General features: G+C 44.3%; 3 protein-coding genes, 1 long non-coding RNA gene and 2 other non-coding genes across 10 annotated transcripts; 2 read left to right on the top strand and 4 right to left on the bottom strand.

The window, feature by feature from the left end:
• Positions 1-36,462: 36,462 nt before the first annotated feature.
• TRNAW-CCA lies at positions 36,463-36,535 on the top strand. Its single transcript has one exon. It is a non-coding gene; the product is annotated as a tRNA-Trp (tRNA).
• Positions 36,536-38,523: 1,988 nt separating this feature from the next.
• LYN (LYN proto-oncogene, Src family tyrosine kinase) lies at positions 38,524-149,174 on the top strand. Of its 5 annotated transcripts, none has more exons than XM_036829999.1 (13): positions 38,524-38,581; positions 92,458-92,594; positions 95,639-95,684; positions 96,514-96,619; positions 98,728-98,826; positions 98,946-99,049; positions 100,361-100,510; positions 101,809-101,961; positions 114,043-114,225; positions 116,297-116,373; positions 136,869-137,022; positions 139,456-139,587; positions 147,866-149,174. In XM_036829999.1, the coding sequence occupies exons 2-13, from the start codon at positions 92,463-92,465 to the stop codon at positions 148,066-148,068; spliced, it is 1,539 nt and encodes a 512-aa protein (XP_036685894.1). In that variant the 5' UTR covers positions 38,524-38,581; positions 92,458-92,462; the 3' UTR covers positions 148,069-149,174. The 5 variants fall into 5 exon arrangements, with proteins under 5 accessions (XP_036685894.1, XP_036685897.1, XP_036685895.1 ...); XM_036830002.1 differs by having other exon boundaries at positions 38,550-38,581; positions 92,458-92,531; positions 147,866-149,172; XM_036830000.1 differs by lacking the exon at positions 38,524-38,581 and adding an exon at positions 71,947-72,356.
• LOC118883305 lies at positions 148,498-156,051 on the bottom strand. Its single transcript, XR_005016992.1, has 4 exons — positions 155,982-156,051; positions 154,467-154,740; positions 150,095-153,071; positions 148,498-149,880 (listed from the first exon to the last, which is right to left on the bottom strand). It is a non-coding gene; the product is annotated as an uncharacterized LOC118883305 (long non-coding RNA).
• Positions 156,052-184,301: 28,250 nt separating this feature from the next.
• Positions 184,302-185,484, bottom strand: RPS20 (ribosomal protein S20). The gene is made up of 4 exons (XM_036830004.1): positions 185,324-185,484; positions 185,028-185,127; positions 184,672-184,745; positions 184,302-184,520 (listed from the first exon to the last, which is right to left on the bottom strand). Exons 1-4 carry the CDS (start codon positions 185,324-185,326, stop codon positions 184,338-184,340), a joined length of 360 nt encoding a protein of 119 aa, XP_036685899.1. The 5' UTR covers positions 185,327-185,484; the 3' UTR covers positions 184,302-184,337.
• On the bottom strand, positions 184,812-184,878 carry LOC118883912. Its single transcript, XR_005017140.1, has one exon. It is a non-coding gene; the product is annotated as a small nucleolar RNA U54 (small nucleolar RNA).
• Positions 185,485-208,315: 22,831 nt separating the features above from the next.
• Positions 208,316-209,356, bottom strand: MOS (MOS proto-oncogene, serine/threonine kinase). Its single transcript, XM_036830088.1, has one exon. The coding sequence runs from the start codon at positions 209,354-209,356 to the stop codon at positions 208,316-208,318; it is 1,041 nt and encodes a 346-aa protein (XP_036685983.1).
• Between the last annotated feature and the right edge of the window lie 21,293 nt (positions 209,357-230,649).

Below are 230,649 nucleotides of genomic sequence, written 5' to 3'. Positions count from 1 at the left end.
CAAAATTTATTTGAAAAAGAATTTCAAATACTGCCATAAAGGAAAGATCACTATGCCTTTATGTATTAATATTTTCACAGTTCATCCATTTGCTTTCTAAACGCTGCGCACCTGAGGAACAGTGGCGTGGATCGCGAGCGTAAAGACGATGAAGGGCCATGGTGTCCCTCAGGGAGCTGGCAAGTGTGCCTGGCCTGATTGCTGCGCCATGAAGGCCGCCCCTGAACAGCCGGGGGACACACAGGAGCTTTCCAGGTTAACCAGTTGGGCCAAGACATTCCAAGAAAGGAAACAGCATCTAGAAGGCACGAAGGCCAAAGAATGACGAGTGTGTTTAGGCTTCGGCGAACGTCAGGGCCCTGGAGAAGCTGCTGGAGAGTGAGCCCGCGTCCCGTGCCAGCGAGGGCGCGCCGCTGCTCCCCGAAAGCAGTGCGGGCCTCGCTTCTTAGCACGCTGGGTACCAGCGACCGCAGCTTCCGAGCAGCGACACGTGTAAACGGCCTCTCCAGAAGCTGCAGCAACTGGAATGGGGCATGAAAACAACTAAATTTCTACTGGCGGCAGAGCACAGGCACTGCCAGACGCGTGCCCTCGGGCGGTGTTTGCCGGGCGCGTCCGCAGCCGCCTGAATGCGCTCCGCGGTCCCGGGGAGGAGGCTTCTCCCCCGGCCAGCGCTGTGCCCCGGGGCGTGAGTGCGGCCGCGGGGAGAGGCGGACCTGAGACGGGGAGGAGGCAGAGCCCGCAGGGCGTCCCCGCTCGCTCGCTCCTCCCGATGGGCGCTCAGCTCCTGGAGTCCCTGTAAGACACCACCGTCTTTTCTGCGCCAGAGAAGTGGGTTAATTCCCCAGCTGTGAATGGGGAAGGCGTTCTGTGACCAAGCCAGGTGCCTAGTGGAAATGCAGGAGAATATCGGTGGGAATCATCTAGAGCCACACTGTGGATAGATACATGCTCAGTAGAAATATATGAGCCGCAAGTGTAAATGTACACTGTCTAGCAGCCACGTTTAGAAGAAGAAACAAAAGGGGGGTGGGATGGATTGGGAGATTGGGGTTGACATACATGCACTGCTGTGTGTAAAATAGATAACTAATGAGAACCTGCTGTAGAGCACGGGGAGCTTTACTCAGTGTCTGTGGTGACTTCAATGGGAAGGAAATCCAGGGAAGAGGGGATATATGTATACGTATAGCTGATTCACTTTGCTGCACAGTAGGAACTAACACAACATTGTAAAGCAATTATACTCCAGGGCTTTCCTGGTGGTGCAGTGGTTGAGAATCCGCCTACCAGTGCAGGGGACACAGGTTCGAGCCCTGGTCTGGGAAGATCCCACATGCCGCGGAGCAACTAAGCCCGTGCACCACAACTACTGAGCCTGCGCTCTAGGGCCCGCGAGCCACAACTACTGAGCCCGCGTGCTACAACTACTGAAGCCCACGCACCTAGAGCCCGTGCTCCGCAACAAGAGAAGCCACTGCAATGAGAAGCCCGCGCACCACAACAAAGAGTAGCCCCTGCTCACCGCAACTAGAGAAAGCCCGCGCGCAGCAACGAAGACCCAACACAGCCAAAAATAAATTAATTTTTTTTAAAAGCAATTATACTCCAAAAAAAACCAGATTACAAATTCCTCAAAAAACAAAAATAAATAAATAAATAAAAGGTAGAAACAAACAGGTAAAGTTAACTTTAATAGTATGTTTAACTATATGGAAAATATTATTTGAACTTGTAAATGATATAAAAAATTAATGAGACAGTTTACCTTTTCTCTTACTAAGCTTTCAACATCCAGTGTGTAATTTAAACTTACAGTACATCTCAGTCTGTACCAGCTACACTTCAAGCGTTCAGTAGCCACATGCGGCTGGTTGCTAGGGGCTCCTGTCTAAACAGTGCAGACAGATCTAGATCTCTGGAGAACAAAAAGAACACTTTTTCTCATTGTGAGGCTTCTGGCCCCTTATAATTAATTCTAAAATGCTTAGGAATTTATAGATTTCATCCTTAGGTGACAGGGAGCCATAGGACTTTAAGCTGGAAAGTGAAATGACTAGATTTGCATTTGTCAGCACAGGACACGACACTGTAAAAGTCTTCCTCCTTCCCACTAGAAACACGGAGATCAGTCTTTTACAGTATCTCAGGTAAGCAAGTCCTCAGCAAGTCCTAAATTAACGTTGTTCTAGTTTGATTGGCCCAACTGAAGTATATTCAAGGTTTTTTTTAATCCTTTAAATAATTAAGAATTATATAACTGAGATTAAAAATAGTAAATGTATGCGCTGAAGGTTTTTGTCGTAACTGTTTGAGCCACTTGTTCCTGAGCCTAGACTGCCTGTGGATCTTGGATGAATTTGAATTCTTTCAGGCCTGATAGCCTCTCCCTGGGAGGTAATGATCCAAGAGACATGGACCTGCATTCTGGGAAACCCCTTCTAAGGGACAGGAGAACCATTAACTCTGTTTTAAGACATATGCTTTCTTCATTCAAATTCATTTCTTTAAATGATTTTTCTAATAAATAAATAGAAAAAAAAGCATCTGCACCTTAATTTACATGAGGAAATGCAAATAGTATGCAAACACAAAGAACAGATTTATTCCTTAATTATCATTTATTAAACAAATAAAGAGTGCCAGGTACTGCTAGACTTTGGGGCTTCATCGCACCAGTTAGTGCAGGCTTAAGATGACAGTTTACAGCTCATCAGTTAGCAGTTTAAAAATAGTAATATCCAACGCTAGGCTGTTAGGATAAAATAGTTCACTCCTTCACTGGCTGTTCACCATTAGAGCCTTCTGCAGAAGCAGTGGAATGGAATCTGAGGAACTCCAATCTGGGTCTTTTAAACCCAGAACCAACACTCAGTTCCTGAAGTGGAGTCAAGGGTCTCAAGTCAGCACTTGAATTAGGAATCCCTACACAAGTCAATCCATGATAAGGGCAAGGTGGACTTGGAGTGTTTTAATTTAAGCTCTGCCTTGATATTCCCTAAATTGCCCTGTGAAGTACAGTATCCGTGGCTTTGTGTCAATAACCCATGCGCTATCACAGAGGATATCATTAGTGGCTACCAACCTACCGGTCATTCCTAAAGGATCCTGAATTTCCCTGCCATGGTTTGTGTTGATGGCCCCTCGGCCCTGTTCTCAGGGTGGGCCCTGCGTAGCCAGAGCTAATCAGTATAGTCCCATCGCGCCCCGTCACAGCAACCGGATCAGAAGTGTACACACAATCTAGGTCACTTCAATCAGCAGGAACGTAGGGCTTGCTGCATATCAGTGAGAAGATGTCAATAAATAAGAAGCTATAGCCCTCGGGGTAGAGCAACCATCTCACTGCCAAGGCTAAACCACGGCCAAGCATCTCTGGGCCCAGTGGCACCTGAAACCACGTGGCTGATGAGCTCTACATTAGTACTGAATTCACCTGCATCAGCTTGGTTTTCTCGCAACTGAAAGCATCCTAACACAGAGTGGCCATTGAGACTTGATCCATAAGACTGTGCCTGTCGGCAGTGAAGACCAAAACACAACTAGCTGGGGCGACTTTAACTGCTTCTGCCGTCAGATGGAAAGAGTCCAGAAAAACATGATTAAAAAAATTAATGAGAAAATGGAGGGGCCCACCCAAGGGGCAGGGACTTCTGCCTTCTGCCTTCTTGGCCTGACTACTCTTTCTTTAGAGGGATGACCTCTAAAGATGACCTCCCATTCTTCCTCTCTTAGGACGCTCATCCGTCTCTTTGCCACTGTTTCCCTGTCCCAGAGTACCCTACCCTACTCCCCAGGTGAAAAAACAAAGAAAGATGGTGTATTTTTAAAATAAAAAAGAAAGGAAGAACGGAAGAAGAGGTAGTGGAGCGTATGGGTAACTTCTCACTCACGTAGAGTTCTTGGTGCTCCAGCTGTACTTCTAAATGTAAAATTTTGTATGATTTCACCTATGAGAGGTCCCTACAGTAATCAGATTCATAGAGACAAAGTAGAAGGGTGGGTGCCAGGGGCTGGGAGGGGGCAGGAATGGAGAGTTACTTTTCAATGGGAATGGAGTTTATGTTGGGGATAATGAGAAAGTTCTAGAGAAGGAGAGTGGCATTGATTGCACAGCATGTGAATGCACTTAATACCACTGAACTATACATTTTTTAAAACGGTAAACTGTATGTATCTTTTAGCACAATACAAAATGCAAAAGTATATATTATATATATATATATATATATATACTTTGTCACAGGTATGTAGTATTTATTACATAATTATATAGCTATAATTTTTAATGTGGCCTTACCTGCGTCACTTCCTCATCAAGCCATTTGCCAGCCCAGCCCTGGATCCTCACGGGGAACCGCCTAGAGAAAGTGCCTGCCATCAGCACGAGGCATCCTCGGGGCGGGGACACAGCCCCACGGGGCTCACTCCAACTGTGGTAAAACAGAGTAACGCAGGGCTCACAGTGGGCGGAAACGGCTCCAAATGCTCTGTGTGGATGAACTCATCTAACACAACAGCTCTGTGATTTTTGCAAAGCAAGAGAGTGAATTACTGGAAGACTGCAATTCACCAGTTTGAATCAGGTCAGAGGGCTTGGGGCCAGGGCCAGCCCTGGCTGTCTGGTACTTGGCCCTGGTGATTAGGGCAGGTGGCAAGGGGCCCTGACTGTGAGAGGTGGGGTGTAGACTCTGGGTTGGTTGGTCTGCATTGAAAAGCCCCTCCTTGCAAGGTGTTATCTCTAGGAACTGGCTATCTGGGTGGGGCAGACGCTCCAGGGTCAGCAAGGCCCCAGATGTCCAAGCATCCGAATACAGAAATAAATAAAAGATAGGGTTATTACAGAGGGGACAACAGATCAGCAACTTGGCTTAAACTGATTGAAGGAAAAAAGTCTTTGTATAGTACCTGCAACTCTTCTGTAACTTTATTCTGAAATTTAAAAAAAACAAGAGAGAATGATTTACAGGTGTGCCCACTTTCATTGCACTGGACTTCTGGGGGGCCAGGGGTGTCTTACGTTGCATCCCCCAAGGTGTCCAGAACATTCTAGCCTCTGGCATGTGTTGAACAGAAGAGTGTATGTAGTAATGAGCACACAGAAAGGTCTTGCTGTTTCCCTTTGGGAGGTGACCTCGTCTGATGCTTCTGGTGAGAGTTTCAGCAGGGGGTGCTGGGTGACCTCTGGCACGTTCCACGGCCGGGCTCGAGTTCCACCTAATTTGATGTGTTCTCCACGTGTGACCGACTGAAGCCCCTCCCAGACCCTTAGCAGATGGTTTGCTCTGTGCTGTGTTCCGGAAATGACACTTTTGACCACTTGGAAAGGAGATCGTCAATTATCAGGAGCCATCTGTATTAGGGTGTTGCTGCCTATTTCCTTGTGCCTCTAGAATCAGGAACTGCCCCCAGACTGTGCTACACCATCCGTAGCTGGTGTAAATCTAGTAACCCACAGCCTTTCCCGATAACTACACCACTTGCATAAATCTAGAGCTGTCTTTATGCCAGACCCAAACATTTGAATGAAGAGTTAAAACATTTCATCTGCTCTTCAGAATTTTTTTTTTGGTGTAAATGAAATTGACCATTTGGACGTCCCCAGGATCCAGCTGTTGAGCATATCATGCAGGCAGATCTTATGATCTTGTTATTTCTCTCTCTCTCTCATCACTTACCAGGATTCTAACCTCTAAAAGGAGGGAAAATCTTATCCCTCGGGCAAGTCATAGCACAAGGATTATCTTTATAGGCACTGTAAGAATGTGAAGTTAATTTTCCTCCTTTATAGGCACCAAAAGAATGTGAATCCGATAGAAATCTAGACGAGATTAGGCCCAGATGCCTGGCTCTTGGGGTCAGCGTTGCTTTCTCTGAGCTCTGCGGCAATGGGGAAGCCACAGCCTCCATCTGTTAGTGAGACGGCTGTCCCACGTGACCTGCGATGCTGTCATGTAGACATGGCCAAATGCTTAGCCTGTCTCGGTAGGATGGGGCTCGTAACTGCTCAGCCCTGTATGCCACATTTTCCTTGGGGAAGACCTGCGACGGATGTGTGGTTATGGTGGGGCAGATCTTAGAATTCTCGTAATAGGGCCTGCGGATGCTGAATGGTCGAGTCGGCCTGGAAGGGACAAAGCCATTCCTCCCGTGTGTCAAGATGGTCTCCTGTCTGAAGGGTCCCATCATGATGGTCCGTTTGGTTACCTGTGCATGAGGTGACTGTCTCCGACTGAAGATGAGAATTGAGCAGGAAGGCAGTGGGAGGCAGGGGACACAGTTAGAGAACTTTTGTCCCTGATGGTTGCAGAGGAGTAGGCCAGTCCCCTGGAGAGGCTCCTGGCGGGCTGGAGATAAGGCCATTGTTCGGCCGTGGTACTGAATGGAAATATAATGCCAGCCGCATATATCACAACGTTCTAACGTTAAATTAGGTGAAAAGAAGGTGAAATTCAGCCTAACCGTATATTTATTTACCCCCCAGTATCCAAAATATTATCATTAAACACGTAATTGATACAAAAATTATTAAATATATTTTGTACCTCTTTTTTGGTACTGAGGCTTTGAAACCACGTGTGTGCGTTGCACAGAGAGCACATCTCAATTCGGACCTGCCCGCGCTTCTAGTTCTCTGTAGCCACGCCGCCAGGCTGCCCACTGGACAGCGACACCCTGCAGACGCGCAGGGAGCTGAGTGGGTGGTCCCGGACCCCAGCTCGTCCTCTGCAAGCCGACGTCCCTCGGCAATACTGTCAGAAGCCTGTTTCTTTCGGACCCTGACTGCAGATACTAAGTAGTTCCTTCTTTGGTCGTTCATTCCCTTGATTTATAAACGCCAGGCTGCTGTGTCACGTAGGCTAAGTAAATCCTGGGGGTTCACTTGTTTGAACCCTCATCCATCGGTATACTTAGAATAATGTAAAGAGAAGGGGCCTCGGGCTGGGGACAGAACGGTGGGTGACAGGCAATCGCAGAGAGATGCTGGAGGAGAAGGCTGGCCGGAGGGTCCCGGCTGCCCGGGCCACTCCACGCCCTGCCTTCCAGCACTTTCTGTGCTGTGGCCAGGAGAGCAGCAGAGTCAGGGCCCTAACAGGGGCTTGTATATGTGCGGCCTGAAGCTCGATGGGGATGGAGGGAAGAGGGAATGAAATAAAAGGTGATAGACGGAAGGTATAGATTAGAAACGTCAAGCTGCTGTTTGTAACTCAGAGCCTACGGAAGCCACTTGCCGAGATTGCCCTCCACGTGATCCAAACGATAGAGTGTGTTGCAAACGTTTGGAAAGGAAAGAGACGAGCAGATCAATAATTGCTATAGAAGACACACACACCCCCGGCCGTGCAGGCCCGCGCGGTGGGTGGCGGGATCCGGTAGCCTCTCAGTGGAAACACCCAGGATTATTATCATCGCCAGCAATAAAGGAAATAATTACACCCCTCCGTTGGTTTGGGCAAAACTTTTGACACCCCTCTGGGAATCAAAAATAGTGTCATAGGTAACTGCGCGTGTAAAAACAGAACATTGACAAAATGTAATCCTGTTGAAAAAGAAAAGCCTTTAGTCCACCCTTGGTTGCAGACCGGGCACTTGCCAAGGCGTCTTACTGCCTAAACGGTATTTAAAGGGCCCCGGGGAGCAGGCGTTGGGACTAGAGCGTTTCCCAGACCACCTGCCGTCCAGAACCAGCTCCTGCGGCGGCCCGCCTGCGCCCCGCCGCCGGGGGCTCCCCGGGGAGGAGGTTTCTCCAGCCTTGGGTTCCGCGGAACCCTCCGCCGTTTCCCTTCCGCCAGGAGCAGCAGGGCCTTCGTCCAGCGGGTCACAATGGGGAGCTGGTAGGGGTGACCCGGAGACCCTGGTGGGGATGCCCTTGGAAGTCGTCCTGGGGCCTGAGGCTGATGGCTGGGAGCAGGGGCTGCGGCGCAAAGGCAGCCGGAGCCCGGCCTGTCCGGCTGCACTCGGGCCCTGGAGCCGCCGAGGCTCGGGGAAGGGAGCCCGTGAGGGGCGGCTGGAGCCGCTACCTCGCCCTCTCTCCCCCTCCAGCCCTGCCCTGATTCCTCCCCACTCAGCCCGAGGCCGCGCCGCGAGGGGCCCTTCCTGAAGGTGCGTTTCTGCCCGGTCCACATGGGCGTGCCCCACCAGATTCACGGCTAGCTGCCACCTCTCCCCGTGTAGCGCAGTCGGCACCTGGCGGGCCCCCGCCCTCCCAGCCCCGCGGCCACCCCTCCCGCGGGCCACCTGCTCCGAGGGCCCCGTTCACCCCGCAGCCCTTCGGGAGACCGGCTTCGGGGCCCGGGCCGGGCGTTGGGGACCCAAAGACCACCCACCCTTCCTCACCCTTCCCCACCCGCTCGGCCTTGAAGGAACCAGCTCTTCATCAAAATAAGGTCTCCACGAGTTATAGGGTTCAACGTGCCCAGAAAGTAAAAAATCGGGTTGGAGAGCCAGCCGCGTGGCACACTCACGTGTGCAGCGTAGTTTTGGTGAGTGACGCCTTAGGACAATCAGGTTCGAACTCTGATTAGGGAACATGGTGGAAGCTTTCAGTTAGACGTTGGAGAGCAGTTGGGGAGTTTTGTTTTTAAGAAACTTGCAAGGTCCTTCATATCGGGTCCTGGAGGTTGAAGCGTGGAATCTAGAAGGTAATTGAATGATAACCTAAATGGCTTCCTTCGGATTAGGAAGCAAACCCAGCCGTACTGGGGGAGGGGCAAGCACCTTGCTGTTCTCTGCACGCAGGGAAGCGAGGGCAGCCCTGTGCTGGCTCGTCCAGCGCTGCTTTTACTTTGCATCACCCGCGACCCGACCCCAGCAGGGAGGCGGCGTGAGGCTAGGTCGTCCCTGTGCCCCGGGGGGTCCCTTGCTCTCATTCCAGGACCTGCCCCAAGGATGTCATTTTCTTTCATTTTCCCAGACAGTTAACTAATTTTTTGGAGAGTAGAAAAATCCCTTCCTTTAGCATATAAATCCTTCCTTGCTCTAGGTGTTTAGCAGCTCACGTGTTTAGCAGCTATTACAGCTATTACTGTATTTACTGAGTTTTTGAGGAGGGGGAAGAGGGCTTTGCAGCCTCAAATAAAGACTGGCCGGACCCGGGAGAGGCGGCCTGGGCGCCCTCCGGCCTCCCCATAGACGGAGCAGAGTTAAATCAGGAAACAGCCCTCCTCGCCGGGGTGCCTTATCAGGTCTACAAAGAAGGGCCAGCTGCTAGCCAGCTGGTCAGCCAGGAGGAAGACCAGGGAACGGAGAAGTGAGACCGTTTCAGCATCGTAGCAAAGCGCACAGCCTCCCTGACCCTGGCCGGAAAACCGCAAATGGAAAAAAAAAAAAAAAAAAACTGCTCAGAGAAGCCTTTGAGAACTTGCAGTAAGTGCATTGTATCAGCACCACGGCTGGGTTCCCTCGCCCGAATTCAAACAAACAAACAACAAACAAAAACACTTTTCTTTTTCATTGCACAGCCCCTCTCCCGGGCTGGTCCAAGGTTCTGTATCTCGCAAAGGGCTGAGCTGGAAAAGGCAAGACTTGCAGATCCTCTTGGTTTCCAAAGGGGGTGAGTTTGGTGAATGCAGTCTAGCCCAGCAGGGGACTGGGACCCCTCAGTCCATCAGCCTGGTCCCTGGAGCCGGACTGCTGCTCTGGTTCTGTGTGACCCAAGTTGCGTGCTGGCTCTGAGCTCCATGTCCTCATCTGCACGAGCAGCCAATGGTGGCATTTCTCTCCCAGACGTTGTGAGGAGCAAATGAGATTAGGTCCAAGAAAATCACTTGGTAAAGCCTTCAAGCACTAGTTCAATCTTTGCTTAATTATTAACTAAAAGAATCACTCACATAGAAATGTCTTATCTCCCCTGTACTAACTTTCCCCCTCTCTTTTCTCACTTCTTCTTTTTTCATAGACTCATCAAGTTACACATTTTGTTATTAGGTTAAGTCAATAAACATCTGGTGAGTTCTACAAGGACACTGAGCTAAATAGGTTTGGGCTGAAGTGCCCTCAACAACCATCTAGATGGGGGAAAAAAAACAAAAAACATTAACACAAGCTTTTCAATGGTACTCATGTCAAATTACAGAAGAACTTGGAAGAGATCTCTCTCCCTAGTGCATGAGTAATTACTGTGTTAGTTTGCTAAGGCTGTCATAAAGTACCACAGACTAGGGGGCTTAAACAGCCAAAATTCATTTTCTCACCGTTCTGGAGGCTGAAGGTCCAAGATCAAGGTGCTGGCCGTTTCTCCTGAGACCTCTCTCCTTGGCGAGTAGGTGGCTGTCTTCTCCCTGTGTCCTCACATGGTCTTTCCTCCGTGTGTGTCTGTGTCCTAATCTCTTCTCATAAGGACACTAGTCCCTTTGGATTCAGACCCACTCTCATAATCTCATTTTACCGTAATCACCCCTTTAAGGACCCTGTCTCCAAATACCGTCATATTCTGAGGTTCTGAGGACTAGGGCTTCAACATATGAATTTTGGGGAACACAATTCAGCCCATAACGATTACCAAATAAAGAGCATACAACTACTAAATAAACAGCAAAGACTAGGGGTTCAAACGCTGCAGGGGATGAGCCACAAAGGGACTTCTTACAAAATCTCAGACTGATCCCAACATGCAGATCTTTCTTTGGTTCTTTTGATGATGAGCTGCCTGAAAATGTGTGCTATTTAAATCATTTATTATCTTCCAGTTAAATAAGTTCAGTAATTCCTCGTTGATTTTTCTGTCTACAGGATATTGTATCAAACATTCAAATCAAATTTAAAAGTTCAAGTAATCATTTGAATAAATGACTACTTGTGAAAAACAGTAAATAAGTTTATTGCAATTTAATTATTTTTCTCTCTCCCCTCTCTCCCTTCCTTATTCCTTTGGAATGGGGAGGGTCCAGGCTGTGGAGACTTTTGAAAGTCAGGGGGCCATGGTAACACGGAGGTGGATGGTCAATGCTGAGCCCAGGGGCAGGAGACGAGGACAGAGACTTGGGGACATGCAGCCTCTTTATAGAGGGGATGGCCCTTAAACGGGGACCCTGAGTGGATCAATAGACCAATAGCTCCAGGTCTACCTGGCTGCTGTAATGGCCCTTCTCCACTGAGCCTCACATAGTGTGTCTACACTACTTCTACAGAGTTTTTTGTAGTATTTCTCTAAGTGTATGTACCATAGTTGGTTTAACAATTCACTGTTTTTGGATATCCAGGCCATTTTCAGTCATTACGCAAAAGAGCACTGCAGTGAATGTTTACATTATGAGTTGTATTTTGCCTTTAAATTCTTTCTCTCCTGAAGCCTGACTTTTTTTAGTGTTACACGATCTGGACCTGAGATGGCATTCCTGACTTGCTTCTGGTGCTTAGTCTTCAGAGCTGGGTGGTTCTTAACACTCTCTCTTTCTCTCCCAAGTCACACACACACACACACACACACACACACCAATGACTCGTTTCCTCCTAGGGGGACACGAGGCAGAAGGAAGGAGCAATAAAATTAAAGGCTAATGCATCGCTGGAACCTGGAGCAGTTCAGGAAGCATCCAGAGTCTTGTGAAGAAAAGCCTTTGAGAGTCCAGGCAGGGTTTAACCTTGTCACCATGATCTCACCTGCTTTGCCACCAAAGTAAAATAGAGAATTGTGGGGAATTATTTCAACAACTCCTGCTACAGTCTTGAATAATTTAGCTGGAGGCTTTAATTCCATTTTTCTAGTATCAATTTCAGCTTAAGGCTTATTCTAGAACAATTGTTTCTTCCCTTTTTGAATAAATATTTCAGAGACAGTTACGGGTTAGGGAGTGCCCATTAGGCACTTGGTTTACAGAAGAAAGATTATTTTTGTCATGGTTTTCCCCTTTGTTTGGATCAGTTCCTAAATATTTACAGATTAAATTCTGACTTATGGCGCTGCTGGAAGATCAGAATTTGTCATATCAAAACGAAAGGATCGGGCTTCCCTGGTGGCGCAGTGGTTAAGAATCCGCCTGCCAATGCAAGGGACATGGGTTCGAGCCCTGGTCTGGGAGGATCCCACATGCCGCAGAGCAACTGGGCCCGTGAGCCACAACTACTGAGCCTGCGCGTCTGTAGCCTGTGCTCCGCAACGGGAGAGGCCGCAACAGTGAGAGGCCCGCGCACCGCGATGAAGAGTGGCCCCCGCTCGCCGCAACTGGAGAAAGCCCTCGCACAGAAACGAAGACCCAACACAGCCAAAAATAAATAAATAAATAAATTTTTTAAAAAAACAAAAAAAAAACAAAACAAAACGAAAGGATCTCTTGTTTTGTTTATTCATTTATGTTTGCTAAACTGAATGGAAGGGGAACCTCCCCACTAATAGTGAAGCTCTGCCTTCCAGCCCCAAAGCAGCCAGAGGCAGTGTGTCAATGCACTGTGTTCCAATAGAACTTAATTTATAGACACGAGAACTTGAATTTCATTTTCACGTGCTTTCAAATAAAATGCTTTTCTTCTTTTTAAAAACTATTTTAAAATGTAATTTATAAATGTAAAAACGATTCTTATCTGACAGGCCTTCCAAAAAAGATCTTGAGCCCTATTTGCCCTTGTGGGCCATAGTTTGCTGGCCTCCAACCCAGAATAACTGAGAAATTTCCAACAGTCACCACGCCCTTTGGTTAGTTATGGGAAATTGAAGGCCAGTTGGTGCCAGGTAAGTAAGATAAGGTATACGGCCAGGAAGTGGAGCTTTCTCACTTTAAATATTTCTCGAGACTGGTTCTGGCCCTCTGGAGATTTTCTGGATCATCCACTCCCCAGCCCCACACCGAGTCCCTCCCACCCGCCTCCCTGACCCCGACCCCCGCTGCACTGGCTGCTTGCAGCAGGATGGCTTTCACCAAGGGCCACAACATGTTTTGAATGAAAAAACACCTGCTTAAAAAAAAAAAAAAAAACACCTGCTTACGATGCGAACCAGACTCAAAGGCAGAAAGCATAGCAAATGAAATCTTTCCATCCAAGCAGGCTTTTCCGGTAGTGAAACTAAAAAAGCAGCAGCAGCACGTACTGAAGAATCTGTTTTCACCCTTGCACTTGAGGGCACGACGCGGCGAATACACCTGGGAAGCCCTCCACTGCGAGATGCTTGCTGCTCAGGAGAAACCGGCAGACAGGGAGCTGTCCCGCGGCTGTCTCACCAGTGCCCCCAGAACTACCTTTAATGTCGAAGCTTAGGATTGTGAATCCTTTTCTAAAGAGTTGTTTAGGAAGGAGCAGCGACCGTGGGCTGAATTTTCTTAGCACTTTCATAGCACTACGGCACCCTCAGCGACATCCTCATACTAGTTCCCATGTGCTGAGGCGATGCAGTGTCTGGAACAGTGCCGGGTGCTCTCAGCCCGAAAACACCCCTCAGATGTGCTCACATCCATTTTACAGTCAAAGCAAAGGAAGGTTCAGCAAGACACTGGGCTATAAACACATGTGTGAGTGACCTTATCTGAGACCTTATATGTTAACCACTATACTCCACTGTCTCTTAATGTATCCTCCCGATTATTTTGTGAAGCCAGAATTGGTATTTCTATTTTAATGAGCACAGAGTCAGAGACACTGAATGATTTGCCCAAACCTCATTAAGTTACCGTCTTATGACCTCAAGCCCAATATCAACACTTCTATGTGGTTAAACAAAGTGATCAGGAAGGTGAGGATTTTAGGTTTAAAAACGAGAAGACAAAAACTCTAATACTCATGCCTCTAACTTTACTCATTTGCAAAAAGAAAAAAAACCCACAAAATTCTTAAGAAGGCAGTTTTTTTTTAAAATTCTTAATTTAGAAGTTTTTTTGTTTTTTTGTTTTTTTAAATTATTTATTTATTTATTTATGGCTGTGTTGGGTCTTCATTTCTGTGCGAGGGCTTTCTCTAGTTGCGGCAAGTGGGGGCCACTCTTCATCACACTATCGCGGCCTCTCTTGTTGCAGAGAACAGGCTCCAGACGCGCAGGCTCAGCAATTGTGGCTCACGGGCCTAGTTGCTCTGCGGCATGTGGGATCTTCCCAGACCAGGGCTCGAACCCGTGTCCCCTGCATTGGCAGGCAGATTCTCAACCACTGTGCCACCACGGAAGCCCAAGAAGGCAGTTTTAAAGCCTAAAATAAAAGGCTTCTCATTAACACCCTGACAACCACCTTTTTTTAAAAAGTTGAGGGCTTCCCTGGTGGCTCAGTGGTTGAGAGTCTGCCTGCCAATGCAGGGGACATGGGTTCGAGCCCTGGTCTGGGAGGATCCCACATGCCACGGAGCAACTGGGCCCGTGAGCCACAATTACTGAGCCTGCGCGTCTGGAGCCTGTGCTCCGCAACAGGAGAGGCCGCGATGGTGAGAGGCCCGCGCACCGCGATGAAGAGTGGTCCCCACTTGCCGCAACTAGAGAAAGCCCTCGCACAGAAACGAAGACTCAACACAGTCATAAATAAATAAATAAAAGAACGTGAATTTCTTTAAAAAAAAAAAAAAAGTTGATTAACTGAAATCTAACATTGTATTAGTTTTACGTGTACAACGTGATGGTCTGCTACATGTATATATTGTGAAATGATTACTGCACTAAGTTCCATCACCTCACAGAGATACAAACTTTTTTTCCTTGTGATGAGAACTTTTAAGATCTTCTCTCTTAGCAACTTTCAAATATGCAATACAGGATTATTACTGTAGTCACCATGCTGTACATTATATCCCCAGGACTTATTTATCTCATAATTGGCAGTTTGTACCTTTTCAACACCTTCACCCATTTCACCTACCTTCACTTATTTTTTTAATTGGATTGTTTTTGTTTTCTATTGAGTTGTATGCATTCTTTATATATATGGATATTAACCCCTTATCAGATATGTTATTTGCAAATATTTTCTCCCATTCTATAGGTTGCCTTTTCGTTTTGTTGGTGATTTCCTTTGCTGTACAGAAGCTTATTAGTTTGATACAGTCCCACTTGTTTATTTTTGCTTTTGGTGTCAAATCCAAAGAAATCATTGCTAAGATCAATATAAAGGAGCTTACCCTGTGTTTTCTCCTAAGAGTTTTATGGTTTCAGGTCTTATGTTTACGTCTTTAATCCACTTTAGGTAACTTTTGTGTATGGTGTAAGATAGCGGTCCAGTTTTATTCAATGCACATGTGCAAAAATGTGGTTGCCCAGTTTTCCCAACACCATTTATTGAAGAGACTGTCCTTTTCACACTGTATATTCTTGACTCCTTTGTCATAAATTAGTTGACCATATATGTGTGGTTTTATTCCTGGGCTCTTATTCTGTTCCATTGATCTGTGTGTGTTTATGCCAGTACCATACTGTTTTAATTACTGTAGCTTTGTAAGCTGTTTGAAATCAGGAAGTGTGATACCTCCAGCTTTGTTTTTCCTTCTCAAGAAAGAAATCCCTTTGGTTACTTGGGGTCTTTTGTGGTTCCATACAAATTTTAGGATTGTTTGTTCTATTTCTGTGAAAAATGGCACTGGAATTTTGTTAGGGACTGCACTGAATCTTCAGATTGCTTTGGGTAGTATGGACATTTTAACAATGTCATTTCTTCCAATCCATTAGCACAGAATATCTTTCCATTTATTTGTTTCTTCTTCAATTTCTTTCATCCATGTCTTATAGTTTTCAGTATATAGGTTTTTCACCTCCTTGGTTAAAGTTATTTCTAGGCATTTCATTCTTTTTGATGCAATTGTGAATGGGATTGTTTCCTTGATTTCTCTTTCCGACAGTTGTTATTCATGTATAGAGATGCAACAGATTTTTGCGTATTGATTTTGTATCCTGTAACTTTAATGAATTCATTTATTAGTTCTAACACTTTTCTTGGTGGAGTCTTCAGGGTTTTCTATATATAATACCATGACATCTGCAAATAGAGTCAGTTTCACTTCTTCCTTCCTGATTTGGATGTATTTTATTTCTTCTTCTTGCCTAGTTTCTCTGGCTAGTACTTCCAGTACTATGTTGAATAAAAGTGGGGAGAGCGGGCATCCTTGTCTTGTGCTTGATCTTAGAGGAAAGGCTTTCAGCTTTTCATTGTTGAGTACTATATAAGCTGTGGGCTTGTCATTTGTGGACTTCATTATGTTGAGGTACATTTCTTCTATGTCCAGTTTGTTGACAGTTTTTATCATGACAACCATCTTTGATTCCTCATTTTTCCTTAAGAAAAATGATGACTAATACTAGCTAGTCCTTGCCACATACCAGATGGAGTACCTTACAAACATTAACTCATGTCACCCTGGCGACCACCCTATAAGATAGGTGTCACTATTATCTCTGTTTTTCAGGTGGAGAAACCAAGGCATAGAGAGGGAGGCTCCATTTCTAGACCCATCTGTATCCTCATAGGTCTAGGGCATAGGGGGTCCCCAGTTTGTTAAGTCTTATTTGGGCAGAAGAGTACAGTAGTTCCTGAGCCAGATTACCCGGGTTAATCCTGGCTACCTCACTTAGTAGCTCTTTGAACTTGGATAAATTCCTTAGTCTTCCAGTACCTCAGTTTCAGCAAGACATGCTCTACCTCACAGAGTTGTTATGTGTGTTGAATGAGTTCATACACACAGAGCATTGAGAGCTGTCTCCTGAGCCTGATAACCCTGCCTTGCCTGTTCCTCAAATGGAAACCACAGGGAAGGCTCTTGCCCAATTTTCCCTCTCCCTCCCTCTACCCCCCTCATTGACCCTGGTGTTTCCCATGTGGACCTGCATGCTGTGCCCCCTCCTCTTGGGAACTGTGAGTAACAAACTATGTTGTTGTTTTTTTGTTTTTGTTTTTTTAATTTATTTATTTTTGGCTGCATTGGGTCTTCATTGCTGTGCACAGGCTTTCTCTAGTTGCAGAGAGGGGGGTCTACTGTTCATTGTGGTGCGTGGGCTTCTCATTGCAGTGGCTTCTCTTGTTGCGGAGCACGGGCTCTAGAGCGCAGGCTCAGGAGTTGTGGCGCACGGGCTTAGTTGCTCCACGGCATGTGGGATCTTCCTGGACCAGGGCTCGAACCCATGTCCCTTGCATTGGCAGGTGGATTCTTAACCACTGCACCACCAGGGAAGCCCACAAACTATGTTTTCAATGGCATGGTTTTTCATCTCCTGATCTGTTAGTCTTTCCATACCTAAATAAGAATAAAACCGCTATTAAACCACAATCACCCCCCAATACTTCATGTATAATTCCTATAGAACCACAAACCACTGTTAAAATTTGGAAATTAACATTAATGCATTACTACCACCTAATCTTCAGGCCCTGTTTGAGTTTTGCCACTTGTCCCAATAATGTCCTTTAGAGCAAAAGGATCCAGACCAGAATCACATGTCGCGTGTAGTTATCAGGTCTCTTAAGTATCATTTAGACCAGAGCAGTTCCTTGGTCTTTCTTTAACTTTCATGACCTTGACCCTTCTGTAGATTACAGGCCAGTTATTTGTAGAAAGTCCCCCAGTTTGGGCCTTTCTGCTCTTTCATCTCATGATTATGCTCAGGTTCTGCGTTTTGGTGGAATGTCACAGAAGCAATGCTGTGTCTTTCTCAGTGTATTCTAGCAGGTCATGATGACGTCAATTCACCTCGTTACTCTGGTCATTTGATGAAATTGGTGTCTGCCAGGCTTTCCTACCGAACAGTTACTCTGTATCCCTTTATAATTAATAAGTATTTTGTGGGGAGAAACTTTGAAACTATGTAAGTATCCTGTTCCTCATCAAAATTCAATTTACACGCCAGCATAAACTCATCCTTTCTATTTTATTCAATAGGTTATAATCTGTTACCTAAAATTCATTGTAATTTGTTACACTCACTATTTATTTTACACTCAAATTGATCCAGATTTGCAAGTGGCTGCGGTGTCATTTTGACGTTTCCACCATTTTTTGAGTACTTGCCTGCTTTCTGTCTCAACAAGATGTTCCACCCTCATCTTGTACTTTCCTTGCCCCAGCCTGAAACTGGCCATTTCTCCAAGGAGTCCTGTATCTTCTTAGAGGAGAATGGTATTTAGAAGTCAAGATCTAGGCACTGGGTGTGTTCATTTTTATGGGGATGTTGCTGCCCCCAGGTCCCCTTGGTGAGCAGAACAAGAGAATATTAGCATGTACTCCCACACATGCATGTGCATGCATGCGCGCACACACACACACACACACTACAGACACACATGCACACCCATTACGTTTATATTTATTTCCCTGTCCATATCTCCCTAACATGTGATTCTATCTTTGGAGCAGGAAGCAACGGGGGGATGCTGACACTAGGTTTGGTATCCTGAGGATTTGGTTCTTTCCTGGCTTTTGCTTGCTTATTGGTTGGTTGGTGTATGAGTCTGCCGGGGCTACCATAACAAAATACTCCAGAGTGGGTGGCTTAAACAACAAAATTTATTTTCTCACAATTGTGGAGGCCAGAAGTCAGAGAGCAAGGTGTCCAATGGGTTGGTTTCTCCTAAGCCCTCTTTCCTTTGCCTGTGTCCTCACATGGCCTTCCCTTGGTCTGTGTGTTATGTTCTAGACTCCTCTTCTTATAAGGACACCAGTCATATCCGATTGGGCCCACCTGTATAAGCTCATTTTAATTTAAATATCTCTTGAAAGGCCCTGTCTTCAAATACAGTCACATTCTGAGGTACTAAGGGTTAGGGCTTCAATATATGATTGCAGGAAGGGGGGCAGAATACAATTTAGCCCATAACAATTAATTTATCAGAAAAATCAGTATGCAGTTTGGCAGAGGTCTATATGTTCTAAATCAAGAGAAGTCAAGCTTTAACAAGACAAACAGTAATAAAAATTTTAAGAAACAAACAAGATCCTAATTCCCCCTCTTTGGTGGGGAAGCCATTCCCAGGCTTCGGGGGCTCTTTTCTCCATATTGTTTGTAATGTAGTTATATTCAACTTATAATTTTAATTTTACTTTTAATGTCCTGAAAAATGCCCTTTTAGAATTTGTTCATTATTTAAAATTCATTATTTAAAACTGACCCTCAAGGTAAGCAAAAACAATGTAAGAAACTTCTGTTTTTCAAATATTTCATTCTTTGTTTCACAATATTATCAGTTCTATGTTTAAGCAGAAGTTTCACTGTTTTTCTTAACAACTAAATTGGATCAAAACAGAAACAAATTTCTCCTTCATTTATTTCCACCTCACTGTTTTACAAATTCAGCATTCATTGGACCAAAACTTGCCACCAACCTCAAAATCAACCAGAAAGTTATTTTTAGGGGAAAAAAAAGTGATTTCATCTTATGAAGAATTGAAAACTTAGCCTTATGGTTAACCAAAGATTGTGTTCCTTTTCTTCTTAGTCTCTCTTTTCTCCTTCATGTGGTACAATCTTTGAAAAAGACCAGAGAATATTCCCTCGCACTTTGGTTTCAGTGTTCTAACAAGGCAGCTTTTGGGTAGAGAATGTTCTCCAAGGTAGCTGAGCAGGCATTTTACACTGGAAAACAGCTGTGTGTTATTTGGTCTTCTGTGGCCAAGGGTAATTTACCTTTGTCGTGAGGGCTTTTCACAACGCTTCTCCCCTTGGGCTCCACTGAACAAGCCGGGGGAGGGTGGCCCCGTCTGCTGAGCTGGGCTCCGTCACCTTCCAGCGGGGCTGTTTGGGGCAAGACGCCTCATCCAGCTGAGATTCTGTTTCCTCTGCTGTAAAATGGGGACCGTTGCCAGTATCGGGGCTCCCAACACATGGTAAGTGTTCAATAGTAACTTAGTGTTGAATAAATGTGCAGTTAAAAGGAGATAATTGTGCAAATACTTTAGCACACTGCCGGAAGGATACAAAAACTTCTGCAAAAGTATTTAGTGGCTCAGGAGAAGAGTCAAGAAAGGGGCAGTAGGAAAAGAGAAATCAGTGGCAAGTCTTCTCCTTCCTATTTATAGAAGGATAGGGAGAAGTTTCGACTGATTAGTGTAAGAGCCTGAGTTAAAAATGAGAGGAACTTTCATGCAGCCCATCTCCTGTGGACGGACCAGCCCACATCTTTATATCGATAGATCGATGTAGCAGATTACACAAACCATTGTCCTTTCCTTGCACTGCATCTTGCGCTCTGGACTGGCAGGCAGTCTTCAAACCCAGCTCTTCCCCCCGGGAGACGCATTTGCAAGTCCCCCTAAATGTCGCGGGAGTCACCCCTCCCCTGCCTTGGCAGTAAGAAGCAGTCTGAGGGGTGGGGACGCCGTCCCGCGTGGACAGAAGTGCCCTGTGCCCCCCTCCCAGGGCGGCTCCCGGTCCCTCCGCTGTCGGAGCTGCGCTGCAAGGTCCACGGCACGCAGCCTGGAGATGCTCAGACTTCCACGCTGCATTAGACGCCGTGCAAAGAGTTTGAAATATTGCAAACACAATAGTTGCTCTTTCTCTACCAAATCCAAGCGTTCCTTGCATTTCCCGGGGTTCCCTCGTTTCTCTTCTTCTCCTTCTCCTTTAATGACATCTGCTGAGAATTTCCCAGGAGCCACGCCATGCCGAGTCCTTTACGAGCTGTGTCTCCTTTAATCCAAGTCCTATGAAGTCTTGTTCTTTCCGTTTGAAAACTCAGCGCCCGAGGTGCAGTGAGTTCAGGAACGTTCCCAAGCTTGGGTTCTGGCTGAGGGATAGCCCAGCCCCCGGTCCCCAAGATGTGACCCCTCAGATGCTGAGGATGTGTCACCCTTCCTTCACCCCGCACGACCCGCCCCTCACCCTCCGATGCCAGCCCCTCAGTCGCAAGAAGCAGCAATTCCCTGGAGCAGCTCCACTGTGTCACCGCCGCACCCCTGCTAACAGTGGACGGCGACTCCCCCGATGCAACTCCCGGCGTTGGAGCTGCACCCTCTGGCCTCAGCCCACCTGTCCCTTATTTTCTAGACTTGCAGCAACCCCTCCCCGTGGCTGACCCATTTTTCAAAACTTCTTCCCCAGACATCACACTCCCTACACACACACACATCCCTGCACTTACAGACATGTGTCTGCAGGTACACAAATCTATACACATGCATATAATACACCACACGCATCCCTGCATACCCACACTCCTGCATAAATGCACACAGATGTGCTTACACACAACACACTCCTGCACACACATCCTTACTCACAAACACCCCTGAGCACACACACACATACCCCCATAAATGTCTTTACATATGCCCCCACCTTGCACACACACACACATCTGTGTACATACACACCCCTATGCACACACACACACCCCTGCACATGTACCATCTACACGTGGCCTTAAATACATCCCCTACACGCACACACACACACCTGCATTCGCATACACAGCCTACACACACGTGCACAACCAGCCCAGTATCTGAACATGGATGAAAAGTGGACAAAACGAGGGGCATTTTATCATTTACAATTCCAAAGAGGGGACTGAGGGAAGTTTTCTTTCTTTGTTAATTTTTAAAATTTATTTTATTGACGTATAGTTGACTTACAAAGTTGTGTTAATTTCTGCTGTACAGCAAAGTGACTCAATTACACACACATATACATTCTTTTTTGTATTCTTTTCCATTATGGTTTATCCCAGGATATTGAATATATATTGAATATAGTTCCCTGTAGGACCTGGTTAGCTTTTTTAAAGAATATGATTTGGCAATAAATGTATACCAAGGAGAAAATTCCGTTGAGGTAACATAATCAAGAAGTCTTTGGGAGATGCTGCTTTGGGAAAGATCCCCATCTTCTCCTTAGTTGCTGAAGGTAATAATAATCCTTCCTTCTGCTGAGTTTTGGCTTGGTTGTGTCTTTTGGCTCGACACCCACCAAGAAGCGAGCGCAGTTTTTCGAGTAACACTTTTCATAGTATTTCTCCTTCTAACATTCTCTATAATTGATTTAGTTTTTTTACTGCTCATCTTCCCCCCCCGCCCCGCATTGCAATACCAGTCCCAGAATGCAAAGCTTTTTATTGATCTTGTTCACCACTGTATTCCCAGTGCCTAATACAATGCCTAGCCCATAGCTGCCACTTGATAAATCCTGGATGAATACATGAATAAAAGCTTTTCTTCCTGGAAAGAAAGAATTCCAAAACATTTCTTACGAAGAAGTTTTTGTGCAGAGGAGACATTTTAGGTAACTTACATACGATGGTGTAAATAACTGCAAATAAAAAAAGAGGAGGAAAAAGACACCTTTATGTGTCCTCGTTTTGTTTTTCTTTTTAAAGATTATGGAATTAAAAGCATGTAATTTGTTTTGCTTCATCACAATGAGTGTTGCCATCTCTTTTTATGTGAAGCTGCTATTATTATTATTATTATTACTATTACTATTAGATTACTGGTGAGTTTTTGCAATACATCACTTTTTGTTGTTAATTTTTTTTCATTTTTCTTTTTGCAATACATCACTTTTGTATGGTTCAAGGGCTAATGAAGTTTTTTCAGTTGAGCAAGTGCTATCCTAGCTTTGCAGAACGGTGGTAAAACACAGAGATTCAATCAACAGATATCTTCCTCATGGCATTTATTATCAAGAACTTGAGAAGAGGGAAGTACCAAAGCTTTCAAGAATTCAGAGAGAAGACCGGCCTTGATGCTGCCTGCCCATTCTGGGTCATCATCATCTCTGTGTCTAAAGTTCTTTCAATTCAAAAAGAATTATAGCAGATAACTTTACATGAGGACACCCATCGCTTGTTATCCTCGAATCTATGCGCTTCACTTTTATGAGGAGTGAAGTACCACACACAGTAAAAACATTTCCGATGTGTCAAGTTTTATAGTGACTCATGCGTCTGTCTAACAAGATAAATGTAACAGGACATCCTGCAGTCGCTGTGCAGTTTTTCCAATGCTTCTAATTTTTTCTTGTCTCCCTCTCTCTCCCTCTCTCTCTCTTTCTCTCCTCTCTCCGCTCTGCATGACATGTAAAAGCAACCATATATATTTTTTAAACCTCTTTATTGGAGGATAACTGCTTTACAATGGTGTGTTAGTTTCTGCTGTATCACAAAGTGAATCAGCTATATGTATACGTATATCCCCATATCCCCTCCCTCTTGCATCTCCCTCCCACCCTCCCTATCCCACCCCTCTAGGTGGTCACAAAGCACCGAGCTGATCTCCCCGTGCGATGCAGCTGCTTCCCACTAGCTATCTATTTGACATTTGGTAGTGTATATATGTCAAAGCAACCACATTTTAATCCAATACCAAAACATCTTATAATTGTAGTTGCAATTGCATGCAAAAAGACAGAAAATGTTACTGATACTATTGGATGAGTACTGTACCTGATAGCATCCCTGCAAAATGCATTTTCATTTGAAAGCACAAATCTCCTTTCTATTGCTTTTTATTCCATCATGCTCTCCTCTCCCATCACTCCCACTCTTGTCATGTGCTTGGTTTTGGCCGTTGTTGTTTGCTTTTACTGGGAATTAAGGAATGTCTCTGAAAGACCACAGGATGTATAATTTTGTTTCGGTAACATACTACTTTATACAGAGTTCCCATACCTACTTTGAAATGATTTTGTATTTCTTCCAGTGGAATGGCGAGACAATCACCAGATGACGTAGACAGCAGCAGAGCAGGCCACCAGTTAAAATGGTTGAGGATTCATAAGAATAGAACAAAAGTCAGCTCATATGTATAAAAAGGTTGAACAGTTAAGAAATTAGTCAATTATTATTTAGGTTTTACTTAAAGAATAAAATTTTTTCTTTCTTCAGCTAATAATGATAACAATGACCCTTAGTAAACATTAACAAATTAAGTTGTGTTTGGTTTTTACAAATGTCCTTAAATTTCTTAAGCATTGTGTTTCACCAAGAAATTATAGTCCAACTCAAGTTATAATAGAACACAAGTTACAACCCAAAGGGTAAACATGTAATAAGCTAAACTTGATCAAACGTTTAATTCTAGGTATTAATATATTTACACAAAGGTAATGTATGGCTTGGATAATTATTCTTTCCTGCCATTTACTGGCTGTGTGATATTGGACAAGTTACTTAGCCTCTCTGAGCCTTGCTTTCCTCATCTGCAACCTAGGGATTAACAATACCAACAACAAATCACTGTTATGAGAAGTAAATAAAACAACTTAACAGCACTTGTTCTGCTTAGCATGGAAGGTAAATTAAGCAAATGTGAGGTGTTAGAAGGACCACAAGCACAGAAGTTGAAAAGCATGGGTTCCATCCTGGAAACATCGATTTACTAGTCTAGTATCAAACAAGGATTTTCTCTTTTCTTCTCCTCCATTTCCTTGCGGTGAAATGGAACAAAAACCAGCCTGTGAAGCCCCTTGGACCCTCCGGGTCATTGGTAGCAGCTACTAGATTCCCTTTCCTGATCTTTCCTGGCTCTCTGATCCTGTACTACGACATTAAAGTGAAAAATAGCAGCAAAATGACTGATTTTTATTGGGAAGAGAAAATAAGTAGAGTTATTAGCATATATAGATCAGCAGTCTCCAACCTTTTTGGCACTAGGGACCGGTTTCATGGAAGACAATTTTTCCCCGGACCGGGGTTGGGGGGGAATGACTCAGGTGGTAATGCGAGTGATGGGGAGCGATGGGGAGAAGCAGATGAAGCTTCACTCACTCGCCCGCCGCTCACATCCTGCCCTGCGGCCCGGTTCCTAACAGGCCATGGAAGGGTACTGGTCTGCAGCCCAGGGGTTGTGGACCCCTGTAATAGATGATTTCAACCTATAAGAATGACAGTGTTCCACAAGATAGATCATAGTTTTATACATATGAAGCCTATATTAAAAATAGGTGACGTCTAAGAGGTTTTGTGAGGACGGTCACATATAGAAAGGGGTCGACAGCACTATAGCTGTCATTTCCATTTTATCATTAACCCTACAGCCAGTTTATTAAGCAACTCAACATCATGTATGTTGGCTGGGCCACTGTTTCTTTTCTTTTTTTTTTTTTTTTTTGATTTGAATTTTATTTTGTTATTTTATCTTTTTTTTATACAGCAGGTTCTTATTAGTTATCTATTTTATATGTATTAGTGTATACATGTCAGTCCCAATCTCCCAGTTCATCACACCACCACCACCACCACTTTCCCCTCTTGGTGTCCATACGTTTGTTCTCTACATCTGTGTCTCTATTTCTGTCTTTGGGCCACTGTTTCTTTCTTTCTTTTTTTTTTTTTTTTGTAAATAGAATATGGGGCTGCTTTTTTTTTAAATTAATTAATTAATTAATTAATTTATTTTTGGCTGTGTTGGGTCTTCGTTTCTGTGCGAGGGCTTTCTCTAGTTGCAGCGAGCAGGGGCCACTCTTCATCGCGGTGCTCAGGCTCATGCGCAGGCTCAGTAGTTGTGGCTCACGGGCCTAGCTGCTCTGCGGCATGTGGGATCCTCCCAGACCAGGGCTCGAACCCATGTCCCCTGCATTGGCAGGCAGATTCTCAACCACTGCGCTACCAGGGAAGCCCGGCCACTGTTTCTTGATCAGAGCAATGCAAGGCTTGCAAGATGGATAAATTGATGGAAAAGCGGGAAACAATCCAGTTTCAGAAAGCTCATCGCATCTTTGAATTCCCTTACTTCACGACAGAGGGGCTCTGTCTGTCACGACCATCTTGGACTTAAAAACCTGCTGTTTGTCAGATCCAGCTGCTCCCCATGGAGCCTTCTGGGGGCGGGGGTGGCATTTCTTATTCCTGTTTCCAGGCTTATGTCACATGTATGGCATAATACGGCCGTACATACACGTATACATATATATGTACAATTATGGCCTCTTTAACTTCATTTCATGATTTGTCCTAAAATTGGAATTTTTTTCTCGATCTGTCTGTAGCCTAATGTGTTTGATTAATATAGCTTAATTAGTTCTCAATCATTTCCTGAGCCTTTTTTTTGTTTTTTTTTTGAGCACTTTTCTCTTAGGGTTGAAACCCAGATGCTGCCAAATAAGTGAAAATGGACGATGACCTCTCGCGACCATTGTCACTCTTCCAGAATCTGCCTTATCCGGCCGTGTACATCAGCCGTGTGCATCAGCCATGTACATCAGCCGTGTACATCAGCCTTGTGCATCAGCCGTGTGCATCAGCCATGTGCATCAGCCGTGTGCATCAGCCGTGTACATCAGCCGTGTACATCAGCCTTGTGCATCAGCCGTGTGCATCAGCCGTGTACATCAGCCGTGTACATCAGCCTTGTGCATCAGCCGTGTGCATCAGCCGTGTACATCAGCCGTGTACATCAGCCGTGTGCATCAGCCGTGTGCATCAGCCATGTACATCAGCCGTGTGCATCAGCCGTGTACATCAGCCGTGTGCATCAGCCGTGTGCATCAGCCGTGTACATCAGCCTTGTGCATCAGCCGTGTACATCAGCTGTGTGCATCAGCCGTGTGCATCAGCCGTGTGCATCCACCATGTACATCAGCCGTGTACATCAGCCGTGTGCATCAGCCGTGTACATCAGCCGTGTGCATCAGCCGTGTGCATCAGCCGTGTACATCAGCCGTGTGCATCAGCCGTGTGCATCAGCCGTGTGCATCCACCATGTACATCAGCCGTGTGCATCAGCCGTGTACATCAGCCGTGTACATCAGCCGTGTGCATCAGCCGTGTGCATCAGCCGTGTGCATCAGCCGTGTACATCAGCCGTGTACATCAGCCTTGTGCATCAGCCGTGTACATCAGCCGTGTGCATCAGCCATGTGCATCCGCCGTGTACATCAGCCGTGTACATCAGCCGTGTACATCAGCCGTGTGCATCCACCGTGTACATCAGCCGTGTGCATCAGCCGTGTGCATCAGCCGTGTACATCAGCCGTGTACATCAGCCGTGTGCATCAGCCGTGTGCATCCACCGTGTACATCAGCCGTGTGCATCAGCCGTGTACATCAGCCGTGTGCATCAGCCGTGTGCATCAGCCGTGTGCATCCACCATGTACATCAGCCGTGTGCATCAGCCGTGTACATCAGCCGTGTACATCAGCCGTGTGCATCAGCCGTGTGCATCAGCCGTGTGCATCAGCCGTGTACATCAGCCGTGTGCATCAGCCGTGTGCATCAGCCGTGTGCATCCACCATGTACATCAGCCGTGTGCATCAGCCGTGTACATCAGCCGTGTACATCAGCCGTGTGCATCAGCCGTGTGCATCAGCCGTGTGCATCAGCCGTGTACATCAGCCGTGTACATCAGCCTTGTGCATCAGCCGTGTACATCAGCCGTGTGCATCAGCCGTGTGCATCAGCCGTGTGCATCCACCATGTACATCAGCCGTGTACATCAGCCGTGTACATCAGCCGTGTGCATCCACCGTGTACATCAGCCGTGTGCATCAGCCGTGTGCATCAGCCGTGTACATCAGCCGTGTACATCAGCCGTGTGCATCAGCCGTGTGCATCCACCGTGTGCATCAGCCGTGTGCATCAGCCGTGTACATCAGCCGTGTGCATCAGCCGTGTGCATCAGCCGTGTGCATCAGCCGTGTGCATCAGCCGTGTACATCATCCGTGCGCATCAGCCGTGTGCATCAGCCGTGTACATCAGCTGTAGTCTAGACCTTCAGGTTCAGATCACAGAAGGTCCGTAGCAAAGGGACTTCAGAAGATTTAGTGTTGGTTTTCTAGTCATTGTAAAGTTTTCTTTCTTCCTGTTTAACAGAAGCATCTAGTTGGACTGGTTTATAAACGTTCATGATAGTTGGTGAGGTTTAAGCTTTTTAATACTAATGATCTTCTTACCACTTCTTTTCTATATAGATGCCCCTCAAATGATCTTCCTTATTGAAACAAAAAGCTGCTTCTGATTGGCCTAAACAAAAAATACTGCTTTATATTGCTCAATTAATTGCTCCAGGTCACAATGAATTCTTTTCTTGGGTAAAATGCCCTGAACTGGCAATGAAAGTCCTCACAGGAAGTCACTGCCAGAAGCATAGACTCTGAAACCTGGAAGTTACTATAGATGCCACGCAGACCAACACCTAAGTTTAAAAATGAGGAAACCCAGGTTTCATAGCTCCTAAATGGTGGAGCTGGGGCCAAAACTGAGATCTTATCATTTCTAGATAACATTCTTTCTATCAAAGAAAGGTTATTTTTTATTGCCAGCTGACAACGTAGGCTTTTTTGATGCATAAAGGCATAACATTCTTTTGTCTATAAAATCGATTATTTAAAATTGATACAGCCACTATGGAGAACAGTATGGAGGTTCCTTAAAAAACTAAAAATAAAACTACCATATGACCCAGAAATCTCACTACTGAGCATATACCCAGAGAAAACCATAATTCAAAAGACACATGCACCCCAATGTTCATTGCAGCACTATTTACAATAGCCAGGTCATGGAAGCAGCCTAAATGCCCATCGACAGATGAACGGATAAAGAAGATGCGGTACATATACACGATGGAATATCACTCAGCCATAAAAAGGAACGAAATTGGATCATTTGTAGAGATGTGGATGGATCTAGAGACTGTCATACAGAGTGAAGTAAGTCAGAAAGAGAAAAACAAATATCGTATATTAACATATATATGTGGAACCTAGAAAAAGGGTACAGATGAACTGGTTTGCAAGGCAGAAATAGAGACACAGATGCAGAGAACAAACGTATGGACACCAAGGGGGGAAAGTGGTTGTGGGGGGTGATGAATTGGGAGATTGGGACTGATGTGTATACACTGATGTGTATAAAGTAGATGACTAATAAGAACCTGCTGTCTAAAACAATAAATAAAATAAAATTCAAAAAAAATGTAATCAGGTTGGAAAAATTTTTTAAATATTTTATTGAAGTATAGTTGATTTATAATGTGTGAATTTCTGCTGTACAGCAAAGTGATTCATACACACACACACACACACACATATATATATTCTTTTTCACAGTCTTTTCCATTATGGTTTATCACGGGATATAGAATATAGTTCCCTGTGATATAAAATTAATTTTTAATCCACTGAGAAATCCGTTCATCCAACAAACATTCACTGAGCGTCTTCACATACCTGATGCTGTGCTAGTAAAGGTGAGTAGGACACCGTCCTCAACTTAAAGCAGCTCAGGACCCTCCTGGCCCTGCCTGGGGATGTGGCCACATGTCATCTGCATTCGAGGATGAGGTGGGTCTTCATTGAAGGATGGCAGGAGACCGGTAGGATGCAGCCTGGTTCTGGTTCAGAAGTCCTGAGTGGACCCCAGCTCCCCTCTCACCACTCATGGGACCATGAGCAAGTCTCTTCATTTCTCTCTGTCACACTTCCTCATTTGTAGAGTGAGGGTCTCATCGACTGTAGGACACACTAAGCAGCATGTGTGGTAGACATAACTGTGAGAATTATTACATACATGGTGTATATAAGTGAGTTCCCAGCTCCTGAAACAGACTGGGGACTCAAGAACTATACTAGTTTACTAGGGCTGCAGTAACAGACGACCACAAACTGGTGGCTTAAACAACAGAACTTTATTGAATCGTAGTTGTGGAGGCCAGACGTCCAAGATCAGGGTCTGGTTGACAGGGCTGGTTCCTTCCAAGGCCATGAGGAAGAACCTGCTGCCTGCCTCTCTCCTAGCTTCTGGGGGTTTCCTAGCAACATGTGGTGTTCCTTGGCTGGTAGATGCATCTCTCCAGCCTCTGCCTTCATCTTTACATGCCTTCTCCCTGAGTGCAGGCATGTCTACCTGTGTCCAGATTTTCCTCTTTTGCAGACAGTCATATGCATTTGGGGTCCACCCTAATGCCCTCTCTTGACTTGATAACCTGCAAAGACCCTGTTTCCATATAGGTCGCATTCACAGCCCTGGAGATCAGGATTTCAGCATCTTTGGGTGGAGAGAATCCAACCCATAATGACTGATGCCGGGTCTTCCCCACAAACCAAGGCTGGACATCGCCTCCCTGGGCTCCCACATTGTGGTGGCAGCCTCGCACTTTATTCGGCAAACTCACTGCAGCTCCTGTGCACTGTGCTGGGAGCTGAGAGTAACAACAACCAACAAACACAGACCAAGAGACATAGCCCGGATCCTCCTTCATTCCACCGTCTGGTGCAGGAGCGCCATGTATCAATAGATAAATAACAGCATTAGAAAGGGTGGAAAGTGACAAGTGTCAACAAGAGGTAGGGGTCACTTTCTGTAGGATGTCAAGGGAGGAAGAGAGGTGATGAATCTAATGAAGGCTTCCTGGAGGAGGTGGCACTTGAACTGGTCCTTGAAGGATGGGTAAGAGTTTACCATGGGAAGGTGGAGCGAAAGGGGATGTGTGAACACAAAGACATAAAGGTACCTGTCAGTGCGGCCTAAGCCACATAGAAATACCTCCATCCCACATCCTCAAAGCATTCGTTGGGTTTCTGTTCCTCCTCCCACCTCTTCCCCTCCCCCACCCCCAGCACCCCAGGCCATCACTACTTTATGCAGAGATTAGGAAAACCGGTCACTTCTCTGCCTTCACAGTACTTGTGTGAGGCGCATGCGACTTGCTTTATAGACAAGCAAAGAGTCAAATTAAGTACAGTTTACCCAGTAATCACAGAAGAACCTCTTCAGACCCTGGGGTCATGTACATGAGCAATTCAGGCTCCAAATCATACTCATTCCGTCAAAACTCTCCCACTGGGTGGTGAGGTAAATATCACCTTAAATTCTAACTTTCCTAATGCGACATTTTTCCTTTTGTAACTTTGAATCCTACCGACAATGAGACCGGAAGAATCCCTGAGTAAGAACCAGAGAGCTCATGGGACAGTTGTTATTTAGGATAGCAGGAGCTTAACAATAACTAATCAATGTAAACAGGACTTCCAAGGGACAGACACACATAAACTATTTAGATCGACAAAAAGACACACCCATAAACCCACCCTGGAACGAACCCACCCTTTAGAGGGTGGTTGAGATTTTACTGAGTGACCTGCAGGAATACTCTGCATTTCCTGGACTTTTCTGGAAGTGGGGTTAAGGAAAGGAAGATGATTTCCATGGAGGCGCAGAGCTCTCCCCTCACACCTGAGCTGAGTACAAGAGGCCCCTGGCTCGTCGGTCAGACCTGCTCCGCGGAGACAGGACGGTGGGGCTCATATTAACACACACCAACCTCTCTTCACACAGAGTTAGAATCCAGAAAGTCCAATGAAACACTTCTCGCCTAACAGCAAAGGTGGCCATGTGTGTACAAGAAGCGGTAATAACCAAACCGTGTTATCAGGCTGACTCTGCAGAGACCAGCGGGGGATTCAGGTGATGCATCCTACCAGGGCAAACAACAGAAGCCGAATTCATTTGAGGCTGAGATCATTCAAAGGCAGCGTAGACAGAAACAACATCCAAGACGGTCGTCAAACTGAATACACACCTCTGTGCGTAAAAATGATACAACACTAAGAATGTACTGTATAGCACAGGGAACTCTACTCAATACTCTGTAATACCTATATGGGAATAGAATCTAAAAAAGAGTGGATGTATGTATATGTATAACTGACTCACTTTGCTGTACAGCAGAAACTAACACAACATTGTAAAATCAACTATACTCCAATAAAAAGTAATTAAAAAAAGAAAAAAAGGGGCTTCCCTGGTGGCACAGTGGTTGAGAATCTGCCTGCCAATGCAGGGGACACGGGTTCGAACCCAGGTCTGGGAGGATCCCACATGCCACGGAGCAACTGGGCCCATGAGCCACAACTACTGAGCCTGTGCGACTGGAGCCTGTGCTCCGCAACAAGAGAGGCCACGATAGTGAGAGGCCCGCGCACCGCGATGAAGAGTGGCCCCCGCTCGCCGCAACTAGAGAAAGCCCTCGCACAGAAACGAAGACCCAAAACACAGCGAAAAATAAATAAATAAATAAATACATACATACATACATAAATAAAAGGAAATGTGAAGTTCTTTTAAAAAAAAAAGAAAAAAGAAAAAAATGATACAGCACTGGCCAATGCAGATAAAAAATATCAGAATATAAAAGTCATTAACTTTACACAACCATCCTCATCTGGCGCGTCTTCACCAGATGCTGTGTTTCTGGAATCGAGTTCAGAGAGCCACGCCGCTTCTGGTCCCCAGGAGGATGTGCAGGCTGACTGAAGGGGTCGGTGGGTGAAAGAGGGGTGATGGCCTGAGCCAGACCCTGAAGGACCCCTGACAGGTCATCGTGAAAGGTCACGTGGACGATTCTGTCAGCACAGAGTGATGTAAAACTCTGGGGAGGAGGCCGGGTTTGTTTCATGCCGGGAAAGCAGCGCAGACACCCACGGGCAGCCCTTTCACGCTCACGATTTTAACTACTTTGTGGTCACGTCTATGACAGAGGCCAGGGCGGCAGCCCCATGGCAAGGCCTTAGACGTGACCCCTGCCAGCTGTGAGTGGCGGGAAGGGTCTCCACCGACAGGAGCGTCTCTCCACACACTTATCACCTGGTCCACGGGGTGGGACACACACTGGAGCCCCTTCCTGGAGCCCCCACGTGGAGCCTCTGAGACTGGGTACAACTCAAGGTCTCCAGATCAACGTAACCAGGAATACTTTCCCACGGAATAGCTACTTACAGGAGAGCTTAAAAGAAGGTGGGGCAGAGAATGTAACAGGAGAGCCTAGCAGCGCTGCAGCTGAGCTCTGACTGGTCCACGCCTGGGCCTCGGCCCCAGCCCAGGCAGCCGCAGCGGGACTCCTGCTCAGTTCTGACAGTGGAGTTGATAGCCTCTGCTCATCCCTGGAGATGGGCACCCCATCCATGCCTCCCTCTGTTAATCGACTTGTTTGTTGCTGTGACCATTACAGGTGATCACTGGAGCTGCATCTTCCAGAAGGTGTTAAGTTGCGCAGGCAGCTCTCAAGATCAAGGTCTGCGCGATGCACCCCTGGACTCCCGGAGCAGGGCAGGTGTCTTTCTGCAGCCCTTTCCCACCCAGCATCTGCCTCAGGCCCCAGCCTTGCTTCCTGGACTGCACTGGCTTACTTCCCCTGAAGCCCAACTTCCTTCATGATGTCCTGGGCACCACGTGACCCCTTGCCCCTTCATCTCCATGCAAACTGCCAGAGTCTTAATGCCGATTGACCTTAAGAAAGGTCTCTGATTAGACTACATCATGAAGCTGCTCTGAGAATCAAGTGGTTTTATGCTATTCTGTTTGATCCTTGCCACCTGTTTTTCCAAATTCTTCCTACCTCCTTTGACTGACACATCCAGTTCCAGAAAGTTCATTTTGTTCAAAAGTCATAGGATACAGCATTTGGCAACCATCACAGTGACCATCGACTCAGGCAAGAACTGTCAATGGATGTTTAATGGGGAAAAGTCTGATGAAGACTAGGAACATTACAGTAGACACAGAGCGCAAATATGGTTAAACACGGACAGTCAGAGAATCTGGCTGAAGGATATCTGCTGATTCTTTGTGTTATGTTTGGAATTTTCCCTAAGTCTGAAATTGTGAAAAGCTAAATACATGAGTTCCTAGAAACCAGAGGGACACCCAGAAAACAGGTTTGGCACCTCTAGACATGAGACCAGGGGACAGGGCAGACCCTAGGGTCCTGCGACCAGCTCGATTGGAGGGGCTGGGCATCCTCACTGAGGATCAGAAGGTAGGAAAGAGTGGGAGGTGGCCCTGGGGACTCCTCCTCAGAGAGAAAACAAATGAAGTCAGAAGCAATTCTCCCTCTTACCTTTTGGGTGTTCCCTGCTAGACCCTAGGAACCCCCAATCTGACTATAGGAGACAATTTCTTTTTTAAAAAAATTTATTTTATTGACGCATGGTTGATTTACAATGTTGTGTTAGTTTCTGGCATACAGCAAAGGGATTCAGTTGTACATACATATACTAGTTTGCATTTGCCAATCCTAAACTCCCACTCCATCCCTCCCCCCTCCCCTTGGCAACCACAAGTCTGTTCTCTGTGTCTGTGAGGCTGTTTCTGTTTGTAGATAAGTTCATTTGTGTCATATTTTAGATTCCACATATAAGTGATATCATATGATATTTGTCTTTCTCTGTCTGGTTTACTTCACTTAGTATGGTCATCTCTAGGTCCATCCGTGTTGCTGCAAATGGCAGTATTTCATTCTTTCTTATGGCCGAGTAGTATTCCAAGGAGAGAGTTTCTTATGCATAGCTGACGATTTTGGTCTCATTACCATGTAGAACAATGTTGTGTATCACTGAGTAACAAATTAACTTTGTTGTGAATTTGATAAGATTCCGATCCCAGTTATTGGTGATACTATGTTTACTGTTTGTCTCAGTTTTAATAATTTCTTGTTCAGGTAGCTTGGGTCTTCCTTCATAAATGTAAAGGAATGGAGAAGACTCGGCCTCAATTTCTCCGTTTGCTTCCAGGCTCACGGTGCTGTGTCTCGGGTGTTTCAGGCTGAGAAGCCTGAACTTTGTAGGCAGCCTTGACATCTAAGGGTCCGAGCTGGGCTTTGATGTCAGTCAGACGGAATGGGGTTCAATTCCAGCTCCCGCCACCTCAGCAAGGTGAATTTGGAAATGCCCTGCTGTGAGATGAGAAATTGGGGGTGAATGATGTACTTTATTTAATTAATTAATTAATTAATTAATTTTTTGGCCGCACGGCTTGCAGGATCTTAGTTCCCCGACCAGGGATCGAACCCATGCCCCCTGAAGTGGAAGCGCGGAGTCCTAACCACTGGACCGTAAGGGAATTCCCTGAATGAATGTACTTTAGGTTGAAGTTCAAGTAAAATGTTTAAGGGACATTTACATCATTTTTATGATGTCCCCACTTCAAACAACTTGCTTGATTCATCAGTGCCAAATGCGTCAGATGAAAGGCTCTCCAGCGTGTTTTACTAGGAACACTGGTGAGAAGCAGAAATCCATCTGTCTGGCAGATTTGTCCCATATTCTCCCAGGATGTCTGGCCGGGGGTCTTTCCCAGTAGCTCCCCATCTTGGCTGCTCACTGGTACAATCTGGGGAGATTTGAAGTCTCTGAAAGTCTCTGATGATTGGGACCCCGAATCCCACCCCCAAGACTTTAGTTTAAAGACCTGGGAAGGGAATTCCCTGGCGGTCCAGTGGTTAGGGCTCCGAGCTTCCGCTGCAGGGGGCACAGGTTCAATCCCTGGTTGGGGAACTAAGATCCCACATGCGGGGCACGGCAGCCAAAAATCAATCAATCAATCAATCAATTTTAAAAAATAAATAAAGACCTGGGAAGGGCCTGGGCTGGTGATTCTCAGGTGCCGCCGGCTTGTGCACCACTGTTCTGCACCATACGCTCAGGTCTGTGTCCACGTTTGCAAGGGTCAGATGGAGAGTCTTAGCCTCCGCTCTGCCCCTCCCCGCAAAACCAACCTGGGGGCTTCCGCAGATGAGCCGTCAGAGTCCCTGAGTCGTGCTGAGGAGCCTGAACCCCTGGAGGGCAGCTCCAGAGGGGCACTGGGGACAGTCCACAACATGGCAGCGGGTGGGCTGCAGGTCAGATGGCGAGGTGGGTGGGCTGACCTGAAAGTGTGTGCAGAGATGACCAGTCCCAGCTGTAAGTGCCGTGATCGGGAGTGGGAAGTTGAAGGTCGTGATGGAGGAGAATCTCCTTGAGGTCAGGCCTTTCTTTTCCTCCCACGGAACGATGGGCTATTCCTACACACAGTAAGTTCTCATTATTCGCGGGAGTCTTGGTCTAGACAGTCGCCACAAATAATGAGTTAGCGAATACTGAGCCACTGTTCCTAGGAGGAATACAGGGTTAGGTGGCTGGGAGCCTCTGGCTGCCACATTTTCATCAGTTGATTGATGGATAACCTTGTTTTATGCGTGTCTGTTTAAAGACACCTTATGTAACGTATATCGTTGACTCAGTGACACTGAACTCATAGCCAACAGCACAAGTCACGTCTGAAGGCAGCTCATCTGCTACCTTGTTTCCTCCATGAAAGCACATTACAGCCTTCTTGTGCTCTGGGCACCAGACAGCACTTTAGCACTATGCTCAGGGTTATTTTAAATAGTGAACTCACCAACAAAAGGCACAAAAATGCAAAGAAGTTGCTCTAAGCAGATCACATAAGGACTCATGTTTGTATAACAAGAGCTAAAAGGAGAGGGCAGAGAAACACCTTGCTGACCTCAGCTGGGAATAGGTGAGTCGGGCGACTCAAAACGCTCACCGCTGTGCTCATGTCCACCAACGATTGTGAAAGCGCTGCCTGTATACTGACTTTGGGGTTACAAGTAAATGTTAATGAGTAGGTGAGTTTGCAAACATGGGATCTGAAAAAAATGAGGATCGACTATACCTAGCTGACGCCATTTCCACTACTTCTCCTGTGTCTCCCCCCCGCCCCAGTCACAGCCCTCGTCTCCTTCAGAAGCCCACTTGCCCGTTAAGGGGTCTCTGCTGATTTGCAGCTGCCTCTGATCACTCCATTCTGTGCTCACTTCTCAACAGAGAATCTGTCTGACAGCAGGAGAGAGAGAAGTACAAAAAGCAATGCTGGGACTTCCCTGGTGGTCCAGTGGTTAAGACTCCATGCTCCCAATGCAGGGGGCCCAGGTTCGATTCCTGGTCAGGGAACTAGATCCCGAGTGCCTCAACTAAGATCCTGCATGCTGCAACTAAAAGATCCTGCGTGCCACAACTAAGACCTGGTGCAGCCAAATGAATGAATGAATGGATAAATAAATAGAAGGGGTGGAGCTTGGGGAGGGCTACTTTAGGGGTAAGGGATTTAAAAAGCAAAAGGGATTATTAAGGGATTAGAAAAAATCACGTGTGTGAAACTTTTGAAAATTGTAAAGCACTGCAGAATTTAAAGGAAATTTCATTCAATAAAAAATAAAATTAAAAGTACATATATAAATAATACTTCTGGGGACCTCTTTTGGAGATCCTTACTTTTATCACACAAAAAAAGAAGTGGTGGAGCTTGGTGCAAGCCCAGCTCTGCCTGCTGCTGTTCTGTTTATTGCTCCAAGAGCCCTTTCACCATAAACACTAGCAGGACCTTCCAGAAGGATTAGCCAACACCAAACATTCTGTGTCCCATGCCTACTTGCCAGTGCCTTTAGCCAGGACCTCAAGGACTCACTGGTAATAGTAGATATTTTAAATTAAGGCCAAGATATTTAAGAGGTCATTCTGAAGAAAAGTCCAGGAAACGGGCCCTCAGGTAGTGAATTATTCCATAGGATTCATGACATGATCAACACTTTGCAACAGGTAACCCAATCCCTCGTCTTCAACAGGAAACTAACCAACTACATACCAGGGATCATCACAGGTAGAAACCATCCTACTTTGTTGTTGTTGGTTAAGGCAGTAGGCTGCAGACCTTTTCCTCTGTTACCAGTAATAAATGACTGCTCCCTGGGTCATGTTATAAGACGGCAGACTGGACCGCTGGACTATGGCTGTAGCCTCAGGTGGGTCGGCCTCTCAAGAACATTGTTAATAAAAGGTCATCGGTCTCACGAGCTTGGGGCTGTGGCTGGCACCCAATAGGCCCTATGTAGGTGTCTGCTATTGTTAACACAAAGTCCAATCTCCTACAGGGAGCTGTTTATTTCCTCGTAAATGCTACACTGCAGTGCAATGCTGAGATCCCAGCGAGCGGAATCTTGCTTAGAACAAGACTGATAATCTACCTTGGGTTTGTACGTGGCATTTACTGAGTTGGACCGTGAGCTTGAAGATGCAGTCATTCTTTCAACAAACGACGGTCAGGCACCTGCTGTGCGCCAAGCACCGCGCTACACGCGGGGGTGAAGGTGTGCCAGGCACAGGGCGAGCCCTTTACATGCTCCCAGTACCCTGTCTCCATTTTTCCCGGAGGAGATTGAAGTTTTGAGGAACTGAGGAACCCCCAGGCCATTTAAGTCCACGACCACGCCCCACCCCTACCAACGCCCTGAATACCCCCGTGACACCCTCAAGGAGCGACTCTGCTGGTTAAGAACTCAAGGAGACCCTGAGCATCCTCTCTCTAGAGAACTCCAAACGTTGGGGGAGCAGAGCGCGCCCCTCTGCTGCCAGGGGCACCCCGCTTCCTAACACTCGAGCGAGTAGGTTGGAAGGGAAGGAAAGGAGACGCGAGGGGTTCCGTCGCTGTGCCAGGACGCCAGGCGCCAGAGGGTCTCCTGGAAGATCCTTCTGTCCGCCTCCGCCGGAGGAGGTCGGGCCCGGGGCGGCTCCACGCTCCGGAGCTGCGGGCTGGGACGCAGGTTTCTCTGCCTTCAAAGCTCGGCGCGACGGCCACGCCAAAGCCCCAAACCTTGGGCAGGGGCCAAACGGTCACTTCCCCGCCCTCCAGGCGCGGTATGCAAATCCGAGCACCAGGAAGTAGCTGGGACCTCCCGGCCGAGCTCGGCGACGGCCAGTTCCTCCGCCGCTCGCTCCGGGCCGCCGCCGCTCGCTCCCGGCCGTGGCGCCTCGGGGCCGGACGCGCCGCAGCCTCCAGCCCGCGGCAGGCGGGGCGGCCGCGCCACCCCGGGCCTCAGCCCGCACCCCGAGCCGCGCGCCCCCCGCCCCGCCCCGCCGGACCGCCCCGTCGCGGCCCCCGCTCGGACCCCCGGCCACCGTGGAGCGCCGCCGCCGCCGCCCCGCGACTCGCACCCGGAGCTGGTGAGCCGCGGACGGGAGCCGGGGGGCGGGGGGCCGGGGCGGGCGTCTCCGCAGGTGTCTCTCGGCCCGGGGCGCAGGGGCGGGGCGGGGCGCGGGCTGCGGGCGGGGGCGGGCGCACGGCGGGGCCCTCCGGCGCCGCCCCGAGGGCCGGATGCTGTCCCCGCGCGGGCCGCTCCCTGCGCGGCGGGGAAGCCCCTGTCCACGCGGCGCGCGCGCGCGGCGGAGGTCCCGCGGGGAGTCCTCGCTGGCACGGTCCGCCGTCCCCTCCGGGCCCCGGGTCCCCGAGGTGAGCGATGCGGCCCGGCCCGGGCGCCCTCCGAGGCCGGCGGGCGGCCGCCCTCCCCGGTGGCCCGGCGGGAGCGTGACGTCCGGGCGCGGCGGCGGCGGCGGGGGCGGTGCGCACCCTCCCGCGGAGCCCGGCGCCTCCCGGCCTGCGGGGCGGCGGTCCCGAGCCCCCGGCGGCCGAGAGGAAGCGAGAGTTATTTTAAGAATTCAGGGGTTGCCTTTCCTTCGCCTTGGGGGAAGGGTGTGAACGTCAGTTCTCACTTTCCTGCGTTATCTCCGGCGTGGTTTTGTGTGTGTGTGTGTGTGTGTGTGTCTGAGTGTCTGAATTACCCCAACTTCTTTGCCATCTCAGAAACTCGAGTTCAACCCGGGTTTCGCAGTTTCCTAGCTGAGTGTGAACTTGGGCCTATTATTGAAATTCTCGGTTTGGGTTTCCTTATCTTTAGGAGAACATACCTACCTTCTGAACTATTTATTGCACGTAAAGCCCCAAGCACATACTAGGGATTCCATACACGGTGCTGTTATTATTGCGAATAATTTTGTCCATAACAACGAGGCTCCCTGGTTCTTTGCAATTTGATGGGTTTTACACCTAAACCTGCTTGTCAGATTTAGCCACCTGACCTTACTAATAAATCTGCAGAATAAATACACCTGAGACGTGCTGTCCCAAAGCAGCGCCCCGGAGTCTGACTCACCCTAAGAACTAGCCAATGAGGAGGTTTGACTTGCTTTTGATTTCTTGGCTACCCCCAGCGGCTGTAGGGTTCAGGAGGGCAGGGGCGTTCTCTCTGGGCAGCACCATCTAAAGCTGTGCGGAGGGGAATATGCGCTGAGAGAACACGGGAGCTTACTGAGTACTCATAAGTACGTCCTGATAAGGTAAGCTCTGCTGGAAAATGGTAGGATTCAGGTAGCTCTTGGTTCTCATTTGGAAGTAAGGAAGTCAAGCCGTTTTGAGGCTTGAAGAAATTTAATTTGATCACAAGGGGCTTTTGGTGACTAGGCCTCTTTGTTTTTTGTTTTGTTTTTTTACATCTTTATTGGAGTATAATCGCTTTACAATGGTGTGTTAGTTTCTGCTGTACAGCAAAGTGAATCAGCTCTATGTATACATATATCGGCTGGGCCTCTTTGGATGCAGAATGGGAAAACCCTCTTCCTGAGTGAAGGACAGAGGGCAGCTGATGTAAAGAAGCCAGGAAACCTGAGTTTGGGTCTCTTCCACCATTTATCACAGCTGTGATTTGGGCTCCATTACTTGGGCCATTTATTCCGCCAGTATTTCCTTCCCAGCAGTAACTGGAGTTATATTATGATTTGCCCATATGTGTATAGTCTGCATTCACCACTACGGTGAAATCCCTGTGAAAACAGCTTTGTCAGTCTTGTCCAAAATGCTAGCCCTGGTGCCTGTCACATGGTCGAGATTGCTTGGAAGAAGGAAGGAAAGTCTGCTCCGAGCCTGGCCCTCTGCAAGGCCGAAGAACAGGCTGGCCCCGAAGGCATCTGTAGCTCACTGGTCCTCTCTGTCCTGGATTCTAAAATGGGGATTTGAGGAACTTTTTTGACTGTCAAGTTATCCCAGCATTAGTGTTCTAAGTGGGCATTTCCACTCAGGACTGGTTTCTGTGGTGTATCACTGGGAGAGAAGTCTTGATTTGGAGTGGTAAGAGGCAGCCTGCAAAGACTACATCTGGGTAAGATGTTGCCCAAAAAGATGCACTTTATCTTACAATCATCGGTATTGGACCCTTTTGTAGAGAACTTGTGACATCTGTGTCCCATCCCCACCCATGGCATTCTCTTAGCAGAAAAGTGATCCGGTGGGGTTGTGATTCAATGACTTCCAAAGCCTTTTAGTTCCGTTATATTTGTATTCAAAAATAAACCACTGAAACATTTGAGATGCCAGCTGGTTCAAATGAATATATGGACTTGTAACTTACAAAATTAAACCACATCATCAGGCTTCCCTGGTGGCGCAGTGGTTAAGAATCCGCCTGCCAATGCAGGGGACACGGGTTCGAGCCCTGGCCCGGGAAGATCCCACATGCCGCGGAGCAACTAAGCCCGCGCGCCACAACTACTGAGCCCGCGCGCCACAACTACTGAGCCCACGCGCCTAGAGCCCGTGAGCTACAACTACTGAGCCCACGTGCCACAACTACTGAGCCCGCGCGCCGCAACAAAGAGTAGCCCCCGCTCGCAGCAACCAGAGAAAGCCTGCGCACAGCAACAAAGACCCAACACAGCCAAAAATAAATAAATAAATAAATATTTATTTATTAAAAAAAACACAAAAATGTGGGACCATATTATCCATAAACAAACCCATATTAATTTAAAATGTGTATAAATAGGAATATATGTCCCCATCATGGAACACCGTTCCAGCGCCCTCACACTGCGGATCTCAGTGACCTCTGTGTCCTCGGGCATGGACAGTGTTGACACGGAGGGGTCATCACAGTCATTAGCTGGGGCGCTGATCAATGACACACTGATGGTAGAGACAGCCTCCCACCTTTCCTGGGCTCTTCCTGGCAATGATGGTGCTGATGCCTTTTGCTTATCCAGGGCTCTGAAGCCTTCTGAACTGTGATTTCATTTGAACCTCTCATGACCCCCGAGGGCAGGCAGGGACAGATACCAAAAAAAAAAAAGTTTAGGCATATCCAAGGTCACAAGCCTGGTTAAGTGGCATCGCTGGGCATAGTAGGTATGTTTTCTGGCTCCAACTCTATGGAGTTTTCCCCACTTTTCTGCCTTTGGACCTGTAGTAGGTACTCAACTACTTAGAAGTAAATAAATTAACTTATCATTTAATAAACATGTTTAAGACAGAATCACAAGGTAATTTTCTTCTATCACTTGGAAACTGTCTGAACTAAGGGGCTGTCAGAGCAGATGTACTTAGGCTCTACTGAGTTCCTGTGCCTTTCAGCTCGGCTTCCTGCTTGGGGCTGGGGGAGCTCTGATAGCTGCCTAGGTGACACCTATCCTGGCTGCTGTCAGAGCAGCTCTAGTGACTGCCCTGGGGGCTCACCAGTGCTTACTGGTTACTATAGAAGTACCCAAGTAATACTTTGCAAAGGGATTCCCTTCAGCCTCTTTAGAAACCCTACGAGCCTCCTTGTGTGGTTGTTATAATAGGGAGAGTTGTCACTCGAGGGCAAAATATAAAGTAAGGAGAGAGGGCCCACAGGATGGACATGGAGACACACTGCCCGTTTCCTGGGTACCTGCTATAAACAAGGCTCGTCCTACGCCCACACTCCTACACTAGATAGACATTCCCTCCCGTCTTTTAAGATTGACGAAGAGCAGGACAGGGAAGAGGAAGTTGGTCAGAAGTACTGAAAGATTTCTTACAGCTGTCTGGTTTCCTGATACTTAAGTTGTGAAACTTTGAGTTCACTCTCTCATCATTTCTGACATTTATTTTGAGTAAGTTCCCATTTGGGGGAGAAGCCCAAGTGTAGAAAATAGTAGGGAAATCTGCCCATTGAGGGATTCAAATATTTGGAACAGGCCAGTTTAAGGACTTGAACCTTATTTTAGATATCCTTGGCTTCCGTTAGCTGGAAGGGCTCCCTTGTAATTTAGAACAGCAAGTTTCAGGAATTACTTGGGACGATGTGTTTAAAAGGCTTATCCATGCTGACAGGTTGCAGGGGCCTGTTATAGCCTTGGTTCTTAATTCCTGGGCTGCTTCTTCAATCTTGTCCTGAACTTTACTTTCCCTTAGTACTGAGTAAGCATCAACATTTCTTATTTGCTGCCAAGCTAGTTCGGGAAAGTTGGATTTATGATCAAGGTATAGTTTCCATTTGTAAAGAACTCTTCCAAAGTGTTGGTTCTTTAACTGTGCTTTATTTGCATTTTATTAACCTCAGTGTATTTCCAGTGTCTCTTCTCTAACTCCCCTCTTCAACTCTTTCCCCACTGTTCTACAGAGCTTTCAAGTCATGAGTTGATAGGAGGTGACCGTTATTGGTTGATCTCGGGGTAACTGTGTTCCTTCTTCATCACGCTAAGATGTATAAGGGATGTTCTATACAATAACTACGGACGGGGATACATTAATAGAGTCCATCGGAGTGGGCGTTTCTCAAGGCTGGGAGCTCTGCCTGCCCTTGGTGAGGTGTAGGACACAGGGAAGAAGTCTTCATCCCGAGGCTCAGGGGGTCTTTACGTGTGTCTCATTTCCGTTTCACAGTCCACACTTGAGACAAAGTCAGGTATTGCTGGGCCTGCGCACACGGCCCCGCTTCTGTGAGCCCCGAAGGGCGCTCTCTTTACTGACCCCGAGTCATGCTGGTTGGAAGCTCTTTGTCGCCTCTCCCTCGGGTCAGGGGCGCCCCCCCCCGGGGTTCGGGCCCTCGGGGTGGCTCCAGTCTCGGTGAATGTTAACCCCCGGGGGCGGGGAGGCGCGGGGGCGAAGCTGGCCTCAGAGAGGCCGTCTGGAGAGGGCGGCCCACTTCTGCTTTCCACGGGGAAGCTGCGGCCCGGAGAGCAGAAGTGCCGCGGGAGGCCCGCGACAGGAGGAGGCCGGCCCGGAAGCGACGCCCGCCCTGGCCTTCGGCACCAGCCCGCACTGCTTTTTCTTGCGGGTTCGGGCTCTTTCTAGCACCTTCTGCTCTGTTCCTTTTCAGTTTGTCCTTGGGGGGGGGAGGGGAAAGGGGGGATGGGGGAGGGGAAAGGGGGGATGGGGGAGGGGAAAGGGGGGATGGGGAAAGGGGGGATGGGGGAAAGGGGGAGGGGGGAAGGGGGGGAGAAGGGAAGGGGAGGGAGAAAAAGAATGAGCCTCGCCCTCAGGGTGGAGCCTCTTCGGGCAGAGCCCCGCGGCGGCCATGCTGGAGTTTTTCAGCCACAGAAAGATGGACGTTTTGAAATTCTGCATCATGGAAACTGTTACAAAAGTCTGAGTGGACGTTTTGAAATCTTTTAATGTTCAGGTATTATAATAATTCCTTAATCCTAACTACAGTGTTGAGTGCTATTTTAAAAATTACTCAAGCTATAGCCTCTTGTTAAACATTTGGGATAGATCAGTGACTTTCAAACTTCTTAACCTTGATCCGTAGCAAGAACCATCATATTTTACCTTGGGCCCAAATGTGCATCCATCTGTATGCCAAAAAAAAGAGAAAAGAAAGAAAGAACATTTGGTGAAAAGCCCCTCCTCCCAGCTTGTTGGGGGAGTCTGACCCCGGGGAGTCTGACCCCAGGCAGTCCTCTGAGGCCAGCTTGGTGAGATGGGGCAGAGTTTTAAATGTGGACTTCCCTGGCAGTCCAGTGGTTAGGGCTTGGCTTTCACTGCTGTGGCCTGGGTTCACTCCCTGGTTGGGGAACTAGGATCCCACAAGTGGGGTGGCCAAAAATAAATAAATAAGTAAATAAAATAAAATGCACAGAGGTGGTCCCAGCAATTCCACAAGCTGCAGTCCAGTAAGGGGGTTTATTACACAAACATAAATTAAGATACATCCATACGATGAATGGTACACCTTGCAAATGTCTTTAAAAATAGAATTAAATTACATTTCCCGATATGAAAGATGCTTTTAAAAAGCTGAACACAAACTGAGACGTAATATATATGACCATTTCTGAACTAAAATATTTCTGTGTGACGCATAATTATAAGCTATGCACGTCAGTAATTGTTTTGTACTAAAGTTTTCAGCACTGATTATTTCTGGGTCATGGGAGAACGCTGATTTTTCTTTTTTGTAGATCTCTATTTTCTTACAAAGAGCATGACTTATATGGTTTTAGGACAGCGGTGTAAGGGGCGATGACGTGTAATAAGCCAGCGTGGCGGCAGAGGGGAGTTGGAGCGATCAGGAAACTTTGGGGCAAAAGTAGCCCTTATGATGGCTATGTGGATATCATTGCAGGCAGACCCGACCCTGGAGGAGCTCATGCGTTGCAAACGTTGTAAGCAGACAGGATATTTTTCTAAAGAAGCGTCCACTTATATTTACTTATATTTAGGGCTGAGTTTCTTGAGAACCCACCATGAGTCAGGCCCAGCATCGGGAGGAAACCCCGCAGGGGAGAAGGAGCCGCGGGGGGCGGGGGGAGAAGAGACTGGTTCGTACAGCATCACTGGGCGGCCAGGCAGGGGTGGGGCTGTTCACGCAGGCGCCGGGGACCCTTGTCCCCAGGACTCAGTGTTGCATTGCACTGTGTAGACGGAGGTGAATGGTGGAGCCTTTTTATGGGCAGCCGTTTTTTTTTCCCATCACAATCAACTTCTTGCCTTGATTCTTCCATAATAAAGTATTGGTGATGTCGCCAAAAAATGAAGCGACACTGAGACACTCATTGTCTGCTCTGAATAGGAGGATGATTAACCCGGGGGAGGAACGGGGACTTCCACAGAGGTTAATCTGGGGCCAGAAAGTAACATTTATTGCTACTTGACGTGACATCAGACTACATCATTTGTAGTCAGTAGCGAGTAGGAACTTGATGACTGCCCCGGATGGTGAGGCGCTTGCTCAGACATTTATCTGAATCTTCCTGATGAGGCAACACTGCTGAAGAAATAAGTTTGGAGTTGAGGTCTGAGTTTCTGTGGGGTTATCGGTATTTTCCATTTGATTTAAATGGAGACTATTTATTGTACGGCGGCAGCTCGGTGTTGGCAGTGTTCTTGCCACGTACAAATTAGTGTATTAAAAGCATCACCATAGTTAAGAATGGCGACGGTTGGACAAAATGGCATAATTTGGCAGTTATGCGAGGAACGCCCTTGCATAATCAGACATGGCATGTTGAATAGCTGATGTATTCAGTGCCTACGAGGGATTATTCATTTTAACCTTGAGAAAAGATGGTATATCATACGGTGGAAAGAAGATGGACTTCCAAGTTAGACAAACCTGAGCCCAATCTGCGCTCCAACACTTGTGACTTATTCTCACCATTTCTTCATTTATAAGATGACGATAACGGTACCACACCTGCTTCTCAGGTGTGTGGTGGGGATTAGCAGAGTGGATCCGTAACCTCTGACGCTGTTTCTGGTACACAGCCGGCACATAATAGTACAAGGCTTAGACGCTGTCTCAGCGTCGGTAAAGTTCAGAGTCTAGCGGGGGATTCTGCCCTAGGCCATCCTTCCCAGCACGGTGTTCGCCCTGGGCTGGAGCCTCCGCTGTCGTGGGTCAGCTGAACTTGTGATCTTCCTGAGGTACCAGGAATTGCCGGAGGCTACAGGCGTGAGCAGGATGGCCTCTGCATTCAAAGATGCCCTCAGGAGTGGGACATGGGGGCGTAAATGTGGTTTTCAGAGTCTGCTCAGTGCTGCCCTAGACGTGTACGTACAGAGTGCCCTGCACACAGGAGGACAGGACTCTTGGTGGCAGCGAGGGGACGATGCTTGAGCTGTGTAGGATGGGGGAGAAGGAACTCACCGGTCGGAGGCTTTGAAGGGAGACATCCTTAAAGAACGAGAGACTTCATAATCTGAGGAGTGACATGGGGGTAGTGGATGCAGTCCCTGCTTCAAAGAAATCTCTAACATACAGTTTATGGTCATCAGCATAATCCAACATGCACCGAAAGAGTTAGTTTTTGTCTCTCTGGACCACATTGACTTTTCCAGTTGTTTCTAATTTAACGATGCCAAATCTATTTAAAAAAGAAAATTCAACAATTTCATAACTGCCTGCGTATATTTTACTTTATGGTTTTCAGTTATTTTAAAAACTTTAAATAAATGAAGATAACCACTAAATGAGGATTTAATTGTCATTTGCCATAAATTCCTTTACCAGTGGATAACCTTTCAAGAGTCTAGTAGGAAAAAACTTTCTGGACGTTTTGGTAAATGACTCAAATGTTACCTTACTGCTGTAGTTAATGTCTTCAACTAAGGCAGCCCAGTACAGCCCAATTTAACAAATGACGTGTTCCCCCTGGCGTCAAGTGTCAACCACCGGGCTCTTGACATCACCCATCTGCCTTAGTATCAAGCATGAGAAGCACAGACTCTGAGAGAAGGAAGAGATTTTGTCAGTGTGTCTCACACATAGGCACTTTCCCTTGAACATTGGGTCTCAAAAGTTAGGGTCTGTCCCAGGTGATTCTAACGCAGGTAAGGAGGTCACATTGTGAAAAGCACCGTGATAGGGATATTCCTGTTGCCCAAAGCAGCCCGTTTCATTTTTGTCCAGCTGTGGATATTAGAAAGCTTTTCTCTCATGCTGCAATGTTTTATTTCCATAGTTTCTGCTTGTCAGTTCTAGTTCTGCACTGTTTTTGCTCAGTTGAAGCCAGCCGCTGTCGGATTGACTGAATATCCATCCACTGTGGCTGTAAGTACAGGATGTGTAGGGACACGACTGTTGGCCTGTCCACCCAGCACTATTACTCTGCCTGTCTTCCCTACAGAACCCAAATCACATCAGGATCCATCTTCTCCACTGAAGTTTCTGCAGACGTTTTCTGCGTCCCCATCTACAGGGTGGCCCTGATTGGTCAAAGGCTCTTATTCTTGCAAGTGATTGGTTCATGAATGGTGTACTTTGGGTTGGACGGTAATCATTAAAAAAAATAATGCTCCATAGATGGTCCTAAGATACAAACAGAAAAGGAGTGGGGGAGGGAGGAGAGTAGGGAAGTGAGACATGGATAAAGGATAAAGAAAAAAAAGCCTTATGTGAAAGTCAGGAAATTGGAAGGAAGATAGTATAGGTTATCCTGATTACTAATTTGTGATGTACACAGTAGGTGGTTGTCTGCTCTTTGTTTCTCCTAGTCACACAGACCAGTGTGGCATTAATACTGATTACTGGGCTTTTGTAATCACAATGGATTTTTGAAATGTATATTTATTGAGTGCTGTGTGTTAGGCATTGTGGTGGGTATAAACCTTAATAAGTGTGAACTTCCTGTCCTAAAGAGTTGATCATACTCTGTTCTCTCTGGGCTGTTCACACACCAGAGGCTGACAAACTAACTTGCTGTGGTCGTGGGTGTGACCATCACCTTGCTCGGGAAATCCCAGGGCATCTGAATCAGTGCACAGAAAATAAGTAGTTCTGGTAAGAAGGAAGGCAGTGTGTAAGTGCTTAGAGCACAGGATAGGGAGGATATGGAATTAACCAGAAAACCAAACACAGAAACAAAACCCAGAAAATAACAAATGCTGGTGAAGCTGCAGAGAAATTGGAGCCCTTCTGCACTGCTGTTGGGATTAATAAAAAGGTGCAGATGCTGGGGAAAACAGTCTGGCAGTTCCTCCCAAAATTAAACACAGAATTTCCTTTTGATTCAGCAATTCCACTTCTGCGTGTAGACCCCCCCAAAATTGAAAGTGGGGTCCTGAAGAGATATTTGTACACCCATGTTCATAGCAGCATTATTCACAATAGCTAACTCAAGTATCCATCAACAGATGAACAGATAAACAAAATGTGGTCTATAGATGCAAGAGAATATCATTCAGCCTTGAAAAGGAAGGAGACTCTGACACAAGCTACAATACGGATGAACCTTGAGAACAGTATGTTAAGAGAAATAAAAGGACAAATATTGTATGGTTCCATCCATATGAGGTACTTAGGGAAATCAAATTCATAGAGACAGGAAGTAGAATGGTGGTTGCCAGGGGCTGGGGGAGGGGAATGGTAGCTGTTGTTCGATGGATCTGGAATTTCAGTGCTGCAAGATGAAAAGAGTTCTGGAGATGGATGGTGATGGTTGCGTGAGGTTATGAATGTACTTAATTGTACACTTAAAGATGGTTAAGATATAAATTTCGTTATGTGTATTTTATTACAATTAAAAAAATGAGTTTTAAGAAGTTGCTCCATAAGCAGAAATGTGTACAAATAGATGAGGGTGGTCTGGAGGACATTTCATTGAGTTTGCTGAGTTGCCCTTGTTCTGACTGGGGATTTGCCCACCTAGCTGACTGGTGCTCAGTTGTTTGCGGGGAAGGGGACGGGGTCTCTAACTCTGCGTTAATCCAGGGCCATGTGGATTGATGGCTGACAAGATTTTGTAATGGCTGTGGTGTGAGTTTATAATGGAGAATTTTACCAAGGCAGGGTTCGGGATTGGAGAGTAAGGAGGAGCTTTCTAACAATCAGAGCTGCCTGCAGGGGACCCGGCTGGGGTGTGAAGTGGTCCTTCTCCATTACAGGTCAGAAGTTTGTAAGCACAGGCTAAGCGACTCTCTTGCAGGACCTTTCAGAAAAGGTGAACTAGATGCCTCTGAAAGGTGCTTTCTGATTTGCTAATTCTGTCATTTCTAGCCACGGACCCCCAATTCCAAATCACATAATAGGAAAGAATATTCCTAATGGAGTTCTTCTTCATAGATGTGAAGAGGAGGATTTTTTTTACGCTTTCCCAGTGTGGAGGTGGTTTTTTTCTTTTAAGTGTAATGTACATGTAGCAAAATGCAAACACATAGGTAAGCCTAGCTCCAAGCAAACCCTCATGCAACTTCCCCCAGATGGGGAAGCAGAACGATGCTCACCCACAGTATCTCCAGTTGCACCTCCCCACGCTCTCTCTCCTCAAAGGCATCTACATTCCTGCGGCAAGTTTTAGTTGAGTTTCCCGTGTTGGTTTTTTCACAATAAAGTGTTAGAAATTGAAAAGCAGTACAAAGCCATTTGGTTTGGCAGATGAACAGCTTTTCAAGCTGTGGGTTTGGCTGGCATCGGCATCTCTGTGTTGAATGACTGCAGTTCAGTGGGAGGAGGACAAATCCTGGTCTGGTTTTATACCCTGGCTATTCAGTTGCTAAAATTCTCACACTGGGTTTGATCGGAGCCTTATTTACATACCTGTTTATTCAACCATTAGTTAGTAAAATTAGAGGGCGCTCGCCATACATAGCTTGTTTTTCTACCCATCTCTGCATAGCTCAGTAAATGTATAAATGCAAATTTAGAAACGTGGGTGTGATAAGGGTGGTTTCCAGTGACCCACAAGTAATCAAACATCCTGCTGTGTGACACAGAGCCAGTGTGCACACAGACATTTAAAAGTACCAACTGGCTTTGTGAATTCAGTTATGACGGTCTTCATAAAATGGGACTCTCTTTTTTGATGTGAAGAAACACAGTACCCTTATGACTGACTGTTTGTTCTGCTTCTCGTAGTTTTGACATTTATTTTTGTTGGGGGTGAGAGAGCGCTGTCGTTTGACCTGCGGAATGCATTAGCCCATGAAGTAATGCTTCATCTATTCATGATTCAGAAAACATTTCTTGGATACTCGCCGGTCATGAATATGCATGCATTTGACTTGCCCCCCCATCCATTAGTTCTGAATGGTAGAATTGTTCCAATATGCTCAGGAAGTTAAAATATTTTTTAAAGTAGGACGAGGAGTATAACTTTCTATTTCATATGAAATATGAAGAACGCACACAGGCAGCAGAGTACAGAGGTGCCCACCTTCCTGCGAAGAAGTCACAGTTGTGGTCCCGAGGTCAAGGCTGGGAATGACCCCACCCCAGGGGGGGTCACTGAGCCCATGGTTTGACTGCCTGCAGTTCCAGCCCCAGGTTCATGTTCCTCTGGCCACAGCTGCTGATGCTTGCTCTCTGCGTTTTCACCGTTGGATGATCCAGAAGATTGGAACCGGGAGGGAAGCTGGGGACGGAGGGAGGGGCGGATTAGCAAGGGGACCGGCCAGAGCAGGGCAGGTTTCCCGTGAAGAAGTGCATTCCTCAGCTGAGACTAGAAAGAGAAAAGATGGGGAAACAGTTTAGCCGGCTTCCTTACCCATCTGCTGGAGGTGGTGGGCTATGCGTTGGTAGCAGTCTAGGAGCTTGCGTGGCTGTGTCGCGCCACGGCTGCCTTGAGATGCCTGAGGAGCAGGTACGCGTAGTAGTTACTCTCTTTTAGCTCTTCTACTTAAAAAAATAAATAAAGGTCCTCTCCAGCAGAATCTTCCAGATGGTAGTAAAGGGCAGTGCTATTAAGCCTGGATGGAAGTTCCTAGGGAGGGAATGCTGGGAAGCGGAGTTTTAAGTTCTGGGGGTGAAGTGTGGGCATTTGCCCTGCTGCATTCTGCTGCCTCCCCACCTGCCCCCCCCACCCCTGCTGCCCAGGGGTGATGGCACTGCTCTCAACCCCCAGGTTTACTTGGCGGGAGCAGCGTCTGTGAGCCCCAGCTCCCCGCCTGGAGAATGGGCATGACCATAGCCTCTCGTGGGCTCTCACAGGCCTCAGGTGAAATGGGATCATTTGAGCCAATTCTTCCTCTTCTTTGTGAGAGGAGCGTCCTCCGGGGATGACAGACAGCGGACCCGGTCACATGACCTGGCTCCACCTTCGCAGGTATGAATTCTCACAGTTGGAGGTATAATCTTGGGCAAGTCACCTGACTTCTCGACATCTCCCTGTGGCCATGGGTCATGTGAAGATTCATAACAGAAGGTCTTTTGAAGTTCATCTGTGATTATTTATGTGGATGTACTTGAAACATAATAGAGGCCTCACAAACATTTCCTATTTGCTTTTCTTTTTGCCCAAGTAATCAGTTTTTGGCCATCATAGTCTTTAGGGAGCTTATTCTGTGCAACGATATGGAAATGATTGAAAAGATTTTGCAAAGGCTGTGGTCTTCTGAACCTAGATGCGCGCTTGGACTTGAGCCCGAAGTGCATTTTGAAATGTTTGTCCAAGCTCAGAAGCACCGTGTGTTGCTAAGGGAAAGAATGTTTGGATGAACGATGGACAAAGGAGGGACCACACCAGGATGACTTAACTTTTCCATGCTGCCTGGGCTCTGCAGGGAGCTAAAGGACCTTTCTGGCTCATAGGCCCCCAAATCTAGACTGTCTTACTTACTGAAGACTAGATAATGATAAGCCTCAGGATCCAGACTGAACTCACTTTGTTCAGACCAAAGACTGATGTCTGAGGCTCAAGGAGAAAAGGAGCTAGGAGTGGTTAGTTTGGCACAGAAGGGAAAGCCAATGTCTTTCTTTTTTTTTTTTTTTAATTTTATTTATTTATTTGTTTGTTTATTTATTTATATCTGCATTGGGTCTTCGTTGCTGCACGCGGGCTTTCTCTAGTTGTGGCGAGCGGGGGCTACTCTTCGTTGCGGTGCGCGGGCTTCTCATTGCAGTGGCTTCTCTTGTTGCAGAGCACGGGTTCTAGGCGCTTGGGCTTCAGTAGTTGTGGCACACGGGCTCAGTAGTTTTAGCTCGTGCGAGCTCTAGAGCGCAGGCTCAGTAGTTGTGGCACACGGGCTTAGTTGCTCCGCGGCATGTGGGATCTTCCCGGACCAGGGCTCGAACCCATGTCCCTTGAATTGGCAGGCGGATTCTTAATGACTGCGCCACCAGGGAAGTCCCCAATTTCTTTCTTAATTGGAAGAATCTTACTGGGTTGGCGAAAAAGTTCATTTGGGTTTTTCCATAACGTCTTCCTTCCTCCCTTCCTCCCTTCCTTCCTTTCTTTCCTTTTTTTTTGGCTGCGTGGCTTGTAGGATCTTAGTTCCCCAACCAGGGATTGAACCTGGGCCATGGCAGTGAAAACGCCGAATCCTAACCACTGGACCACCAGGGAATTCCTGGAAGAATCTTGTAATGACGCCAGCACAGTTATTACTTGCTTGACCTTCATACCAGGCAATGATTACCTTTTACAGAAAACATAATAAAAATAGCATTCATTTATTGAGTGTGTGTCCTCTGTTAGGTGACCAATTCCTTAGAAGGTGTGTTATTGATATTCTTGGTATTGATAAGGAAACCAAGGCTTAGAGATAATACTTTGCTCTTTTAGCTGCTAAGTAAATGGGATGCAAGCCAGCTTGACTCCCAGGTTGATGTGTTTTATTTAACCTTAAAAGGTTATTTTTTAAAGTTCGTGATTATAGCATGTGGAAGATAATATCCTTTTTTTTTGTTTTGAATTTTATTTATTTTTTTATACAGCAGGTTCTTATTAGTCATCCATTTTATACACATCAGTGTATACATGTCAAGCCCAATCTCCCAATTCGTCACACCACCACCCCCCACCGGCCGCTTTCCCCCCTTGGTGTCCATACGTTTGTTGTCTACATCTGTGTCTCTATTTCTGCCCTGCAAAGCAGTTCATCTGTACCATTTTTCTAGGTTCCACATATATGCGTTAATATACAATATTTGTTTTTCTCTTTCTGACTTACTTCACCCTGTATGACAGTCTCTAGATCCATCTACGTCTCTACAAATGACCCAATTTCGTTCCTTTTTATGGCTGAGTAATATTCCATTGTATATATGTGCCACATCTTCTTTATCCATTCATCCGTTGATGGACATTTAGGTTGCTTCCATGACCTGGCTATTGTAAATAGAGCTGCAATGAACATTGTGGTACATGACTCTTTTTGAATTATGGTTTTCTCAGGGTATATGCCCAGTAGTGGCATTGCTGGCTTGTATGGTAGTTCTATTTTTAGTTTTTTAAGGAACCTCCATACTGTTCTCCATAGTGACTGTATCAATTTACATTCCCACCAGCAGTGCAACAGGGTTCCCTTTTCTCCACACCCTCTCCAGCATTTGTTGTTTGTAGATTTTCTGATGAAGCCCATTCTAACTGGTGTGAGGTGATACCTCATTGTAGTTTTGATTTGCGTTTCTCTAATAATTAGTGATGTTGAGCAGCTTTTCATGTGCTTCTTGGCCATCTGTATGTCTTCTTTGGAGAAATGTCTATTTAGGTCTTCCGCCCATTTTTTTTTTTTTTTAAATTAGAGTCTTTGTTTTTTTTGTTTGTTTGTTTATTTGTTTTTATAAATTTATTTGTTTTATTTTTGGCTGCGTTGGGTCTTCGTTGCTGCGCGCGGGCTTTCTCTAGTTGTGGCAAGCGGGGGCTACTCTTCGTTGCAGTGCGCAGGCTTCTCATTGCAGTGGCTTCTCTTCTTGCAGAGCACAGGCTCTAGGCGCGTGGGCTTCAGTAGTTGTGGCACGTGGGCTCAGTAGTTGTGGCTCGTGGGCTCTAGAGCGCAGGCTCAGTAGTTGTGGCGTACGGGCTTAGTTGCTCCGCGGCATGTGGGATCTTCCCTGACCAGGGCTTGAACCCATGTCCCCTGCACTGGCAAGCAGATTCTTAACCACTGCGCCACCAGGGAAGCCCTTCTGCCCATTTTTTGATTGGGTTGTTTGTTTTTCTAATATTGAGCTGCATGAGCTGTTTATATATTTTGGAGATTAATCCTTTGTCCGTTGATTCGTTTGCAAATGTTTTCTCCCATTCTGAGGGTTGTCTTTTCGTCTTGTTTGTAGTTTCCTTTGCTTTGCAAAAGCTTTTAAGTTTCATTAGGTCCCATTTGTTTATTTTTGTTTTTATTTCCATTACTCTAGGAGGTGGATCAAAAAAGATCTTGCTGTGATTTATGTCAAAGTGTGTTCTTCCGATGTTTTCCTCTAAGAGTTTTATAGTGTCCAGTCTTACATTTAGGTCTCTAATCCATTTTGAGTTTATTTTTGTGTATAGTGTTAGGGAGTGTTCTAATTTCATTCTTTTACATGTAGCTGTCCAGTTTTCCCAGCACCACTTATTGAAGAGACTGTCTTTTCTCCATTGTATATCCTTGCCTCCTTTGTCATAGATTAGTTGACCATAGGTGTGTGGGTTTATCTCTGGGCTTTCTATCCTGTTCCATTGATCTATATTTCTGTTTTTGTGCCAGTACCATATTGTCTTGATTACTGTAGCTTTGTAGTATAGTCTGAAGTCAGGGAGTCTGATTCCTCCAGCTCCGTTTTTTTCCCTCAAGACTGCTTTGGCTTTTCGGAGTCTTTTGTGTCTCCATACAAATTTTAAGATTTTTTTGTTCTAGTTCTGTAAAAAATGCCAGTGGTAGTTTGATAGGGATTGCATTGAATCTGTAGATTGCTTTGGGTAGTATAGTCATTTTCACAATATTGATTCTTCCAATCCAAGAACATGGTATATCTCTCCATCTGTTTATATCATCTTTAATTTCTTTCATCAGTATCTTACAGTTTTCTGCATACAGGTCTTTTGTCTCCCTAGGTAGGTTTATTCCTAGGTATTTTATTCTTTTTGTTGCAGTGGTAAATGGGAGTGTTTCCTTAATTTCTCTTTCAGATTTTTCATCAGAATGCAAGAGATTTCTGAGCATTAATTTTGTATCCTGCAACTTTACCAAATTCATTGATTAGCTCTAGTAATTTTCTGGTGGCATCTTTAGGATTCTCTATGTATAGTATCATGTCATCTGCAAACAGTGACAGTTTTACTTCTTCTTTTCCAATTTGTATTCCTTTTATTTCTTTTTCTTCTCTGATTGCCATGGCTAGGACTTCCAAAACTATGTTGAATAATAGTGGCGAGAGTGGACATCCTTGTCTTGTTCCTGATCTTAGAGGAAATGCTTTCAGTTTTTCACCATTGAGAATGATGTTTGCTGTGGGTTTGTCACACCCTAATCACAATTTCATTACTTGTGATTAGTCTGTTCATATTTTCTGTTTCTTCCTGGTTCAGTCTTGGAAGGTTATACCTTTCTAAGAATTTGTCCATTTCTTCCAGGTGGTCCATTTTATTGGCATAGAGTTGCTTGTAGTAGTCTCTTAGGATGCTTTGTATTTCTGCGGTGTCTGTTGTAACTTCTCCTTTTTCATTTCTAATTTTATTGATTTGAGTCCTCTCCCTCTTTTTCTTGATGAGTCTGGCTAATGGTTTATCAATTTTGTTTATCTTCTCAAAGAACCAGCTTTTAGTTTTATTGATCTTTGCTATTGTTTTCTTTGTTTCTATTTCATTTATTTCTGCTCTGATCTTTATGATTTCTTTCCTTCTACTACCTTTGTGTTTTGTTTGTTCTTCTTTCTCTAGTTCCTTTAGGTGTAAGATTAGATTGTGTATTTGGGATTTTTCTTGTTTCTTGAGGTAGGCTTGTATTGCTGTAAACTTCCCTCTTAGAACTGCTTTTGCTGCATCCCATAGGTTTTTGATCACCGTGTTTTCGTTGTAATTTGTCTCTTGTCTCTAGGTATTTTTTGATTTCCTCTTTGATTTCCTCAGTGATCTCTTGGTTATTTAGTAACGTATTGTTTAGCCTCCATGTGTTTGTGTTTTTTACGTTTTTGTCCATATAATTGATTTCTAATCTCATAGCGTTGTGGTCAGAAAAGATGCTTGATATGATTTCAATTTTCTTAAATTTACTGAGGCTTGATTTGTGACCCAAGATGTGATCTATCCTGGAGAATGTTCCATGTGCACTTGAGAAGGAAGTGTACTCTGCTGTTTTTGGATGGAATATCCTATAAATATCAAATCTATCTGGTCTATTGTGTCATTTAAAGCTTGTGTTTCCTTATTAATTTTCTGTTTGGCTGATCTGTCCATTGGTGTAAGTGAGGTGTTAAAGTCCCCCACTATTATTGTGTTACTGTCGATTTCCTCTTTTATAGCTGTTAGCAGTTGCCTTATGTATTGAGGTGCTCCTATGTTGGGTGCATATATATATATAATTGTTATATCTTCTTCTTGGATTGATCCCTTGATCATTATGTAGTGTCCTTCCTTGTCTCTTGTAACATTCTTTATTTTAAAGTCTATTTTATCTGATATGAGTATTTCTACTCCAGCTTTCTTTTGATTTCCATTTGCATGGAATATCTTTTTCCTTCCCCTCATTTTCAGTCTGTATGTGTCCCTAGGTCTGAAGTGGGTCTCTTGTAGACAGCATATATATGGGTCTTGTTTTTGTATCCACTCAGCGAGCCTGTGTCTTTTGGTTGGAGCATTTAATCCATTCACGTTTAAGGTAATTATTGATATGTATGTTCCTATGACCATTTTCTTAATTGTTATGGGTTTGTTTTTGTAGGTCCTTTTCTTCTCTTGTGTTTCCCACTTAGAGAAGTTCCTTTAGCATTTGTTGTAGAGCTGGTTTTGTGGTGCTGAATTCTCTTAGCTTTTGCTTGTCTGTAGAGCTTTTGATTTCTCCATCGAATCTGAATGAGATCCTTGCCGGGTAGAGTAATCTTGGTTCTAGGTTATTCCCTTTCATCACTTTGAATATATCATGCCACTCCCTTCTGTCTTGTAGAGTTTCTGCTGTGAAATCAGCTGTTAACCTTATGGGAGTTCCCTTGTATGTTGTCATTTTTTCCTTGTTGCTTTCAATAATTTTTCTTTGTTTTTAATTTTTGTCCATTTGATTACTATGTGTCTCGGCGTGTTTGTCCTTGGGTTTATCCTGATTGGGACTCTCTGTGCTTCCTGGACTTGGGTGGCTATTTCCTTTCCCATGTTAGGGAAGTTTTCGACTATAATCTCTTTAAATATTTTCTCGGGTCCTTTCTCTCTCTTCTCCTTCTGGGACCCCTATAAGCGAATGTTGTTGTGTTTAATGTTGTCCCAGAGGTCTCTTAGGCTGTCTTCATTTCTTTTCATTCTTTTTTCTTTATTCTGTTCCACAGCAGTGAATTCCACCATTCTGTCTTCCAGATCACTTATCCATTCTTCTGCCTCAGTTATTCTGCTATTGATTCCTTCTAGTGTATTTTTCATTTCAGTTACTATGTTGTTCATCTCTGTTTGTTTGTTCTTTAATTCTTCTAGGTCTTTGTTAAATATTTCTTGCACCTTCTCGATCTTTGCCTCCATTCATTTTCCGAGGTCCTGGATCATCTTCACTATCATTAATCTGAATTCTTTTTCTGGAAGGTTTCCTATGTCCACTTCATTTAGTTGTTTTTCTGGGGTTTTATCTTGTTTCTTCATCTGGTACATAGCCCTCTGCCTTTTCTTCTTGTCTATCTTTCTGTGAATGTGGTTTTTGTTCAACAGGCTGCAGGATTGTAGTTTTTCTTGCTTCTGCCGTCTGCCTTCTGATGGATGAGGCTATCTAAGAGCGGTAATATCCTTGATAGTTTATCATGTTGACTTTATACATTAACTTAAATGTAAACACAGGAATGCGATTTCTCCTGGGAGACTAATAATAAATATGGGGCAGAGACTTTTACTGGGCACAGGCTGTGCGTCATTCATTATTCTAAACGCTTGCTAAGTTTTTATTCACTTAATCCTCCCAACAACCTTATGAAATCGATACAGTTACTATCCCCTTTTTTTCAGATAAATAAAGGTTAATTAACTTGCCCAATATCATGTCTCTATGGGGTGGAGCTCAAACTTGAACCCAGGAAGTCTGGCTCTCAAGCCCCACTCTACTACTACATGAATCCAAGGTGCAACCTCTCTGACTTGGCGGGAGAAAAAAGCCCAGACACTCAAAACCAGTAGTAGAGCCAAAGCTAGAAAGACCCCCCCAGTTCTGACAACTTGGTGTCATTCTTACTATCATCACTGCTTGCAAAGACCAAGAAAAAAATTCATTGAAATCGCACCAAAAATCTAAACATTAAGAGTTTAAAGCATGATCAGGATTAAGCCAGTTGAATTTATGTGCATTAACTTCAGCTGGCGACTTAATTTCTCTCTATTATCCTGGTCACCATTTGTTGGGAGAGAATGATTTTCCTCTGCTGGCAAAGCAAAGCAAATCATTTGTTTTATAGCTAAGTTTGAATCATGATTGGATTAGCCTTTCCTTCAGCAGTTACTCCACAATTTTCTTTTGCTCAATACTTATCCAGCTTGTGTTTTTCTTCCTATTAAGCATTATCTTACATTCTCATAACTCTCTAAAAAACAGCTTCAAAGCTGTATTTGAAAGGTTATTAAGACTGTAGTTAATAGATGACTAATGGCAAAGGTTTGGATAATAGGCAAAGAATATACGGATCTGGTGAGTCATACAGCTGTCCTCGGCCCATTCCCTTCCTCTGTTCTTTGTGGCATTTGCAGCAATGAGTTTAAGATCATTGATGGTTAAGCCAGGGCTAAACCAGTTTATTCCCTGGGAAGCATGTCAACTATCCAGCCAGTGTTTTCACTCAGCACTTGGGTACCCCTTGCCCCATGTCTCCTGTATGGCTCCTGAATGGCTATTTCCATTTCTGAATGATAGCTCTCCGAAAAGAAGTTAAAAGTGGATAAGACTTTAACTTTTTCTTTAGAAGGGAAAATGTATTAGGATCCCTCTATTTCCTTTCATTCCTGGGGTGTCAGGTGACTCTTTAAGTAAAACCCCAGTTTTCGCTGGTCTTGATGAAGTTGGTATAAGCAGAAGTGTTCTGACATTGACTTTAGCATAAACGTTGCCGTTTAATCTCTCCGTCAGTCCTGTGCTCATTCTTGGGACCCCACAGGATCCTCTTTTGGTCCATCTTGTGGCCTGGCTGGAAACACTTCTGGGGATTTCCCTGGACCAAAAGCCCCCAAATATGGTACCCGAAGCCTGGGCGTTTGCAGAGGTGGTGTGTCATTCTTGCTTTCTGTGGGGGTGAGGGTGGAGCCGGCAGAGTCTTGTATCCATATTTTCCATGCCGATCCAGAAGGAACATGGGTCATACACTGAAATACACCCCGTTGACTGACAGTTTGGACCCGTTGCTAGTCTTGTAAGAATCTTCAGGCCGTAGAACCACAGCTGTATCCAGGACCAGCCACGAACTTGAGATCTTTCAGAGGCTGGGCTGGATGCAGCAGGAGAGGACTCCTAGCTGAGTAGCTCGTGCTAAGTCTTTGTCTAATTGCACTTCCTGGCTCAACCAAAGATAAACAGATGAGAAGAACCTAAGCCAAAAAGGGCATTAGGACCATGATTTGGGTAATAAACTACCCCAGGCTCGTAATGGACTCATTCCTAGACAGACACAGGAATCTGGGGTGAGAAAAGCCAAATGAGTGAGTGATGATGTGTCATCATTTTAAAAAATGTCTCATCGCGTTTATACAAACGGTAGAGCAGATGTTAGATGGAGCCCCTCTTTGACTGTTTCTTTAATATCTTCAAGAGAACAACGTGAGCTCGTGGGGAACAGGCAAAATTACTAAGGCTCCTGTGTGCCAGACTTGTGGGGTAAAGTTGAACAAGATGTACTAAACCTCAACAAGAGAAGAATAATGAATTGAATTACAGTTGAGCCTTGAACAACATGGGTTTGAACTGCATGGCCCCACTTATACCTGGACGACCTTCAGCAGTAAATACTACAGTACTATGCCATCTGCCTTGGTTGAATCCGAGGACGTAGAAACACGGATATGGGGTCTGACTGTAAAGTTACCGTGGATTTTCCACTGCGAGGGAGTCAACAGCCCTAACTCCACATTGTTCAAGGGTCAACTGTACATATGTTTTTGATCGCCAGTGTTTCATGAAATAAACAGGTTAAAATTTTTCTGCTGTTCTAAGTTTTACCTTTAAGATCAGGGGATAAATTATTTCCTAGGAAGCTGTTCTTTACTGTATGTTCTTTCTATTTCTGTGTTGATAGTCTAATCTGAATTCATTGGGTTTATTGAGACTTTCACATTTGTAGGTGATGATTAGACTGACTATTGTTTATTTATGTAGAATTTATAGTGTTTTATCCTTTATGTAGATCTTGGGGTTTGAAACTTGAAGTAGCATTGCTTTATCAATCATAAACATTTGTTCTCTGAGTGCTGATTATAAACAATAAGGTAGAATGACTCTTGAAATAAAGGAATAAATAGTGATGGTATTGTAATAGATAAATCTGAGATAAGTATAAGTGAATTATATTTTTCATAAAATGTACCCCAAAGCTAATACTTTGTAAATACTACCATTTCCTTTACGGCTAGAGTGTAACCAAATCCAGGACTAAATAACTCTCCATTTGGGGCCATCAGGTTTATAGAACAAAACTAATGTTCACAGAAGCCTAGTTATGATAGGAAGGTCAACTTTACTGCACCAGCAAATTTTCAATAGTGGGTTCCACTCATCAGTCAGAGCCTTTTTTTTCCCCTCCGGAACATTTTTTTCTGGTTTGAGTTGGGTATGGGGTTAGGTTGGCAGTGGATAAATTCCAACGCCACTCTGGCATAAGGGCATGGAATTGTAATGCCATACGGGATAGTTTGTGTCACAGCTAGCCGACAGGGCATCTGAAGTTAAACCATCTATGGCACATCCATTGCTATGATTTCAGTTCTGGCGAGGAGTTCAGTATTTGATAAAAGGATCCCAACACTATTGGATTGTGAATTCTTTTTCGGAGCAGGGCTTTTCTAGTGGTTCTCAGCCCTGGCTGCTCACCAGAGTCAATGGGGGAGCATTTAATCCTCCCCAGGCCCAAGCTGCACCCCAACCAATGAAATGGGGACAGTGGGGGACCCAGGCATCAGTGCTTTTTAGAGCTGTCCTCGAGACCCCGCTTGTGTACCAAGGTTGAACCGTTTGACCAGATCCAGCCGTTGTGGAATCTGTGGGCTGTTAGGGGATAATGTTCAGATCAGTGAATTCGGATGGTCCATCTCAGAACGTCAGATGTCCCGAGAGCCGATACGTGCCCAGAATAGCTCCCCGTCCCTTGAGGAGAGGCGACCACACTGGGCACCAGTTAGGAGGGTGGCGAGTCTCCTGGGGTTAGAGGGCCTGCTATCCCCAGTCTCCTCCCACACTTGAGAAGCATCTGGGCGGGACACCCTACCTGTTGGGAGAGCCTCACCCTCCAAAACAGCATGTCTTGGCTGTGTTGTGAGCTGTGTCGGTACACAGAGCCCCTCCTGCTCCGGTGGGGGACCTCACACTCAGGCCCGGAGCATCTCCCTTGTGCTGGGGGCCCACTTACCTCTCCCCGGGACACAGAGGAGGTTTCAGGGGTCGCTCGTGACCTCTGCAGACTGAGGCTCCATCAAAGCCACCCACGAGCGAGAAGGTAGTACGTGGTAGGAACCGGGAAGTAGCGTCGTGCCGTCATAACTCGTTCAGTTGTTATTGTCCTTTTACTTTTTACATCCAGATCGACCAAAGTCTCAGAGATGGGGCACCTGTTCAGGCAGAGGGCTGGGATGGCGAGGTCTTCCCTGTGAGCCCTGGGCCAATTACCCCCGTCTCCGAGCTGCTCTTTCACCATCTGTTAGAATTCTTATCAGGATTGGTTGTGAAAGAGTATGCGAAAGTGGTTTGTTAGAAAAAGAAAAGGAAAGAAAATAAATGAGCCCCATTTAAACTCCAGCTGAGCCAGGGGTGGTAGCCCTCCGGCCTGGATGGAAGCAGTAGCCCTCCGGGAAACCAGTAGCCCTGTCCGAGGGCCGTTACCCTTTTCTCGGCATCATTCATGCTGGTTCAGTGAGCCATCACGGTCCGTTAAAAAAAAATACTGACAATCCCAGCGTGCTGGCGAGATTGTGGGGAGACTGGAGTGGAAATGGTCCAGCCACTGCAGGAAGCCCTTCGGCGATTTCTTATAAAATTCAACATACAGATGCCTCACAGCCAAGCCTTTCCACTTCTAGGTATTTATGCAAGAGAAATGAAAGCAGATGTCCACAAAAAGATGTGTACAGTGACGTATATAACAGCTCTTTTCATAATATATATATAAAAAACAAAACCCCTAGAAATTCTCAAATATTCATTATCAGAAGAGTGGTTCAATAAATCTGGATGATATATTCATAAAATGGGACTACTTGAACCAGAAAAAGATATTTCTCCATACAACAACTGGTTGAATCTCCAAAACACTATATTAAGTGAAATAAGTCAGACAGAAAGAAATATGTACTGTCTGACTTCCTTTCTATGAAGGTCAAAAACAGTGATCATGGGGAATGGGTGACTTAGAAAGGGACACAAGGGGACTGAGGTGATAGGGCCGTTTTGTGTCTTGTTTTTGGAAGGTGGGAATGTGGGTGGAGACATCTACCAAAACCCATCTCATACAGTACTTAAGATCTGTGCATTTCACTGTGTACACATTTTGGGGGGGTAATAATTAAAATTTATTTTTCTTGTTTGTTTTTATTGTGGCGAAATAGACCTAACACAGCATTTACCATCTTAACCATATTTATTTTTTTAATTTTTAAAAATGTTTTAATTTTTCTTTTTTTGGCCGCTCCGCGCAGCGTGTAAGATCTCAGTTCCCTGACCAGGGATCGAACCCGAGCCCTCGGCAGTGAAAGTGCAGAGTCCTAACCACTGGACCGCCAGGGAATTCCCTCTTAGCCATTGTTAAGTGTTCTGTGGCATTAAGAACATTCACACTGTTCTGCAACCATCATCACCATTCATCTCCAGAACATTCTGTATGCATTTTGCCTCAATAAGAAAAGCAAAGTAAAAACACTGTCATATGGTGAGGTCACTTCAGCTGGAACTGAGGCATTGGCCTCATGCATACGGGAAGCCAGCCTGGGCACGCAGGACCGTCTGCTTCCCTCTGCGGCCCCGAAGCGCACGGCACACACCTCGGCTGGGCACCTGTCCCATCAGTGTCAGTGTCAGTATCGATTTGCCTGCTTCTCCCACTGGCCCCGAGCTCCCAAGGATGGAGACGGTCCTGCTCATCGCCCTCCCCTGGCATCCATGTGAGGAAGGTTTTCGTGCACGTGTGCTGAACGCCAAGTGGTCCCCATGTCAGGACTCGGCCTGGTCCATTTCCAAGCTTTTCTCAAAGAAAATAGGTGCCTGTATCTTTCACAGCTCTATCTGTTAGATGGTTAAAGAAACCATGTGAGCATTTAGAATCTTGAAATGGGGAGCATTTTGCACGACTTCCTGGAACGATTGCTTCTAGTTAGCGTGTGTGTTTGTGTGTCTTCTTTCTTCTTGCTGGAGTCAGCTCACGGGTTCTCCCACCCAACACGGGGCCTTAGGCACTTCCCTACCTCCTGTGACCTGTGGTTTCCTGGCCCGCCTTCAAATTGCTGATCTAAACAACCCAAAGGGCCTGGATGACCACTGCCAATATTCTACTCCTCTAGCAGCCCAGAAGAGTCCAAACGAAAACTTCAGGTTTTTCTTCTTCAGAAACTCCAACAATTGCCAGGAATCAAGAGGATTACAAAATAACAGGAGGGGTCGTCGTACGCCACAGCGTGAGGACCCACTGCCTCGCTTTTCAGCTGTGCCGCAGACGGTCCGCAGCAGCTCCTTCTCCCTCTCCTAAGCCCGAAAGCCAGAAATAGAGTCGTATGTGATAAGGGCTTCCATTCCCGGACAGCTGAACAATTTGTACCATTTCGAAATTCCATATTCCTGTTTAGACTCAGTTATCAATATATGTTCAGCATTTCACCCATGGTCTCAAGTTGCGTGCATTTTCTTCACAATAAGGCGACGAGCTTACACCAAAAAGAGGGTTTTGCTTAAGGCTGAAGAGTCCCTGCTTTCAACCTACCTTGTAATTTTCATCTTGTTGCTTTTTATAGCATTCATATCAACACCTTGGTCTTTTGGCTTTCCACTAAATTTTTTTTTTAATTACCAGTTTAAAATACAATGAAACACTCAAGTAACGCACTGCACCGGGTACTGACTGAGACAGGGGTCCTGGTGACTGAACTTGGAGGGGCAAGCTGCAACACCGTGCAACTGTGCATTCGCTGTTTGATGGGGAAAAGTCTGAGTCTGGGGCAGGAAAGGCTGTTTAGGGATGTCAACATATTATTATGAAAGTTGAACATGCCAAAGTGAAGGCTGCTTAGAATGTAAGGAAATCTCATTTCACAGGCGGGAAACTCATTCATTCGTTCATCAGCAATAGGTCTTAGAGGGACGGTTCAATGCCAGGTTCAGGTCTAGGTGCCCTGGAGACAGTGAACAAGAGGCAGGCTCTGCTCTGAGGTGCGGGTGTTGCCAGTCAGGGCAAAGAGACCATACACCAGTAACCGCTTCCAGGTTGGATGAAGGGCTTTGCGGAAAGTTTAAGTACTGCGATGGAGGGCGCACGGGGGTCGGGGGTGATGCTTTGGCTAGGTTGCCAGGGGAGCTTGGGGTTTCCGGGCTGTGATGAGGAGAGTGGGAGACACCCAGCGGGGGAGGGCTCGAGGCTGAGGAGACAGCAAGTGCAAAGGACCTGAGGTGGGGATGAGCTTGGGTGTCTGCAGAGAAGAAGGAGGTTTCTGATGGCCAAAGCATGAGGGTGAGAGAGGGTAAACAGGTAGGCAGAGGGCCTCTCCAACTTCTCCTGCCTTCTCCAGCCAAGCGCCCTGAAGCCCTCGGTAAAGAACTTAAATCTTATTTCCGAACAAAGCTGTGGAAGGGCTTTAATCAACAGATAAAGATTTGGCCCTGTAGGGAATGCGGGGGCAGATAGGGTCACCAGATTTAGCAAATAAGAATACAGAATGCCAGATTAAACTTAAATTTCAGGTACGTAATGAATGAATTTTTAGTATATCTCATGTAATATTGGGGACATACTTATATTAAAAAATGATTTGCCATTTCCGTGAAATGCCAGTGTAACTGGGTGTCCTGCATTTTCTCTGGCAGTGAGAGGCCACGGTGGCGGAGCTGAGGGGGTGAGACTGGGGACGGGCGGTGGATGTCCACGGGGAGACTTTGCTGATGAGCTGGATCTGGGGAGTGAGCCAAAGAGGAACCTAGGGTGACTTCTGGGTTTCCAACCTCAGCACCTGGGGGGCCCTTTACTGGGCTGGAGAAGATGAGGGAGGGGAGCATGTGCGTTGTGAGGCTGACAAGCCTTATTTAAGGGCACGTAAACAGGAAGACGTGGACGTTTCTTGGATTGTCCCCCGTCCAGGCCCACCCCTCCAGCCGTCTCCCCTCCCCCTCCCCTGTTCTCTGCTCCAATGGAAGAGAGAGAAGCAATTCAGGACACAGTGTGACTGGGACAAGCTATTTTCTAGATGAATATTTAGACCCCAGCTAAGCTGCTGCTAAGAGAAACAGTGGAAGAAAGAAATGTACTTCCTAGGAATTGGACTAAAGAATATTTCTATTTCATTATGTAACAGATTTCTGTGTGCCTCTTTTTTTTTTTTTAATTTATTTATTTAGGCTGCATTGGGTCTTCGTTGCTGCGTGCGGGCTTTCTCTAGTTGTGGTGAGCAGGGTCTATTCTTTGTTGTAGGTTGCAGAGCATGGGCTCTAGGCGCGCGGGCTTCAGTAGTTGTGATGTGTGTCTCTTTTGTAATGTGTCTTTAAGGATCCATCGATAGGCATAATGAAACAAGACAATTTTTGCAATGAAGTGGTTATGTGGGCGACCAAGGACAGCCGAGATAAACCGGACACAAAAGTGTCTTTGTCACAACTTTTATAAAACCCAACATTACAATTAGACCCAACATTACAATGATAAGATCCAACATTACAATTAAGTGCATGGCTGCACTTAAGTATTTTCTGACATTTTAGCCTAAATAAGAAATTCTATCATTATGAGGGAAAAACAAGAGTACGCGAGCTGTGATATTTCATTTCCTGATTAAAAAGATACATCTTTAAAAAAATGGACAACAAGTATTATAATTTCTTTTAAAGCAGCCCTTGTAAAAAGTTCATTCACCTTGACTTTATTCTTATACAGGAAGAAGCCACTTGACTAGATAAGTATTTTGATTACAGAGGGTTTGGCTGTAAAGTGGCCTCATATCCAGAGAATGTTTTGCAAAAATCAAAACTGGACCCATCCCATGACTTTTTCTTTTTCTCCATCCCTTGTATTTAAATCTTTTAATAAAGCATTTTACCAAAAATTCACATTAAGGTACGAATAGTCAATAGAGTTTACTATGTTGCTCTCTTTCCAAAACGGCTCACATTTTAGTGGGGGGCAAAATGTGCCCGTAGTCAAAATCAGTAAAAGAATTACCTGTACTGTTTGCTACAAACGCCCACACTCTCCATGTGGATTCGGATTCAGGGGTCTGCCTAGAGCAGGGCCCAAGAATCTGTATTTTTAACAAATATCTCATTCTTGTGAACTAGCAAATCTGGAAAACACTGGCTTGAGTGAAAGAATTAAAACATAATCGTTGGGGCTTCCCTGGTGGCGCAGTGGTTAAGAATCCGCCTGCCAGTGCAGGGGACATGGGTTCGAGACCTGGGCCGGGAAGATCCCACATGCCGCGGAGCAACTAAGCCCGTGCGCCGCAACTACTGAGCCTGCGCTCTAGAGCCCACGAGCCACAACTACTGAGCCCACGTGCCACAACTACTGAAGCCCGCACGCCTAGAGCCCGTGCTCCGCAATGAAGAGCAGCCCCCGCTCGCTGCAACTGGAGAAAGCCTGCGTGCAGCAACGAAGACCCAACACAGCCAAAAATTAATTAATTAATTATAAAAAAAATAATTGTTGAATTGCAACTGTCTTGAAGGTGTGAGTGAAAGAGCCTTTTGAGAGGCTGAAGGGGAAATAATTGGACATAAATGATTGTATTAGTTAAATCGTTCATCAAAGTTTGTTGAGTGTTTGCTGATGGGCTTGGCGGCGTCCTGGGCACTGAGGGTGCTACGTGGATGAGATGTGAGGCTGGAGGGATGGGCAGTTCTGCCTGGCAGCTCAGGACAGCTTTCCACACAGGACGCGGGATTTGAAATGGTTCACTTGAAACAAGAAGGAGAAGGAGGCTGCTATGGGGCGGGCGGAGGGGGGAGGGCGGGGGTTATTCCAGGAAGAAGCAGGTGCGATAGTTCGGAGGAGGATGGAGGCCTCAGCGTTGGGTTTCCGTGGGGCTGGTCCACAGGGTGTGTCGGGGTGATGCAGACGGCTTATGAAGCCCGGGACGTAGGTTGTCGTGAAGGGCGATTGTTGCCCAGCCCTGTCCTGTGAGGAACAAGGAAACGGGGGAGACAGCTGTCGTTGTTTTTGGAAAGGTAACTGGAAATAGCAGCGTGCAGCGTGGCGGATGGTGTGTGTGTGAGTGCGACTGTGTGTGTACTTGAGCGTGAGTCTGCGTGAGCATGTGTGTGTGTGTGTGTGTGTGTGAGGGGGTGGCGGGAGAATGGTAAAGGGAAAGCAAGAGGAAGGAAAGCCAGGTTGGAGAGGTTTTTTATTTTAATTTTTTTCTTTATTTTTGGCCGTACCACACAGCATGCGGGAGCTTAGTTCCCCGACCGGGGATCGAACCCGTGTTCCCTGCAGCGGAAGCGCGGAGTCCTAACCACTGGACCGCCAGGGAAGCCCCTGGAGAGTTTTAAATTCAGCTCTGTTGGTAGTGTAGGGTTCTGAGGTAAGGCGGGGGGTCCAGGCCCTAATGCTGAGGGGCTCGGGGACACTGAGTGTCCTCAGGAGGCCAGCCTCTGCTCCCTAGAAGCATCTTATGTGTTAACGTGAAACCTGCTGGGATGACCCCACACCTTAGGGGGCAGATGTTCCCTTCAAGTGACAGTGGAGAAGAAAAAGCAAGAATGCTCCTGTTTCCACGTGTGAGAGTGTCAGGCCCCTTTGGGGCTCAGAGAGGGACGGACCATGTGCGTGGGTCAGGCCGACCAGCAGCCTTGACTGGGCCCTGCTGAGACCGTCTGCAGGCGTCCAGCTACCAGCCCAAGCCCTGGGGCCCTGGGGCCTCCTTTCCAGAATTTTACTGGGAATCCAGACAGCAATCTCCGTGGAGGCTGTGCTCCTTGGACCTCTTTCCCGCCAGCCCCCCTCTCCCCTCCCAGACATGAGAAAACACCATCTCAGAACAAAATCCAGAAGGCTTACCTACTTGGTAAAGGAAGAAAGATCAAGGCAGTTGCTGTTTTGTCTTTTTCACCCCCTGACCTTGTTCCTTTTGTTTGTAACAAAGGAGCTGTTTCAAACAGACGCAGAGAAGGTGAACAGTGGCAGTGGATTCGTGTCGGGGGGTCCAGGGCCGCTGGACTTGGAGGGGTCTCAGCCCTCTGTGTGCCTGAGATTTCTCCTGCTTTGAATTGGGATAATTGAATGACGTCCAAATAGACAGAGAGTAGAGATGGGTTTGTTAATTAGATGAAAAGATCCATTTTATAATTCGTATATTAAACATGGGTTGACTGAGGCTGTACCTTGTCTTAAAGCCTAATCTGTTATCTGTTCTTCCTTTTGAAAATGTGTCTTCTCATTTCAATTTCCATCACAGTGCATTGCGGCTGTCCAAGCTCTCTGAATTCTAGAATTGGATGCTGCTTGCTTTCCACTGCAACTCTTACCATTCTTTGCCTGATCTTTTACGATTTTGTTCCGCCGTTCCAGACATCCTCAAGCCTCTGGTTAGATATGCCAATCCCCCCCCACTGCCCAGATCTGCAGAATCAGACCCTCTGTGGGTGGAACCAGCGACCTGAGGTTGAGCAAACCCTCCAGCAATTCTTACACCTGCTGAAGTTCCGGAACCACTGATTCACTAGTCCAACCTCCTTGTTTTATAGACGAGACAGTGATGCCCGAGGTCCAGCTGGGAGCTGGCCTTTCTAAGCCGTTGCCAGGAGATGCTGAGCTTGCTGGCCTAGATGACTTCTTCAGCCTTCTCCAGCTCAGAAATGTTGACTCTGTCTTCTTCTGTAAAGCATCAGGAGGGCACTTGTAACATTTCTTGAGTAGATGTTTGTATCCGCCCATTTCTGCCCTGAACAGGTGTATTCTGTAATCGCTCTTTCCTGCCCCTGCCCTCTGCCAGCCTCACCCCACCCACTAAGGATCCCTCTACCTGCCAGTATCCGACAGCCGGTCTCACCCGCTCCCAGAGGCAGCCATTCTGGGTGGGCAGTGGGGCACGGCGGTCCTCGCTTTCACCGTGTGCGCTCAGATGTGGACTCTTAGGATTTTTTGGGCAAATGGTGCTTACCCGAAAGTGAGCAGGTCAACTCTGGCTCCATTGTTTACTGCCTCTGTCACCTTGGAAAAGTTACTTTACCTGCCTAAGCCTCAACGTTCTCATCTGTTAAATGGAGATGATAGTAGTATATGCAGGATTGTCCTAAGTACTGAATGAAAGAGTCCACGTAAAGTGCTTGACACAGTACCAGGTACACAGTAAGAGTTAAATAGACGTTAGCTATTTAAAACCAGTAGATTAGAACTGATGAGGCTGTGTTTCCCATCATATGCTCTTTTCTCATTTAAACATCGTGCTTCTCAGGAGAAACTTTCTGCTGCTTCTGGACATTATCAGATTACTTTGGGTGACTTTGAAAGATTTATGCCTGATTTCCAAACATGACACCACTCAGGAAGGCGTGGGCAGAGTGTAGATCATAGAGCAATGGAGCCGTGCATTTACATCAGAGGGCAGCGGTGTAGACACTTACGCTGGAACAATGGTTCCAAATGGGTGTCCTGCCTTTGATGTGATTCCTGAGCACCAGATGTGAAGGAAGACATAAATCCCTCATTGTGTGCTGAATGTCACGATGCCCCACCCCTGAGAGACGAGCACACACTGACCTCTATCTGGCTCTAAACTAGAGATGTGGGGATGGTAACACTGTGCGTGTGTGTGTGTGTGTGTGTGTGTGTGTGTACAGACAGAAAAATAAAAGACCAGGTTTTGGTAATTTGGGGTGATGACTGAGGTCAGGGAGAGTCATGCTTTGAAAATGCTCTTTAAATGTTTCTACACAGTGCAGACACTAATAATATTTTATCAGACTTGTGAAGTTGAGGGAGTGTGGGAGGGGGAGATGGTGCTAATGAGCTGGTGACATGAACTGAAGAAAGAAGGGAAGAAAAGAGTTCCCCGAGTATGTGCACCCTGGGGAATTAGCCTACACGTACCCCAGGACTAATCCCCTCGGCTCCTTGGGGAGAGGCCCATGTCTGGCAGGTATTTGTGCCTCCAATGTCTCTCCCACATTAGATTCAACAAGTGACAATGACCCCAGATGCATAGATGCACAGAATTTGAGCTGGAAGAGGTGGGTGTTTAGTTTGACCCCCGTGATATACAAGTGAGGAGATGGAGGTCCAGGCAAGGTAAAGGAACACTTTTGGGATACTCAGTGGTCTAGGCTGTAATAAATTCCCCCAGATTTCCTGATGTGAAGTTCCATGTTTGTCAACTATGACTCCATGCATAAGATGAATTTAAACTAAATAACCTGCGGCATTAGTAGAAATTCTTTGGGTTTCCATGGAAACCTCCTCTGGCTGTAGTAAGCAGAAAGGGGGAAGTATTGGAAGGAAGCTGAGGTATTGCACAAAAGTGCCCCAAGGTGAAGGAAGGGCTGAGTAAGCAAGTCTGCAGTGGGAAGCAGCCAGGGTGCTTGGGGGACGTGGCACCTCGCCGACCTCCTGCCTCTGATGCTGGGTCAGCCCAGCCCACCGCCCACGCTGTCTCTGATCCGCATGTGGGACTCCGCGGGGCCGTTCCCTTCCACGGGGTCCTCAGCTTAAGCACGTTCTCACAAAGACCTGCTCACCCACCATCCCGTTGCTCCCTCTTCTGCTACCCTGCTTTTTCTGCATCGCACTCACCACCACCTAAAAGTCTTAGCATTACTTGTTCGCCTGTGGAGACTTTAAAATACTGTCGCCCAGACCTGACCCCCAGAGATCCTGATTTAAATGGTCTGGGGTAGAGCCGGGGCATTTCCCCTAAAAGCCCCCATGGTGTTCTAATGCGCAGCTCAGGTTAGGAATCGTGGCCTAATAAATACATTGATGGACCAAACACAGGACATACTGCATTCGCCAGCGCAACTGAAAATACGTTTAAAAGAATTAAGAGCGACAAATGCAGAAAGGATTCTTTGGGAAGAATCAGGCAGTTGTGGGTAACCGCGCATAAGTGCTGCTGACAAGAGCCCTCCCAGAGTGGGTGCCCTGGGGACCAGCTCAGCTCCCCCTACACTGGCCCTGGGGGTAGGGGGCAGTGGCCTCAGTTTGCAAGTGAGTGCACTGAGAGGCAGAGGGAAAAGAAAGTGTGATTTCTGTCTCTTTAGGGAATTGAGATATAATTTAGTGTTTGCACTTTTAGCGTTTTGGTGAGAGGGGGCAAACAGAAATATGAGTGATCTGTTAATATAGTATTTTTCATCACAATAATGGCGTAGAACAGGCTTCACTGGGGAGAACAGAAAGCCCCCCTTGTGTCAGGGTGGTTTCGAAACAGACTGCTTTTAACAGGGGGGGATGGACCACGGGACTGTGGGTTCTTGCAGAAAGAATCTGTAATCCTTTTGGGTTTGACCATTAGGCAAATCGAGCTTCCTGGTTTCAGAAAGAGAAAACACACCCAAAAGAGAAAAACCCAGGCCCGTGGGAACAAGAAACTTCCTCCTCCTGGGGCTGCTTGAAAGGCCTAATGTGCCCGTCCTGACCCTCCTGCTCAGCGTGAGGCTGGTTGGAGGGCATCCCGGAGGTGGAGGGGTGATGGGCAGAGAACGGCCACCTTGCAGGAGGAACTCGGGACGCAGTGGCTGCCGTGACGGGCTTGGGCCTCAGCTCTGAAGGCACCGAAGCTGGAGAGAGGCGGCTTTATCCTTTGGTGTAAACCTGGGGAGTGGAGAACCCAGGACTGAGTTGGGTTCCAGCTCTTTGCTCCTTTGTTCCCTTGGTCCTTCAGCCTAACACGCCTTGAGGCCCAAAATAGAATTCTTCGGGTTTTTACTCTCTCGGTGACAAAATCAGAGAAAAGACTCAAAGCCAACTGAAAAAGAAAGAGCTGCAGATACGGAACTCGTTTGCCTGCCAAGTAGGTGAGTGAGGCTGTAAAGACAGTCAAAGAACTGAGCGGACTCATTGAGGGGAGCCCAGTGTGAGATGGGGAGAGGTCTGAAATCTGGACCACTTCCATTTCAGTAACGGGAACAGAGGGCTGGGATGGAGGTGGAGGTGGGGTTCCTTAGAGGTCGGCTGCAGTGCTGTGGAAACTGCAGTGCTTTAGTTGCAGTGGAATCCACACTCCTCAGCTACATGTATAGAGCTAAAGCCTCCTTAGCAATTTTTATTTAGCAATTTTTTTTTGTGCCAAAAGTCACATGAGCCTTTTCTTCACTTACATGCGATAGTGTCACTATAATCTGGCTCTCCCTGTTTTGGGGGACAGGGAGGGAAAACGGGAAGTAACCGATTGTTCACTTTTTTGAGGCGGGGCATTTAACTTAGGCTCTTGCGTTTAATCCTCACAATAACCCTTGAAGGAGGAGCGTTATCTACATTGTACAGATGAGTAGAATGAAGGTTTTTTTTTTTAAACAGATTGTCCCATTGGTGCTAGATTTCTTTTTTATTTATTTATTTATTTTTGGCTGCATTGGGTCTTCGTTGTGGTGCGTGGGCTTCTCATTGCGGTGGCTTCTCTTGTTGCGGAGCACGGGTTCTAGGCACGTGGGCTTCAGTAGTTGTGGCGCACGGGCTTAGCTGCTCCGTGGCATGTGGGATCTTCCCAGACTAGGGCTCGAACCCGTGACCATGTGTTGGCAGGCGGATTCTTAACCACTGCACCACCAAGGAAGTCCCAAGTAGAATGACGTTTAACTAAGTAACTTGCTGATGTTTATATGGCTCTTAATAAATGCAGGAACCAGATTGGACCCACATTTCCTCATCCTAAAGCGCTGGGCTCCTTCATTTTGGGCAAAATTATAAAGTAGAGATTTCAGCCCAAATTCTTTAAGTGGTCGCAGACTCTCAGTGAATGGGGGCATCTTGGCGGCTGTCATGGTCTAGATATGTCTGAAACTAAAGCAGTTTGGGGAACTAACATTTTCTGATCATCTGTTATAAACCAGAGAGGTTGTGGCTAGTAAAAAGAATGGGATCTGCGTACAGAGCTGCTTCTGACCGCAAACTGTAGTCCATGGGGTTTCCAAGTTCAACTTTAATTCAACGAAGGTGTTTTGCTGCATCATGGTGACCAGGTAGGGGGACTGTGTGTGTCTCGGCGGTGGAAGCAGGGTGAGAGGCAGAGCGGATATAGTGTCTCAAGGAGTTTACCGTCTCCATGGAGGAGAGAGTTACCTACACATTAACAAGAGCCAACGCAAGAGTTACAGAACCACGTGAAACAGCACCGTCAGAGGCGTCCCGGGGCTTGTGGCGACGTTGCAAATCGATTATGGAGAGAAGTAGTCTGGGAGAGAAGGATGTAGACCAGACTCGGTTTGAATACGGCTTTGGAGGATCAGTGGGATTTGCCTAAACGCGGAAGGCATGATGGTGCCACCATGTCAATAAATACACGTTTCTGTCCTGGACACGGTCAGTGTCGAGGCGGAGTGGGGCTGGGCTGTGAGGGGCAAGTTGAGTATTTGAGATCTTATCCTGTTGGCAATAGGAGAGGTGTTGGTAGCAGAATTCGAGATGGTGGTATAGTAGTGATAATAATGTCTAACACTTCTTGAGCATTTATTCTACTGGGCATTCCATGCGATGATGAACACGTATAGCGCATTTCCAAGCACCAAGCACCGTTCTCTGGACTGGCAATACCACAGGGCACAGACCTGTCAAAAATCTCTACTTTCACGGGGCTTGCAGTCCTGCAAGGAGAGACAGACAGATGATAAAATAGGTCTTGTAATCTACATTCATGTCGTGTAAATATGGAGAGGTGGGCAGGGAGGCGGTGAGTGAGAGGACATCTCAATTTTGAAGCTTGGCTCTGAGTACACGTATGTATTCATTCATTTAATCAGGTAAATAGTAGAAGGCAGTCTGAAGGATTTTGAATATCAATGATATGATGAAATGATAATTCACAAACTTGAGCAAAGAGTAGGGAAAAGACCGATGCCACAGAGACCGGCTAGGAGGTGACCACACCACCCAGAACAGTTGTACTTAAAGCGGACCTTTGAGTCATTAATATCATTCATATCATAAAGTAGAGAAAGAAGACCAATGTAGGGGAAAACTGTCAGAATGACACTGTTTGTCTGGTCCGTGCATTTCCCTAAGTCTAGAAACCCAGCATGGTTACATTGTGAAGACGACAGGACTTCATGGAGACCTGACTCCAGAGGATAACATGGGACCTGGATGTCACAGAGATGACAGAGCTTTTGAGCCTGGGTGATGAGGGTGGTGAGAAAAATGAGAAATCTGCACTAAGAATAATGGAAATTCAACAGAAGAGCCATCATGCTGTCCAGGTGGTGTAAAAATTTCCGAAAGTGACCAGGGGCATCCTCTCGTGTCAGCACTTCCTGGGAATCGGTGGTTTCTCCTCAGAGCAGGGCAGGCGACGTGAAGGGCAGCCCGCCCCGCCCCCCTTCCCCCCAGGTGCACCCGCAGGGGCTGCACCCTGTGCTCTTGCAGCCTGGCAGCTCCAGCTGACAGCACCCACCTACCCTGTGCTCTCCTGGTGCTCGTCCCTTTTTAAAGGTACAGACTCATAGGTTCCCAAAGCCCCTTGGTTCACAGCCAGTGAAAATTACATTCACAGTAACTTTCTCACAGCAATCCTAGAGCACAAGAGGCACCACAGGGTTCCAGTGACTAGGGAGGTGGGTCCAAACCGCTTCATCTGCATTTGTTGTAACAACGTAGTACCCTTTGAAAAAATGATACACACCCACCGAAAGCAAAAACAGAACAGTTGTCTGTTCTCCCACATGGACATGACTGAGGGGGTGTGTGTACCTGTGCCACACGCCCTCTCAACTCTTGGGATCTTAGTTGGATCCCACCATCCTCACTTCCTAACCCAGTTTTATCTTCATGGGATAGCTGCTTTTTATCACAGCAACCACAGAGAATCCGCTTTCAGGCAGATGTGAGCGGGTGAAAGGGGCGCAGCACAATCTAAGGTAGAGCTAGTAGTTCTCACAGTGTCCAGCAGAGGCCCTTGTGTTTCCCTTGAAAATGTGAAATATCCCCAGGAACGCCGGGAGTTCGCCGCGGCGCCCTGGGGTGCCTCGGCACACCGTTTGGGAACCACGGTGTAAGCCTGTTCTCTGCCTTCTCTTTCTTCTCCTCCAGCTTATGATACTTCTGGGCCACACCTATTTTAAGAAAGTAACTGTGGACCCAGCCCTGGCCTCAGTTTCCTCTTTTGCACTTTTAAACTCCTAGAGTGAGTGTACAGTGATCCTCTCTGCCGGCATCTGGGATCTTACACTACTCTTGGTAAGTCAGGGCTTTGTCCTCAAGCTTATTAGTCCAGGGAATGGTTTCCAATCCTCTCTCTTCCTTACTTCTTTTGTTTAAAGAAGTCTTGGCCCCCGTGACCTCTGGGCTCCCGGGTTAGAGTCGTTGCCTGGCTTTTAGCCATCACACTTTACCACAAGCTCGGGGGGTGAGAGTGGGAGCTAGGCCACGGGAAGGAAGGGCCTTCTGTGCCTTTGTCTCCCTGGACGCCCCTGAACTCCAGCCCAGCCCCGTGGGGATGAGGCGATGCCTCCCCCACTGCATCGGAGGGAAGAGAGGCGGCCCTGCCATCCAGGCAGCAGGACAGAAACTGCACCTTCGGGGCCGCTGGCCTCCCAGTTCGTGCAGAGTCTACGAGGCCACGCTGCATTGAGATGGCTGGCGTAAGTCACTGGCTCCCTGTGTTTCACGTTTAATTCAACCGCTGTATTTTTCATTCATTAATTAGTTAATTAATGTATAGCCACACCATGCGGCATGTGGGATCTTAGTTCCCTCACCAGGGACCGAACCCGTGCCCCCCGCAGTGGAAGCACGGAGTCCTAACCACTGGACCCCCAGGGAAGTCCCCTTTTTTTTTTTTTTTCTTTTCAACCACTATATTTTTATGAAAGTAAAACAGTGTAGCTTGTCATAGACGTGTTGGCAATGGAGAAGGAGAAAAATAAAAACGGACCATAGAAGTGTGAAAGTGTTTTTATTTTACCTTTGATTTAATTTTTTAAAACATTTCTAAAAATTAGTTTCTTTTATTGTAATAAGCAAGTGTTTTTAATTTGTAATTTAAAAACCCATCACATATCATAACACTGTACTGATTCTCCCCCCATTTTGATTTAATTTGATTTCCATGTTCCTTTCTGAACTCTTTTCTACATATGTGATCACAATGTAGGTTAAATTTTAACCTCGCTTTGTGAAAAAATTACATTATAAACATTTTTTTAAAATTTAGTCACAGAATTCTTTTAGCCATCCTTAAAAATGAGTGCGTATCACTTTCAAGGTGATACTTGCACATAATTTAAAAAGCAAAACAACTAAAAAGCTTTAACACGAAACCTCAGACACCTACCCCTCCTTCCTAGCGTCCCTGATCCAGGTTTACTCGCCAGATCCAACCACTTTCTTATCCTCAATTTCAGTGGCTCTACAATAGTCCCTTGAATGGTACCATGTAGTTTACGCATCTGCCACCCGTCCTATTTTTACTTAATCGACTTACTGAACTACTGGTTGACAGCGGTGCTTCTGCAGGGTTACGAATTTCTGATAAAATCGTGTTCACTATGCAAATACGTGTGCGTACTCAGGGCTGCATTATCAGATGTTCTCTACCTGCCGTTCTTTATGTCTAAATCAGTCGTATCTTGCATTTATCGTAAATGGCTACAGGCATATTGTTAGGAATACCACTTTATTATTAAACATTAATAGAACTTCTACCTCTTGCCAGTTATTTTTCCAAGCTAAAATTGTAGACGTTTGGGAATTCAGTCAAGAAGACTGAATGAAATTCGATTGTGTTTTACATCACGATGATTAAGGCAGAGCAGGTAACAGCCTGCCCTTGATCATTGTAAAGAATATTGGGTGCCTGGAAGGGGCACATTAGAAGCTGTGTACAACTTTTCTCAGCAGAAATATTTTAAGACAATAGTCTTTTCAAAACTGGGGATACGTTTTTCTGAAATACTCACTCAGAAGTATGTGGCTTGATGCCTATTCTATCACAATATACTTTAAAAAAATTAATAGACTTTATTTTTCAGGGCAGCTTTAGGTTTCCAGAAACACTGAGTGGAAAGTACAGAGGGTTTTCCATGTAGTACTCACCACCCCCTCGGTTTCCCTTAATTATTAACATCTTGCATAGTGTGATACATTTGTTACAATTGATGAGCCAGTATTAATACATTACGCTGAACGAAAGTCCACTGTTTTCATTGGGTTCACTCTTGGGGCTGTACATTCTGTGGGTTTTGGCAAAGGTATGATGACATGTGTCCACTATTACGGTGTCATATAGTTTAGTACCCTCAAAATCCCCTGTGCTGCACCCATTCAGCCCTCCCTGTCCCTCAACTGCTGGCAACCGCTGAACTTTTAACTGTTTCCATAGTGTTGCCTTTTCCAGAATGTCATAGAGTTGGAATCATACAGTATGTAGCTTTTTCATATTGGCTTCTTTCATTTAGCAATATGCATTTAAGTTTTCTCCATGTCTTTTTATGGCTTGATAGCTCACTTCTTTTTATTGATAAATAATATTCTATTGTCTGGATGGACCACAGTTTGTTTCTCCATTCACCCACCGAAGGATGTTTTGGTAGCTTCCAAGTTTTGGCAATTGTGAATAAAGCTGCTATAAGCACCCGTGGGCAGGTTTTGGTGCGAACCGAAGTTTTCAGTTCATTTGGGTAAATACCAAGTAGTAGAATTACTGAGTCATATGTTAAGAGTATATTTAGTTTTGTAAGAAACTGCCAAGCTGTTTTCTGAAGTGACTGCACCATTTTTTGTTCCTTTTGTTCTACCTCTACCGCAGCCTTGGGTGGTGTCAGTGTTTGGGATTTTTGTCACTCTCATAGGTGCGTGGTGGTATCTCATTGTTTTAATCTGCATCCCCCTCGTGACATATGATGTGGAGCACCTCTCATAGGCTTATTTGCCATTTCTCTGTCTTTGGCGAGGTGTCTTTTCAGATCTCATGCTCATTTTTTGATTGGGTTGTTTGTTTTTGTATTATTGAGTTTTAAGAATTATTTGTGTATTTTTGGACACTAGTCCTTTGTGTTTTGAAAAGATCTTCTCCCAGTCTGTGGCTTGTCTTTTAATTTTCTTAACAGTGTCTTTTGCAGAGCAGAAGTTTTTAATTTTAATGAAGTCCAATTTATCAATTTTTTTATTCTATGGCTCATGCTTTTGGTTTTGTATCTAAAAAGTCATCACCAAACCCAAGGTCATCTAGATTTTCTCCTATGTTATCTTCTAGGAGTTTTATAGTTTTGCATTTGTACATTTAGTTCTGTTACGCATTTTGAGTTAATTTTTATAAAAGATGTAAGATCTGGGTCTAGATTAATTTTTCTTTTTGCATGTGGATGTCCAGTTTTTCCAGCCAGTACTTGTTGAAAAGGCTGTCATTTCTCCGTTGAATTGCCTTTCTCCTTTGTGAAAGATCAATTGACTATATTTCTGGACTCTTTATTCTGTTTACTGTACTTTTAAATGAGGGTTTATTTTTGTTACCTTCAGTGAAAATAAAATCTATTAGTAACTAATCTTGGTTTGACTTCCTTGAGTCTTAGTTTCTTCATAAGAGGGGGTGGGTAGAATAGATCATTCTTACTGTTTCTTCTAGCTTTATCTCATGAGACTAGTTTGTCTGTATTTTAGTATAGCGTCAGGGTGATGATTTTCTCATAGAAAGTTTCTGGGTCTAGTCCAACAAACACGAGGTCTGTGTGCGTGTGTCTTTGTGAGTCTGTATCTTTCTGTGTGTATAAGCAGAGTGGCAGACTTCTATTGAACAAGATTTCTGGCTATGCCCTTTACATTTTATAATGGAATAGTAAACCTATCTTTCACTGATGAGTGACAAAGCATATTGTTCTGCCCCACTCTGTAACAGAAAATATCTATACTTAGGATCATTACCAGTAATTGAAACATCAGATTTCCTGCCATGCAGCTTTCATCGGGGACATTTGGCAATGTCTGGAGACATTTCTGTTGTCATACCTGGTATCTTGTGGGTAGAAGCCAAGGATACTGCTAACTACCCCACAGTGCACTGGACAAACCTCACAACAAATAATTTTTTGGCTCAAAATGTCAATAGTACTGAGGCTGAGAAAGCCTGTTGCAGAGAAGCAGATTTATCCGTGGCATGTTTTCATCTTTGGTTTAGCTTCTAGAAAACCTAAACTTTTGGAGATTTGTGGTCTGTATCTAACAATTGTGCAGAAACTTCTGGTAAGCTATAACCTTCAGCTTCTTTTCGCTGTCTTGGGCTTGGTTTCACTTTTTCTCAATTTCATAATAATTTCTATTTTTTGTTAAATCTATTTATGTAAACCTGACTGACCTCTTAAAGTAAAATTTAAATATATCATTTTATATATTTCTAAAGATAGGTGGCTGGATCATTGATCATAAAAATCTGAGGCTAGAAACAGGGTTGATGCTTCTTCCACTTCTTGGGTTGTAGTACATAATTCAGACTCTGCTTTGAATTTCCTCTTCTGGTCCTTTAAATGATACATTTCCCTGTGATACCTAAGTTTCCATGAGCTCATCTTGTTTTCGTAGTGTTCCCTTTTATTTTTAAGAGAAACAAAACCAAAAAACCCCCGCTCGTTTCAGCAATCCCCCGTGTCTTCCTCTGTGTGAAGTTGCTCAACTAAGAGTTATGCAAATGGGGATCGGCTTTGTGCACATTGATTCCGGGGGCGTCACTGCATCTTCGGTGTATTTGTTGTCATGAGAGCGTCAGGACCCTGGCCTCCTCTCTTACAGCTCAGCCCCTAGCCTTCCCCCAGCCTCACCAGCTCCCTCCCTGCCCCTCACCTCATTCCCATCATGGATCTGGGCACGACCTTCCAACTTTCTTGGAGTCAAAGAGAAGGGGGCTTGTAGGTATCAGCTGAACCTGCCTCTTGTGTACACCTGGGGACCTGAGTGCTTGTTATCTCCTGAGACAGCCAGCAGGCCCTCGCTGTCCATCCAGAGTGCACTGGGCTGCATCTCCTGGACGCTGAGCCGTTTTCCTGAGGTCTGTGACAGTCCTCATGATTGACATTTCCTTTCCTAGCAATCTTAGCAAAGACGACGGCTCCAGCTACATCCTCCCCAGATCCTTTACTCTCACGGATTAACAGGGCTTGAAGGACCTTAGGCCATGGGTTCAGATTCTCTTGTCTTAAAATTTTTATCCATTTTTGTACAAGTTTATGTATGTGTGTGTATATTACATGTTTTATATATATACATATATATAATAAAGACATATATGTGTGTAATATATATACATACATATAATTTACACAAAATGAAAAAATCTTTTAAAATTTTAGAATAAGGGTAATTAATTGCCCTTATATAATAATGTGACCTAAGGTCCTTCAGACTCTGATATGTGTGTGATACATATATATATATCCGTGAATAGGAAATTATATATATATATGTATATAAAATGTGTATATATAGAATTGTATATATCTAAATATATATAATGTATATATATAATTTCCTATTCACAGATATATATATGATAGGAAGATGAAAAAAGGCAAACCCAAAAATACCTGCAGCCCCATCACCTGTAGATGAACATTGTGATATTTTAGGATTTTTCTTCCTAGACTCTTTTCCTACCTATTTATATCTTTTCCCCTCACAAAAATGGTATTATGCTAAATGTATTGTTTTTTAGCTTAAATATATTGTGAATATCTTTTTATGTCAACAAATATAATGTACAATATTTTAGTGACCACTAGTATTCTTTCGTGTTGAGGTATCATCTTCTAGATCAGTTTTACAAAAACCAATTGCCTAAAGGCCAATTTGATGAACTTATCAAATGTTTCAATTTACCAGAAGATGTGTTTCTTTTAACTATTTGAATATTATTTCTATTTTTTAAAGAAACTTTATACATTTTTAATGTTCTCCTGCTGGTTCTTCAAATGGCATATCAAGTCTGAGGGCTGTGCAATTAAAAAACTAAAATTTTAATTTAAGTTTAGATTTAAATTTAGAAGCATCAGAAAGAAATTGGAAGTGATCAAACATTCCCAACACATACAGCATGCTAAAACTCTGGATTCTAAGGAGGAATGAAGCTGTGTTGATCTGTCAGCTGTTTGTAAAATCACTTGATATGAAAGGATGGAACAGCTTTGAGATGTGGAAAGGAAGTGAAGGCGTGTAGAGGAATTTCTAGAAAGAAGCAGAAGACTTGAGCCTCAAACATAACCAAAAACATGTTACTAGGGTCAAAGAATTTTTAGAAATTAGCTTAAAATCCTAAAAATGTAAAGATAAAGTTAAGAAATGAACTAGGAAACTACAGAAACAAACATATCTCATATTACATTTAAGCTACTAGTTACTATTTCTAAAATTACATCCATAAATATTTTAATTTTATTTCTAAAAGATAAAGAATCATTTTTCAACATAAATTTAATACCATTATTAAACATAACAATAATTCCTACTGTCATCAAATATTCAGTAAATGATCAAATTTCTCCAGTTATCTCATAATTATTCTTAATAATTAGGCTACTAATTACTAGTAACTAAGGCTAATATAGTTCTAAGAAGACTCAACTATCCTTAGTTTCTAAAAATAGAGCATTCCTTAAAAAAGCATCATAGATGGACCTAGAGTCTGTCATACAGAGTGAAGTAAGTCAGAAAGAAAAACAAATACCATATGCTAACACATATATATGGAATCTAAAAAAAAAAAAAATGGTTCTGAAGAACCTAGGGGCAGGACAGGGATAAAGACGCAGAAAAGAGAATAGACTTGAGGACACAGGGAGGGGGAAAGGTAAGCTGGGCCGAAGTGAGAGAGTGGCATGGACATATATACACTACCAAATGTAAAATAGATAGCTAGTAGGAAGCAACTGCATAGCACAGGGAGATCAGCTCAGTGCTTTGTGACCACCTAAAAGGGTGGGATAGGGAGGGTGGGAGGGAGGGAGATGCAAGAGGGAAGGAGATATGGGGATGTATGTATATGTATAGCTGATTCACTTTGTTATACAGCAGAAACTAACACACCCTTGTAAAGCAATTATACTCCAATAAAGATGTTAAAAAAAAAGCATCATAGAAATCTTCAAAAGCTTTTAAAACAATTACATTTGATAAGAATTGTTATACCCTTAAGCTGTTGAAAACTACTCTAACACAAACCGTCAGTAAACTAAGCTGTTAAAACATCCCATCAAATATGAAATTATATACACCTCACAAATAGTTAAAAGATACAAATTTTGATAAACTGATCATCTTGTAAAATGAAAATCCTCAGAAAACTGGCTTTGGGTGAAATGAATTTCGAGAACTGTTCTACATTTATTTAACCAATGACCTATTATTTGGCAAACAAGTCTATTTCTTTTTTCTTTTTTTAATTTATTTTTTAAAATTGAAGTACAGTTGATTTACAATGTGTTAGTTTCAGGTGTACAGCAAAGCGATTCAGTTGTATACTATATATATATACATATATTCTTTTCTTTTACATTCTCTTCCATTATAGCTTATTACAAAATACTGAGTATAGTTCCCTGTGCTATACAGTAGGTCCTTGTTGGTTATCTATTTTATAAACAGTAGTGTGTATATGTTACTTCCAAACTCCTAATTTATCTTCCCCCAACCTTCCCCCTTTGGTGACCATAAGTTTGTTTTCTAAGTCTGTGAGTCTGCTTCTGTTTTGTAACTAAGTTCATTTGTATCATTTTTTTTAGATTCCACATATAAGTGACATCATATGCTATTTGTCTTTCTCTGTCTGACTTACTCCACTTAGTATGATAATCTCTCCATGTTGCTGCAAGTGACAGTATTTCATTCTTTTTTAAGGCTGAGTAATATCCCATTGTATACACATACCACATCTTCTTTATCCATTTGTCTGTCGATGGACATTTAGGTTGCTTCCATGTCAAACAAGTCTATTAATAATTGGATGGTATTACCAACAGTCTCACAATAAAAATCCTTTTCTACAGCGCTTTGTGTAACTGCCCAGTTATTTTCTTAAAAATCACTTAATTATGGAGGTGAGGATGTGTTGGGAAGTGGATACATTTTAAAGACCTTGATAAGTGTTGTCAAGGTGAAGACTATCACTTACTCTCTCCTGCCAAGCCCAGCAATTTCATTTCATGGTGAGGAGATTAGAGGCCACAGACGGGAGTGGTTTTGTCCATCATTATAGGACAGTCCAGGCTGGACCCAGCAGTCAGGCGTCCCGACTCCTAACTTCCCTGCACCTCTCGTGACCTCTCCGCTCTCTCTTCCAGGCAAGAGCCGAGTTACTCCTCCACCTTCTCTGTCCTGGACGCCAAACCTCCAGGTGTTTGAACCTCGTCTATCTCTGGAGTTGTCTTGCACTTCTTTTCTGGACTTATTCTAATACCTGGAGTGATTAAAACTGTACTGGTTTATTAAAGTTCTAATAAACGCAGTCAAGTTGCTGCATTTACACATCATTATTTCAAAATATCTTCATGTCAGGGTAGCTTTACATTTTTATGCTACACATTCATGTTATAGTTGACTCCTAACCCCTGGGTCTTCCTGCAGCCGTGCCTGTGTCTTAAAGCACATAATAAAGAAACGGTTTCAAACCAGATAAAGACATCAGCAAACACGAGATAAATTAAAATGTATCAGATTTTGATGACAAAGGCATAAAGAAACGTTAATGAAGAAGATATCAGCCATACTGCAGTGGATCTCTCATTTCCGGGGGGAACTTTTTTAAATTAATTTTTTATTGATACACTTCAGATACCATCAATTTACCCTTTTAAGGTGTACAATTGAGTGGTCTTCAGTGTATTCACGAGTTGTAAAACCATCACCACTACCTAATTCCAGAACCTACTGCATCTTGTGTGTAGCAGGCTTGCAGACTTTACAATTGCAATTCAGCTGTGCAAAGAAAGCAAGAAAGCAAGCTTCACATTGTCTAACTCTTCTCTCTCCAGCGCTCTGAGTAGCAGCAGGTGGGAAAATGGCCTTCAGTTTGCCAAGTGGGTCCAGATCTTTTCCATTTTAAATAGTCTCTTTTCCATCACGAGTCTATTCCCTTAAGAGAAGAGCTTGGTCCTTCACATTTCTTCTGCTCCTTTCCAAGATGTAGGTAGATGCAGGTCTCTCTTGTGTTACTTGGGGAGAAAGAAGCCGTAGATTCTTTCCATGTTCTTGGTGTGCCAGCTGATAGGACCGGCACTGCTGACTGGGGGGAACGTTACACTGACACCCGCCCCCCCCAAGCAAATGGATCAAATTAGGACAGTCGGAAACACCTGGACCCCCTTCAAACCTTCAACAGGCTGGGTGAGGGGAGGCTTGTCTTGACACCTCCTTTCCTTCGTGCTCCACCGTGTGGGAGACACAAAGCAGGGAGGGGACCTGGAACCATCCAGATAGTCTTGAAGCCACTTCCCACCCCACCCCCTTCCCCAGCTGCTTCTTAATAGGAAAAGTGGATGTTTCCTACATAGAAAACAAACTTAACAGTTACCAGGGGGTAAGGGGGAAGGGATCAACTGGGAGATTGGGATTGACGTATACACACTACTATATATAAAACAGACAACTAATAAGGACCTACTGTAGAGCACAGGGAACTCTACTCAATACTCTGTAACGACCCATATGGGAAAAGAATCTAAAAAAGAGTGGATATATGTATGTGAATAACTGATTCACTCTGCTGTACCCCTGAAACTAACACAACATTGTAAACCAACTATACTCCAATAAAAATTAATTTAATAATAATAATAATAAAAAAGAAATTACATAGAAGCAAGAAAGCGAGAGATGCTCAGTTAAAAAAAAAAGTGGATGGGGATGGCTGACCCCTTGGACACTGGTTCTCTCCCAGTCTTTCCCAGTCTTTCCAATGCTCTCCTCTTCAGGCTCCTCTTTCTCATTCTTGTAAATCAGAAAGTACTTCTTTTAAATCCCATCGCCCTTCCTTCAAGGGGGAGCCCGATGGCTCAGCCTTAGTCACAGACTGGAGGTGACATTCATACCACAGGAGCAGCTCTGTGGGCCAAGTCGTCAAAGCCTTGCTCTTGACCTGGAACCTAGAGAAGAACTGGGAGCTGGGGATTGCCAAGTACCAAAATGACATCGACTTAGTTGCCCCAAGACAGTGTTCTTGTTTCATAAGGTATTTAGACCTTAGGGAGGGCTTTATAGGAGAGGCTGGTCAAGTAAGAAAGCCAGGCTCTGGAGCCAGGTGGACCTGGGTTACCAGCTTTCCAACTGTGTTGACAGTGGCTTTCTGGGTGATTTTATTGAGGAAAAATATCAAGAATGTATGAAAATGATTACCATGGTGTATAAGAAACAAAAACCTTAGTTGCCTAAGTAAAGAGAGTCTGGCTATACCCTTTTCACTTCTATCTCTTGCAAAAGGAATTTAGGAAAATTGACAAAAGAAAAGACAACTACTTAGGTTGGAAGTGATGGCACTGGTCGCGGAGTTAGTTCTGGCACTCTCCTTTTCTGCCCTCCCGAGGACACCTGTGAGGCTTGCCTGACCCCCTTTCTTTCTGATAAGTAGTTTGGAGAAAGCATCGCAACTCCTCCGTGGACTTTGCTTCTCTAAAAAAGCCTCTGATGTCTCATCCTTGAAAGTAAAGTAAGAAGGAAAACAATCAAAGGGTGCCTAAAAGGTTTCTGTTTGGGTGGGCAAAGTACATCTCTTGAGTTATGCAACTGGTCGCAGACTGCATGGATAAGAATTGTTTTAGGACGAGTCCCTGTGAATGACCCTTGAACCAAACTCAACCTACTTTCGAAGCTCAAGGCCACTTTTGTCTGGGGGATCGTTACCACCCATCTCCATGTCCTTGGGGCTTCCTTTCTCGTTCTAGGCTCCCTAACTCAGAAACCTCTTTAGGAGATGAGCTCCCTCCACAGTCACGCAGGAGGCTTGGGTGGATAGAAGTGCAGCTTCAAGGCCGATGGGCCAAGGTCCACTTTAACGGGGACCTTTGATCGCCAGGCACAGGTCCATCTGTCAGGGTGTCATCCTGGTATGCGCTGCGCCAGACACAGAGCAAGCAATTCCACGTCCTCCTCTTTTTGCCCACGCGCCGTCTGTCTCCTACCCTAGAGATGTTTCTGGTTACTCCAGAACACGACCACTTGATGTTGCAAGGTCAGGCGAGAGAAGGGCAGCGACAGCAGGGAGACTTCAGAGCTTGTGGATGAGTCATTCACTTGCTGCTGGGAAAACGCAATGCAAATTTACGAACTCAGCTTGGGAAGTTGCAGCGAAGTGGGAAAAAAATGTTTCTAATTTCTTTTTGGCTGCTAGGATAAAGGCAGAAAATGCATCAGTCGTCAAAAAACAAAATGCGTACGTCGTAATAAAAATAAAAACAAAAATAGTTTCTTTTGTAGCAGTTTGTAGAGGCAAGAAATTTAGGTTCTCAGGGGTTAAATTCTAGTACCTTTGTTTTTAAATTTTAAGATCTAGGATTGTGTGAAATCGCTGTTAAAACGTGGATTCAGATTTTATAGGGGAAGTGGCATCCAATTTCCTGTTTTTGATTTCTTTAAGCTCTCAGAATATGAGAAATTGGTGATTTAAAAATCTTTGTATAGCCGAGAGGGAGGTGAATTTGTATGGACTTCAGGTTGAAATAGACATGATGGAATATCTTTTAAACTTGTGAAACTTATGATGAATAACAAAATGTTACCCGAAATGTATATTATACAAATCCAAACTCAGGAACCTCCTTCACTACACAATTCCTTCGCTTCTCCCTTAATGACAGAGTAATGCACACATTTACATTCAGGTCATCATGTTATAAAAGTGGACAGCAGAGTAACATGGCATATAGGGTACCTTGCCCAAAAGAGGGGAGGGGCAGAGAGGGAGAAAATGCAAGTGGCCCACGTGTCAGCCTGAGGCTGAGATGGGAGATGCGCTTCCACCGGTCCCTCTTTGGGGTGAGGTGGGGTTTCCTTGTGCTTCTCATCATAGGCTTGTTTCTCTTCCAATGTTGGAGGGAAAACTGGCATTTGGACCACATTTATTTATGTATTTAACAAAGATGTATCTAGCTCTTACTGTGTGCTGCTTTAAGTATACTTCTAAGCACTTTACAAACAGTAACTGATTTAACTCATCTAATCCTCGTAACAACCTAATGAGCTCGATGAAGTTATCTCCATTTTTTCAGAAGGAAACTGAAGCACAGAGGTTAGGCCACTTGCCCAGGTTCACACAGTTAATAATTGAGGGACCCAGGATCTGAGTTTAGCAATCCAACTTCACAGTCCTTTACTCCAAAATATTTTGCAAATTGTGGTGTCTTCCTTAGGAATTTTTAAGAGAAAATTTCTGTATACGATTGTGCACCTTACAAGTGGACTTCAGAACCCAACCAACACGGTAGTGGGTATCCTTTCAGACTTTTTTCTGTGGACATTAAATATATATGGGTATGTGTGTGTGCGTATATATATGTATATACTGATTGGTTATATAAATTGGTTGATATATATGATTTTTTTTGAGTCAATAATGATTGGTGGTCAAGAACATCCAAATTATACAAATCTCTCTCTTTAACCCACTTCAGTCTCATAATATGTCAGTTTGGTCTCATTTAATGGACTCTCCCCTATTGATGGACACCTTGTCTCTGTCTGTAGTATAAATAAGACTGATATGAACATTCATTCATATTCCCTTTGTGACAGAGGGTTGCCCACTGTCTCTGTCTCATTAGATCACCTACTCGAGCTTATGTGTGAACATCCCAGGGCTGTATTTGCATGTCAGACACTCAGGTATTATTATGAGTAACTCAAAGTCTCCACATGTAAAATGTGCCTTCATTTACTGTTAAACAAACAAACAAAAAAATTGAAGACGTTGTCATCTACATCATCCACAGCACTTTATGTAAAGCCCATCATACAAAACTTTAGAATTCTCATGCCGGGGCCTCCCTGCCTGGTGAGGACCAGGTCAGCTTCCTCTTTCCCTGGTGAAAGCGTGATGATGCGAGCTTTCCTCTGGCTCCTCCTGCCAGGAAGCCTGCTACTGCAAATCTGGTGCCCACCGGGTACTGCAATCTGCAGTACCAGATTGCATCCTCCTCTTCTCCTTGCCTCGAGTTTTCTGTTTCCAGTTTATTAAACTCACTTTTTGTAAAAGCATTTCAGATCCTTTTGAGAAAGAAGAGGCTATAAAAACAATCTCTTTAGTATTATTAATAAGGAGATAAAATGCATGTTTCAAAATAGCCATTGTTGGGCAACATGGTAATTTAAAAAAAAAAAGGAAAAGCACAGACTTTAGGCTAAAGCTTTGTGAGTCCACCATTCACTTGTGCAATGGCTTTAGGCCAGCCATTTAATCTCTCCAAGCCTCAGTTTACTTCTCTGTAAAGTGGGGTTAATAATACCTGGGTCATGGGGTTTCTTCGAGGATTAAATGAGATGCTCAGAAAATTACAAATGTTTAATTGAAAAATACTAAGGTGTAAATCATTGTAAAGCGTAGCTCCTGTCACTTGCAAACACGTAACTGTGCTCTCAGTTGTTGTTGGGGGTGCGTGTGTTTTGTGCTTTTCTGGTACCTTCGTACAGTGAAAAGAATTGAGGACCTGATGTGAGCAGGTGGTGTTTATCCCCTGACGCAACAAGATGCTCTCTGAGCTTTCTTGCTGGAGTGTTTGAATTGCAGGGACCCAAACTCAAAGCTCAGTGCTCGTGGGTTGGGGTCTTCCTCTACCGTACGTCCTTTTGGTTCTCAATTATCCATGTGATGGGGGAGGGGAAATCATGACATAAGCGTAAATAAACGATCATCTGCGGATTATATCACCTCCTCACACATCCACCTGCTTTTTATTTTCATTCTCCGTCCTCCTTCCCACGGAGCGGGCCCTCGGACCATCGCCGTCACCCCTTCAGAGGTCTGGGTCAGCGATTCCTCGCTCTGCGCCCTGTAACTAAGACCCACAAAGCGCTTTTCTAATCTCATCTCCTGCCTTCACACACAAACGCGCGCGCGCACACATACGCACTACAGGGGTTCCTAATATTTTGGAACAAAACTTTTTTTCATCAAGTTGTTCGTACCATCCTCCTACTTTCTCCCTTATCCGACTTTTTATTTTGAAAATTTCGAATCTACAGAAAAAAAGAATACCCTCACCTCGATTCAGTAATTTTGTTTGTTTGTTTGTTTACTATTTTGCCACATTTGTCCCCTCCTCTTGTTCCCCCGGCCCCCTTTCTCTTTTTCATTTTGGCGGAAGTGTTGAAAGTTGCAGATACCCTGAGCTTGCATCCCTGCTCGCCTTGCGTGCATCTCCTCGGATGTGGACCTTCTCCTGCGTGACCGCAGTACCGTCATCACGCCTTTAAAGCGCACAGTTGCCCACGATCACGTTTCACACGTATTCAGATTCCCCCAAGGATCCAGCCATGTGTCCTCCCCCCTCCCCCCCCATTCATTCAAAGCTCATTCAAGATAGAGCTCCGCCCCTTCCCCTCCCCTGTCCTTTCTGAGGGGCCCAGCTTTTGGCACATCGTGGATTTGTCTGATCATTTGTGCTTCCTATAAACTAGAAGTTAGAGCTAGAGGTCTCTGTCCCTCTGTCTCTAATAAAAACGACAACGGCTGGGGCGGGGGCGTCTCCTTTCCTTGCCCACCTTGAGCAGGAGGGGTTGGGATGAGCACACAGGAAGCCCCCCGTGCAGCAGCCAGAGCGCTTGGTCCCTCCCTTCTTTCCGTGAACCCTCTCGGAGCACCTGCTTTGACAGGCACATTGCAGGGAAGGGGCAGGTTGGGAGCCCGGCCCGTCTGCTTCGGTTCCGTCTGGGGAGCTGACCTTAAAGATACCCATGTGTAACGGAATGGCCGTCTTAATAAGAAAAATGAGAGTGTAAAGCGTGACGAGTGGGCAGAGGGGTGACCTTTTCAGTAGGGTGGTTGGGAAGACCTGTTGGGGAGGTAACCTTTGGGTCCAGATCTGGAAAAAGAAGAGTGACCCAGCCGGCTAGGGCCTGGGGAGAAAAGCGGGCGCGGGGAGAGCCAGGGCTGCCCGGGACCGGGCCCGCGTGCGTCCTGGGGACCCTCCGCGCTCCTCCCCTCGCAGCTCGGGGCGCAATCGGGGGTCCGCGCGGGGTGACCTTTTCCGCTACCGAGTTCCCTCCTTCAGGCATCACCGTTTTAATGCGGATGATTTAAACACAGCTTCTTTGGAGGATGAGGGTGGGCCTGGTCCGAAAAGAACTCCCCTGTTTATTTACAGATCAACTAGAAAACCCATCTCCATTTCAGAAACTTCAGCAGATGAAAAAAAAAAAAAAAACTGTCCTATTTTGAGTCAAAGGAGTACTTGCTTCCCCTTTATTTTGGGAACCACAGCTCGCTAGTTTCAGAAAGGGGTGTGACTGTCCTTAGAGGCCTCCTACGTCAACCAATGAAATGATGAACAAGGTGAAGGTCGCAGACCTCCTGGAAGCCTGCAGGAGCAAACGCAGGATGAGCTGGGGCGACAATGCAGAGAGGATGACAGTTCAGAGGAGAGCCCCTGAGGCTTCTCTGTACACCAGGAGGTGTTCCGAGCTCCCACCGCCCGCCTTCCCCACGCGGAACCATCCGTCTATCGTCCTCTGAAGTTCTAGGCAGGGGTCCCCCTTGGCAGTGTTTCAGAATGACACAGATCACTGGGGAGCACCCGCCCCCCGCCCCCCTCCCCGGGCCCAGGTGAGCCTAGACGATTCTGGTGTGCCTTCAGGTTTGGGAACTCTGCCCTCTAAGACCTTCTCATGGAGCTCATAACAGATTTTGTTTTGTTTTCAGTGTATAACTTTGACCATGAGGCTGTACTGTATGGCAATATTCATATCTGATTTCAGTTTTAAAATCATCTTTGGAGTCCCCAGAGTGCTTTGGGTGGCGCTCTACACATCCTAGTGTTAACTGAATAGACGAATAAGAGTCTAGCATTCAGAGGGGTGGTTCCTCCTGTCTGGTTGCCCGCACAAGCCCCCCCTCTGTCGGCGGTTCTTCCCTGAAGCCTTAGGCTTGCTGACGGCACCCTTCTGTGCCTCTGGCTCGGCCGTCTCTCCTGGTCTCCAGGCTCACTAGTCTCACCGGGAAGCATACAGGATGCGATTGTTTGGGTGTGCCTGCAAGCATCTTTTCTCCATGCCTGTGCCTCCTCTTTTATTTCCAGTCTTGGTGAAGGCCACCACCATTGCCCCAGGCCCCAAGCCACTTTTGGTTAGAGGCAGATTCTATGCCTTTGAAGCCCCAGGTCCCCTCACTTCACCTTGCACAGTGACATTTGTCTTCAGCTGTACCTCCCTCTCCAGCCCAACTCCTGGACTTCCCTCCTTGTTCCCTGAGGGGGTCAGCTTGAACTAGTTCCCTGAAGGGGCCTTGTTATCTCAGGGCCAATACTTTGCATGTGAAGTTCCTTCTTCCTGGAATCCCTTTACTGACTTTGCCACCTGGCTGACATCACTCCCATTTTGACTCACAGAGCATTTCCTTCAGGACACTTCCCTGCCCACATCCTTTTCCTCTTGCCTGAGTGCGATGTCTTTTCCTATGTCCTGTGCAGCCTGTGTCATTGACTTGCCACATTGTATTGTAATTTTAATTCACCCATCTTCGCCACAAGAATATGAGTGTCTTTAGGGCAAGAATTATATCTTGCTGACATAAAACTGATGCTCAATAAATGGTTTTTGAATGAATGAATGAACAAATGTATGAACAAGCAGCTAGTTTGTCAACAGTATCCACCTTTGAGTTTGTTAAACCATCTGCAATGAAGAATAAAAGCGTACTTTTTAACTCTTCGTTAATGGAGAGATTTTGGTGGCTTGAAGCCAGTTCTGGAATGGTAAAACAATGCCATGGCTTTTGTATTCCAACAGGAACTATGGGATGTATAAAATCAAAAAGGAAAGACAATCTGAAAGACGATGGAATAGATTTGAAGACTCAACCAGTACGTAATACTGACCGAACTATTTATGTGAGAGATCCAACGTCCAATAAACAGCAAAGGCCAGTAAGTAGATAGTCTCAGGGGAGCATTCCCACAGCAGGATCAAAGCATGGCTGCATAATTTAAACACCAAATCTGTACCATGTGCATGCAAAAAAAAAAAAAAAATCATGCCAATTACTTGGGCCTCCAATAATTTTTGATATGCTTTGTAACTTAATCCTTTAAAGAGCTTATAAATATTTTCAGGATAACCAGGCCACTTAATGTACAATAAAGGGGACTTTGGTCACCTTCTTATGTGTGGAGATAATCACCTTCCCTATCCCTGGTGTGAAGACCCACTCTTTATATATAAAGATATGCATCTGAGCTGGTGTGACTTAGGATAGATAGTGAGATTAGAAGGAAATGCTGGATTCAAGTCAGAAGCCAAAATAGGTCCTTTGGTGTATCATACTTTATCCCATCTTGTTGTTCTTTAATTAATTCAAAATAGTACAAACACTGAAGTTGCCATGAGTTATTACAGAGAATTGAAAGATTTTTTTTTAAAAGCATAACTAATTCTGCCTTCTAACCTTACACAGATATCTGTACCAACATTTTTATATGAGTGATGTGTTGTTTGATGCATCCGAGAAATGCTTGGCAGATGAAGGACTAATGCCGCATTTCATGGGAGAGAGGAATAATTAGTTGGATAATTATTAATTGGATAATAATAATAATTTGGATAATTACAACCTTAAATGCACTTTATTTCAGATTTTATATCCTCTCCATCTATTCACTCATTATATGTATGTATGTATATCTCCCATTGCCTGGTTTTTATGGAATTCTTCAGCATTTAAGCTAGAAGTAGCTTATTCCACGTTAGCCCAAATGCCTTCATTAAGAGTTTTCATAGTTTCTCTAATCTGACATGTTTTTGAATGCCTTGGCATTCCAGAAGTATGTTATCGTTGTCACACCCTCTGCCAGCCCTCTCCCCCTCATTCCCCATTATGCTGCAGGTTGACGTGTGCCAAAGTCACATGTCACTATTGAAATTGGTAAGTCACTGTTGGCCTTCTTAAAAAGAAGTGGAGATGAAGAGTGAATACATTATGCTGTTAATTACCATACTTGATATTTCTAGACAGATACATTAACATTGTAATTTTATATATAGAAACTTAAAATGTATAAGATTATTGATAACTTTAATAATTTGGTGATCATAAATATATAAATGTAATATTTAAAAACATCACAGAAATAGGTATAGATGTAGAACTAGTCTATGGAAATATGACTTATAGAAAGTGAAATGATAGAGGAATTGGACTCACAAATAGTTTTCTTATTATAGACTTCAAAGTTCTCATAAAAAGGATCTGGCTCTTTCTGGTATCATGTGCTATAGATTTTACATGCTTTAAAACCCCCATTTTTCTTACGTGATGAAAGAAGATGTCCTTTATTCAGAAAAGCAAAGGAAAACAGTACAAACTTATGCACCGTTTTCCCTCTCCTTAAGAGTAAAGGAGGTTCAAAAGTTAAGTTAGAAAGCAGAAGTAGTAAACATGTTGGAAGCCTCTCAGCTCCGTCCCACACACCGGGAACGCTTCCTTGTGCCTTCTGTGGTCACAGATGCCCTTGTTTACGAACCAGACAGTTGGCCTTATTCCATAGATAACACCCAGCTCCGGCCAGACGTGCCCAAAATCCACCCCTGGATTGATTACAGGCGGTGTGATGTGACATCAAGGCTGAACTGAGGCAAATTCAACAACACTCTAAGGAAAAGACATTTTAAAGAAAAAGAGTGATGATCGATGAGTTCCATACACGTGTTTTGGTCTTATAAAAAGTGTGTTAAAACATTTGTCAACTAAGGACTCTTGGATATTTGAAAATCAGCTTGCTGCTTTCAAAATGATTTAATCAGTTTCTCATCTTGTTTCCTCTAACTCATTTAAAGTTGATCATGCATCCTAATTATGCACATCTAAATGAGTTTAAAAATCAGTGTAAAGCTTCTTGAAATCAGCATTGAAGGATAATATGGACCCAAGATTTTCTGATACTAGAAAAACGTAATACCCCCCACCCCCGGAGATTTTATGGGCTGACTTTCATCAGAAATTTAAGTTTCAGTACAAACTGTTTTGGTCCCCATTCCACTAAGTCGCTTTAATCAAGGAGAAACATGATTTGTGGGTGTAAGCCTCTGACAGTACCTTCTCTAAAAGAAGCTCAAGAGGTCTTACACATCCTCCCCACGGTCACTGAGGGAAAAAGGGATTTGATTTAAAAGGTGACTGAGGTGGCCTTTGTGCCACCAGACCCTTCCTGATAATTCACCTCTCAACTAAAATAACAGAGATGCCATCTGTCCCCATAACAGAATCAGGGTCAGCCACAGGAAGCCTGGATCTGTTAGCACTTGTTCTCAGCTGCTAGAGACCGAGCCCTGACTGAAGTTTTTAAGACAAGTTTGGGAGTTGTGAAGATCAGCAGTCCTGGGCCGGGTGACACTTCCACAAGGTCACCAGGGCCCCAGGTGACCCCCAGGGCCCCTCTCTATCTTTTTCTCTGCTGTCTCTGGTGACTGGTTTCCATATTGCTGAGACCCCAGTTCGTTACCTTCTTCTAGGCAGAAAGAAGAGGGCCAGGGAATACGAGAGTCAGGCCCAAAGCCCCACACGACCTGCTTGCAGATAAACTCCTTCCGCATCTGCACAGAATGCCGGAGAATCGGAAAGCATCACCGTTTAGCTGGGCACGTTGCCTCCCCCAATGATATTAGGGGTCTGGTACCAAATCAGAGGGAGGGTGCTGATTGGGTCAGCAGCTCGCAGCCACTCTCCAGAGCCCTGGTCATTTCCTGCCACCAGGCCCATGGCCGCTGGAGAAGGAGAAGCCGTTCCCTGGGCTGTGGAGGTCAGGACGCAGCTCCACAGGACTGCTCCTCGGTACTCCTCTTCTTTCTGGCTTAATGAATTAACAAATCTAAACCCCATTCGCTTCTGCTAGAAAATGATGCAACATTCAACACGAATGTAAGTGTAAATAGCTAAACATAAAAACGTATTTTTCTAACAAATATTCTCTCGTAGGTTGCAGACTCTCAGCTTTTACCGGGACAGAGGTTTCAAAATAAAGGTATGTTTTCATGGCAGCATGGAAGTTTCTTTACTGTTAGAGCCTCTGTAAAGTAGTTGTCCTGGGTGTTTTTGTTGATTTTTTTTTTTATTGTGAAAAAATACACATAGAATAGAATTTATCATCTTAACCATTGAAGTGTTCAGCTCAGTAGCATTAAGTACCTTCACACTGTTGTGCAACCAGCACCTCCATCCATTTCCAGAACTTTCCCTCATCCCAAACTGAAACTCTGTGCCCATCAAACATGGAACTCCCATCCCTCCTCCTCCCAGCTTCTGGTACTCGCCATTCTACATTCTGTCTCTATGAGTTTGACGACTCCAGGAATCTCGCCTAAGTGGAATCAAGCAGTATTTGTCCTTTTGTGGCTGGCTTTTGTCACTTAGCGTAATGTCTTCAAGGTTCATCCATGTTGTGGCATCCGTCAGAATTTTCCTCCTTTTTAAGGCTGAATAATATTCTGTTGTATGTATAGACCACATTTTGTTTATCCATTCGTCACAGTGTGTTTGGATTGTTTCCTCCTTTTAGATTTTGTAAATAACTCTGCTATGAGCATGGGTGTATCATTTCTTAAACCTAGAGTTGGAAGTTATTGTGGTCGTAGGTCTATGTGATTTGAGATAACAAACACTGTACCGGTGTGCACAGTATGTGACCGACCATGGACCACGTGGGCCCTGAGCCCCACTAGGAAGGAAGCAGGTCTTTATTCCAGCTGCCCATCTCTCAGCGCCTCTCTGCGTCCTTTGTGCCCCATGACAATTTGTTACAACATTTCTGCTGTGGATTCTCAAAGGTCTTCACTTGCGTTCTTCATTTTCAGATCCAGAGGAGCAAGGAGACATCGTGGTGGCATTGTACCCCTATGATGGCATCCACCCAGACGACTTGTCCTTCAAGAAAGGAGAGAAGATGAAAGTCCTGGAGGAGTAAGTGCGCCCGGGCATCCCCCCGGGCCTGCCGCCCTGGCTTGGCCGCCAGCAGCACAGTGAAGCAGACACCCCTCTGGGGTGGGCATGGGGCCCCCAGCCTCCTTGCTGCCCGAGGGAGCAGGGCTAGAGAGATTTTCCTGTTAGGCTTTGCTGTGAGCACTTCCCAAGGGTTTTCCCTTTCTTTCCTTATCCATCAGTGCTGCCTTAAGAGGTTTGGGTCTATGTGGCGTTTGCATGTTATTTAAATTCCATTTTTTAAAAAAATTGATTTATTTATTTACTTATTTGGCTGTGTTGGGTCTTCATTGCTGCACGTGGGCTTTCTCTAGTTGCAGCGAGCAGGGGCTACTCTTTGCTGCAGTGCGCGGGCTTCTCATTGCGGTGCCTTCTCTTGCTGCAGAGCACGGGCTCTAGGTGCGCAGGCTTCAGTAGTTGTGGCTCGTGGGCTCAGTAGTTGTGGCTCGCGGGCTCTAGAGCACAGGCTCAGTAGTTGTGGCGCACGGGCTTAGTTGCTCCGCGGCATGTGGGATCTTCCCAGACCAGGGCTCGAACCCGTGTCCCCTGCATTGGGAGGCGGATTCTTAACCACTGTGCCACCAGGGAAGCCCCTTACCATTTTTATTTCGTTATTTTACTCAAGTTAAGCCTGGGTGTGTGGGTCCAACTGGGTGTGACTCCTCAGGGCGTGGTGCTGAAGCAGTGGCCGTCTCGGGGGAGTCCCCACTCAGCGTTCAGCGTTTCTGTGAAGTTGCTTGGACATCATTTCCGTGACCCCTCCAGGCTGACTCGCACACCTGTGGCCCTGCTCAGACCACAGGGCTCAGCAATGTGCTGAGGATAATGAACTCCAAGAATTCCAGTAATCTTTCATATGGCGTCACCTTGGCCTGCCAACCGCGACACCCTTGGTTGGTTGGAGGAGGGAGACCCTGATTAAGTTTATGGTGTTGAGTGGCTGAGAGCAGTTGTCAGTTCCTGGCTGAGTGTGAACTTGAGCCAAATCCTGGCCCTGCCACCTGATAGCTGTGTGACCTTGACGAGTCACTTCCACTCCACACCTTAGTGTCTTCACTTATCAACCGGGAACGGCAATACCTCTGTCATGGGGTTGATGTGAAGGTTATGTGTGTACATATATATAAACGTGGCACAGGCATGTAGTGGACCACGGCCTGGTGGCAGCTGTAATTGTCCTTCACGTCTTGCAGACGAGGGTCCCGTCTGGGTGTGGGAATCTGGTGGGGAACATTGTTGCGGCTCACAGGGACCCGTCCATTCCTCCCTCCCCAGCCCCTTCCCCGGCTCCACGCCTCTCACAGAAGGTGAGAGTGTGGTGATGAGGCCTAGCTGCTTGGGGTTATTTTATGGTTTTCTATTTCTTTTTTTTTTTTTTTTAATTTTATTTATTTATTTATTTATGGCTGTGTTGGGTCTTCGTTTCTGTGCGAGGGCTTTCTCTAGTTGCGGCAAGCGGGGGCCACTCTTCATCGCGGTGCGCGGGCCTCTCACTATCGCGGCCTCTCTTGTTGCAGAGCACAGGCTCCAGACACGCAGGCTCAGTAGTTGTGGCTCACGGGCCTAGTTGCTCCGCGGCATGTGGGATCCTCCCAGACCAGGGCTCGAACCCGTGTCCCCTGCATTGACAGGCAGACTCTCAACCACTGCGCCACCAGGGAAGCCCTGGTTTTCTATTTCTTTTTCCCATGGCTTGTGTCTATGGAAATGAGATGTTTTAACAAAGGAGTTTATAACATAGGAACTATGGCCCTTTATTCCCTTGACTCCCGTTTCTGTAAGGACCCCTAAAGCATTTCTTAGATGTGAACTTTTTGTTTCTGCAAGATGGGAACCATTTTCACCGACTCCCGTTGGGCAGCTCTGAGCACAGCGACCCACACTTCAGTCGTGAGACTGTTTTCTTTTGCTTCCATCACTGAACGTATTTATGTTTTAGCAAGAAGCATGAACTTTCTCCCTGGATTCTGGGTTTCCAGGGGTCTTCCCCGCCCTCCCTCACCCTGCAAGACAGACACATTAAGACAATTGCTCTTGTAGTTCTTGAGTCATTGAATACAAACCCTTTTGGATGCGTGTTTCTATTCCAGGCATGGAGAATGGTGGAAAGCTAAATCCCTTTCGACAAAGAGAGAAGGCTTCATCCCCAGCAACTACGTAGCCAAAGTCAACACCTTGGAAACGGAAGAGTGAGTCCTTTCCCGTGTCGTCCGGGACGGTTCTGTTTGTCGCTCTGGGTTTCTTGTTTATTCTTCGTCTTTTTCCTTCCCAGGACTAAAACACCCATGAAATGTTAATGTCTTCTCAGGTGGTTTTTCAAGGATATAACCAGGAAAGATGCAGAAAGGCAGCTTCTGGCACCAGGGAACAGCGCTGGAGCTTTTCTTATCAGAGAAAGTGAAACATTAAAAGGTAGGAAGTGACATAAGGCCTCTTATAAAACACTGTTTAGGAAATCATTCTTAGAAACGATTCTAGAATTCTGAAAAAAAAAAGAATTTTTTTTGGAAAAAAAGTCAATTACTGGCAGACCTCGTTTTATTGGCTTCACTGTATTGCGCTTTGCAAATACTGCAGTTTTTTACAAACTGAAGGTTTGTGGTAACCCTGCATCGAGCAAGTCTATTGGTGCCAGTTTTCCAAGAACATTTGCTCACTTCATGAGCAAATGTGTCTCTGTGTCACATTTTGGCAATTCTTGCAGTATTTCACACTTTTTCTTTATTATTATATTTGTGATGGTGATCTGTGATCAGTGATCTTTGATGTTACTATTATGACTCACTGAAGGATCAGATGATGGTTAGCAATTTTTAGCAGTAAAGTGTTTTTTTTAATTAAAGTATATATGTTGTTTTTTAAACTTATGCTATTGAACACTTAATAGGCTACAGTACAGTGTAAACATAACTTCTTTAATGCACTGGGAAACCAAAAAGTTTGTGTGATTTACTTTATTAGGGTATTTGCTTTCTTGAGGTGGTCTGGAACTGAACCCACAATATCTCTGAGATATGCCTGTACTATGTTCTGGTAGTGAAAGTTTTATAGTTTGATAACAAATAACAAGCTCAAATTATTAGTTTTGCTACTAAAAGTAACATAAAAGCAGACATAATTATGGCTATTTTTTTACCATGCTTTATGTTTACTGAGCCTCTTAAATTATTATTTAGTATAAAACTTGAAATTTTAAGAGAAAGAAAATCAAAGTAACTTTTCAATTCAGCAAAATAATTTTTAAAAAACCCATCACAAAGAAGAAAAAGTGTGTTGGTAAGCTTCACAGCAAACAAAACACTAGCTTTGTTTGTCAAGTAGACTTTTTATAAGACTTTAAAATTATGCACTATATACATGCTCAATTTATATTTTGCATATTTTTATGGCAAAATGTGTCCACGGTGTGTATAATACCAACCTTTTAAAAAATATTTTATTGAAGTATAGTTGATTTACAATGTTATGTTAATTTCTGCTGTACAGCAAAGTGATTCCGTTATACATATATATATTCTTTTTCATATTCTTTTCCATTATGGTTTATCACAGGATATGGAATATAGTTCCCTGTGCTATGCAGTAGGACCTTGTTGTTTATCCATCCTGTACATACTAGTTTGCATCTTCTAATCCCAAACTCCCAATCCTCCCCTCCCCCATAATGCCAATCTTACTTACAAAATGTAAGTGTAATCTTTGCTTGTACTTCTTCCCCCACAGGAAGTTACTCTCTGTCTGTCAGAGATTATGACCCCGTGCATGGTGACGTTATTAAGCACTACAAAATCAGAAGTCTGGACAATGGGGGTTATTACATCTCCCCACGAATCACTTTTCCTTGTATCAGTGACATGATTAAGCATTACCAAAGTAAGTGAAAATGCAAGGTCAGACAAGAAAAGATACATCTATTATGATAAATATATGGTGTCAAACATTTATATTAAATTTTTTTGTATCCTGAAACTTTATTGAATTCATTGATGAACTCTAGTAGTTTTCTAGTCGCATCTTTAGGATTTTCTATGTATACTATCATGTCATCTGCAAACAGTGACAGTTTTACTTCTTCGTTTTCAATTTGGATTCATTTTATTTCTTTTTCTTGTCTGATTGCTGTAGCTAGGACTTCCAATACTATGTTGAATAAAATGTTTTATGTATCATATTTCTTTTGGATAAAGTTGGAGGATGATATTCTATAGTTGGTTCTAAATTAATCTATAAGTATACATTCAAAGTCAGATTTGATCTTTGTGAATAATTATCCTAGTCCTTCCCACCTAGTTTGTGCTGTTTAAGAGTTAATGTTCCAGAATTGCAAAGAGAAAAATGGATACTGTTTTCGCATAGTACGTATTTTTACAACGCATCTTTAAATATCTGGAATAGGAATGCAAATTTGTAGAACTGTGTCCTAGTGTATACATGTCTATGTGTGTGTAAAGTACATACCACGAGTACGTATTACTCTTGGTAAAAGAAAACAGAAATAACAATAACACCAAAATATTTAGAAGTGGCCATTCAGTGGTCCTCTGTCGCCAATCTGCTCTATAGCCTGGCTAAGCTGAACCCATGACTGTGTGTTTGAGGCCAGTTGTAGTGGGCAACTCTTGTTACTGCTTATCTCTTCAACCTGCTCCAAGGGATTACACATAAAATTTGCTTAGGTCCCAAAATATGGAGAGAGCAAGTACCCCAGATTTTGTGGAGTCCTCCTTCCCTCTCTGTTACCCCCATCCATTTATCCATCTGGCACGTGTGTTGAGGGCTTGTGGAGCCCTGGCCCTGTTCTGGCACTGGGGCCCCTTGGTGACGTGACCAAGTTCCCACCAATGTGCCCTGGAGAGCTTACATGGGCTCTGTAATTAAAATTATATTCTATTAAGTGTGACAACGTGTCAGCCTTTGTTTATCTGTTCATTTTGTTGTTTTTATATTTATAGGTTAGCATTACTAATGAATAAAATCAAGTCTGTCTTAAATTGTCTTTCATTTAAGAATTTCAAAAGTCATGATTACGCAGAAGATAACCCTATAAGCATCTTAGGTTCGTAGACCTTGGCAAGTTGAAAATGATAAGACTCATAGTCCGGACTTCCCTATAGATACTGGTAAAATACAAGGGACAACTTTTTCCACGTTTATTTTCTCTTTCAAATTAGAGCAGTCAGATGGCTTGTGCAGAAGATTGGAGAAGGCATGCATTAGTCCCAAACCACAGAAGCCGTGGGACAAAGATGCCTGGGAGATCCCCCGGGAATCCATTAAGCTGGTGAAGAAGCTCGGCGCCGGGCAGTTCGGGGAAGTCTGGATGGGTGAGTGTGTGGCTCTGGAGCCAGAGTCCCTCCTGGGGGCGACGGCAGGAGAAATAAGGGCTCCGGCCGATTTCTATCAGTTTTCTCAGAAGTATCACTGCTTTTGTTTTCCTCTGTCCACCTGTGCCAAGAACCAGGCTACACAACCTACGTGATTAGACTCTTCCTCTTCCTCGTGACTTAGTAGTTCTCTTTCAGGATGAATTTTTTTTTCCATAAATTTATCTATTTATCTATTTTTGGCTGCGTTGGGTCTTCGTTGCTGGACACATGGGCTTTCTCTAGTTGTGGCGGGCGGGTCTCCTCTTCGTTGCAGTGCAGGGGCTTCTCATTGTGATGGCTTCTCTTGTTGTGGAACACGGGCTTTAGGCACGCAGGCTTCAGTAGTTGTGGTGCACGGACTCAGTAGTTGTGGCGCACGGGCTTAGTTGCTCCGCGGCATGTGGGATCTTCCCGGACCAGGGCTCGAACCCGTGTCCCCTGCATTGGCAGGCAGATTCTTAACCACTGCACCACCAGGGAAGTCCCAAGGATGAATGTTTACAAGGAAGGGGGCAGTGGGCATTTATCCTGGTGGTTCTATCTACTCTTCCGTGATTCTCTCATCACCAGATTCTCTGGACACACAGGTTAAGTGCAGGAATGTGCTTGCATCTCAGGGAAGGGTACAGTTGGGTTAGGACCAACCTTACTAGTGGGCTTAATAGGAAGCCTCACAGGTATTGCAGTTTCTCACCAAGAAACTTTGTAAAGATACTCAAAATTCCACCATCAGAGAATCGTTCCTTACTGTTAAGTACTGCCTTCTCAGGCTGGCAAGAAAAGCACCAAAATGATAACAGTGGCTTTCTCCAGTAGGTACTTTTTGCCCACCTGTCTTTTCTAAAGCTTTTATAATGACTGTGAATTCCTTTTTCTTTTGTAAAAAGAATTTTTTAAAACTATTTTTTACTGGATCATGGTTTCCACGCCAGCTTTGTGTGAGTGAGAGCCAACATGATTTCTAAAGAGAAGGGGCAGACAGCTTTTAAAACCCATCCAGCCCCAGCCCAGCCAGTCTGCGAGGGAGAGGTTTCCCTCTAAAATCTCGGCCCCTGGGATCACAGCTTTGCCCATTTTCTCCTGTTGTCACTGCTTTAGCCAAAGTATCGTTTAAATATGCCTCTGCATATAATTAATTCTTACTGCGCTGTAAGTCTGTGGGAACATGATAACGGAATTCAAGTAAATCACGATTACACAACCTCACCTTGCTCATTGGGGTCTGCGTGCGTACCTGGCACTCTGTTTCCGGTTGGGCCCGCAGATCTGGGGGTGTGATCTTGCTCTAGGTGTGTCTTTGCCACCACTCTGCGGCCCAGATCATCACCTCCTCCCCCTCCTTGCTCTATCCGCCTTTTTTTTTAAATTGAAGTAAAATTCATGTAACGTAAGATCAGTCATCTTCAAGTGGACAATTCAGTGACGTTCACTGCATTCACGTGGCTGTGCAGTCACCACCTCTATCTAGTACCAAATACTTCCGTCACTGCAGAAGGAAACGCTAGACACTCCCCTTCCCCCCCGACCCCGGCCCCTGGACACCCACCCTTCTGCTTCCTTTCTCTATGGCTGTGATACCCTAGGGACCTCGTGTAAGTGGAATCATACAGATGTTTGACTTTTTTTTTTTTTTAATTTATTTATTTATTTATTTTTGGCTGTGTTGGGTCTTCGTTTCTGTGCGAGGGCTTTCTCTAGTTGCGGCAAGCGGGGACCACTCTTCATCGTGGTGCATGGGCCTCCCACCATCGCAGCCTCTCTTGTTGCGGAGCACAGGCTACAGATGCGCAGGCTCAGCAGTTGTGGCTCACGGGCCCAGCCGCTCCGCGGCACGTGGGATCCTCCCAGACCAGGGCTCGAACCCGTGTCCCCTGCATTGGCAGGCAGACTCTCAACCACTGCGCCACCAGGGAAGCCCCAAATGTTTGACTTTTTGTGTCTGGCTTATCTCACTCAGCATGATGTCCTCAAGGTTCTCTCACGCTGTAGCCTGTGTCAGAATTTCTTTCGTCTTTTATGGTTGAACAATATTCCATTGTATGGCTATACCACAGCTTATCTATTTATCCACTGATGAACATTTGGGTTGTTTCCACCTTTGGGCTATTATGCATAATGCTTCTTTGAACATTCGTGTGCAGGTTATTGTGTGGACAAATGTTTTCATTTCTCTTGGGTATAGACATCCTTCTAGGAGTGGAATTGCTGGGTCACATGGTAATTCTATGTTTAACTTTTGAAGGAACTGTCAAACTGGTATCTGCTCTTTTTTTTTTTTTTTTAAATTGCCACTTTTCCCCCGAGGTATTTGCAGTTACTTCTTAACATATTTTTTCCAAATCCACAGAATAGGGGCAGGTATAATAAACACTGTATATTCTTCACCTAGATGCACCACTTAATATTTTGCTGTATTCTCTACACACACACACGTACATATTTTATTGTTACTGTGGAGCCACTTGAGGGTAAGTTGCAGAGGTGATGACTTTCACCCCTAAGTACTTACACAGGTGTCTCCTAAGAGCAAGGCCATCAACTCACACTGCATATTGATCACGTTCGGGAAGCTCCACATGGGTCCACACTGTCTAGTGTAGAGTCTACATTCCAAATTCCCCCCATTGTCCCAGTGGTGTCCTCATGGCTGTCGGGATTGTGTGTTTGCATTTAGTTGACCTGTCTGTAGTCTCCTTGAATCTGGAATGGTCCCCCAGCCCATCTCCATCATTCATGACAGGTCAGTCATTTTGAAGAATGCCCCTCATTTGGATTGTCTGATTTTTCCCGTGACTTGGTCCAGGTTACGCCCTTGGGCACGAATAGTATCTAAGTATTAAGCGATGCCGTGTCTTCCTGCGTACACTGGGACACAGAATGAGGGTTGGTCCCATTATTGCCAATGTTCTGTTTGATTTTAAGGAGGTCCACCATATTTCTCCATTATGAATGTTACTTTTTAATTCCGTGTTGTAACTAATGAATAATCTGTAGGGAGATTCTTTAAAATTGTGTAAATATCCAAAAGAACTTTCCCCAGATGGTTTCAGCATTACTTGCTCATTTGGATTCTCATCCCTCTTAGAGGCCATAACTTCTCTGAAAGCTGCAGTCGTCTGTCCTCTGACCACCCTCCCCTAAACACGGCGACTCCAACCTCCCGCTCAGGCCGGGAACCAGGACTCTGCCTTCCGTCCCTCGCCTCCCCTTTCCAGACTTGTGTCTTTAGTGAGCTTATTGGCAGGAAAATACACATTCATGATTACACTTCACTGCCCTCTAGGTCTCCAAGTCCATCCTGCCTCTCTGCATGTGAGTGGGGAGGAGATGAGTGTCCAGGGGGAGGGGGGGAGAAAAGAATGTCCCAGCTACACATTCCAAGTGCATTTTCATCCGCTGTCTCACATACTCGCAGCAGTAGGGCTGGAAGAGAGGAGTCACCGTCACCATCGATGAATGAGGGAGGGCCCTGAGAAGCAAGGAAGCAACTCACCCAGAGTCACTCAAGGCGGGGAAGAAACCAGCTGCCCCGGCCTCCCAGAGACTCGGACTCGCTTGCTTGCTAAGCTACCTACAAGTTAGTTGGATCTCCCTGGCCTCAGTTTCCTCATCAGGAAAATGAGCAAACAACTATCTCATCAGTTGCTGCAAGGAAGAATGAGATTATGTACCTGAAGTGTTTCCTGTAGAGTCTGGCTCTGTGTGTGCTCTATTTTTCTTATTATTTTCATCTTACTACGTTTGACTATAGTCACTAGAAGCTATATTTCAGTGGATTTTCCCCCAATTTTAATTGTGAGTTCAAACTATAAATAATCCAGTTAGACCTTCCTATGGATATTTGGTGACGAAGGAATTGCGTATCTGTCTTGAGGATAAAAAAGTAGAGGGTGCTTGCTGGGGTGTCCTCGTCTGCTCTGAAACAGTAACCCTGCATACGGAGTGGTCGTGTGGAGGTCTGTTCCACCCTCCTTGCATTCAGCTGTGAAGTGGGATAAAGGCATTGAACTGCATGCTGTTTGCACCCAAGAGATCAGATCGGCTGGTCTGAGAAGTTACCAGTTTCAGGAGGAAGAGATTGTGATAGCCCTCTTGTGTTTTCTTAAAATTTCCCCAAGGGCTACTAGCAAGTGGAATGGTAAGCCCTTTACCAGCTCCACCATGGGGGTGCCCACCGGTGCCATCTGCCAGCCCAGCTCGTACAGGCCAAACACGCTGAGGGTGTGAGCTCACAGGCCCTCAGAGCAAGGCAGCAGGGGAGGGCCCACGCCTGAGAAGACCTGCTCTCAGCCCGGTTCTGAGCCTCTGAGCCAATTTTTGTTCAGCGGCTCGAGGCTGTGCTGAAATTGTCACCTGGAGCTCAAGCCACTGGGCCTTTCTGGGATGGAGAAAACCTCTTTGCTTCCAATTCCAGATGTGCTAAATCCCCCCGCCCCTCCACCCTCTCCCATTCATGGGCTTCCACATGCTCAATGTCGATGCTGATTTTAGAGGAGTTTTATTTAACGTGTACCCAGGTGGTGCCTGGGAGAAACTGAGGTGTAGAGGAGAGGAGAATGGGACCATGGAAAAGATGGAATTGGTCTCTCCAGAGTGCTACTTTTTATTTAGACTGTTTGAAAGAGGCTAAAAATCTTGGGAAAATTCAGCATTTGGATAGGTTTGTTGATCATGTTTGTGTGTGTTTGTGTTAAAATTTACCACCGTAGCCATTTTTAAGTGTATAGTTCAGGACTGGTATGGACATTCACACTGTAAAACCAATTTTCAGAACTTTCATCTTGCAGAACTGGGGCTCTAACCTCGTTAAGCACAGCTCTCCTTGCTCCCCCCCCCAGCCCCAGTTAACCACCGCTCTCCTTTCTAACAGTGTGACTGCTCTAGGGACCCCGAGTAAGTGAAATCATGCAGTTATTTGTCTGTGTGTGTGTGTGTGTGTGTGTGACCAGCTTATTTCATTCAGCATGATGTCCTCCTGGTTCACCCATACTGTAGGTGTATGTAAGAATTTCCTTCCATTTTTAAGGCCAAACAATATTCCATTGAATATTAATTATACAGGAATATAGATTACCATATAGAAATCCATAAACAATGGATTTCGGTTATCCGTTCATCCACTGATGGACACTGCTTCCACCTTTTGGCTGTTGTGAATAATGCCTCCATGAACATGAGTGCAAAAATATCTCTTTGAGACCTTGCTGCCATTTTTGGCGGGGTACACACCCAGGAGTGGAATTGCCGCATAACATGGTAGTTCTATGTTTATTTTTTGAGAGACCTCCATACTGTTTTCCATGGTGACTGCATCAATTTACACTCCCACCAACGTTCCTCCACATCTTCCCCAGCACTTCTCATTTTCTGGTGGAGTTTTTGTTTGTTTGTTTGTTCGTTTGTTAGTAGCCATCCTAGTGGATGTGAGGTGGTGTCTCATTGTGGTTTTGATTTGCATTTCCCTAATGATTGGTAATGTTGAATATCTTTTCATGTGTTTATTGGCGATGTGTATATATATCTTCTTTGCAAAAATGTCTGTTCAAGTTCTTTGCCCATTTTTAAAATTAGGTTGTTTGTTTGATTTGCTAATAATGTTTGAAAAGGGAGACATAGCAGAGGCTCACTTGAAATGGGGGTTATAATAGAACCTAGCCTGTAGGGATGGTGTAAAAATTGAATGAGATGATGCAGGTAAGCATTTAATACAGTTGACAGCATTTAAGAACTGTTGTTATTATTAAATACTTAATTTTATTATGAAGATAGTATGATAAATTAGAGCAAAGGCTATGAAATAGAGACGAGAAATTACCCAGGATTCCCCCCTCAACATAAGCTGTTTCTTGCTGTTTTTTTTTTTAATTAAACTTTTTATTTTGAGATAACTATAGAGTCACATGCAGGTGTCAGAAATAATACAGAAATGAAAACATCTGTTCACACAAACACTTTTACACAGATGTTCATAAATAAGAGCATTATTCATAATAGCCAAAGAGTGTAAACAACCCAAATGTCTGTCAGCTGACGAATGGATAAACAAAATGTGGTGTATCCATGCAATGGAATATTATTTAGCAATAAAAAGAAATAAAGTCCTGATACATGTTACAACATGGACGACCCTTGAAAACATGATGATAAAGGAAAGAAGCCAGATACAAAGGACCATGTATCATGTGATTCTATTTCTGTGACATGTCTGGAATAGGCAGATCTGTAGAGACAAAGTAGATGAGTGGTTGCCTCAGGCGGGGGGATGGGAGGATGGAGACGTGATTGTTAATGGGTACGGGGTTTCCTTTGGGGCCAGGAAAATGTCCTAATAACTGATTGTGGTGATGATACCACAAATCTGAATATACAAAAGCCAGTGAGTTGTGTATTTTATTTTTAAGTCATTATTTAAATTTATTTAAATTTTATTTATTTAAAATAAATTATTTAAATTATTTAAATTTATTTTATTATTATTAATATTATTTTTGGCCATGCCATGCGGTATGTGGGATTCTAGTTCCCCAACCAGAGACTGAACCCATGCCCCCTGCAGTGGAAGTGCAGAGTCTTAACCACTGGGCCACCAGGGAAGTGCTGAATTGTATATTTTAAATTTATTTATTTTTTTATTTTTGGCTGCGTTGGGTCTTTGTTGCTGCATAAGGGCTTTCTCTAGTTGCGGTGAGTGGGAGCTACTCTTCGTTGCAGTGTGCGGGCTTCTCACTGCGGTAGCTTCTCTTGCTGTGGAGCACGGGCTCTAGGTTCACGGGCTTCAGTAGTTGTGGCACGTGGGCTCAGTAGTTGTGGCTCACGGGCTCTAGAGCACAGGTTCCATAGTTGTGGTGCACGGGCTTAGTTGCTCCGTGGCATGTGGGATCTTCCCGGACCAGGGCTCGAACCCGTGTCCCCTGCATTGGCAGGCAGATTCTCAAACCCTGCGCCACCAGGGAAACCCCAAATTGTATATTTTAAATGGGAAAATGATATGGTATATGAGCTATATTTCAATAAAGCTATCGTATATATAAAAGAAATAATACAGAGAGGTCCCATGTAGCCTTTACTCAGTTTCCACCAATAGTAACATCTTGCAAAACTATGGCATAATATCACTGCCAGGATATTGCTATCGAAAGTTGTTTGTTTTTTAATTGTACCTTTCTCCTTCTAGTTTTGTATTAAAGAAAGAAAAGAAGAAAGGGAGGGAAGGAAGGAAAAGGAAGAAGAGAAAGGGAAAACAATAGAAAATTTTGATCTGGGATCTCGTGCAAGCATGGTTCTGTGATTCTGGCTGCCAGCCAGGGAGCTCTTCCTTAGCCACTGAAATTACGTCAATTTGTTGAATGCATTTAGCAGAGGAATGCTGGGGAATAAGACCAAAAGAATATTGGTGGGTGCTGTGCTGAGAATCAGGTCACAGGGTGCCTCTCTCCCGTGTGTGTCTGCACGTCTCATTCTGACCGAGGGACCCATTAAGAGCCAGGTCTGTGCAATTTAGAGCTGCCAGAATTTAGTTTTTACTTCTCAAGGAATAAGCTGGCTAGCTTTGCTCATTGATATAAAAAGGACAACAAATTAAAAATTGTAACCCTGTTAACTAAGTAAGTGAATATTTTCGTCAAGCGTGAGAAGTGGCTCATAGACTCCCAGGCACGCTTTATTGTCTGGGTTTTTTGGTCTGAAGCACCGTAGACAAATACGAGGATGTGGTCTGTTCTGGGGAGTGGGGGGAGCAAGGGGTGGGGAATAAAAGAAAGGAGTTTCTCCCTCAAGCTGTTTCCTCTTGTCCCGGTAATCCTCTGACATCTGGCTTGGAGACACGTTTTCCTCAGTGGGCTGTTGGATTCCCAGGGAACTGACCCATCAGTGACACAAAGGGTGATGTTTCCTGTTGCCACTCGGTCTCTGAAGAGACTTTGGGAAAGAAAGGAAGCTGATTTTGCGTTGAATTTTGCTGGATCAGTTTTCATAGGAGCCACAGCTGCATTGACATGAATCACCAGCCGCCTTCTAAAATCAACTACGTGCATCTTTTGTAAAACCACCCTCTATTATGTGGTAGTCAGCCTCTTTTTGACAAGTTAGTCACACCTGGAGTTGGAGCTTTCTTGGCTTTCTTTACCTGTGGCAAAGAACAGCACCCACACGAAATTATTTACTACCTTCAAAAGATTTTTAAAAATCGCTTTGCAACTCCCTTTTTATTTATTTATTTAAAAATTTATTTATTTTTTATTGAAGTATAGTTGATTTACAATGTTGTGTTAGTTTCCGGTATACAGCAAAGTGATTCAGTTACATATAAGAATCTTTTTCAGATTCTTTTCTCTTCTAGGTTATTACAAACTATTGAGCAGAGGTCCGTGTGCTATACAGTAGGTCCTTGTTGTCTATCTATTTTATACATAGTGGTGTGTATGTTTCCATCTGTAATGACAATCCAAATCTCTGTGACTGGTGTGAACCTGCCACTACCAGGGGATATCTTGGTACAGTACAATTTGATCCTTAGCGCTGAATAAAAATCATGCCTTTAGTGCAAGTGGAAACCTGCCCTATCGTGCAAATGTCACAGCCCTAAGAGGCCACTGGGCGGAGGCTGTGGCCATCCTGGAGCTGTGTTTGACACAGCTGTTTTATTCACTGTTCGTCTCAAACTCTTTATCAGCATTTTTAATATCTTTAGCAGCTGCAGTATTTCCTGCTAACTTTTCCCCCTACGCTTGGAAAGCGTTTTTCTCTTCATCCTTTACCCATAATTTTATTTTATGTGGAAGTCTGAATGAGTCCCATGGCTTTTATGACGACAAAGGGAGAGTAGTTCTGCTCTTTTCTCTTTGGTTGCTACGTGATGTAACAAGCAGACAGAAAAGCGCATAGCACACAAATGCTGGATTTCGTAGCTAATGACAACATGAAAACCTGCGTGGTGACCACTGAGGTCGCAGCCCGAAGCGCCCACTCACCCCCTGCCGGTCACAACCCCGCCTGTCCCCCGAAGGCAGCTGCTGTTCTGACTTTGCCATAATTTCCTGACTTTTCTTTGTAGTTCTGCTATTTTTGAATATGGAGGTGTGTGTGCACACTATAGTTTAGTTTTGCCGGGTTTTGAACTTTATGTAAAGGAATCCTACCTATTTCTCACTATTTATTGATGGCATTGGAGGCGCTCCCACGTTTTGGCTACTGTGAACAAGGCTACTGGGAACATCTTTGTGCTGGTTGGTGCGAGGGTACATGAGTTTCTCTAGATGACCAGGAGTGGATTTGCTGGATCTTCAACCGTGAAGATCTTCAACTCCACGAAATGCTGCCGACTTAACTTCCAAAGCTCTCGTCCGGGTTAGACCCTCACCAGCAACGTACAAGGGTCGGCAGTGTTCCATTTCCTGACAGCACAGTGGCACTGGGTAGATGTGGGCCCCAGGTCGGCACAGCCCGGGTGGGTGGTCACTCGACACAACTGCACTAGAAAGGAGTCTGCTGTGTCTACATCCTTCGAGGGACCTTGAGGATATTGTTGGAGACAGAAGCTTTACGACTGAATTTCAGTGATGCTCAGAAAAGAGCCCAGGAAAGGACCTGCAGGAACTGCCCCAGCTCCCCTGCCAAGGGGCCGGCACTTACCAACACTCAAGATTGTCAGACTTTGTCATTTTTGTCTTACTGGGTGGTTGTTTCTCCCTGTGGCTTTATTTGCATTTCGCTGATTACTGATTAGATTGAGTTTCTTTCACAAGTTTGTTAGTCATTAGAATTTCTTCTTTTTAAAATGCCCATCCAAGCTTTTGCCTATTTTTCTATTTTTCTTATTGATTTATAGGAATTCTTTATATATTCTGGACACTAGTCCTTTGTCAGTTTTATATATCAAAGAGGGTATCTTTTCTTGTTACGCCTTGCTGTACTTTGCCACGGATATATCGATGTAAATGAAGACCTATTTATGAACTCTTAAACAAATTATAATGGAACCTTTTTGATGCAAATGTAATATCAAAAGGACTTTTGTTGGTGGGATTTACTTTCAATTTACTCTTTACAGCCATGAAAGGTCGTACTGTTTGTAATTATGCATGGAGATGGAAATCAATTTAATATATTCATAATACCATTATTTTGTGTAGGTTGTGGCTTTTGATAATGACCTAGGACAATATTTTGTCAGCTTTATATTACTGTCTTATCATGTGTTCCCACGCTTACTTTATTTTATATACTGCATTATTCATTTTTCTGTAAGGCATGGAAAGCTACTACTAAGTACAAATCAAAGGAGAATATAAAAGGAAAAGTTTTAGCAGAAAAAGCAGTATTAATGATAAGAAGAAAAATCACTAACTAGAGTTGACTGTTAGCTGTAAACTAATACTTTTTTTTACCCATTGGAAGGTGTGGAAGTAGAAACATACTTCCTTTACTTTTTAAAAATAATTCCTTTGGCAAAAAAAAAAAAAAAAAAGATATATACGCATTCACAAATTTAATCAAAATAAAAAAGAACAAAAGAAAGTCAAAGCTGCCCCAAATTCTGCCACCCAAAGACCAACCACCATTGTTGATTTTCACTGAGCATAAGCTGTGTATATGCTAATAATCGTGTGACCTGAAAAGGGACTGGACATTTTCACATCACCGTTCCTTAGACTTGTGTCTTTCTTGGGGCAGGTGCTATCAGGCTGTAACCCACCAAGTAGAGGTGACCTGCAGGATGACTCGTCGTAGTGACCATCTGCCACTCCCTCCCTCCTCACCCTTTTTTTACTTCTTTTTTTTTTTTTTAACATCTTTATTGGAGTATAATTGCTTTACAATGGTGTGTTAGTTTCTGCTTTATAACAAAGTGAATCAGTTATACATATACATATGTCCCCATATCTCTTCCCTCTTGCATCTCCCTCCCTCCCGCCCTCCCTATCCCACCCCTCTAGGTGGTCACAAAGCACAGAGCTGATCTCCCTGTGCTATGCGGTTGCTTCCCACTAGCTATCTATTTTACGTTTGGTAGTGTATCTATGTCCATGCCACTCTCTCTCTTTGTCACATCTTACCCTTCGAGAACTATGGAAACAGAAAGGAAAGGAAAGGGGCATGTGATTATCTCTACTTCTGCTTTACAAACTGAGAAAAAGCCTTCCCAGGAGAAAAATCAAGCTTGAAAGTAAGCACATCATTGAGGCAGGTCCCAGAAAAGCGGTGCCCTGGGGGAACTAGATTAAGTAGGCAGTATTTCCCAAAGTACGTTCTGTGGGGTGTGAAAAGGTACATGAAGAAGTGTTCCGGGGTCAAGCAAGTGTGGGTAATGCTGCAGTTAATCGACTCAGACAGGCATCTTCCCTGATGGACTGTCCGCACTCCCGCTGCATCTCCTGGCACAGCGGGTGGGGCGGGCCACGGTCCCCGGACAGTTCAGCCCAGAGCCCTTCATTCACGCAGAATCCAGTTCTCTTTGAAAACTTTGGGAAACGTTTATTTGACTCTAGTGTATTGTTTGTACTTTAAAGTTAGTAAATTTTTTTCAAGTGCAAAGCTTTTTCTTTTCTGATTATAAAAATAATACATATTCATTGCAGGAAATTTGGTAAAGAGTTAAAGGTATGGTGAACAAAATTTAAATCACCCATAATTAAGCCAGTCCTCGGTGTATTTTGGTGTATTTTCTTCCATACCATTGTCAGGATTTGTGTGTACGTAGGAGTATATAGAGCTTTGGTGTGTGTGGTTTTTTGGTCTTGGATAAAGAACATTTTATTAATTAGAGAAAATGGTGCAGTGCATATATGGAGCTTTATTTTACCATTGTTTTATAAAAAAACCTTTTGATTTCAGAATAATTCTAGGGGTTTTTTGGTAAAGATAGTACAGAGAATTCCCATTTACCCTTTACTCAGCTGCCCCTAATGTTACATAAACAGGTTTTAGATAATGTTAACACTGTAGAGTTCATAGAAGTTTTTTCTGTCTATAACTAAATATTCTTCTAAGTCTGCATGAAGTTTTTGATAAATCACGGCCTCCCTTCTTTTCTCTCCCTAGGTTACTATAACAACAGTACCAAAGTGGCTGTAAAAACCCTGAAGCCAGGCACAATGTCTGTGCAAGCATTCCTGGAAGAGGCCAACCTCATGAAGACCCTGCAGCATGACAAGCTGGTGCGGCTGTACGCCGTGGTCACCAAGGAGGAGCCCATCTACATCATCACCGAGTACATGGCCAAGGGTGAGCGCCACCCACCGGCACCCGTGCTTGCGGAGCCCGGACCCTCAAAAAGGAAAACACCTAAACGTTCCGAGAAGATGCAGATACTTCAAATTGTAAAACAGCAGGCTCCCTACCAAAGCATCAGCACATATAGGAGACTGAAGCCTTTTCATAAACCACATCAGTGGAAGTCACCTGTTATAAAATGAATCTGTCGTCTTCCTAGTTTCTCTGCACTTGTCTCCATGTATACATTAGCTCCAAGAGTCGCACCCCATACCTAGTCAGCCCCCAGGAAGTATCTGTCAAATAAGTAAATATGGATATCAAGTAAGAGTATTATTGTTATGGGTTCAAAATGTGAGTTCTCAAAATTTCAAAACCAGTTCCATTTCCTCTTTAGCGTCACCTAAATGTTCAGGGTGTCACTTCAAAATGTAAATATTTTTAAAGCCTGTCAAGGTCAAATTCCTGTGTCATCACAGAATCCCTGAGGAAGAGGTTTCGAGCCACCAGCTTTTCTCCCATTGTTGTCACCTTCAGATGAAGGATCTGGAACCACCACCCTTCTGCCTCCAGTTCAGTAGAAATACTAATAAACTGCTAAGTGATTTCTAAAGAATCTTTGGAAGGAATGAAGGAAGAAAAGACACATAAGCCATAATCCAGAATTAACAGTGGTCTCCTGCAGAATGGAGATTATAGTGTATGTCATAGCTGAATAGGTTAGATAGATGATTATTACATTTTCTTATTTAATATATGTTAATATTTCAGAATATTAGTCCCCCAGAGTCCTTCCAATAAAGAACATTGTTTTTTAAAAAGCCCTATTGCCTGTGGCTTAGGTTGCTACAACCCAGAAACCAGGCTCAGGGTCAGACATTTAAGCAGCAGTTCAGTAGATACTTGTTGGGTTAATTAACTAATAATATTTCTTAATCATAAATGTAAACATGAGTTTCTCCGGATAACAGTGCCTACCTTGTATTGAGCAATTACTATATGTCAGACTGCTCTTGACGTCTTCCCTGGGGGATCTCACTCAATCTTCCCAGCAGTCTGAGGGCTAAGTACCACTGTTCTGAGTTGTGGATTTTTTAAAAATTTTTTATTTTTTTTAACTTTTAATTTTATATTGGAGGATAGTTGATTAATAATGTTGTGTTAGTTTCAGGTATACAGCCAAGTGATTCAGTTATATTGTACATATACACGTATCTATTCTTTTTCCAATTCTTTTCCCATTTAGGTGGTTACGTAATATGGAGCAAAGTTCCCTGTGCTATACAGTAGGTCCTTGTATCCATTGTAACCTTGTACAGTAGGTTATCCATTTTAAATATAGCAGTGTTTGTTGTGGATTAATTGAGCACTTACTACCTGCCAGCTCCCTGGCACGTGCTTTAAACATGTCCTCCCGCGGACTCTGATAGATCTCCTGGGACCTGCCCTCTCTTGACAGGGACTCGGACGAGGTACAGAACTTGCCCAAGCCTACCCTCAGGTTGGCACCATAAGTTCTAGAAGAAGAAGCAGGTCGTGTTTTAGAGATGAAGCCCCAGGAAGCAGGAGACTTTGCCTGTGGGCACGCGCCCCTTTAAGTAAGGTCTCACTTTCCTCCAGAGCGCAGTTGGTTCATCAAATACTCATTGGGCGCCTGGGGCATGGCTGAGATCCGTGCTGGACACGGAGGGCAGTAGCCCAGCTGAGCGGCTGCTGTGGACACAGGCAGGCCGACTGGCTCGTTTCTGTGCCAGAGAAGCTCTGGAGATCAGGTGCTGCAGGACGTGTACCGTGGTGGCAGGTACGAAGTGCTCCGTAGCGAGAAAGCAGCATCCACCGTCACCTTTTCTTACCTGGAGCTCATGTACATTTCACATCAGGTCAAAGGAGACAGGTTAAAGGGGACTGGGTTTGACCCACGTCAGGAAAAGGCGCTGTGACCACACAGATTTACAAAGCAGTCATTTTGCGTGGTCCCCCTCGCCCCGCCCTGCCCTGCCAGTAGGAATGATCTTTTGAATTCTGTTTGGATTTTTTTCTTGTGTGTTTGAACTACACTAACGATCCCTTCCTCTGTCAACAGGCAGTTTGCTGGATTTCCTGAAGAGTGACGAAGGGGGCAAAGTGCTGCTTCCAAAGCTGATTGACTTCTCTGCTCAGGTGAAGTATGAAAAAACCGGCACGCTGTAAATTGCAAAACCTCCCTGCTTCAGACTCGGGATGGAATTGTACTTCCAGGGAGAAGGCCTTTGCGTTGTGTTTCCCGGTAGCGGTGATAACAAAAAGATCTCCCAAAGGACGTGTCTTTGGAGGCGGCGATGGGTGTTTCCCTTGGAATGTGTGTGTGCATGTATCTAGTGTTGACTTGGACGCCCTTGTCTCTGACCCAGGTCCACCTCTTTATACTTGTATTCATTTCTGCGTGAGACATAGAAACAGCACGACTGAGCTGATCACTTTGTGTGCATTTTGGAGAAGAACTCCACGGGGTGTAAGCACAGCACCTTCTAAGTGATGCATCTGTGGTGTTTAAGTTACTGATCTAAAGTACTGATGCTTTTAAGTCCTCAGTGTTCCCGAAAACAGAGGAACTGTCTTCCTTCCCTCTCTACCCCCTTTCACTCCTTCTTGTTGGGTGTGTCTTTAGGATTCTGAAAAATACTCATTTATAGCATTTCTAGTACTAGCCTAAAAGTTACAAATTTGTTTAGTTTGGAACCACATGATGTTTTCTGAAGTGTATTTAAGAGAAGAGGGAAGTTACCCAGAAACCCAGCCCTGTGCCTGGCATCGCAAGGAAATGCACATTTGCATGTTGCCAGCTACTGACTTTTCAGGGTTTCGTTGTGTCCGTCAGTCATGTTCAGCGATTTGCTTGTCTCTTGATACTGGTCATGGGTGGTTCATGCTGGGAAGACTACATACCATAAAGCCCAAAGGAGCATGAGAGGTTTCTAGAAGTTCTGGGAAAGGGGGGTCGTTATGGTCTTCATTTCTTATGCCCATTTCTTCCTTAGACCCTCTTTTAAAACTTGGGAAATTGATAAGGCCTTCTTGGGAAGATGAGGCTGAAGGAATGACTTAGTCCACAGGTAAAGCGCTTTGAGGAAGACTCAGAACACATACTGTGCAGCAGAGTGTCGGGGGCAGAGCCGGAGCCCAGTGTCCTCGACTGGAGCTGGTGCCGAGGCTCGGCCACTCGGTAGCCACTGTCAGGAGGGCCTTTGCCTCCTTGGGTCAGTGTATTCGCTTGTCCGAGGCGCGTGGTCATTGCTGCTTCAAGGAGATGTGTCGAGGGTTAAAGTCAAAGCTTGGGTCCCTCTTGGCACCGATGAACGAGGCCCTCCGCTCGCCCTGTTGGATGAGGGCATTGAGAGGGGGTTGTAAAGGCTCCTGAAAGGGAAAGGGGCTGACAGGGGTGTGGAGGAGCGGGGCACGTGGCCTGGAGGCCTGAGTGGTCACCCCCGCCCCAGCCTTAAGGGTCTGATCTGTGCCTACCGTTCTGTAGGGTGGAAATGAGCATGTCGGGGCGTGTACTACACCTGAGTAGGACTTCATCCTGTCATGTGGGCATTTTGTATTTGATTTTTTATAGCTTATCTCATAATACCTTGACATCTTCGGAGGTTTTAAGGTCCAAGTCAAGGCCTCCGTCTCTAGTCTTTAACTTTTAAATTACTCCTATTACTGCAAAGGTTAACTTTTTCTAACAGAAATGAGGTGGGGGGAAAGGTTGCTTTCTAAACCTGTGTAACTCGCCAAGTCAGTTATCACAGAGCCTGGCACTGACCATGACTTTCAGGTTGTAGGTTCCAGGAGGGGCCGGGTGCAATCAAGGCCACTGCCACTGGTCACCATCCAAGCCAGAGTACCAAAGCCAGCTCACGGGCTGGTGCTCTTGCTTACCTGTCTCAGGCTGGCTTTCCCAGCAGTGACCGCCGGGTACAACATCTAGTTCTAAGTGCAGGAGTGTTGAGTGTCCGTGGAGAGGCAGCTGCACTGAGAAAGGCCCTAGGAGGTGGGGTCAGCACGAAACTCATGGTCTTTACAACGGGATCCGTGTCCTTTCGAGTCCGTCTTTGTTCACGGTGCAAACCTTGCCCAGACTCTTCCCCAGCCCTTCCCTCAAGGGGGAGCACATGAGACCTGCTACCCCTTACTTATCATCTGTTTCATATGCTTGTGGCTTTTCTTATTATAATATTGGAGGGGCCTGCACCTCGGCAACGAGGGTGGGACCTGTGCGCCCCGGTCTCAGTCTGTGACCATATACCACACACACCTGCTCCCGTTAACCGTGCCCGCTGCCCCATCCCACTGGGATACCGCCTGTTCCCTTTATGACTGGCAGTAACCAACACCCCTCCATCTTCATGTGCCTTTCTGAAATGATCTCTATACAAAGAAAGTCATCTCTGAATTTTTTCTCCTTTTCCTCTCCATCATGTGCCAGTAATTAACATTGTAGCTTTCCCATAGTGAATAACTCAAGAATAGTAAATATGAATAAAGCTGGCCCAAGGTGATACAGGACAGGGACTTCCCTGGCGGTCCAGTGGTTAAGTCTCCGTGTTTCCAATGCAGGGGGCGTGGGTTCCATCCCTGGTGGGGGAACTAAGATTCCACATGCGTGGTGCGGCAAAAAGAAAAAAAAAAAAAAAAGAAGGGGATACAGGACACCCGGATACCTAATAATCCAGCCTTTCCTACCCCTTTTCTCCACTTGACTATTTAGAGTGGAAATAGGGTAAAGCAGAAGAATTGGTGAGTCCATGTGGTGTTTGAACGCTAACAATTAGTAGCCTGTAAAATACGTTTACACTTTCCTTTTTCCATTTGCATTGTCAATAGCATCAGAGATTTGGGAAACTGAGTGTGCACAAGAAACTGTCGTTAAATACAGCAGGTTTTCACAATGGGAGACTGAGAGTAGAAATAAACCAGTTGACTGACTCCCAGCTCCAGAAGAATAAGGAACCGGGGGAGATGGGGGGGGGAGGGGTATGTGAGGGGCAGCGCTGGGACTTTTCCCAGACTCCCCTCTGGCCTCTTCTTCCCTCTCCCCACCACCTACTTCCCCATGCTCCTTTCCCCTCCCTATTCTCCCTGAGGGCCCATCGAGACAGGAAGGAGGTGAGGGCACGTGATCGTTCATGTGAGAGCTGATTTCATCACTTCCTGTCTCAGGATGAGTTCTGAAAGGCTCTTCGGAGCCCCAGTATAATCCACACCCCCCAAGCCATGTCTCAGGCCACACCCGCCTTCCTCTCCACTTAATGGAGATTAAGAAATCCCAACTAAATCAGCTCTATCCAGTGCTTTCCTTCTTGTATTAAATGAAGCCATCTTGGCCTTTTTGCGCTGAAGTAGGAAAATGACCCCTTGGCAAAGAAAGTTTGATAACTTCAGAGCAGAGAGACTTTGCCTAATTCCCTTCCAGCCCTTGCCTCATGTGAGGGAAGAAAAATGAACTTGGAAAGAGGAAGGGGTGAAATCTGTGGGAATTCCCTTCAGCAGAGGCAGAAATGGAATCGTAGCCTTGTCAAACGGAGAGGAAAAAGAAGTGGGAAATTCACAGTTGCAATATGGAAGTCAGATAAATCATGCTGTAATTCAGGCCAGGGAATCAAAGCATTTCTTGGTCTCTGGAGGCAACATCCCTGACGTATAAAAAGTACCAAAAACGAAATGGACAGTTAGGTGTGAGTAAAACTGTAATAAAAACGGGAGAATCAAAGTTGTTGTTATAATCATGGCAGCAAGTAACATTTCTTTAACTCTTTCTAGATAATAAAACACTTCTGCTTCCATCATTAAATTTGAGCCCAACAAGCTTGAAAGCATTTATGTTGTTATTTAATACATTTTACAGATGAGGATACATTTTAATACATTTTACCTTGGACTTGCCCAAGGTTACAGACAAGTGGGTAGAATTGCTGGGCTCCATCCTGGTTCCTCTGACTGTAAATAACTGCTCTTTCCTCTGCACCCCACTGTCATTCCGTGAGCCGAGTTGCCCCTGTGATGATTTTGCACCTGACACTATGCTGATATGCATTTTCCCCTTTTAAGGATTTTGATGATCAGAATTAATAATATATTTAGCATTTTTTTCCCCCCAAAATCTCTATTACCAAGATGTAGATTTTTCTATCACAAAGTGATCATGCTCAAGATACAGTTTGCCCCCTAGTGTTAAAGTTTAAGCCACATTTAAGTTGGAAATTGGGAAAGCAAGGCAGGTAGGATACCTCAGTCTACCATCATGTGATTCTCAGCCAGTTTAGTACAAAGGCCTTTGACATCAGAGCTTCTGGGTCCGCCCTCATTACGGTATCTATTGACCAAGAAAACAGCATATAGACTGGGGATCCCTTGTCATAACTCTAAGTTGGAACCCACCAGTCTGTTGGTGGTAAATGGGGTCTGAAGTGTCCGGAGGGGGCTGTTGTGGGGAAGTTTCTGGAGTACTTGCCCATGAGTGGGTCTCCTCATTCTGTCTCTTTGTAAAGAATCTAAAAGATAAGTTAGGATCTCATTGTCCAGCTCAAGGCTCCCCTCCATACCTCCCCCACCCACAAATAATATCATAATGAAGCAACTACGTTATTTTCAAAACCTTTATTGGTATTAACCCCTAATTAACAGTGTCATCACATTTAATCTAGCTAAGCTGGAGGGAGAATCACATCGAAACGCCAGATCGGGTTCAGTGGCACGTGGAACCTCAGGTGACAGACTTGGTTTGCGTTTCATCCGGGAGGCTGGGTCTCCTCTCCACCTCACATTTGATCTCCCCTCTTTACACGGGAATTCTCATACGTGACTCTAGGGAGGCCCCACGTGCTCGGCCCTTCTTTCAACCACAAGACCCTCCTCCAGGGGAAGCGGCCAGCACTGCAGAGACAGTTAATTCCACAAAATCGTCTGAGCCGGGTCCGCCCTGCTGAGGGGTCACACGGCCATCAGGACACGGTGGTCCCTCGCTGTGTGTCATTGAGGAACCACTGCTTGGAAGCCATTCCCAATGTAAACTGTCTTACAGACACGGTGGTTCTCTCTTTCTACACAGTATGAGAAATATCAGTGTCATTTTGTGAATGGAGCTATTGATGATGTTAATGGTGGAGAAAGCATTGAGCTGAGAGTTGGAAAACCTGCTCCAGCCTGGGTAGAATCATCCCTTTGGCCCCGGGGTCCTCCTCTGTGAGAAGGGGTCACCAGTCAGCTTTCCTGTTGCCTCGGCTCTGATGTTCTACGACTAAGAAAATCTCCTCCTACTTAGAATGTCTGTGTCAATTATCACCCCAAAGTTAAAATGAATGCTTCTGAGTATATTCAGAGGATGCTGATATAAGATTTTGACATTGCTCTAAACAAAGGAATATGAATGCATCATACAAATGTAGTACCCAGGTGACAGGCACGTAAATCCTCTATTATCTTTTCTGAATAATGAATTTTATGTCTGAGACTTAAACTTCAGCCATGAAAACTTACAAGATGGACAAATGAAAGTAGAGTTACTGTCAGCATTGAAAAACTGATCATACGCAGCTTCCTTCTGAAAAAGTTGGAAGAATAGGAAGCTGTCATTTTAAAATAGCGTAAAGGGCTTCCCTGGTGGCGCAGTGGTTAAGAATCTGCCTGCCAGTGCAGGGGACACGGGTTCGAGACCTGGTCCTGGAAGATCCCACATGCCGTGGAGCAGCTAAGCCCGTGTGCCACAACTACTGAACCTGTGCTCTAGAGCCCACGAGCCACAACTACTGAGCCTGCACGCCACAACTACTGAGGCTGTGCTCTAGAGTTCTTGAGCCACAACTACTGAGCCAGCATGCCACAACTACTGAGCCTGCAAGCCACAACTACTGAAGCCCGCACACCTAGAGCCTGTGCCCCACAACAAGAGAAGCCACCACAATGAGAAGCCTGCGCACCGCAAGGAAGAGAAGCCCCAGCTCGCTGCAACTAGAGAAAGCCCGCGCGCAGCAACGAAGACACAATGCAGCCAAAAATTAATTAATTAATTAAAAAATAAAATAAAATAGCGTAAAACAGGAACACTTTTTTTTTTCTGTTAGGTGGTTGGGGTGTCTGGCATATTTAAGCAGAAGAACCACGACTGGTTGTTTAACATAGCAGAAAAGGCAGAAGAAGTTATTCTTGCTTTAATTTTGACTGGAAACCTTTCTAGCACCAATAGGAAGCTTTCAGCTCATGTCCAGGGGGAGGTGGTGGGACTTCTGGTCTACGTGCCAGCTCTGCCTCTTATCTGGGAATGATTTTATCCAGGCGCGGCAATTTCTGGTCAGCGTGCCTATAAGTCACAAAATAATTTCCTCTTCAGATACTCATCTTGGAAGCCTGCAAGGCTAGAATCAAATCAAAGTAGTTTAGGAGCGGGCAGGGCTCATTACCAGCTGCTTATTTTTAAACGCGGACGTGAACGCACTGGAGGGGGGGGCTGCAGAGTCAGTTCAGTTGCTCTTTGTCTTAAGCACGTCGCTCGCCCTCCCCGTGCGCCCCTCACCCTCTCGGTACCCCCCCCCCCCTTTTCACCACAGCGTGTGCTGCGCACAGCCGCGCGTGCGCCAGGGCTGGGATGAGCAAGGCGCATCCCTGTGTCGGGGAGCGGATGGCTTGCTGCCGGAGGAGGGGGAGTAGCGGGCCGCGCTGCGGGCTGCCTTCAGGGCCCGAGGAGCAGCGTGGAACCCAAGCGGGGCGGGAGCGGCAGGAGGGGAGGCCTCCTGGGCGGTGAGCCTGGCAGACAGCGTTAGGCCTGCGAGGCTGGGCAGGGACGGATGTGGGGAGGCGGCTCTGGCTGGGGGAACGTGGTGCGTAAGGGCACAGGAGAGGGGTAACGGGGTGGGAGCAGGGACCCTGAGAGCTAGACACGGACGTTAAGGAAAGCCGGAAGCATTGCCAGCCCCTGGGTTCCGCGGGAGGAGCAGTTAAGTGATTTGTAGGTAACCGAAGAGATGTACGTATTGGAGAAAAGGGGAAAATGATTATGCTCAGCAGATGGTCTCTCGGGAGTTATACTTTTACTTTACCTTCGAGGAATCCGTGGGTGCTGTTTGCATTTACTGTCACGTGCCCTTGGGCCTCCCCAGTGGCCTCTGATCGACCCCCCCCCCCCCGCCGGCCCCCCGACCCCGTGCTCGCTGTAGAAACCACAGGTGCTCTGCTCCGAAGGTACTCTGCTGCTGCTGACTTTGGTTTGGTCTGCTGTGTTCTGTAAACCTGAGACCCCGAAAGGGGGAAGGAGGGGGCAGGGGCGTGTCTGCGCTCCATCCAAGCTCGTCTTTAAAGGGAACACCCTGACGTGGGCAGGAACCGTCCCGGAGCTTTTCCATCAGAGTTAGATTTCTCAGCACCCCGGCCTCCTCCCCACCCCCGTGCCCCCAAACCAAAGAGCACTTTGGCCCGGGAGCCCGAAACCTGAAGAGGCTGAGTCCGGGGAGGACCGAACCTCCCACCCGGAGGCTGCCCCGCGTTGCCCAGGAGGCGGGTGTGGGAGCCCAGCCGCGAACGCGGGCGGCTTGCTCCTCGTCCTGGGCGTGACGGGGGCCCGTGAACGTCTAAGCGGGAAGGCGATGCGCCGAGCTCCGCACGCCCTGCGTTGCCCCGGGCACAGCCGTGCCGCGGAGGGAGCGGGGCTGGAGCCCGGGGTCCCGGGAGGCGGGTGGGCCGAACGGAGCCCCGCCCATCCCAGGTGTGCAGAAGGGAAAGCGAGGGCGACGCCCGGTGTCTGGATGGGCGTGGACGCCGGGATTGGGGGGCGCGGGGGTCGGTTTTGCTGTGGGGATTGAAGTGTGGGACACCCAGCTGGACATGTTCCGGGGGGCCAGGGACTTCACTGTGGGGCCTGGGCTTGGAATCGGGGCGCGAGCTGAGAGGCCCCAACTCCTTCCCCGCTGTCACTGACCCAAGTCGAACACTCACAGGATGAATGACCTTGTAGCTGCCTAACTAGCCTTGGGCTTCAGCTCTGCTTCTTCCAGAGCCCGTCTGTCACACAGCAGCCAGAGTGCTGCTCTAAAACCTCTTTTTTTTTTTTTTTTAATTTTATTTACTTAGTTTTGGCTGTGTTGGGTCTTCATTGCTGCGTGCAGGCTTTCTCTAGTTGCGGCGAGCGGGGGCTACTCTTCATTGCGGTGCACAGGCTTCTCACTGCGGTGGCTTCTCTTGTTGTGGAGCACGGGCTCTAGGCACGCGGCTTCAGTAGTTGTGGTTCGTGGGCTCTAGAGCACAGGCTCAGTAGTTGTGGCACGCGGGCTTCAGTGGTTGTGGCTCGTGGGCTTCAGTAGTTGTGGCTCACGGGCTCTAGAGCACAGTCTCAGGAGTTGTGGCATGCGGGCTTCAGGAGTAGTGGCGCGCGGGCTCTAGAGCTCAGACTCAGTAGTTGTGGCGCACAGGCTTCAGTAGTTGTGGCTCACAGGCTTCAGTAGTTGTAGCTCGTGGGCTCTAGAGCGCAGGCTCAGTAGTTGTGGTGCGTGGGCTCAGTAGTTGTGGTGCACGGGCTTAGTTGTTCCACGGCATGTGGGATCTTCCCAGACCAGGGCTCGAACCCGTGTCCCCTGCATTGGCAGGCGGATTCTTAACCACTGTGTCACCAGGGAAGCCCCTAAGACATAAGTCTTAACTCTCTCTAATCCAGTCTGATATGTCAAACTTCCGTATTTCCTTGCTGTAATTTGTGTTTATTTAATATAGATGAGGTCATGCATCTTTTCCTATATTCCTTCTTTGTTTGCAGTTTATTTTTCTGGGAACTGTTTCTTTAAGCTTTTTACCCATTTTTTGTTATTAGTTCATCATTATCCATCCTTTCTAATTATTCTTTTCATCACACGTTAGGTTTGTACTGTATGTGCTGTTTTGTACATATTGAACTGAATGTTACAGCTTTTCATTTTATTGAAAACTCTCCATAAACATGTATGTACCTATTACAATATAATATTCTATTCCTGTGACTGTATCGTGATTTCCTTACCATTCCCTGGTAGATGAACATTTGGAGAATCTCTACTTTTTCACTAATGTAAGTAACAATACAAAACATTACTGTGGACAAAACTTTACTTTCTGCATGTATGTCCTTAGGCCCCAGTAGCCAGATAAGAGATCAGAGTAGGAGTGTTTCTGAGTCACTTGACAGTCACAGCTTGTTTTCAGCGAGCAGAATTGCATGTTTGTGCCCAGTGACTTGTTCCTCAGCTGCAGGTGTGTGGGGCGCACCCAGTCAGGCCACATTCCTCCTCAGAGGCAGCTCTGATCTGGCCATCACACATCCTCTCTCCTGCAGAAGACTGGACAGAAGTGCCAATGGCTTTTCTCTTGTTTCTCCATCCCTGGCATAAGTTGAGAACGTTCTGCTTCCTTCTTCTCCTTCCAGGGTGATAAGCATGGTTCGTTAGCTGCAGATCAGGGGTGGGTCATCTAAATATTTATTTATTTATTTATTTGGCTGCACCGGGTCTTTGTTGTGGCACGCGGATCTTTAGTTGCAGCATGCGAACTCTTAGTTGCAGCATGCATGCGGGGTCTAGTTCCCTGACCAGGGATCATACCCAGGACCCCCTTCATTGGGAGCACTTAGTTTTAGCCACTGGACCACCAGGGATATCCAGGGGTAGGTCATCTAGATGACAGTAGTAGCAGTGAAATTGATGCAGAAGAGGGGAGAGTAAGCAAAGGAGATTTCTAATCTTAGTGTAGGTTCTTGACTGCCCTGTCCTGGGGGTACAGAGTACGGAGTCCCTTCCCTGACTGGCGGTGGGTGATCCCCGACAGGGCATCCCTTTACAACCTCAGGCAGCCGGTATCAGGGAGCCCCGTCAGCGGATGCAGAGTCTGGGTCCAGCTTCTCCTAAGGGTGGTGGCAGCCACTCAGCAGCGGGGAAGCAGTGTGCCTGAGGCTGCGTTCGGGCGCCTCTGGGCAGCCTCCCACCTCCAGCCCCTCGGCTCTAAGAGAGCAGCCCTTCTGTCAGTTCACCATGATGAACCAGGTCTGGATGTGGGTCTTCTCGCTATGAATAGTAGTGGTATTAATATTAGTCATAGTGATCATTCATCTCCATCATGCACTGAGCAGCCTTGCATTCTCCTTTTCAGTCTCATCTGGACTCTACCAGGTTGATGCTATTCTTATCGCCACTTTGCAGAGTGGAAAACTTGAGATTTTGAGAAGAAACTTGCCCCCGTTTTGTATATAAAATCCAAGATGACCCATTGTAAGTCTCTGATCCACAGTCACAACTGTCCAACTGTCTTCTGAGGCATCATTGGTCTACTTCCTTCTAATCCCTAATTGTGTGTTCACATCAAGACCGGGTTTATTTGAGGGTAGACTGAGGAGCGGCCCGGGGCGGAAGTGATGCGGGAGGAGCCTTGACCGCTGCCTAGTGTGGTTTGGTCCCCCAGGTGTGCATGGGCGTCCCCATCCAGGGTGCCACCACAAGCTGTCGAAGCGTTTCCTTGGTCGTCAGCACACTGCGCAGGGGTGGGTGATGGGCATTGCCCGCTCTCCCTGTGGCCAACAGCCTTTACCACCTCTGCTCCTGCTTCCCTACAGCTGGAAGCTCCCAGTTTTATTTTTCAATTGTGATAGAATACACATAACATACATTTCATCCATTTTTAAGTGCCCAGTTCGGTGGCATGAAGTACATTCATGTTGTTGTGCGGTCATCACCACCAGCATCTCCAGAACCCTTTTCATCTTGCAGAACTGACACTGTGTACCCATTAACTCCCCATCCTCCCTCCCACCAGCCCTTGGCAACCACCATTCTACTGTCTGTCTCTGTGAATCTGATACTCTAAGTACCTCGTATGAGTGGAATCATACAGTATTTGCCCTTTTGCGACTGGCTTATTTCTCTTAGCATATTGTCCTTAAAGTTCATCGATGTTGTAGCCTGTGTTAGAATTCCATTCCTTTTTATGGCTGAATAATGTGCCATTGCTCACATAGACCAAACATTTTGGTTTTTTTATTCATCCATTGATGGACACTTGAGTTGTTTCCACTTTCTGCTTTTGTGAATAATGCTCCTATGAACAGGGGTGTACAAATATCAGTTAGATATTGTACAAGTGTCTGCTTTCAGTTGTTTGGGGTATATACCCAGTGGTGGAATTGATAGGTCACATGGTAATCCGATGTTGAATTTTTTGAGGAACACTCATTCTGGTTTCCACAGTGGCTGCACCGTTTTACATTCCCACCAGCAGTGCACAAGGGTGCTAATTTCTCCACTTCCTCAACAACACTGTTTATTTTCTGGTTTTTTCTTTTTTGTTTTGTTTGTTTGTTTGTTTCTATAATAGCCATCCTAATGGATGTGAACTGGTCCAATAAGTTTTTGCAAGAGAAAGTCTATGAGAATTAGTTGACAAATGGTTCTTCCTTTGCTGCTAATGAAGGTAAATCTCTTTCATGGAAACTTGCTGGTTTAAATATGGTTATTCAGTGCAGTTTTCTATGTGGAACTCATGCCTCCCTGAGGCTCTATGGGGCCTTGCATGCTTTTGGATTGATTGAATTTTGATCCGTCACAAAAACTTCACCAGCCCTAAGTTTGTACGTGTCAAGCTCTGCCCTCATCTTTCAGCTATGAAGGTATTACAGACTGCAGACTTTAACATGGCCACTTTTTAAATGATCTAGTTATTATTTCTCCTTTCTCTCCTTTTTCCTGATGTCAGCTTGCACATTCTACTGTTTGTAGCTCTTTTTAAAGGAAGAAGCTAGTATAGATAAATAGTTAAGAGCCCAGGAGGTGGGACCAGCCAGACTTGGATTCAAATCCAAGTCTATCTAGGAAAAATGTTTACTTCTCCGCGACTCAGCTTTCTCATCTTTACTATGAATACTGGCTACTTTCATAGGCTTGTTTGAGGGATTATAAATGCCTGGCAAGATGCCTGGGCAGGGTAAGCAGCCAGTATATGGCAGCTGTCACCATCCTCATCATCATCATTACCATCACCCTTATCATCACCACCATCACCACCATCATCAGTACCATCATCATCATCATCAGTACCACCATCATCACCACCATCATCAGTAGCACCACAATCATCACCACCATCACCACCATCATCAGTATCACCCACAATCATCACCACCATCACCACCATCATCAGTATCACCATCATCACCACCATCATCATCATCAAAGCAATAAACTCCACTATTTCTTAGAAGTTTTGCTTGGAAAAGAGGAATGAAGAAGAATATTTTAATAACCCAGTAAAGCTAAAACATACGAGGAAATTTGACCTCCAAACATAGCAAGGAATGAGCTCTATGCCATCCCTTCCTCTATCCAAATTATGGATTAAAGAGTGTAGGTATCCAGTATGGAGGATCAATGAATATTAATAGATAGAAAAGTACATCTATAGAAACTACCACGTACTACAAAACAAATGCTATCATATTTGGAGTACCGAGGAGGTGTGTTCTCACTTTAAACTCCCTGGTTTTTTTTACATTTTATTTTTGTGTTGTAATTAAATGGTCTTTTTAGGTCAGTTTGGGATTGACCCCAGGGGTGATAGAGAGGACCCTTCAGAGAGGCTTGAGACCCCATCAGAGAGACTGTAGGTTTAACCCATTTGTTTGGTTCGAACTTATTAATATTAGCATTATTATTATTTTGTAAGCTTCCCAAGGCTTTTGAAAGTAATTAATTATTTGAATTCTACTTTCCCCAAGTGTAGGAAGGAAATACGTATCTAAAGAGTGAGGCAAGCAATGCCTAATGGAACAGGTATAGCCACAGGAAACCCAAAATTTAGTCTTTCCTGCTTTCTGGCAGGTTTCTTGTTCAATCTCTCTCACTGCTTGTCTAAGTGACAAATGTTTTCCAGCCGGCCAATTCTAAGACAGATTGGGTTTTCGGTTCCAGTTTCTCATTCAGGCTGGAATTTCCTGGGGCAGATTTTAGCTTTGCTTGAGAGATCACATCGAGTCCCTCAATTAGGTTCCTTTATTCCTTTATTTCCTCCCTCGTCTGACTCACATGTGGGTTCTTCTCATTAAAATTTTAAAAATCACTCACTAAGCAAGATAGCCTGTTACTTGCCCGTTTCTCAGAACAGCGGTAGGAATTCGGGTGAACACAGAACCCTAAAGCAAGACTCACACGGCGAGGTCATCCGTGCAAACACTCCATTGTGTGTCCAGAGCTTCCTTCGTGGTCCTTGGTGACACCTGCGCGGTCCGTGCACTGATCGCATGCATGGGAACAGGCTTGTGGCTCAGAGCCTCAGCCCCGGACGGAGGGAGCCTGCTGGAGGCTGGGGCAGGCTGGGTGGGATGCCGGGGTCACAGCATTGATTGGGTTTCTGGGAAAAACAGAAAAAGATGCGTGACCTCTGTGGCCATTGCTAGCAGGGAAGGTCACTTGCAAGGAGGGTTATTTGAGTCTGCCTTGGTCTGTAAAACTTGATTGAGATTTCTTCTCCAGCATTGTATTCCACATAAAGTAAGTCTGTCTTGTATATACCCAACGGGTATTTCCTGCCCCAAGCATCGCCATCCTGCGAGCCCCAGATGGTCCCTGGCAACTCCCTTCTCAGTAAATGTATTTGAGGACCAGAGAGGAGGGTCCTGGGTTGCCTTCCTCAGGGCAGTGCGGGCAGGGGTGCGTGTAGATGTCTGCGGAGGCCGCTCCCAGGGTCTCCTCCTCATCTGGGGAACGGGGACACAGACTTTCTACTTAAACGTGGATATTGGAGAGGGAATATAAAGGAGTATGCTCACCTCAGGTGCTTCTGGAAACTTTGTTCTGATCTAACGTTTCTGACCTCATACCCCAGGAAACATTCATCTGCAAAGCATTTTGCGTTCTGTCGCCACCCTGCCCATCATAAGTGTGTGCATATGTCAGTGTGCGTGTCGGGGGGTTGGGTAGAAGATGATAGGCAGAGGAAGCAGAAGGATAATGCTTTATGAAATGTTGGGTTCTGAAAACGTCCCAGAAGTTTGTATGTATCTGCGTGGTGTGTATGCATGTGGGTGGGTGTAAAATCACGTGTGTGGATACTGACGTACTGAAAAATAGACACACACTGGCAACACTGCCATAGAGAGGGAGTGTCCGTGGTGGTCCTCCGAGATGCCCCACCACCTGGGGGTCTCAGATGCCGGGGATCTCAGATGCCGGGGACGGATGCCGTGCACCCACCAACCGGTGAGGCTGGGTCTCTTCCCCTTGGAGGAGGCAGTGCCTGTGGGCCCCTGAGGGTGCGTCTGTGGGGGGGTTGGCGCGTCGCCTTCACACCAGCAGTGGGAGAGGCAGGATCCCCGGTATTTGGGGTCAGAGTGTCCTCTGTGGTCACACGTGTGTTTCCAGCCCTTCAGGTCCCTGGCTGGGAAGCTGATTGGCGGGCGCCCGCTGGTCACGCCTTTCCTTCTCACAGCACAGTTGAAAGGCCTCCCTGGAGGATGGCCATGGGGCTGGGGGGCGGCTTATTTCGCACCTGACAAGATGAGGTTGGCCTCTCACTCAGAAAGCATCATTTTTTTTTAAAAAAATTATTTATTTATTTTTGGCTGTGTTGGGTCTTCGTTGCTGCGTGTGGGCTTTCTCTAGTTGCCGTGAGCGGGGGCTGCTCTTCATTGCGGTGTGCGGGCTTCTCATTGCAGTGGCTTCTCTTGTTGTGGAGCATGGGCTCTAGGCACGCGGGCTTCAGTAGTTGTGGCACGTGGGATCAGTAGTTGTGGCTCGGGGGCTCTAGAGCGCAGGCTCAGTAGTTGCGGCACACGGGTTTAGTTGCTCCGCAGCATGTGGGATCTTCCCGGACCAGGGCTCGAACCCGTGTCCCCTGCCTTGGCAGGCGGATTCTCAACCACTGCGCCACCAGGGAAGCCCAGGAAGCATCATTTTTAATATCTCCTCTGTGCCTAGAACTTTCACTGGGTACTAGATGCCTGGGATTTCACCAGAAGCCGCTGTGTTACTGGCTCAGGTTGGGATCCCAGTGGGGCACTCGCTTGCCTAGTAGTTCCTCTCTGTTCTCCCAGGGCAGCAGTGCATGCGTGTACACGCACACATGCACACACACACACACACACATAGAAACATCAAACAGAGAACATGTCACTGTATGTTTCCACTGAAGGTACAAAAAGAGGAACTAGGAAATGTACGCCCGCCACGCTACTTGGGCTGAAGAGCTCAAGAAATGACAAGCACATGTAACCCTGAATCAGGTAGCTTTAAACCAGGAGTACAGACACATTACTAAAGTTATCTCCTTGTATGATTATTCTCGTTTTAGGTAATAGGGGTGCTTTTTTACTTCAAATGCCCAGTAGCTTCACACACAGACTCTCTAATACAGAGTTGGAAATTAGCACATGGAGACGAGACATTTTTAGTTCTTCTTTAGTGCTGGCAGGTGGTTTAGAAAGTCAAGGTTTTCTCATGTTTGTGCATCACTGAGCCTGATGCTGGCGTGATGCTGGCATGGCCCAAGAGGTAGAGAATCCCCTCAGGTGATTTAAAGCTGAAAGATTAAATCAGTTTCCTAAGCCCTCTAAGTAATGGCCCGGCCCCAGAACCATGATGTGGAGGAAGAGGTTCTGGATTCCCTGCCTCTGAGCTGTAAGGCTGGAGTCCTTCTCCCTTAGTTACAAGAAAAACAGAGGCTCAGGACGCACATTCTGAGCTGCTGATGTACTAGGACTAGCCCGCACCCCCGTTATCTGGCCCACCACCACCCCAGCTTCAGCATGACACCCCCATCTCCCCGCCTGGGCTTTTCCCTTCTGGCTCTGCCCATCTTGCTCCTTCTTTTTCTTCAGCTGAGTTGTTGGGGAATTCCTTTCCCCAGCATTAGGAGGACAACAGTCCATCTACTCGTGATGTTGAGACCAAGATTTCATTCCAATCCGTCTAGAACTTTAAATCCTAAAATAGCTGAAGCTGAAAAGCATTGGATCTAACGCAGTTCTTCTCCAAGTTCGGTGTGCATACAGGTCACCCAGAGAGCTTGTTAGAATCCGGGTTCTGATTGAATAAATCAGGGTCAGAATCAAGCTCCCAGAAGGTGGTAAGGGACAAGGGCCATTCTCCACCCAGACTGCAGGTCACAACCACCTAGGGAGGCCTCACTCCTAGAGATGCAGGTTTAGGTGATTTAGGATGAGCTGGGTTAAGATAAGATGCCCAGTACACAGCCAGAGTTAAGAAATACTGGTGTAAGGGTTTAAACTTCATTTAACGGCTAAATGCACAGAAGGGAAATTGAAGTCACTTCCAAACCATTGTCCTAACCTGTGGTGTGACCCTAGGAAAGTAATTTCCTTTCAGCCCCATCAAATTTCCAAAGGGAAAGACATTTATTGCTTTTTTTGCAATATACAGGGCTATTTGAATGAAAGAATATTTTCCTGCTTAATTTTAGCCTGGTTATTTTCATTCTGACAGAGCCTTAACCTCATTCAAGCCAAGAATAGATCATCATCCATCTTATTTCTCTCTTTTGAGTCATAGGGCAAAATGGGCTTTATACCTTCTTTGCTCAGTTTAGCTTCTTCTAGACCAAGAATTCAAAATGGGGCAAGTTGCCCCCAAGGGAGTGAAAACTGGTTCTTGGCAGATGGGAAAATCTTAGGTGTTACGATAGTTTGTGGCCCTCCAGAGCTCAGACCTACCTGACAAAATCTTAACTTCTTTGTATTTAATTTTAAATTTTTAATTTAATTAAAAATTTCTCCTTAGGAGATGATAATGGAAAAAGGTTGAGAAACCCTGTTCTAGACAAAGACAACCCAAACCAAGCTTGTATGTCCTTCCTGAGATGGGTATCCTGAGCTCTGCCTGGGGAAGGTTTGTGGTAGCTTTTCTGAGAGGTGAAATTTGGGCTTAACAACAATGAATTCCAGGAGGAAACTTCAAAAGCATTTTTCTCTCTTCTCAGTTAAATAGTATTCTCTTGATGAAAAATTTGAGTTCCAGAAGCATCTAGTTATGAGCTCTCTTGCTGATGGAACATTCTGGAATGTGATCTGGTGGTCAGACACTCCTGGGTGTCAATCCTGGCTCTCTCCTTCCCTCCTGGCTTTCAGCAGGTTCTTGTACCTCTTTAAGCTTCATTTGCATGTGTACAATGGAAATAAAACTTACCGGGTAGATTTGTTATTCAGATGAAACGTGAATTGGGTGTAATGGATGTAAAATAGTATCTGGTACATAAAAAGTGCTCCATTAGTGGTGGGAGAAGTAGTGGTTATTAATGTCTAACTATCCATCTATATATCTACCTACCTACCTATCAATCAGCCACCTACCTACCTATCAATCACCCACCTACCTATTACCATCATCATCTAACTAAAATATCTGTGGGCACAAAGCAATCTCCTGAATCAGACTGTGTCCTCACCAAACCTGAGCGACTCCACATAACTCCTTCACAGATCAGCCTTTCTGAGCTAATGGGATTAACGGATATACACTACTATATATAAAGTAGATAAACAACAAGGACCGACTGTAGAGCACAGGGAGCTATACTCAGTACCTTGTAATAACCTGTGATGGAAAAGAACCTGAAAAAGAATACATATATACCTATGTATAACTGAATCACTTTGCTCTACACCTGAAACATTGTAAGTCAACTATAATTTAGTTAAAAAGAAAGTAGGAGGCGAGCGCCCGCCTCTCCCCGGGTCCCCGAGGATGGCTGAGCCTGGGTGGGGGCTGCATTTATGCAACAGCTCTTTCTGCAGTGCTGACAATGGTTAGACTAAGTGGCCTGGAGGAGCAAGGACATATTCGTGCAAGCAAAGCTGATCCTAGATTCCATTAGCCAAAGTGGTCTCCGATTTCTTCCTGCTGTTGCGAAATAGAGAAATAGAGTTGGATTTACTTTAGCCAAAGTAAATACAACAACCAAAAAAAAAAAGATTAAGGTTTTAAAAAGAAAGAAAGAAACCAAGAAAGAAAAATACATATAGACCAGGAAATAATACTGTTTATATAAGAAGAGAATTGTAGTCTTTTTTGACCTCAAAACCAGCCCTATCTGAAAGCTTTTATTTTGCTCTCATATCTATTGTTTATTCCACTTGGCAAGCGCTGTTGTTTCGAAACTTGGTCTTGGTGAACGCTATTATTATTGTTTGGAATATGAGCCCCTTAAAGCACTCTGACGTGGAAAAAGAAAGCCAAACTAAGCTGGGCTTGCTGCAAGTCTGTTATTATTTCAGAGACTCATGTTAAAAAATGCATTCGGGTTTGTGTAAATGCAGAACTCGGGTGAGTGTGATAAAAGCCTTACCCACAAGTTCCCAGGATTGATTGATTGATTGATTGATTCTTCGTTGCTGCGCCCAGGCTTTCTCTGGTTGTGACGAGCGGGGGCTACTCTTCGTTGCGGTGCGCGGGCTTCTCACTGCGGCGGCTTCTCTTGCTGCGGAGCACGGGCTCTAGGCACGCGGGCTTCAGTAGTTGCGGCATGTGGACATGTTGGGATCGCGGCCAGCTTCGGCTCTTCCCGGTTCCTGGCCCAGTTTGTCTAGAATCATTGGAATGTTACATACGGGCTCAAGAACAGGAGTGGGCCCTAAGGGGTTTACATTCCTGCGATGCCCAGGTAAACAGGTGAGGAGCAGGGGGCCCTGGGACACACACACTGGAGGAGAAGGAGGGTCAGGGAAGGCCTCTCAGCGGGAGGGCCGTCTCCCCTGAGACCTGCGGGATGAACTGCCCCGCGACAGGGGCTGCAGGAGCCAGGATCCTGGAGGGAGGCAGTGGTGGGAGGTGGAGTATGATGGACCAGTCACCCAGGGCCTTGGAAGCAGCGCTAAGGGGTTCAGACGTGGTCTGGAGGCTAGTTTTATGCAGGGAGTGACCTGGGTGGACTTGCCCAAAGGATTAAAGTATTCCTGTCGAGGGATGCTGTGTGAGGCTGGCCCAGCCGTCCAGGCAGGGGCTGGACCCCGAGTCCACTCAGCAGGTGTCGCGTGGCCTGGGTCTTCTCCACTCTACCGGCCCAGCCTGCGCGCCACACACGTTATTCTTGGTCATAGTCAAGGTGTACGTTATCAAACTGTCGTTTCTACTAAAGAAGATGCTCAGACCTCTTCTATTCTTTCGGATTTATGATTTTATCTGCTCAAGACTCTTTGGGGGCGAGTCACAGGCGAGCCCCTGGTCTGCCAGGACTTCGGGACTGAGCTGGTGTATTCTCATTATTATATGGCAGATTTTCTGGCTACAGAAATAGCATCTGGCAAATTCCTGCAGCAGAGAGCAAACAACATAGCATCCTGGTAATATTAAAAGCCCAGCACATTTACCAAAGAACTTTCTTCGGCTCTGAGAAGAGGGGAGTGACATGGCTGAAGCTTCCAGTAGATACAAGTGAGAACAGAAAAGATGTAAGGTGGCTTCTCCCTGGTGGTGTTTGCTGTCTGGATGGCAGGACAGCAGTAAGCACCTTAAACAGCATCAAAATAATGGCAAAGCCATGGTCAGGAGGTGCAAATGGTTTTTGTACAAATTGACCATTGATGGTGGGTGTGGAGTGAAATTATCAAGAGGAGTTCAGGGAAGGCCCTCTGGCCAGAAGGAAGCCTAGTGATTGGCCGAGAGGGGAAGCAAGGCGTTCCAGGCGGAGGTCAGGAGAAGCATCCCCCGTAGAAAGGAGCTAAAAAGCTTTTGCTAAGCCACAAGGCCTGGCTGAAACGGCGGCGTTTGCCTGAGCCAGGAGGTTGCTGTTGAGGATGGGGTGTGGGAGTACTCAGGTCCCCCACGCTGAGCCGCCTGGAATTCAAGGTAGAATCCGCAGAATACATTCATTCCTGTGTGACACAATCCTAATTAGTTTTCCCTGTAACTGCTCACCAGACACAGCTACTTGGTTCCTCCCTCCTTCCCTTCCTTCCTTCCTTCCTTCCTTCCTTCCTTCCTACCTTTCTTCCTTCCTTCCTACCTTTCTTCCTTCCTTCTTGATTCTTATCTTTATAATTTGGTAATGTTTTCCTTAATAATCCTATTTTGATTCCTTAAAAACCCGATTTCCTAGTAAGCGATGAGTAGCAGTTTCACCTCCCCTGTTTTATCATTTTGTCCTTGCTTCTCTCCTGCTGTCAGCTTTCTGTCTGGGTGACTCTTTCTCTCATCCTGGAGGGACTGTGCAGAGAGAGCTTAGAGCCCGGGTCCTGTGGGCAGTCGACTGACCCGACAGCAAGGATGCCGCTGACCAGGGACAGCCCGTTCTTGACACCCCAATAATGTATTTGTGTTAGCGCGGCACTTCCCTGGCTCTCTTTCCTCGTTTGAAAAACTGGGATACAAACATCTGTGTATCTACATGCAGGAATTTAGTAGGATCTGAAAAAAACTCTCCACGCATTTAAAAAAAGGCTGAGACATATAGCTATTTAAATAACCATGTTGAGAGTGATTACCATCATTGGAGGTTTGGGGGCAGCTATTTTAGAAAGGACTCAAAATGGCGATTGTAATTTACCCACTGTTTTAAAAATGTGAACGATCAGAGTATCGTACATGAAAGGATTCCAGGAGCTCAGAAGTTTTCTGGTGTTCCTCCATACGTCCCTATAGGGGCCTAAATGGCACATCTAAAGGAGAGCCTTTTTCTGTTTGCAGATCGCGGAGGGAATGGCGTACATTGAGAGGAAGAACTACATCCACAGGGACCTACGAGCCGCTAACGTCCTGGTCTCCGAGTCCCTCATGTGCAAAATCGCAGATTTTGGCCTTGCTCGAGTGATTGAGGATAACGAGTACACAGCCAGGGAAGGTACGTTCCCGGAACCATCTTGAGGTGTTTGGTTGTTGTTTAGTTTTATTCTGTTTTTGCCTGTTTTTAACAAGGCAGTTACAATAGGCATCATTAGAAAAAGAATTCATTTGGTACAATATTCAAAATGTACCATAGTTGCTGTTTGCGGTTTATTCTAATAATTGTTTTGAAAAATTACTCTCTTGATTAGCTCTGCAAGATACTTTTATAAAATTTACAAATGCTGTCATTTGTATTTTGATTAAGCAAGGCAAAACAAAATGAGATTTGACAGGATCATGATTCTTTGTTCATATTACTTGTTAGAGCTTTTCACCAGAACAGTGAAGTATACTTTCCTTAACTATCGAGAAAATATGTGTAACAATAAGTCTATACTCTATATTCCGGCCTTTTAACTACAAATTAAAACATGGAAGTTATCACACACACAGAAGTAAATATAACACTACAAAAATACACTCCTTTATTTTCCCACCTTCCATATTATATATGTAAACCAAAGAACGCACAGAGTAAATCTCCGAGTCCCTGGCCTGTCATTCTGGGGCCAGCCCTGTCTGGGGCTGCACTGACCTTTCCTGTTGGAGATTCTTCTGTGTTGCTTATGATCTGAAGATTCTGATGGTCTCACTCGTGAAAGTTGAGTGAGTTTTTTTGCAGTGCTTTCTCTCTTCTTGAAAGAGCCAAGCACTTTCTTGACATTCCTAAGAATTATTAAACAAGGATTATTTTAACTACATGTGTGTTATTTCTGGAAGGTACCCACAGAATTTATAGAGGTGACAAACAGATTGAAAACATCGTTTTGATTTGTCTAGCATCTCCTGCATTCGTCATACTTACGGTAGTTCTCCTGCCTCAAGTTTGCATTCTTTTAGGTGGATTATAATTTATCCTTGGCCTTAATTATCTTCAGCAAAATGGCAGGTCAAGGAAAATAGTCCGAGGAAAAGTAGCTAAAAGGTAGCGAGCATTTGCAGTGTGGCAGCGGCTATTCTAAGTGCTTTCCATACATCATCTCATTTATCTTTACAATAACCCTATGTGATAAGTAGTATTATTGTTTCCACCTTATAGATGAGAAAAAAGGAGAGGTTCAGAAGCTTCTGAGGCCCCATAGTAAGTGCTAGAGCCAGAACTCAAACCCAGGAGATGTGGCCTCAAAGTGCATGAGTCAGAATTTATTACATCGGTTTTGTAGAATTTGACAAGCCCAGCGTCTCACAGAAATAACTGTTCTCACGTGAAACAGGTGGCCTAATGCAGAGAGCTCGGGTTCTAGAAGGAAACAGTAGGTCAGGTCACCTCAGGGCAAAAGTAATGATATTTACCCTCACTGGTATTTCCTCCGTGCCAAGCATGCAGACCCACCCACTTAACCCTGAGGGCAGCCGGGGAGGTTCTGCTGTTTACTCATCTCATGGATGGAAGTGCCAAGAAGGCACAAAAACAGTAAGTGTCTTGCCGGGGTCATACCTGGCTGGAAACAGCAGTCAAACCCCCCCAAGGCCATGCTGGACCCCAGCCTCCACCCAGCCACGCCCACCCATAGGCCCCGCCCCTGGCTCCGCCCCAACCACAGCCCCGCCCTTCCTGGCCCCGCCCTTCCTGGCCCCGCCCTGTGCGCTAGGTCTGGACTCCACAGAAAAGTCTAAAGCAAAGACCTCGTGAAGGCAAATGTATTTTAAAAATTCTATAGTAGTTGGTGGAAAGCCCTTGCCTTTCCAGGGTGTAGAAGTGCCCGAGTCCCTGCTTCTCTCGAGGTGACCCTGTGACTTCCCCGGGGCCAGGCTTGCCTCCCAATGTGACCCGGCGGCTAAGTCGACCTGAGCCTCACCAGCTTCTCGTGAGAAACCTAGTTTCATCGTCATCTCACTCTGAGCAGATCATCATCCTATGCAGTTCCTAGAAGAGTAGTAATGTTTGGTCCTATCAAATGAAAGCTTGGAGCAGCATCTAATATCCCCGTTGGCACAGGCTTCAAGAGATTTATCCACAAGAATATACACATCGAGATACTTACATTCCATATAAACATGCTCTGGGTCGTTAGAGAAAATTTGAACATGAAGGATACGCGCTCTAGAAGGCTGATGTCGAGGGCCAGGTGTACAGGCTAAGAATAGATGCCTTTCCATTTGGTGTCATGTTCTCATGTTTCAAGTGTGCTAGTTGTGATTTCGCTAAGAGAATACACAAGAAACTTTGCTTCTTAAGAGGGGAATGCCGCGAGGGAAACAGAGGGAGGCAAACGTTCTTAGTATGACATTTTGTACCATCTCTATTTTCTACTGTGTGTATGTGTTAACCTGTTCAAAGTAATTCATTAAAATTTTCCCCCCAAAGGAAAGTGTGAGGGTCACACACCCATGACTCTTTTGTTTCAGCTCAGAGACCCAAGTAAAACACCTGCGTCTTCTGCCCTAGGTGCTAAGTTCCCCATTAAGTGGACAGCTCCAGAAGCAATCAACTTTGGATGTTTCACTATTAAGTCTGACGTGTGGTCCTTTGGAATTCTCCTGTACGAAATCGTCACCTATGGGAAAATTCCCTACCCAGGTATCAGTTACTTACCTATTTCCATTCACTTGGTATATATGAGAAAAAAGCCAAGTGGCACGAGTCATAAAAAGATAAACTTATATCCAAAAGTAAAGTAAGCTTATGGTGCTAGAACTTTATTTTGACTGTCATTACTGGAAGGTGTCCTAAAATACGCTTAGAAACTTCTCTGCCTTCTTGCCTGATTGAGTGCATATTCTTTTGCTTCGCTAATTAATTCCACCACTTGCTGCCTAGAATGTGCCTGGCACCATCACAGGTGTTGCTGATAAGGATGGATTAGAGGATTAGACACAGGTGCCCCTCCCAAGCAGTCCACCTGATGGAGGAGGTTACCGACATGGGGATGAGGGTTTTACAATTCTTTCTCGGTCAGTTTTGAAACAGAAGTTCATACAAGGTACTTTGGAGTCTCTGCCTCTTCAGGAAATAAGCACCTCTGTGTGCGAGTGAAAGATTCTTCAGATCTTTGACTTATTGGACGTGGGGACATCGTTCAGTATTTCCACATTCCTAACCTCCTCGGAGCCAGGTTCTTCCGGCTCTCCCTTTTTCCAGGATCCATGCTGGAATGTGCAAGAAGAGGGATTTTTTCCTCAAGCTGTCACATTCTTGTTAATGTTTGGCTTTTAACAAAATTAATGGATACGGCCAATTTAAAATTAAATCTTTAATGTTTAAGTCATTCCCTCATTCAAAAACTATCTGAGGGTGCCAGGCACTCACGAGGTGCCCGGATGGAGCAGTCCCAGCTTGTGCCCTTGAGAGCTAATACTTGAGTGGGGAGAGACTGATAACAATCACTAATAATAATCACTGGTAATAGGGCCGGTGCGTAGGATGGGAGGGGCGCCATGGAGGGGGCACGGTGGTGTAGGGATTGGGGGTGGGGTAGGGTTGCAGGTGATCCCGGCAGCAGCAGGGACTTGGTGACTTGACAGGAGGGCCTGGGTGGCCCACGGGGTCCCGAGCCGGGGCAGGAGGCGCGAGCTGGGCTGGAGCGGATGCGAGCCTCAGGGGCCACGCAGGGGCTTCGGCTCTGACTCTAGGAGACCGGAAGCTTTGGGGCAGAGCAGTCGCGTGGTCTTCGCGCTCCCGATCACCCTCACTGCTCTCTGGGGTTGAGCCGTGGAGAAGCCGGGGCCTGGGGGCCCCGCCGGAGGGGACGGCCTTCAGCGGTGCCTGCACAGTGGGCTGACCGTACCGCGAAACCCCTCTGGTGCCCACATTTCATATTCTGACGGCTGCTCTGTTCTAGACACTGAAGTTCATGAATAACACCACTCCAAAAATATGGGGACAGTAGTTCTTGATCAGCCCGGATATCTGACATTATATATCTATAACCTATAACCTATAGAGAAAGATTATACACTCAGACTATATATATATATATATGACATCTGATCAGATAAACATGCAGCCTCACACATGTTGTGTGGTATGTACCGCATACTCCACAGTGATGTGCACACGAGGCCCTGAGGCTCTGAGAAGGGGACTCGTGCCCAGAACTGCATCACGAGCTCCTGGCGGAGCTTCTGCGGAATCCCGGCCTCCTCACTCTGACCTGCTGTGCTCAATGCCCACGATTAGAAAATACTTGGGGTGAAAAACCATAAAAACTATAAAATAACCAGTAGAAAAGCAGTGAGAATCACACACACACACACACACACACACCTGATAGGACCAACCAGAGAGCATCAGTTGGTCTATTCTGCAGTCTCTAGTCCTCTGATAGGACCAGGGATATGTCATCCTTTCGGGAGTTCTGGGTTGATAAGGTTTCCCAGTCACAAGCATTGTATGTTATGAGAGCCTCTAGCATTAGGACATGTGAACAGAGCGGACAGTCCTACTTACTTAACTATCAGAGGACTCGATTCACAGAGAGCATGGAAACTGGTGAACATAGACAATACATGCCAGTTCCATCACTGTTGTAAAACTGCTTACGACAGGCCCACTGACAATTAAGTTATCGGAGAATATTTTCTTTACCCGGAAAAGTGCTGGATATGTCTCTTTTTTGTGTGGTTTAGAAGCTATACGCCTAGCTTTGCAAAATAAAAAGGCACTAAGAGAAAGAAAAGGGGAATAAAAACATAAAAGAAATAAGAAAGTCTCCTATAAAATGAACAGAGGGGGAAAAAAAAAAGACTAAAAGGTGTAATGTATCAAAATGTTACTATCCTTGAGCAATGAAATAACAGGTTACATTATTTTTTTCTTAATAAATTCCTGAAGTGGCTAACTTTTTACAAGTACGTCTTTATTAAATATTTTACTTCTTGTCTAAAAACTATATTTAAAACATCAGGTAGTGCAAAAGGCTTCTGCTGAAAACTTGCCTCCGGGGTCTCACTCTTGCTGGTTCCTCAGAGGCATTGGCTTTCAGGAATCCTGGTTATTTATCCTAATATTTGCTGTTCATAGCTCTAAATATTATACTCAGACTGTTATTTCCTAAGTAAAGATTTTCCTCCATTTTAGTTATTATCAAATAAGAATATGGTCACGTTGTTCTAAGTCCAAGAGGTACAAAGAGGTGTAAGGTGACAGGTGCGTCTGTCTGCAGCCACACAACCCCTGCCCCCAAGGCGGCCACTGTTCTCAATTTCTGGTGCATCTGTCAGAGACATCCCAGGAATATCAAGGCATATACAACTAGGGCTGTACCAAATACACAGAGTGACGGGATGCCAAAACGGATAGCACCCACATAAAACAAACTCTGGGAATAGGAGAGTAAAATGTACAATGTTGTTAATAAACTTATCAAAATTCTAGTCGTCAAATACTAGCAAGTGCTAGTGGAGCATGAGAGTGTCATTTCCCATTTGCAGTCCTACTCGTTGAATAGACGCCTTGAGCTGCCACAGCTGACACCACGAACTTCTGTGCACATAGGATGTGATGCAGAAAAGGGCTCTTCCGCAACCTGCTTTTTAGGAAAGGGCTTTGCACCTATTCGTTGTATTTGGGGCAAATCTCAAAACTCCTTTGTCTTCGTTTACTGTTAGTCCATTTCAGCCATATTTTATTGTTATGTTTTTAAATGTGTAGCCCCTAGTTATGAATTTAAATGTGTAGCCCCTAGATTGTCTCGTGAAAATTGGAGGCATCAAAGTTAATATTCTTCTAGTTCATACCTAGAAGATAGACTCCACTCCAAATAGGGCTTCTTCTTGACAGACTCGTGTCCTAAATATACTTAAATAGCTAAATAAGTACAATTACCAAATTCGTTTACGTTATGAACGGTAGTCCACCAAACGTCCTCGCCTAGGATTTTAAGCAACTTCTTCCACTGACTTCAGCTTCTCGAGTGGCTGGCCTGAAGGCTGATGGCTTCTGTACCTGTCTTCTCCCTAGGATCCCGCTTCCTCTATGGAAGAATTCAAGATCCTTCTTTGTCCCTGAGATTTATGGCCCTGTACCTTGGTGTGACACTTCTGTCATTTTCATGTTACGCTGGGTACCTGTTTTGTTCTTTTGATTTGGAAACTTGTAGCCATAGATTTGGGGAAGTTTTCCTATATTGCTTCTTTGAAAATTCGCTCCTCGCCTCTTTCCAAATCCCTTGCTGGTAGGACAGTAGACCTCCTGGGGTGACCCTCAGAGCCCCCTGTCTGCGCTTCTGTCCCTGTTGTCCTGTCCTCTGAGGCTCACCTGCTCCCCTTGCTTCGGTGAGACGTCGTGTGGGAACCAGGGCCTCTGGACCACCGGGCTCACTGTCAGCATCTTCCCCCGGCAGTATCTTCAGGTCTGTCCTCTGGGACTATTTAGTTCCTTCTGAAGAGGATCTTCCAGGCCCTGCCGGTGGGAGTACCGCCTGGCCATCAGCATTCCGGAGGTGCCCTGGGGAGCGGACATCAGTGTCTTTCTTCGCTGTTGTTGTGGGTTTTCTTATTGTGGTAAAAGAAACATAGAATAACATTCACCATCGTAACCATTGTTAAGTGTACGGTTTAGTGGCATTAAGTACATTCACAGTGCTGTGCAACCATCACCACTATTCATTTCCAGAACTTTTTCATCTTCCCAAACTGATACTGTGATCATTAGGGTCATCAGACACTAAGTCCCCATCCCGCCTGCCCCCGCCAGCCCCTGGTCACCTCTGTTCTACTTTCCGTCTCCAGGCATTTCCCTGCTCTGGGCACTCCTGTAAGTGGAATCGTACAGTACGTGTCCTTTTGTGCCGGGCTTATTTCACTCAGCGTGGGGTCCGCAGGTTCAGCTAGGCTGTGGCCCGGGTCACATGTGCCTCACTCTCCTTGCTCCGAGTTCTCTGCCCCCCCTGCACCCCCTCCACTGGGCCTGGATCTTCTCTCCTTCCGTTTCTCCAGCGTTAACCTGGGCACCTGCCAGGCGGGTTCCAGGTCCAGTCCTGCCTGCAGCACCGACCTCAGCCCGGGAGTGCCCCGTCCCAAGACATGGTGACCAGACATGCACTGTTGACTCCTCTCTGGTGGGCGCCAGGGACACGTTCCTCCTCTGGGCTCAGAGCACTTCTGCCTCTGGCTGACAGGTGTCTCCTGATTACATCAGAGATGCCGTTTTTCTCTTTCTTGTTCTCTTTTTGTTTGGGGATGAATTAAAGGGAAAAAGGGAGGTGGGGCAAAAAGATCCTTACTTCACTATCTTTTTTTTTTTGATTGGAGTTTACTTATTCATTTATTTATTTATGGCTGTGTTGGGTCTTCGTTTCTGTGCGAGGGCTTTCTCTAGTTGCAGCAAGTGGGGGCCACTCTTCATCGCGGTGCGCGGGCCTGTCACTGTCGCGGCCTCTCCCGTTGCGGAGCACAGGCTCCAGACGCGCAGGCTCAGTAGTTGTGGCTCACGGGCCCAGTTGCTCCGCGGCATGTGGGATCTTCCCAGACCAGGGCTCGAACCCGTGTCCCCTGCATTGGCAGGCAGATTCTCAACCACTGCGCCACCAGGGAAGCCCTTACTTCACTATCTTAAAAGCAAAACTGTAGTCATATTTGTATAGGAATTTTCTAAAGAAACCAGAGGGGACCTTTGTGGTTGGGGGTTTGTTTTGCTTTGCTCTTATAAAGAGAAAGGAGGTTTGAAAAAGACGAAGCTTTCGGAAGCATCATGTCTTCTGTAGCTACTTCTTGCCAGGTATATCTAGCATCTTAAGCTGTATGTGAACCAGAATCAGGAAACTCATCCTGCTGCAAATGCTCCATCACAACCAGTGCTCAGAAAAAAATAATCTGCCCTTTTGGAAGTCCCACTGGGCGGGAGACTGCGGTCCCGGGCTGGCTGTACTTCCTCTGCTCGCACATACAGGCCTGCTCTGTCGTTAAAGATTGTCCTGGTTCCTGGAGCGCCTGGGCTTCTGCCTCCTGTCGCTAACCCCCGTCCCTTTTCTCATCTCTGCTGTACTGCGTTCTTCTCCCTCCCTTGCTCCTTCACCAACTTTTAGTCTCTGCCAATTCCTACCGACTCCAGATGTCACCTCCTGCCCATCCCCCAGCTCCGTCTCCTGAGCTGGCTTCCCCACTGGGCTGTGTGCCATTTGAGGACAGGACTCTGTCTTAGTCATCTTTGTATCTCTCAGAGCTTAGTGCCAGCTCATGACCCGCAGGAAGTACTCACTACACGCTTGTCGAAAGGAGGGAGGATGGAATATGAAGTTGCTTGTCTTTAAAGATCACCAGCCAATGGGTGTTTGCTTTCTTCAACCTAGCAACAGACCAGCACCGGGTTTAATCTTAGGGTTTGGTCAAGGTCTCTCTCCTCTCTTTCTTTCTTCCATCAGACTTGTCAGTTGATAGCCGTATTTTGTTGGTAGATTTACTTGTACATAAAAAGACAGACTTCAGATTTCCTTCTTTTTATTCCTCTTATCAAGTCAAATTCCCCAGGCAGGCTGGAGCGTGCCTGGCCTTTGTCTGCATCATTGAGAGAGTTCTTCGGGGTTAGGAGAACATATAAGAACAAGGAAGAAAAAAATCTACAGTGCAGCAGTGTGGGCCCTAGAAAGGTTTATTTATCTTCTGTGGGCGCGTTCTGACCTTTTGTTGCAACTGGGGCTTCTCCAGGAAGGAGGTGAAAGAGATATTCCTACCCAGCCTTGCAGGTCCAGCTGCTATTTCCTTTATCCTGGATATTAATCCTCCTGCCAGGACCCCAGAACTTTCCCCAACGCCCATGTAGAAGTAAACACGGATATTTCTTCAGAAATTTATCCAAGTGAGCTTGGCTAGTTACAGAAGCCAGAGCACTGCTGAAGCCACCTAATTTATGGAGACCAGAACCCCAATTAAAGAAAGCGATGCAAATCAGCCCCTTGGCTTCAAGCAATGAGAAGCAAGTGAAGTGTTCCAGTTAGAACTTTCCCGTTACACAGATATTTGAAGATGATGTTTCAGAAGTAGACTTGAGCAAAATTAATTCACCATGCAAACAACTTTCAAGAGATCTTAACAGTTATAAGGTTGGCTTGGATCTTTCCATTTCAAAAACAAGGGCTCTTCCAAGACAGAAATAATCGTGTCTTTTTTCAGGGGTTTAAATCCAGGCAGGGCCCTTCAGTCACTGTGTCCTTAGAAGAAGAAAGGTTAGTTAAGGGCAAAGGAGTGCAGAGGTCACTGATTATGACCCACGGTAAGAAATAGACAGAAACCCGCTCCATATATAAAACGAAAGTTTCACAAAACCACACTAACTTTTGCCATGTACAGCGCACTCTGATCTTTTCTATTTTACTCTGTTATATTGGTAATTTATATTTTAAAATACTGGTAGCTCCCCAAAAATCAACTTATTGATCCCAAATGGGTGGTGACCCACAATTTGAAAAACACGGATTTGAGAATAAATTCAAAAGAAGGTTCTGTTTCCAATCAAGTCAAAGACGTTTCCCCTAAAGTGTCTAGTTATCTTTTAGGATCGTTCCCGTGGCCACTAGTGGTAAAACCTCTGGCTATGGAAAGGAGATAACTATGGAAAGGAAATGCTTGGGATGAATGGAGTTCCCCGTGTGCCAGATATTATATGTCTTCTACGCATGAAAACATTCCACATGAGATGCAGCCCCTCACTAGAGGAGCTCATGTCCCTACAGAATAAGGCAGCCACAAAAATAGGCAAAACACCCAGACGTGGGTAAGTCCTGCTAAAACTGCTAGGTGGGCGTGGGTCGATACCCCATTTTAGCACTGGAGGAAAATGTTAGTAAAATGACCTTTTTTTCCTTAAAGCTATTCTCAGTATCAAAGATGGACAGTTCGGCATCTGAACTACCCTGAGACATGTGACCATAGTAAAAGCCGTCCTCCACGGTCAGCTCTCTTGCAGAGCCCCGTAGGAATAGCGGGCGGCCTAGTTCCCTCGCCGGCTGTTGAGATGTGCTCTTTCCCGCAGCCTGGTGGACTCTGCGTCTTCCTGTACTGAAGGCCGGGACCATCTGAGGAGTGGGAATTAAGCAATTGGTCCGGCTGACTTAAGGATCCTGACTTCTTTAAGTACACTTACGATGAAAAGCTAATTTTGAAAAAGTATTGGTATGAGATACTATACGGGAAAATGATTTTTTTGGTATTACAGGTAGAAGCTGGAAAAAAAATACTACAAAAGAAAGTGAGATTAAGTGTTAGGATTGGGCTTGTTCATTCACAAGGTCTGTCAAGTCCAGTGTCCTTTTGTCATTAGAACTCACTTTGTCTTCCATTTACCACGTTTGCCTGTTTTCACTTTGGCAACTGAATGCTGCCTTGATCTCCTTCGTACTAACATTTATTTCATCGCTTACAGAAATTTCCTTAGCCTCTGTACCAGTTTTCAGAGCTGCCAGCACAAAATACCACAAACTGAGTGGCTCAAACAACAGAAACTTATTTTCTCCTGGTTCTGGAGGCCGCAAGTCCAAGATCAAGGTGTCGGCAGGCTTGCTTTCTCTCGAGGCTTGTCCTTGGCTTGAGACAGCTGTCTTCTCCATGTGTCTCCCCGGGCCTTTCCTAATCTCCTCTTCTTATAAGGACACCAGTCAGAGGCAGTTAGGGACCACCCTAAAGGGTTCATTTTGACTTGGTCACCCCTTTAAAGGCCTTGTCTCTAAATGGTCACATTCTAAGGTCCTGGGGGCTAGGAGTGCAGCATAGGAGTTTGCAGGGGAGGGCACGGCGGGAACACAGTTCAGCCCATGGCAGCCTCCGAAGCTTTGCTTCAACCGCTGATGCAGGAGGTGGGCACCCCTGCAGTGTGTGAGCCTGGGTCAGGCTTCTAAATGGTACCTGTGGTTTCTCGGCCTCAGGGAGAACTAACGCCGACGTGATGACCGCCCTGTCGCAGGGCTACAGGATGCCCCGCATGGAGAACTGCCCGGACGAGCTCTACGACATCATGAAAATGTGCTGGAAAGAAAAGGCCGAGGAGAGGCCCACGTTCGACTACCTGCAGAGCGTCCTGGACGACTTCTACACGGCCACGGAGGGCCAGTACCAGCAGCAGCCTTAAGGCGCAGGGGACTCAGGCCACTCACGGGACGGCTGCCTTCCTAAAAGGAAAACGTAACAATCCCTGCTCACTAGTTATTTCCTGGGCTGGGGTCACCGGCCACCCCTGCTTCCCACACACGAGGCTAACACTCAGGAAGAACACCCCCCCATGGGAAAGGATTCTGCTCTCAAGGGCCACTGCCCACCAGCGCGTGGCCTGGCCTGCTCCCCGTGGGCAGTCCGGCCTCGCTAGACCAACATCTGGACACGGGCTTCTGAGAAGAAAACACCTGTCCCACCAAAAGTGCACCCATATCGGCCTCGTGTTTACAAGGGGATGTGTGACTCAGAGGTTCAGAGGCCATTTCAGTAAATCCCAGACAGGAGCACAGCTAAACTCACTTATAAAAGTAAAATAACCTTATGCCTTTCGTGACGCTTCTTTGTATTTTCTCTATGCTTTAGCTTCTTTGTTTAAAAAAAAAAAAATTTACTAATCCAACCTGTTAGATTTTGCAGGTGAAGTCAGAAGCTTCAGTGTCGTTCCCAGATTTCAGTGATCTCCCACCCCCTGAAATCTGAGACTGTTCAATGTTTCCTTTGGTGGAGACCGCTCAGAAACCCAGCTGGGAAGAAGGGGTCTCTTTTCTTGAAAGTGTCACCTGCAAGCAGACAGGGCAGCCCTGTTAAGCGACATGGACCTCCCCCCAGCGGCCGGGGTTTGCCCAGACCACCCTGGAAAGGAGCTTTAGAAACTGCTCTGCCATAAGAAGGAATACTTTTTAATGGTTCAGCTTTTCAATTCCACAATTTCCTGTATCCAGACTTTTTTGGACAATGTAGTTTGGAAGAACAATAAGATTCTGATCTCTGCAGAAACTTCTAGGGCCTTACAAAACATCAGAATTTTCTTTATTGCTTCAAATGATTTTGAATATTGTTTTAGTGATCAAGTATTCATTTTAGTCATACTCTAGGAAGTAAAAGTGCCATATTTGGGGGCTATTTTTGTGATTCAGCAATCTTTTCTAAATTGTGTAAGGTCTGTGTGAGACTATTTATATGAAGATGTGATGGAAAATAAATGAGTCAGGAGGCTCAACTGAGCCACTGGAGCAAGAGAGACACGAGGTTTTGTTTATTAAATTTTTCTACTGTAAGCTTTGAATGGAAAATGCTCTATCACATCACATTTCACTTATGCTGTTGTGTATATACCTAATATTTCAATTTTTGATTTTATTTTAATACACCCGGCCCAGTAACATGAAGCTTTTCACTGGTGTTTAACATTTCCTACTGTCATCAATATAAAAATGAGTACCAGTTGGTGGGGGTGGGATGAGAGGTGATTCCATTAGATACATCCTTTAAAAAATTGTGTACAAGTTCTACCTCCATCCTTTGAGTGTTTTCAGATTGGAGAACTGAGGAGTTGCTGGGCTGGACACCTGATTATCCCTTTATGGGGGCCCAACAGGATTTGTTTTCAAACAGGCTCAGCAAGCACCATTACAATTTCACTTTGTTTGTGTTGCCTAGATGTTGGGTGCCTGGGGAAAGGGGTGGAATATTTTGCTTTCCCTAAATTTTAACTTCTTTTCCTGTGTGATCTTTTTTTTTTTTTTTTTAAAAAAAGGTCCTTTCTAAAACAGTCTAAAATTCTCAATTCACAAGAGCTGTCTTCGCAAAGGTGAACTATTATCATCTAATGCCTGCACAGCTGGTCACCTGATTCGCCACGGTGCATCTTCTACAAACACCCACCTGTTCACGCTTTATTTCACAATCACACACGTGACCCAACGTGGAGAGAAAGTGTAAGGAATCCCTAAAGCAAAAAGAAGTCTCTAAGAAATTACTAAATTCATCTTCACCGTGTTTTTCTCCTCTCAATTCTGCTTCCTTTGGCCATTTTACTTTCCACTGTCCCCCTCGGTCAAGTCTGTGCTCCTTTGCTCCCAGCATCTCCTCCGCCACCTCGGGCCTCCTGGCTTACTCTCAGCCTGTGCCCATACACAGGGCGCTCGGGGGACAGCACGCACCGTGAGGGTTCCTGGCAGGCAGAATCAGGGGCTGGGTAGGTGTTTGTTTAATCTCGGTGTACAGAGGCGTGCAGGCTGGCTTACATCTTCACGTCCCAGGTCACTGAGAACTTGAAAAACGGAATCCTCACCCCCACCCCAAGACCCTGACTCTGTTGTTTTGCCCTGGGGGAGCGGGGAGGGGATGTGTCAGTGTACTTGAAAAGCTTCCCAGTGAATTTAAGGTGAGTATAATGCATGACCAGGCTTGAGAGCCGCCCCCCCGCTTTGACCCATATTGCGAAGTGATCTGCTCAAAAGAAGACCTTCTCTTTCCCCAGGTAGTTCAGTTTCCCTGAGGAGGATGTAGTCAAAAAGGAGGAATAAGGAGGAGGAAATGTGCCTTTTTCCTTCCTTAGGTACGGGACGCTCACAGAACCTAAAGTAAAGCTTGTAGGCCTGACATGTGTCCCGAGGAGGAGGGGACACTTGGTACTTTTGTAGCCCCTCCAAGAAGGCCTCCCGAGGTGCTGTCAGAATCCCACTGGGAAAGCATGTTCAGGCCTTCTTTTAGGGGACACACTATGTACACCACAGATGCCTTGACTCCTGTCCCAAGAGTGTAGAAGGGGGTCAATTAAAGGAGGGGCCATATTTACTTGCTTACACAGTGGGAAAGATCAAGGGCACTGAAACATAAGTATAAGCTCATTTCTCATTTTGCCTGTGGTGAAGGCTTTCCCTTTGCTCAAACAAACTACATCCTGGGCAGTAGCTGCTGAAAGGTACTCAGTAGCAAAACACCAGCATCTGACAAGCTTCACTGAATTAAAACAATTGCTCAGCCCCCCACCCTTATGATTTTAACTGTCACGTTCCACACCCAAGCTTCCTGTGTTCTCTGCCCAGAGCATCTCTCAGATGAGCTCACACCACCCACCTTTCCTCTTCTGCTGGTTGAATGAGACTTTAGTTCTCTATCTCTACACTTTGACTACCTGATGAACTGAGGACACCTTGCCATTCTTCCTGATGGGAATGACGACTATAAATACACAAAGATACCCATACACCCACCATTCTCTCCTTGTTCTCTTCTGTGCTTTGGCACTTAAAAAAATTACCTTGAACTCACACAATCACTCCTGAAGTTCTGGATGGTACTATCACTATTGCATGGCTGAGAAATCAGTGGCATTCAGGGCCACAAAAGGAATAGATTGGCTTCTCTTCATGTTTTCTTGCAAAATAAAACAAGTGAAATACCCTTACAGTGGAATATTCCTGACTCAGTTGGATATTCTAAGTGGGCAAAGGAATTACTTTAAAAATGCCCCACTGGAGTCCACACAGATGTGAGAGGAAATTTCTTCTAAAAATTTTAATTTGGGGAGAAAAGTCATGCAATAATTTAACTCACCATTCACACTTTTTAAAAAGACAACTTACAGAGACTATGCTTTTGAATAAAATGCTTTGATAACATTTGTGCTCCATTTCGTATCATGAAGCTGTATTAAACTGATAAAATTTTATCCCAGAAGGTTCTAATATGATAACTGTGTAGGAGGAAAGCCTTCCAATTTAATTTCCTGTGTTCTTAAGAATCTAAATACTTTGAGTAGGAGCAAGTGCCAAAAATGTCCCAAGGCTCCCAAGATGGCCACCGAGTGATAGTGAATATTTCCCTTAAATCTGGAAATGATGGGGGCAGTCTTGGTGGCCTCCATCTCTAGGCCGTTGGAGAGATTTGTCAGATATAATCTGGATTGGCCAATGTGCAATGTTAATACAGAACTTCTAGAACCAAAGGTGGCTTTATTTACAGCACCAAAAGTCAATACCGTGTCACAAAGCAAGAAAACAATCTGTGAATTTTTTAAAATTACACTTATGCTGGGGCTCAGACAAGTCCTTAAGCCCTCATCTGCTACCCTCAGGGTCAGATGTGTTTTTGATTTAAGGTTTGTTTTTTGTTTTTGTTTTTATTTAAAAGGTTAATACAATGAATATGCTGAATATTTGGTGGCAAACCCTCAGTGAACACTAGAGAAGAAACCATTAATCAAATAAAACATTTCTGCAGAGAAAAATGCCTGAATTCATAGGAAGTGGGATGAATATAGCCTATAAATAGCTCTGGATCAGGTTTTACCACCAAATGAATTCTTGAAAAACTTGGGTTGGAGTATTTTGGGCTTTTGCGGCGAAGGGGACGGGCCAGAGGGCTAGAAGGGCAGGCAGGACCTTTCAGTGTCAGTGGTGAGTCCAGTTCAAACAGACGACACGGGGGCTGTGGTTACTCAAAACTCATCTGACGCAGCCATGTTCCAGGATGCAAAGTATTTATGCATCTCTTTGAAACAACATAGTCATTAAAATACTCTCTGATCAAATGCACTTCAGGGAGGTCTGAGACTTTGCAGTTCAAGTGAGGAGAGAGGTCTAGTGGTTTTAGTTGCCCACAGAGCTGCCAGTGAGCTGTGGTTGCTGAAATAAAGAGTGCAGTAGCTGGCAAAGGACCACGAACAAAAAGAGATGCTCTTTCACGAAAGTCAGACCACGCGGGAGCGTTCCATTCAACTCTGAGCTCTAGATGGCGGACTCCCAAATCTAAGTGCCCTGAGAGAGTCTCTCTGATGTGGGCAAGCGGGGACATGTGACAGAACTGGGAGCACATCAGACACGGAAGCCTTCAGACTGTCGGTGGGAGCCAGAGCCCAGGTGTTTTGATGGGAGAGATAAATCACTTTAAAACAATTGCCCTGTCAAAGGATTATCTTTTGAATCCTTCTTTGTAAGACAGTTTTTCCCCAAAGGGGATCATCACTCCTAGTCTCTTTTTTGCCCATGTACTTAGTTTTGAAGCAGGTTCTCCATGGGTTAATAGTGGTCATTCAATACGTGCTTTGCTGAACACGGTCCTGAGCACAGTCTCAGACGGCCGGCTTTAAGGGGGCAGGTGCAGAGATGACAGCGCAAGTGCAAGAAGACTATTCTAAGGGAAAAAATAGGTACAGAAGGTGAACAAGGTCATTCTGAGGAGAGACCGCAGGGCTGGTTACAAGAACAGGCACGGAGGTAAAGCAAAAAGGCTTCATAAAGAAGTGACATTCAGGATTGGCTCTGAAGAGGGACCGAGCGCCGGCAGCAGCAGCAGAGGCTGCAGGGAGTTTCAGAGAAAGGCTGCGGGGGGGAGGTGGGGCAGGGACGCCGGGGGGCTTCAAGGACAGAGCCCCCCAGACGGGTGGAGCTTGGCGTGATTCTCAAACTTGAGAGTGTCTCAGAATCACCTCCTTATCACAAATCCCTGCCTCCTCATCCCCCGCTGAGATTCTGGTTCTGGGCTGGAGGTCTGGGGAGGGGCCCGAGAACGGCAGCTGATACGCCTGGTCCTGGGCCACCTTCGCTCTGCAGGGGGGCAGCGCAGTCAGTGGGGACGAGGCCCCATGAGGAGAGAAGGTGGAGGCCCAGGTAAGCCATGCTGGCAGCACTATGCACTTGAGAGCCTGGGGGCGGGGGGCTGGCCTAGCTCAGAGCTGATGCCCGTGGCCGGTGCCCGTGGACGGCGGGGCCACACCACCTGCCTCCTGGCCCAGCTCTGCTCACTGAGCTCAGCTCCCAAATAGGCGTAAGATTAGAACTCACTTCATGTGGTTGCTACAAGGAATGAACGCAGTAACATCTCGTTATGGGTCAGGCACACAATTAAGTCAACGTGTTCGGGAAATAAAGACGTGATGAAGTCCAGTCGGCCAGCAGTGTGAGGGATGGATGGGCAGGAAAGCCCCCGAGCAGGCAGCTACAGCAGGAAAGTGGGGAAAGGCTAAGCTCCCAGACCCCCCAGGGCTGCTCTGGGGGACCCTGTGGACGCAGACCACCGCCCTGACCCTCGCCCGGCGCCCAGAGATCGGGTTTCTCTAGATTGGGTGGGTTTTTTTTAATTTTTAGCAACCTCCCCCATCTGTGATATTGATTTAAATATTCAAATTATAACCCTGAGAAACTCAGCTAGGGAATTAGATTTGGGGGTTGGCAACAGTTATGGGTTGACTTGTGTCATCCCAGAATGGTATGTTGAAGTCGCAACCTCCAGGACCTCAGAATGGGACCTTGTTTGGAAACAGCGTCAGTACAGATGTAATCAGTTAAGCTTAGATGGTGTCCCAGGTAGGCCCCTAATACCAGACCATCGTGGGAGGAAACAGAGCACACGCAGAGGGAGGGCCGTGTGAAGACACCCGGGAACATGGCATCTGCAAGCCAAGGAGAGGCTGCGCAGAGCTTTCCTCATGGCCTCAGAAGGTCCTCCTGGTGCCCTGGGAGGAGACAGCATCGCCCAGAGCTGCCTGCCCTGGTCACCTGCTGACACCGGAAGCTGTGCCCTGCTCACCTCTGGGGACGCTCCTGCCCCGGCCTGGAATCTTCTGGGACCTCTATCAAAGCCAGTGGGTAGTTTGCCAGGGCTGCTGTAACAAGCACCACACACAGGCAGCTTAAACAACAGTCATTCACTTCTCAGAGTTCCGGAGGCTGGGAGTCCAAGATCAAGGTGTCGGCAGGGTGGGCTCCTCCTGAGGCCTCTCTCCTGGGCTGGCAGACGGCCGCCTTCTCCCTGTGTCCTCACTTCGTCTTCCCTCCGTGCACATGTGTCCTAATCACCTCTCCTTATAAGGACAACAGTCACATCAGATGAGGACCCACCCTCACAGACTCATTTTAACTTCGTTACCTCTGTAAAGACCCCATCTCCAAACACACTCTGAGTTACTGAGGGTTAGGTCTTCACCGTATGAAATTTCGGGGGACACAAATCAGCCATAACACTCAGTCTTGGGAACTAGAGAGCATGAGCTAGAAAGGTGAACAGATGACATCCAGCTGCACCCAGCGCGGGGCCGGTTATGAACCCAGGCTTACCTGGGACATGTCAAAGCCGGCTCACCACTCGAGTCCTTCCTGCAGCTGCCAAGGGGCCGAGAACCCCACACAGCCTGGCCTGGCGGCTGGCACCGCCCATCCAACCTAACCCAGGACGCCCAAACCTCTCAGAGCCTTGGCTCTCCCCAGTCCTACCCTGCCGTGAGCACGGGGCCATGGAGGCGAGTGCATCCGGTCCCCAGTGGGCTGTGTGCTGGGGTCAGCGGGAAGGGCTGTCACCAGAATCACTGCACAGACAGACCACGCTGTGAGGCCAAGTTTACCAAGACGCGGGGTGTGGGGCTTGCAGGAGAGGGCAGGAGAGGGCAGGAGAGGGCAGGAGAGGGCGGGAGAGGAACGGCCCAGGAGAGGGCGTGCCCGCTGAGCCCACCCAGGGCCCAACAGCCCCAGAGGGAGGAGGAAACGGGACAGAGTGGGCCCTGCAGCCAAGGTGATAACCTCGGGGCATCTTTGCTTCTCGTGATGGGAAAACGCAAGGAGCACGTGGGTGTCTGTCCACGGTCACGTGCACACGCACACACACAGGTAGCGGTTATCGTGGGAAGCCGTCATCTTCCACTGCACCTTTACTCCAAGGGACATGTAAGTATGCCAAGCTTTTTTTTCTTTTTCGAAACATAGCTATTTTGGGAGACAGAACACTTTCCTATTATTTTTTGCCACAGTCCTCAGAAACTGTAGTATTTTGTTGTTAATGCCATTTAAAATGAGTTCCATTTCCTAAAGAAGCCAGAACTCGTGGACGGGAAATAGGATGAATTAATCTCCACTATGGGAAACGTATACCAACAAAATACCAGCTATTCATTCATGTATTCAATCAACGGCTAGCTATCGATTACCTGCCCTGTGCCAGGCACCATGCTGGGTGCTGGACTCGTTGGAATGTACTTCATTTTGAGGACACCCGGACCAGAACATCCCCCCACCCCGCTCACATCCCGCAGTCATTTACGCTGTCACTTACCTCTCTGAAGAGCAGCTCCCCATCGGTCAACAGCTTTAAAAATGTCCCAGCCGTACTCCAAAGAGCTGCTCGGGCCTGTAGTAGGAAAGAAAGAAAAAGAGAGTGTGAAAAACTTAAAAATCAGAAGAAAACTCTCAACTCCAAAGAATCAAATCAGGGACTTCCCTGGTGGCGCAGTGGTTAAGAATCCGCCTGCCCATGCAGGGGACACGGGTTTGAGCCCTGATCCGGGAAGATCCCACATGCCGCGGAACAACTAAGCCCGTGCGCCATGACTACTGAGCCTGAGCTCTAGAGCCCATGAGCCACAACTACTGAGCCCACGAGCCACAACTACTGAAGCCCACGCGCCTAGAGCCCGTGCTCCACAACAAGAGAAGCCACCGCAATGAGAAGCCCGCACACAGCAACGAAGACCCAACGCAGCCAAAAATAAATAAATAAATTTATATATAAAAAAAAGAATCAAATCAGAATAAATATTTTTCTCCTTGTTAGTCAGTAGTGTGACAAAGAAGCCCTTTGAGGAGTGAATTCACACATATACAAATTTCTGGGACAAGAGCTGTGGATGAGAAAAGAGGGTCCCCTCTCCAGGAGGACAAAACTGAAGTAGGAAGAAGTGAAAACCCCTCAGGCTTCTCACAGGAGAATCAGGGGTGAGGATTCCCCGCCAGACACACAGCCCCAAACCAACATCGACAATGTGCATGAGGTTTAACATCTGAATGTGAATCCCCACAATGAAACTCCCATGTTTATTACACCACGTAATGCAAAACAACGGCTGGATGCTCTCCTTTGAGAGAAAAATAATTTTAAAACAAAAAAGGACAGAAAGAAATTTCTTTTTATTCTTTTAATGTACAGCCTCCTTTCAAATGTAGGAGTCTAGCTTCTGGTGTTTTCAGGTACCTGTGTTAACTTTTTAATGAACATTTTGGACAGCACAGTAGTGTAGTTAAGCAGAGATCTTAGGGAAATATATGAATTCTCACTGTTCTGCCCACTTATGAGAGCTCTTGAGGGTTTAGGTGACTAGTACCACTCAGGATGTGGAGTCCCCTCCTCCCGTCCTTTCTTGAATTAACTTGAATTAAGTCGGTTGCATAATTTCTCAGTAGAGCAGTGAGAATTCATGCTGAGAAGGGTGACACCCAGGCTCTGAATCAGATGTCATTTCTATGAAAAGCTTTATTTCTTAATAATCAGCTCATTTTGTTTAGCTTTTCAACCAATGACCCCTGCCTTATTTGCATAGTCTGGACAATATCTTCCCCTTTCTTTCCCTGGGTTAGCGTCATACAATTTGCCCAATTTTGTAAAATCTAATTATGAATCAAGGGCTTCAAAAATATTGCTGCTCTTATTGGACCTAGCTCAACTTCTAGAATTCTTAAATATGTGAAATAATGTAAAAGTGCTTAAAGACCTTATAGGCTCAAGTGTACTCATTTCATCGCTATATATAATTCCAAAATATTGAAACAGATAATTTCAATAGATAACTTATTCAGTCCCTATGTGTTAAAGGCCTGCTCTGCATCCAGAATTATGCACTAAAGATACTTATGAGCCAATTCAACTCTAAAGGCAAGGTTAATCGAACGATGGAGGACTTTTTAAGTGATATGTACATAATAAAATAGAAAAATATCCATGATGTATTGTTAAATAGAAATAATCAGAATACGAAATTATTTACAAAGAACGAGTAGAGCTGTTTTTTAAGGAGGAAATGTCAAAAAGTATGCAAAATAGTAAAAATGAGAGAAGAAAAGAAACACTTTAAGGGAACACACGAATAACAAAGATTGAATTGGGCTTTTTCCCTTCTACTTTCATGTATCTTTCAATTTTCATTATTAACATATTACTCCAATAATGGAAAAGAGACATGCTCACAGAATAACGGAGCTAAATCCTATTTGTAGACTGAACAGAATCTATTTAAAAGTTTAAAAGTTGCTTAAAAGAAAGAAACCACACTGATGGGGGCATATGGGGGTATGTCAAAGGGACACAGAAGCCAGCTGAAAGATCTCCCAAGGGCCAAAGCTGGAACAATTTGAGTAACAAAATAAAGTAGTACTGGGTTATAAACCAGAGGGTAAAATAAATAGTCATGAGTTTACACTGGTATAAATAAATAATTCCGTAAATAAATGGAGGAGAATCTTCTTCCCATGCAGAAGATTTCCAGACAATTAATGTAGATACTCTGCCTTCAAAGAGGTAAAACATCACGTCCCCTCCTTAAGTGTGCACTGTGCAAAGTGACTTGCTTCCGAGGAAAAAGTACGGAAAGGGAGGGAAAAGGTACCTTGATGGTGGGGAAACCCGACAAGCACCCCTTCAGCCGGGCGACCAAGGTCAACATGCACAGTGACTGATCATATCAACGGCGTGACACCAGGTGATGAAACAGCCCGGCACCTCTGTGGTCCTCCCCCACCAAATCCATAACCCGGCTCGATCACCAGAAAAGCATCGGACACATGCAAACTGAGGGGCATCTTACAATATTCCCAACCAGTAGCCTCAGGACCGTCAAGGTCATCAAGAGGAGCTTGAGGAGACAGGACGGCTACATGTACTGTGGTCATCTGGATGGGATCTTGGTACAGAAAAAGGATATTAGGTAAAAACTAAGGAAATCGGGATAAAATCTGGACTTCAGTTAATAGTAAGTTATCAACATCAGTCCGTCAGCTGTGACAAGTGTTACAGGATGTTAATACTGAGGAACTGGATGCAAGGTGTACTAGTTTTGACATGTTTCTGTAAATCTAAAACTGTTCTAAAGTTTATTAGCAACAACAACTGAAAGGTAAACAAGTTCCTTGTGTCTTGGTACCCGGAAGCCATAGTTACCAACCTGTCATTTACTCAGAGTTGCGTTATTCAAGAAGTCCAGTTTGTTACAAGTGTAGGTGCTTATTCATAAAGTTAACACTTCATTAAGAACAGAAAGTGAAGGGAGTATTTTTATCTGACTTCTGGAAAACACAAAATAACACACATATCCCTGACAAATGGGTTTAAAGAGACGCTAGGTCAATTCTAGCCAATTCCTGCGGAAGACAGCGCCACCTAGTGTTCCGTCACGTAAATGAACCAGTGGTAGTTCTGGTTACTTCTCTTTCGTCGGCTATACATTACCTTAAATCCGAATTCAAAACTGAAAAGAAAAATGAAATGGAAGCACATTTCCCCCATCCCTCCCAGAAGTCCTTTTAATACCAAATGACTTGAGTAATCAAATTGCAATAACGTGGTTTCATTTATAGCCTCAGCCTAGAATCTTTCTGTTTATAAGATAAAGGCCTGATTTTCAAAACTTCAGTCCACTAATAATGTGCATGAAAGATATCATATCAGAAATACAAACTGATGAAAAAGTGTAATAATATAGCTGCTTTTAACAGTTACAAAATAACTTAAGCCTTATGAGATAGCAGCTCTTAATTCCAAGTGTCAGTTCTAAAAACCATAAAGCTATATATTAATATTGTGTTATTTAACCCAACACTTACATAAAGTTTCCTTGTTTAAAAAGTCCATGCTTATATTAATATCAGATTGTTATTCATAAAGTTATACCTTTATTAAGAATAAATATTAAAAGAGGAAAAATGGGGTCAATTATGGTCTAAAACGTCTCAAGGGAAAAACCTCAAATGATTAATTAACATATATTGGTTTTAAACCTGAATGTTTTTTCAAAATGTGTCATAGCAAACACAGCTGAAATAACTGGCACCTTTCAATTGCAAATAACCAAAGTAGCAGTTTGCCTAGAATATAAATGGCAAAAATTTATTCCCCCCACTAATTTCCTATGTACTTCGCATATAGAATAGATGGAAAAAACTCCACTTCACTTATTAATTTGATTGACACTCCTTGCCCTCTTCTGACCACAAAGGCATGTTAAGTTAGGCCCCCGAAGTGATTATTTCTGTCTGTCATACCTTGGATTAAGAGATATGTCCTTGGATAAAGAAGTCATCTTCCATAATGGAAAAGAATGTGAAAAAGAATATGTATATATAACTGAATCACTTTGTTGTACACCTTGGAACATTGTAAATCAGCTGTACTTCAGTTTAAAAAATAAAAAAGAAGTCATCTTCCAGTTAAGATTATTTTTGCTTTTGTTTTTCAGATTTCACTAAGATTTAGTTAAGAGGGAACTTAAAGGCCCTGTTAACAATTTATCCAGGTTATAATTTATTCTAGCTTTTTTCGTTTGTTTTTTCACACAGAAATTTCCCTTAGCTTTGGGGCTTAATCATTTTCCTGACACCATGCCACTGACTGTCCAACTTAAATGATGGTACCTGAGGCGTGATGTGACAGCTGGCAATTTACCCCATCATAATAGCTGATGTCTTTCCCCTGGGAATATTATAACTAACCAGCTACCAAACAAACAAACAAAACCCAATAGTGAAATGCAAAACGCAGAGCAGAGAGGCGTGGGTTATTTTCTCCTGAGGAGAGATTTCAGCCTGCATGGTCATACAGCACAGCACAAGGATTTGGGCAAAACCCTGAGGCTCCGTCGGCCTTGTGATCGCTGGGAACTGCCCCCCTCTTCCTGGGAAGCGTGTGTGCCCCGCCGGACACCGTGGCTCTTGTGCGGGGCCCTCACCTGGGATCCGGCTGCAGAGGCCCAGCCGGAGCCTCCCCCTGCCCTGAGCCCACGCCAGGTTCTCTGGGCTGCATCTAAACAGGTGACACTCAGGAGATGAAACAGGGGTGGTCTCCCCCTGGTCCAGAAGGCAAAAGCCGAACGCTTTTCCTGGCGAGAGAAATGAACAGAACGCGAAGCTGCCTCACCCAGGGGTGAGTCTGGAGCAGAAACCAGGACTTAGAAACGGAGTCAGCGGCCTGATCCCGCAGCGGCTCTGGCCTGGGCTGGGCACCTGCCCGCCGGGCTCTAAACAAACAGCGGGGATTTGGCTAAAGAGGAGACCCAGGACCAACAGGTGAGCCGCGACAGGGCGGCGGGCAGAAGGCCCCAGAGGTCCTGGCCCAAGGGGCTGGGTGCTTGCTCCTGCCAGCACGCTCTGGGCAGTTACCTGAAGTCCTTCGGACACGCTTTCCTTTCACGACAGGAACGGATCAGAACAACCATCACATTGGGTCCATGGCTGAAGCGGACCAAGGTCAGCCAGGAGACAAGACCGGCCCCTGTTACACGAAGGAAAACACCTTCGACACCCAGGCCCTAGAGGAAGAATAGAGCCTGGGTCTTACGATGATCAAACACGGACAGACGTTTATTTTATGGCAACACAGGTTTTATGATTCTGAAGATTTTGCTGTTTTCTCCTCCAATTCTAGGACGTTACAAAGACAGCACTGGAGCTGCTGTTACCTGTCTAATAAAAGCTGGGAATCTGTGCATTCCTTTCAGAGTCTGTACCGTGAATGCTCTGTACTGTGTTGCTTTTCACAGATTTAAGGGTCTCCTAGCATCAGAGTCTCAGGACTTTGAGAGGGTGGGAAACAGGCCCCAGACAGGCCAAGGAGAGGCGGCTTTTCCTGGGACTAAGCACCAGGAGAAGGAGCTGCCTCCAAGATCACCTCCAGCAAAAACAGACACAGAATGACCCTGGCCGGGGCTTTAACAGGAGCGGGCTGGAATCTTCGTGGTGCTGGGAAGGAACAGCCTTTCGCTGCGCTAAGATGTTCTCTCGCAGGATAGTGGGTCCTCGGTTAGGAAGACAGAATGCATCCCTCTGTGCTCTCCTGAGAGAGTGAGGTTTCAACAGATACACCCCTCCCTGCAACTCCCAACAGCAAAAGGGATGGTGAGTTTAGTTGCATTTTCTCTGAGAAACGTCCATTCACAATGATTATAAGTTGATTTTAAAATAAATGAAAATTAGAGACAATAAAAATATTTCCCTGTTGATTGAATGAAGTAGGATTTCGGTTTTCATGCAGCTCCTCGCCATTTTGCTGTATGGCAACTTCAGCAATTGTTCATTGATTTTGCAGAATTGTATACGTCACTGTAATTAGAGTAGATTTGAACCATTTTCATGCCTTTCAGTGCCATCTGTAGGTGAGTTGAGGTCACAGAGATTTATAATTGAATCGAGTCTGGAGTACACGTCACCGCAGGTGTGAACTCAATTCCCCATCAACTTCCCCAGGGAAAGATTCATGACCAAGGGGTTATTTATTAAATTTTCAAGTAAAAAAAAAAAAAAATCCCTCAGGAATCTCTTCAAAGTTGCAGTAAAATTGTGCAATGCTTTAAATTCGCTCTAATAAGTTTCATGCCAATCCTGAGTCCCTGGGATTCATAAAAACACATATAGTGTGCTGTGAGTTCTGGAACCTTCTGGAGAACGGAAGGGACGTTCTCCAGGAAGCAGGCTGGGGAGAGAGGGCAGAGAGGGTCCTGAGGGCTGGTTTAAATATTCCCGCCAGCTTGGCATCCCGTAGCTTCTGCTTCAAGGATCTTTCTGGTTGTGACCAACTCTCCAGATTTGGGGCGGGCGGTTCGCCCTGTGGCTGCAGTTCTCAGATGGGTACAAGGAAATTCTTCGATTTTCCATTTGTCCAGATTTTTCTTGTCGTAGGAGGGGAATAACGACTTCTGAACTCTTTACCTGTCAGGGCAGAAACCACATCAGCATTCTGGATCACCTTGGCAAACACGGCTCTTAAACAATGCCGCAGCTAGGAAATTAAAAATAGAGAAAGAGGAAAATCTACTCTTCTGGTTGCAATTGATTTTCATAAGGCCCATCTGAAGAAACATTTGAGAACCAGATGAAGAATATCTTTGAAGTGGATTTGGAATTAAGCAAAGCAGAAAGGAATCTCCTAACAGTAGGGTGACCTTATAACTTAGCATCCAAACTAGGACATTTTTGAGAGTAAAAGGGAGAGGTTTCATTAATTACATGGGGAAAATTCGTGCATCTCCTTGGATTTTAAGTACTGTCTACATTTATTTAAAGATGAAAAATAAGTTAGCATCTGTTATTTACTAGAGCTGCTTTCTAACAAAAAAAACTTGTTTTATTGAGTGTTACTAGATTCTTTACTGTAGTCACTTTCAAATAAAAATCCTGGCACTTCTCCAAGGTTGTCAATGCCAGTATTCTCAGATCTTTAGTCAGAATTAAAACAATAGAGAGTCCTCTTACGATTACGGAGTATAACACCATTCCTACTAATGGTGCTCTATAGTCACGGGAGGAAGTTCGCATCACATCCATTTAGGATTAGGGAAAAACTATTTCTCTTTAATATAATCATAGAATTCTAGAATTCAAAGCTGAGATCTCACTTAGTCTCAACCTTGACATACCAGGCATCTAAGTCCCAGAGAGGTCAAATCACTTGCTCAAGGACAAACAAGAAGGAAGAACAGAAGTGGAACCCACGTCTCCCGATACAAAGTCCTGTGCACTTTTCAGCTCCACGTTGTGTGCATGTTTGCATATATGTAGTCACGACGTGCCCACTGCTGTGAGATTCTCATCACAGACTCTGGCTTTCTTTCATGCTGCCTGGGATGTAATGATCAGAATCTTCCTTTTTTGGACATCTTCCATTTCATTTGTGGATTTCTTGGTCTATCACTTGGTGATATTAATTATAGTAAAAAGACTCTGTATAAGATCTACCCTCGTAACTGATTTTAAAGTGTCCGATGCAGTATTATTATCTATCGGCACAATGTTGATCTCTAGAGGGCGTTCATCTTGCATAACTGACATTTTATACGTTTCACTAGCAACTTCCATTTCCCCCTCCCCACATCCACAAATAGCCACAATTCTATTCTTTGCTCCCCTGTGTTTGACTGTTTTGTTTTTATTTTTATTCTCTGATTTTATTTCATGCCAATACTGTGGAATTTAAATATTTTTTGTCCTGTCTCTGATGTGATTATCTAGTTTTGTTCCTTGTTTCCTGTGTTTTATTTTTTGCATCTTGTTCCTGTTTCGAAGGCCTTGAAGGCATTGGGGCTCGGGGAAAATCGTTTCTAGTTTAGAGTCTGATATTGTGAGGGAAGTTTTTCACATCCAGACAGGGATGTAGCTGTGGTTGAGGCTATCCAGCACCCCTATAAATGGTCAAGCTCTACCGTTTCTACTGCTTGGAGAACGAGGTGAACGTGGGTCTCCTAGGCCACTGGGGATGCTAGCGGGACGTGCACTGGAGATGAACAGGACTTTCTGTCCCTTCTATTCCAACTGGAACTCATTTGAATGAAAAAAATGTCTGTGTGCCAGGCACTGTGTGAATTGCTGCCATGGTTCCAGATGGAGTAAAACACATCCCCGGAGAAAGCACAATCAGCTGCAGTCCACTGGTGGTAGGAGGTGTGGGAGATACACAAGTTAACTCAGGACCAGACTGAATTTGCCATTTACCTAAGAGTGCTATCAGGGGTTCAGTGAGAGAGCGTTTCAGTTCTGACGCATCAGTTATCAGGTTGTCATACAATTCACCTGTCGAAGTGTCTCTCTCCCTTCCACACACAAGCTCCTCAAGGCCGTGTCTGTGCATCCTTGCCTGGCACAGAGAAGATGCTTCATAAGTGCTTGTGGCTGGAGGGGAGAGGTGCAAGCAGTGCTATGGGGATTCAGAGGTGGGTGAGAGCAGGGCGATGTTGGGCAATCAGGGAGGGCTCCACAGAGAAGGTGTTCTTTGAGACAAACCTCGAAGAAGTGATAGGATCATAACAGACTCAGATGGGAAAGAGGCAGAGACGTAAGTATAGGATACAGGAGCAGGGAAGGAGGTCACTTGACCAGAGCTGATGGCTGGAGAGGAGGGCCGGAACCAGATTACTAGGGAGATGGTGAGTGGTTTGTACTTAATTCGATCCCGATGATTCATCAGGAAGGCAATCTGATGAAGGTGTGTTGGATGGATTAGAAATAGGAGGGGCTGGAGGCAATCAAACCAGTTGGGGTGCTACTGCAGTAGTCCAGCTGAGAGCTGAAGAAGGCTTCAGGAGTGATACAGAGAAGGCAGTAGAAGGGATGGAGGGCGAAGATGTTTTAAAGTTGGGGTCTGAAGTTCTTGTAATCCATAGTACCCTAGAATATACCAGCCCAGGAAAAAAAATAGGATGAAAATAACAATAACAAAGGAATACTTTTCTCACCCTGCTCTCCAAATGTTTTACAACCTGGGGTCTGAAGTTCTTGTAATCCATAGTACCCTAGAATATACCAGCCCAGGAAAAAAAATAGGATGAAAATAACAATAACAAAGGAATACTTTTCTCACCCTGCTCTCCAACTGTTTTACAACCTGCAGTTCTTCCAGATTCTTCCTTCGTGTGGCACGTGAATAAGCAGATGCTGCCGAACCTGCCCTAGGTGCTGAGTGTCACCGCGGGGCCCACCAATGCTGCTGCCACTCAGAGGCGCCAGCACGGGCAGGACCCACCTGCCACCAAGGCGGGTGTGTCCTCGAGGGATACACCCCTCACTCCTAATTGTTACCTGGCTTAGGGACCAAGGCTCCCCTTTGTTCTCAGACTCACAGGGACTTTTCTTCTGTCTGTTACAGCAACCTCTTTCACGACAATCTGGTGTTCGTGTAGGCTGGGCAGGAGATGAACAGATTCTGAGCTGTATTTAAAAATTGTTTTTGTCTGGCACTGGCTCCTTGGCCTCGGATGCAATCTGCAGCGTCTCTTTCCCCCCTCCAAGTGTATCTTAATAGTTGATGAAAATAAACTACTGGAAGGGCCCCCTTCTCTGAATCCTGGTCGAGACCTTGCTTCCCGAGAGGAGAGTGCGTGTGCCTGTGGATCTGGGAGTGCTGGGTAGGGAGATGGTTAGGATCAGTGTTTGGGGAGAAATGGGGGGCAGAGTCTCGGGGAGTAAGAAGAGTCAGGGGGCTGTTTTCTTTGCTCAGCAGAATGGAGAGCCTTCCATATTATTTTTTGGTTTAATTTGATTTTTTAAAAATTGAAGTAAAGTTGACTTACAATGTTGTGTTAGTTTCAGGTTTACAGCAAAGTGATTCAGTTATACATATATAGCTGTTCTTTTTCAGATTCTTTTCTCTTATAAGTTATTACAAAATATTGACTATAGTCCCCTGTGCTATACAGTAGGACCTTGTTGTTTATCTATTTTATATATAGTGGTGTGTATCTGTTAATCCCAATCTCCTAATTTATCTCTCCCCTACTCCCTCTCCCCTTTGGTGACCATACATTTGTTTTCTATGTCTGTGAGTCTATTTCTGTTTTGTAAGTAAGTTCATCTGTATCACTTTTATAGATTCCACAAATTAGCTTTCCATTTTAAACCATTTTATCCTTCAGGTGTTATTTCCTTTGTCACCTCTTTAAATATAAAACCCCACTTACTCTTCTAACAGAATTTGTCAATAACTGTCTCCTCACATGGGATGTTTGTGGCTTGATATATGTCTTTTTCTATATAAAGAAGAGACGTGATTTATGCAGGCAGACTTTTAAAGTCTTTCTATCGATGAAGTGTAAGGTTTAATTGAATTTGTCGATCTTATTCCAAAAGTATTTTTTATTGAGATATGATTAACACAGAAATTTATATTAGTTTCAGATGTAAAACATCATGATTTGGTGTTTGCATATATTGTGAAATGGTCGCCACAGTAAGTCTAGTTAACACCCACGACCTCACATGGTTACCAATATTTTTTCTTGTGATGAGAACTTTTAAGATCTTCTCTCTTTGCAACTTCTAAATATAAAATATAGTACTATGAACTATAGTCGCCATGCTGTCCGTTACATCTCCCTGACTTATTTATGACTGCAAGTTTGTACCTTTTGTTTCCCTTCATCTATTTTGCCCACACCAATCCCACCCCCCAACTTCTGGCAGCCACCAATCTGTTCTCTGTATCTATGAATTCAGTTTTTGTTTTTGTTTTTAGATTCTACATACAAGTGAGATCATACAGTGTTTTTGTTTCTCTGTCTGACTTACTTCACTTAGTGTAATGCCCTCAAGGTCCATCCATGTTGTTGCAAATGGCAGGATTTCCTTCTTTTTTATGACTGAATAATATTCCATTGTGCCTGTGTGTGTGTGTGTATGGATAAAGAAGATGTGATTGATGGTATGTATATATATACATACTATCAATATACTGTGTGTGTGTATATATATAATGTATAATATATATAATATCTTCTTTATCCACACGTCCATTGATAGACACTTAGGTTGCTTCTATATCTTGGCTAGTGTAAACAATGCTGCAATGAACATAGGGGTGCAGATATTTTTTCAAGTTAGTGTTTTTTTTTTTCCTTTGGATAAACACCCAGAAGTGAAATTGCTGGATCTATAGTAGTTCCATTTTTAATTTTTTGAGGAATCTCCATACTGTTTTCCGTAGCGGCTGCACCAATTTACATTCCCACCAACAGTGCACAAGGGTTGCCTTTTCTCCACATCCTCACCCACACTTGCTGTCTTTTGATTTTTTGATAATAGCCATCCTAACATTGTGAGGTGATATCTTACTGTGGTTTTGAATCACATTTCCCAGATGATTAGTGATATTGAGCATCTTTTCATATACCTGTTAACCATTTATATGTTTTCATTGGGAAAAAAATGCCTACTCAAGTTCTTTGCTTATTTTCAAATTGGGTTATCAGGTTTTTTTTCTATTGGTGATATTCTTGATATTATTCTCCACTCCCTTGTCAGGTCTTCCACCATTGTCATGACCTGACAAACCCCAATCCTGAATCAACATAACCATTTGCTTTCCCCATTTTAAAATCTTGATCACCAAGGGCAACTAGAGAAAAAGTAATAAAATGACTCAGATTGGTGCCATTATAAAATCAAGGTCCTACTACCCCAGTAATCCTTTGTTTTCTGGTCAGCTCTCTCTCTCTCCTAGTCTCCCTCAAGCTTTTTCACCTTCTCTTTCTTTCCAATCTTGGATCCCACCAGTTCCCTCCTTACTCACGTGTTCATGATTCTTTCTCCAAGTCACAGAGACACTGGGAGTTAACGTTTGAGAAATTACTGAACTTCAGGAGTAAACAAGTGAACTTACCTGCCAATAGACCATGTCCTTACCTCTTTCCTTCTACTTACAATAGAAGAGGGGTAAGGTGTCCCCCCTCTTCTTCAAAGCCCTCTACCTGTCTCTGAATTCCCTCCCACCCACCTTCTCAGGACCATCATTCCATTATCTCCTCCTCCCATGATGATGTCACCCATCATCTCCTCCCCCACGATGATGTCACCCATCGTCTCCTCCTCCCACGATGTCACCCATCATCTCCTCCCCCCACGATGTCATCTATCATCTCCTCCCTCCATGGTGTCATCCATCATCTCCTCCTCCCATGATGATGTCATTCATCATCTCCTCCTCCCATGATGTCATCCATTGTCTCCTCCTCCCATGTCATCCATCACCTGCTCCTCCCATGATGATGTCATCCAGCAGCTCCTCCTCCCATGATGTCATCCAGCATCTCTCATCCCATGTGTTCAGGTCTTGCCTCTCTACTGCCTCCTTCCAGCAGCCTTTAAACATACCTTAAGTTCTTCTGAAAAAACACAAAAGTCCACTCTCAACCACACACTGTTGCCCTCTTGCTCTTTCTCTATTTTATCTCCTTTAGAGCCAAACTTTCCAGATCTGTCTGTGCTCACTGTCTCCATTCTCTCAGACTCCTCTCACTCTTCAACCTTCTATAATCTACCTCACATCCCCATACATCTGTGAAGCTATCGTTTATATATTTTTGCTAAATCTAATGGACTCATCTTATTTGACTTGTGTCTTATTTGGTCCAGTTGACACCTCCCTCATTCTTGAAATAATTTTTTTTGGCTTCCCTCATATGGTCCTTTAGTTTTCCTGACCATGCTTATGGGTTCCCCTTCTCTCAGAATTTGTCTTCTCCAGGGCTCCCTCCAGCCCATCTTGTCTCACTTGATTTGTGCTCCCTGGGCCATCTCACCTATCTCTATAGTTGCAATTACCGGCTTCGTGCTGTAGTTCCCACGTCTGCCTCTCCATCTCAGATCCCTCTCCTAATCTTTAGATCCCAGCTATCTACCAAGTATCTGCACATGGATGTCACATGGCCACTTCAGCATGTCAGATCCAGCCCTACAAACCTTCTTCAGTGTTCTCTGTAAGCACTCTGTTGGCTATTCACCGCTCAAGACACTGCCTCCCTCTTGATTCACCCTTCCTCCTAGTCAACCTACTCACAGCCACGGTAGAGTCTTCCTTCTGAGAATTCTCATAGTAATAGAAACTTCTCCAGCCCCAGTTCCTCTGTTTTAGTTCAAGCTGCATTCAGGCCTTGGCCGGACACCTGAAATGGTCTGCCAGCCTTCAGGCTTCTCTCTCCCTCTCATTTAACATTGTATTTCATCGCCTTATGCCTCTGACCAAACCCTCCAACGTTCTACCCTTTGCTGGAAAATAAAGTCTACATCCCTCAGCATAGAGTAAAGCCCTTGCAGGACCTGACTTTTCTTACCTCGCCAGCCTTCTCTCTCTCCTCACATGAACCCCAGACTAGATGTTTCATCCACACCTAACTTCTCTCAGTCCCTTCACCATGCCATGCTCTTTCTCAGCTGTGAGCGGGTCCTTCTGTCTGGAACACTCCTTCCCCTATTTTCCTCCTCCTCCTCGGCACTTCCCCTACTCCCCCTACCTGCTGCCCCTATCTACAATCTAATTTATTCTGACATCTATTTCACATGCTAACAGGCTCCTGGCAAACTCTAAAATCTGAATTAGGTGAAACATCTAGCTTTGAGCCGTGCAGACAATAAAACAAACACTTACTGAATTGAAACCATGATTTTATCATAGCCACACTGAAATTTACAGAAAAGCAGATGATTTACCAAGCACTGCCTTCAACACAGAGCTCAGCTCTCTTCCTCATGTGGAGCCAAATTCTTAATATACTCTTAAAGAATCAAGTATGTATTAAAAGAAACAGAGCAACTTCCAAAAACCTGCAGGGAGATTACTCAAGGAATAAAACTTCAAAGTTTGCATTGAAAAATCACAACCGTGGGGCTTCCCTGATGGCGCAGTGGTTGAGAATCTGCCTGCCAATGCAGGGGACATGGGTTCAAGCCCCGGTCTGGGAAGATCCCACATGCCGCGGAGCAACTGGGCCCGTGAGCCACAACTACTGAGCCTGCGCGTCTGGAGCCTGTGCTCCGCAACAAGAGAGGCCGCGATAGTGAGAGGCCCGCGCACCGCGATGAAGAGTGGCCCCCGCTTGCCGCAACTAGAGAAAGCCCTCGCACAGAAATGAAGACCCAACACAGCCATAAATAAATAAATAAATAAATAAATAAGTGAAGTTCTTTAAAAAAAAAAAAAAAAGCACAACCCTTTTGAAGTTTTATCAGTTTTCATTATAGGACATAAAATTATTTTTCTATAGATACTAATGAGATCTATGGTTACAACAAGGCATTCTTTACCTTTAAAAAACCAGAAATATGGTGATTGCTATGAGCATTTCCTTAAGAAGGTTCATAGTCAGCTCCAGTTGGGGTCATGTTATGGAATTGTTCGCCTCCTAATCTGCTCCGTTCCTATTATATCCTGTAATATCACTTTGGATATTAATAAATCTTTACTTAGTGCATCAGTGCATTGTTACTCTTTTGGCAGTTAACTTTTCTATCAGATTTCCAGCTGTCCTTAACAGATCCTGCAAAAAATAATCGAAAAGAGAAAGCAGAGACATGGATAATTTGTTCTAGAGCAGGATCAAATCACACATCCATTGGTGAATGGGAGCCATTCCCCTCACACTCTGGGCTTTGCACTTGTAACACTTAACACTCTAGAGAGACCGCATTTATTGCGGCAAATGTTAACATACATTTCATGGAGAAACAAGTACAGATAATCCATAAATATATGAAAATCTTTAAGAGAATAAATAAATAGCAAAAGTAAAAGACACAGCCTTCACCTATCATTCAGGAAAATGTTCAAAAGATAATCATAATATCCTGCACTGGAAGGGAATGAGCAAAAAGTCGCAGCTCTATGTTGTGCAAAATTATATGTACAAAGACATGCAGGGCAGCATTGTTTATGACCCAAAATAACTAGAATAAAAAATCTAAATATCTATCAGTGGGGTGCCAGATAAATAAATTGTGGTATAGCCATACAATGGAATCTTATGTGATTATTTTTTAAATATTAGAATAGTTCTATAAGCAAAAATAAAACAATGTCTATAAGTGAAGGAAAGCCAGGTGCAGGACCTGGTATAGAGCGCACTGTAACTTGAGTGTGATGTACATACTCGGGTGCCTCAGGGGCTCATTCTATAGAGGTAACCCTAGCAATTTATTCTATTGCTTTGTTTATACCAGATGCTCATCTCAGACTGAACCTGTCCAGAAAACTAATTACCTCACTTCGTCACTTCTTTTTCTTAGGAGTAAGAGGGGTAACATCTCAGCCCATCTCATTCCTTCTGAGAATCTGATGAAACTGTTGGCTCTTCTTTCCAGAAAGGTCAGGCATAAGCACATGCAAAATTTTGTCTATAATTTCAAAGTGAGTTCACTGGAGTCCATCCACAGATGTCTAGAGAGCCAAAGCTCCTAAGCAAAGAGCTCTCTGTCAAATAAGAGCTCATGGTACAATATCACGCAGAACTCTAGGAAAGCCTTATAACCAGACCTGGATGGGCGGGCACGCTCTCTGGGGGTTAGTGGGTGTGCAGCACCTCATGCACGCTCTCCAAGCCTTGGAAGGGCAGGTGATACAATCATACAGGTACAAGGCAGACCAGAGACCTAGATGGGTTCCAGTTCATTCCTACTCAGCCTACTGGTACCTTCCATCTGAGAGCTAGGGTGGTTAAACTCTGGCTTTATTCTTTCCGAAGAGTAGCTTTTCCGGTAAGCACTGTGCCACTGGAAAGAGAGCCTTGAGGAGCTTTCCTGAAAGAAGAGAAGAACAGCTACAGCAGCATCTCTTTAAGTGACTTCAAGAGCCCCTCGTGGTGCCACGGCCCTTGAGGACAGATGGTCTCCTAGCACCTGAGGTACAGAGTGGTCCTCTAGCCTATAAAGCCTAAATAATTGGTATATTCTATTTAATAAAGCAGGGGAAAGTATAGCACATTTTAGAAGAGTTCCACCAAGAATGAATAAAAGAAAAGCTCTGGAAATTAAAGGATTAAACTTTATCAGTAAAATTATTTTTCTGAATGCAACATTCTCTAATTGAGGTATTTCTGAAACAGAAATTATAAAGGATGAAAGGGGACTTCCCTGGTGGTCCAGTGGGTAAGACTCCGTGCTCCCACTGCAGGGGTCCTGGGTTCGATCCCTGGTCGGGGAACTAGATGCTGCATGCATGCCGCAACTAAATGATCCCACATGCTGCAGCGAAGATCCTGTGTGCCGCAACTAAGACCCGGCGCAGTCAAATAAATAAGTAAGTAAATAAGAAATTATAAAAGATGAAATATGTGTGATTCTTCGTGGCAGCTGTATCTGCCCCAGGTAAGCAAGTGCTTGCATCTTGTTTCTGCCAGAAGACACCCGTCTCTCCTCAGATTTGGTTAGTTGGTTGCCTTAAGACTTCAGCTCCCTGATGAATTTGAGAAAAGTCATGGACTTGAGGTTTGTTTAGCTTTTCTTACTGCTCTAGGGTGGGAGTGACTCTCTTTCTAGTTCTGTACCTCCCAAGCAGAAACTGGAAGTCTCTATTAGAAAAGTTGAAACAGAAAAATGACATGATCTGTTTTAAATATTTAAAAAATAATTTTGACACTCATGAAAAAAACAATGAACCTGGGGGTGGGGACGAGAGTGAAAGCAGGGAGACAGAGCAGCGAGGCGGCCACTGCAATAGCCCGCGTAAAAAAGTGACGTCAGACCACGTGGTGCAGCAACACCACCTCTGGATATTTATCCCAAAGAACTGAAAGTAGGGTCTTGAAGAGATATTTGCACACCCATGTTCATAGCAGCATATTCACAATAGCTAAGAGGTGGAAACAACCTAAATGCTCATTAATCGATGAACAGATAAAGATGTGGTATAGGTGCAATGGAATATTATTCAACCTTAAATAGGAAGAACATCCTGTCACATGCTACAACAGGGATGAGCCTGGAGGGTGCTAAATGAAATAATCCAGTCACAAAAGGACAAACACTGTTTGATTTCCCTTACGTGAGGCAACTAACATAGTCAGGCCCTGAGAAACAGAGTGGTGGCCTCGGGATGGAGGGAGGGTGGGGAAAGGAAGCTGTTGTCTAATGGGCATCGTGTTTCAGTTCTGCGGGATGAAGTTCTGGAGATCTCCCTCATTGCAATGTGAATATATTTAACGCCCTGAACCATACACTTAAAAAACAGTTAAGATGCTGAATTTTATGTTACAGGTGTAAAAAACAACAAAAAAGAAGTGATGGTGACATGGGCTAGTAGTTACAGGGGTCCCAGGAGGACTTCCCGTGGGAACACGGTTTGCCACCTGTGATGGCTAATTTTATGTCAACTTGACTAGGCCATGAGGTGCCCAGGTACTTGGCCAAACATTATTCCGGGGGTTCTGTGAAGCTGTGTTTGGATGAGATTAACAGTTAAATCTGTAGACAGTGAAGCAGAGTGCACTCCCTAACGCGAGTGGGCTTCATCCAGTCAACTGAAGGCCTGCCTAGAACAGTCTGACCCTCCTGGGAGCAGGAGGGGACTCTTCCTGCCTGACCGCCTTCGAGCTGGGACATGGATTCTTCCTGCCTTCAGACGTGAACACAAACATTGGCTCTTCCTGGGTCTCCAGCCTGTTGGTCTTCAGACTACAACTTCACCATTGATTTCCCCTGGCTCTCAGGCCTTTGGGCTCAGACTGCAACTACACCACCAGCCCTCCCGGTCTCCTGCTCCCTGACTCACCCTGCAGATCTTGGGACTTGAGACAACTTATAATACATTTCATACATTTCAATAAATTTAATATATTTCAATAAATTTCATTATGTGTGTGTATATATATATATATATATATATATATATATATATATATATATATATATATATATAATTGGTTCTATTTCTCTGGAGAACCCTGACCACATCACTATAGAATATAAACCCAAATTTCATAATAACTTGTAACTACTTTAAATGTTTTATACAATAATTTACCGATTTCATTTTTCAGTTTGGGCAAAAGATTGAGTATCATTTTGGGGTACACACATAAAATGCTTAAGACCAAGTGAATAATCATAGTCAAATATGACCACTTTTTAACCCTTCAAAATACTCCCCTGAGATTCATGACATAAACGGAAAGGTATTTGTTTAAAATTTGTGATTCTGCTTGGAATGACTTCATCAACCGGGTTCGAAGTTTTGTCTGCTACAATTCACGTTTAGACAAATACTGAAACCTGTTTCTCTAGACTGTCGAAGGCTCTTCTTTCTCTTTTCGTTCCCCTTTGTCCCTCCGTCCCCGGGCAGCTCAGCCATGGGTGACCCTCCACCCAGGGAGCGGGTGAGGTGGCGGGGGCAGCAGCGCAGCCGAGCCCAGGGCATCGCGGCCGAGCCCAGGGCATCGCGGCCGAGCGGGACGGTCTCCGTGGGGGAGGGGGGCAGACTTGCAGGAGCCAGTCCCGAGTGGTGCTGCAGCCTGCGCAGGGTCAGGAAGGCATCCGAACTACAACGCCTGTAGCCTTCAGGAGTGCCAAGGTCATGAAGGTCCAAGGGAGACGGAGGAACAGGTCTGGCCTAAATGATACTGAAGAGGCCTTTAACTCAGTGTGATGCCCGATTCTGGTCTGGGTACTGTGCTCTAAAGAGCAAAATTAGGCCAACTGGCACAACCTGAACGAGACGTGAGGATGAGATCAAGGCAGGCGTCCTCATTTTGGTGGCTGTATTACGGTTGTGTGTGAGGGGGGGAAATACACACCGAAGTATTTGGATGATGATGTTATCTTGATAATTGTTACCCAAATGGTTGACGAAATGTTCTTTGTACTGTTCTTGCAGCTTTTATGCAAGTTTGAGATTGTTTCAAAGGAAAAATAAAAAGCATCTTTAAGGAACATGCGTCTGTCAACATCATTTTCTGACATCATGGCAACAACTGGCTGAATTGGGATGTGAGGCTTCCTATTTTTAGTGTAACTGGTTTATTTCTCCTTCCTGTTTTAAAAGACAATTTACTTCTTGCTCTCGTGGGTTTTCCCTCATTTTCTTTAAAGCCAAGTTTTATGGGATTTGTCCTTGAAAAAGATTCCTGCTCAGTGTTGATGCTTTTAGAAATGAAGACACTTGAGAATGTACAATATGCTCAATCATAAGTGAACAAATAATATGATTAAAAACACCTTACAAGTGCTCACAGGACAACAATGTCCATAGTTCTTTTTTTCGTTTGTTTAATACAGTTCTGTTAGAACTTTTGCTGAATATTTTATTATGGTCTTTTTGTTGGGCTTTAAATAGGTAGTGTTCTTGCTTTCCTCCAGCTTTGACTGAAGTACTGTGAGAATGCAATGATTACCAAAAATAGAAGCAAACAGATGTTTGGAATCTTGTCACTGAGCTTTGCTGTGTCTCTTCCCTCTCTTCGCTGGCTGTACGATAAATTCATTTTAATTGCTACTATGATGCCTGTGTGGCCTGTCAGGGACACACTTAGTCCTTTAAACTTATTCATTTACTTTTTATTAACCGCCTACTTAACTGCAAAAGCAGTCACCACTGAACCCAGTTGATTTTTAATCAGGAAAAAAAAATTTTCTTAAACCTCCTTGTATTCAGGGAACTGTTCCAGATGTGGAGACAAGAAATTAAAGGGGCCATATTTTCAGATCCATTTCATCTCTTGAAATTCAAAGCTATTCATTTTCAAACACTTAAATAGCTCTTACTCTGCGCCAACCACTGTCCTACATACATTAAAAATATTAACTCATGTCATTTCCAAACAATTCCACGAGGCATTTTCTACTACTGTTCTTATTTTATTGAGAAAAGTTACGATACAAAAGTATAACTGACAGCCTCAGCGAGAAAAGAGCAGAGTCCATTTTTGAGGACAGACGGCCTGGCTTAGGAGCCTCTGCCCCACACCACGCTACGCCACCTCTCTTCCTAACGAGACGCGTCCTGGATGAGGAAGAATCTGTAAGTCGAATGATGCCTGGGAAGAGATGAAGTATCTCAGGTGTGACCAACTGCTGCTCTTCACGTAGTGGGGTCTGCTGTGAGGTCCCCAATATAGCAGTTGACTCCCTACAGTTGTGCCCTACTGGGAATTCCAGTCCACGGAAATCCTTCTAATGGTGAAGGAAGGCGTATCAGAGAACCAGGTCCATCTACACAAGAGGGAAAATCCAGACCGGTACCAGAAAGAAAAGCTTAATTATAATTCCTAATTATGAATAAAAGAAAACAAAGATCCCCAGAGTTTCAAAAGGAAAAGCCAAAGTAAATGGACAACTGCCCCCAAGACATAAGATGACCCTAAGACAAGCGCAGGCTGTCTCTGCTCTGCAAGGTTCTGGTAAGCGCGAGCTTCAGTTATCACGGCTGAGGCAGACACCACTGGCCCCCACCAACACAGTTCCTGTATCGGCTACCACAGTGTATCATCTGTGAACAACTGCACAGAGGATAAACCCTGCGGCTAGCTCTTCAGTCCACAGTTCACCGAGTAAATAACACACACATAGCAATGTCATTTCTTTCAAAGTCTAGTGATTGGTCACCATGCATCTGTTATTCAATCTTCAGAGGCAGCAAAGACAACAAAGCATGTAGTTATGTTGCTGCCATGTCTCCCAGCAATAAACCCACGTGACATTTTACAAAAATGGAGAGCTAGAACAGGAAATTGGCCAACAAAGACAAAAACACAGCAAAGAAACAAAGCGTGAGAACGATGGAAGTGAAGTCTGAATCAAATGTAAACGGGGTTATGGAACACACAGTGGACCATGGGCGTGTTGACAGTGCAACACTGAGAGGCTCACACATGCAGCCAAAGGGACTTAGTGAAGACAGACTTACTGAGATGAATAAGGAAAGCTGTTGTGATGAGAAGGATGATGATGTCCCAGAGGAGGGATACCATTAAAAAGCTACACATTAAAAAGAATCTAGAAATATTTCATGACCAGAGTTAGAAATATGACAACTCACCAAGGCACAGAAAAAAATGCTTGTAAGTTATGTGATGAGAAGGCAAGCACTGTTCAAACTACTACTGATGAAGTTTGGGGTTTTGTTTTTTGCTTTTTTTTTTAACAAAGACAGAATACTTTCATCCTCAATATTACTAATGTTTCAGATGATAGTATATTAAATATCAGTTCTACTATTTTACATTTCCCTTTACAGTTATAACTGAAAGCAAAAGACTTAATATTTTGTAAAATTTTTTAGGCACAGAACAATCATAATTTTTTCCTATTGATTATTAGGACCATTTCGCATGTTTTCAGCTTGCGTGTTTATTTTCTCTGGTCCCATGCAAAGTGAGGCCTGTGTGTATTTAAATGATTTCTTAGATGGAAGGGGAACCACTCGATTGAAAGAAATTTGAGAAACACATCAACCAGTTAGATCCCTATTCAAATAAATACGCAGTAAAAACACTCAAGGAAATTTGACTACTACTGGATATTTAAGGATATTAAGAGATTATTGCTATTTTTAGTGGTAACAATGATATTTGATTATATTTCAGCAAGAGTCCTTAGAGTGACGTCAGAGAGACAGAGCAATAGGAAGCCCCAGACCCTCATTCCCACGCAGAGACACCAACCTAGCAGGGATATACAGACCACAGTGTAAGAACTTGTGAGAACTCCAGGAACCAGGTAAGAGGCTGCAGCACCACGTGATCACAAAGCCAAGAAGAGCCACATCACAGGATGTAAGAATGTTCCTCGCATTTTGCCTGCCCTAGTCCTTCCGACTCCCCCAGTGAGGACAGATAGACCAGAAGAAAACTCCCAGCTTCTCTCCTGGGAGGGAAAAAAGAGAGTGAAACATGAGTCCAAAGTTCTGGCTTTTTTAGGGGCTGCCTAAGGGACTAGTTTCTGTCTCTCTGACTCAGGTCACTGATGGGAAGGAAGTGGATTTTGGATGCTAGGTTGGCGGCCCTTGAGAACAAAGTCCTGTTCTGTCCAAGTTATACCATGGGGAATGCAGTACCACAGACAGACACCAGAGGGAGTAAGAGATTGCAGGCTCCTGAGAAGAAAACAGTGGCAAGTCTCTCTAACTAGGAAATCATACGCACAAGCCCAGAAAAGGTTTGAGAGGTCCCCCAAATCTCTAGCTGAGATGACTTCCCCCATGCGAGGCCAGTCCATAGAGACTGGGAGAGGTGGCTGATTTTTTCCAAATACCCAAATCCCAATAAAAGATCACATGGCATACAAAGAAAAGGGAAACACAGCCCAACCAACTGATCAAAATAAATCTCCAGAAGCCAACCCTAGAGAGATCTATGAATTACCAAATAATTCAAAATAATAAAAGGTGGCCGATGAGCTAAAAGAGAGCACAGACAGACAACTAAAGAAAATCAGGAAAATGATGCATGAACAAAGTGAGAAATATCAACAAAGGGAGAGAAACTATAAAATGAACCAAACAGAAATTCTGGAGCTGAAGAATACACAAACTGAACTGACAATTTCAATACAGGTATTAGTGGCAGTCTTGACTGCTTGATTAAGCAGAAGAAAGAATCAACAAACTTGGAAGACAGGTCAGTTGAAATTACTGAGTCAGAGGAGCAAAAAGAATAAAGAATGAAAAAGTGACAAGAGCCTGGGAACTCTGGGACACCATCAAGCAGATCAATGCAATAATTATAGGAGTTCCAGAAGGAGAACAGAGAGAGAAAGGGGCAGAGAGCTTACCTGAAGAAATAACAGCCAAAACATTTCTAAATTTGAGGAAAGAAATGGACACACAAAATTACTGCAGTGGAATGAAACTAGAAATCTATAGCAAAAGAAAAAATTTTGGACAGGAAAAATTTGGTAGGCTCAAAGATATAATACTCAAGGTATAAACTGGAAATGCAATTAAAAACCAGCTTCTTTGTTATTATATTTCAATATTGAATACTCTGCCATGTTTAAAAAGTTAAACAAAAAAAAACAATGTGCTATCACCTCACACCCATTAGGGTGGTTACTAACAAAAAAACCAGAAAATAAGTGTTGATGACGATGTGGAGATATTGGAACCCTTCGTGGGAATGTAAAATGGTACAGCCACTATGGAAAACATTAAGGTTTCTCAAAAAATAAAAAAATATAGTTATACCCTATGATCCAGCAATCCCACTCCTGGGTATATATCTAAAAGACCTGAAAGGATCTTGAAGAGATATTAGTACTCCTGTGTTCACTGCAGCATTATTCACAATAGTTAAGAGGTGGAAGCCAAATGTCCATCAAGGGATAAATGGATAAAGAAATGTGGTATATATATGTATATATATAAGCACAATGGAATTATTAGCCTTAAAAAAAGAAGAAAATCTCATGGCACAGGGATGAACCTAAAGGACATTATGCAGGATTCCACTTACATGAAGTATCTAAAGTAGGAAACTCAGAAACAAAAATTAGAATGGTGGTTGTCAGGGCTAGGGGGAGGGGAAAATGGGGAGTTGTTTAATGGGTGTAAAATTCCAGTTTTGCAAGATGGAAAACTTCTGGAGAGCTTTTGCACAGCAATGTGAATATACTCAACATTACTGAACCGTTAAAAAAAAAGTCCTTATCTTTTTGAAGTGAATACACTGAAAAATGTGCATCAAAAATGTCTGGTTCCTTGTCAACTGCATTATTATGAACTTTCATCCAATCTTTAACCGTGGTCATTTTTAAGTCTTTAGTCATTTACAGACAGTTCTGGGTGTACTCTGATGCTTTTGCAAATATGTTCCTATAAAAGGGTTTCATCTTCAAGGAATTCATGGAAAAGACTGGTAAGTACAGGTTTCTGGTAATTGACTATACTGCTGAAGTGAATGAATAAGCATTTTCAGAACTCTAATGGAAAACTGATGAACTCATAAAAGTGCTAACAAAAGATCAAGATGAAAAAAAAATTAATTACATGGGACTGAGTGAACTGATGAGGATGATTATAATTTTTGTGACTTTCTGTTTGAATAAAAAAAATATGTCTGGGACTAAGTTCAAAATAATTTGAGGGTTGACTGGGGGAGAGGATGGAGTTATACATGAAATAAGACTGGCATCAGTTGACAATCCTTAAAGCTGAGTGGGTTCATTATACCATTCCCTCTACTGCGTATGTTTGAAATTTTCCAGAACAAGGGAATTTTTTTTAAAAAATTGACAACATGAAAAAATAAATCAATAAAAGTGCTAGATGAGAAAGTCAAAGAAATATCCCACATAATAAAAGACTAAAAGAGCATATGAAAGAAAGCAACACACAGGACCTCCAGAAGGTTATCCAATCAATAGGAGCCTCAGAAAGAGAAAATAAACAAATGGAGGGCAAAGCTAAAATAATGAGATTTTTTTTGTCCAGCAGATGGACGTTACTGCATTTCCACTACTGGTAGGAATATAAATGGGCACAGTCATTTGAGGGCATCCACTTGATAGTATCTTAAAGTTTCTTTTATCTACCCTAGAAAAACATTCATATACACACCCATAGTAAATGTTCTTTAATACGTGACTTTCTAATTCCTTTATATCAGCCACTACATATACATATCTACAATTCAACTTCCAGGAACGTATCTTATATAGTTGTACAAGTGAACAAAGAAAATATTAAAAGCATATTTACTGAAGTGGTGCTTTTAATAGCAAAAATGTGGGAAGTGCCTATTAAGTCCATCAAGAAGAGTCCAGTTAAATAAATTAAGGTGCACTCATACAATGCAGTACTCATTGAAAGAAATGAGGTATGTGCAGATAGAGCAACATCTCCCAGATACATAAAGACAAAAATTTACAGAATGTTTGGTGTTGTCTCATTTGTATTTTTAAAAAGGAGATATAGATTTTATATAGCTAAGAGGAGATAGATAAAAATCACATACACTATATTCACATGAAAAATTCTGAATATAATATTAACAATACCTTTTGGGATGGGTTCTATATAAAGAAAGAAAAGCACTTTACAGGACAGAATGTACAGAAGGATCAAGTTCTTTCATTCTGGAAGTTTAATTTGCTAAGAAAGTGAAATATACTGTTCAGAGAATGAAGGAAGTTAAGAACTAACTTAGCTCCTCTTACTTTCAAATGGTTGAAATTTTCGCTCTGCTGGGTTCTCCAATAGAGTTAGACCAGCTTAGTCACTTTTTTGGTGAAGAAGGATGCAGTTAGAAAGGCCAGGCCCCTGGGGATTCAAGTACACTTCTCAAAACGCCCTTGTAAGTAATCTGACCAATACCACTGGTCAGCAGTGTACCACATACCCTGTGGGAATCAAGGTCCCCGTGGGAGAAATCTATGCACTTAGCAAACCAGTCTTGGTTTTGTTGGAAAATGTCTCCCAGAGAGACAAAGGAACACCCAACACGCCCTTGAGATAGATACAAGTACCTTCATTTTGCACATGAGAACTGAGGCTCCAAGAGGTATCTTATCAAGCCCACATATCCAGGCAATCACGTTTGGAACAGATTTGACAGCATGGCCAAGAATTCTACACTCCTGCCCATTCACTTGACACCCCAGATCCTGAACACATACTTAGGGATGTCAGGTGAAAAAATCTCATCTAGCAACGCACAGCCTCACGTTCCTGTCGCGTTACGTGTAGCCACCGTGTCTCGAAGAGAAGTACTCTGCGACCCTAAAGGGAACGAGGTAAGGACCGCCGAGGCCTCCCATTTCCAACCTCCCTCTCCCTCCCTAACCCATACAAGCTGGCCTACGACACAGAATCACTGGCATCACCACCGCTATGCAAACTACCTTTACTTTGGTTTGTTACTGGTAACACTTGAAGGCCCTGTAGGGGTTTTATTTCCAAGCAGGCATTTTGAATGTTTAAGGGATTGAAGATAATGGCAGCTCCCCAAATCTTAAGTGCCATATTTTAGCTGTATTACAGGCCCTAAGCACTGCTTACAGCTTAAATACAACTCCAACTATTTGAGTGTGATAAATTACAATTTGTGAAGCATCAGTCACTTGCACATGCCATCAGCTAAACTTCAGAACTGTATGAAAGCCATTAGGCTGTTCCTTCAATACCTTCTGACTTACGAAGGCATATTTTGCACAATAATCTACTCTTTAGCCATTAAGTGGCTTACTTTTCACAGAACTGAGATCTTTTTACAACCAGTTCTCAGGATATTGATCACATACTCCAGACTTCTGAGTTGCAATACACTTAAGAGTAATGAAACAAGCTTGCTGGAATTTCCATCTGGGGACCACACATTACCAGGTACTTGAATTTTAAAATGGTCTTAACCACTACCATAACAGCTCTCTCTGCACTTCTAGTGCAGAGAATCCTGAAAATTGGGCTAGAGGACAAGTTAGCACTTTCACTGCCAGGCTGATTATTTCCTTCCCAGCTTCTAGCGTTAAACTGAGAACACCAGCTTCTCTAGGAAAGGCCAATGGACCACCGCTGGCCTCAGGCACCAAACCAGACTCCTCCTGTCTAACTCCTATTGAAGTCTTTACAGCCCAATGCCTATAGAACAGTTACAATGAAACCTTCAATTCTTCCTGTTTCCCCAAGCTAATTAGTTTAATGAAGGTTGATGATCTATCTGGCTTAAGGCTGTTACAAATGGTTACCCTTAGCATAGCTCCTTCCAGGTTCTGGGCCACTGAAATCCCTTTCCAAAATCCCGTGTTTTGTGGAGACCTGCTAAGAGAAAAAATGCGGAATCAAAAGGAGCTGGATGTTGGAAGGAACACAGGGGCGGGTTAAGGGATGACAGCCGCCATGTCTGAACGGCTGCGCGGCACGTGGTGGCCGCGCTGGGAGGGAGCACAGAGCGGGAGGGTCTGTGGGCGCTGAGGCGCTGGCGCCTGGCACACAGCCGGGCGTACACAGAAGTCTGCACACAACCGCACCACAGACAGTCACTGCAGCCCGCGGACGGGGCGGTGCAAAGAGGACTAGGCCGCAGCCCAGGGGACAGGAGGGCATCTCATCACTGTGATCCTACTACGAGCAGCAAACGCGAGGACGTTTTCTGAGGAGAATTTTATCAATTGCAAAATGCTTATATACTTGTCAGAGATACTTCTTCAAATTTTCTCTAACCGAAATACACGTATTTAGCAAATCCATCGGACTATAAACTAATAGCAAAAATTTAATACCTTTAATGGGACATCTAGATGGATTCTCAACCCATATGGGCCCACTGACATCTCAGCTGTGCTATTAAGCCACGGACACCGGGCAAGTTAAACCTCAAATCCAGTTCCTATGTCTACACGACGGGAATACTCGAGACGACGAAACGCGTAAGCAGAGCCCCGTAGTTAAGCGGTGTCATCCTCTACTGCGCCAACGGGGGCCTGAATAAACGGAACGTCACCTATGCGATGCGCTTTTCGGACCTAAGGCTGACGTAAATTTATGAAGCTAACGTCTACGTACAAACTACATGTTAATGTAGCTTCCTATTGAACGACCCACACACGTTCAGTGAAAGATAATTGCAAGGAGCTTATGTAAAGCTCGTCTACAGACGTAACCTAACGTTAATCTAAGCACTGCGCTGTTTCTCTCCTAATCTAAAATACCAAGGCACCAGCCATCTATAAAATTTATTAACAAAGTTTCAAAAACACTTCGAAACCCGCCCAGTTTACAAGGAGCCCTGAGCACCTGGCAGAGGCGGGGCTGGAAACCTAAGGTGCCACCTGCCCTCTAGCGCGCACGCTCTTCACCACGGCTGTCCGGCGAGGATCGCCCCAGGAACTTTGGACGGTACCCCGTACCTATTAGGCCAGGTCTTCCGGAGTAGCACGCGGGCCCGTGTTCCCGGGAAGGGCTCCCACAGGCGGCCACACTGCACGTGCTCACCACCGCCGCAAGCGAGGCCGCACACGTTCTGTAGCTAATGCAGGGCAGCGTTCAAACAACGTCACGTGCAAACGCACTCAGCGGGCCCTGCAAGACGCCACGAGGAAGAGCAGAACCCGGGCTACCCACCTACTTCTAGTCACCCTGCTTACACGGCGGAACGAATTCCGGGGCACGACGCCCTCCCTAAGGCCCGTCAGGGTCCGGAATAAGAGCCCACGAAGCTTAACGGCCGATTATCAATTTATTAGAGCCGCTGGCTCAAGCATCTGCGATGGTGACTTCCACCTCGACTCCCGGCTCAATGCTGATGGAAGTGATCTGCTTGACGATCTCGGAAGGGCTGTGCAAGTCGATGAGGCGCTTGTGGATCCTCATCTGGAAACGGTCCCAAGTCTTAGAACCTTCCCCGCAGGGCGTTTTCCTCGTCGTTATTCTCAGGGTCTGCAGCGGAAGACAGAGGACACCAGACACCCAGGCTGCGGGAGCGCCGCGCTCCCCAACCTCCCGGCGGGGCGCCCCGAGCAGCAGGGCTGCGCGCTCGGCCCGAAGCCGCCCGGCGGCCCCCCGCGCCCCGGAGCGCCAAGGCTCTCACCTTGGTGGGCATCCGCACCGGCCCCTTCACCTTGAGATTCTTCTCCTTCGCGCCTCTGATCAGGTCGGCACACACTGCAAGCGGGGAAAAGCGTCTGGGCCCTCGCTCACGACAGGGGCGGCCTCACCGGCCCGCAAGGCCGCCGGCTCAGAATAGCGTACGCGACTATCACCGGACCTCAACCCAGTAAGCGTCTCCTCATCGCCAACGGCGGGGGCAGGGCGCGGGCCGCGCCGAGGGGCCGACCTTGCTCGGCCTCCTCGGGCGACGCGCCTCGCCGCCGCGAGCCTCACAAGCCCAGCTCGCCGCTGCTCCCGCCCCGAGTCCGACCCCCGGCCCCGAGCCACCGCACTGACCCTTCTCCAGCGACTTCACGTTGCGACTGGTGAGAGTGATCCTAATCCGGTGGATCGCCACCTCGGGCTCCACGGGAGTCTTTCCGGTGTCCTTAAAAGCCTGTTGTCCCACAGATGAGAAAAAGCACCTCTAAGACAGTATATCACCTCCCGCGGACGAGCGCGCTCACCAGCCCCCTTCCCCGGACAAGCGAGTCCCGTCTCCTCCCGCCAGCCCGGCACCCCCCACGCCCACCCTCCCCCCCCCCCCCCCCCCCCCCCCCCGCCGAGGCCGGACCGGAACGCCCCCGACTCACCATGGCTGCGGTGCGGCTTCCTGACCGACTTGTTCCTCCGCGAGAGCGAACAGCGGTGAGTCAGGAGCGGGAGCGGGAAGCCCAAGGCTCCGCAGCAACAGCGACCGCGTCTTCCTCCAAGAGGCACGCATGCGGCCTGCCGGGCCCTTATATAGCCGCGCTCACGTCTGCATCCGGGTCCCGCACGCCCCTCCGCGCTGCCCCGGAAGAGGAATCGCCTTGCGGGCTCTAAGGCGGCGGCGCGAGCAGAGGGGCGGCCCGACGCGGCCGCGCGCGCCCCCTGCCGGCCCGGCGGAGTCAGAGCGCCGTCGGGTGGGGCGCCGCCGCGGTCCTCAGGGCACCTGGCGGGGATGATGGGGAGACTGCGACCTGGCCTAAAACTCCACAAACTCCTCCGTCCTGGTTCGCCGACCGCCGGCCTCTGCGGAGTCAGAATGACTCCTGTGCTTGTGGCTTCTACCCTGCAAAGCTTCTTCCCGTACAAACCGAATCACTCGTGCTATAAGCAAACGGGTAACTTTTCTGAGTTAACTCACGTGGATATTAGGGGAAATGACTGATAACCTGGGTCAGTTTTTATTCTTTAAATTAGCAGTCATTTTTCATAGCCTGGAACATTCCTTCGCGGTGTTTCATCTTCTGGCTTCCCAGACCGTCAGAAGCATGTGCGGTCTGTTTCTGAAAAGCACCTGAGCGTGGTTCTTCCCCCTCCCGGGACGCGAGGGCGAACGCGCCGGGCTGCCGCGCTTACGCCGGGGTGTGTCGTGCAACCCAGGCCCCGCCTGGAGACCCCGGCTCTCCGCCTAATTCCAAAGCGTGTTATCTCCTCTCTGTCCGGATAAAGTGATGTTGGATGAGACCCTTGAGGACCTCCCTAATACTCCCTAATACTAGGACAAAGTACAGTGGACAGACCGAGAGCGGGCAGCTGACCTGGGTGGCCAGGAGAGACGAGGAGGACACATATTCTTAAAGATGACGGAGTGGTTACCCGGGACGAAATAGGTGAGTTGGGTTTTGATACGGGGCAGAAGCAAGAGTAAATAACCTCGTATTGTTTTACAGGTGAACCTGAGGGCAGAAGAGTTATTTGCTCAGCCCCACAGATCTGACCCCTCCAATTAGGGGCCTTTCTTGAGCCTTTCACTTCTGTTCCTTGGAGGGGAATTATACTTAAAACGTATATCAGATAATACCATTGACTTATTTGGTGATAATCAGGCACAGCTGATACCTGGCTTTCTTTAGCTCACAAACAATATCTACTGGATTTTGCTTCCATTTAACAAATAACTTAAATGTCAAAATTCGGATATTTTCCAGTTCAGTTATTTTAAAATGTCATGCATTGGCTGTAAATACTTTATTAGTAGAATTTGCAGCAGAAAGTCCAAAAACCCGCATTCTTGTTTTACTAGTTGTAACCTAAATGAGACTTCGAAACTTAGGGCTTTCACGTCTTGGCATGGCTACCAGCCACAAACAGACAAAAATGCAGTTGCCCAAGCTCCCTGGGCGGTGATCAACCACCGCTGCATTAATACCGAGTACGAATCTTCAGAGAAAGCTTACTTGAGTAGCATTCAAGTTTTACAAGTGCTCAAAAGACAGCCAGAAATTCAATGGTGGAGTGTTTGAGAAGTACATTTGTGGGTTTTTTTCAATAACAAATCTGATACATCTATTCTTAGGTTTCCTTGATTATAGAAAAAACTTCAGCATAGTAAAAGGCAAAATATGGCCCAGCATTTATGGGAAAAATGATTGATGTGACTAGTACTAAAGAAACAGCTGGTTGAGATATTAGACAAATGCAATGAAAAGATCACTATTTTGAAGTTTATAAGATTTCGTTTCAAGCATTTTGTCATATTTTCCTCTTGAAAGTTATCAACTGCGGTAGTCCCCAGATTTCAATTAAAAATGTAATATTCTAACGTTAGATGTGAGATATTCACTGGAGAAAAATTAAAAATTAACAATAAGCACAAAAGAAGAAGAAAATACAGAATCCCACATTCAGAGATAGACCACCTGTTTACACTTTTAGATACATGCATATCCCTTTAAAACGTGGGCTTATACTGTATATACAGTTTGGTTAGCTTTATCCACAGAATATTTTGCACAATAAATATGCTTCTGCAACATTCCTTTTAATGACTGTACTGTATGGATGGGTCATTCATGATTTATTGAACTCGTCCTCTGTTTTTAGACACTTAAGGTGTTTTTCCCGCTTCACTCTTACAAACAGTACCATGAGGTACATGCTTCTAGACCGGGATTTCTCAGTCTCAGCACAGTTGACATTTGGGGACACATGAGTCTTTCCTATGCATTGTAGGATGTTTAGCGGTATCCTGGCCTCCGCCCACTAGATGCTTGTACCAGTCCCTCCCCTTCAGTTGTGACAAACATGTCCCTAGACATTGTCAAATATCCCCTGTGGGGCAAGACCACCCCCAGATGAGAACCACTGCTGTAGACACATCTTTCAATTCAGCCTTAATGCCTTAGATCAATGACTAGATATACACTTATTCTTTGGTGGCTTCATCAAAGAATAAGCATATTTTAAATACTTTGGTATTAAGTAAATCGCCCTCTGGGAAGGTTACGCCCCCATAGATACTACTTCCAGCAGTGCAATGAAGATTTCAGTGTGAAACATAACATTAAATTTCTGTCTCATTTTTAAAATATTCTTAAAAATTTTTTTTATTTAAGCATAGTTGATTTACAATGTTGTGTTAGTTTCTGCTGGACAGCAAAGTGATTCAGAATATATGTATTCTTTTTCATATTCTTTTCCACTATGGTTTATCACAGGATATTGACTATAGTTCCCTGTGCTCTACAGTAGGACCTTGTTGTTTATCCATCCTGTATATCATAGTTTGCATCTGCTCACCCCAAACTCCCAATCTTTTTCCTTCCCCAACTCCCCCTTCCCCTTGGGAACCACACGTCTGTTTAAGAATTATTCTTCAGACCATTACAAAGTCTGTGTTTTCAATATCTGTATCCATATCCTTCCTTCACTAATATTTGTAGTTCTTTGAAAAGTATCTTGTAAAGCAGGTATTTGTGTCTTTCTGTGGACAGCCATCTACTGGTCTTTCGCTGCAATGACAGTGTCATCAAACTATTACACTTCCAAAAGGAAATTAACAGCAGTTAAAAGCGACTCAATTCATGGTACCCGTGTATACGTGTATGAAGAAAATGCTAAAGACAGATTGTCAAATGAATGTGGATGAGTCTGCTTAGACACTATTTTTTCGTATAATTTTTGATCTAAATAAAATTGATGGGAAAACTCATCAGTGTGAACTTTCAGAATAAAAGCCAGAAAGAAAAAGAATAAGAACTTTCTCTTGTGCCCACCCGTGCTGTATGCTAAGGGCGTGAAATGTAGAGGCAGTTCCTTGGCTTTCCTAGGGTTACAGGTGAGGATTAGAGCATAGGATAGTAACAAGCACCGTTGCAAATGGACTACCTGTATTAACCTCGATCTGTTTGATCCTTGCGTCAACCTTGGATTCATATTTTGTATCTATGAGGAAGCTGAGCTTAGGTGACAGGAAGGTCACAGGAAAAGCCAGTGTTTGAACCCCAGAGCCTGCGTCTTGGCCACTATGCTAGACTATTTCTCAGTATATGTTAGGTCTAATCTTTATCACTAGTAGCATTAGTATATCTGAGAGGTTAAAATCCTATTATGTTAAATAAAATGACATAGAAGGGCTTTATAGATTTCACTTTAGTTGGGGTCAGAAATTTCATTGAGCTACTAATATGTGTTCATTTTAAGGTAGAATCCCCATTTTTTTTAAAAAAAAATTTTTATTGGAGTATAGTTGATTTACAACGTTGTGTTAGTTTCAGGTGTACGGCAAAGTGAATCAGTTATACGTATACATGTATCCACGCTTTTTTAGATTCTTTTCCCATATAGGCCATTACAGAGTATTGAGTAGAGTTCCCTGTGCTGTACAGTAGGTCCTTATTAGTTATCTGTTTTTTATATTGTAGTGTGTATATGTCAATCCCAATCTCCCAATTTATCCCTCCCTACCCCGTCCCCTGCTCTCCCCCTGGTAACTATAAGTTTGTTTTCTAGAGTTCTATCTGTGACTCTATTTCTATTTTGTAAATAAGTTCATTTTTACCATTTTTTTAGATTCTACATGTAAGTGATATCATATGATATTTGTCTTTCTCTGTCTGACTTAACTTCACTCAGTATGATTATGTCTAGGTCCATCCATGTTGCTGCAAATGACATTATTTTGTTCTTTTTTATGGATGAGTAATATTCCATTGTATATATGTACCACCTCTTCTTTATCCACAGAATCCCCATTTTTTAACTCTTTCGATTCTGAGTTTGAAGTTCCGTAGATACCCACAGTCAAATTAACTCTATTTGCTCATTAACATTGTTCACTAAAGTGATCAATGGAACAGAACCAGGGACGCAGGAAGATCTTTTCACTGAGAATGATTCATATGCAGCATGCATTGGGGGAGGTACTTTTCAATCATATTTAACTGCCGAGCTCCCGAAATTCTCTGTAGGGGTGGAGCTGAATGTTCGGCCCTCTAGGCCTCCTAGTACTCTCCTCCCCCCCCACCCCCCCGTAATCCTCCTATTCCCAGGCCCACGAGCCTAGAGATTCTAAGGTTCCTTGAAATATACAACCTGAAGAATTACACATGCCATTTCCTAGCTTTCACAGGTAAACTGCAGAGGATTTCCACGGCCACACTTTTTGATTCTGATGTCATGCAGGGGAGCCAGGGCTATATTTATCTATCAGCCACTTTTTCCCGGACTTCTGCTTCCCATGTTATATAGAATTCGTACAATTTTTAGAAAAGATTTCTACCATTTGCCGTCCTTCGTGAGAAGTTCGGAGCCCCTTGGGCTTCCCTGGTGGCGCAGTGGTTAAGAATCCGCCTGCCAATGCAGGGGACACGGGTTCAAGCCCTGGCCCGGGAAGATCCCACATGCCACGGAGCAACTAAGCCCGTGCGCCACAACTACTGAGCCTGCGCTCTAGAGCCCACAAGCCACAACTACTGAGCCCGCGTGCCACAACTACTGAAGCCCGCTCGCCTAGAGCCTGTGCTCTGCAACAAGAGAAGCCACCGCAATGAGAAGCCCACGCACCGCAACGAAGAGTAGCCCCCGCTCGCCGCAACTAGAGAAAGCCCGCGGGCAGCAACGAAGACCCAATGCAGCCAAAAAATAAATAAATAAAAAATAAATAAATAAAATTAAAAAAAAAAAAAGAAGTTCGGAGCCCCTGGTTTTTACCACACACGAATTCTGCCGCGCTGCTCCTGTGTGGTGGACACCCTCAAATGTGACCCCGTGCCTCCACCACCTGTGATTCCCGTCCTGGTGATTCACACCCTCTTCTTGACTGTGGGAACCTCAGACTTGCTTCTAAAGACTAGAATTCAGGGAAAGCGCTGGCTGTCACTTCCACGAATAGATTAACTGAGATGCTCACCCCTGCCCTGCTGGCCGGCCCCCCCCTTGCAGCTTTGGTGGAGTGGCTGCCACGTGGAAGCTGTGGGATGGAGAGGCCCACGTGCAAGGAACGAGGGCAGCCTGTGGCCCACGGCCAGCAAGGAACTGAGGCTCGCGGTGCGACAGCCCCAAAGAACTGAGATGCTACCAACAACCGTGGTCTTTGGGAGCCGATCTCTCCCTGGAGGAGCCCACACCTTGAGTGCAGCCGTCACAAGGGACCCTGAACGGGAGACCCTCCTGAGCCCGCCTGGATTCCTGACACACGGGAACCGAGGTCGTAACTGTGTGTTGTTTTCATCTGCTCACTGTGCGGTAAATTTCTGTTCAGCAGTAGATAACTACGACATTGTGAATACACAACATCTTCATACTGGTGAAGTCAGATGAAAACGGTCATTGGGGGTCCCCAAAGGGCAAGCTGATGCAATATGTGATTAGGCAGCTCTGAACTGCTTTGCGCACGTGGTCACAGGGGGTGTGGAATTACGAGCTGGTGTGTAGGAGAGCCCTGTCCTCCGGGGTTCCTTCTTGTTGCCTTTGAGAAACGTTGCTTCCCTGCCAGCAGCACGGTGGCAGCTCTTCCTCTTAATCCTGAGCTCAGAGCCGCCGATGAGCTCGTCTCCAGTGGTGCCTCTGACACCGTCGGCTGAGGAGGTCACCATAGAGGGGCTGCCGTACCTCCTTTCAAGTTCCTTTAGAGCCGAATTCATGACTGCAGTTTGAGAGATCTTAATTCTCCACTGATAAGTTCTTGGTCATTTGAAACCCAGAGTAGCGACTTTTTTTCTTTCTGTCTTTTTTTCCTTCTTTTCTTAAGGCTATTCCTTTGAACAGACCGATCACTACAAGTACAATAGAATCTGTAATTAAAAAAACTCCTTACAGACAAAAGTCCAGGACCAGATGGCTTCACAGCCGAATTTTACCAAACATAGAAGAACTTATACCGGTCCTTCTCAAACTCTTCCAAAAGACTGAAGATGAGGGAACACTCCCAAAGACATTCTGTGAAGCTCCCATCACCCTGATACCAAAACCAGACAAAGACACCACCAACAAAGAAAATCACAGGCCAGGGCTACTCCTTACACAGATACTCATGGGCTGACTGCTGTGTCCCTGCCGAGTTCCAGACACTGGGAATACAACGGGAAATGAGGCACTTCATTCCCACCCCAGGCAACAGGCATTTTAGCGGAAGAGACGCAGGCCTTGCTGCAAAACCAACCAGAATTTCGGACAATAATCGCTTCTTTGAGGAAAACAACACAGGAGGAGTGGGTAGAGCACGACTGTGGGGCGGAGGCTGCGGGGTTAGGGAGGGCCTCCGCGAGGGCGCATCAGTCCAGGATCCTGGTTTCCAAGCTACCGAAACCACTTCTGCATCACGTTGGGAAGGTTAAAATGTAGTAGGAGAACGTGTAGCACGGCGGGAGAGCCACCCCTGGAGAGCCCGCGACAGGAGCAATTCCCCAGGCAGTACCTGAGGCTGAGCTCCGGGCTGCAGCAGGTTCTCCTGCCCCCAGCTGCAGACAGGACGCTGTATCGAAGCCACTGCCTCAGCCACCCCTGGAAGCTGATCTCTGTGCTGATGGAGACAGCTCTGTTCGAGCCGAGTTCAGTCTGAGATGAGTGTTAGCTCTCTAAGGCCACGTGTACTGTAGATGTTAAAGCCCAAGGCGGAAGGACAAGTCAGTGACACTAATGCTTTGTTTAAAATTGGGATACTCTGTTTGTCATGGATTATTTTGCTTTTTAAAAAACATGGCATTGTGATATGGTTTTCCTCAGTTACTGAGTTTTTTGGGGTGAGCACATCCCAAGGCCTTGCCCTGGTCCTGGCTCTGATGGCACATCTAAGAGAAGCAGAGGGGACACTGGACAGGGGTTGTGAGGACGTGCGTAAGCCCACTTACTGGGTGTGCCACCTCGAGAGTGTCTTTTCATCTGCACGAGCCTCAGTCTTCTTGTTTGTGAAAGGAGGGTGTTGAACTCGGTGATCTTCCAGCTTTGAAAGGCTCTTTCCTGGAAGCAAACAGATCGAAGGAGATACCTCCACCATCAACATATTGCCAGAGACACAAGATGGCTTTGGCCTCTCCTGTCTCTCCTTCCTGCTCCCCAACACGGGAGGAGCTGGATTCAGAATCCACAGGGGAGGAGGCTTGAAGTAGCAGGTGAGGGTCCCCTCTTCCCATTTCAAGTCCTTTGACCCAGGGTGGCCATTCATCCGATTTGGCCAGAACAGCTTCAGTACCTGACCAAGGTATTATTATTATTAGTGCCAACTTTCACTCAAGAGTGCCCAATTTGGATTATAAATTTTATGGTCTCCTTACTCAAGCCCAAGTCTAACTGGTAACAGTGGAGGGGAAAGGTTAGAATTTGGATCAGTTTAGAGTTTTAAACTGAACAGGAATGAGTTTTAGTAACTTGAAGTTACCAGAAAGTCACAGACTCTTTCCTAGAATTTTTTTTTGTTTAATTTACTTTTTTTTTTTTTTAAATTTATTTTTGGGTGTGTTGCGTCTTCGTTTCTGTGTGAGGGCTTTCTCTAGCTGTGGCAAGCGGGGGCCACTCTTCATCGTGGTGCGCGGGCCCCTCACTGTCACGGCCTCTCTTGTTGCGGAGCACAGGCTCCAGACGCGCAGGCTCAGTAGCTGTGGCTCACGGGCCCAGTTGCTCCGTGGCATGTGGGATCTTCCCAGACCAGGGCTCGAACCCGTGTCCCCTGCATTGGCAGGCAGATTCTCAACCACTGCGCCACCAGGGAAGCCCTAGAATTTTTTTTTTAATAAATTTATTTATTTTATTTTATTTTTATTTTTGGCTGCGTTGGGTCTTCGTTGCTGCACGCAGGCTTTCTCTAGTTGCGGCGAGCCGGGGCTGCTCTTCGTTGCGGTGCGTAGGCTTCCCATTGCAGTGACTTCTCTTGTTGCGGAGCACAGGCTCTAGGTGTACAGGCTTCAGTAGTTGCGGCTCGCAGGCTCTAGAGCACAGGCTCAGTAGTTGTGGTGCACGGGCTTAGTTGCTCCGTGACATGTGGGATCTTCCCGGACCAGGGCTCGAACCCATGTCCCCTGCATTGGCAGGCGGATTCTCAACCACTGCGCCACCAGGGAAGTCCTCTTTCCTAGATTTCTATTAAGGGATGGGAAGAGATGATTTGAACAATGCCATTGAAACCTTGAAGCGTGAAGATAAATTAAAACTTTTCCATGTTTATACCCCACTGGATTGGGACTCATCAAGAAACTGATTGCTAAGCAAGACCTTCCACATTCTGTGATTATTTTTAAAAAATTATCCCATGGTTTCTTTTAGTAATTTTATGATTTCCTTTTGGAATGAATTTAGAATATTATCACATGCCTTTTCAACAACTAAGCAGGTGTTCATATGATTTTTGTTTTTTGGTCTACTAACGTGGTGAATAGATGTCTTAATATTGAGCCTTTCTTGCGTTCCTGGAATAATGCTTTGTTCTTCACAAAGCATATTACAAATGAGATTGTAAGATCTGTGTGTGTGTGTGCATATTGATATACTGGTGCCAAAGAAACAAATTAGGAAGCTTTTCCTTCATGACCTAGAAAAGTGTATGGAGTAGTGTGGTTATGGGTGCCTTAAAGATTTGGCAGAATGTGTGTTTTATTGAGAGGTAACTATAACCTTTAATTCTCTCTGTGGTAATTGATTTGCCTTGATCTCCCTTTTCTGGGGTCAGTTTTGGCAATTTATAATTTTCTAGAACAGTGATTCTCAAACTTATTGGTATTAGGAACTCTTTATAGGCTTAAAAATTATTGAAGACCCCAAAGAGCTTTTGTGGCTTATATCTACTGATATTTGCTATAATAGAGACAAAAATTGGGAAATTTAAAAACATTCACTTATTTAAAAATAGTAACAGATTTATTAATTGCTAACATATTTTTATGAAAAATAAGGATATTTTCCACAACAAAAAAGTTTAGTGAGAAAAATGGCATTGTTTTTACATTTTTGCAAATCTCTTTAATTTAACTCGGGCTTAATAGAGGAAGAAAGCTCAATTTTTATACCTGCTTCTGTGTTCCATCTGTCACAATATGTTGTTTGGTTGAAGCACAGATATGTAGTTGGTAAAAGGAGGAGGATTTTAATAACATTTCAGATACTCATGGATATTCTTTGATACACTAAAACTGGATAAGTGGTAGTTTCTTAAAGATTAGTTACAATGGGAGTCTGAAACCATATCAGTGACTTTTTTGTACTTTCTTACATTAAAAAATATTGGTCTCTCTTGTACCTTGAATGGATCTTTTATCTTTACTCATGCATAATTTTGCAACATTGTGCATTGGTCATTTGGAAAATATTGATTCACTGACTTACAGACATCTAAATGTTGACATATTTCATTATATAATATTAAAAAACCACATCTATTAACATCATTACTTATCTTGTAAGAAAAGTTGTAATGTTTTGGGACACTGTGAAGTTCATGGTGGCAGATACAAGTTTTCTAAAGTTCTAATTTTTGCTTAAAGCCCAAATTTTTATCATTGATAATTGGTTACTAATTGTTTTCCTTGTTGATGGGCTCACTTCATTCATTCCCAAGGAAATGTCTGCCAAATACTCGTGTCTGAATAACCACTGTTTGTCTTTCAGTTCTTTTGGATATATATTAAAAGTGGGAGTGCTGGATCACATAGTAGTTCCTTTTTAAATTATTTGAGGAACCTCTATACTGTTTCAATACTCAATAGAGGCTGCATGATTTTACTGTCCCACCAATAGTGCACAAGCGTTTCAATTTCTCCACATCCTTAACACTTGATATTTCAGGTTTTTTGGATAGTAGTCATCCTAATGGATGTTAGGTGATATCTCATTTTGGTTTTGATTTGCATTTCTGTCATGATTAGTGATGCTGAGCATCTTTTCATATGCTTTGTATATCTTCGCTGGTGGAAATGTCTATTTAATTCCTTTGCCCATTTTAAATTCAAGGAATTTGATTTTAGTCGTTGAATTGTGTATATTTTGGATATTAACCCGTTATCAGATATATGATTTGCAGGTATTTTCTCTCATTCCCTAGGTTGCCTTTTCACTTTGTTTCCTTTCATGTGCAGATGTTTTAAAGTTGATGTAGTCCCATTCGTTCATTTTTGCTTTTGTTGCCTGTGCCTTTAGTGTCATATCCAAGAAATTATTGCCAAGTCCAATATCATGAAGGCTTTCTCCTAGGAATTTTATAGTTTTAGGTCTTATGTTTAGATCTTTAATCCATTATTTAAAATATTTATTTAATTTATTTATTTATTTCGTTGTGCTGGGTATTAGTTGCAGCATGTGGGATCTTCATTGCCCCGTGCGGGCTCTTTTAGTTGCAGCATGTGGGCTCTTTTAGTTGCGGCATGCGGGATCTAGTTCCCTGACTAGGGATTGAACTCGGGCCCTCTGCATTGGGAGCGCAGATTCTTAACTACTGGTCCACCAGGGAAGTCCCAAGATCTTTAATCCATTTTGAGTTAATTTTTGTGTATAGTATAAGATAAGGGTCCAATGTCATTCTTTTGCATGAAGATATCCAGTTTTCCCAGAACCATTTGTTCAAGAGACTGTCCTTTCCCTTTGAGTGGCCTTGGCACCCTTGTCGAAAATCATTTGACCATATAAGTGAGGGTTTATTTCTGGGCTCTCTATTCTATTCCATTGGTCTATGTGGTCTTTATGCTAGTACCACGCTGTTTTGCTTACTGTGGCTTTGTAATATGTTTTGAAACAGGAAGTGTGAGGCTTTCAAATTTGTTCTTTTCCAAAATTGTTTTGGTTATTAGGAGTCCCTTGAAATGCCATATGAATTTTAGGATGAACTTTTCTATTTCTGAAAAATTGCCATTTGGATTTTGATAGGGATTGTGTTGAATTTGTGGATCACTTTGAGTAGTATGGACATTCTTAGCAATATTAAAGTCTTCCAATCCATGAACATGAGATGTCTTTCCATTTATCTGTGTCTTCTTTAATTTCTTTCAGCAACGTTCTGTAGTTTTCAGTGAACAAGTCTTCCACATCCTTGGCTAGATTTATTCCTAAGTATTTTATTCTTTTTGATGTATTATAAATGGAGTTTTCTTCATTTCCTTTTCAGGTTGTTCACTGTTAATGTATAGAAATGCAAGTGATTTTTGTGACTATTCATTTTTAAATAAATGTTTATATTAAAAAGAATTTTTAGAAATTGGAAAAAAAGAGAAGTTTAAAAAAGGGAGAACTAAAGGAGACATCCACAGTCCCCCAGACAGCCAGCCCCAGACAAACAAAACTTTGCTTTCTGTCTTTTTCTCTGTATGTTTTAAGAAAAACGTGTTGATCTAAAAAAGGTAATAATCAAACTGTTACAAAGTTTTGGATGCTGCCCTGTTCAGTTAACAATGTAGTACAGGTATTTCTATGTTATTACCACCATCATAATATTTTGAATCAACTGTGTATTGTACTTTATTTAATCATTCTGGACATTTACCTTGTTTTGAATTTTTCTCCAGAATAAATGACCCTTAATGAACATTCTGTTAATAAAAATGCTTATTTTGTAGTATTTTCTAAGATGGGTTTCCAGAGACGTAATTTTTGAGTCAGTGAATATAAATGTTTTTGAGAATCTTGATATGCATTGCCAAACTGCAACTGCTTTCCAAAAAATTGTATTCTGTAGTGTCACCAGCAGTGTATGGAAGATCCTGTTTTACCACCACTTCATTAGCATTAAGAATTTTGCACATGTATGTACTTTTAAGACACCCTATTTTTAATTTGCAGTTCTTCAAGTACTTGTGAGATAACATTTTCCTCTTTTTCATATTTGTCCCCTAAATGCGTTTTCTTTATTGTGAATTGACTTTTCAAGATTTTTTTTTCCATTTCTCTATTAGGGCATGATGATTTTTCATTTTTATTTGTAGGTGTTCTTTATAGAAAGAACATTAACCTTTTTTTCAGTCACATTTTGGCTAAATATTTTTCTCAGCCCATTGTCCATATTTTTTTATTTGTATTTTAATATCCAGAAGTTATAATTTTTATATAATTAAACCTGGCAATCTCCTTTATACATTTTTTCACTGCTTTTATAAGAGGTTAGAAATCCCTTCCAGGGACTTCCCTGGTGGCACAGTGGTTAAGAATCCGCCTGCCAATGCAGGGGACACAGGTTCAAGCCCTGGTCCGGGAAGATCCCACATGCCGCGGAGCAACTAAGCCCGTGCGCCACAACTACTGAGCCTGTGCTCTAGAGCCCACGAGCCACAACTACTGAGCCAGCGTGCCACAACTACTGAAGCCCGTGCGCCTAGAGCCCATGCTCTGCAACAAGAGAAGCCACCGCAATGAGAAGCCCGCGCACCACAACGAAGAGTAGCCCCCACTCACTGCAACTAGAGAAAGCCTGCGTGCAGCAACGAAGACCCAATGCAGACAAAAATTAATTAATTAATTAATTAATTTTTAAAACCTCAAAAACTGCTTAAAAAAAAAAAAAGAAAAACAAAAAAGAAATCCCTTCCTCCTGCAAATTTGTATTAACTATTCAATTCTATTTTCTTCCAGTTTTACAGATGCTCTCTAATCCATCTGGAAATGATTTTAGTATGTGGTATGTAAAGTATTTATTTAAAAAAATATATAGTTTTAGTAAAACTGTTGGTGGTAGGCTAAAAGCTCCTTGAAAACAGGAAGTATGACTGATTCACTCTTTGGTTTCCTCAACTTTCCCAGACAGAAGAATCACCAAACACAGCTACAGTCAGGAGAGATGATCCCCCCTTTCCCTCTGCTGGGAGACACTGGCGGTCTGTCCTCTGAGTGTCCTGACATCTCCCCAGGGGCTGCCCCCCCCAACACCTTCCACATTTGCAGGCAGGGAGAAGGCTACCCCAGCAGTTAGCCAGCAGCTCTTCTGATTTCAGCTCTTCGTACACCCCTCCACCCTCTCCCCTGGCAGTATTTCCCGGAAGGCGCCTCCATGGAGCTTTCTCCTTCCGTCTCTAGGGTAGCCTAGGCTACGTTGCCCAGACGTCCTCTTCAGGGTAAATTTCTTTTCCATTTGAACAGCCCCTCCACAGTTAAGGAGAAGCCGTTATTTCCTGGTTACCTTTTTGTCTTTTTGATGGGAGAGGCGGAGGGATTGTGGGAGCAACCAACTAATAGTCCCAACTTCTTAGTGATCTCTTCCATGAAGTCTTTAAGCCTTTTTTCAAAGAAAATACCAATGGGGGCTCCTACTACTCTCATGCGTGCCTGAAGTTGTGAGTTCCAACTACAGGTCTGACTCTGGGACCCTCATTAAAGAATTAGGAAAAAACCAAAAAAAAACCAACAAAAGAACACCTCTTTAAAATTGGATTTTTATTGCCTAAGGAGGAATCTGCAAAATAAGGAGAGTGGGGAGAATGCAGATAAATGTAATCTAAAAGCTGTCCTCAGATCCAATTAAAGCCAATACTAGATAGCGGACCTGTTAGAAAATAGAAGAATAAACTGTTGAATGTCTCGCCATCATTTTCTCTCCTAACGCCCTAGTGGAGGGGCTGATAAGTACCAGAATGCCCAGAATATGGACAGCAAGAAAGCCAAAAGAGAAGATCCTGAACAATCCACTAATTGCATACTCAAGCCTGAATTTAATCGACTCTGTTGCAGAAACAAATTTGTCTTGGTAATTAATGGGTTATTCTAGCTCAAGTTACAGTAGCAGGAAATTCTGCAATAATTGTGGAAAGATACACTCCAGTAGACAGTGAATGATAGCCATGTGATCTACCCAGAGTAGACCAGTGTGACGCTTGTCACGACATTCATTTGAGAAAACAGGCTATTTTTCTGTCTTAAAAAAGATTCTTATTCTTCATATTGTGGCAGAATTGACATTTCTTAAGGACTTAAAGATTGCTCAGCGTTTGACAAATGTTTGGTCAGACTGACTGAGAAGTGTGCTCTAATATGATTCACCATTCCTGAACGGGGGAAAACCTACTTCCAGCTCTGAAGTCAGGGAAATTCTGTAACTTGACTCCTCTGTAAGGGGACTTGCTTCTGGCATTGGCTGCCATTATTCTGTCAAGTATTTTCCTCCTTTCCCTTTAAGTTTCTTCTGGCTGCACTCTATTATTCCATAGACCTTTAGGTTTTCCCTCTTTGTAATTTGATGCCCTATTCAGCAGTGTTCAGGAAGCTGTCCTGCCTTAGTTTAGTCCTTCTCAAAGGACTAAACTAAGCTTCTGCTTTTCTTAGCTGAATGGGTGGCTTGTTTTTTTTCTTTTAGGCTTTTGAGGGAGATTGTACTATTTTATTACTCTAGTAAAAAGAAAGTATGGATTTCCCATAGTGAGTTGATGCACACGTATCAGAGTAATCAAAAGGAATATTTAGTTCAATCACTTTGATATTGTTTGTTTCTTAAGATTCTTTTCATAGAGAAAGCACATTAAAATATGTCCCTATCTCCACCTTCTCCTAAGACACAGCCACACACTCAACTTCGTCTTTTTTATTTTTTAAATTTAGTTTTGATTTTCATCAGTTATACATGAATGTCAGTTGAAGAGTCAAATAATCGCACTAGAATTATTGCCCCCCAAAATCCCTCTAGGGTGCCACACCAACTCTTAGAGTCTTGTAACCACTTTTAACTCTCTTTTGCTGTCAGTTTTGGTGTCTAAGTCTGCACCTCTAACTAGGGTGCTTATGTGGACACTTCCTGACTTTTTTAGTTTTAGGTATTATTTAGTGATTTCTCTCTTTGGAAAATAAGGATTTAGTTTTTTTCTCGCTCCTATTCCTATTACCTATAGTCATAATTCCCCTCCATTGAACCGTTCATCATTTTTATGTTATAGCTTTTGTTAGATCAACATACAACATTGCATTATTAGAGCTATACATGGCTATTTTGAACTGAATCATTTCTTATGCAGCATTTGCTTTTCTTGTGTTGCCCAACTTTTCATGTCCCCTTAAGTTAGTAAACTTTTTGTTTCATTTGCTTTGTTTTCTCTGTACTCATCATTAAGTTAAATCCAAACTCTCCTCAAAATGTGGAAATGTTCCTTCCGTCCATTCAAACACAGATATTCATTTGTTTTATCGTCTTTGAGTCTTCAGACCTGCTCTAATCTGCACTAGTGCACAATTGACAGCTTGTCATCTTTACTCACCGTCAGCCTTGGAGATTACCTTTGTCTCTGTATTGTATTGATTTCCTGCATCCTATGTTTTCTTCTTCTTTGGTTTATACTCTTGCTTTAGTGGAGTAAACCATCAGATAGTTTCCTGAGAAAGGGTGCATAGTAGTAAATTTTTGAGACCTTGCATGTCTGGAGAGGTCTTTAGTCAGCTTGTCCATTCAACTGATAGTTTGGCTGGGTATAGAATTCTAAGTTGGAAATGTTTTTCCCTCAGAATTTTATAAGTAGTAGCCTCTATTATCTTTTAGGATCCTTATCTCTGGTATGTGATCTGGATTTTTAAAAAAATTTCTGGAAGCTTTTAGGACTTTCTCATTGCTGCTACTGTTCTAAAATCTTATCGTGATGTGCCTTCTTGTAGTGTGTTTTCATTCATTGTCTGGGAAATCAATATTACATCTTTTCAACCTGGAGAGTTTTGTTTCCTAAATTGTTGATACTTTTCTCCTATTTTCCATATTTTCTCTTCCTGGAACTTCTAAAATTTGGATATTAGACTTCCCAGACTGAGTCTCCAATTGCCTTGTCTTGCTATTTTCAATATTTTACTTTTCTTCTACTTTCTGAGAAATTTGTTTATATTTATGTGTCAATTTTTCTAATGAATTTTAATTTATATTGCTATTATAGCTTTAACTTCCAAGGACTCTTTACTGTTTTCTAGGTTAAAAAAAATAGAACCTTGTTTTTTTCAAGTAGCCAATAGCTCCTTTTATATGTCTCTAAGGATAGTTAAGATTTTTTTGATCTTCTTCTTTCATATTAAAGGCTTTTTTATAAAAGAAATAAACCAAGCTGCCTGCTCCTATTTAATAGTGGGGCACTAAAAAGCTGACCGGTAACTGTGCACATGTGGATGTACCTTTAAGAATGAAAGCCTCACTGCAGGGTATTCTGGCTGTTTTACTGGGGAATCTCCATTGTCAGTATCTTGAGGTCTAGTTTCTTGAACTATTCATATTTCCCTGCCTAGAGGGTATTAGCTTGGTTGCCAGATTCTGTGAACTTAAACAGCCAATGCTAAGACTTTGGGCTATTCTATGGTATAACTCAGGTGGCATCTCAGGTTCAGGAGAACCTGAGATGCTGGCTCAGGATTAAGCTTTCTAAGGCATACTGAATTTACTGGCTTCCCAAATTTTGTTCCTGTAATTTTCTCTCTCATTCCCTTTGTCCTTGTGACTAAATGCTTTGAAAAATTTATCTGCTGTCACATATGAGGATATTAGGAGGGAGAAGAGAGAGATAAATGAGTATTTTTGCCCTTCATAATTCCCTGGACGTTCCAACATTTTCCAAGACTGTCAGGCAACTTTAAATTTTGGAAATGTATTTAATATTATCAATAATGAAATTGGTATCCACAACATCTTAAATTTAGTTTTGCATGACCTCTTCAACTAGAATGTAGTATCAACTCTTGGGTCTATACTTTTGCTTTCTCCCGCTGTGCCTGGCATGGTGCTGAGGATATACTGGATGATGAAATATATGCTTGCTAAATATGTGCATAAGCATTATCTTATAATCAGGTTTATGTGAAAGAAAGGAATAAGGACACTCTATAACTATCTCCTTTTATCAGCATTGGGCACCACATTATTTTTCTCAGATACCTTTTGTTTCCCTTTAAAAATCATCCCCAATGACACTATCCTAATATTTGCACCAAGTAATGCCCTCCAACAGCAATTTTCTTGGTTGACTTTTATGAATTAGATAAAATACAACGTTTAAACATTTGAAATAATGAAGCTAAGAGTAGGGTATTCCCTTACATCACCACCATCTTACGTGGCGGAGTGGAATGGTTAAGGACATGGGTTCTGGCCCAATCACTTAGCTGTGTGACTCTGGGCAAGTTCTTAACCTCTCTGTGCTTTTCTCCTCAAATTTAAAAAGGAAATAATAATAATAGTAAATATGATAGGGTAGTTGTGAGGATTTAATGTGATATATACGTAAAATACTTTACAGTTCCTGGTACATGATGCTCAATAAATTTTAGGTCTGATGATGATGACTTTTCTGAGCAGCAAAGATAGTGATTGCAAGAGTGATGAGAGCTGTGAAGGAGACAGAGAGTGAAATCTGGATGTTCATCAGACGGATGCAACTTAACCTGCACACGTTTTAGTCTTTTTCCTTCAAAGGCCACAGCCCAGTCAGCTGCTCTCTGCTCTGAACCTGAGAAAGGTCAGACAGAAGTGAATTTCCCGGCACAGTGAAAAGCATGTTTACCATGATTTAGTTGGCCCGAGGAAAGCTGGCTGAAGGTGATGACAGTGGTTTTATGTACACGAGAGGGGAGGTATTGGAAGAGAGGATTCAAGGTGGTTTAAGGAACACTTGTGCAGATTGAGGTTTGACTTCATTTTTAAATATTTGTTACTGTTGAATCCTATTATTTTTGAATAGGCAATACATTCATAGGGTTCAAAAATCAAATTAATATAGAAGATATGAAGCGTAAACTCTCAAGAATATTCCCATCTCACCCACCTCATTTCCTACAGATAACCACTTTTATTTCATTTTTGTTTTTCCTTCTAGAGTTCTTATGCCAATGCAAACAAATATGAACATGTATTCTTATTTTCCTTCTCTCTTTCACAAAAGGAAGCATAGTGTGGCATACTCATTTTCCTTCGTCACTGTCTTACACGTTGCTTTTAATTTTAAAAATACATTATGCAGCTTTTTCCGTAACAATAAAAGCCTTATTTATTCTCTGTGTTCATGTGCACTGTGTTTTATTATATGGACGTCTTGTCATCTAACCAGTTCTGAATGATGGATACTTGACTTGCTTTCAATCTTTTGCTGCTTCAAAAATGCTGCAGTGAATGAACGTGTGCATATACCCATGAGTATATCAACAGGACAAATTTCCAGAAGTACAATTACTGGATCACAGGATAAATGATTTTGTAATTTAAACAGATGTAACCAAATTACTTTCCATAAAGTTTATAGCAACTTGTACTCGCATTAGCAATATCTGAGAGGGCCTAATTCCCCATGTCTCACCAATTATATCTGTCAAATTTTTAGACTTTGGTGATGTTTTCATTTTCCATAATGGATAATAGTATCTCTAATTAGTAGTTCTCATCTATTTAAGGATTATTCATGTTTCTGTTTCTGTGAACTCATTGTTCGTGCTTTGTCTTTTCCTTATCAAATTCTAAGAGCTCTTTTTATATTAGGGAGATTTGCTTTTTGCTATGATTTGAAGTACAAATAGTTTTCCCCTAGTTTGTTGTTCCTCTTTGACCTTATTTGTACTGTTAATTTTTCTCCATGCATACATATTCCCTCTTTTTGTAGTTGAGACTATCAATTGTTTCTTTTATGAATTTGGAAAGATTTTTCCACTCTAATGTTAAAAAGAAATTTCCACTTTTCTTCTGGTACTTCCCATGACTTCATTTTTACACTTAAATCTTTGACCTATTGAGAACTTATCCTAGTGTATGTTGTGAGATCTAATTTTGGCTCCAGTTGGCCACACAGGTGTCCCAACATAATGCCATTGAAAAGTTCATCTTTTCTCCACTGTCTTTCTTATATACCAATTCCCATATTTGAGTGTTTGAGTCTTTTTTCTGAACATTCTATTCTGTTTCAATGGCCTGTGTATTCATTTCCATTACTCAGTTTTTATACTACATATATATGCTACATATTAATATCTGATAGAGTTATGCTCCTTTATTGCTCACCTCTTTCTGAATTTTTCTGGCTCTGTTTCTTTATTTTCCATATAAATTTTAGAGTCAGTTTGTCTGGTTTCCAATTAGAGGTATATTTTACATATACATATATATTTTTACATGTATATGAAATTGGATTTTTTTTGTTCTTTTCCTAAGTTTGACTCATATGCTTAATTCATTTGTTTTTATTCTTTCTTTTTTCAGTTTTACTCGAGACTGCACATTTTCTTTGACTTTGTTCTCCCATGGGTTCCAATATAAGTGTTTTCATTATTGTCACTCTGGAGAGGACCTGCAGTTCTGATTAGCATTTCATTTTGACACACAGTTACTTAAGAGTTTTTAAATTTCCAGAAAAAGGAGCTTCTTCTTTTCTTATTTTGTTAAAATTTTAATTTTATTTCTTTCTACTATTTTTAGGTTTTGGAATTTGAGGTTTTGTTCATGGCATAGGTCAATTTTTGATGGGTGCTTGAAAATAAGTTATAGTTATCTTTGTAGGGTCTTGAATGTCACATGTATCCTGTTGATTTTGTAACAATCACATGTATCCTATTGATTTTGTCAGTCTTCTGCATCATCCCTTATTTCATGCCCATCTAATCTGTTTTGGACAGAGTGAAGTAAATTAGTCTCCTAGGAACAGTGTTTCGATTTGCCCTTACACTGCTTGTTATTTCTAGTCGTTGACAATTGTTACTATGGTATTTGGTTCACAGTTAGTCCTTTTATGTCTTTATTGTGAATTGTATTCTTTAACATTATTAACTCTCCTTCTTTGGCTTCAATTCCATTTCATCTTAGGATAAAATCGTGGCTCCTACTTTTGGAGTAAAAGGAGTTTATCTCACAGCACAGAGCTTTTCTTTTAATAGGTGAGTTAAGCCACTTACAGTTAATGAAATGGCAGGTTTGATCTTAACTCTGACATTTTGTATTATTTTGTGTTTATGGTTTATAGTGTTGTCTTTCAGTCTGTGTTTGGTTCTTTTGCCTTTTGTTTTGGTACTTCTGCTTTTGAGGAAGCGTGTTTGTTGTATTTTTGTTCTGTTACTTCCCGGTCTGTAATGTCCTCAGCCTTAGACCATCTCTGCGGGCTTACTTGTATAGACAGTGACAACATTGATAACTTGTGTCCGTTTCCCTCTCCCCTCCTCCACCCCAATTTAAGACAGTGGTATTTTTAATACTTATCTTTGTACTGTTAAATATGCTCTTACCTCTGACTTGACTTGTCTACTTTAGATAATTTCCTGTCACTCTTAGCAATTCCAAATGCACAGTCCATGGGCCTATTCTACGTCCCATCTGGGTAGTCTTCCTACCTTCTTTCTCTGCAACCACAAAGACCATATTTGTTTCCTTCAAAAATGGCCTTTCTGTGGGTTTCTCCAGGCAGCCACACCTTTTTCTCCCTCCAAGCGAACTGGGCTCAGGAGGCTTCTGTGCCTGTCTCGTGTCTCCTGCCCCACACCTGGGGACCCTCTCATTTTGCTACATGTTTCCGAGTTCTGCCGTGGCTAGACCCTCCTCAGCACTCTCTGTTCCTTCTTTCCCTCCCAACACTCGTAAGCTCAGCTCCGTTTGATCTCAGGAGTTTCGTCCCCAACTTTTGCACTCCACATGGCCACCTGCTCTTCAGAGAATCTATTTTGCCATGTCTTTCTGGGATCTGCCATTGATAGGTCCCTGGGTCCTCCCCTGAGCTACCCGCACGGCACCCTGCATTCTTTCCCTACAGGGTCTCTCCAGTCATTAGGCATCACTACTGACATTTGGAGTCTGTACATTTTCTACGTCTCCTAGTGTCCCTGACTATGCAGTTTACAAGGTCCCTTCCCTTGTTCTCTTTGTCACTCTGAATGGTTCCCAGGAGAAGGGAAGATATTTGAATCTAAGCCTTGGCCATGTTCATTCAGGGAAGTGAATTCTGGACTTTAATATTTTTAGTAGGGATCCTTCTGTAGCTGTCAGTCTGGAATTAGAATCTTCTTTTAACACACCTGGTAGAACAAACTGACCCACTGTGATTTTTTTTTTTGATCCATTGTATTTTAAACTTGCTAACATGAACTCCTGTTGCTACAGTACACAGAGGGAAGCATTTGTTGGTGTTGGTCTATGGCTGGTTTGTCCCCAGCTTCATGGACAGAGCTGGCAGCACTGTACCAATATTATACACAGTCATGACCCCTCCCTTTTGCTTCCCTCAAGGACAGTTCTAAATCCTGACCTCACTCTGTAGACCCTCTACCCTTAATCACTCTTAACAGAAAAAAAAATAGAAGTCCACAACTGAGAACTTCCCCAGTCCCTCTTCTTCCTGCTTAAAATCTTACCTGTGATAGCAGTTGTCCTGCCCTCTTTTGCTCACATCCAGGAGGAGATGCTTTCTCTCCAAGGCTACAATCTCTTTCCCTGGGCATTACTTTTCATTTCTTCTACAAGTTCTTAAACTTCATCAGTTATCTGTCTCCTCTTGCTTCTTTCACAGATAAATTCACTGCCTTTATCCTAAAAGTAAACTAAACCAAATCAACAATTTCAAAACATTTCTGTGTACCTTACCCTTTTAAAGGTTTCTGCTTCTCTCTTCTCCTTAACAGTCCAAACACAGCTTCTGCATCAAGCCCTTGCTGAAAGTGCTGTTGCTCAGTGGAAGTCAATTTTGTCCTAACGACAAGGTCCAGGCACCTCACTCTTTTAAACCCATGTACCAGCAGCCATGGCCTTGAGTTCTCGGACGGGCAATCTGCTTCTCCTTGTCTGCTCTCCTCCATCCCAATGTTAAATTTTACTATTCCTCGGGGTCCTCATTTCTTCTCACATCATATAACCTTTCTTTGTTGTGTCATCTACTTTTGTGTCCAAATAACAGGAAAAGGGACCCAGTTTAGAAGTATTTTAGCAAAATTTTTCTACTCATGGAACGTACAAGTGCAAAATATCCCAAGAACTCATTTAAAACATTATTCCTTTAAAAATAAATTTATCTCAATTTGTAAATTGTTATGTGTGAAGGTCATTACAAACAAGTAGCTGTTTTGGGGGGGAGGAGGAGGGGAAAATAGTCTTTTTTAAAAAAAGTTTTTACTTATTTGGTATGGGAGCAAGTAAAACTGCTAATAGTTTAAATTTAGGTATGGAGCATATTATTTGAATTTATAGAAAATTTTGGCATTTTCCAATTCAGTTCTGTTTTGGGCAAAGTGGTTTTTATCAATAACAAATTTGAATAAGTGCAATACTATGGGACTGTTGAAGTATCTGTAAAGGGATAAGATTAGGTCCTACGTACCACCAGGACTACTAGACTTGTAGCTGTGCTGTTTGTCTCAGAAAAAGCATTTGAGACGAAAGGAGTTTTTAGGAACTTTATTTTCTAAAAATTCATCCTACCTATATGTTTTTTCCTACATCTTGACTTCGTTAAAAATGAATACAAACAAAGACAAAGGCTTATCTGGATGCAGGTTTAGAGTCAGTCCAGTTCAGCTTGCAAAGCGCGAAGGTCCACCAGCAGGAGTTCTGCACTTGGCCGCTGCGAAGCACTGGCCCTCCAGCAGCGCTGGATGACGTTCTCCAGCTTCTTCCCGGGGATGGAGGCGGTGAAGACGGCCGCCGAGAGGGCCGGGCGAAGGTCGTAGGCCACCACGGCGTAGAGCACGTGCTGCCGCTCCCCCGAGTAGGGCGCCTCCCGGGTGGTCATCTGCCAGAGCGTGATGGCGAAGGCATAGATGTCCGCTCTGGGCGTGACGGGCTCTCCTTTCAGGAGCTCCGGCGCTCGGTGGGTGTAGGTGCCGCCCAGGTGGTGGGGGGTCCGCAAGCACGGCACGTCTTCCAGCCTCGCGGAGCAGCCGAAGTCACCGATCTTGCAGACGTCCTGCTCGCTGATCAGAATGTTGGCCGGCTTGAGGTCCAAGTGCACGATGTTCTGTGAGTGAAGGAAGAGCAGGCCGCTGACCACGTCCAGGGAGTACTTGAGACACCTCTCCAGACCCAGCTGCGCCCCGGCGCCGCAGGCAGGCCCGCGGCCCTCGGGGCAGCCGGTGGCGCCGTAGATGACCTGGTGCAGAGTGGCGTCGCCCCCGAACTCCATGATGATGGTCCCCAGGCTGTCGAAGCCCGCGGGCGCGCGCGTGCTGGCCGCCACCACGCGCACGATGTTGGCGTGGCGGAGCCGAGCGACGTTGAGCTCGGCCCAGAAGCTGCGCCGGGAGGCCAGCCGGTTCTTGGTGCGCTTGCTCACCTGCTTGATGGCCACGGGCACGCCGTGGTAGGTGGCCTTGTACACGCAGCCGAAGCCCCCGGCTCCCAGCCTGCGCTGCAGGCGCACCTTCTCCCAGTCGATGGAGCACCAGGCCAGCCGGCGCGGGAGGCGCGGGGCCCGGGGCGGGGTGCCCCCCGCGAAGAGCCTCCCTGCCGGCCCCGGGAGCTCGCAGGGGCTGCTGCAGGGCCGCGAGTCCCCCGACGGGGACCGGTCGCCCGGCAGGTGAGGGCGCCGCGGGAGAGGCGAGGGCATCCCTCCGGCCGCGCGGACCCCGCCGGGGCGCAGGTGAGCGGGCAGAGCAGAGGCGACCCCGCGGGCCTGCAGGCGTCACTGGCGGCCGCCCCCTGTGCTCCACCCCAGCGTTTGCCTCCTCCGCCTCCGTCTTCCCCAGATGAGCCCCATCTGTGCCGGTACTCAGCGAGGGGTTTTATCAGATGGGGAAACAGTCCGAACGAAGCACGACAATCCCATTCAGATGAAAGCATTTCCCTTCAACGCTTAAAGTGAATTCGTATACAAAGAAGCCCCGGAGAAGGGTGCACCGGATAAACAGCCCCGAGCGGCCCCAGGCCTCACCCCTCTTTTACACAATTTCTTTAATCATTGTAAAGCAGGCTTCTTCCCGCCAAGTCCCATCCGCTGCGCGTCTTCAGTCCTCAGACTAAAGAGACCACGACAGTGCAATGAAGTGTTTTCACACTTTGCAGGCTCTAATGATTGTCAGTTTATTCCCCAGCTGCATGGAATCACTTCCAGCAGTTATCGGCAGGAAGAACTGAAACACGAACAGCTGACGTTTGTCGAACCGATTACAGGGAAAATTAGGTGCAACGTTCACATAGGGATAAAAAATGGTAACCTGAAAGTAATCGATCCAAACAGAATCACTGATACAGCTCAAAACACAAGCCCCCTAAGTTCATCGGAGAAAGGAAAATTCTCTGACACTCCATGCAGCTTATGTAGCAAATTAGCAAGACTTTTTTTTTTTTCCACATCTTTACTGGAGTATAAATCCTTTACAATGTTGTGTTAGTTTCCGCTGTACAACAAAGTGAATCAGCTATATTCTTAGCAACGTATCAACTCCCTAGCAATCCTTCAGGTCCACCCAGCCAGCTCACTTGCAGAAGAGATTCTAGGCTTCTCAACAAATGAGTTACAGAAGTTTTGAAGCAGTTTTGAAGGTAGAGGAGGAAAAAGAACAAAAATGATTCAGAGCCGTGACCAGAGCTTCAAATAATAACAAATATGAGAGAATCCCAGGAGAGGAAAAATCCGAAGAAATAAAAGCGGCACAGAATCATATAATGTGCCTCCCTATAATGTGGAAAACCAGATGTTGAAATTAAATACAGCGTCGTGCTGTCCAGCCATAAGTTCTTCCGTTCTAATTTTTATAATAAAAAAACAATTTTCATTCCATACCTTTGGAACAAAGACTGACAATGTTACCCTGTTCATGAAAAAACACAGGAAAATGAAAGGATCTACCTTTTGAAAAATCAAATGATAAAGTTCTGTCCTGACTTACTGCACTTAGAGCATGTAGGTGATGTGTAACCACATTTTTCTATTGATAGGTCTATGCTTCTGAAGTATATTTGTTCCAAGAAGATGCTAATAAACACAGTCCATTTACATAAGCCATTGAAAGTCTTTTGAGCCCTAGGATAAGATTTCTAGTCTATCAATATATTACCCCTCTGACTTAGCATGTGTTATCACGTATAATATTCAACCTGTTTGAGCCTCAACCTTTTTACTTAAGAAATTAGGATAGTTATTAAAGTAAACTTTTTTATTTTGGAACAAAGTTTGGGGAGCCCTGTCTGGAGTAATAACAAAAATCTAAAAAATGTAAACTATGAAATATTTTAGTAGAAATGCAGTTGTGTCAAACCTGAAATATGAAAGGATGGCAGTGAATAGAGTAAAATAAGAAAGTAACAAAATTATATTCTATAAGTCTATATTGCAAAATCTATTTAATAGCCATCGTATAGTTGGAATTATAATCTAGGGCTCGGAAATTGTCATATGGTATCGGGAATGCTGTGAATATTAGCCAGATAAGAGCAGTGGAGTGCCTTAACCTTCTTGGTATTACACACAATGCAAAATGATGTGACTTATTACAATATAATCTTTATTTTTAGGATAATAGCATAAACAATTCATTTTTCACAGTTTGACTTTATTATTTACATAAAATATAAGGTATTAATGAAAATAATGGTACTCTGTCCCTTCACAAATCCCAAGTTCCTTAGATCTATCATCTGCCAATCTGCCCAAGAGTATTTAATTAAATATCCAATCTCTGGGGCCAAATGGCCTGGGTTTTTTACTGTCCCCCGGTTTCCTTGTCTGCAAAATGAGGAAAATATGCCTACCTCAGGATTGTTGTCAAGATTAACAGAGTTCCAAATACTATCAGGGCCTGATTAGTAATACCTAAATGCTAATTATTATTTATGAAACTCATAAAAAGATGTATATGAGATTATAACAGTAAGATCTGTTAGACAGTATTGGTTTAAAATGTACCCTACCAGGGCTGAAGTAACATCATTTTATCATGTTAAACCAATTTAAAGTTTAATTAGAGTATTTTTTTCTGCACTTAAATTTTGTTTGAGGTTAAAGACATAAGGGCATGTTGCCTTATTGTTATACACTAAAGATTTGGAGGGTTCACACTGATCTGATCAAATGAGGTAACTTTGTCGTCCTGAAATAAATTAGGCAAAGAATAAAACGTGTTGAAAACAGAGGATGCACTGTCTCCCCTAGAATTGCAGATGAAACACAGGAAAGTCGAGGGACTGGGCACCTACAGGTAAGAAAAGGCTCTCAGGTTCTAAGAGTAAATAGAGGCTTGGCATTTTCTGCTCTTTGATTGACAGCCTGGCTGTGAAGAGATCCTTCAGCATCCGGCAAGCGACAGGATATTTATCGCAAGATGTGACAACAGGTGCCAGAATTAATAGCTTATTGAATTTGATTTCAATCACAGAGACTGAGGGCAGCACTGGTCGGAGGAGTGTCTCCTGCTGGGCGGGTGCGGGGTCCAGGGCTGCCTCCCAGGCCACTGGGTCTAGCAGCTTCCACTCAGGCTGAGGACCAGCGACATCAATGCAGGGGTCCGTTTCCCGGGGACCTCAGGTTACAACCCAACTTCAGGCTGTGAAATGGGAAGGAATGGGCGACCTGGAGTCGTTGAAGTCTTGTATTACGACTTACAAGCCTGGATGAAGGTCGAAAATTCACTTTTGCTTTTTGTAGGACTGAAAAACTAATAGATGAATACATGTACTTTGCTGAAATATGAGGATTTTAGAGTCAAACTTGAGAAACGTTACTTTTTTTTTTTTTTTTTACTTAAGTGGGATTACACTGTTGACATTATTCTGAAATTTGAATTTTAGTCTTAGCAATGTATCGTGAGCTTGTTTCTACCTCAGTACAGTACATATAGAGCGACTTCAGTTTTTCTAACATAAGGTGGTCAGGGGGAGGTCTAACTTCTGTGGGACCTAAAGCATAGTACAAACTGAGGGACCCTCTTTAAGAAAAAGATTTTAAAATTACGTATGGAAGCAAATATTTTTTAGATGAGAAATCACAAAAAGTTACAAATTTTAAAAAGCTGACAACACAGACATCACAGAATTCAGAGAAAAAAACAATTTTACTTATGAATAATACCTGAAACCTATATGTTACTTTCCCCTCCGTTTTGGGGGGGGGATATATTTTTTGTTACCTATTCATATGACAAACATTCTATCAAAATTTGATCTTGGGTGGAACGCCAATTAATATCAACATAAGCAACTTTTTTACTACTGTGGGTTTATTTTATAGAAATGAAACCAGTGCAAAATCTGTCTTTTATTGATCAAATTGACGCATCCCTGGGAGTTAGACACAGTCCCATTAATCTGAATTATTTCTTGTCTTGTTACAGCAAGTTGCCCCAGGCTCATAACCTACCCTACGCCAGACATGGAATCAGCCATTTCCCCAGGGTATCCTGGAAAGATGGCATTAGAAATCATAATAGTGAAGTTTACACATCAGGTCCATTCTCTTAAACCCTTGTTCCTAGCTCATTTTAGCTGACAGAATTGGAAAATATACTCCTTTTTTTTTCTTTTAAAGGCATGGGTTCGTATCAATATTTCTAATTCAGTTCTAACATTATAGTTCCTAATTAAAACATTTTGATTTTATAATTTTCCTTCCCTTTCTTTTAAAATCTGAATTCCAAACAAAATTAATATAATTACTAATGTTATCTGACAAAATTATTAAAGTTTAAGATGATTTTTTGCAGCTATTTTTATCCTTATACTGAATGCTACTCAGGGTGTGTAGTCAAATTATTTTCTTGTAGAGTCATTCATAATAACTCATTTTGTGAGGTTTTGTGATTACAAATATCATATATGATTAGTTTAATTGTTTTCAATTTTGGGAGGTTAAATGCTGAAGGATGGTAGAAAAAAATTCTCAGAGTCAGCCTTATGAGATAGGGAATAAAGGGGAAATAAAGCAAATGAATTTCCCAAGCTCTGTATGAAAGTTTCATTTAGCCACCAGCTGGTCCATATGTAATGACCAAATGCAATATTTTTTTTTCAAATGCAATATTATGTGCATAAGATTTATATGCATGAGTTCTGGTTGGGCGATCTAATTCTGTCTTCTATTCAATTTCTGATAATAGTTTTGTGTATCCATTAATATTTTATTTAGTAAATATTTAATAATAAAGTCTTTTTATTCTCTTTATTTTAACTTCCTTTTATAACATATAACATTCTTCCACCAACTTAATATTATCACGTTATACTACAGTTTACAACGTCTAAATCCAAATGATTCTCTGAGTTGATTTTATCGCAATCTAGTGGCAAAATCTTCAATTTTCCTCCAGGGGGACTTCAAGGAGGACATAGGATCTTAGGATTCTCTATTATGAAGAAAAGATGCTGTGTTAGTCCAGGTCCTCTGAGGAGCAGATCTCAAGACAGGATTAGAGGTGCTAGAGGTTTACTAGGGGACCATCTCTGATGGAAGATGAGGGCGCCGGGCAGCTCGAGAGCTGCCAGACTGGGATGCAGGTCTGACCCTGAGGGCGGAGGGAGAACGGAAGGTTGGGTGGGCGAGTCTTAGCCTGTAGTGTAGTTCTAAGAAGGTTCAGTATGGCTGATGAGGGTTCTCCAAGTCAAAGCTGTCAGTAGAGGAATCCGTGTCTCCTAGGAATGGGCTGGCTTGGTGTCCCTGTGCACAGTCACTGGCTGGGAGCAGCCCTGGGGAGCGTGGCTTCAGTGAGAACATCATGATTGATTTCTGAGTGGCTCCAGGGCCATTGGCGAGTAATACTTTCTGCATTCAGTGACCTGAGAGACATATTTTCACGGCCACCATGCATACAAGTATTACATGCTTTAAAGATTTTGTCTGAGAGCCTCTACTTGGGGTAAAAATTCTGATATCATTTTGTAAATAAACGTTATTGTATATTATCTTAATTTTTTAAAAAAATTTATTTATTTGTTTGTTTATTTATTTACTTATTTATCTGGCTGTGCTGGGTCTTACTTGCGGCATGCAGGATTTTTGTTGCCGCGTGTTGAATCTTTAGTTGTGGCACTCGGGATCTAGTTCCCTGACCAGGGATCGAACCCGGGCCCCCTGCATTGGGAGCGCAGTCTTTTTTTTTTGAATTTTTGGATTTAATTTTATTTATTTTTTTATACATCAGGTTCTTATTAGTTATCCAATTTATACATATTAGTGTACATATGTCAATTCCAATCTCCCAATTCATCACACCACCACCACCACCGCACCACTTTCCCCCCTTGGTGTCTATACGTTTGTTCTCTACATCTGTGTCTCTATTTCTGCCCTGCAAACCGGTTCATCTGTACCATTTTTCTAGGTTCCACATATATGTGTTAATATACGATATTTGTTTTTCTCTTTCTGACTTACTTCACTCTGTATGACAGTCTCTAGGTCCATCAACATCTCTACAAATGACCCAATTTTGTTCCTTTTTATGTCAGAGTCATATTCCATTGTATATATGTACTACATCTTCGTTATCCATTCATCTGTCAATGGGCATTTAGGTTGCTTTCATGTCCTGGCTATTGTAAATAGTGCTGCAATGAACATTGGGGTGCATGTGTCTTTGTGAATTATGGTTTTCTCTGGGTATATGCCCAGTAGTGGGATTGCTGGTTCATATGGTAATTCTATTTTTAGTTTTTTAAGGAACCTTCATACTGTTCTCTAAAGTGGCTATATCAATTTCCATTCCCACCAACAGTGCAAGAGGGTTCCCTTTTCTCCACACCCTCTCCAGCGTTTGTTGTTTGTAGATTTTCTGATGATGCCCATTCTAACTGGTGTGAAGTGATACCTCATTGCAGTTTTGATTTGCATTTCTCTAATGATTAGTGATGTTGAGCATCCTTTCATGTGTTTGTTGGCAATCTGTATATCTTCTTTGGAGAAATGTCTATTTAGGTCTTCTGCCAATTTTTTGATTGGATTGTTTGTTTTTTTAATATTGACCTGCATGAGCTGTTTATATATTTTGAAGATTAATCCTTTGTCCGTTGATTTGTTTGCAAATATTTTCTCCCATTCTGAGGGTTGTCTTTTTGTCTTGTTTGTAGTTTCCTTTGCTTTGCAAAAGCTATTAAGTTTCATTAGGTCCCATTTGTTTATTTTTGTTTTTATGTCCATTACTCTAGGAGGTGGATCAAAAAAGATCTTGCTGTGATTTATGTCATAGAGTGTTCTTCCTATGTTTTCCTCTAAGAGTTTTATATTGTCTGGTCTTACATTTCGGTCTCTAATCCATTTTGAGTTTATTTTTGTGTATGGTGTTAGGGAGTGTTCTAATTTCATTCTTTTACGTGTAGCTGTCCAGTTTTCCCAGCACCACTTATTGAAGAGACTGTCTTTTCTCCATTGTATATCCTTGCCTTCTTTGTCATAGAATAGTTGCCCATAGGTGTGTGGGTTTATCTCTGGGCTTTCTGTCCTGTTCCATTGATCTATATTTCTGTTTTTGTGCCAGTACAATATTGTCTTGATTACTGTAGCTTTGTAGTATAGTCTGAAGTCACGGAGTCTGATTCCTCCAGCTCCGTTTTTTTCCCTCTAGACTGCTTTGGCTATTTGGGGTCTTTTGTGTCTCCATACAAATTTTAAGATTTTTTGTTCTAGTTCTGTAAAAAATGCCATTGGTAATTTGATTGGGATTGCATTGAATCTGTAGATTGCTTTGGGTAATATAGTCATTTTCACAATATTGATTCTTCCAATCCAAGAGCCTGGTATATCTCTCCATCTGTTTGTATCATCTTTAATTTCTTTCATCAGTGTCTTATAGTTTTCTTCATACAGGTCTTTTGTCTCCCTAGGTAGGTTTATTCCTAGATATTTTATTCTTTTTGTTGCAGTGGTAAATGGGGGTGTTTCCTTAATTTCTCTTCCAGATTTTTCATCATTAGTATATAGGAATGCAAGAGATTTCTGTGCATTAATTTTGTATCCTGCAACTTTACCAAATTCATTGATTAGCTCTAGTAGTTTTCTGGGTGGCATCTTTAGGATTCTCTATGTATAGTATCATGTCATCTGCAAACGGTGACAGTTTTACTTCTTCTTTTCCAATTTGTATTCCTTTTATTTCTTTTTCTTCCCTGATTGCCATGGCTAGGACTTCCAAAACTATGTTGAATAATAGAGGCGAGAGTGGACATCCTTGTCTTGTTGCTGATCTTAGAGGAAATGCTTTCAGGTTTTCACCATTGAGAATGATGTTTGCTGTGGGTTTGGTGTATATGGCCTTTATTATGTTGATGTAGGTTCCCTCTATGCCCGCTTTCTGGACAGTTTTTATCATAAACGGGTGTTGAATTTTGTCAAAAGCTTTTTCTGCTGCTATTGAGATGATCATATGGTTTTTATTCTTCAATTTGTTAATATGGTGTATCACATTGATTGATTTGTGTATATTGAAGAATCCTTGCATCCCTGGGATAAATCCCAATTGATCATGGTGTATGATCCTTTTAATGTGTTGTTGGATTCTGTTTGCTTGTATTTTGTGGAGGATTTTTGCATCTATATTCATCAGTGATATTGGTCTGTAATTTTCTTTTTTTGTAGTATCTTTTTCTGGTTTTGGCATCAGGCTGATGGTGGCCTCATAGAATGAGTTTGGGAGTGTTCCTTCCTCTGCAATTTTTTGGAAGAGTTTGAGAAGGATGGGTGTTAGCTCTTCTCTAAATGTTTGATAGAACTCACCTGTGAAGCCATCTGGTCCTGGACTTTGTTGGAAGATTTTTAATCACAGTTTCAATTTCATTACTTGTGATTGGTCTGTTCATATTTTCTATTTCTTCTTGGTTCAGTCTCGGAAGGTTATTCCTTTCTAAGAATTTTTCCATTTCTTCCAGGTTGTCCATTTTATTGGCATAGAGTTGCTTATAGTAGTCTCTTAGGATGCTTTGTATTTCTGTGGTGTCTGTTGTAACTTCTCCTTTTTCATTTCTGATTTTATTGATTTGAGTCCTCTCCCTCTTTTTCTTGATGAGTCTGGCTAATGGTTTATCAATTTTGTTTATCTTCTCAAAGAACCAGCTTTTAGTTTTATTGATCTTTGCTATTGTTTGTTTCTATTTCATTGATTTCTGCTCTGATCTTTATGACTTCTTTCCTTCTACTTACTTTGGGTTTTGTTTGTTCTTCTTTCTCTAGTTCCTTTAGGTGTAAGGTTAGATTGTTTATTTGAGATTTTTCTTGTTTCTTGAGGTAGGCTTGTATTGCTGTAAACTTCCCTCTTAGAACTGCTTTTGCTGCATCCATAGGTTTTGGATCTCCATGTTTTCGTTGTAATTCATCTCTAGGTATTTTTTGATTTCCTCTTTGATTTCTTCAGTGATCTCTTGGTTATTTAGTAACGTATTGTTTAGCCTCCATGCGTTTGTGTTTTTTACGTTTTTTTCCCTGTAATTGATTTCTAATCTCATAGCATTGTGGTGAGAAAAGATGCTTGATGATTTCAATTTTCTTAAATTTACTGAGGCTTGATCTGTGACCCAAGATGTGATCTATCCTGGAGAATGTCCGTGTGCACTTGAGAGGAAAGTGTAATCCATTTCTGGATGGAATGTCCTATAAGTATCAGTTAAATCTATGTGGTCTATTGTGTCATTTAAAGCTTGTGTTTCCTTATTAATTTTCTGTCTGGATGACCTGTCCATTGGTGTAAGTGAGGTGTTAAAGTCCCCCACTATTATTGTGTTACTGTTGATTTCCTCTTTTGTAGCTGTTAGCAGTTGCCTTATGTATTGAGGTGCTCCTATGTTGGGTGCATATATATTTATAATTGTTATATCTTCTTCTTGTTTTGATCCCTTGATAATTATGTAGTGTCCTTCCTTGTCTCTTGTAACATTCTTTATTTTAAAGTCTATTTTGTCTGATATGAGTATTGCTACTCCAGCTTTCTTTTGATATCCATTTGCATGGAGTATCTTTTTCCATCCCCTCACTTTCAGTCTGTATGTGTCCCTAGGTCTGAAGTGGGTCTCTTGTGGACAGCACATATATGGGTCTTGTTTTTGTATCCATTCAGCGAGCCTGTGTCTTTTGGTTGGAGCATTTAATCTATTTATGTTTAAGGTAATTATTGATATGTATGTTCCTGTTACCATTTTCTTAATTGTTATGGGTTTGTTTTTGTTGGTCCTTTTCTTCTCTTGTGTTTCCCACTTAGCGAAGTTCCTTTAGCATTTGTTGTAGAGCTGGTTTGGTGGTGTGGAATTCTCTTAGCTTTTGCTTGTCTTTAAAGCTTTTGATTTCTCCATCAAATCTGAATGAGATCCTTGCCAGGTAGAGTAATCTTGGTTGTAGGTTCTTCCCTTTCATCCCTTTAAATATATCATGCCACTCCCTTCTGGCTTGTAGCGTTTCTGCTGAGAAATCAGCTGTTAACTTTATGGGAGTTCCCTTGTATGTTATTTGTCATTTTTCCCTTGTTGCTTTCAATAATTTTTTTCTGTTTTTAATTTTTGTCAATTTGATTACTATGTGGCTCAGCATATTTCTCCTTGGTTTTATCTTGCCTGGGACTCTCTGTGCCTCCTGGACTTGGGTGGCTATTTCCTTTCCCACGTTAGGGAACTTATCAACTATAATCTCTTCAAATATTTTCTCGGGTCCTTCCTTTCTCTCTTCTCCTTCTGGGACCCCTATAATGCGAATGTTGTTGCGTTTAATGTTGTCCCAGAGGTCTCTTAGGCTGTCTGCATTTCTTTTCATTCTTTTTTCTTTATTCTGTTTTCACGGCAGTGAGTTCCACAATTCTGTCTTCCAGGTCACTTATCTGTTCTTCTGCCTCAGTTATTCTGCCATTGATTCCTTCTAGTGTATTTTTCATTTCAGTTATTGTATTGTTCATTTTCTGTTTGTTTGTTCTTTAATTCTTCTAGGTCTTTGTTAAACATTTCTTGCATCTTCTCAATCTTTGCCTCCATTCTTTTTCCGAGGTCCTGGATCATCTTCACTATCATTATTCTGAATTCTTTTTCTGGAAGTTTGCCTGTCTCTGCTTCATTTAGTTGTTTTTCTGGGATTTTATCTTGTTCCTTCATCTGGTACATAGTTCTCTGCCTTTTCATCTTGTCTATCTTTCTGTGAATGTGGTTTTTGTTCCACAGGCTGCAGGATTATAGTTCTTCTTGCTTCTACTGTCTGCCTTCTGGTGGATGAGGCTATCTAAGAGGCTTGTGCAAGTTTCCTGATGGGAGGGACTGGTGGTGGGTAGAGCTGGGTGTTGCTCTGGTGGGCCGAGCTCAGTAAAACTTTAATCCACTTGTCTGCTGATGGGTGGGGCTGGGTTCCCTCCCTGTTGGTTGTTTGGCCTGAGGCAACCCAACACTGGAGCCTACCCGGCTCTTTGGTGTGGCTAATGGCAGAATCCAGGAGGGCTCATGCCAAGGAGTACTTCCCAGAACTTCTGCTGCCAGTGTCCTTGTCCCCACAGTGAGCCACAGCCACCCCTTGCCTCTGCAGGATACCCTCCAACACAAGCACGTAGGTTTGGTTCATTCTGGGAGCGCAGAGTATTAACCACTGGATCACCAGGGACGTGCCTATCCTAATTCTTAATTTCAGTGTAGAATTCCAATTTTAAGAAGTCTTTGGGTGTTATATTTCTTTTTGAGCTTGACTATGCTTTAAAAAATTAGGTGTATTTGCTTAAAACCCACTCTTATAATTTTAGCTTTATACGAATACATATATAGTTATATACATTCAACCAAAGGAGTAAAGACAAAGTTGTGTTTTACAGCACCCCAGTGCTTTTTGGAAGTAAGGCAATTTTTAAGTTGGTCAAAACAGAATTGCTTACAGTCTTGTGTATGTGTGTCTGGATGGATGAATAGATAGATGATAAGTTTTGTATATATACATGTAATTCTTTTTAGTGATTAAAAATTGCCTTACTCACTGTCTCTTATTAGACTAAGACTTTAAAAATATGATTTCTTTATCTATTTATATCTATATAAAATATATATGTCTTCTCAATGCCTCTTATTAGATTAAGACCTTTTAAATTTGAAATGCAAACAACTCCTTTCTCACCTGACCTTCTGCAATCTAGACTAATCTGAGGAGAGATTTACTTCATGTTCATGTATTCTGAAATACTTAACTGTTCTATCTTTAATGGACAAAAAAAAAATGTTCTAATTATTTCTAGGGCATGCCTCCTTAATAGCATGAGGATTTCAGTGCTAATGCTTTAAAGCTTAATCTTATATGAGATAAAAAACATAGTGCTTCTGTAGTGACGCTCCTGGCATCACTGGCCCACATGTTTGGAAGTGGAACATCAGGAAACTTGGAACTCCACACAAGATGATTTTAGGTGAATCTGGAGGAGGAGGAGGAGCCCAAGTATTAAAAGGCCTTTAGGGCTTGTTGAGATGGGGGAGCCTGGGGTACAGTCTCAGTGGGTCCTATTTGGGCAGGAGGTGGAGAAAGAACCTTCTGGAGGGCTTCCCCTCAATATTTCTCTCAACGTGTTTAGTGTGGTTTTGGCCACTTTCTTGGTAGCGTGTGTCAGAGCCTCGTCTCCTCTTTCTGTGATACTGTGAATCAGTCTGGTTGTCATGGTGATTTCCCTGGTTTTCCTTTAGATGTTTCAGTATATCATAGTCCCAGGATTCATAAAGGGGAACTTAAAATTTGAGGTCATCTCTAGTGTGACTATTGTGGATTTTACAGACCACTCACTGTGGTGGGCTGGTACTAGCGGAAGAAAGCTGGAAAATCCTTTCTGACATTCAAACATGGTGGTACCCATGTTGTGTCAATCTAGCCTAGGAAGGAAAACAGGATATTAAATCCCTTTATTGGCTGTCACAGGAAAGATATAAAAGGTGTGTGTGTGTGTGTGAGAAACAGAGGCTAGACAAAAAGATTTAATTTCTGATTCTTACCTGAGACTAGAGGCTGCTGAACTCAACAGAGTTGAGTACTGGGTCCTTACGTGGTGACCTAAGACAGCAAAGGGCAGGTGGGGAGGGGAAGACAGAGGCTTACAAAGGTCAATTCTGCAGCCTCAGGGCTGAGCTCAGGCCCCCTGCTGCAACAAATTCTGCTGACCATGCTGAATTCTTGTGGAAATAAAGATCATGGTCTCAGACTTTAAATTAAGATTCCATCATTTACTACTAATCTGTACTCAGAACGAAGAAATAGAGAAGCATACACACATCAGTGGCTTTACTCCCTGGCCTTCTCTGGATCTTTTGCTTGCTCTTTTAATCACCTTTTTGTGAAACAAATGCGAGGAATTTAATTTAGCAACTTCAGCAACCCACTTACTTGGGCAACTCAGAACATTTCTGAGAATTATTTTTGCGTGTGTGCAAGGGTCTCCTATGAAACAATGAAGTATGTGAAAGGGGGTTCCTGTGTCATACGGGAGTTGTGGGTGCTTCTGGGAGGAATGAGTAGAATCTTTACCTAAGCATTTCCTGGAGCCTCAACTCAGGATACCAGCGAGGACTTACTAAATGCAGTTGACCCTTGAATAGCATGGTTTTGGACGTGCAGGTCCACGTAAATGTGGATTTTTTTCCAATAAGTACATTCTACAATACTACATGATTCATAGTTGGTTGAATCCGAGAACGTGGAACCTCAGCTATGGAGGGATGACTGTAAAGTTATATGTGGAGTTTTGGCTGCATGGGGGTTGGTGCCCCTCACCCCACGACGTCCAAGGGTCAAGTGCATATGTTCCGTTATTCACAGAAACATTTGATTTTAGGCTTTTGTATGTATTAGATCACTACTGTATAATTTTAAACTGTCAGTGGACTGATCGACTGGAGGCTGATTTGGGGTTTATATGTCCCAATTAACACTGACACATTTCAAAGACCATTAATTTACAAATTACCGAAAAAGAACAGCGTGGTCTCTTCCACAATTGAGTGTAATCCCATCTCTCGCCTACAGACAATGTCCAATTACATGACCAGATGTTATTAATAACTTGCCTTCATATTGGCCCCCGCATTCAGCCCAACCCAAGGAAGGGGGTGGCTACACAATAATTTGTCCCAGATGACCCCAAAGAAGATAGCAGACAGGCGGTAACTTGTGTTGTTTTCCACCAAAAGGAATAGTGTTGAGTTGGCACGTTAGCAAGCGTGTTGATCCAGGTGAAGTAGAATCGTGGCTCCAACTTTGAACAACAACAGCTAAAGTCAGAAAAAGCAGGGTCAGGGAAGCATAGTAGAAGATATGAAATTACTATAAATCTTCATTTTGTTCAATTTTTGTTTTTGTTTTCTGGCCGTGCCATGTGGCATGTGGGATCTTATTTCCCCAACCAGGGATCGAACCCTCACCTGCTGCAGTGGAAGCGCCGAGACCTAACCACTGGACCGCCAGGGAAGGCCCATATAAATCTTCATTTTGAGTGGCTTTGGGTTTTAGATTGTATTGTCCCTTGCTCAATTTTATGTTTCCAATGCTTTTAACTTATGCTTTCCTATTGTTTGGTTTGTTTCTTGCATAATTAACCCTACACTCTATTTTCCATGTTTGTACACCGATCCCCAATCAATATATTATCAATGTAATAGATAATTATAATACTTGAATCTAGTTTAGGACATAAGCTTATTTATTTTAAGATTTTTTTAAATATTTATTTTATTTATTATCATTTATTTTTGGCTGCATTGGGTCTTCGTTGCTGCGCACTGGCTTTCTCTAGTTGTGGCGAGCAGGGGCTACTCTTTGCTGTGGTGTGCAGGCTTCTCATTGTGGTGGCTTCTCTTGTTGCTCATGCTTATAGTTTGGGGTGCGGGAGAGGATTCTAAAGACTGCTGCTCTAATAACAGCCCCTTCCAACTGTGCCCTCCACCCGTGGGTAGTCCTTCAGGATTATAAGAAATCAGTTCTTACGCTACTCCTGGGAAGGGGAGAACTATCACAGGGTAACCAGCAGGCATGTCTGAGCCACTTGGAGTGTTAGCACAATTTAGTCATTTGGGGCACTAACTTCTCCATAAGTTCCAATGGTTAAGGGGTTCTTTTTATTTGCTAGGGTCTCCAGGCCTGCCTAATCATCATATTCTCTTTCTCTTGGCCATAATGATTGATTCGGTGAGTCTCAGTTTAGGGAATTTTCTAGAGCAGTGAAGAAATAGTACCTTTAAGAGAATGCTTACCTGAGAGAGAAGTGAATGCAGAATAAAGCAGAGCAAAGATCTGGTAAAAGAGAGATGGAGGTCTATGAACAATGTTTGAATGCTTAGGAGTAATTCTGCATGAAGCAAGCACTTCTCATGGACACATCATTTATGTGATCGAGAAAATAAATTACATTTGGGGAAATGGTGGGTGTCAGGATGTCCCAATAGTGATTGAGATAGAATTTCCCTAAAGGTTGGTGAGATGTGAGCTCACCGCCATCTCTCTTTCTCACTTGTTCCCCAGAGGCAACCCTTTTCAACTTTTAAAACTGGGTATTTGGGGATTTGCCTCCTATTCTGGCACACATTTCTGCAGCTGTCCTAGTCTAGAGTGGACGGTTGTTCTAGCCTAGCACATAGCTACCATCTTGGGTTTGCATTTACTTTTCTTCTTGGAATTCTCTTTGCCTCTGTCTTGGTTTGGATGCACTTTTTCTGGAATCCTATGCCTTCCTCAACTGCTTTATTTTCTTGTTTTGGTGGAACACATCCTCCAATAACTTACTGAGGAAGGGTACATGGGAGACAAATTTTTTCAGTCCCTACATGTCTGATGATGTATTTTACCCTGACATTTGATTAATAATTTGTCTGGTCCAAATTGTACACTGAAATAAATTTTCTCTCACAATTTTGAAAGCAGCTGTTAAGATGTCCGATGCTTTTTTTCTGGGTGCTCTGCCTGTAACTGATTTTTCTTTGTGGAGGTTTTTAGGATATTCTTTGAATTAGATATCTATTGTTGCATAACAGATTACCCCAAAACTTAGTGGCGTTTATGTCTTACATGTATTATCTCACAGTTTCTGTGTGGTCAGTAACCTAAGTGCAGTTTAGCTGGGCCCTCTGGCTCAGAGGCTCTCAAAACAAGCAGTGTTTCAGCTGGGGCTGTAGTAACGTTTGTTATAATCAACAATTTTCTTCTGCTTTCACAGATTTCTCATCAGAAAGTATGCAATCTAGAAGATAGGGGAACAATCTTTAAATTGCTGAGAATAAGATTAGGCATCAATCTATTAATCTTTAGCAAAAACTGCTCAAAATGTATATAAAATAGATGTTTTCAGGCAAACAAATTGGAGAGACTTTGCTTCCTGTAGACCTGCACTATAAAAAGTGTTAAAGGAAGTACATTAAGCAAAAGGAAGATGATACCATATGGAAACCTGGACATGCATAAAGGAATAAAGATTATCAGAACTGGTAAATATGTGCCTAAATGTAAAAGATTCTTCTTATTTAAAAAAAGTTTCTTTAAAGTACAATTGAGGTTTCCCTGGTGACGCAGTGGTTAAGAATCTGCCTGCCAATGCAGGGGACACGGGTTCGAGCCCTGTTCCGGGAAGATCCCACGTGCCGTGGAGCAACTAAGTCCGTGCACCACGACTACTGAGCCTCTGCTCTAGAGCCCGTGAGCCACAACTACTGAGCCCGTGTGCCACAACTACTGAAGCCCGCACGCCTAGAGCCCATGCTCCGCAACAAGAGAAAGCCCGCGCGCAGTGACGAAGACCCAACGCAGCCAAAGATAAATAAGTGAATAAGTATTTGAAAAAGAACTACAAGTGAATGTTCAAATTTGAATAGATATATAGGGAGAAAATCTTTTTTTTGGGGGGGGGATTTTTTTTTTTAATTCAAACAGAAAGTCACAAAAATTATAATCATCCTCATCAGTTCACTCAGTCCCATGTAATTAATTTTTTTTTTCATCTTGATCTTTTGTTAGCACTTTTATGAATTCATCAGTTTTCCATTAGAGTTCTGAAAATGCTTATTCACTCAGTTCAGCAATATAGTCAGTTACCAGAAACCTGTACTTGTCAGAGTCTTTTCCATGAATTCCTTGAAGATGAAACCCTTTCATAGGAACATTTTTGCAAAAGCATCAGAGTACACCCAGAACTGTCTGTAAATGACAAAAGACTTAAAAATGACCACGGTTAAAGATTTGATGAAAGTTCATAATAATGCAATTGACAAGGAAATTTAATTATTTCTGAGATATACATTTTAAAGTAATAACTAGAATTATGACTTATAACATTATACCAGAAAATCTTAATCTGCAAAAAAAAGAAATGGAAAAATAATAAATGAATTCAGCAAGGTGGCAGTTGCAAGGTCAGTATATGAGCAACTCTTTTACAATAGCATCAGCAAACATGTCGACGGTGATAAGTTTACCAAAATGTGTGTACGATCTCACACTAAAAACTACAAAATGTTGCTTAGAGAGATTAAAGGAGATCTAAATGAATGGAGAGATGTACTGTGTTCATTGATTGGAAGACTAAATACTAACATGTCAGTCACCGTTCATTTTTACATTGATTCAGTGCAATACTAATCAAATTCCCAGCACTTGTGTTTAGAAATTGATCGTCTGACTTTATTTATTTATTTAATTTTTGGCCGCGTTGGGTCTTTTTCTTGCTCGTGGTCTTTCTCTAGTTGCGGTGAGCGGGGGCTACTCTTCATTGCGGTGTGCAGGCTTCTCATTGCGGTAGCTTCTCTTGTGGCGGAGCACGGGCTCTAGGCACGCGGGCTCAGTAGTTGTGGTACGTGGGCTCAGTAGTTGCAGCACGCGGGCTCAGTAATTGTGGCTTGCAGGCTCTAGAGCGCAGGCTCAGTAGTTGTGGCGCACGGGCTTAGTTGCTCCGCGGCATGTGGGATCTTCCTGGACCAGGGCTCAAACCCATGTCCCCTGCATTGGCAGGTGGATTCGTAACCACTGCGCCACCAGGGAAGCCCCTGATCGTCTGATTTTAAAAAGTATCTATGGAAATGCAAAAGGTCTAGAATAGCCAACATAACTTTGACAGAGAAGAACAAAGTTGGACAGTTAACACTGTCTAATTTCAAGACTTACTATAAAGCAAAGTAATCCTGACTGTGATACTGGCATAAGGTTGGAATATGGATCAATGGAACATAATAACAAACTCAGAAATAGGTCTACCTATGTAGAGTCAATTGATTTTTGACAAAGTATCCAAGGTAATTCAAAGGTGAAAAAGGTAGTGTTTTAAAAAAATGGTATTGGAACAACTGAATATCCATACAGAAAAAATGTAACTTTGATCCTTATTTTACACCATCCACAAAAATGAAATGGAAATGAATCACACTTTTAATACTGGGTTTGCTGTGGTAAATAAAATAAGTAAGCTTTCTGCCCTTGTGGAGCCTGTGGTCACCACTATAGTCACATCAGCACTTGGCTTCTACTTTTGCTTCTTTTATCTCAACTCTCCACAGTAAGAGACCCTACTACTCAATGCAGTTAAGCAACTGCTTTAATAGAACTTTGAAACTATCTCTAGTACTGTGCTATGAAAACAAAATAGGATTTTACCAACATTGAATTTTGGTCAAGAGAGCCACACATTTTTTAAATGACTTTTGTTTTAGGTCTCTTTAGAAAGACATTGCCCTGAAGAATGCTCATCCAAAGTTAGTACATTAATTCAGGGAAGGCTTCCTTTTTTTTTTTTTTTTTAATTTTTATTTTATACTGGGGTGTGGTTGATTTACAATGTTGTGTTGCTTTCAGGTGTGCGGCGGGGTGATTCAGTTATACATATGCATGTATCTATTCTTTTTCACATTCTTTTCCCATTTAGGTTGTTGCAGAATACTGAGCAGAGTTCCCTGTGCTATACAGTAGGTCCTTGTTGGCTATCTGTTTTGTATATGGTAGTGTGTATATGTCAACCCAAAACTCCCAATTTATCTCTCCCCCTCACCTTTCCCCTTTGGTAACTATAAGTCTGTGAATCTGTTTCTGTTTTATAAATAAGTTCATTTGTATCAATTCTTTTTGGATTCTTCCTATAAGCGATATCATATGATATTTGTCTTTCTGAACCACCTTTGCCATATTGGACGGCGTACTGCTGTCTTCATCAGTGGGGGTCTGTAAACTATGCAGTCAAGGTGAGAAATGAAGTCAGATTCAGAGTGGGCTCAAACCTCAAGGTAACATGTGGCTTTGGGCATGTTCAGGGCTCATACGTGGGTTTCACTGTCCTTGTCCAAAAAGGAAGAATGGCACTTGATTATATCTGTGGTCCTCTAGCAGGAACGTTTACTGGGGCTATGTTAATAAAAATAAAATATGAAAAAAATAAAATGAATCACAGACCTCAATATAAACACTAAAACTAAAAATTTTATAAGAAAATGTAGGATAAAATCTTCACAGTCTTAGGCTAGACAAAGATAGGACAAGGAAATCGGGAGTCAATTCAAAAGATACCACTAAGAAAATAAAAATGCAAGCCCTACAGTGGGGAAAAAAGATACTTGCAATAAATATACTTGGTATCCTTCTGGCTGTAGGAGATGAGTGTTTTTATTCTACTTAGGAAGCCCTAAGCCTTCACGCTTAGAGACCAATTGCTGATTAAGCAGTCCCAGACGCTTCATCTGTTGTCAAAGTCCACTGCCTTTAGCAACTGCCACCTGATTCAACTATTGGTACAGTTACCATTTACTCTGTATTTCTGACAGGATGCCTGGCAGGGTACACAGCACCGTCCCATCCCAGTTCATCACAGGTAAAAGTTTTAACAGTTGCTCTGCTACCTTATACAGGAACCCATCTGTCTCTCGCTCTTACCAGGAGTCCTAACTCGTCGCATTTTGAGGGGGGGAGGGTCCAGTGCCAGTAGACCACTACTGACTCAACTGTAGCGGGGTGGGTTCCCTGGGAGATGGGCTGACATGGAGATTGTTGTGCAGGGTGTTCTTTATAGAAGGTTCTTTGGACCTGTGGAAGCAGGAGGGGCCCGAGAGATAAGCTGGGCTGGGAGGCAGTCACTTGAGGTTGCTCCAGAGCTGGGATCATCCTGCAGAAGTGTCCCAAGTTGAGGAAATGGGGCCAGGGACTTGTACACATACACTGACCGGTTACTGAGTAAGGACTCCCCTCGTGGAAGGGGTGTGATGGTGGGCAAGCGGGGGCTCTTCCACTGAGGCAGTTCTGAAAGAAGGCTGACAGTAGAGGGGTCTCCTGGCACACTCCGAGTCCTGAAGAGGGCTACAGGCAGTGCCTCAGTGTCCCCTAGACGCCACGCATGACAGATGCGCTCTGTGGAAGACACATGTTCTTCCAACCTGGTTGTCAGGTCACCCACCAAGCCTTCTAGAAGTGGAGGGATTCTCGAGCGCTGCCAACAACACCGGAGTGCCAGGTTATCTGAATTCTGTTCATTCATTCAAAGTGTCTTGGGCTCCACAGAGCCTGTAACTAGGCACATATCTTGAAGACATCAGTTTCACCAATGATTTCTTTCCTTGTATCCCTTAACAAACCTTTGGATGTATATTTCCATCATAATCTTGATGTGCTAGTTCTCTAACTCTGCAATGTGAATTCCTGATTAGGGTACTCCAAATCCTAACTGTCCCTAAGGAGAAAATTGGTGTTTTTATAACCCTGTGCTGTACCTCTCTCTCTAGATATGAAACTCACCGTTTATGCGTTAGCAGTTTAGAGTGAATTCCCCCCCAGTAATGTGATGGCAGATCTACAGGGCTTCAGAAGTTAGAGTCAGGGAGATTCTTCCATGGCACCCTTTCCCCCAACGAGAGCTGATTGTATGGAGTTCTCAGGACTCTGCTGAGTAGGGCTCCACCTTTACCTGGCTAGTTGGAACAGGAGCAGGTCCCTAGGACTTACACCTTAGAAGGATGGAACCATTAGGAACAAGGGGGGAATGGCGCAGGTGCCCAGGAGCCGAGTTTTCTCCTGGAGCTGACAAAGTAAACTTAGGTGGGTTGCTTAGCTGCTGTCCATTCATGGTGGCTGCTGGTTACTTGGTGGTGGTGGCTGGGAAAACAGAGGAAATTTGAAACTCGGTGGTTACAGAGAGTGTTCTTAAGAGCCCGGGATTCATTTTATAAGAAGCATCTCAGCATCTCTCCTGATAGAGATTGGAAGTGTTGGGTCTCAGTGGCTTAACTGCTGGATTATGTGCTTAGATTGGAACTTCCCAAAGGGATAATCCGTGAGGAGATAACTCCAGAATTGCTCATCCAGCTAAAGAGGCATTTGAACAGTGCTGGCACCCATTGGAACAATTCTCAACCTTTGAATAGTGGTGGCCCAATAATGTGGCCAGCAGGGAGTGCCAAAGATCTGGCAATCCACCCTCTTCCTATTCTGAAAGCAAATGCCTATGGGGCGTTAGAGGCTGAGCAGAAGCCCAGATCCAGGAACTTTGACTTCAGAAAATCTCTGGTTCTGAGGAGTAGAAGGGGACTGTAAATATAACTCTTGACCCAGGCGGGTTGTCTGCTCACTGATGAATAAAACGCCTGTTTTCTCCACGATGCTCAACAATTATTTGAATTGAATTTCTGTAGACTTTTCGAGAGGTCTCAGGAAGATGATTAAGTCTAGGACTCATGAAATCTCATTAGAGAGTGATCAGTTAATGATATGGCATGTAAAACTTAGAGACTTTATCCATCCCCCTCGCCCTGCACTGTAGTGATGAGGAAGAATCAGGACAATGATGAATGTGCATAGACCCTTGCACGCAGAATAGGAGCCTACAGTAGATGAATCCATTGTAGCAGTTTGTTAGTTCTCAGTATTGGACTTGATGAGTAGGTATTAACTTATACATAGAGCTGGGGAGGGCAAAGCCAGAGCTGCCTTTATGTGTAGTCTGTGGTTTAAACAATTTTTTTTTAAGAAACAAAAGTTTA

The sequence above is a fragment of the Balaenoptera musculus genome, chromosome 17 (genome assembly GCF_009873245.2).
Source record: "Balaenoptera musculus isolate JJ_BM4_2016_0621 chromosome 17, mBalMus1.pri.v3, whole genome shotgun sequence".
Taxonomy (NCBI): Eukaryota; Metazoa; Chordata; class Mammalia; order Artiodactyla; family Balaenopteridae; genus Balaenoptera; species Balaenoptera musculus.
Note: the sequence above shows the minus strand (reverse complement) of the source record. Positions and strands in the feature narration are given on the sequence as shown.

Bases quoted from the DNA above. Each gene is read 5' to 3' on its own strand.
- MOS (XM_036830088.1), bottom strand. From the start codon at position 209,356: ATGCCCTCGCCTCTCCCGCGGCGCCCTCACCTGCCGGGCGACCGGTCC.
- RPS20 (XM_036830004.1), bottom strand. The intron at 184,746-185,027 runs GTCAGTGCGGTG...CCCCGCTTGCAG, and splicing joins CGTGAAGTCGCTGGAGAAGG to TGTGTGCCGACCTGATCAGA. The intron at 184,521-184,671 runs GTGAGAGCCTTG...CTTCCGCTGCAG, and splicing joins CGGTGCGGATGCCCACCAAG to ACCCTGAGAATAACGACGAG.
- LYN (XM_036829999.1), top strand. From the start codon at position 92,463: ATGGGATGTATAAAATCAAAAAGGAAAGACAATCTGAAAGACGATGGA. The intron at 98,827-98,945 runs GTGAGTCCTTTC...ATGTCTTCTCAG, and splicing joins AACACCTTGGAAACGGAAGA to GTGGTTTTTCAAGGATATAA. The intron at 101,962-114,042 runs GTGAGTGTGTGG...TTCTCTCCCTAG, and splicing joins GTTCGGGGAAGTCTGGATGG to GTTACTATAACAACAGTACC.